The sequence below is a fragment of the Pempheris klunzingeri genome, chromosome 1, assembly GCF_042242105.1.
Source record: "Pempheris klunzingeri isolate RE-2024b chromosome 1, fPemKlu1.hap1, whole genome shotgun sequence".
Classification (NCBI taxonomy): domain Eukaryota; kingdom Metazoa; phylum Chordata; class Actinopteri; order Acropomatiformes; family Pempheridae; genus Pempheris; species Pempheris klunzingeri.
This window is the reverse complement of record NC_092012.1, coordinates 9576012-9830469: the sequence shown is the minus strand read 5'-3', so window position 1 is coordinate 9830469 and position 254458 is coordinate 9576012. Positions and strand designations below refer to the sequence as shown.

Genomic DNA, 254458 nt, shown 5'->3' with positions numbered 1-254458 from the left:
TGTTTGTTTGTTTGTTTTTGCCCTTTTTCCTCGGCCATCAGTGAGTGGCTGAAAATTTCAACCTCTTCTGCTTCTGTCTTTGGTTACAAAACCACACTCGCACCACATTTTTTTTCAGGTCCAACTTTTCAGCTATAGCTGCTATTTTCTCGGACGACGGCCGAGGCTGCACGGCGAAGTAAGCCTCCAAAGACCTCTTTTCTGGGGCCGCTATGGAGGTCCTCTTGCGCTTCTTCTCCCCTCCGTTGAAAATGTCAGGTTTGCTCAGTTTCTCCCTCTGGGCCCCCTCGGCCTCCTCCAGCCAGGCCTGGAGGATAGGTTTGAGCGCAATCATGTTGTTGTGGGAGAGAGTTAACGACTCGAATCGACAAATTGTACTTTGGCTCAGTGATCCCACGCCGGGGATTTTGAGATTAGCCAGAGCGCCGCCCACGTCCGCCTGGGTCACCCCCAGCTTGATCCTCCGCTGCTTGAAGCGCTCCGCGAAAGCCTCCAGCTCCCTTGGGTCTGTGTCCGAGTCATTGATGGAGGGGAGTCCGGCGTTAGTGAGCCCTGGGCCGCCCTGACCCCCTCCGTGATGGCCCGGTAAGAGCCCGTGGTGGGTGAGAGGCGAGTTCATGCTCATAGCCTGGTGGGAGAGGTGACTCAAGCCGTGCATGTGAGAGTGCGGGTGCCCAGAGGTGGTGGAGATGAGCCCTCCGCCGCCACCTCCGCCGCCCCCGCCGCCTCCTCCGCCGGACCCGTCGTGCGCACCGGACATGAGGGCGAGGGACGGCGAGGTGAGGTGGTCCATTATGTCCGGGGGCTCCAGGTTCTGGTGGTGGTGGTGGTGATGGTGATGATGGTGGTGGGCCAGCGGCACCGTGGATGTCGACGAGCATGGCACCGTGCTCATCGTGTGGTAGGTGGCGTCGGGCTTGAACGGGTGCGTCTTGCCCTGGGACACGGCGATGTCCACGGCCGCCAAAGCCTCCGCCCGGGCCAGCAGGGTCTCATCCAAGCTCGCAAATATGTTACTCTGCAGCTGCAAGGGTGGAAATTAAAAAGGGAGAGGAGGGGAGAATTTAAGGGTGCGAAATGGGTAGGAAAAGGGGAAAGAGACGGAGAGGAAAGAAAGGCGACAGAAAAAAAAAAAAAGAAAGAAAGAACATAAATAAATGTATGTCAGTCGGGACTTTTGGCATCACAAAACACAGCCGGAGTATTCCTTCAGATGCGGCAAGTCATAAAAATTAATACAAAACAGTAAAGCCTGGCTTTGCGTGAGCATGCTTTCAAAAAGAAGAGTCTTGGAGTGATTGCCGTGGAATACATGAAAAAAACATTAAGTGCGCGTCTTGGCTGAATGTGCCTTGGAGCAACCCTTGTTATTACGCACAGACAGCGTTCAGCGCTACATGCAGCCTAGGCACGAAAAAGGACAAAGCCGAAGTTTTTCGGGGATAATTTACCTGTGGAGTTTGTAGACAGGCTCTCCTTATAGCTTCCGAGCTGGAATGCAGGGTGGTGTACTTGTGCTCGGGTAAAGAGGGATGCATGGCGAAGTGCGGTTGTTTGCTGTTCATGGACATCATCTTGGCGAGCTTCTCCAATTAAAGTGCACGAGAAGAAGGGGGGGAAACGGCTACGAGAGCTGGAAAAAAGTCATAGATACACAGTGGTCCTTTGCCTTATCCGGTAACGATGCGGTGCAGTTCGCTGTGTAGTGCGCCGAGTGCAGCCTTGAGCCCGGAGATCACAGAGATGCCTGCAGTCTCTCAGACGCACTTATCTGTCTACTGTTTCCCACTGCTGGGGATGAGAGAGGCTCTTACACCTGAGCGCCTCAGATCTCGTCAAGCCCGTGCTCGGCTGCTCTCGCGAGACACAAACTGCCAGAACAGTGAGCAGGCTGACAGATAAAAACTGCTCACAGGGCAAGCAGCAACATCTGGAGAGGGCTCGCTCCACTCCACCCAGCCACGGAGCAGCGCCGGTCCCACTGTCTTTAGGCCTTATTCTGCACTTACAGGCCGTAAAACCACTGACTTAACGCTGTTTATTTTAGCAGCCATACACTTTAGATTGGTCTTTGCCCATCTGATTTCTGGAAGTTGCCTTAAAAGACTGTAGAATTACAAGGGGGAAGTGTGCCATGCGTTTTAATGCCACAATTAACACACCAAACAACGCGTGATAACCAAAATCAGCAATGAAATATAACATTTCTATATTTGTTTTATTGATTTTATCAGGGGCTCACACCAGTGCCAAACATTTAAATGTGTAGGTTACATGATGTGGCAGCAGGCTCAGGTCTCACTGTCCACTGTCTCTCATCTGAGGGCTCGGAAGTAATGAGACCGCCGCCTCATCATTAAAGCCCATCATCGCCAGATGAGCACTAAACAAATTGATTTAATACACCAGCGTAACCTTGTACACAGTCTTTACCTAAATTAATTAATCCCAATGAATTAACACTTCATTTATTCAAACCACAACGGTTGGCCAATTAAAATTTCATGCAGCGATTAGAGGTATGTGAAATATACATGATATCGTTAAATTTGCATAATAAATAAGGCGCTTTGTGCTACAATGGAATTACTCTGCGTGTGAAGTCTCTAATGAGTGTCGTTATGGGCTACAACATGCTTTTATACCGATATGAGTAGGTAGGGTTTTTTTCCTCTCGACTTTTAATGGCAGCAAATGAATAATTGTTGTTGTTTAATGTAATGCAGAAAAGGAAAAGTAGCACAAAAAGGAAAATGTAAAAAAAAAAAAAAAAAAGAAAAAAAGTTTGTTCACTAAATATTAACCCCCATTTCCATTAGATATCACAATATGGAAAACTTACCACAAAACGTTAATGCCAATACAGCCTATGGGAGCCCATGTAAATCCTTAAGAGAGTTATTAGGTGATCTGAGTCATGTGATCAAGGCACTGCAAAAGATGATGAAAAAAAAAATGCTGAAAAACACAAAAGAAAGTTTCATACATTGTTTCTCATTGCATTACTATTTTATTTCCTAACACTCTTACATCGCAGTATTTAATTCAAACTATCGTTGTTTGTCATGATGTTCATGTTTGCGTCTTCAGTGTTGAATGTCATCACAAAGATGACGAGGACCATGTTGAATGACAAACACATACTATTAGGCTAAAAGTATGTTTGAAGAATGTCTCAGCACCAAACTCATGCACTACAGTATAACAAATACCAGCACACAAGGATCTGTTTGATTTGAAAAGGCAGATTATCAGACTGTAGACTGGCTTTAAATGTACAAGTAGACTATACAAAAAAAAAAAAAAATCAGACAAAATCTGACAAACCTGTCCTGTTTTGTTTTAGTTTATGCAATATCAGACAAAATGACAGTAACAGACAATAAATTACACCTGAGCATCACATTTACACATTTATTCAGAAGCAACATGTTTCCAGCCATATTTGGCCATGAGGTTTAACTTTTTTTTTTTTTTTTTTTTTTTTAAAACCATCACATGAGCTTTGAAAGTTTCGTGGGACTGCTTGTGTTAAAGGGACTGTGAGACTTTCTCTTTGTCGGCTGGCTGATGTTCAGTGCATGTCTGTCTCTTGTTGTGTTCACAGGTTTACCAGTGCAGCTGGAGGAGGAGGAGGAGGAGGAGGGGGGTGAGGGGTTGACAAGATCATGGTCTTGGCTTGCCGGACTGAAAGAGCCAGAGGTACCAGCCTTATTTTCCTCTAGTGAATCAAACAGCAAATCAAAAGACAGTTCATCAGTCTGAGATGGCCCTCCATGCCCTGCACAGCCAGGGACATTGGCACTGCTCATCTCTCCTGACACCAGTGCAGCAAAACTTTCCTCTGCAGAGCCTTTTGGAGCCTCTTCGTCGTTCACGGCGCCATCCACGTTGCCGCGTGGGGGGTGGCTCTTCTGGTCACTCTGTGTCACAGGTTTGCCACGAGGGCTCGACAAGATATCGGGGCAGGATTGTGTGTCTGGTACAAGAGTGCTGTCCAAGTCTGAGGGAGGGAAGGACGCCAGGGAGAGCTGTGATCCTCGGCTACTGGAACTTTCTCCATCTAGCATCATGGAGTCCAACTCTGAGATTTTGTCCAGGTAAGCTGCATCCATGGAGGCCTCGCTGGACATCTGGAAATTATCAGATGTATTTTCTAAAACAGGCGCTGCTTCTTTAACTGAGCTTTCTTGTCTTGGACCCGGGCATGACTGGTCGTCAGATTCAGATCTGTGCCAACCACCCCAGAAGGCTGATTTGGAAGGTTTCACGTCAGTATTGGCGGCCAAGCCTTTGGGATATTTGTCGAGGCTGGTGAATTGGTTCTCCGTGGTGCTGCTGCTCTTGTCGGGGCTGGGAAAATCTTCAAAATCAAGCCTCCGCAGATAAGACGCAGGTTTAAACGCAACTTTCTTTTCTCGGATGCCAGGGCTTCTCAGAGTCAGGGACCGGAAGGCAGAGGACGGAGTGGTGGGCAAAAAGTCAGAGGAGGTGCCGTCCAAGTTCTCGGTTTTCTGGCGCTCAGTCACATTCTTATTAAAGCCTTTGTCGTCTGCAGATGGCATGAACATCAAACTGTGATTTCTGGAAAATGTTGGACATTCTGCCTCTGGGTTGCTGCAGATCGACTCCCTCTCATTGTCACTCAAGCTTCTCATCATCATGTCGATTTTCTGTTGCTGTGTGAAATCTTCTGACCCAGCCGTGCGACTCCCGCACGCTTCCTGCACTTCGGGACGTCTATTCTCAGACTGTCTGACCCGAGACTCCAGTTCATCGATGTACTGATCACTGCGCTCCAGAGCCCTATTCAAGTGCTCCACATCGCGCTCATGCTGCTGAATTTTAGCTTCCAGTGCTGCCACTGTATAACGACCAAACCTGTGGACAGATCATTCTCAGTCTTCAAATAGTTCAAGGATCATCATAACAGAAATAACATTACGCCATTTTTCTATATTTGCCAATCGCTTGGCCAAGCAAATGTACCGTATGCCAGATGGCTCATTTGAAAAGAAATTTTAAAAAAGATAATAAAAACAGTCTCCATTCTGTGTTTTGGAATATCAATTTAGTGTTATGTCACTGTTGATTTGACAGAGAAAGGGAAAACCAAATCATACAGGAGGAGTTAAATGCCTAAAATGTGCCACCACAACTATCTCTGACAGTTCATTTTGTCTGTACAATTACCAAAGACAGTGATGTGCCAAATACTTTGTCCCTTGAATGCGAGTCAAAGAAAGAATCAAAAGGATTTACACGTCATTACCACAAGAAAGATACTTACTTCTGAGGAGATCTGCTCACCACCTCTGCTTTCAACCTCATATTCTCTTGCACGAGGTCGACATTTTGAGATCGTAGTGCCTTATTTGCCTGAGGATGGTAAAGAAACACATCAACGTTAGCCCAGTATTTGCACTACATTTATGATAATTGCATTGGTAAATAAACACTGTGTCGTAACGTGTACCATATTCCTTAATATCAAACAATGAATTACAACGGCGACAACATGCTAATCATATTTATTCTTTTTGGGGGTTTCAGTATGCTGTAGTTCTTAACACAGCTAACAGGCTATTAACTATAGAAACTTAACATTAATCTCTTACCAGCTCCACACACAGTGCTTTACACCTTACCCTGTACTCTTATAGGTTGTATACCTCCTTAAGCTTGTCCATGTCCTGCTTCACTTTTTCACAAACATCCGTGGCAGCTCGCAGCTTGTTTGTCCACTCTTCCAGGACGAAGGGGTCGACCTTTTTGTCATCTGCGCTGATGCTGCAGGGATCCAAAGCCGTCTTCAGTTGTGACTCCAGACTTTGATTTTTGTTTTTCAGCTCCTCATTTTCTCTCATGAGCCCTTCAATTTCCTCCTGTTAGAGAGAATTGGTGTGAAACTGAAAACAGGGTTTAACAAAAGCCTTGTTTTCCCCCTTTTTGGCAACCTGAAAGCTGGACACTGTGCTGTAATGTAAACCAATGATTCGTCTTTTTCAGAGAATTTGCCACATTTTGTCGAGGGACATGTAAAGAAGCCATTTAAACTTTCTCTGCTCAAATGCAAATAATCCAAAGAGTAACAATAAACAGCTAAAGCAGACAGCAGGAGTGCATCACTCAAGAACATCTGTATCATTGGACAGTGGATGTGAAACTAAAACTCCAATGAACTGTGTCGATCCGATGCTTACGTTTTTTGTGGTAATAAACGCCTTGGTAATTCTGTTCAAGAGCATCAAACTTCTTGTTGTTGCCGTGTTAACATATGAAAATGCATGGCGTGATGAACCCATACCTCATACTCCCGTAGGAGCAGCTCTCCTCTGGTTTTTCTGAGACATTTCCTCACGGAAGGGCTATCACTGTAATCGCTCTCATTTGTGCCTCCTGTAACAGAAACAGGCTCATACAGTGACAGATAAACAGACCTTCCCACAAAGCATATAACACAGGCAAACATATGCTTGTTGGATGAAAGGATTAATACCAACTTTATCTCCATTCAGCACAGAAATAAGTCCAGGACATACTTAGTTTGCCTTAGCACAAAAAAACTATTAACAGATAAACAGCTATCAGTTAGAGTCCAAAGTAAAAAATGTGCCATTGAGCAGCTAAAAATACGCTCAAAATGCACCTGAGGGTTGTTCATATAGGAAAGTGTGGAAAGACAACAGGACTTTTGAGGTGCTCCGTGCAGTCACTGGGCACAGCTGATCAGAATTCGAGTCACAAAATGGGATCAAAAGGTGTTTTATACTGGCTCTTCGATGTGTTCATATCCCATAATATAATCTGATGCATTACAGTATGTTTAAATTCAGGCTGCACCAAAACTGCCACCTAACATTTGAAATAAATATTCTAGTGGATGACTCAAAGTGTCCAAGGCTGAAGCCCATTAGCTGTGTCTGACCTACATGCTTGCACATATAGACTTTGTAGACTGTCCTTTATCATTTTGCAATGTGATCCAAAATGATCAGGCCAGCAAAAACAAGTTAGGAAAGAAACCATTCATTTGTGTGACCAAAAATGTCATAGATCATCATCATACAACACTACGTGGAGGAACAAAAACTCCAAGTATGTAAGCAAACATGCAGTCTAACATATCAACCATAAATAACTCACTAACCTTCCTTCTGTCTCTACAGTTCTGAATAACATATTTTTTCAAGTCCCAACAGTCGTGAGACATAAAAGTTCCTCATATATCAAAGGCTTTTCCAAACAACAATGTGGCTGATGAAGCCTTGGTCTAACCTGGCTGTCACTCCTCTCTTACAGTGTTTACATGGTGTCCAGTCATGGTGATTCAGCTGTGGGAAGCTGCAGGCAGATGGAGCCTCACATTAAGTTACCTCCCTTGTTTTGAGACCTTGATCCCTTCCTTCTGGCACGGAGCTACTCACCGATGATTTGTCTGCAGGGGTTCTCTGCTGTGATGGGCACTCTGCAGGTGGGGCACTGGCTGGTTTTCTTTAACCACATCTCCATGCAGGATGAACAGAACACGTGGTGGTTAGCACAAATCACCGGCTGCCTGACCTGCGGAGAGAAACGCGAGCAGATTAGTGGCAAACTTTGGCAAAAACGATTAAGTTAACGCCAGGAAACACAGTTTAAGTTAGTAACGATAGCTAACTTCAACTAGTTGTTGCGTTACACCGGCAACATAACAACGCGTAGGTTACTAGGCAGCAGTTTACTCCATATAAACACACCATCTTCGTTTAACGGCTGACGGACGATAGCGACAGAAAACAGGGCGGCAGTTACCTTTCCGAGACATATCTGGCACGAAATCGGTAAAGTCATAGACAGCGTGGATGTCTGAAAGTTGAGAGCCATGTTTAGAAGGAATACACGCGCAGAAAACACACTTCACCCCTGAGGAGATACAAACTTCCCACCAGGAACCATTGCGCGCCCAGTCTGAGAACTACGGAAAGCCGAGAAGGCCCAAAAGGCTGCACATTCGCAAACGTTTAACACACCAAGAGCAGAGATGGGATCGAAGCGCAAAGATGTATTCAGGCATTGCTTCTAAGTACAACTTTGAGGTACTGAGCTCAGAATCTTACATGTTGTGCTACTTTATGTTTCTACTTCACTACAATTGCAAGGCAAATCCAGTATTTTTTACTCCACTACATTTAACTATAGTTCATCTTTAGTCACTAATATATACTACATATAAATATAGAATCAACAAATATATTCTGATGCATTATTCTATATACATACATGAAGTAGTCAAAATTATTCACTTTTTCCAGATGCAACATTAATGACATTTATATATTAGTGCCTCAATAACTAAATTATTACCATTAATATCATATTCTGAAATTGCCTTTCTGCATAATACTATAGTACTTTTGCTTTTGGTACTTCTAGTATACTTTGATGCAGATACTTTTGTACTTTTACTTAATAGCTTGTGACAGTATTTCTACACTGTAGTTGCTATGTTTACTTAAATAAAAGAAATGAATACTTCTTCAAACACTGAGTAATGATATCGCTACATCAGTGTTTGCCAATTCAAACTGTGAAAATTATAGAGTAAACATATTGGTGTTTGAATTAATGAATTTGAAAGAAGATATGGCTAACATTTTAGGAAAATATTACCATGCCCCATTTAAGCAACCAGCGGCCTTGGAGCAACATTAGCATTTATGTGGAGTGCTGGGTGTGGCCACCTAAATCTAGTTTTCCACTCTCCTTTTTGCTCTTTTTTGGTCTCCACCAGCTCCTACGAAGAATATCTGTCTTCTTATCTCAGCCTGCTGCTGTTGGGTTGATGAGAGTAGTGAAACTGAACCATACAGCAAATTTACAGGCTATATAACCACAACAATGGACTAAAAGTTTTGTTGTTGTCTGTGGGTTCTTCATGCTAAGTAACCACTATTATCATGATTAGTGGAATTGCAAATATAAATACAGCACAAATAATAGACATTTTATATCTTGTACATTAGTGTTTGGTCCGAGAAGAGAAAAGTGATTATGAATGTCATTTTTTTTTAAAACAACACTTTTTACCCATAACAATAGCTTAGAGTTGTTGTATGAAATCATCCTGATGTGTCAATTCAGCTATGAGTAAAGCAAAGAATAGACAGTATATTATACCTGTCGATTGTAGTTTGCAGTACAGTTTGTCAGTTTTTTTGCTGTTTTATTTTTTTAAAACCAAATCAAAAAACAAAAAGTCATCTGTTATCTTTAATATCAAGCACAAAAATTGAAGTTTAAAGTTTAAATGCACTCTTTTTAACTGATTCTTCCACATACTGATTCTTCCAACAGACTTATGGGGCAAGTCCGGACAGTATGATGTGTGGCCACTGGATGTAGCCTTGACTAACCCCAAACACATCAAAGATGCACAATCAACATTTTAACCCACGATTCACAGATTTATGCTAGTGAACATTAAAGGTGGGAACTTAACACTGAAAGTCATACATTATATTATATCAATTTTCCAACAAAAAGGTAGCCATGCACACGGAGGACACAAGCTACAACATTTTCCAGAGCAAAAGTCAACACATGGGTTTGATGGGTAAGACAATTGCATTCCCCATAAGAATCTATAAAGAAACCAGGCACCCAGAGGGATGCTGAAATTGGGGTGCGATTTGCATGTCACAGATTATACTGGAAAACAAATGTTAAAAATGAAACTGGAAAAGATAGTCCTAGAAGAGCCTCCAAAAGTTTAATGTGGTGAAAATAGATAAATAAATATGACACTTTAAGATATACAGCAACATACGTTCTCTATTTGGGTTAAAATTAGCTTGTAAGCAAATATAGCTGTTCTTCTAGTAAAGTCCTTGTTATTATTTATATAGTGAAGTTTTGGCAAAAGTTACAGCAGATGGGGGCTTACTGAGTAGGTCTCACTTAGAAAACTAAGTTTCTCGAGGTCAGAGTGCTCCCAGGAACAACTAACAAATCATTTCTCAACATATTTAGTTTTGTCTCATGTTTGATGTTTTCTTAAAATGATGAATCACAGCAATACCGGAGGACCATATTTATTTTTATTGCAATACAAAAACATAAATTATCCCAAAATGGCAATTCGTAATTTAGATGCCACTATCAGCACATTCATTCATTTAAAGCCTGTCCTTAATAATGATCGCAATCTTATATTTTGTAAGCTTTCACCTCAGGTAAACGATCTAATTTGTAACGATACTCAGTGATCTAATGTTATCATAATTTCAACTACAAATATTCCAAATTACAGCCTCCACAGAGTAGCCCTCTGGAGCCATTACTCATATCTAAACCAACATGTCCTGTGCTTCATTGTATCTCAAACCAGGACATCTTCTGAGGATCTAATATGATTAGGATTGACGACCCGCAAAAAAAGAAAAGGAAAAAAAGCTTGTATATTGATCCCAGTTTAAAAACATCACCGGCACTTGTTTGGTTGATTTCAACAATATATTAAATGGATCACAGACCAACACTTGTTCTCACTTGTTTTTCATGGCACCATTTGTTTTATGAGAATATCTGGAGTGAATATACATGATTAAAATGATTACGTGAATTAACTTGAAATAAATGTAATATCAATTTCCACAGCATTATTCGATGCTGCTTGTTATTATTACAGTATAATGAGAATTTCTTACGATGTACACAGCAGGTGTATACAGTTAAGAAAACATTCAAGTATTTTTAGTAACTGTTTCCAATTGAACTAAAAAAAAAAACTGCGTGGGTGCGTTTGTAGTACGAACTTTTATTCCAGCCCATACTCGTCTCAATATCACAAATGACTTCAAAGTGCACCTGACATGCAAGATGCTGTCAGAGAGACCTTCCAGTGTGCCGTAGTAAACCTGCAAATTGTAACTGAAGTGGTTTATGAATTTCATGCTGGGAAACTCACTCCGGAATAACCAATAACAGACTGAAATGAAAGAAATATTTTCCGACAAGTCCCATTGTCCCTCTGAGATTGCATTGCTTTGCAACAGGCCAGTCATTAATTGGTGACAGTCAATTAATCACAGCTGGTACAGACGGCTGCATGTATTGATCTTGTCTGAGCGCTTATTTTTCATCCCTAAATGACACCGGTAGCCAGATTTGACCAGCATGTGTAATGGGCAGTGAAGAACCAATGACCTGAGTGTCACTCTTACCGCTGGTCGGGATCTGGGTCCCCTCCCCCATCTGTGGCAAATAGCATCTTTACCATTTAGCTTGGAAAGGTTTAGACTGCCCTAAGAGCACAGCAGCGAAACAGTGCGCTCTGGTGCTCAGATGACCTTTTCTGTTTAAGGCTTAATCTCTGACAAATGCTTGCTTTAATTAGCCTGATACCCCCTGCCTGGGCTGCCACCCCATCCAGATCCCCTCTCTCTCTCTCTCTCTCTCTCTCTCTCTCTCTCTCTCTCTCTGTCTCCATCTCAGTATCTCTACTTTTCTCTGTCTTCCCCAGTGTTTTCGGGAAATTCTCACACATCATTGTGATACAGACAGAAATGAAATGAAATGACAATCAGGTAATCAAAAAAGTCAAAATCAAAAAATTGCCTTTAAGGGAAAAATAAGACACATGCGGTGTTCAAAACACACAATATAAGTACACACAAAAGAGAAGAAAATGTAACATCACATTTTGCTATCATGCCTAACTAGTTCTTATATTATTGGTATTCCAGTATATTACTCACAAAGGCAACAACAATCTAGTTAAGAGAAGGTGATGTTTGAAGCACACTGTGTAAAATATTTAGACATAATCACCTATTTTCTGTGATGATGCATAAATAATTGATGTCCAATAGTGTGTTTGAAATGATAAAAGAGAACAAAACACAGAGAAAGAGCTAATGTTGGGAGGAAGAGTATAAGAGTAAAAACATTAGCCAGAGCACATTAGGGGCTTTAAGATAACATGCAACAGCAACCTGCAGGCCTCATCGATTGATTAAACACTATCAGAGACAGTAGACTGTTTGTGCGCACGTGTGTTTGTGTGCGAATTCAAGAAAACTGTAGAATGTATATGCATCAGAGTAGCACATGAACTGGAATGAACCCTCGTGTACATTTATTGTAACAACTTTAATGAAGAAATTATTTCACACAGTATTTTGAAATAGATAATCAAATATAAAATGTACAGTGCATAAGATCCTGAAAAAACCCCAAACATATGTTGCTTCTGAAGTATAAACGTCAAGAAGAAAACTGGACAAATGTTGCTGATCACTTTGCAACACTGCTGAAATTAAACGCTCTCAAAGCCTAAGCTTCATCCAGAGACTGCAGCAGATCATGCATCCCTCCCTCTGCAGCAGCAAACACAAGTAAAATAGATGCATGGCTACAAATCCTTGTTTTATTGGAAAGGGGCCTAATTATTAGGATGTAAGTCAGGCTGTGACTGGAGGGCCGTCTCCTTGATGCGGGCCCGGTTTATATTTATCCCCTCCTCTGCAGCTACAGCAGCAGTGCCACCATCACTACCAGCAGTGTGTGGCGCTTTTATTACATCGCCCACAGGCAGGTTCAGCCCTGTCACAGACACACACACACACACACACTCACACGCGCACACACACGCACACACATCCTGCAGGACCGGCAGCCAGTTGAGTCCCCTCCACAGCAGAGTTACCCCACATCCCCATGCAGCCCCACATGGGCCCTTGGGACGGTGGAGGGAGGGAGCGGGTATTATGGTAATACTATAGCCTGCTGCTCCCTTCCTCTCTCCTGCAGCACAGCTGGGAAGGACCATCATTACAAGTATTGTAGCAATCTGTTTAAGAGGGACACATTGGAGAGGTTGGGTGACAGAGAGAGGATGAGTGCTGCATACATAGATCACATAAAATATGATTAAAATGTGTGTGAGGGGACCAGGAATAAAATGCAAAACTTGTTATGAACACCTTATATCAAGTCCACTGTCAAAATGGCCAGCTGTAAATCTCTATTTTCCCCTCTTTACTTTTTTATTTTATTAAAGGTTTCTTGTGTTGAGCTGGTCATATCTCAAGACAAGGGGCCTGTGGCACATAAGGAATAAATAGGACATAAAGTACTTGAATCTCTAATGCCTCATATAGCTTTACCAATCTATATTGTAGTGTGTCACGAGCTGGAAATCCATTACGAAGTGACCAAAATCAAATAGCCTTGCGATAGTGTAACTGCACTGCTCTTATGGTCAAATTACTCTACTGATTTTATGCGAAGATTCTCCAACCAATTATTTTTGAACATGAATGAAATCCAGGAGATATATCTATGAAATCTTTACCGTAATTGATCAAAAAGCTGTAACGTTCAGGGAGAAACTCCCACAACGCATGTCTCAATGCTGCTTTAAATACCTGTTTGCAAAGGATTAATGATTATATATCAAGAAAGTCTGATCAGAACAAACAGCCTACTCCACTATTCTGGTAGCAGATTAGACCTTTGACAGAGCAGTCAATCACTCACTGTCGGATTAGGGTGCTCCAAGCCATCCATCTACTTGTCTTGTTTTGGAGCAAAAAGAGGCAAGCTGTGATTCAGAGCCTTCCTCGGACTCCATCATCCTCACAGTATTTTTAGGAAACAGAGATATCCATTACATCCTTTTTCCCTCCTCGCGCCCTCCCTCTCATTCTATTTTCAGCTCAGTTTTGAACAGAAAGTTCGATTGATAAAGCGCAGAATCTATAACAGCACAAGCACAGAGGTGAAGGGTTATTGAATATTCTGAAGATGAACTATTAAAAATGCATATTATCTCATTATTCCTGCTGCCAAATAACTGGAAACTATATATGCCACAAGACAGAGAACGGTTCTTGTCTTTTTCTTGACCCGACAGAGGGCACGTGAAGAGGAGAGAGGAGAGAGAGGAGAGTGGTCTTTTCAAAACTGCTTCAGTGCACTAATGTCCCTGAAACCTGAGCCCTTATTGGATCTGAAGGGCATTATAAAACAAGCATCCTCCCCACCCTCCGTTTAAAGGTGAGGATTAAAGGTGAGTGTACGAGTAACAGCAGCAGCGTGTATAACACCATGTTGGTGAAAACACAATGATGTTTAATAGTTGCATTGTGTTTTTTTTTTCTTTTGTGAAAACAACTACTAACAGTGGGCTGGTGAAATAATGTTCAACAATGACATTTGTCAGCACCCCCCCCCCCAACTCCTCACCCTCACCACACACCGACACAAACACAGACACACTCACACACACACACCAGGAGGCCTTATTAATTATTTGTAGCCACTTGACTTCATATTGTGCTTCCAGTGGCTTGGTCAAAGATTATAATTACCACTTCCCTGTTTGTATCATTTTCCATCTCCTGTGCTTTTAGTGCAGTATTACTTCTCTTGTCCCTCTCTCTCCCTCTCTTCCTCCCTCTCTCCCGTATACACAAGACCAAAAGTGCAGGCACATCATTTATTGATAAGACAAAAAGAATGTAATGAAATTATCAATGTTCTTGAATTAATTATGAACATGATTAAGAAAGCTAAAATCTCAGGAGCCGGTCTCTCATTACCCATTCACTCTTAGGGATTGCTTTCATTCAGGGAAGGAGAGGCGAAAAAGCCTTCCAGCAGAACCCACTCCGGCTCAGCCCTTCTCCCTGTGTGCCTGTCCCCTTGTCTCTGCTGCCGGGGCTGATTGACCAACCCCTCCGACAGACCGGCTGCCAGCTCGCCCGGACGGCTCTCTCGCACCCACGCTTGTTACTGTGATGTAGCCAAGCACAGCTAGCCGCCTCGTGGCCTCTGACGTTTGCGTGGAAAAAGAGAGGATGCGCTCAACCTTCCTGTTGTACACCTGCGTTCAAGCTCTGGGGTCTTGACCCTCCGAAAAAAAGAAACACTAAGTGGGGTAAGTGGAACTTCTCAGACTTCTTATTAGGCTGAAGCTGCTTGTCTGTTGTGAAATATTTGTCATTTGCAATTAAAATGTTTTTGCCTCTTTTACCTGCAAGAAAAAAATCTTCACTTTTACTAGATGATATTATTTAATTATTATTAAACTCTTGTTTAATCTCTTTTGATTGGAAATTCTGGTCAGAGTAAAAGTGAGTATCCTTTTCTGATATAATCCATTTGTTTATTATAGTTTTCCCATTGATGATTCTCTAGTTAAATCATTTATGAACTGATTATTTCTGTTGTGGAATTTCTGGCAGATATTAAGAGGATTTATCCCTCCTGTGTTACGCAAACTTGAGATTTCAGAGTGATGAGAACAAAAATGCATGGCACCAATACACCTAAAATTTGCACTGTAATTTGACATTTACATTTATAATGCATACCTTTAAATAATATTTTTTAAAAATAACATGCATCTGCAGTGATCCATGTGCATATCATAAAATGTTTGTGCTTTTGTTTGATGAATCTCAGCTGAAAGCGTCCCCTCTGAACAATATGTATAACGCCCATTTTGTAGCACATAACATCATTTTGTGTAGTGTAGCAGTGCATGTTAAACTAATTTCAGTGGCTGGTTATCCATTTATATTCTACGAGAGAGCAAGAGAAATGCTCTGCAAGAGGTACATATCTTCACTTCAGTTTATTTTTCCTCTGCTCAGTCACATGGGACAATATATGGGGCAACGCTCCCCAAAGTATTGGGAGTTTCAAACAAAGTCTCAAACCCACTATCTCTTTCCTATTCACACCATCTCTCTTTATGACTGTCTTTCTAGCTTTCTCTACACGTACACACACTCAAACACAAGCCTACGTGTGCACACACACACGCACACGCACACTTGCCAAATCATGCTGTAGATACAGAAATACACCTCCCAATGCAGACCGTACACACACCTGCACATGGACATACTGTAGTTTATTCTCACCAACGTGTGCACAGTTTTTTCACCTCGTCCAGCTTCATGTCAATTTTAAGACGCTCTAGTAAACGTTTAAATGATTAACAATTTACGGTGAGATACAAGACACACAAACTCAAAGTCTGAACTTTTACCTTTATTGAAAATGGCATTTGGCAGTTTTGTGTGAAATTCAAAGCCACGTGGTGCTCTGTCCCCCTGCTACAAAGCGAAATACAGAGCAATTTCATCCCCCTAAAAATGATTTCAGGATTTCTTCTGCTGTATCAAAAGAAGGAAAGATTCACTAGAAGACAGGGAAAACAAGAGGCTAAGAGAGAGAGAGATCTCAGGGGTTAATGGCAATCCTCCTGTCTCATGGATTGATCCAAGTATTGGATCGCACATAAAGCTGCAGTTACTGGATATTACCCTGCCGCTATCGGCCTGCAGTGATGGCCTGGATAAGAAGTGCTTACCAAAGAGGATGCTCCTCCAGGGCAGATACGGTTTCCCAGCCCTCTGGGAACAACAACCACATGCCTGCTGCTTGCTCAGGAACTTTCTACCTCATCGAGTAAATCCAGGGGCCTTATCAAGTTACTGGCCTACTGAACTGCTCAAAGAAATGTTTAAACCTCCTCAGATTTTAGCAGAGTATGGGCAGGGTGGTAATTAAGTGGCACCTGCTTTTCATAGATAAGAGTGTTGATCATTTGGTTAGTTTGGCTTGTGTTTTATGTCGGATGGAGTGGTTTTATCGCAGACTCAATTCGGAGCTGAATGCAGTTTCATAGATTTTTTGCTGGGTTAATTTGAACAGAATCGTAAAGTTTACTTTTCTCTTAAGGCAGACTGAAATGTACTAGTCTTGACTAATGATTGTATTTGCTTAAAACCTTTGCTTCACGAAAAGCGCCCTCAAACCAGTCTTGTCTGCATTTCCTCTTGTGGTTTTTTACTTCAGGTTTGTATAGGGGTTAGCTGATTCCAGATCTGCGCCAATGTGGGCAGCTCTACCCGTGAGCATCTGCTGTATGTCTCTCTGTGGCATTACCCATGAAGCACCTGGCTTGTGCCACACGCCAGCAACCAGAGCCCAGATGGCAGCTAAACAGGCTAATTATTTCAACACAAAACTCTGATGTCCCACACCAGCACTGTGGGGCCACTTTGGCATTCTGCATTTCTCTCTGTAGCTCTGCCGAAGAAGATGTCTGCCATGGAGCTATAAAAATGTCAAGTGGGTAATCATGGTCGTAGACAGGCCCCGGTACAGTGCTTGGCATCCAGATGTAAAGATGGTCATATTTGGTGTCCTTTAGAGGAACAAAGGCATTTGGCAGAGCAGGATAATGCATTGCCTTTGCCCTAGGAGCTCATTGATGCAGATACATGCTCATTATATTCCGGAGTTGACAATAAGTTTTTGAGTGCATTGCCTTGGATCCTCTCATGAATATAACCAGCACAAAAATGCTGATTCAGAGAGCAAGATTTTATGGCCGAGAAAGCAACTGTAACTTCTTTTGTCTTCACGTGAACAAAATATGAAAAGCACCGGGCAGGCGTTCCTCCTCATTTGCATTTTCAGACACAGGTCGGCTGTTGGTGTGAAGTTTTTGACTGCTTTTGCGGAGTGGGGCTCAGTCAGTGTCTCACTCAGATTCCTCATTCATTCATCCGTCCATTCGTTCAGTCATGGTTAGCCTGTCTGTCCCCCGTGGCCATACAGCAGTATTGAGATGTGTGTCTCCAGGTGACACACATCTCATTCACGTACCTCCTCCATAAAACTGCTGTTACTCCTCCTCCTACATCACCTAGGATACAGTGTGTCTTTGTTTGACTTACAGCAACATGCTCAGCTCGTACAGTAAATCTTGTGCGTGTGCATTGTAAAATCAGTCTCTAGATGTCAACTGAAACTGTTGCAGGCTCTTAACTACTACAGCAGCAGTGCAATGCAGGCCTTAACCAAGATTATCCTGGTGGTCCAGCAACCAAACAGTATCAACATCTTTATCTGACATCAGAGGATGCAGTTTCTCTCTACATCCTCTCTGAGGTTGATGAAGTGTTGCCATTAGGGCCCATCTCCTGCATCCACAGCCACATCACAGGAGGAATCGGTTATGTTTGATAAATCTTGCACTTAGAACAAGGTGCTGGTCCCACAGCGATAACCTACTGACTCCAGCATTAAAGACTCCACCAATGAGAGGACGGCCTACGTCTACGATTTATTGCTCCTTGTCAGAGAAGAGTATTGCTGGCTGTAACTTGTGTATTTTGTGTTTTTGTAGCTCTGTGTTCAGGAATGAGTAATATACCTCCATGGAAATGGAAAATAAGTCAAAAATTTGGAAAGCTGGTTGAGAGGCCAAGGACCGAGGGGTTAAGAGATTTGATGCTCAGGTATTTATACACACTTACACACAACTGGTGATGTTTTTTTCCTAACTTCAAATCTGATGATTAACACACATAATTATAAACAGGATGTTTCCCTGTAAAACCACTTAATGTTATCCAATATGCATTCTTTTCATTGAATCTGCACATTTAAGAACCTCTACAGCTCGCAAACACATTTTTTGGAAAAAATGAAAGACATAGTTATGAAAACATATCTAAGGTCGTCAAATATTTTTACTTTTAAAACAAACTGTCAGGTAAACATTTACTGCTAGCTGGCTAAAAAGTCAGAACAAGTCAAAAGTACAGTAACCAGTCATATAGATAAAATATATCTGTTTACATGTAAACTGAGACCTATTGTTGTGTGCTTGTAGACTCAAATTTCGGAGACAAATAAGCTGAAATAAAGCAATAAAGACTCTAATTTGTCCCAGTACAGTTTTACCTCATCCTTTCACCCTCCTCCTCCTCTTTCCCTCTCCCTAAAGTGTGTCCCATCTGCTTTGGGGACCTCTCCCCAGCATGCAGGACCAGGATAAGCACACCATTTCCCTGTCAATACTTTGCTATTAGCCTCTGCAGATCCATATATCACTGAGCTGTAGGCTATGAGCTAGTGTAGGGTGCTCTTCTTATCTGAATGGCTGAGGCCAAGGTTCTCCTCTCTGCCCTGCACTTTGATTTATCCAGTCAGTAGGTTAATGAGAGATGGAGCCTGCCCCCTTACTCTTACCCTGAGGGGGTAAAAACGTATGCATGTGATGGGGAGGAGCGGAGTGAGCACGAGGCCATAGGATGTGTCCTAAAATGCCACTAAATTCACTCCAGTTTTCCAGAGTTATCAACGGTAAGCATAAATGATAAATACACTAATCGGTACGTAAGTGATGTGCTCAAAAGCTTGTTTGAGTATTGCTGAAATTGGTCAACCTGCTTCATTAATTAAAGGCATAGTTTAGAATTTAGGAAAATATGCTTCGCATAAGACTGGAAACATGTAGCCAGGCTCAGTATTTAACACACTATACCAGTCTGTATAGTGTAAAAACATTTTATTTTATGGACTGTCTCCTTGCTGTAGCTTTATATCTAACAGACAAACATGAGAGGGGTGTTGATCCTCTAGTTTATCTCTCAACAAGGGAGCGAATTGGTATATTTCCCAAAGTGTCAGATTATTCCTTTAAAACACTGCAACTTTGTGGGAAGCCAGTGGGGGGGTTGTGTATTTGTAGCTGCATGAACGACTCCTGCTGGTTGGTTTAGCACCTGCATGCATTAGGTGGACTATATGTTGTAAATTCGGGTAAATTCTATAGTGTGTGAAAACAAGAGGCTGGCAACACCGTGCGCATCAGAGGAGGTAGCCAGTTCTGACAGGGATCACATACATGAGAGTTGGGCATAATGGACAAACACAAGCCAGTTGTAAAAGCAGATATTAGGACTGGCAGGACTATAACGCGCAGTGTAACGACGTGCTGTGGTGGGATAACAGTTGTCAGTGCAATGACGATCTCTTCACTGTGGAAGCTTACACCTTTACAGTGCGTAATGTTTCTTCATATTCATGGACCAAATGCAACATAAGTATCGTAAATGATGATAAAAGGCAGTCCTAAAAAGAGATGTGTAGCTTTTGAACACTTCCCCAGATCAGTGAGTTACACTGCCTGTTACATCAGTGAGTTTATGACCTGCAGATATTTGGCCTCAATCCAAGAAGAAACTGTCTAATGAGCAAGCTGTGTCAGTGTCTCTAGCAGCTCCCTCTCAGCAGTCTGCCTGTACAGTTTGCAGTGTGTGTGTGTGTGTTTGTGTGTGTGCACATGTTTGAAAGCAACAGAAATTCTCTATGTTGAAGGCATTTAGCTGTGGGATAGAGAGGGAACTCAGGAACTCACACACAAACACAACAGGGGAAGACAAACCACTGCCAGATAAATGTCCTACTTAGCTATCACACTGTAGTACATTTCAACAAGAAGTCGGACCCCTCCCCCCGCTTGCTTTTTACACACATACGCACACACCTTCCATGAAAATATCTAGCATATGGTTGTATGCTTCTAGGTTGTATCCCAAGGCCAGTTTCCCAGCTGGTTCCCTGAGAGAACAGAGAGAGAAGGGGGAGAGGAACATAAGAGTGGAAAGGATACAGGGGGAGCAAAAAGAAAGGGGGATGCTTAGAGAGAGAAAGAGGAATGAAGAGGGGAAAGGAAGAGAGCTAGACGTATAGGTTAGAAAGAGAAGAGGAGATGAAGGAGGTGGTCATGTGCCTCACATCCCTCCCGATGGCAGATGTATTGTAGGTTAGACTGTTAAGTACCTGATAATTAGTTTGCCTGTGAGGCATCAGTCATTATGGTTCTGTAGCGACTAACAAGGCCCTATCGGGGACAACAGCTTTTCTCTGTGATTTACCCAGGGTCTTACAATGATGGTGCTACACCCCCCTCCCAGATCATTTTTTTTTAAACAGCAGAATATACTGCGGAAATAAGAACAACTCTGACTGGGAGTCATTGGCGGCTCCTTTGTCCTATCAGTGAACCGTGTTGGTGAGCTTTAAGGTTCAGTATCAACCTTGGAAAAATAGAAATGTGGGTGAAAGCACAGGAAAGTCTCTAGTAGGCTAAGAATTTTCCAATGTATAAGCTTTGGGTGTATTGTATGATTTCCAGTCAACAGCTAGTGTTGTTTTTGCTCCAACAGGTCATATAAATATATTCTCTCCGTCTTTGTATTGATCAGTCCAGGCACTCGTGGATGTTATCTTTCTCTCAAGGACATCTCAGTCACAGTTTGTACAGACGCTGTTAAGTACTGACCTCTATTGAGTAACACGCAGGAGACTATAAAGAAGATTATATTAAAAAGCCTGCCCAATAATGATCTCATCATCATACACATATTACAAAAGTATAATCAGAGATTTATTTTAAAAAAGGGACAATACAGATGAGGGAAATCATTTTATATCCAGCAGAGCCTTTATCTTCCGTCTCTTTAATTTTTTAAACCTGTTCAACATCAAACACCTGAGACAACTGAAGGAGAGAATTCCATTACAACAAGTCTTTAGATCCAGTAATCATAATTACAAACCCTCATCTCACCGTTGACACCGCAACACGTGTCTGTTATTATGTGCATGAGGTCTGTTGCGACAGCTTGATTGCATATCTTTAGGAGCTCTGCTGCAAAAGAACAACCAAGATTGATTGAATTAAGATGATTCTTAGTTTTCATTTTTCATTTGTTTTGGACCAATTTGCATTCAATTATTTGCAGATAAGATTTAGGCAAAGTGGTATTGAAATGAATCAAAAGAAAGAGATTCAGAGGAACTCGATTTTATATCGATTTGCCTCTGCAAAGAACAAGAAGTTATTAAAAGCTGCCTCTTGAATACCGTAATGGGACAATATACCACACACAAAATATTCAAGACAAGCATAATTATTTTCTTACAACCTCTGAGAATTAGTTGAGATTCTAATTTGACACGGCTGGGAGCTGAAAGAAGCCATTTTGCATACTGCTGCTAATAATCCAGCAGCCCTGCAGACATCTTCATTACTGTGATTCTGCATTGTCTTTTAACAGTCAATAACTTGCAAAGCAACCTTGCTGTCTTGAAAGGGTTAACATGACTCTCGTGTGCCACCGCCTCAACATCCATCATGCTTCTCTGTAACCAGATCATAGCTTCAATCACAGGGAAGATTAGATAGTAGTCTATTAATCTCCCATATTAAGCAGATCCATTTGTGAAAGAAAACGGCCCAGGGAGGCCATCCTTTCACTTGTTGTCCCTAAATCTGATTAGCAAGCATAATGACATGATACTGAGGGTCACGGGAGATATAGATTAGTCCTGCCTGCATTACACTCTTAGTGGCTGGGGTGTTGCAAGAATGAACAATTTTATGTTCAAGGACTCATGGGAATTTCTGTTGTAGTCACCTAGTTTATTGAGCGTGCGAGATAATGGGGAGGTGGATTCATTTGGAGAATTTTCATTTGCAAAGTAGTGCGCAGTGTATTTTTGTGAAATTCTGACAGAGCCTCTTGACATGCTCTGATATTTTAGCCCAACGTTTCATAAATACAGTGTAAATTGGCATCTGCCCAGGTCTCAACACATCTAATTCTAAGAGCATAGTAAGGACACGTTTCATTAATAAACAAGCAGCATTGTCTGGACGGGCTGGCTTTCCAGATGGAGGTGTAAATAAAAGAGCAGTAGTCCAGTCCAGTGTGAATCTGTGTTGTGATGTGATGCTGTGATTTCATCAGTGAGTTGTGGAGCAGCGATGGGAGAAGTATTCAGATCCTTTAAGAAAACCACAGCGTAAAAATACTCCATTATCAGTTAAGGTCCTGCATTCATAGTGAAAGTACAGAACAATGCAGAAGAAAGCAGCAAAGGGTGGCGAAAGTTAAACTACTTCTTGGGCTAATTTATTGTGTATATTATTTCACTGGATTATTATTATTGATGTATCAACATGTGAGGAGATCATTTTAAATACTTTATATTGTTTTAAGGTGTGTTATCTATAACAGTATGCCATATTTTCTCATTGAATCATCTTTTGTAAAAAAAAAAAAAAGCAGTACAAAATGTAAAGTACCCTAAAAATGGTACTATAGTACAGTACAGTAAATGTACTTGAAATCTGTCACTTGACTAGATGAATAATTTGTACCTGGACTTCCGTGTGTACCTTAAGCTCAGGTAAATTATCTCTTTGTCAAGACATTTTTGGAAACATTCATGAAAAACATTTCAGAATCCAGTGAATGCTCTGAAACATTCGTGGTCATCAAAGTAAAAGCGAGATGGTCTTCTTCATTTAGAAAAGTTGACAAATGAGGGGTATTGACGTCACGGTGCTACATTAGTGTCATTTAAGTGTTTATGAGGAGACGACAGGGTCATTTTTGCCGTAGGCCTGCGTGATCCGTGACCCATCCGGAGGTCATGATGTCAGCGATGAGCACGAGGGATGAGGATTATGCAGATGATGTCATTGGTCTTTATTTAGCCTTCTTACCTCAACACACACACTGGACGAGAGCTAGCGCTAACGTTCTGCCAAGTATCTGGTTTCTCTCTCTGACTTGGCTGGGACAAGGAGGAGGAGGAGGAGGAGGAGGAGGAGGAGGAATATCCGGTTACAGCGAGGAGCAGCGAGCGTGGGGACAGATCTGTTTACTTGGGGAAGTTAATTGATTGGGAGGAAAGGTGGTGAGGGGGAGAAAGGAAGAAAAGTGGTGGAAGGGGCAGGGAGAGGAGGGCCGGGGGGGGGGTATTGATCATGTGACTGCTCCTGCCATAACCTCCAATATGCTTCTGTGCTTTTATTGCACCGTAATGCCAAATAAGATTGTTTCTTGTAAAAACAGCAGAGAAAAACAACATGTGTTCAATGAGAGGGCAAGCAGAGGCAATTTGGTTCACTGGTTGGATCAATTTTTACCATATTCATTAATACTTTGGCCTAAACAAAGGCTATGTCACAGAATACATTCTTCTGTACTAAGCGGGCCTGTCATTTATACCTGTGCATCAATACTTTTGATCTCAAAAATAGTTATTTATCTCAAACAAATATTCTGTATTCTGTGCTTTTTGGTGTCGCTAACTTGACAAAACTTGCAAAAACCCAAATTACATAACAGAAAAGAAGTGGCTGATTATTGGGACGTTTCACTATACTCTTGTCTAAGTCTGCTTATGTTGTTGGCATTTATTGTTGTGATAATGTTTTAGCGCCACCTCCTTGACCACGGCTCTCATGATATTTGAATCTCAGCCTGACTTTTACCTCATTAGATAAAGAAAAATGTAAAGAATTGACATTGCCCTTTAGTCCGAGTGGATGTGAGAGTCTTGGTCATATTGGTGGTAAAGTGATATTAGCTGTGCTGTGCTTCAACTGCGCCTGTTTTAATCTAATTTTTATTGTCTTGTGTAGCACTTTGTTTTATCCGCTTTAGAGGGTTATATTATTATCATTATTATTACATTACAGTGAACATGTTGTAGTAGGCCGAGTGCTAATACCGCAAACAAACAAAAATAAGCACAGTCATGCGCATTGTGTCTATCAAGGGAGATAGAGAATGAGATGGAGAGCAGTGGAGTGCAGTCTGCATGCCATCCACTTTGTATTGGATAGACCACATTAATTATTTAACAGCGGGGCTGCTAGCTATTATTACAGAAAAACAGTGGGCTGCATCTGGGCGCTTTCCTCGTGTTTGTATGTCAATACACACCTTGCGCTCATGGGCTCACCGGACCACTGTGGAGCTCGCGTCTTAAAACAAGGGCACACTGAATAGGTCACATCCACGAGGCACGGTGCAGACCTCGTTCTCTGCGTGGCGAAACATCCACTTAACTGGTTAATCAGATGAGATACAGGAAGTCTGAATAAGAGAAAATAAGGCAAAGCACTTTATGGTCTGTCTGAATGGTTTGTCCAACCATTATAGGCGCATACAGCATGTACACACATACAGCTCTGTGCCTGATGCCCCTGTGTGTGTGTGTGTGGTTGTGTGTGTGTCTGTGTGTGCGTGTGTGTGTGTGTGTGTGTGTGCGTAAGAGAGAGAAATACCAGCAGACAGGTATGGAACAAGAGTGAAAGCGTGCTAGAAGGAACAGGGAGGACTGGAGGTGAGGGGGAAGTGGTTGCTCAGATTTGTTTGCCGTGTCATTTTTAGTTGTCCTCCCCTCAGTGTCGGCCCTTCCTGCCTAGATGGACATTTCTCTGTTATTCACTGTGAGGTTATGGTTTTAGATTGAGGGCAAAGCCCTGAGCCTGCTGTTTGTTTTGAAGGAATCCACTGTCAATACAGACGCAGCAGGGCGAGGATTGTTTGCAGAGTTAATAGTAGTTTGATGATGTCATTCTCAATGACCTGAAGAGAAATTGACCCCTGTTGTGTGAGTATTTTTAAAATGCCACCTGCACAATTATGGTTGGAGTGTCCCTGGGCTGGTGTATGTAGGGTTTGTTTTATCCAAGACAGTCGCACTCACTCACACACACACACACACACACACACACCCCAACACGCGCATGTGAACACACAGCCAGAACGTGCACTGCCACAGCTTAATTTGCTGACCCATACCTCTACATCTTCTGAAAACATGTTCGTTGAATGTCAGTAGAAATTAGATTCCCCACAGTGATGATGAAATAATTTATTCATCATGAGTGACTTGGAGCATTTCACCGCAAACCTTTTACAGATATGTATTGGCTCTTCTTTGCCCCAGCATAAAGCAACACTCTAAAATTAGACAATGTCAACAGTGGAGTTTCTTTTAGATAGATTAGTTTTTTTTACCTGGACAACAAAAAAATAGGTTTTGCTTACATTTACACATGCAGACACAGAAAAAAGAAAAAAAAAAGGTACTGTAGATGTGGGCATAGAGGTATCCATGACAGGCTAAAATTGCATTCATCAAACATTCACTGTTACTCCTGCTCATCTGTCTTTGATGCAGATAATTCAAAACCTTTTCTGCTGACTGATCAAGTGTTTTGATATTAAAAACGCTGCTTTTCTTGTATTAGTCTAATCCTTATATTGTTGTTGATTTTTACAAAGAGGAAAAATAAAATGGAAAAATAAAAAAAAAGAGGGTAAGAAGAGAAAAGCAAAAAGAGCAAATCCTCTAGAGAAATGTATAATTCATGCTCGCAACATACCAGGCTTTCTGTGTGTGAGATGTGTGTGTGTGTGTGTGTGTGGGAGTGTGGGTTATTGTGAGTAGTGTTTTATGCTGTAGGATGATCACTGTGTATTTACTGAATCCCTGTCCTTGTGTCTTTAGGGTTCAGGTAGCCAACAGATTGGATTTAGCCCAGCCAAGACCAGAGTCAGTCATGGTGGGATTGCTTCTTTCTTCACTTGAAGTGTGACATTATTTATTTTACAGGTGAGCTGTGACTTCATCTGTGCATGTTGTATTCACTGTTCACTGTTAGCACTTAATCTCAGAACTGACATATGTCCGTCTTCAGCATGTAATCTGGGTGCTTGAATGATATAGAAACAAGTGAAAGGGCAATCTGGGATGTCATCACGAGAGGCTGCCACATTCACAAAATGAGATTAATTATTTTCATTAGATGACCCTTTTTGGGGGGAGGAGGGTTTCAATTAATCAAAATTGTGCCATCTATTTTTCCCTTTAAGAAATGTTGTTTGCTGAAATACAATTATAAGCTTAAGTGATGAAGGCGTAATATCACACTTGTACTCAAATCTTTTTTCTGAGCATCTAATTTCCACAAAATTTATACAGTGAAGATGCCTTTACTTTAAGACAGACATTTTACAGTATTAAACAGATATAGTTTTACTATTATCATATTTATGACACTACAACACTATAATGCAAATTATTTAATGTCATTAATCATATACACTACGCTCTCTATGTTATATTATTATACTATACTAGTATAATAATATAATATGCAGTATAATATACTGTATATTATACTATATATTTTATATGTCTTGTGATCAAGATATGTAACTTGTCTCTTAATGTTTTATTCTGTCCCATTAAAAAAAACAACTTTCACTGCCTTCTTCTAAAGTCAGGCACTTGTAGAACTAAACACAGATAAAGCCACCCTGAATAATAGTTCTTAACAGAGCTGTTTGAGCTTCAGTGGATTACAGCTGAGTCTTGTAACCGATGAGACTGATGTCAGAGAACATTGGATAATTGCATTCCCTGTAATGCCCTCTTAAACGTCTTCCTTTTTTTTTTTTTTCTCAGATAACCTTTCAGGATTTTAATCTGAACTGTTTTGTGAGGCTGGCATCTGGTCCATTGAGAACTGACCTAAATGTGCAAAAAAAATCTGTACTTGCATCTAACTGAGTTTCATATTACCACAGTATTGTTCTTTTTCAGCAAGAAAATGTGCCACTGTTGGGGAAAAAAGTTATAATAGGCTTTAAAGTCACCTTTTCCAACTGCTCCAACTCGCTCGATTCTGTTTACTCATATGATGTTACAGAGAAGCAGACTGGACAACAAACTCTTCTTTCATCCGCCTGGCTGAAGGAGACAGGTCATCTTTGCTCATTTGTTCCCGAAAATATAGTTTCAAAACATTATCATTGACAAGTACACAACACACATTTATTTTTTACACTGTTATATGATTACTGAGCTAAATGTTATTTTAAGTATGTATGTACCAGCTGTATTATGTTGAGAGCGCACTGTGGTGCATGGCTGCAGTCGTCGCTCGATCATGAATTATAAAGAGACATGATTCCCGTGTGTGTGAAATGGCATTGTTCACAGTTTGTGTCACATCAGTGCATGTTTAACTAGGCAAAACAAAAGCTTTTCAATATTTCAGTGCGCAGGGGCTGACAGAGTGAGGAGACATGGCTGCACTGCTGTTCTGCCTCCTCCTGTCTCGTCCTCTCCTATCCAGTGTCCTGTCCTCTCCCCTCCCGTCCTCTGAAGTGCTCTCCTCTCCTCTTAGATTACACCGCCCTGAAAAACACCGCCTCAGAAGCCCCAATCCAACTCGGCATCTCCATGTCAGACCAATTTTAACACAATGAAGCCAACGAGAATTGACTCGCAACCATCCCTCTTCTCCATTTATCACGTCTCCATCTGTCCTGTACTACAGGCCCTTTTAAGCTCCCTCCACTGGCTTTGAATAGTGTGTGCTAAAATGCGGAGTTAATCAAACTCCAAACAGGTACACAAGGGTTTGGCTCTCAGAGGTCCAGTAAAAGGGCAACACTACACAAATGGTTAACAGGGGGGGTATTGAACAGATGTGGAAACACAGACACAAGAGCAACACAGAAATGTAGAGAGAGGATATTGTTTGAGCAATAAGAGTTTTGTGCTTTTTACATGAAAGTCTTATTTGTAGATAAATGAGCTCACGTGCCATCAGACCATCAAACATTTTTCATACTGCTCGGGGATGTTGCACTTGGTGGACAGATGGGGTCCTCATCTGCTTGTAAGTCTTAGTGTTCCTCTGCTGAGTCAACCACAGAGATGGTCTTTACTGCTCCCCACAATCCACTTTGTGTCCTTGCGCGGGGACTTGTCTGATTAGGCGTCGTCTAATTAGGTCTGACTAGCCAGGCTTTTAAGTCACACGCCATCATGCATGAAGCCTGGTTAAAAGCTGATGGATGGATGAGACATTAACTGTTGAGAAGGAGACACACTACTGATGGGGCTTTCATTTCCTGGCACAAGTTGACGCCATCAAGGGCAGTGGTTCCCAACCTGTGGGTCGAGACTCTCCAGAGGGGTCGCCAAGTAAATCTGAGGAGTCCTGAGATGATTAATGGGATAGCACAGAGTGAAAAAATATATTCTACTACACAAAGTTACGTTAGTTTACAGAAGTTTCTAAAATGAATGCTAATTTTTTAATTGCTAGACAGATAAATAATAGAAATTGATTAAATTAAGCAATCATAGATAGATACCACTAATATGTGCTAGAGCTGACAAGTGGATGTTGTTTTGTATACAAGTGGAAAATGTTGAGAATCACTGGTCTAGAAGGCATTTTTCTGGTGAAACTAAGTTCATGTTTAGGCCATGTTTAGTAATATGGTTTCACCATATTACTGCCATTAATCAGTTGGTACTCACACACTGTAATGACAAGATATTTAGCATCTATCGTATTTAAATGATTCTGATCTAGCTATAGAAAACTCAAATATCTTTCTGCCAACATGGCACATACGTCCTCGAATCTGGACAGAGGCTCACATACTGTGCAAAGCATCATAGGTACAAAGCACACTCCAGAGAAGGATTCCTCAGTTCCTCTGAATCAAATCTTGGTGAATCCTTTCCCTGCTGATACAGTGACACTACCGAGGTGGATGTATCCAGCAGAAATCATTGGACGGATAAGCAGCTAAAGCAGAGACATGGATAAGTGCCAAAAAAAAAAGGGAAAAAAAAGCAGAGTAGTCAGATATTAATCGAGACGTTTCAACCTTGTCATGAGAACATTTTCCAGCTGCAAGGGGCTCTGCTGATGTTTAGCCTGAGGGTGTGACAGACAGGTAGGAATGTTATGCTATCACAGCGTTTGATCACCGGCATCACGGGAACACAGGTATCAGAGAGAGACTCGTATCTCTCACAGCTGTTCAGGCTCTGTCGTGGGGCTTGTTTAGATATTGGTGTAAATGGTATAAGGAATATTTAACTCTGAAGATGTAAGCCAAGCTCTCTTTCATGTAAATCCTTCTCGAAACTCATGCGCTGCACAGTCAGAGACGTTTTTTTTAAAAACTGAACTTACGGTCCAGGCCAATAAAGATATTGCATTCATATTATTCTCCAAATCTGTGCAATAGTGTTAAGTGTGTGTTAATAGGCAACACAGTACAATTAGGCCTGCACATAATGGAAGTCTCATCAATGTATGGATCCTGCCCCCTACTGTCAATGATGAAAATGACATCAATAATCAATTAGTGTCTATTCATTGTTGACGGGCTGCAGGCTCACAACAATCAACAACTTTGGGGGGAAAAATCTGCTGTCCTGGCACAAATAGCCGGCTATTATTGTACAGATATTACATGGAATTTGTTTTCATGATTGTATCAATATTTTATTCAGGCATTTTCAATATGTGTAAACTATTTATTCTGTGTAAGGAGTACAATGAGTGTGGATGCTGCTTTCAACGGATCTTCAGTCCCCAGTGGTTCTTCTCCATCTCATACAAAGAAGTGTTTAGGATCTGTCATGACCATCCACCTCCTGTTGTATGCAGGGAACACAGCAACCTCTTCTGGGCAAAAGTGAAAGCAGCAGAGAATGAAATAAAGCCAATAGAAACAGAGGTGAGTAACACCTACTATCACTGCGAGTCTGATAAAACTAGGTTTACTGAAATTATGACAGGGAATTTAATGCCATTTCATCGTCTGTACTGTATTGCTGCTAAACAGTTTGAAATCGAGCCATTGACTCACACTGACATCTCACAGGAAATGTTAAAATCCCAAATGCCTGGCATCACATCTCCACAGATAACTAACTAGTAATTTGACTTGAGAAAAATCCTATTATTGCCTGGGGAAGCGTTAAAAAGTATTCCATGATCAATGTATCTGATTAGTTTGCTCCAACGGTACACTGGTGAGCTAATCAGGCCAAAGGGATCAATGGAGCGGTTGTCATGCTGCCTTGCATTCCTTCTATCTTCGGATAACTACAATGTAAATGACTGGGTACTAAAGGAAACCCTACTGGGACGCATACTAAACTCTGCCTGTGCTGCATTGTGCACATGGGAATCTCTACAGACACTTAGCCAGTTCTTAATCAGTAGTGTGTGAAAAATAGGTCCCTATTACACAGCCCTCTCTGAGTCTCTTATCATCATATTTGTCAGAGCTGCTTTATTCATTTCCAGATCAGTTTCCTCAGACTGTAAACTTTACAGCCCTTGTAGCAAATCCTTGCGGTACGATCCTTATTGTTGCTGATGGGCTCTGAACCTCTTTCTTCCTTCTTCTCTGCCCCTCTTTCCCTCTCCCTCTCTCTCTCTCTCTCTCTCCCTCTCAGGCAGCAAGAGCTACGAGGCCACCAGATGCTCTCCCAGCCTATTCGTCTTGCCCCTTTCACAGACAAAACTAATTGCTAAAGAAAAGGTGCTGGCGTGTCCTGTTGAGGACCCTTGTAAATGCTTTACAGCCACAGTTCCATTCTACCTGATAGTTAAGTGGCTAATTATAAAAGGATCACAAAAGGGTCTGATTAGGGATAACAGGTTGGAGGAGGAGGAGGTTGTGGTCCTAACTGACACAGTTAGCTCACAATAAATGAAGTCCCACAGATGAATCTACCCAAAGACACGTGACGAGTGGAGTAACTCTACAGTTAAGTGGGGTTCTTATATGAATTGTGCTGATTCCAGTGGACGTGCTTAGATAAAGCAGTGGTGGTCTGACCTCATTATGATCCCTTTCCACTGCAGAACTGTTGACTAGGGCTGCAGCTAATGGTTAGTATCATTATTGATGATGATATTAATCTCCGGATAATTTTCTTGATTCATTGATTAATGATTTGATGTACAAAATGTCAGAAAATAATGGAAAATGCCCATCGTCGTTTTCCAGAGCCCAAAGAGAAGTCCTCAGACATCTCGTTTTGTCCAATCAAAACCCAAAGATATTAAATGTATCATTACAGAAGACCTCCTTTACTGAATACAGAAATAAAAGAATGCTCCATTACAAGTAAAAGCACTCACACAGTACAGCAAAATTGCCTCTGTGTTTGTTACGTTATATCTGTATATATGTTATGTATATCACTGGATTATTTTTACTAATGCATCCATGTGTAAGTAGCATTTTACTGTTGTGGTTGGTTGCGGTTAAACTAATTTAAACACATTTTTTATGTTTTAACCTATAAAAAAGCTCCATATTTTATAAACTGATGAAACATAACATCTTAATGTGAGACATAACCAGTTACTAAAGCTGTCAAATAAATATAGTTGATCAAAAAGTACAACATTTCCCTCTGAATTCTAGTAAGGTAGATGTGAAAAGTAATTAAATTTTGTACTCACGTACAATACCGGCAATTACTCAAATTTGAGACACTTGAACCAATGAACTTTTGACTTTTTTGCATAAAAGAATAATGAATTGATTATCAAAATTCTGATTGATTTCCTGTCCGTCAATTATTTCAGCCCCACTTTGGACAAATTTAGGAGCAGTGGGGAAGTGTTGGGAATCTGTGCAATTTAATGCATATTTGAATTGAATCAACATCTATCTGACAGCCTTTGCAAAAACAGAACATGACCGGTCTCACAAAGGTAGTATTTCATGCAGCGCTGTTGTATATTGTACAGGTGTTGCTGTTGTTGCACATGAACCATTTAAAAGAGACAGAAAGACAATGGTAAGAAAAGCTTTTTAGGTGTGTATGGGTGTGTGTGTGTGTGCATTCGTCGTCTTCCTGTCTCTGCATCTTTGGAAACATGTCCCATCACCTGATGATGTGTTCAAATACATCTGTGTGTGTGTGTGTGTGTGTGTGTGTGTGTACTTGTGAGCCTGTCTGTGCACCGGCTGAGAAAACAGAGAGCCTCTGACTCCTTATCTTGACAAAGTTGGGTAATTAACGACAGAGCCTATTAAAGGGAGAATATTCATCCAGTGATGAATGGCTTTAATAACAGGGCTGTGTTCTCGCTAACAGAGACAGATCCTCCCGCCATCGTCTCCCTGCCCACCAGATAAAACTACCCCATCTCACCACCCTCTTCATCTTGCCTTTTCCCATCGGCAGTCTCGCTCTTTCTCCGTTTTCTGTCTTTGTGTGTTCTTTTTCATTCACTTTAAAAAATTATTTTTTTTTTACTTTTCTCTCAAAGATTTCATCTTTTTTTCTGTTTTTGTCCCGTTTTTTTTGTCAGTTTTTCCTGCAATTGATGTTTGTTGTTTACGGTTTAGTCGCATCAGAACAGTCATGTCAGACAGGCTTTGATTTTTTTTTCATGCGTAGACAAAAGGATACTGTGAAGAGTCCACGAGAACACACACGTGTCTTACACATGTTTGAATAATAAGTAAGCACCACCTTTTTGTCTACCTGCACGAATGTTTTTGTGGACGTGTTCATGCACATGTTTGTCTTGTAAAACATCGTTAGCCTCTTTGTGTAGGGGCCATGCAAATTGGACAGTTAAGAAGCGCCAGGACCGATTTATGTTCCTGTGCAGCCCTTTAACAGGGGCTGCGCCACTGCTTTATGTGTCCTGGTGGGGTTGGGGGCAAGGGCTTACCACAGGGGTCACATTCATCACAACCCCCGTATTGTGAGGTTGGTCCAGATGTCTGTCCTCATTAGAACAGGCCGCTCTGAAAGTGAAAATATTCAAATGGGTGAGAGTTAAGCAGCCACATGCCCTAGTACAGAATCAGAACTGTGACAGTGTTGCAGACGGTTTGTGTGCCAAGTATGTGGAAGATTTATGAGCAGGTTTCTCTGTTACTTTCTCACTCACTTACAGATATTTAGATGTTTTTTTTAGAAGTTTTGGTTTTATACGTCCAGGCTTTGAGACATGCATCGATAAGATGCCCTCTCCCACCACAATTTAGTGGTGGTGTCCTGAAGGTGTCCTGAAGGCCAAGTGTTTAAGATACAGTCTTTGTCACCCCTCTCTCCTGTTTGTCTAAAGGCAAAAATATCCCAAAATAATTATTAAAAGATCATTTAACATATTCAGTAGCAGCTTCTTTTTGAGGAAATAATGTAGCCATTGGCCTGACGACTCAAAGACGTCACTTAAAAATCATTGGCATGTTTTGAAAATTATCCAGCGTAAATGTGACCATTTTGCAAAGACATGTTGCTGTTAGATTTAAAATTAATTAGCCAATGAGATATGAGCAGCACTAATTAAATTCTATTGACCCCCTTTCTTATGATTGGAGGTGGAAATCTCAGATTCAGACATCTCAAAACCTCAGTGAATAAAACCAAACTCTATATGTGGCGAAATGTTTTAGGGCAAAGTGAGAAAATATTTTGTTTTCATAATTTGGGTGAACTGACCCTTTAATCATCTGACTGGGGTCCTGTAAGACTTGTGCCTGAAACAGCTGAAAAAACATACATAGTATTGTTCGTTCCCCTTAATATACTATGCATTTTCCTATTTTTTGGGAATAACTTAAACACATGATTTTGATGTGTGAGATGTTTCAGAGGCCCGACTACAAAAAATGATGCCTTATTTCTGTTTAGGCTCTTAGAGACCCCAGCTGTAAAACATGGTTACATACAATGGGTTTTTATCATGCTCCTGCCCACACTGGCCCTCCCAAATCCAAAATAAATCTGTTAGGATTTCTGTTTTTGAAGTTTTAAACCAGTTCAGATGTAAGGGGGTGTTTGGCCTTTCTGGGGTCTAACTACACCACTAATCATAAGTTATACTGCCATGTGGAGTGGCATTTTGTGGCAAAGAAATGTATACTCTGGAGAGAAAAAAGAAGTAAAGCCAACAACTAAACAAAAAGGTTAAATTTGCATGCATGGAAAGGTGACTGTGTAAAAGATGACAATGAAGGATGTGTTTGTGTCTGCTTGTGTGTACTTTACAGACCCACAACTAGGCCTGGACCCCAAGAATGGACAAAGCCAGAAAAAATACAACAACCGTCAGACTGCTTCAGTTTGGCATCAGGTTTGGGCCCTGTCAAGCACACACACACACACACACACACACACCCCACACACCGAGTTCTTCTCCAAAGTGACTCCCATGTGTGGAGGGACATTCGCACAGAGGTTGTAGCATCAGTCGCTCTCTCACAGGACCAAAGGCAGCGAGTCCATTAAATACACATGAGAGCCTAATTAGGGCCCCCCTCGTACAGCGGGCTTGGAGGTAGGAGTCATTGGGGAACGACAGTGCCAAGACCCTGACACTCGGAGAACACACTCTGCAAATTAATAGAGAATGACCAAGAAGTACCTCTGTGACTGACTGGGACCTCTGCTTCCTTGGAGGCAAAAATGTTCAGTGCTGATTGCTCTCATTAAATTTGTTATAGTGATATAATTATGAAAATATGTCTGGAAAATGGGATGACTCTTGGTGTGTGGTTAGTTTGCATACTATGGTAAATTTGATATGAATGTTTAATATTTATATGGTTCATGTGACCTTTAAATGAGACCAGGGAGAAGGAATTGTTGAGTATGTGTTTTAGTTTGTGGCCTCATTTTACCCAATTTCTCTGGTAATTCAGAACCATCAAGCATCTCTGTTGTGGTCTTTAAATGACTGATAGTCAACCTAACCGAACAAGATTAACATAATTGATCATTTTGTTAATTTGTTCTGAATTCAAACAGGAAAAGAGACTTGACTATATTTCCCATTATAATTAGGTTGATAATAACGTTGGGTGAATTATTGCATTTTTGTTATTCAGGAGGAAAGTCTATCCTCTGCTGCGTGTCAGATGAGATATTAGTACGGACATAATTCTTATTCTGGCAGCAGCACGGTGACTGATATTATTTAAATTACACCTCCTTGGGCAAAGTATTCGGAAATACTTCGCAGATGGGAATTCATCACAAAATGGTGTTGAGAAAATGAGGGACATCAGGGTTTGATTACACTGACAAAATGTCTTTTTTTCAGAGGGAAATGACTAATGTTGTTAACAGCAGACTGACGTGTGCAGCACTCTGAAAACTGGCCTCATCCTTAGATAGATAGACAGACAGATAGACACACATAGATAGACAGACTGAATGAAGTTATCGAAATAAATTTTAACATTATATTAAACAAATGTGTCTGTTAATGTTTCCGGCCACTGCAGCAGTAGTTTTGCGTAAAAAACACTCTGACAAACAACTATACACCACCTGCTCAGCACCAAACAGCAGATAGACAATATTGGAGTTGGTGGAGACCAAAAACAGAGCTAAAACAGAGTGCCTATTGGATTAATCTCCATGAGGTGGCCAGAAACACCATGTGGATGGTTTGTTCATGATAATGTCTAGTGTAGCATGACATTTAGTCACAATTTCAGTTTCACCAAACCTTCTTTCAGCTGACTTCAGAGTGTCCAGCGTGCCTTTTGGCTAACTGATGACTTTGCAGCTGTTGCTGTACAGTATTTTGTCTCTCCAACATCAACATCTGAAGCTTTAAACTCCTTCAGAGTTGTCATAGTCTTCTCAGTGACCTCAATCACTAGTCTCCTCCTGGCACCCTCACCCAGTTTATGTGCCACACCTTTAGGAGGGTGTACCTCTGTACGGTTGCTGTTCTGTTCAGTCATCTGTGAACTCCAGCAGCCTACCCCACCCTCTCGTCTCCACCACACTGCTCCGCTCTGCTTTGTGTTCTCCTCCACCGCAACATCTTAAGCTTTGGCCTTTAAGTTTGACACCGTTATCACTTGGGCTTCAACGAGAGCGTCATTAACGTCATCTCACGCAGCCTTCTGTCACGGTGACTGACAGCTGTTTTTTTACACTCCACCTCATCGCCCGCGCACACACATGCCATCGGAGGCCTGACTTACAATAATGCAATACTAAAAATGTCAGCAGCTCCATTTAACTTTATTGGTTTTAAAGCCAGTGGCTAAGGGGTTTTTTTATGGCCCACTTTCTTAAATATCTCACGGTGAGATAGTGCTGTCTAAATTGTATTATACATTATAAACTTCTACAAGTATATGGCAGCAGCTACCCAGGAAATGTGAAGCACATTCTTTATGGCACACAATTCAATGTAAATTCTTGTGCACATAATATACTAATCCTCATTTGCAGACCACTGTATGCTCACACAGATGGGCAATGACTGTGTTGGCCCAATGGCCCTCTGTCTTGAGCATAACAGACCCTTTCTATTTACCTTTAAAATGCCAATATATCTGACACATGCCTCTTCTGAAAGTAGATCTATGCTGCACATTCACTGAACTTTAACCCCACATTTCAGGCCAGAGAGCCATAATCCAACACAACCCCACACCTTGGTTTCTATTTGCTTTCTAATACTGTTCTATTACCTTATATTATTATGCTATATGTGAAATTGCAACAAAATGGTGTGCTGTTAGTTTTTTAACATAAACCTGCCATTCTCGGAGGATTACAGCCACTTATGAGGAAAGTTTATGTGTCTAGGTGGGTCTGCACTTTTTGTAATAACTGCTTTCAATCTTGTGTCTTTCTGTTTATGTACTGTATGATTGTGTGTCTTGACAGTACCCAACAGTATCTCATTTGTCCCAACTTTTTGAATGACCCTGAAGATATCAGCAGTGTGAAAAATAATAGTAAAACAAGACTCATGGACAATTCCCTGAAAACAATCCCAAATGCCACAAAACAGGCTTAATCCCATTTTACTGTGAAGTGAACTCAGATTCCCAAAGTACCCAAAAATGAATTACACTGTGGATTATCATGTAATTATGGATCCTTCCAAAGTCCGATAGAGCATGAAAATTGAGCTCTGAATATTTCATAATGCGCAGCACCATCTTTGTTGAGGAAATTATTTAGGGATAGCATGCTCATTTGCAGAATGGATAAAGGTTCATTGCAAGGCACCAGAGAGCAGTAATTGGAAATCTCCAGTGATTCAACGGAGTCATTCAAAGATGATCATGTCTACTCGATAACTGTGCATTCAGTACCATTACCATCAATCCACCATCAGCTGCCATCCAAACCTATCAAGCTGTTGCCATGTAGGTTATTTGTGCCATATAAATCACACTTGCACGACAAATGTGACAAATGTGGTGGGGGGGGGGGGGGGGTTTCAGCAGATGAGCCCTGCACTCTCTTGGCCTCAGCCACCGTCAACACAGCCAACTCATGGTAACTCATGCAGTGTGTGTGTGTGAATGTGAGTAAGGATGATGTTCAGACAGGTACAACTATCAGACTCCGTTATCGTATCAGACAATAATAACAATTTTAGTGCATCATGAAAGAATATCAACATTGTGACAGAAATCAAAACAACCAAACAGCTTAAGGTTGGATAAATTACACACTTATATGAACGCTCTGACTGGGATGTAAAAGAATAATTTTGTCGCCTCTAGAAAACATATGAAGAAATGCCAGTTTTGAAAAATGTCATCTTTAAAAGGCAAATCTAAATGTCAGAGAGACAGATACTTTACACATAGAGAGCGCTGCCTTCTGGGCGTAACACAGAAAGGCGTGAGAATCATATTTTTTCCCAGTTGAAATGAACTGCAATTACTCGGCATCAAGCATACAAAGCAGTACGCTCACATTCACACTCGGATAGCCTGGAGAGGAGTGCGGTCACTGTTTGCAACATTACTCAGGAAATCAGAGAAAGAAAGAACAACAAAAGCGAGAAAAATAAAAAGTGTTTTCTTATGTCACTGGGGAAAATAGAGATTTTACCATGCTACAATCTGCACTATGCTACTGGGATGTTACACAATATGATACATTTAAGTCAAGTAGAGCTAAAATGAGCAATCGAGTTAATCAACAACAAAAAAAATTAATCGATAGAGATATAGACGTCACGTTGCATTCAGGGAAACTGTCAGGGGAATTTTTCTAAAATTTCAGTTGCAGCCATATTCAGAGATGATGTACATGTGACAATTAAAAGTAAATCTAAAAGACAGCGTGACTGTAGTGACCTTGATCGTGTTATCGTTCTTGCGGGATAAAAACTATATGGTAACCCTTTACTTCCCAGCAAATAAAAACTGCATTTATAAATGCAACATTAAATTTTAATTAATTTTCATATCATGTAGTTGTAGGCAGATACGAGGACATTTGTTTTGTGTGCAGTTTTTGTCAACAATATAACTTTGTGTTATTACAGCTGTGTTTTACTCTATTGTCATTTATTATGGGCTAATAAACCAGCCTGTTGAGGGTTACAGTTTTTTGACACAACATTAATAAACACATATATCTGCCTACAACTACATTATAGTGTGTTATTAACCTTATATTAAATAGTGCTTATAAATGGTACATATGAGGGGTGAAACTAAAGTTTAACCAAAAATATTTTACTCAGAACTGGAAATCACTGCAGCTAACTGATTCATCTAAGCTCACAGTACAGCTGAGACATTTCACCACATAGCATTTGCATTTTTCTTGACTTTGCTGGTGCATGAAAGCTGCTCATGTGTGTGTGATAGAGTGTGTGCGCGAGTTTATTTCAGCACCCAAAGTGTGTCTACTCATTTGTGCACTTAGGTCTAAATTTTGCATGTTGGTGAGTGTCAGGCTAATGAATAAGCAAATGAAACCCTCGTTGGTTTTCAGTTTGTTTAAAAGTTTGTTCGTATAGAAAAGTCGACACTTCTCAGTGGGAAATATGAGCAGAGGCCTCGGTGGGTGATTCAACCCCATTTCATTTTAGTCACCTGTGGGACCTCTGCAGGTAAGTAGCTGGGTAGATAGGAAAAGAAAGAAGAGGAGGAAGAAGTGGGTGAAGAGGAGAAGAAGAAAAGACAGAGACGGCAGAGATGGAGTGAGGGAAAGTGAGGTGAAAGAGACAAAGGCTCGCCTGTCTGCTCTCTGTTCCTGCCGTCCCAGGTCATGTGTTTTCATATTAATGGTTGAGGTCATGTGTCAGGTCAGGGAGAGCTAATCTTAACTCCGTGGCTGGAGGGCACCTTCAACCCACAGGGCATTTAGGTATCTCTTCAACCCAACAGAGAACCACCGGGCTCTTCTCTTAGCATGCAAATGAGACAGGAACAAATGTCCCGTCACTTCTGGGGCTTCATGTCCCAAAGTGCTTAGCACTCCTTCCTGTCAACCCCCCCCATTCCAGCTGCTTCAAAAACCCCTCCTGCACCTCCCTCACTCTTTTTTCCTCCCTCTTATGTTCTTTAAATGAGCTTTCCAACTCCACTTCTTTCTCGCAATTCAATTTTACAAGGCCATTATCCCGGGTGTAATGTGGAGGTTAAATATATCGGGGCAGACGTTATGTGAAAATAATTAGTGCTAATGAATAATGCACTCATTCAGCTGATGAAGGATGGTTGGCAGGGTAATGGAGTGCAAGGGAGGGGCCCCTCTGACAAATGAAATTAAAATATTTAAACACTGTTTTACGATATTACCGGGCCCTCACACTCTTTCCCTGTTACCTACGTGCTACGTGGATCAGGCCTCTATGTGAAATGATAGTTGAGCCATTACTCATGCACGGCATCTGTCACACCAAAGACAGAGCCCAGTTACAAGGAGGAATCGTCCCCACGCCGCACTTTTACAGCACCTTACACCACCACCCTGATAATCACTCCGAGGACATCAGAGACGCCGATCCTATCGACAGCCTCTGTCTGTCTGCCAGATTATATTTCGTTCCCTTTATTTATTGCCACTACACTCATTCGGCCTCTTACAATCTCATCCTGCACCCATCATGTGACAATGAGGGATGAAAGTTTTAAATCGTCCAGTTTACAGCACCCTCCCAGCCAATTGGACTTCTCGAATCAATAATGGGAGACCAAGCGCTCCGTGACTGATAAATGGTAAAGCATCAACACCATTTCATTAGACATGATGGTTAGAGGAGGGTCGAGGAAAGCGCCTTTGGCAGGGGACAGATATCTTATGAGCTAATAATACAAACTGCTCAGTGCTTCATTCGCAAAACTCTCGATAAGGTTTGATGACACTTCTGATGGGTCGCTTCACTCAATTTACTGAAGAGCATCCACTTCCACTGACCTTAATTATTCTTGTACTTTTGGTTTTGTTTGCTCAGGGTTTGATATACATCTCTGAGATTTCTACCAACAGTCCACTACAATGAAAGTTAATGGAATGCCATTGTGGTGCTCACAGCGCTTAAGATTTTATTTAAAAAAGACTTAAAGTCAATAGATATGATAGTGGCTCTGTGAGCTAGACAGCAGTGCTTTGAGGTGAATGCTCATGTCAGAACGCTCATATTAATAATGTTAACATGTTGATGTTAAACACCCAAGGATGTATTATAAGAAGTGGACACTGGACTAAAAACAATGCCTATTGAGTCCAATAAGAACTGCTTGCCTTACACTTTTCTAGCTTGCGTGTTAGGTTTCAGGCCATGCAGTCCACTGAGTGTTGGACAAATTGAAATTTTAACCTGATGATGGCACTAGATGAAACTTTTAAACCAATAAAACTATTAGTATTTATCCTGAGAGGAAAATGAGCGTCTGTACCAAATGTAATATTAATCCAACTAACATTTCACTCAAAACCATCAATGTCAACCCCATGATGGCACAAAAGAAGAAGTCAGAGGTTCACCAAAGCCATTAGGATCCATACTCTGGGCAAAGAATGTCAAAATGTGATAGCAATCCATGTAAAAAAGGAAAGGAAAGTCTGGAAAGTTGTTGATGCTGAAAAATGTCAATTTAGATTTAGTTTCTTAATGTTTTAATATTCAAAGGCTGTGAGCAAAGAAGCAGAAAAGCAGAAATCTAGATGTCTCAAAACCTGGGAAATGACCTTTTAAAAAAAAAGAAGGGGCAGGGTATACCAAATATTTCCTGTTGAAGCTAAAAAGAAGATATTAACAATTCTTAGCAACAAATTCTCAAAACGGATCTTAAATTGTTACAAGTCATGCATTTTTTTAAATCAGGGTTATGTTTTGTTTTCACAGGACAGAGGGTAGCTGTTATTAAAAAAAAAAATGGCAGTAAGCACTGAAGTGTGCTGCTCTCTCCCTGGAGCTTTGCAGAGACAGCCAGACAACCATACCCAGCCGTATCTGACAACCCTCTTTTATTAATCTCATATTTCGCAGATTGGTGCCATATACATTTGACTTGTAAAACAGACCTAATTAAGGGGCCTGTAGTATGCGAGCCACACATCAAACAGTAAGTTACAGTAAAAGCCTATGATCTCAGTCGCCTTCCCTCTCTTTTTTTCTCGCCTTCCTTGCTTCTGCATACCAGAAACACTGATTATAACAGGGACATTAAAAGGGAATTACAGCGAAACAATTTACACTTAATGTAGCAGTCGTATGAACAGGGAAGAGGGATGGACAAAGATATAGTAATATTAATAATACATGCTTTAATTAAGCAGCTGGGAATGCACAGAGAGGGATCAGGGCACGGGAAAAGACGAGTGAAAGAACAGTGGTAGAGAAGAGGGAAGCACTGGGAATGTGAGACCAAATGTCAGAGAAAGTGTAAAACAGAGAAGATCGGAATATGTTGCCATGGTTTTTTTTTTTTTTTTTTCTCTCCGTGCACCGTGATTCATGGGCAGTAAATATGCAAACGCCTGATGGCCATAAGGCAATCAAAGGAGCGCCACTCATCTACATGTTGCACAGTGGGCTATAATCCATCTGAGGGGCAAGGAATAATGATACCAGGAAGCAGGAATAAGAGCAGGGTCTGTTTATTACCTCAGACAAATCCATAATGCATACAGATGTGAGGGAGGCATGCAGCAGCCTCTAGCCAGAGAACTCTATTGAAAAGTACAGGCAGTAATATTTTTTTTAGTATAATGGAAGACAATCAGATTTAAGCACCTATTAAGGCATATAAGTCTGCTGTCATATAAAGTTTTAAAACAAGTGTTGGAGCTATAATGATTCCTGACGGAGTGGAGATGGACGTGAAGAGATAACGAAGAGTTAATGTGACACCTTAAAGGCTACAGTAAGGTCACCTAAATTATTTTTGAATTATTAAGATATTGCAATTTGGATGTACACCACTCATGCATAGTAAAATGTAAGGTTATAATTTGCTTCAAATATGCACATATAAGACCATGGTCATCATTAAGAACTGTATAGATAAAAACTTACCACTGGCAATAAAACTGTAATTTCACTTCTCGGTGTCATTGTGTTCACTTTTCTTTATGTGCAAAGAGCCACGCATAAACATACACGCACTCTCACACTCTCAAGGCTTTGCTTTCCTGTCTCCTCAAAGAGGACATTAACACCAGGATCCAACTGGTGCTGGAGTAAGTAATAAATTGTGGTGAACATTGATAAACTAATGCAATTACCTGCAGGGCAAGCAAGTCAGCTAATTTAAAGATACCAGGTTTTTGTTCATGTGGTGGGAGGCTCTCAATGGGCCCCAAGGGTGAGAGATGGCACCTTTATTACATCTGAGAGGTCAGCTTGGTAGCACTGTATTAGGATTGATCTTTTGATCCCTGCCTGGAGCCCCCCGTACTGTACCAACCCCATCTGGCTGACAAAAAAAACAGCTTATCTGGCACAAAGGGTTAACTCTGCTAGCCAGGCAGCCTAATTGAGCACCACACATCTCAGCTACACAGCAGAAACAGGAACCTAGAGGGTCGTAACAAGCCAGGCGTGACTTATTCACATAATAAACCGAGCAGATATCTAAATGAGCCATTGAGCTAGCCAGAGGGAGGGAGGCCATTAGGCCGCGTGGACCGTGGGTACATATTTGTATATCTACAATTGCCTTATCATTTGCATATGTGGCTGGCTATAGAAATGTTAAGGCAGTGCTTGTACCCATGGGCCTAATGACACAACAGAACAACTTTGTACACATTCGCAATATCATAAACAAGTCAGAGCCACATTCCTTTTACCAAAAAAAAAAAGTGATCTACGTGAGGAATCGTTTAGGTTATATCGAAAACAAAGCTGGAGGTCTGCTACACACCCAGTGTTCTCAATACACAAACCCCTGGCACGCCATGAATGTACGTTCTCATGGTTAAGGCATGGTTCAAATAGTATTTTCTGTATTTTCTACCTATAAAATATAATCACCTGACTGACCTCCAGTCTGGTGTATTCTTCCTCTGCAGATAAAACAGACCTGCCACGCTCTCAGCAATCTCTCCAACCTTCAAACTTGCCATCTCTGGATATAGTACTAAAAAGTTGTCTCATCTTAGAGATAGAGTATGGTGTTCAGTATCGATCATTTGTCCACTTTGGCTGAAAACATCTGAGAAATAGATTGGAAATGCAAGGTTAAATGAATAGGAAACATGTTTATTAGCTCTGTTGCTGAGACGTAGATGAGAAGATTGATACCACTCTCACGTCTGTCTGTTACACACGAAGCTACTGCCAGTAGCAGTTTAGCTTAGCATAAAGACTGGTATAAGAGAAACACCCCGGCTTGGCTCTACTCCGAGAGTAACAAAATGTTACTATGAGCACCTTTATAGCTCACTGATAAACACATTATATCTTCTTTGTTAAATCTGTGTGAAAACAACTGGAGTTATGTGCCTCTCGCCAGGCGACGAACAGAGGAAGTTACTGCTCCTGGCCAAGAAATATTATCACCGCAGGTTCAAATTAACATCACATTCACATAAACATTTTGGCAAATACATTCACGCTCATCCTCGTGAATAATGTGCATGATTTTAAAGGAAAACCATATACTGCACACTACGAGGAAATCAACCAATAAAAGCAGGGCATGGTCGGATGCTTGAATTTTCATTTCCTATCCTACCTGTTATTCTGCACTCCTATTCATCTGTTGTGTTCAGTTCAAACAATAATACGAGGATGTCACTAATCAGCAAGAGTCATGCGGTAACGGGTCAGGGGTCAGCCTTTAATGTGACCTCTGACATATAATTAAATTGCCATCTTTAACCTCAGTTACAACCTGTCACAGAGCATTGGATTACATACTGCAAATCACTCCACCAATCAATGACGGGAGCGAGGGCAGAGGGAGGGGCCTGCTGCAGTGTCTGCACAGAGATTATCTTTAATGATGTTGAACTGTACAGTGATCATGTTAGTGTACAACCTAATTAGATTCTGGATGTTGCACTGCAATAGCACACGCTCGACCTAACGGGGAAAAGGGAGACTACAGATAAGTCATCAAAGCGTCCTGTCCAGTCACACGACTTGTTTCTGCGTCAGGTATTTGTCATTAGTTGAGTGGAAAAAAGTTATAGTTAAAATGTAGAAGACCTTGGTGGAAAGTAAGAGCACTTACTCAAGCGCTGTAGTTAAATCTGAAATATCTGTTTTTTTAGCACCCGGGAGGCAACAGAGACAAGTTGTGAACACAACGCTGACAAATAATCACATTTTAAGATGATATGACTTGTTAGAAAACAATTTTGCAGTGACTGAGAAACACAATCATTCATTTGGAGTTGTGTTTGTCTAATATTCACTCTCTATTAGCTCTGTTTTGGTCTCCACCAACTCCTGGGGGGAAATATGTGGCTCTTTAGCTGCTTAACGCTCCACCATGGTCACCACTGTCTGCTGTTTGGTGCTGAGCTGGTAGTGAACAGTGAGTTTTTAAATCTGATGTACATGTACTTTGAGTATTGCTATTTAACGCCACTTCTTCATCACCACACGCATATGACAGCCATTACTTTTATGATTAAAGCACTGAAGTAAATGATATGATGAGCGCATAGAATATTTTGCATTGTCACAGAACTACAATGAAGTATATTGAGTTGTTAAAATTAGGTCCACTTTGACCAGTTGCAACATTAAAATCCAGTATTCTATTATTCATGGGACCAGTTTTCATGAGTAACATAACAAATAGGAATATCAAGAGAAGCATTGACTGCAGAGGCCTATCTGTGCAGTTTACAGATAAAATAAAAGGGAAACCAATGGAGAGAAAAAATGCAGTCTCAGGAAAACAGAATAAGTAATAATAACAATACAAGTAAATTAATAAGATGCATGTAACACTACCAGGGAGGCCACAGCCAGTGGTCTACATCATTAAAAAAATAAGGATAAAATATTTGTATTAGATAATATATAATAAAAATAATAATCACCAAAAAGGGGCCAATATCCATAATGAGCACCTCTAGTTTTGATTCGTATTTTTTGCTGATAATAGTGAGTACATGTAATGAAGTATTTTTACTGTCGTGTTGGTGCTTTTACTTAAAGGATCTAAAAAGCGCTTCCACTACTGGATTTAGTTTCACACTGCTGGAACTACTGAGACTAAAATGAAGTAAAAAATTAAGCAAATGAGCAATTTCTTCTGGATCATAAATTGGGTTATAAATCGGTAAATTTCACTATTTCTCAGTTTCCTTCGCGCTTGCCTGGATTCCTCATGTATACACTGAAAAAAAACAACAACCAACATACGTTCATTGGCCAAAATATTGTACATTAAGTAAAGTATATCCCCCAAAATGCAAAAAAGAAGAAGTAGAGGAAAAGAAAAACTTGAAAAGTGAAAGTCTGAGTGAGTATAAGTATATTCCAGAGAGACTGAAACCAAAGAGTAAAAATTCTGGATATATTGGCTGCAAGCGTTGCCTTGTTTTCACAGATTAGCTCTCTGGTTGCAGCATTATGACTCAAGGAGATTTATTGTGATCTGCAGGTTCAGGGCAGCCATGTCTTGATTTATTGATGGCGTTTCCCTGCTAGCAGGGTTACCTGGGATCCGCGGTCAGTAGACAAGGTTAAAGGGCTTTGTTATGTCTAACACAGCACTATTTCCCAACAAACTGAGGATGATGGAGAGGGTTTTCAGGAGAAACGAGTGTTTTTGTCTTGCAGCTGAGTAATAACAAGGATTTCTTTTTATGTAACACTAAATTTTACTCGCCAAAGCTCTACAACTGAGTCTGCCATCCTCACGCAGCCACCGATTCCTCACCAAAACTGTAGCTGGTGTCATAGAAAAAAAAAATGTGTCCCCAAACTCATATGATCCTGAATGACTATGCTGATTATGATTTAGGGGCTGCTAGTTTTGTTTCAAACTGTGCCTTGCTTTGTGTCCTGGGGCCCCGTGTTGTTTAAAGGGTTGTTGGGGTATAAATACTAAATTAATCATGCCTTGGCTCAACTTGCATGGGACTGAAATTTGCTTATGGAGGCCTATGATCACATAAAATATTAATGGCTTTACAGAGCACTGGCATTGTAGCGATGGGGGCCAAGCGTGTGAATGCAGTGTGTTGGGAGGGGTCACCGTTGATTTGAGATCAGAAACACCTACTTCATGTCTTCACCTTAAATGAACATGTGATGTAAAAAAAAAGCAAGTGTTGGCACATTATCCACCAATTAGGAAGATTTTTTTGTTTGTATTATTCTATGACATTGGTTTAGTGATAATTGGTATTAATTGGCAGCAGTGTGTTTGTGTTTTTGTGTGTGTGTGTGTGTGTGTGTTGCGATAACGCAGGGATAATATTCAAATGAATCTGAATAAATACATCAGAAGTGTGTAATGTTATGCATTTTCTTAGATGCTGCATATCCATATGACCGACTTCTTGAGCCCCCGGGGGCTTCTAAAGGAAAATACAATCATTTTCACTAACAGACAGCAAATTTCTAAGCAAACAAAAGTAAGACTTTGAACGCACGTATCCTATTTTCCAGTGAGACATTCTTTCAATTCCTTCTGCCTATTCCATACACAAAGGAGTGAGGAAAGACAACACAATCACGGCTCATTCCAAAATGTCATGCCATTTGTCTCTTTGACACAAATCAGAAAGTAAAGATTTATATAATGGATGACGCGCATGCTGTAAACTTGTTAGTCCATATTTTCTGAGCTCACACAGAGCACATAAACATCCTCTGCCCACTGAGACACAAAGGGAGGCAGGCAGGCCTCTCAGACATCCCCACTGAAGTGGCTGTACTCAACATGGGAGCACAGTCCTAAATTTCCCGCAAAACACATTTATTTGTGCAGCTCTGAAACGTGTTTATTTGTGTCAATCGGGCCAGTAACATGACAAATGAAATCTTGAGGTGCATGACACAACTGGACAGGTGTGCAGGTGCAACTGCAACGGCTTGTTTGATCACAAATGACGCTTGTGTAAGTTTTGGTGGCACCACAGTGGGTAAATGAGATGGCAGGAGGGGGCATTTAAACACCCCCATACTGAGAGACAGAGGGAAGAGGGAGGGTAGTTTAGGTGGTGGCGCAGGGGGAAAAGGCTTAAATGATAAACAGCAGATATTCTACCAGAGCAAATCTGATTTCTCACAATTATCTCTGCGAGTGTGGCAGGCGCCAGGGGTGGCGCGTGGACACTGAACTGGTGGACACTGATTGGGTTATTTGTCCTTTTTTTATTCAAGGCAGAGTGATTGTTGGAGCTGTGCTGCGGAGAGCCTCTCTGCAGGTGTAAACCCACCCCGTACAGAAAGGAAAACCCCTCACCTTAAACACCACGACTCATATTCACTTTTGCTTCGAAGAAAGAAAAAAAGGGCCGACCAGCTAGAGTGCTGGTATTAAGACATGTTAGGCGAAACTTAATTAGGAAACAGGCCTTTTACACAGAGGACATTTTCACATGTCACAATAAAAAAAGCACAGATGCAATAATAAAATTAATGATTGCAATGAAATGCATTTAGCTGCATGAGTTTCAGGGTCTTTGTATTGTGCGTGCTCTCTCGCCATTATGTAGACGTGACTTACTGGGACATTTATATAGAAGAGAGCTATTGTTAATGTTAAGTTTCCATTCAATTTTGGTTTGTTTTCAGCTACTTCTGAATTAATAAGTACCAAGTCTATGGTTGTCAGAAGTCGCCCCAGTCCCAATTACGGCTTGCAAGTTGATGTTAACTCTAGTGTTGCATGAATGCAGCGTAAATATATCAAAAGAGTTATATCATATGAGGCTTATTGAAATCCAGATACATAAAAAAATTAAGATTACTAGATCTATAAAAAAATACGTTAGGGGATTCAGGCGGTTTCTCACTACACAAACACTTTTATTTCATGTTTTATGATTCTGTTTTTGTGTTTGTTTTTGCCACTGCTTTGAAGAAGTGAGTGGGGCTAGGTTGGAAAAAGTCATGTCAGTGAGCGTCCTTGAATCAAATGGAGTTTTTGGGGTTGCTTGCTTATGTTGCCAGGCCGCTGTCAATCAAAGCTGATCCATCCACACCCAACACGGTCCTGACGAAGCAGACATGTACGAGTTTTTAAATAGATTATTTTCAAACTCCGATTTGTGCTTATGCACCGACAAGAACTTATGTAATATTTCTAATGCAGTTGTCAGATTTAACACATGCAATTACACAAATTTTCCCCAGGGATCAATATGGATCCATTTTACCATGTGACACAGCGCACAGTGTAACGTAAGCCCAAGTAAGAAAGACAAACTTTTTGACGAATAGTTTTAAAATCTTCAAATTGTTTGAGAAAAAACTTTTTGGTTGCATTTCATTTACCCACTGACAGAAGATGGCTGAAGAACTTGCAGCGAGTAGTAATCACACACAATAAGCAAAATGATGATGAAAAGATATTTGTATTTTAATACAGCAGCTGGTAGTTTGGCACCACATAAAGTCTGTTACAGTAAATACATGATTACATCCCGAACGTTGAAGCCTCTTGGGAGAAAGACGAGCGGTAGCTGGTACACTGGACAGATGCCTCCTGCAACAAAAGCAACACAAATGTTCTTAGTTATCGTTGTATTGGGATTTAGATTTTATATAAACATACATCAGTCAAGCTATGCAGTTAAAGAATATTGTTCAGGCAATAATTACAACTAATTTCAACACTTTGCAAAAATAGAATATCTGGTTATATCATAGTCTTACCTTGGCACGGAAATGAGTTATACGTTATGTTACCTTACCGATCCAAAATAAGAAATACAAAAAAAAAAAAAAATAGGAGTAGGAATGTTGCTCTTTAGGGGAAGATGAAGGTTTTTTTGAAATGGTCTTTTTTCAGCTCTTTTAGGAGTGTTCTTTTTTTTTTTTTCCAGTCATTGCATTTTTTTTTTTTTTTTTACTTTTTTTTTTCTTTTTGGTAGGATGTTTTCAGACCATTTCAATTCTTTATTTTTTGTACAATCCAAAGTAAAGCCAAAAACTGAGAAGCCAAGCTTTCATACAAATCATTTAAACTCAGACATAAAATATTTACATGAGCATTTAAACCAGTCAACCTAATACTATTCTGCAAAAGCTACAGTCTCATTCAGTTAAATTACAACACAGGTTCTGTTTTTTTTCCTAAACTGACAGTTCAACAAATGTGTCTTTAAGTGATCAGCTGTCACATGTCCAGACAAACTTTTTGTGTTTTGTGAACCCCAAAAAAAAAAAAAAAAAAAAAAGAATTACAGAACTATTTCTACATTAAGAGCATTAAAAAAAATTCACCATTGTTAAATTGTTAAAAAGAATCAAACTAGCACGTGGTTCTTCTGCTAGTTACACATCTGTGAGGGGGGAAAAAAGGGTCTAGCCAAAGTGAAATGTGCCTTCTTGCTTTATAAACAGGCATTTAGATTTTATAAAGTTGCTGAGCTGTTGCTCGTCTTCCACATCAGCACAACCGTCTGACTGATCTTCATCTGCGCCAGGAGCGAGGCTCGTTGTCATCTTCTTCCTCGTCGTCGTCCTGCAGCAACGCATCATCACTCAGCGACTCTTCCGGGTACTGAAGGGAGAAACAAAACCCAAACAAAACCGTGTATTTAAAAGAGCTCAAGAGGGACTAATGAGAGTCTCACGCCAGAGACTAAATGCGTAATGAATATATGAGTGTAAAAGCCATGAGAAGACAATCCTCGCTGGAATGAGTAATGGCTCCCTCTTGTGTCCCCTAAATGTAACAACACAGAAAGTCATAATCCAAATGTTTCCACTTGATTAAATATTTCCTAGTTGATTTTTGATCCTGGGGTCAATGGTAGCGCTGGAAAAAATAAGACCAATCCTGCCCGACTCCTCGCCATAAGGCTCATCGTCATGTGTGCAGAGTGAGAAGTGTCCACGAACCTCATCCTCCTCTGGCTCTGCCTCATCGGCATCTGCAGCGCTGAGAGTCGTGACGGCCTTATGCCAGGCCAGGTGTAGACTCTGGTTGTTGAACCTCACTCCATGAAGAGCCGCCTACAGGTGGGGAAAAGACACGGTCAAAGGGGCAGGACGTAATGAAGTGTAAAAAGACGAGTCCAGCATTGTAGAAAATAGTTGGGCTTAATCAAATTAGCAGGTATTTTCCAGGTTTTGGACTCTAATGCATTGCACGCTACTTCAGCCAGAGCATCAAATCTGAATTTCATGTTTTGGAATCTCAAGAAAGAAAGAAACTCTGGATATTTTTTGTACTGTGCTGGTAGTAGACTCACCTGTTCTGCCTCTGCTCTCGACTTGTAAGTGATGACCGCAGAAAGGTTGTTCTCATCAATCTGGCAATCTTCGATTTCTCCAAATTGCTTCAAAATTGTGAACACACATTTTGGTCAATTATTTAAAAAAAAAAAAAATTAACTTGTGTATTTTCTGCAAATACCTAATGAACAATTACCAAACACATCTTAAATGACATCTCTTGATGTTAGGGTGCTTTTTCCTCTACTAGCTGCATTACCTCATTGTCACCGTTACATTTTTATAGTGTTTTTACTCTATTACTATATTCTGAACACTTGGGGAACAGAGACTGAGCTGATACACACTGTATTCCATACATACATACATACATACATACATACATGTGCTTCTGACATCCTACGAGTAGAAACTTTAGTTTTTTGTTTTGTTTTGTTGTTGTCAGTGTTTTTTCTGCTGGTTGAGGAGTGACTTGACCTTTGAGTGGACGTTAACTACTTATGTAAGGGAATATTCACTGCAGTCACGGTATGCTGATGGCTGTTTAAACTGATTTAAGGTCTTTTTAAGGTTAAACAGTGAGAAGTTGCACCATTGGTGGTCAGTTGCACTGTGCAGTTGTAACCACCAGAGGACAATGTTGATCCTTCTTGCTACAGTGAATTACAGTAAAAAAAAAAAAGTCAATGCACATTGTATTACTATTGTACATTGTATTGTATCAATATAAGAGGATTAAAATATAGCCCAAGTTCAATTTTTTTGTGTTGTTTTTACTGAAATCCTTATGAGTTATTATTCATTTGGGCCAATTATAAAATTACATATAAAGTAAAAAAAAATGTGATGCATGTAAACTTGGCTGATGCTAAGATTGTGTTTTTTTTCCCTTTCGTTTCTGTATGACCACTCCACAAACAGCCCTGATCCAAAGTGCGATGTGAGAACAGCTGACAGTTTTATTTGTCGTGTCCTGACTGACCGGCGAGCATTGAATGTCCACCCCCTCACCAGTTGAGCTAGCAGTGCCCTTTAACACACAGTCCTCTTATCTCCCACCTACAGCTTCCATCAAAAGGTCACAGTGGTTCAGTTGTGGATATCAAATCTCCTTTTCTCAGTGATGTAGTTTTAGGGCAGACTTACAGCGAAGTGTGGCAGCAAGTCTACACGGTCGGCCTCGATGAAACCCGAAATCTCCAGCGCTCGGGGTCGATGGTCCACGACTGCATGCACAGGCACACCTCTACCCCGCCCTCTGGAGCCCCTTCCCCTGGCCCTCAGAGCACCACGGCCACGAACGTGGACCCCCCGGCCTCGTCCTGGTGACAGGAGTCCCCTTTTAGCTGCCTGCGTAAATAAAACAATGGGGACGGAAAGAAGTCAAACGGAGCTCCAATATCAGACTGATAATCTCGAAACAGATTATCACTAGAAGTTACAATAGCACCAGCGCCCTCACGTGGCAGAAGTGCAAACAGAATCTTAGCACTTGATTTCAAGCATGACCAACAGTTTTCTTTTTCATGATCAATTCAATACCTCAATCTGCAGCTGGGTGTACTTGATCTTCAACAAAGCCGTGTCCTCTCCTGCCTGAGTCTTCTTGTACAGGTCCAGTTCTGCATCCAGCAGCTCCTTCTGTGCCTGAACACATTATCAACTCACCATTAGGAAAGAAAACACTTCAAGTCGGAAAGTAACAGGTCAAAGGTGTCCGGATAAGATGGAGAACAGACAATCCAGTTGGCCTTTGAGCTGGCGCTTTTAGATGAAAGAAGGGTATTATCTGTGATCTCAAACCAAGTGCTGGTTACTTACCATTAGACAATGCAATATAGTAAGGGGGAAGGTACGACCAATCAGATCAGCTCAGTTTAAATAAAGACAAATATCACAATCTGTCAGGGTTTCTGTCGGCGGCCTTGTGTGTTGCTAGCAGGGAGAAAGCACTACCTGGGCCTTGCTCTTGGCTGTGCGTAGCGGGTTGTTGCTACTTGAAATTCCCTTGATCTCCTCTTGCAGTTTGGTGATGCTCTTGGTTAACATGCCCAAAGTTTCCATGATCTTGGCTTTATCCTCTGCCTTCATTGCTTTGTTCTTCTCGAGTTTGGATATCAGGAGCTGAAAAACGGAAGATCACGTGTTTAACTACCGCATGTGCTGCTTCCAAAAGAGTACTTGGAGAACTGCAGAACAACACCGTCAGCCACAAGTAACACAGGATGGGACGATGGGTAAGATTCAAAATTGTGGTGAAAGTATGGATCGTTTTACTTGGAGCAACAAGCCATATCATTTTTTGTCATGTTACTTCAAAAGGGAGACCCAATATAGCATGACACATGAGCTTCAATCCCTTTCATTAAGATCACACAGTGAATGAGTCAGATCCCACACAAAGCTTTCAGACACTGTTGGTAAATCTACACAGTCCACTGACTGGCTTGCTGCATGTTGCTGAAGTGGTGAGTCAGACCTCTTTTACAGCTCACACGCTGACATTTAAGTTTTTTTATAGAGTTTGCAGAATTTAAAAGCAGACAGGTGATCGGGAAACGTCAGTACACGAAAAGAATTTTAAAACTTGTCTCACCTTCTGTGTCTCAATGTGCTTCTCCAATATCTCCTGCTTCTTCTTCCTTACATCCTGCTGTAGTCTCAAAGCTTCCTGTGAAAGGAATTATGGGAGATGATTGGGTGCTGCCCTGTGTTCTTGTCAGGAAAATCAGAGTTGCTTGCTTCCCGTTTCATTATGCCCCTCACCTGTTTCTTCTTCAGGGCTTCCTCTGAGGTTTTCTGCGCCGCCTTCAAGGCAGCGGGATTGTATACAGTCTTCGTTAGGCCCATGGATGTCGAAAACACCTGATAGCACGTAAGTTACACAATCACATTTTGACATAGAAGGAGAGAAAATCCAAAAAGTGATTCTGAACGGTGAGTGGACACTTACTTTTTCAACAGGAGCTGCTGGTTTGGCAGAGAAACCCAAACGGTCTTTCACTGACACTTTAGGATTCTGCACCAACGGGGAGAAGAAAAAACCCAGAATGTTTATAGACACCCTCAACAGACTTTGACAAGTAAATGCGAAAAAGCACGCCCTCAACAGAATGACCCACACCCACCTGAGAGGCTACGCTGGAATCTTGGGATGGCTCAGAGTTTGCAGTGAGCAGAGGTCCGAGCCGATCTTTGACAGACTGTTTCAGAGTCGTGGCTGAGGGGTGCTGAATGACAAAGGAGATGTTGATCACATCATGTCTGGTTAAATGCATTTGTGCATTTTAAGTCAACAATTCAGTTTTCGCTTTTAGGTGCATCTGCATCATTATCACAATTTCATTTCCTGATTTTGCTACACCTCCTCGAGCGACTCACAACAACACCCAGTGAGAGACATTTTCTGTACTCATTTTCTGTAAGCAACACAGATATTAATGCAACAGAGTTTTCCAAGTGACAAAATGTGAAAACCAAGAGCACAACAACACCGTGGTGTCCAGTTTTACTGATAACTTGAAGAGGGTGTTACATTACCCAGCAACAATGACACATCAACAACAAAGCAAGCTGTGGATGCACTGAATTATGCTCTATTTCAGCTGACAATGGCAGGGGAACTGGTAACACTGCCTCTTTCTCTCCAAGCGAAGATTGCTGAATGTTACTGCACAGCGGTGAGCCTCTAAATTAAAACCGTAATGTCACATTCTACACAATAGGAGTCTATGGGCCATATTTTCAATGCGCAGCAACTCCACAGCAAATAGAATAATGCTTAAAATGTAAATAAATCTTCAACAAACCAGTCAATGCATTTAAATTTGCACAACAGATAATGTTTAATGTGGTTAGAGCTGGCAAATCAGTCATCGTAAATTAATATGAGTGATTCTTACAGTGCGTTATCCACATCTAATTTATACTATACAACAAGCCTCTCCTTCACTTCATTTAATCCCTGCAGTCCTCTAAAGGCAGCAAGACATACATATTGATAAATCTGCAGCCTCCACAGCACCATGCCTGAGCACAGTGCCATTACAGTTTACCTTCATTAAATCATGTGCAGACGACACCAGGCTGCTACAAAGTAACCACACACACATCAGACTGGTCTGTTATAACTCAGGGTTGTTCATGTGAGAGATGTCAGATTACAGAGGCTGGTCCATCCCTTATGTCAAACTGCTTTAGAACAACCATGCTGTGAGTTTTAAAATGTACTCTTACCATGGCTGGCTGTGGCTGAGGCAGCTGCTGTGAGTGAGACTGGCCCTGACCCGGTCCGTCACTGCCATCATCACGGAACCAGTGCACCCTGATGAAACGATTGTTGAGCACAGCCTCTGTGCTTTGCATAGCCCGCTTGGCCTCGTCTGGAGAGGCAAACTGGATCAGTGCCCCCTCTGGGTCATTCTGGTAGGCCACCTGTAAAATGCAATAAAAATGGCACTGTGAGAAGGTCACATCAACAGTCAGATACTGTAAATCATGCATGTAACACAAGATGATTTGTCTGAACGTCACCTAAACACTATCAGGTTATCAAGTGGACGCATGAGCAGCTCTATAGTGTGATTTTTAGCACACCATCCCATCCTTTACAGTGTATACTGCTCACTGTGCTACGCTTCAAAAACCAGCACATGAAGGCACTTGGAAGAGGCTAGGCAGGTCATTTATTTCTTGATATCTGGTTAATCTAGGAATTTTTGTTGGCTTCATGGATACATCTGCTTTAACAGATGGTTTAAGGGCCTAATTTTGACCATAAACTAAGTATTACAAGCCATTAACATTAAATCTAAACTACTAAACAAACCAAAACTTGTCTAATAAACATTCCCGTGTGTCAAACAGCTATACTGAAGTTGTTTTAAAACTCCTTAACCTTCTGATACCAGATTCACACACACATTGTTCACATCATTAGCTTCCTATTGTACCACATAATAACTACATATTTAATCGACTATTAACCATCAAAGCTGTGACTTTTCATATCTACTGCACCACACAGGGACAGACCTGTAGGTTGACGATGGTGCCAAACTTGCTGAAATGCTCATTGAGTTTGCTGATGTTGTTGAGCTCGGGAGGAATTTGCCGAACCAGCAGCCTGGTGTTAGGAGAGAATGGGGCTCTTTTGTGGTAGCCCTGGTGGTTGGGTTTGTTGAAGTTGGGTCTGAGCAGAGAAGAGAAATGATCAAGCAATTCAATGAGGATAATATTAAATGTGCATTTGTCAAATGTGCTTAACCCATGGGTTTAAAGGCAGATGACTTCAATATTACAGGGAAAATGTGTCTTACTTGTCAAACCAAGGTTTCTTGGAGGAGAGGCCTCCGTCATGGGAGATAACAGGTCTCTTCCTTGAATCAGATTCCATAACAATCCTCATACTGTTGTTTGGAATCTTATCTGGCGAGCAAAAAACACAGACACGTTGGTTCGAAGCAGCTCAAAGAGAGACACACAACTTATGGCGAGACTCTTTAACAGACAGCAGAAGCACAAACATGCACTGAACACTGGTATCCTGCTTGTTTGCGATGCAGCAAAAGGCTTCTTATATAGGCCAAAATACTAGGCATGCTAATAATAGGAGAGAAAGTACATGCATGTATGAAGACAATTTACTGAAAACTGAGATGGTTCAGTTCATGTGAACAATACCTCTCTGTGGCTGGTCCACCTCCCCCATTGTGAGGCCAATCAGGTTGGGTCTCTGGGCATTGACCCTGTGGCGGTAGATCGGCCTGGAGGTACTGGTGATGCTGGGAGCCTCAGGATTGTACACATCTGTCTCATAGTTGTCTGGTCAGCAGAGAGAGGAAACTTTATCTCATAAAACAGCACGGCAAGGCACATTAAGTGCGATTTACGAGTACAAAATTAAATGTGTAACTTGAAAATGACACACAGCCATTACCGGAGGGGAAGAGTGGCACCGAAGCCTGGGGAAGTGAGGAGCGCATCCCAGACGTGACTATGGTGGGAACAGAGCTGGTGATGGAATTGGGAGGAGCATCCATGCCCGAAGGTTGCAGCGGAGGAAGCGGAGGAGGGGGACCTGTGTCAGAGTAAAACAAAATGCTAAATTTTATAGAATGAGAAGCTTAACAAAAACATGAACTGTTAAAATCAATTTTCTAAATCTGACCTGTGCTGAACTGGCTATTATACTAATTGTTAACCAGGTAGGTAACACATATTCTTGCCATCTGTTATTTTAGATAATTGTTTGTTGAATAGAAAATTTCAGCATCAAACATAAACATTGTATGTGAGTTTATATCCTGTCCTACTCATACAAGTATGAGTAGTCAACATGTATTTACTGATTTCATCTGTAAATATTAGAATAGCATCAATGTTGGATGCCATTAGATGATCCAATTGTTTATTTCCATCACTTTTCTTAAAGTTTTGTTAATCCTGAACTCATGTGTCTTACAAAAAGCAGAAACTCAAAATTCAAAGAAATGTCTGAATTCCTACCGGCAACAGGTGGAAGGCTGGGTGGGAGGGCTCCTGGTGGGGGTACAGGTGGCCGTAGGTTCACAGGTGGGGGGTTCATGAGAGGTGGTGGTGGTGGGAGGCCTGGGGGCGGTGGTGGGTCTACACCTGGGATTGGTGGGGGCTGGAAGGGCAGCATACTGGGCAAATTGACATCCTCCACTACAACAGGGTCACTTCCATGGTCAAAAGGACACATGTCCCCCCTCATGCAGAAGCCCTTTTCTGGAAAACATAGATATGTAGAAAATGTAGAAACCACACACAAAGAAAGATAAATCTACACAGTTTTAAAGGAAAAAAGTGTCCATACCATCATAGTCACGGCATCGCTTCCTCTGTTGAGGGGGTGGTCCCCTACTGAAAGGGCCACGATCCACGGGGTGATCTGGGCGGAAGTCTGACCAACTCTCAGTGGTGTTGTTGCTGTGATGATGTGTGGGGGCGATGACTGTAATGGTGCTGCTCAGTGTTGGCACAGGGAAGTGTGAAGTAGTTGCAGTGGAGACCAGCGCTGCTGGGGTGTAGCCATCAGCACTCTCTGACCTGTGATCATGATCATACTTCAACTTCCCAGAATCTCGTTCTGCAAATAGACAAGAAGACATTCATAATGGTAAAATAACTCATTATGGCTAAGGTGCCTGCACTAGTTGTTTGTGTCACAGGGTTCATAATGCTTTTTAAAAGTAAAATCCACGCACTTTTCAAGGTAGCTAAAGCAAACCATTCAAGACTTTACATAAACTCTGGTGTCAGTTCCAAATGCTTGATGCATCAAAATATACAGTAACGGATTAATAAAATTATACCAAACTCATAAAAGGAGAACATTTATATGAATGGTGAAGAAAACCCAATACTAAGTTAGACAAATACATCTCTGGAAACCATGTGATAATCTTTGCATTTGAGAAGCTTCTTGGTCAGCTGTAGTCTGACTGGACTCGCTTTGAAAGATCTGCAACGAACAGGGTCATAGTTCAAATGAAGTGAACTTTGAGCACACTGCAAAATGTAGATGTGTGGTGTTTCAAAACCAACGCTATGTGTCATTGCTCTCTCCACAGAAAAACAAATGCTCAAACTGGCATAAAGTGATCCTGCTAGTGATGGACAGCCTTAGGTAATTTTAAAATCCACCAATCACGTTCTTACCTCTACTCCTGCTTCTAGACCGAGTTCTGCTGTGTGACCGGCTCCTGCTGCGATCTCGATCCCTGTCTCTGTCCCTGTCTCTATCCCTATCCCTCTCTCTGTCACGGTCTCGAATGCGGTCCTTGCTCCAACTCCGACTGCGGCTACGACTGTAACTTCGACTGCGCCCTCTCCGGCGATTGTAGCGGTCACGATAGGAGTCTCTCCTTGGTGGGTTGCGATCATAATCCCTCTTCCTGGAGCGGTCGTCTCTCTTACGATCATCCCCCCTCCTGCAAATTTGGGTAAACAAAGACAGAATTAGCGAAAATACAAATGCACGTTGAATGCGTTGAAAGTGCAAACAGGCAGTGGCACAAACCTGCCATCTCTGCTGTAGCGAGAGCTTGACTGCGGAGGGCTGTGATTTAATCGTCGAGAGAACTTCTTCTCCCGTTCGTCTTCCCGATTTGTCTGAACAAAGACAACAATTACTTCAAATAAATATTGTTTATTTTGATACTGTTAAATGCACGTGTGATGGAAGTCCAGTATAGTTTAAAACAGATATTCTTGACATTATAAAAAGGTTACCTCATCTTTTTTCTGCTCTTCCTTCTCAGTTTTGATCAGAGAGGATGGTTGCTCTGGCTGCGGGAGGTAGCCTTTATTGTTAACAGCTTCAAACAGCTTATCAACAAATGGCTGTGTCTCTACAAGAGGACAGATAATATAGTACAGAGATTTAACAATAGCACATTCTGAATATCAAGATAGACGACAGATAGCTCAAAAAGTGAGTCTTCCATGAAGCAGGGAAATCAATTACCTTTCTGGAGAAATACATCCAACTGGTCTATACACAGGGCTTTAAGTTCCTTTTCAGTTTTGTCTTTCTTCACCAAAGCAACAACATACTTGGCGAGGGCAGAAGGGTCTGCATCACAACTGGAAGTGATAAGAAACACACATAAGACAAATGTACATGTAAGTAAAGAACATAGAAATACATAAAGATATATATGAATGGATAAATAACCTAGAGAATATCACGTTATCGATTATCGAAAATTATTCTGCCAATTTCCCTTGAAATTGAACTAACATTAGCTTGTGAAAACTCAAAGCTAGAATAGCTATAGCTGAGCTATTCTAAACAGCTGTATGGCTAGCAGCTACCGTTACTTACATAGGCTCAAGGGTATCAGACAGCCATGTTTTCAAGGCATCAAGGTTTTCAATGATCATTTTAGATCCAGCCGAACTTTCCCTCCAATGCGGTCAAAGTTAACGCAATCTGGAGCGACGTTATTTAAGTGTTTAAAAGGTTAGCCGACATTAGCTGGCGAACTAGCCACTTCAGTGGTCTTTGGCTGTGATGCTAAAAGCGACGTTAGCTAGCTGAGCAGCCGCGTTAACGCTGGGCAGGTTAGCCACGTTAGCATACGTCTTCACAGGCCCCAAACGTGCCGCACGATCCCTCTACTCTCCTTTTGTTTTATTGTAGAGTAGCAGGCGGAGCGACTCTATTATTTCTAGCCGTTCAACCAACTAAGTCTGAAAGTTGGAAATGAGTTTTATCCGTTAAACTTGTGGAGCAGCCACGCTTCACATGCTACTTCTTCCCCCCCTTACTAGCTTACATGCTATGGCGACTATTTACTTCCGCTTGTGCTCTCGTTGACAAAATATCGCGAGAGGACGATGTACAATGTATTAATACCGCCCATAACTCAAAACGTAGTTGGTTAGATAGTGTTGATTTTTACACCGGGGACGCATATTCATGTTGAAAAGACATTTTTAAAAAAGTACATTATGCATCATATGGGACTTTTAAAAAATGCTTGGGTGCACAATATTTTCAGTGATCAGAATCATTATTATTTATTATTATATATATATTATTATTATTATTCTTTTGGAGCTGTGTGTAACAAAAAGCAATTTCCCCCTGGGGATTATTAAAGTAATTCTGATTCTGATTCTGATTCTGATTCAACATTCAAGATGTTTGTTGTCTCTCTGATTGTGCCAGTGCACTTATTTGAAATTTGGCTGGGAGGTACAGTACAGTACAGAAAGATATGTATAGGAAAAGGAAAAAAATTTATAAATAAAAGTAAAGATATATAAAGACCTATATCAGAGAAATGTATATAAAATAGAGTTAGACAAGGTGTGACAGAAATGCATTATAGATATGTATTTATGTGTATATATATATATATCATTAATTAATTTGTTACATTAGTGCATCAGGCTTGCATCTACATACACTCAGGAACTTCATTCTTGAAAACAAAAGGAAAAAATTATCTAGTTTTTTTTCCATTGCTGTTTTTGTAGCTTTTATAAATGTATTAAGCTGGTACTTTAGTACTAGTTTTTTCTACTAGTTTTTATACCTATGTATCTAGTTTTTATAGGTTTTGCTGCTGATACTGACATTTTAAAAGCTTTGTGAACATGACAAATGGCAACACACGATTAAAATAATTAAATCAATTTTATTGTTTTCCAGTTTCACTGAAACTACAGTCAAAAAGGTACAGAAAGACAAGAAGCTGATAAATACAAAGATATAAAAAGTTTCCATATTCCTCCATGCAAACCAGTGTGATCCTTCATAGTGGCACAATCCAAACAACTTTTCTCATCTCTTCGTTCTGTAACATATCTCTCTTTCAATAAAATCTAAACGTGACTGATGTTCTGGTAAAATACTTATATTCATACAAATTGATTATGAACCAAAAATACTAGGTACAGTTTCTGATCCAAATATGCAGTTGATTAGGTGAGCAAACACTCTACTTTGATTAATTTAGAATGGCTCATTATAATTCGAACTCGTAGGATGATCAAATTATTTATTTTTAAAAGCTAAAAGCCTTTTGTTTTAATTATATGTTTACATCTTAAAATATTCGGAACATTTTTGTCTCATTGCGTATTCAAAGTTTCATGGATATACAGTACATGGATTCAAATCATGTATAGTCACTTCAGTGGCTAAATGTTCTTCCTCAGTCTGAATAAAAACATTGTGGCTCTAGCAAAAAATCGACCTGCCACAGTATTTTGGTTTGCAACACAATCTTAAAATAAAGCTCATTATATACATACTGTACCTCTTAAAACAGCTCATTTTCAGTACATTCATGGTTTCCCTTCAACATTCTCAGTGAATTGCTTTCTCTTACTTAGGGAGGAAACAGTGTGATTATGCATTAATGTTTGTGCATACATTATTACATACATGCATGCACATATATATATATATATAAAGAATATAGCTTGAATATATAGATTATAGCTCACTTATCCACTCACTATTTTGAATAGAATGAATGGAAGGAGTAACAGTCCAAACTGGAGTCATTTTCACTAAGTACAAATGATATACATACAAGAACAGCTTTTATCTTGACATTATTGATCCAGTACTATTTTTGTAATCTCCTCACTAACGAACAGGAGACGGTGAGACACTTTTTTTTTACCTGAGTAAAACCTCAGTCTCAGCTCAGTATCTACAGTCTAACAGTGGAAGGTGTAGTAAAAGCAGTGTATTTAAAACCCCCCTAATAATGAATCAGCGCTTTAAAAACAAAAAAAATACAGTACAGTAGACCTTATAAAGAGGAGTCTCCCTCTAGTTTTCCCTGTCGGTGAACTGCAGGTGGATGGGTGCAGCAGGGCAGAGCAGGCCGTGGGTTTTGGCCTTGACATCAGCAGTGAGAGGAGACACACTAATGCAGAACCTTTGAATGAGCTGCACAAGGAGCAAAAACAGAGATGTCAATCAGATCGTAGAACTCATTTTGATAGTGACGCATCGTTTATGAGTACTAGAAGCCAAAGACTTTTAGTAGCACAGCTGGGAACTTCTTTGCTTCCTCTGGCAAGTATTCTTGGATTGAGTCCCATTTTGTCCACTGTGCATACTATGCTGGTTCAAACATGTCAGTTTCCAATATTCTGGTGGACAGATGATCAAAAAATGATTGGTTGTTTAATGTAATTTCACTAACTTTGACTCTGTGTGCGAAGACAACTTTTTAATGTGTGTGCAGCCTGAGTGGATTAATCCCTTACCCTTGTGAGAGCTAGATGCATCTCTAACTCTGCTATTCTCCTGCCGATGCAGCTCCTGATGCCGTAGCCAAAGGGAATTGAGCCAAAGTTGTCGACACGATCTGTGGAATCTTTCCGTATCCAACGATCCGGTCGGAAGTCTAAAGCATCAGCAAAGTTCTCTTCATCCAGAGATGTGGAGTAATGGCACAGGGCCAACTGAGTCTAACGAAGTGAAAAAACAGAGGAATGTCAGTTGTGTAATGAAAACAGCTGGGCTATTGTACATCTGTACAAGAGAGAGATGTATGAGTAATGCGGGATCATGTTCCATCTGGTTCCACTGTAATGGTTTTGGCTGACTTAAAATCATGGTTTTTTTTTTCCTCCAGCACATGCCCGCTCTCGAAGATTCCCTTCTATTATGTCTCTATCAGTCTTACCCCTTTGGGGATGAAGTATCCGCCCACCACCAAGTCATCCTGGCTAATCCGTCCGTTGCCTGGGAGAACTGGAAAAAGTCTGCTCCAAGGGAGGGGCACACAAAGATGGTTATTCAACAGCACTATACATTAATCTTCTCACAAAGTTTATAGTCGTGTGAACATATCGAACAAAGGTCATTTTTACAAGTCTATCAAACTATTGCAAAAGTTGTTTCTAACATCGCAAGTGAGAGCAGACCATAACAACATAAGACATCGACAGCTACGGAGGAAAAAGCTGCAAAGAGTACAAAAGTACATGCAATCTGCACCTGAGTGTCTCTTTGACCAGCCCTCTGATGAGGGGCAGGCGAGGGACATCGTCAGCTGTGGCAACTCCTCCAGGTCCCAGTGTCCTCATCACTTCAGTAAAGATTTGCTGTTGTACATGAGGGTGCCGCGCTAACAGGTAGCTGGCCCATGAAAGGGTGAAGGATGTCTAGAACAATGATAAAGGGTATTAAAAAAACACATACATTCCTCTTTGAATTTGTAGTACATTAGAATAGTTCACTAACTCTTTAATTTAATCTGTGTGGAGATGTTTCCTTTGCTCCTCATGTTCTGTAACAAGTTTGACTGCAATGCAAGCTGCTATGAGGGTTTCTATGATGTTGCGCAAGTGTTGGGAAACAGTGAGGGGCTTTGACGGAGAGGGGGCCAATTCCACGTGCTGAGCAGACACTCAAGTCCTCTCCACCAGCTGCACCCTCAGCCCTTTATCTCTCATTCATTCTTATCCAACTGTACCTTAATTAAAGTGCACTCAGGTCTGCCACACATAGCATTACAGCATGCAGTTCACATGCAATGAGAATTGAAAATAATCCTAATCAATGGAATTTCAAAGCAGTTCTACTGCACTATACTTTTTAAATTGTGCACCTATGTGCTTTCCCTCTGTCCTCAGACACACCCTGATCATTTTCATTTCCTCTTTCCTTCATTGCAGCCAGCCTACGTACTTATTTCACTTATCTCACATATCTCAATTCTTCCTTTTTCTGACTCACACGCCACTGGCATTTTCATTTCACTGATGCAAGCAAATGAGCAAATGATAGGGAAATGGGTGACACCTTTCCTGTATTCTCAGCACGTCTTTATTGACTGCATTGTATGCCTTGTTACCCAAACCCCCAATGTTACTTAAGTTCCTGGCATCCTGTCTGTCTCTTTCCATCCGGCATCCTCACTTTAATACCCGTGTATATGTCACGAAAGGCATGGGTGGCGGAAGGGCAGCCTTGTTTTTACTAACATCACACTGAATAGACCCCAGAGGTCAGTCTACGGTCGGCATCTCTCAGTGGCCTAACTAATGAGCAAAAGAGTCTCTACCCTTGTATAAGCCCCGCCATCCCTCTCGCTGTTCCGTCCTCCACCTCCCTCTTCCCCCTACTCTTCTTCAGATTCTCCCTCCCGCTCCGTCATCACCCTCTCCCCATCTAACCAACTTGAACCTAATCAACCCCAGCTGTGACAGATGCTGGCAACACCTCAGACAAAGCCAAAGAGGAATCATATGACAAAAGCTCATCCAAGCACAGCCCTGAACGGCTTAGGCCTCTCCCACACATCTCCTCATTTTCTAACATCCATCGTTCACACAACTCTTCCTCCCGCCACCCCATGACGCCAGTTCCCCAATCTTTGCTGTTTCACGACAGCGTCCCTCTTCCTCAGGCCCACCCCCTTTATTCCCCCCCTCCATCTCACCTCTGCCCAGTCTGTGCTATAACTCTGGCTGTGGCTAACGTGTCTTGACAGGTCTTGTGTGTGCTGAGTAAAGGCAAATGCACCACGGGGTCAGGTAATGGCTCAGCTAAGTCCACCCCCCACCAGGACGTGGCCGTTGCAACAAGTTCAACAAAAACACACACCCTTTTATCCCGTGGCCCCCAGCTCAGAACAAAACACTCTACACCCATAACTCTCATTAATCTGACAGTACCCCAAACTAATTAGGCAGTAACTGTGCACATGTGCACACAGTATGCACACAGATGCAAATGCACAGTCATGTCCCAGAGAAGTGCAAAATCTATACAAGAAATCATTGTTAGTGTGTATGAAACTGATTTTCTTTGTCTCTGAAATATTATTGGGTTCAAATACAAGTATGTTTTCTGAACATCTTTAATTTTCTGCCTGAATAGTGTCGGGTGGGGACATCTGATGACTCTGAGGCGCCAACCAAAAAAAACACTCCGGGCCTAAATCTGACACTAGGTCTTTGTTGTACATCATGCCCCTTCTCCCTTTCAGTGTTTTCTATTGGTATAAAACTCCCCCAAAAATGATACAACGGTGGCATTAAATCAACAGTCTTAATTATTTGCAAGCGCTATTCAATTATGTTCTAATGTGGAAACATATGAACACAACACAGACGCCTGGCAGAGGAGGAGAAAAAGACAAAAGCCCCCCTGTGTAGAGACAAATGACAAGAAACTAAATCTGAGTGAGAGCAAGTTTGTCAGTGGGATACTGTGTAACCCCCCCGATTCATTGCTCTGACCTGACGCTGGCACAGCTACACAGGCATGGATGTGGCGCCAGAAACCCAACCCTTGAAACTCAACACTGACAAACACACACACACACACACACGTACAACTCCCAACCCCTCCACCTCCTGCTACAGCCACGCTTACTGCATCTCTGCACTCCTCAAACCCCTCTCTGCAGTTGTCCTTTAACACTTCTGTATAAACACAGACACACACCGTGTCAACCCCAGCCAGTAGCATCTCCGTTAGGTTGGCGTAGATCTCCTCCATGTTCAGCTCCTTGGTAATGAGCATGTGTGTGAGCAGTCCCCCCTTCACCTCCTCTCCCTGCTCCAGCTGGGCCTTGATCTTTGAGAGCCTCTTATCAACGTGAATAACGCCTGGGACCAGACAGACACAGAGAAGGTGGGATGAATGGAAATGGGGGGGGTAGGTGAGGAGGGATGGGGAGGTGAGGGAGGGTAGTGAAGGAAAGGAAAGAGGAGAGAACAGGTTATGTAACAGAGGGACCCCACACTCCCACATGGTACAACTGAAGAGATTTATATGCAAATCAACATTCCTTTCTATTGATGCCGGGCAATTAATCCTCAAAACATTTGCAAATACACTTAAGCTTTACTGTTTTGTATTTTTAAAAGTATCATAGAGGAAAGCATTATATAACATTCGTGCATATAATGATCTTTTTACAAGACTTCAACTCATTAGACTGGGGATATTCAGGGAAACATGTAACTAAAGTGGTAGATTCTCTCATATATCTCTCTCTCTGCCCCAAGGGAAGGATTTTTGAAAGTGCAGTACTAAATTGCTGGAATACCCTTTTAATATGAAAGTACTCTAGTTACTGCAGGCAGACAGTTCACTGAGCGTAAAGGTATACTAAAAAGTATTTATATGTCTCTTGTTGTCAAAACCTACAAGTTGTAAACCACTTACTGAATTTGAAGAGGCCATCCCAGGAGTGACAGAACTCCTCCCATGGTTTGGGGATGATGGGTCGGAGCCACTTGGGGATCGCTCCGGCATACATGGTTGTCTTGAAGGAGCTAAACATGAGGTGCAGTGCATTGATGTAGTCTTGGGTTTCCTGGGGAATCTCAGTTTTCAAACAGCCTAGTCGGCACTCGTACAAAATGGCTGCCACACCTGTAAGGTCAAAAGGCATGGAAACAGGAGACAACATTTTTAATCATGATGGAACATCAGGATTTATTAAGCACGTGACAAATCTTAATTTTATTTTCTTCTAGTGCATTTTCTCTATTTCTATTACCTCTTCCTGTGAACCGTTTGTCCCCTCTGATAGCCTCAGCAATCTCCTTTCCCTCCACATCTATAGTCCACCTGCGTTATCCTTTTCAAGCCTGCCCAATTTTCATTTCCTTTCCAAACAACCTTTGTACGATCTTTACCAACCTTCCATGGCATATTTGAAGAAGAGGTCATTCACATTGTGGACAGTTGCTCCGTCAGACTCCTGGGTGCGCAGAATACAAACTCTTTTGATCAGGTCGTCTACCACTTTGTTCACGTCGTCAGAGAAGACCGCCACGTCACGGGGGCGCATGATGAGCTGTCTGAGCACGCTCCGCATCTTCAGCCAATCTTCTCCCTCGCTGGAAAACAGGACGCAAGGGACATGGTGAATTTTTGGAAATGCTTTTACTTCTGTGAAGACTGATTGTAAGTATTGATGCCATCATGTCTTAGCTCCTAGATAGAAAAGCAGACTATTGAGTAAAGGGTAATGTACACCAGACGTGAGGTAATGCTGAACTTTTGTGCTGTGCCCATCTACACATATGGAAAGTGAAGTGATTATCCAGTCGACCCCAAACTCATTTATTTCAGGAGGTCCTTGTCGGGACTCACGCTGAGATTAGGCCGGTGGAGCGGCCTCTCATGTCTCTGTACTCCTTCCAGGACTCCATGTTAGCTCTCTGAGGAGCCACACATTCGGCCCTCAGCACCTCAGCCACCAGGTCACGGTCCGCCACCGACACCACCAGCTGAGGCCCAAAACGGGATTTAAAAATTTTACCATACTTCTTCCTGTGCTCCATCTGTAAAACAAAAGTGACACCAATACATTAGTAGTCACATAAATTTCAGAAAAATTAGCAGAAAATCCTGGACTAATTTTACTAATAAAATCAAAACGTAATGTAATGTGGTATACTTACATACTAGCTTTTCGGTTAAATCTATGTTCAATCAGCACTTTAGTGTGCATGTATTATAGATAATATAACAAAAAACATCAGATAATTTTAATGGAGTACATTTCAGCAGAATAGAGTTGTATGTCTACCATGCCAGTGGTGTCTCCAGTAGAGCCAGCCTGTAATAATGCTGTTTCCTTAGAGATATAAAAACCAAATTTTCAATAAGCACCTATCTAATCTCTTCCTTAGGAGTTGAGCAAAAGACAACAGGACTTGTTGAAGCTCAACTCCTAAGGAATAACTATGACCTGGATGACTGAGAATCTTCACAGACATATCTAATCTCTGTCACTTCCAATGCAATTGTCACATAGAATTGAGACACTACCTCAAATGAAAGTACAAAAGAAATAGCTATGATAACATGAACGCATTTGACACTTTTACATGACAGTTGGTTTGGAAAAAATAATATTCAGATGAACAACTTTAATGCAATTAATAAAAACATGACTATAAAAATGATGGGATTTAATAAAAGAGAGAGGGGGTGTATTCACTTGACATTACATTTTCATTACAAAATATGGCTTATTATGCAATTAGTGTTATCATAGTTGGAACACAAGTTAGACTCAGTTATCATCAGCAATCACTCGTCTTGATCTGCTGATTACAGCACAGGACACTTAACAAAGGATTTCTCATAAGATATTTACACAAGTGTTTTGTCACATTGGTTGACACCTACGTTTGGCTGATTTGCACATTCCATATTTTTTTTTTGTTTTAAACATTTTCTCTACAAACTGCGACTAAACGTTTTACAATCAAACGATCTGCTGCAATATAGAAAACGCTGTCACTGCTACACTGAACTCATCTTGAATACCATCACAAAACTCGTGCCTTGGAGTGGAAAGCTGACCGGCGGCCAAACTCCTGGTGCGCTTTTACGCAACTGTCTTTTACGCATAGGTGGTAAATTTGGCTGACGCTGCGAATACGCAGGCTGGGTGTCATTGGTGGGAAACACAAAGACATTATTTCACATGTCAAACAAAACTAGATAATTCACTGAAAGTGACATATGTGGACACCATTACCTGAATTTCATGAATTCTACTGAAGCCGTCTCTCCAGAAGAACTCGATCAAGTTGGATAAGGTGCTCGGTCCAGGCATCTCCTTCAGGGTCTTGATTGTGGTTTTCTCGCCGACGTTCGCAGGTTTGATCAATCTCTCAGGCATGGCTTCTTCTCCAGCCGTGGAGATCCCAAAAGCCTCGCTGGCTGCCGACTTGTGTAAAGCGCGTAAAATGAAGAACAGCTGCTTATTTAGCCGGTCGCCTTGAAGGTTCTTCCAGCATGCTGCCGTAAAATTATTCAGGATTGCCATTATTTGGATACTTCTCGGTGTTTCCGTGAACAAAATCGATGTGTGGTTGAGTCTTTTCCAAAGTCTCAAAGCGCAAAGTTCACATCTGCAAATGCATGTTCCTGGCACATGCAGAACGCAGTCGTCCCTGTGTGGTAATGTGATGTTAGATGGGATTGTATTGTGGAACGCTTTTAAATAGTTGCTTGTACAACCTCAGAAGTGGATGAGGATTGGATGTTCGCTCTCAAAGAAGGGAGGGTCCACTCTGTATTCGGGTGTGGGCGTTTCCCCCCAAAAGCGGTTGGGTTCATTGTTTCGTCGGAAAAGGAGGGCGTTTCAACGTGCCAAAACACAGTTACATCACACCAATCAATCACCCTGTGTGCACGCGCACACACGTTGAATGAACATTTATGTGTCACATGGAGCCAGATTGCATGTTTACATTAGTCACATAACAAAAAAAAAAACTCCCACAGTCAAGCTTATGCACGCACACGCACAAATCATCAGCTGTGTATACCTACACATGTAAGCCTCACTGGTTTGTTAATGTTTAGCAGGTATTTTGACAAATAAGGATAGACGTTTTACACAATCTGTGGAGAAGGACTGCAAAGAAGTTATCCAAGTCTGGAGCTCATGTAGAGGCAGGAGATTAATGTGTGTAACATGTCTCTTGAATGCAATTAACACCTCTCCGAGAGATAAATGGTTGGACTGTGCTATTATGGCAATTCAGCAAATGTAAAATATTTGCACATTATTCATGCTTCTGCTCCAGAAAGTGCTCATTTTAGATATGGACTTGGGCCAAGCTTTTGGTGTTGACTGTAAAAGATGTTGAAGTGGAGGTTTAAACCCTGAACACATCACTGCTTTTGAGCTTGTGAGTGCCTGAGCACTGAGCTAAAATCCTTTCAGAGAAGACCGTAACATCACCATCACCATCTTTCAAATCTACCTCACTACTATTCACTGCCTCCAAGCCAATAAGCCTCAGGTTTCAAGAGGACACACAAGAAAAGGGATTAAACCGACCAGGCCACAGACGAGGCCTTTCAGGGGGAATGGTGCCCTCTGGTCTAGTGAAGGGTGTCTGGGCAGAGGTGGGCATTTTCCCACACTCACCACTTTGGCAGCTTTGCACGACACACCAAGCTATAGATGCTGTTTTTGGAACATCTTCAAGTCATCAACAAGCAGAGGAAGTAGACCCCACAACCCCTCACCACTCTGTGGCCAAGCTTTTTACTCATGCCAAGTCCAAATAAAGTTTGCCTCCTTTCAGTTTTCAAAGGAAATGAATCTTGCAGCTACGGTTTCTTTACTCATTCAAATCAAAATAAACCGGTGCGCTGGTAAAGTAAGCAAGTTTTCCCTTATAGTTAGCAGAATAAAAAATAAAAATATTAGGCACTTTCATATCCAGATTTTTCAGAATCAGAAAAAAAGAAATACTTTTACAATATGTTCTTTTACAAAACATATTGCTGAATATATTTATCCATAATTAGGGAAAACTAACATCAGTGGGGATTGCAGGAACGGATAAATGCCCGTGGATTGTGTGGGTTTAATTTGTGATGTTTTAATTCATAAAACACATTTACAAAAATTTGTATTGACAAAAGTCCAATATACATACAAGATATCCTTGGTTTTCCTTTTCGGATACTGTCTTCAGTGAAGCAGCCACTAACAGTAGATAAGACACGTTTATTCCTCTCACTGCCAAATGACTGAGAGCTGATGTTTAAATACTTGAAGGGCTAACCATCACCCATCAGTCACACTCCAGTACTCATCCACTCTCATCCTACATACATGCATACAGATATTTGGGTCTGAAACGTACGCCATGTATATCATAATTAGCTTCAGGTAATATTCAGTTTCAGTTTATCTCCAGTCATTCCTCTGTTCCCCAGACCAGCTGGACTATCTGAATCTGCTGCTGGTAGCCTGGTGCTTCACCTCAGTGGACATCAATGGAACCTATCACCCTGCTGCAACTGAACGAGTCTTTAGGTGGCAGGGTTTCACCCGGTGCATCTACTTTCTGAAGCGCTTGAACAGTGGATGGACGCCCTTGTTTGCCGCGGACAGTTTGCTGCCTCGACTCTGATATTCCATGTAGACGGCGTCATCTGCGCCTGACATGGAGCTCATGGTGCCTGCTCGCCGTGAGAACTGATAAGGAAGCAAGAATAGAAAAGAAAGGTGAAAAATATTGTTATTTACAAAAGGTGCAATTATAATCATGCAAGGACAATTGCGTCCGAGTGCTTTCTGGGTGCAAATTTGATGAAACTCCTCACCTGTGGTCGTGCGCCCACCTCGCCCGCCACCACTTCCTCCTCAGCATCCAGGTCTGATGCAGCTAGGACCTTCTGAAGCAGCTGCTGTTGATCATCTCTGGAGGAGAACATTAAGTCCTCTTCCTCCATACCTGCCAACTTTGTGATAACCTATCAAAGAAGAGGAGGATGACATCTTATCTCAAGAACACACTGCCTACCTGAGCAGTGCATGAAACCTGTTGTCTTTTTTTCCGTGTCCATGTTAACAGGTTAGAGCAGCCATCCGCCACACGGCTCAGGTGCCGGCACAGGCTGCCGCTACTCTAGAGAGTTGGATTTTTGTCAACTCAAAACTTCCTGTATAATTTAAAAATGAATGAGCATGTAGCATTTCTGTGGACAGGATCGCCTCATTTATTAACAAGGCTTTTTTTTGATAGCCATAATCAAGGGCAAATTCAACGTAGAAAGAAGGGCTGGTTGGCTGACAGCACAGCAGTCAGGAAGATAGCAGCGATGCACAGTTAGAATTAGGAAGTGTGTCCCTGGCGTTAGACATGGAATTTGTAAATGGGACAAGAATGAGGCTTCACATAAAGACAGAGGATCATGCACACAGGTTTGCTTATCCGTGAACATTTTCCTATCTGTCCTGACAAATTTGTCGTAAATACATTTAAGGAATAGTTATCTTTACGGCATACAGCTAGTTTACATTTAGGTCACATTTTGTTCACATTTTTCATTACATTTTCCATGCATTTTGTCATTTTATATGAACTCTAGTCCTCCAAAATAATAACTGTACGGACACATATCTATAACAGAAAAGGTGGAGTTCTCTTCTGGTGTAATTTATCTCTGAGTGGAAGACCCTTTTTGTAAAACCAGCTTCTTTTCTGGTTCATTCTTTGTTTTGTCCCTCTAAAATAAACTCTGTTGCCAGAATAACTCCGATTTCAATGTTGGTGAGTCCAGCCAGACTGGATCTGATGAAACCAAACACTTTTGAATACATAATATCAGGCCCTGACTAGTCTGGGACAAGTGCATAGATAACAGAGAACGAAAAGCCACTTTGTTTATTTAAAGAAACATCAAACTGTACTTAAATTCTGATGTTAAAAACTAAGTAAAAATAACTTTTAGCATGTTCAGATTTTATGTCTAGTATGACCTTCCCTTAGGTGTCATTATTCCAAACTGTGAGAGCAGACTTGTATGAGTATGGGCCGTGAGTTTGATCAAAGAAATGTATCTGGTGCATACACAGAATGTAATTAGAGGAGCAATTCGGTGAGGAAACACACATAACGTGAAATTGTGTGGCGATGATTAGACACTGCAGTGGTTGAACACACCTTAAAGCTGTATCCCTGATCCACCAGGAACCTCTGACGCTTGGTGGAGTAAGCCATCTCCTGGGTGTCCTGGGACACCAGTGAATAGAAGTATGCGTTGTACTCCTCTGCCACCATTCCTAAACAAGCACACAGGTGCAGTGAGAATAACTTATGTCAGCATGTGTCACGCATAAGAAACAAAGTTTGTTTTTGTGTGGACAGACTGACCTTTCTTGGCTCGTAAGACTCTGCCAAGCCTCTGGGCCTCCTGTCTGCGTGATCCGCCATGGGAAGAGATCTGAATCAGACAGTTGGCTTCTGGCAAATCAAATGAGGTGTCTCCAACCTGTTTGGTAAAAGGGATGTGATACAAATTGTGCTGTGCCGGTATGTATTTATTGTTTTATCTTGTAAATCTTGTTTCTGGTTTTCTCTTTCACAAAGAATCTGAATCCGAGGTGCAAATTAGAGAAAATCTTTCATCATGTCAAGCAATAAAATGTGAACAGCACAGAACCCGTATAATTAACGTGACATGATATCATACTGGACATTGTGAGTATGTATATTTACATACACATTATGTGCAAAGTAGACTGCTGTAAATAGCCAGACTCAGGTAATGCTTCGATTTTATCATGATCAGGTTTTTTAGAAACACTGGTGTGTCTTCTCATAGCCACAAGAGGGCGCGTGGTGGCTGAATGAGTGCAGTACACATACTCTGTACATCCATTGTAGTTTGATTGGTTTACCTTTGAGATGAAGATGGTGTTGATCTTGGGGTTGTGTTTGAAGTTCTGTAAAATCTGCATACGTTCCCCCTGAGAAGTTGGACCATAGATGTAAGGCCTTGAGAAGAAAAAGAGCAGAGAGCAGAATTAAAAACATGAAGAAATCTTATTTGAACAGGCGATTCACTGAAACATTCAAAGTAATAACTTGCTTGTTGAGGCGAATGGCGTATTCCTTCAAGGCAAACACGTTGTCGGCGAAGACAATAATCTTGTCATTGCGCCGCTCGTGGAAGCGAATGAGAAACTGGCAGGCGCGGAACTTATTGGGGTTCATGGTATAAAGCAGGATGCGCTTCTTCGTCTTAATGGCCACATACTCTCTGTAAAACTCTGGAGACATCGGGCACCACACCTGAGGCACAGACATGGGTACATTGTTCAGGTAGCTTTCACCACGTGGAACATGCTCACTTGGTAATGCATCAAGTATAAAACACTATAAAAAGGTTGAGAGAACATCAGTACATATCTGAGCAGTTTTTAACCATGTACCAAGTATGTTGTACGTAGTGGTGGATTATTCCGGAGGGTTGTTCTAAATTTATAAGAGAACTTTTTAATTTAGAAATTAAAAGTGAAAACCTAAAATAGTAAAAGAAAACTCATTAATCCTTGATCTCTGGCACAAGGCCAATGGTTGAATCTAGCCTGCAGCTACAACAAAGAGCCAAATATCACCGAGTCATATGATATTAAGGTTTATATAACTGCAATGTATGCTCTTTGAGATATTATTGTCCACAAAGAGATCACTTGTTCATTGAGCCATGGCTACATCCCTGGGACACACTCTGATACATGTGAGACACCAGCCCAAATCCACGTGGCTCCAAACAACTCTTCAATCTGTCCAATTTAAACGACACAACATCTATCAAATCTACACAGAGAGGAGCACACAATCAAAGCCGTCATGAAATCTGATCTTTTATGACCCATCTTCTTTCTGGTGTAATACTGCAAGACTCACCTCTGCACACTGGACTTTGGCAATGTAGCCATTGTTCTGCAATTCCATCCAGTTGGCCTCAAATAACTTAGGCCCAATTAGGAAATTGAGGTCCACAATCTTGTCATCTTCCCTGACCAATGTAGCAGTGAGCCCCAGTTTGCAGTGAGCCTGGACAATGGTCAGAACACGCCGAAACATCTTGGCTACAGAGAAAACACAGAATTATTGTTAGAGTGTGGATAAATATCACCAATCTACATCCCAAAGCATCATTCGAAATTATTCTTACATTGGAAGATAGTATTGAGTTGTCTGGAAAACTGATGTGATAGTGATGTGACAGCTCACCAGGGATAGTGTGCACCTCGTCCAGTATGATGAGTCCCCACTCCTGGCTCCGCATCCACTCCATGACCCTCTCAGCCTCCCAGGAGCGCTTGGTGGTGTGACCCAGCATAGAGTAGGTGCTGATGGCCACTGAGCAGCCGATGGGCTTGTCCTTGGCGTCCGAGGTGAAGCGGCAGATCTGAGAGTCATCGATAGTGGACCACATCTTGAACTGAGCCTTCCATTGCTCCACTGACACCGAGGAGTTACCCAACACCAGGCAGCGTTTACGCACAGTGCATGCTGCTGTCACGCCCACCAGGGATTTACCCGCTCCTGGAAAAATAAAACAATTGAGACAATTGAGAACAAAAGACTGGTAATAGTAACAGTAATGGTTGTAGGTGTGTTGTAACATTAAGATAAAAAAAATTATCAAATACACATGAATATCTGCTCTTTCATATAGGCATTTAATATCATACATGCCATACTTGCAATTTCAAGATTGTTATATTTATTGGGATTAAACACTTTGGCCGTGTTCTTCCAGTTTTGTCACTCAATGTTTCAAACCAGCTGTCTCACCGCAGGGTAACACGATGACCCCAGAGCGAGCACGTCCATTCCCAAACATCTTGCGCAGACTCTTTTCCTGGTAGGGACGCAGCACAGCAGTGGGCTTCAGGTCTATGTTGATGTCCGGGTTGACTGTATCATTGCGAAAGTCATACTCGGCTAGGAGGGGGTACTCCAGCTGAATACAACGCTTCTGCAGCTCTTCAATCATCTCCTACACCAGATCAGAGAAAAATGCGACAGACACACAAAAAAAAAGTGACTTAATTTGAAATAAAGCCACAAAATATACTGTAAACTGTGGCTTTAAGAGACTAGTGATCAGATATACAGTCCTTTGCTCTCTGTCTTGGAGGTTTTAGTTCAACAATTTCAATGTATGAATCTATAACTTCTAAACATTGTACAAAGCATATTATGTGTTTTTAGATTCTAGATTTTCCAAGGAACCAGGTTATTATCTGTGCAGTATACAAATCAGCCTTTGGGTTTGCTTGAAATTTATAGTAATTGTTAGTTGCAGACCCAGACAAATAAATGCAAAACTAAAAAAAAAAAAATTACTAATGGATATTTCCATGAAAAATTCAAGCAAGACAGAAAAAATGTTTACATATTAAAGCTGTATACTATAAAACATGGTCAGCAGTAATGTTACATAAGTAGCTAAACAATAAAAAAAAAAACAAAAAAAAAATAATGATAATGATAATGAAATCAGATTGCATACCTGGCGAATCTCAAAAGACACGGTCTGGGTCTCTTCCTCCTCCTCTTCCTCTTTATCCATCTGCTCATAGTAGCTGAAGATGTCCTCAGGGACCTGCTGGTTTGAGGTTTGTCCATCACTGGGCTGCTCTGAGGTGGAAGTACCTCCCTTTTCCTGAGCAGACTTGGAGATCTGTTAGAAGGCGACATCTGTTAGTGTACGACCAGGACAACAGTTATATCTCCTGTCGGGCCTCTTTTCTAAAACTTGACTCGTTATTGCACCTCAATTAGACGCTAGTATGATTTACAGGTTAGAAAAAGCCTTAAGAGCCTGATATGACTGTTCAGTTCCTGCATCACCAGCTATCTTTCAGCACATCACCGACGGGATTTAGTTCAAATGTTTGCGTAATCTAGTTTTGAATGAGACTACACATAGGTTAAACATCCTGGTTGTGCTGCCATCTAGCACTAACTGCTTGGTTGGCCCCAACCTGTGAAGTACAGCACATCACAATGCACTGTAGGGCAATACTACACCACACTTTGTGCACACGGTGTGCAATAATGTGCAATATAGACACATCCAGACATGTAGCAGATGTTTCTTAACGTTATGGGGTAACGCCAACAAGGATTGTGTGAGTAAAAAAAACAAGATGTTGGATGGAGTACCGCTGACTTGCTGTGGATGACTTCAGTAATAAGCTCAGTGTCAGCTCCGTCTGCGGTACGGAGACGACATTCACGGATCACACTGTCCTGCAGAAGGCGCTGGATCACGTCAGGGAAGGCACTCTCAACAAAATACCTGAGGGTGGATATACAATGCAGTTTAAGAAGAGCACAAAAGGCAAAGACAGAGGGAATGGCTGTTGAAATGATTTTACCTGTTGTGCTTGAGCACCAGCTTGACTTTTCCATAGCTCACTGTGCAGAGCTGAGACAAGGAAGGACAGTGCAGCAATTAAATAACCAAATTGTGCACACGTGGCATTAAAAACTACACAGCTGGAAAATGTCCAATATTCTCCCAACTCTTTGTACAACACACCAGATACTCTCTCATTCAGACCTTAATAAACTGTATGATTCCATCTGGTACAGATGTCTTGCTGAGTTTCTGCAGGTACTCCACGATATCAGAAGTCTGCAGCCCCACACTGACAGCTGCATACAGGGAGTAGGCCGTCAGCTTGTACTCATGGACATGGTTTGGCCTGCAAACTGGCTCTGCAATGGCCACCAAGAAATCCTGGGCGTACTTGTACACTGGTGAGAAGGCTTCCAGAAAGATGTGTCCATCTGGGGCCTGAACAAGAGAGGAAGGAGAGGAGTCACCCCAAATAAAACAGAGTGAAATCAGAAAGAAGGCCACAAGTCTTTTCATTTGTAAGGTTTCTCAACAATCCAAACGAGTCGTACCACCCAGAGGGGGCGTGAGGAGTGATCATTCTTCAGCAGCATCTGCAGACGGTAGTCTTTGGCTCCATACTCATCCAGTTTTATACTGGACTCATCCACTTGCTTCCCTGCAGCAGCAGGTATGGCTTCCTGAGACTCGCTGCCCACTGCCTCTTCCTCATCTTCTTCCTCCTCATAGAAACGCTTTTTGGTCTTCCTGTCTGTAAGCATGACAGCACGAGTAAGAAAACATTCTCAGTTACAGGCGCGGACAATGTTTAGCATTTTAACATTAGAGCACAGAGGTTCACGTCTACTTGTGTTTGTGTGCTAAAAGACGAACTGAAATCACGAGGTTTTATAGTTTATAATCGATTCCTGCTTTTAGAGGTATCATTTAGCCATTTTAGACTGTTTTACAATCCATAGTTTGATAGATATCAATTAGACCCACATGAAATCCCACTTTGTGCATCTCATGTATCACTTCTTTACCTCAATGCTACAATAGAAGAAGCTCGCAGTATTGCTAGACGTCATGTTACCATAGGAAATACATATTAGTATTAAAATAAGAGGAGACGACCTTCACTACAAGTGATACCAACAAATGGAATAATCAAAGGAGGCTTTCAGCTCCCAACTTGAAACACAGTTAGCTGCTAGCTAGCTACTTAAGTGTTATACCGTAGTCTTAGCAACTCACCCCGATCTCCTCTGTCCTTTTTACCCATTTTACAAATTCATAAATAGGAAATGTCTTTTAAATCGTGTTGGGCATATCTTCATAACCTATCTGATGTCCTCTTGAAATCCCCACACGCAGGGACTGTGTGTTGTGCTGCAAAATCTGCTACGACACAGGACCACTGTCTAGTTAGTTAAAATAATATAGAAACACAACTTCCGGCCTCCGTTTTCAAAATAAAACCTTGGGGAAGACTCACAAGTACTACAACTGAAATAAAGATGAGATCAATGAAGCTCGCAATTCTTATGTTTTTCTACCGAATAAGTTGACAAAATGAAATCATGCATTATGCATCACTATTTATTTTATGTGTTTTCTGGTGACTATTTATTTATTTGTTTGTTTGTTCCATGCTGTCAGTTTAAGATCAATTTCTGCATTTGTCATGTGCACAACTACTACAGGTAATTAAAATATCAAAGATTAGAGAGGAAAAAACACGCAAATAAAAGTAAAAATTAAAATTAGGATATAATATAAAATAGTGTAGAAATAAATGGATAAATACAGGGAAATATGGGGATAAAATATAATGTATGATTGATTGAATTCAATATAATACTATGGGAGAACATGATACTGTGGTAAGAATATAGTAGTGTGGTAGCAGGTGTACAGTAATGATGAACTGAATACACTGTAATGAAGACTGGTTGTGTAGAAAAGGCCCCACTACAGGTTGTGTGGTAATAAATACATATACTGCTATGATGTTAAGCAGCTTGGAAAGAGATAATTATATAAATATATTATATACTGTGCAAGTATAAACAGTAAGAAATATTTGAAGATGTAAACAGTTGTTAAGTATTAAATAAAAGTGGTGTAAAATATAGGGAAAGTAAAAACATTTATTTATCCCACACAGGGGATATTCACCAACAGAAGAGACAGAAAAGGTGCAGAAAGAAAGTGGCAGACACACAAGTAGTGCAAAAACAAGAGATATAACAAATATAAAAACATGAGGAAATATAAAATATATACGTGTGTATTGGATTTAAGGATTCAAGGAACTTTATTTGTCATACCAACACACATTTTCAAATGGGGTGGTACGAAATTACGCTCTCAGGTCCCGGTTTAAGCCAGATATTGCAAGTATTGCACAGTAGTAAAAAAAAAAAAAAAAAAAAAAGACATTACAAATGAAAAGGAATATTCTAAAATGTAAGTTATAAATGTATCACTCATTAGAAAGGACACATTAATCAAACATACTAACATGTTATTAACACATATTAATATTACTTATACTTATTCAGTCAAAGCACTCCAGAGTGTATTACACCATTATGGTAAAAAAGAGTGAATTATGGTTCAAGTTAAGAAGAAACAAACAAATGAAAAATAACTAGCAACACTCTCAGGATCAAGTGTAGTGTATGAAATCAAACATATAATTTTTTGCCTTTATTTTTGAAGCAAAATAACTTACTTCCGGTATTAGTGCGGTTTATCTTTAGCAAGCTTGACCAAACGGAAGCTTCACTGTTTACTTCCTGTGTGAAAGGTCAAATTCGTCCTTCGCTCTTGTCTCGTCTGTGTTTATGGGGTAACTTAAATATAAATTGCTCAGACTAACGTGACTTAGGAAATAAGTGCCAAATATGTCGTCTGATAAACCGATCGGACCTGCTTTACCCCCGATGTTCAGAAAGGAGGAGAACGATGAAGACGACGACAATGGGGAAGGATGTAAGATTCAAATATCTTTCCTCAGTATGGATTAAATGTTGTGTAGATCCGTTAACGGTTGATAGTTAATGTTTTTTTTCCTCCCTCCCTCTGTGTCAGTCTCTGGTCCCGCTTTGCCTCCCGGTTATAAACGGGGAGAACCGTCGAGCTCCTCGGATGAGAGTGAAGAGGAGGTGGCGGCCAAAAGAGCCAAAACAAGACACAAGGAAGCAGAAAAGTTAGTTCATTAATGGACTGGAAGCTACGAAAATAAATGTCTGGTTAAACCAAACACTGACATGTGTCTTCTGAGCAGGGCGGAGAACACTAAGAACCAAGTGGAAGAAGATGATGGTTTCTTTGGACCAGCTCTGCCTCCAGGGTTTAAGAAGCAACAGATGTCACCAGAAAGGTGAGAAAACTAAATCTACATTATATTCCACTGGATTTTATGTGTAAACAGTTAGATGTGGATAAATAGTTAATTACGGAAGCTGTAACTTCATAGTGTCCCCTCAGGCCTCCTGTGCTGGGACCAGCTTTGCCTCCTGGGTTTCGCAGAGCAGCATATGAAAAAGATGATGATGATGATGATAATAATGATGGTGAAGACGAAGAGGGTTTCCCGGGTCCTGCCCTACCTCCAGGCTACCGGGCTGAGCCCTCCAGCAGCGAGGGAGAGGATGAGGATGTGATCGGGCCCGTGCCGTTTAAGGGGCCTGTTCAAGACTCTGTGGCTCTGGACTTTGAGCGCAGGGCAAAGAGGATGAAGGAGAAGCTGACAGGAGAAGTGAGTTTAATCTGCATTGTGTAACACAGTAAATCCTCAGTTAAACGCTTGCAGATTGACCCCTGAATAGGAAAAAAATGTAAACAGAATAACACGTTAACCTCCTCTGCTGTGTGAATTTGCTCTTGTGTGTATTTCTGTGCAAACAGGACGCTCCTGAAGTGGTGACCAGAGAAACATGGATGACAGAGCTCCCACCAGAGCTGCAGCACATTGGCTTGGGTGCTCGAACTTTCAAGAAGAAGTCCGGCCCGGAGAACAAGGATCGCTCCATTTGGACGGATACACCGGCAGACAGGGAGCGCAAGATGAGGGTAGATCAGAAATATCTGACCGTTTTTATTAAATGCATTGTAGCCTATGTATTACTTCCCTACATTTCACCGGTCTGTTCTTGAACAATAGGAACGCATTGAGAAAAAGAAGAAGGGTGAGGTGGAGAAAGATGACGTCCCACAAGTCTCCCAGAAGGACATGGAAATGGCAGAGAAAGTGTCCAAGTATAATGTGAGTGGTATTACTTCATCGTTCTTTTTTCCTACATGTCCCTACATACAATTAATCCCAGAATAAATGCATTTTACAAGTGTTTGCATTAAAGTCAAGACTAAAATGTTCTCACCCACTCCCTGTTATTAGGAGTCTAAACGTGCTGAGTCTCTAATGACTTTGCACACAAAGACGATGAAGGAAAAAGCAAAGGAGACGGCTAATATACCGGTGGAGAGGAGACCGTTCGATCGGGACGCAGACCTGCAGGTGAATCGCTTTGATGACGCGCAGAAGCAGCGGCTGCTGAAGAAATCTCAGGAGCTGAACACACGGTTCTCCCACAGCAAGGACCGAATGTTCCTGTAAGAAATGATCAAGATGCGAGAAACTTATTTGAACAAGCAGACGTACCGCTACAGTCTGGCTGGTGACATTGTCATACAGGTTTTTTGTACAATGTGGATTATGTTTCTACGGATGCTCGTGTTACTCAAATGGAGAATTGAATCTTATGTTGGTCTGTGATTTAAACTAAACTGGACTAAACAGACCATAGCAAACGCGTCCATTTATGGGACTTGATATTGCTGACTGGTTGCATTGCTGCAGCAGATGTTTCAAAAGTTTCAAAGAGTCCAGCTGTTATATATGTGATATTTACAGCTGGTGATAGAGAGGGAAACATTCAAATAATTGAAATATTTTGCTACATTAATGTACAGTTTTTCTGGTTATCTTTTGAGAGTTGGATAATCACCTGTTAAAGTTTTGACCAGTACTTGTTTTTGTTTTTCTAATTAATTTAGCCCCATTATGTGTTATTTGATGTTTGAGTGACGATTTTGGAAAATGCTTTTCTTAAACCTGGCTTCTCTTGGGCAAACTAAATCAACAAAAAACCGTTGTCCCTCAATGCTCAACCCTGTAAGTAATGTAGCCTGTTGTAAGATTGGGATTGTTTAATTTGATTTTATGTCACACTTTTTTCACAGATTGCTGTGAAATGCTTTGTTTTTTCTTTAGTTGATTAAATGTTTTTTTCGTAAACCAGTATGAGTTATGTTATTAACCATTTGGGGCGTGTTAGGGAATGCTGCACATGGTGTAAAGGAAGAAAAGTGTAACATTGAGATGGACCTTCAGGGCCGCCATAGATCACATCACATCCGGTAACTTGCGTCACTAACCGTCCGCTTTCTGGGGGAGAACAAGCGACACTCTCCGTAGACTTTAATGCAAAATAGCAGAACAAAACAACGTCAAAAGAAAACCACCTGAATTAAATTACTTTATAAATGACTTGAAGACGCCATGTTAGGCAAATGTACATCCACTCTGCTTGACCTAAAAAGTGCATACATGGAAAAGATTAATTTCATCCACGTTCAGTCTCATCCCTACATTCTCCAGCATCAGGCTGGTGTATTAAGGTCCCTCAGTAACCCACTCAGTGGTCAGACATGTCCTACCAACACCTGTTTTTACCTTATTGAGTCCCCAAGTCAACAAATTACCTCTGAGATATTTTACTTTTCAGTCCTGCTCTGCTAACAGTATGCTAGCTAGCAGCAGCACTGTGTTCTGACAACTGACAAAGCTAATGCTACGTTACAGCCTACAAGTTAAGGTTAGCTTACGTTAGCCCAGTCAGTGTAGCTTGAGCTCTTGCCAGTAGTCACCTGTTAGTAGTCTATGAAGAACACGTGTCCAACTACAAGCTAATCTTTATCAGGCTATGAATTGTTATGAAATCATTAGCCGTACCTTGATACTGTAAGGAGGATGAGCGCTCACAGACTCTCTGCCGCTGTCCTGCACTGTGTGTGCTATGGCTGAAAGCATCTGTGTTAGTAACAGTCTGCAGCGGTTAATATTAAGTTTATGCAAGTAAAATTGTTTTGGCTTAAATAAACTAAGCTGGTGCAGGCCATTTCAGACACAGCAGATGAGCGGCGCAGCGGCCACCACATGAGCATACAGCGTTAGCATGTAGCTTGAAGCCATAAAACCCTTTCATCAGGATCTTTTACAGGATAGGGCAGGGGAATAAATCAGAGATCTGCGAATGTGAAAATTAAATCTTAGTGTAACCAACTCCACAGTATCTCGTTGGTATGGTGTTGTTAATTTAAATTGGTTTGTTTAAGTGTGGATACTGTCACTGTCTGCCGATCGGATCTACCTGATTGGAACTATCGCTCGCCCGTGACGATACAATACTTCCGCATTCCGCAAAGTCTTCGTGTCGCTACTATCTTTTTCTCTCTTTCTCTGATTGGCCAAAAGTAAGGGACTCTCTGATTGGTCGAAAGTGAGGGGCTCTCTGATTGGCCAAAAGAAAGAAACATTGGCTGGAAGAAAGACGCACTCTGATTAGCCGAAAGAAAGAAGCAATCTGATAGGTGAAAAGTAAGGGGCTCTCTGATTGGCCAAAAGAAATAAGTGCTCTGAATGGCCGAAAAAAAGAAGCACTCTGATTGGTCGAAAGTAAGGGGCTCTGATTGGTTAAATGTAAGGGGCTCTCTGATTGGCCAAAAGAAAGAAGCACTCTGATTGGTCGAAAGTAAAGGGCACTCTAATCAACCAAAATAAGGAAAGGTGACCTCAGGTTCTGGTAAATTAAGCCAATTAAGCCAATGCGGAGGTGCAAATACTGCAGTTCCTGGACTGCCTGGTACAAAAAGCTTTTGGTCAGTATTGGTAATTTTTTCATTCATGACAACTGTATGGGGGGTGAATTTTATATAACTCACCCGATTACATTACATTTCGGCTTAAAGTTATGCATAACTAAGAGCGTGACCGCTTTGAAAGACAGATGGGTGCTGTGACAGATGTCTAGTTGCAAGGCTTCATGTCGCGACTTATTCAGAGCCATAGCGTCAGGGAAAAGGGGGTAAATATAACGTTTTTTTAAATATATTATATCATAAGTCTTTCTGACGCATACTGTTCAGAGTAATCACAGTCTGAGGCTCTTCTGCTCACAGCGCTGGGGTGTGTAGCTGCAGACAGGAGCCAAACGTGTCTCCCCTCCTCTTTTGACTGTTTTAATCAGTTCATTTATTATTATCAGTATATTTATCAAGTTTACCGTCAGATCACAACAGATTTTATACGTTTTTTCTACCCGACCTTGTTGTTAGCAAAGGGGCTAGCCTGCTGCTGTGCTGTGCTGTTTTCAGGACATGGTTGGGCAACAAATCAGAGCTCAGCGATGGATTTAATCCTGTTGCAACCAATTCCTCTGTGGCATAGCGCTGACCATTTAAATCGGCTTGTTTCAGTGTGGACGCTGTTACCATAGACACATCATGATGAGATCCCACTCTGGATGACGTATTGCCGATGTGATCTGCACTTCCTTGTTTCTTGTGCGCATGCGTGTCAGTTGTGTCGCTAAGCTAGCAGAGGCATCTTCTTAAAACATGTCAGAAAAGGGAGAAGTGGATTTAACTGGTGCCAAACAGAACATGGGCGTGTGGCTCGTAAAGGTGCGTATATACTCTTTTGATAACACCGGTTAATGAGATAAAGCTGCAGTTATTATTCAAACACAGCGAAGGCTAACTAATGTAGCTTAGCATACTCCGCTACAATGAAAGAAACCGTGCGCTGTAGCCAACGTTGGCTAAGTTAGCTAACGCTAGCTAAGTTAAACTGTTCATAGTTTAACTTACTTATAACTGAATTGTCTTAGATGCTGAACACACCATAACTTTATCGGTTTAACAAGAGACCGTCGAAGGGTGCACACATGGTATCTCGGGAAAGTTGGGTATAACTTCATCCTGACAGCACGTTGAAAATACTTTTTGCATTGTTTTATTGAGATTTCGGACAGTTAGCGGTGAGAAATGACCGCATTTATTCATGTTAACTCCTCATGGACTCTTTGTCAAGATGTGAAAGCAACCCTTCTAAAATACATCCATGCTTCTTCTTGCAGGTGCCCAAATACCTCTCTCAACAATGGGCAAAAGCAACTGGCAGAGGCGAGGTCGGGAAACTCCGAATCTGCAAGTATGTGAAGCATCTTAACATCAATAACAGTGCAGAAGTTTTAAGTTATTTATGTAGGTCTCTGTGTTTAAAGCAAGTGATGTGGTCTGTACACTAGCATGTACTTATACACGGGGAAAGGGAAGAGAGAAAAATTAAATTTAATGTGTGTTGATGAATAATAAAATCACTGTGGTGAACAAAGTGTTTTGTTATACTATCACGAATGTATTTCAGATTAAATGAATGCTGTTAATCGCGCCAATCAATTAATTCTCATGTTTCTCATTCTTATTTTCAAGGAAAGGAAACCAAGGAAAAGCAGAGGTACGTGATGTTCAAGACAAGTATTGATGCATGCAGAGCAATATTTTGTGTAGAAGTCTTTCTCACAGTCAGGATGTTGTGACCCCCCTTTGTCTCCCCATCCTCCATGTATGGCCAAGCTCAAGGATGGACAGCTTAACTGAGAGCCAAAATATCTTCAGATTATTATGTGTTTGGTACATGAGTTGGATAATGCTGTGTTTTAGTTGCAATTTGAATTGTGCATATTTAAATGTAAGAATTCTACCTTCTGTAGTTCTTGGAGATCATTACTTTATTATTCTAGACAGGTTGCAAAACTTAATTTGCTATAAAACTGTTTGTTTGTGGCATTAATGATGCAATACTAAAACAGTAGTTTTTACTATGTAGTCTGTCAGTTAATGCCAGTAAATTGTGGTTCCTTATGCTGCCCAATTCAGTAAACATGGTTTTGATTGATAATTCTAAGTACAGTACAACTATGTATGTCTGCTTCTGTACTGAACACAGGATAACTGGCAGTAATATCAACAGTAAAGAGAGAAGCTGAAAAGATTAAATGTGGATGATACTGCTCCTTACAGGTGTCCTTTACTTTGAACGAAGAGCTGACCGTGATTCAGGGTATCGATGATAAGACTGTGTCTGCGCCTCGTGAGCACCCGTTCACTATGCAGTCAGTAGGAGGACAGACGTTGGCGGTCTTCACCGAGACGCCATCAGGTGCGTTTCACTCTGCTGCAAGCCGAGGCGCTCGTAACAATCCACAGATTTCATTATTGGTTTTCTGTACTGTGAAATATCTGTTTGTATTGGAGCCCAGAGGTAAGTTCTGTGTGATCAGGTGGTGGAGGCGCCCATCCTGCTACTCTTTGTGCGGCTTGCTGTCTTCATGCACAGTGTTTCCCCTGCCTGCCTTGCTTGTCTGTGTGTGCTGTGAACTCTCAACAGAGTGTGAGGTTGTACACAGTCCTAACAGCATATGTAAGGAATCATAGTGGATACGTGAACACTCAATGGAAAATAAAAGAGAGCTGGTCTGTTGGAAATTTGTGTTTGATCACCTGTAAGTTTGACCTTTTCCGTCCACTCCCAATCACCTCTTAGTAGACTGGACTGCATTGATCAGGCACAATGGTCCTAATTGGATTCATTTAACATAGAGTAGAGCAATATCAACACAAATCATCACTGAATTTGTCGTTGATTTAATTTGTGCATGTGTTTCTTTGGTTTGGTTTGAACTTCACTAGCCTTGTCTGCCCTCTGGATGTAATGTAGGTGTTTTTTGCTGTGGGTGCTGGTGAGCTTGTGCTGCTGTGCTTACTTTGGGACACCATCTTTTGTGTGTATGTGTGTGATTTAGGGCTGCGCAGTCCTGTTTTTTTCAATCACATTTAATAAGTACGATATGAAACTTCTTTTTCAATGGAGACCTGGCCAAGAAGGCAGCACAATGTATAAAATTCAGTGTATTAACAGGAAAGACAAAAGATAAGAGAGGTAATTACTGCTGCACTGTTACCCATTTACTTTTAAACTGGAGACTTTTTTTTTTTTTTTTTTTTTTTTGCCACATGAAAATGTGCTTTGTTTCATGTTTCACTAATGTGCAGCCCTGTTTAGGATGTGCATTTGTGGCGAGAAGGGGTATCTGTGCTCGCTTGACGTAAGGGCATGCTTGCTTCGCTCACATGCACGTGTGTGTACTCATCAGAGATTACACCGAGAGGCTCTGTGTGATCACACGTTTTCGTATGCGACTAAACCCTGGGTGTGGTTCTTGCTGTTCGATCCCCTCCTCCCTCCGTCTTCCAACCCCCTGTATTTTCATGTTTACCATCCCTCCCTCCCTTCCTGTAGGCCAGTCAGAAGAGAGATCTGATTGCAGCAGCTCAGGTTCGGGGGCAGGGGCAGGTCCAGGTGAGTCCTCTGTTTCGCCAGTGAGTGACAAAGCTGCACCACTAGGAATCAGACACCCCGAGTGTCTATTATTTTTATGAATGAATGGCGTTTTGTAGCATCACAATAGTAACACACATACATGCTTTGGACGATGCATGTATTGGTATAAAAACTTTAGACACATTGTGCTCATGTAGCACCCAGGTTTGCCATATGGAGCTTCTGCACTCAGTTTGTATCATCTTGACTGGAGGATGAAAATGAGTCTGTGGTCAGAATGGTCGACACTGCGCTTCAGCAGCTATCTGCTTGTGGTGATGGTTGTAATTCCAGTTGTGACATCGCTTTGGCAAAGAGATTTGAAGATCTGACTGCCCAAAGTGTTATACGTACATGGCAGTTGCAGATTTACCAAGCTTCCTTCAAAACTAATGTAGAGACTTTTTGATGTGAAAAAGTGGTGCTCTCAATGATGTGGGGTTGAATTGAGTTCTTTTTCCTCCTTTTTTCATAGAATTTAACCCCAATATGTGTATTCACATAGTTTTCTTTAAATGGTGAAACTAATAAAGCAGTTGTGGATATGAGACAAGCCGTTTGGAAAATTCCAATAGAAATAGAAGCTGTTTTTATGTGTTTATAGAGGAGAAAAAGAACTTTATTCAGAAGATTTGTCTTTTTTTCATTTGAGTTTCTGAAACTGACCCTTGATTGCTATCTGATCTGATCTTTATTTCAACTTTAGGAGACTCCGGCCTGAGCTAGATTCATGCCACTATCAAAAGCCAATTCTGTTTCTGGAGTGTATTGTTTTTTTCACTAAACTCATCAGTCGTGTCTTCTTTCATGTCTCCTCCTGCACACATGCAACCGCTCACCTTCCCCTACTTATGAAGTAAACACGCACTAAAAGTGCTTTAGGACATATGGACTTCCAATTCCTGTTGAAGTTTTAATTAACTCTCATCTCTTCCAGATAAAATAGCCTTGGAGGGAGTGGTGGTGCAGAGAGCAGAGTGCAGACCTGCTGTTAGTGAAAGCTATATGAAGCTGAAGAGGTGGGTATTTTCAAAATCATATTAAAAAAAAGAAAAGAAACCCCCGTGTATTTAAACAGTATAACACTTTTCATATTTGAAAAATTAAAGATTCAATGGTTGAATCTCTCCAGTTTTAAAGATGCTATAGTCACATAGGCAAGCACCAGTATTAATTGCAGAGTTAGAATGTATGTCATGTATTGTACTTGGAAAATAAAGTAATTCTTGTTGTTAAACAGGTTACAAATTGAAGAGTCCTCCAAGCCAGTCAGGCTGTCACAACAGCTGCAGAATCCCGTCACCAACAACTACAAACCTGTGGCCAACCATACTTACAACGTAAGAAATAAATCCCACACTGGAGTGTCCAGTTTCATTAGTCAAGACATGCAAATCCACTGATATTATGTGGTACCTGACCGCTGCCTGTTTACTTTTTGCTGCAGCTGGAGTATGAGAGGAAAAAGAAGGAAGAGGGCAAGAGAGCGAGAGCTGACAAGCAGCAGGTGTTGGACATGTTGTTTTCTGCTTTCGAGAAGCACCAGTACTACAACATCAAAGACCTGGTGGATATCACCAAGCAGCCTGTGGTAAGATTACAGGGCAACACGAGGGCTGGGTTTAGACCACTTTGCTCTACTGATTTCAAACAATACTATTTGGTGTAGCTTTATCTTTTCAAGAATTGATGCTTATATAGAGTTATTTTAGTGATGCTTCACTCAGAAAAATGACAATATATTAATATTTTCTCACATTTGGCCTCTCTCCTCTTCTAGATTTACTTGAAGGAAATCTTGCGTGATATTGGCATCTACAATGTGAAGGGAACACATAAAAACACCTGGGAGCTCAAGCCAGAATACAGACATTACCAAGGAGAAGAAAAGACTGACGAATAGTGTCTTGACTCTCCCAAGGCTGATGCACCAGTTTCATTTCACGTGGACTCCCCCTCCCAGACCAGGCCTTGGGTGGACATTTTGAGTTGTCTCCTGATGCCCACAGATCAGGTTTCAAAACACACTGGATGACAAGGTGAAGCAAAGGCGGAGTTCGAGGGGGGTAAAGGTTGTTGTATCCTTGTATTTTGTAGGACGTGAAGGTTTTAGGCTCAAGTGTGCAACGGCTCTTCCTGATGTGGTTTCGGTCATAACTCCAGCACACCTTTTGAGGAGAACGTCCCAAAAAGTATTGAGTTAGTTGCTCTAGCCATCAGCGGCACAGGACGTAGCATTTTAAACGCAAAAGATGCATTTCTGAACTCTGGTTCATAGCATTGCAATATGCTTTCACAAGTGTATCCAGAGGTTAGGGGTTTAATGTTAAGGATAACTCTTATAAAGATGATAGAGGAAGGATGTGACACATGTAATGGCTCTCACCACTAAATTGTGTGAGCAAGTTTTGTAAAAATATTTAGAATTTTTTAAATGCAGCTTAACAGGTTTCTGCACTGACCTAAATTTGTGATTTCAGGTGTCTTATTGGCCCATCTTTGTGATTTTAAACTTTTACATGTGGTTGACTTATGCAATAAATGTTTGATTAGGAAAAAACATGGTACTTTATTGGAGCAGTAGCAAAATATTGCATTTAAAGAATGAGATGAACCAAATTTCTGTACACAACTTATTCAAAAATGGTCTTAATAGCACTTTTAAGTTGTAATCCAGGCTACTCTAATATTGGTATTCCACTCCAAGAATGCATTTCGGTCAATGGCTAGTATGACAGCAGTAACTGAAGATCGTTTGCTTCTGTTCATCACAACATACAGAGTACAACACTACGCATCAAGTTTGATTTCACAACCATGCTTCAGAAAGTTAAAGCTTTATTTCTCAAAAAAAACAAAAACAAATGGTGTCAAGTTTGACGCATTGCATGCTGGTTCAGATTGCTTCAATGCCTAGGTATGCAAGAGAAATCCTGCTGACAGATTCCATGGATCCAATACCCATCAGGTGATTGCAGTGTCTTGTTACCTGCATAAAGACAATAAATGGCAATGAGCAGTTGTGCCTTCAGATCTTAAGACACAGCAAGTAAATGGAAAAATGCTTTTATAGGCCACATATTGGCATGTCCAAATATACAATGTTTTGACCAGACATGTCCAGGGACCAAATTGGTAGTTTGATGTACAGATTCTGTAAACGTTTGACCTGAATGCAAGAGCAGTGTGCAGCACTGTGAATCTGCCCTTGGACCATGCCCAACAAAGCTCATGTATTCCTCCATTCAATCTGGGTTGCTATTATATTTAGCAGTCAGAAAGCGCGAGGAAGGCTCAGTTTAGCATCTCTATGCAAACCCAGAAGCCAATGCAGCCTGCTTCAGGTCTATCAGTGGATGCAAATTGAAGTCAACCCAGATTAAAAATAGTTTTAAGTGCATTAGAAAGTGCTCACCTGCAAAGCAACAATTCTAAGACAGCTCAACAGGTTCCAGCTCCTGCAGTAACTTCTCTCCGGGTTAATCTCTTCAAGCTGGAGCCTTGAGCCTGGAAAGGGGAGGGAGGGCAAAACATTCAGGCGCTTTACCCATCTGTGGTATATGCTGAGATAGATTGGTTTCATGGGCAGAAACGAATGATTAAAGCTGAAGCAGTTCTTAATGGGAGCAACATGTCAATAGACTGTATTTTTGATTTATCCTCCCCAATTCAATCTGAGACGCCATAGAAAAAGAGGCGGACAGAAAGCGCAGGGACATTTGATATTGCATCTGAAATCTTAAAACCCGGGATCTCTCACAGCAGAGAGCCCAGGCTGTCAAAGATGCAGCTTGTGACCATGTGGAAAGGCAGCGAGTCACCACAGAGTTAGCATGTCTACATACGTTTTCACTCGTGACTTGATGCAGCTGGTAGAGGTCCTCTCAGACCCGCTTTATTACACTGCCATGGCAGACTGTAGTGTTGTAACAGCACATCTCTGGGACGGTTTACTGCAGCTCAGTCATCCTTCAGCCGGCTCAAACAGGGGTCCAACATCTGAACATGATCCAATAAGGAGAGAAAAAAAAAATACATTAGAGTCATTTATAAGAACTGCATATACTAAAAGCAGATATTTTATGTAAATTTCAAGCACAGTGCACTTTTATGGAGCAGTACCTTTTTATAATGAAAACTCCTGTTAACTGTATGAAGCTTGTCTAAATTATTCACGTAAGACAAACTGATACACCTCTGTCTTTGAACTGTGATGACGTCATGTGCTATGTTATTTCATAAGTATTGGTTTGTATAGAGTATTTCTTTAATCATAAGGACGAAACAGCTTCTGATGCAGTGGATTGTACGAATGATTTACTTTAAAAATCATAAATTAATCCCTGATGTTATAGCTTTTGATTGATGCCGCCTTAACTTTAAGGCTTAGTCACAGCCGGGTAAAGTTCCTACAGTACAACTATCTGTGTAAGCCAACAACACAATTTCAACCAATTGAAATCAGCAAGACCATTTTATAGTTTCGCTGTTAACTCTACGCAACCATGAGATTAATACATTTAGTGTTAACTAATGTTGTAAAACTCAAATTAGCATTAACCACGCACAGTCTACGGAGCTAGCTAGCTAGCAGTGAGGCATTTCCGGTGCTGTAGTAAATTTCAAGTCCCTTTTTAAATGGTTCCTGTTGCCCGAAACTCCTGAAGATACTGGACATTAGTTTGGCTAAATCACCTCACTAAGTTTACTTGTTGTTACGTGGGATAACGCTGCACTGGGATCTTTAAAAGGTATCCGACACTGACTCGATACAAAATGGCATCAGCTCTCTTACACGTGTCCACACTGAAGAGACTTTACACCAAAACTGAACAGTTACTGCTGTTTATCTTCACTGTGAGGGGCAGAATATACTTACAGTGGTCCATGGCGGTGGAGATTAGTGAACAGCTGAAGTGGTTCTGCATTATGCACTTATTCTGTGACTTGAGGAGAGAGCAGTCGGTGAGAAAAGGACCGAAAACGTTGGAGGCTCCACTTTAAATAGGCTACCACTCACTTCCGCCCCCTTCAGGACGAAGGAGGAACTTTAAGTCACGTCGTCGCCCCCTGGTGTTCACAGTGGGAGGCGACGACAACATGCACTGGATTCATGTTCAATGAATTTAAAAACAATGTTCATTTTTGGATTTAAGGGTTTAAAAAAAGGCTTTGGTGCAAATGATATGGTATATAATTTATTTATTCTAATAATGCTGTTTTTAGAAAATCCGAATCAGTTTTATTTTGCAATTAACGTGTACACATACAGCGAATTTGATAGAAATATACATGCAGATAAATACAAGGACTAAATACTAAGTGAACATAGGCTACAAGTAGATGCATTTGGATATGTATATAAATATATGAACAACAACAACATATAGTGTCTTTATACAAGTCAAACTGTAATTTCTAAACAAGAGTAAAATAGTAAAGATATGCAACTGGGCGATTAATGTTGGCTATCAAGTTACTTTGTACACACGAAGTAGGTGGATATGCACAGTTTCTGCATGCAGGTCTACATAGAGTTAATTCAGGGCTTAGATTACTATTTGACGAGGATCATAAGTACGCGTTAAAATATGTTTGAACTATAAAATACATTATTTGAACGTCATGTCGCTGCATGAAAAGCCAGTGTCAGGTCAAGCAGACGAGTTAACGTTTCATTTGGATGTAACTTACCATTGTTAAACTAGGCAAGCATGTTTCTTATTATTATTATTATTATCATTACTATTATCATTATTATTATTATTATTATTATTATCATTGTTATCATTATTGTCATTATTATTATCATTATTATGATGAAGTCTATTTGTGGTTGTGTTGTAACGGTGGCAGAGTAATATAAACTGTAAAGATTAAAACTATAAATAACCCATGCTATAAGTTAAGGGAACAAAACGGACTGAAATAAAACATTAAAAAATCATCATCGGGCTCATCAAATGTGGAACATGAGGCAAGCACGCGTGTGCACGACGCGCGCGCCCAGCTCCTCTTCCAACAGTGCGTGAGCAGACTGAGGAGGTGCAGCACTTCTTAATTGGACTCCGCCAGTTTAAATGGTCTACCATCAGCTTCCTGTGGATTTATGTGAAGACATGCAGGCTCCAAAGAGGATTTAAGAACAGGTAACTTGTGGCTTTATTTTAGGATGATAGCATTTTGTTTTGTACCCTTATGTGCACTAATGATTAATGCAAAGGAAGTACTCATTGTTTAAGACTAAAAAACACCAGTTAAGTACAGCTCTCCTGCAGTTGAATTAAAAACTAACAGTTGGGGTAATGTTGCATGAAATAATGTGCTTCTAATTCAAAGGGACATTTTCCACAGTCCTCCACAGGCGGCTCACAGTGAAGCAACAGCCCAGCTATGTTCAGAGCAGTGTTTGGAAACAAGAGAGAGGGAGGAGGAAAACGAGGAGAAAAAAAGGGCCAGAAACATCCAGGTAAGAATAAAGATACTACCTGTGTAACAGAACTGTGGCATTTCAGCTCAGCACTGAGTCAATATCTCTTTTATCATATGGAATGAGCTTTTTTGTCAAATTGGACGCATTTGTCTAATGTACACACTAGATCTCGCATTATTTGATGGCAGCCTCTCTTCTCTTGGGTGATTTAAGTAGAGCCATTTCAATTAGCCTAATTCATCAGTGTGTTCTGTCCTTCACACAGTGTCCCGCTGCTTGCGTTTAAAGTGTGTCAGGAGAAGTTAGACTGGGTTAGGCAAATATCCTGACCTACTAAAAAACATAGTGAATTTCACAAGAAATCGTGAGTTGGCTGCAACTGAACGAGATAAATCTGCACTCTTGTTGAAAATGTGTTAACAAACTGACCACTTTGTAGCATTGTCAGTGGAAAGTGAACTGAGAGGCGTGCTAAACGATTTGAGCATTTTTATTTCTGTTGAAATGAAGTGAAGATGTTTGTATTTGTTCACAGGGCGAACTTGTCAACTTGCTGCAGTACAGAGAAGATTTCATACTGCGCAGTGGAGATAGATGAGCATAAGTAGAGCTCAGTATTAGAGCAACCATGTTGCCCATTAATATTTAATAGTTTGCTGCTTTGGGTAGCAAGAACAGAGAGGAAGATAGAGAACTGTGTCAGTCTCATTAAAATGATATAGTATGTTTACAGTACATTGGGATGGCTCTGATCGTTTGAAGAGAGATATCACTTCTCAAAAGCTTATCATGAAGGGTTTCAAGGCAATGATCCTTCTGCTCTTTAAGGAATTATTCAACACTATATCATGTGAATTTTTAATATTAGGTAGTGGACTTCTTCTGTGTTCTGTGTTTTGCTCATGATGATAACTGCAAAAACACTATTTAAAATGGGTGGGAGTGAATGGCTGAATTATACAACAGGGGAAACTATTGCAATCTGGTATAACCAATATACAGTAAGTGGCAATAAGGTCTCTGCAATCACCTGGCGTTGTGAGTTCTAAGACGTAATGTTTATTTGAGGACACAGAACGAGGCCTAATGGCTGCAATAAGGGTGGACTGATTATTACTCAAATATTGAATTGAAATATAATAAGTGTAGCCTCTTAATTGAGAGTGATCCCATTCCTTTAAATAGATGTTCTGGCGTTGCCAGCTTTCCATTACCTCATTCGTGCAATATGCCTCCAAGACAAGTTATGTTCACTCAGTCGCAGCCTTATGTGAGACATATTTTACACTGCTCTTTTTGCAATATGTTAAATCCACTGTACATACACATTCTGTCAAATCAACTCTGCCACTTTAACTATGCTGAGGCTTTATAATTTGCACTTCTTTCACCTTAACACCAGCCTTTTTCTATGCTTTCGCCACACACTCTTATGTTTTACATGTCGTCCCATGTCTCGTTGTACATTGTATAATGACAATAAAGGCTTTCTATTCTATGTAGGTGGTCACAGCACCTTGCAGAGGGGCAGCGGTGGGCGTGCCACACACCTCCAGGACCATGACAGCGGCTACACCGAAAGCCCGTCAAAACTGATGAGACTGACCAAGGGTGTGTCCATTTCTTTACCGTCCTCCCCTCTTCTCCCCCGCCAGGCTGACATCGTTCCCTCCCAGTCATGCATCAAATTCACAGGTGGGTTAAATTGAAACATTAATAGTAATAAAAACAAAGTATGGTCTCATCACGAACAACAACAACCGAGAATGACAAGTAGCTGTGCATCGTGGGAATAGCTGTAAAAATAGCAGAATGCTTTCATGGGTTTGCCTTGATTAGCAGAGCGCTTCTGTGCTTTCAACTGCTCCATACATGTGACAGCAAACACAAGAGCATACAGACTGTGCCCCCAGGGCCCAAAACCATGTGACAGATTGTCGGAGTAAATGATTGAACATGATAACTTAAGGCAATGAACCCCAATTAGGTAGGTCGATTTTGAGACATTATGTTAGTTTGGATCCATAAAGTTATGATCAAAGACAATTGATGATAATATGAAATAAATAAAAGCTCACTAAGTTCATTTGCTAGCTTATTTAATCATTATCTTTTGGGGTTTCTCAAAACATGCTATTGTACCTGTATATCTTCGAATCTGGATGCACCGGTTGGCCAGTGGTCTGAAATGTATGCCATGTTTTCCTCATTTAATTCCTGCAGGAAACCATTGTGACATGACATTTCCACTCGTCTTTCTTTCCATGTTCCATGTTTCGATCCCTGCAGTTACCTGTCAAATAAACTCAGAACGCCAAAAAGACTGCATCACACAATTTACCTCTGGTTAAAAGCTACATCCACTCCTTTTCCCTCATTAAAAAAAAACATCCACAATCGTTTCAAAAGGTTAACCAGTGGACAGATGATCCTACTTCACTAAAAAGTCCACTGGAGGTTTCAGGTTTCCACTTCACACCTGTGCAAGTTACACACCGGATCATGATCTTTCTCCATATTAGTAGCGATGTTGAACTCTGCAGAGTGAGGGCTGAATATCCAAGTGAAATAGCAGTAAGAAAAACACATTATTTTAAAATAAAATGTTATTTTTTCATCAAAATAAAATATTTTTCCATATCCATATGCACATGACTATATCTCATAAAGTTAAAATAGTAAAAATCACAAATGTCATCCACTGTTTGAATAATGTCTGTATCTCGGAAATTATTTTAAAATGTAATTGCCCCTTATAAAAAACAGTAAGTTCTCTGAGGTGTTTAATCATGTAAAGTCTAATAATAATCGTTGGATTACAAGAAAAAGCAAACTCCATGTTTACCTCGGGTGACTCGCATCAAAAGAAGCACAAGGTGGCAGTGTCCTGCAGCAAGAACTGCCATCCAGAAAAAGGTGCTCTTACATCTCATTGCATGCAGCACTGCCTCGTTTTTTCCCCCACTACACTGAACGAACATGACAAGGAAAATTACAGCAAGTAAAAATATACACTGTCATGCCATTTGGATCTTTGGCGGTCATGCAATATCAAACTGTGTGTCAGACTACACAAAGAGTCTTCCCACACGCACGGTTCAAACAAAAAATAACCTTGAGTGTGAAAATTCTATGCATCTCAGTGCAAACATCTCACCCTTATGAATGATCTCCAGTCCTAAAGAATCTGCGCTTCCAAGAACCCTCAGATGTTGCATAAATTGAGACACACCCACACACATGAATATGAGCGCACCGCTGTCCCTGTCCACACACACACGCACATACTCACACACATTTGCACTGTTAATATATTATAGATAAACACCCATGGTACAGTGAATATTGTACTGTTTGCATGCACGGCTCGCACTCTGTGCATACTGCTTTACACTCCTGGGACACAATTCAAATTCTGCACCACAGATCTCATCTGGGGAGACTTAATCTCTCTCTCTCTCTCTCTCTCTCTCTCTCTCTCACTTTCTTTCATATCCCTCCTTATCTCCACCCTCAATCCCTCCCTCCCACCCTGCGTGCTCTCCCTCCCTCTCCCTTCTCCCTCTGTGCTGTGGCCGAAGGACGGGTAAGGAAGCTGGAGTATGTGGATGGCTCTTCCAGTGCGAGAGAACCTCTTGTCTTTGCCTCGTGCCGTGGCAAGACAGACCACAGAGGTGAGAACAGGAGTGCGTGGGCGTGTGTTTAGCGTCAATGTTTTTCCAGGTATTGATCAAGGAAGCTGAATGAGAATGAATGGGGGAGAGGTGAGGGGAGAATCAATGATGAGAGAGAGAAAGTGAGTGTGTGGGGTTTTTTTTTTTTTTTAAATTACATCTAAAAGACTTTGCATTTAGTTTTTCCTTTCAGATGTATGCGGGGACAGTCTGTGTAATCCTCAGTGTATTATTGAGAGTGGATTTGTTTTATGACAGTTTCTCCTCGGTCCTTGTACTGACTACTCTGTATGTTGCGTGTACATTTAAGGGTAGATTAAAACAATAATGGTGTTAATATTGATATCTCAGTCAGCTTTCTTTGTGTTTTTGACCAGAGGGCTACCTTAAAGCTAAACAGATTTTATGAGGCATCTTCCATCCTAGTTGCCAAGCATCTCTTAGCTTCCCGTTTCCAATGGCAACTGCTAGGTGGTTTGATGAATAGTATTGGACATTCAGTGTGTCCTCATGTTACTCCAGATTGGATTTCAGTGCTATGCTGACTAAATGCAAAGTTTTCTCTCCTCCCCCTCGCTCAAATACACATCTACCCTTCCTCCCCAGGTCTTCCGCAGCTTTTCAAGCCGTGAAGTGAAAAGAATTTTGACAAAGGCTTATAACTGGAGCACTTTATAGAACAAAAAATTATCAGGCTTGCCTCTCAAAACTGACCTTGATCCTCTCAAGGCTATGCTCATGCTTGAAACACAAATGGGTTGAATGTAAGAGCGATGCAATGCAGTACCTTTAAAAGGAGAGAGTGAGCCAGCAGCACAGAATGAGAAAGAGTCAGTGGAGGGAGTGCGAAATGAATGTGATGTCTAAACGCAAAGATGTTTGTGAGGAGGAGTGAGCTGTTCCTGTAATCCATGATGTTCTGTCATCCTGTTAATATGCCTACTCAGTATGCATGTTACTCAGCTGAAAACAGTACATAGGTGAGGCGTGAGAACGGAGGAATGCATTGCTCAGCTGGTTAAAGCGCAGAGATTTGAACACTGTTAAAAAGACCCACTGTGCAGAGGTGACCGTGGACCTTAGAAGAGCAGAGGTTGGGGGGCAAAGCATCAAGGAGCCTTAAACAGTGATAAATGAATGCAGCACATGGCCTGTGTCAGCCAATCTCTCCAGGAGCAACAGTGAAGGCAGAGCCAAGGCACTCCTTCTCTCTGCTCCAGAGTCGACACCAAGCTCATTGAAATTCACAACTCGTCTCTTAACCGGGAGCACCTGGCAGGCGTGTGCACAGGCAAACTCACAACCTCACACAACCTCTTGCTGCTGCCTCAACCAGGGACTGGAAAGCCACTGTCTGTGCATTCATAATCAGGGCAGCTGGGGCTGTGCTGACCTGTGGATGCATATATTTAACGCAGTCCACTAGCGATGCCGCTGGGTGGGAACCTCACGACTGAGCTGAGCTAAAACGAGAGCGTCATTTAGATGACGGTTTCATCTGGTCTGCTGTGTTTCCATTTGCTTGTTAATTCGTGTGTCCTGAATGTGTGTGTCTTTTAGACCTCCACGTGGAGCCCCAGCAGGGCTCCTCCCTTTCTACCCAGGAACTGATGACCAGACTATGCTTCTTATTGGGAGAAGCAACGCCCGGCACTGCTAGCTCTCCTATGGAGGACAGGAGGGAAAAGAAGGTAGGGCAACATATTGATTTATTGGCCCTTTGCTGTCATATCATAAAAAAAGGCAATGGATGGGTTATGATACAACATTCTCTTGTAGCTCTCACATTTTATTTCTTCTTTAAACATTTAAATATGACTAAAGATTAATTGATTGTTTTTCTTTTTGAATTAAGTTGTGTGCAAGGAAATATTGTGTTAAACACTATGTATAATTTGACTGCTCAGACTCCCTTTAGAGACATGGATCAATATTTCTAATCATATTTTGAAACATCATTAATTGTGCTGCCATGCCTCAGCAGGGCTCCATTTCTGTACTCCATGCCCTGTTAGTTTAACCCTTCTGTATGAGAGTTGTTGTAGATGCTTATGTCTCTCCATCTCTGTGCCTTTGTATCGCTCAGCCTTGGCCCATTTTCTCAGCCTCATTCCACCACCTGAGCTCCAGATTCAGTCCGTTTCACAGAGATAGCGAGGCTCATATGAGGAATGTGGGTTGTCCTGGCTAAGATAGATGATGCTCTGGTATAAAGGGAATAACAGTGAGCTGTTTCAACTCTGCTGCCTTGTCTCTTTACAGTTTCTGTGTTGCAGAAATGTTGCATCAGTAATGAAGAGACCTGAAATACACGTGATCAAGCTATAAGGATGAGCAATGTATAAAAACAAAAGACTACTGACATATCCATTTATCAACAAACAAATGTCTCTAGATGTTGTAAAAAGATTTTGATCTTTTCTGAACAATTCACGTCTCTTTTACCACTACTTTTATTGGTAAAAGCTCACATATGTTGATAAATACAAATGTCAGCAACGATTTAAAATGTGTCTATTTAAGAAAGAATAAGAAAGAAAGAATACATTCAAATATATGAACATATATGTGAAAAAGATTTTCCTCCTTTACAAGAAACATAATGGAAAACAACACCACAAGAACTGAAAGCAAAAAATACCAAGACCTCTCAGATTTTGCATAATCAGCGTATGATATATTGCAGGGTTAGTAGGTTGCAATATATTGTAGAGATATACTTGTTATTATGTATACGTGTTTTCTTTCCTCTTGAAAAAGCTCTTTATCAAGGGATGTGATGCTGCTGAGATGGAGCCATGATAGCTGTCTGAAAAATAATCTCGTCTTTTTCTCTGTAGTTTTTTTTTCCACCATGATGACACTTTCTATTTGGCTTTGGTGTAGGGCTCTACATGCTTTCCAGAATACTCACTGTGCTATCTCTAAAAAGCAACTGAAACACGTCCTTTTATCACAGCAACACACACTGTAATGGTACCTTCATCCAGTGTCAGATTTCCCATTTCCTGAAATTTGCATGTATTGTGGAAGTAGATGTGTGTTTGATTCAGCGTACTTACAATACATCCTGACACCTGTGAAAAATGTTCACGTTTTCTTTTCGTCTTTGAGGAATCAGCCCAGTGCGGAACAGAAGTATGTGTGTGCAGTGACTTTTACAGCAAACTGTAAATGTCTATAGTGAGTGATTCAGTTTTTGAACACAACCAGCTGTCATTATGAAAAACTGGGAAAATGACAGCCAGGATGAAAATAAGTGGAATTATCCTTTCATTTCCCATCTGCGTGCACAGAAACATGTTCAGTCATAAACACACAAAACAGTGTGCATGAAGGCAAACACTGTTACGCAGAGTGGAGTACTGTAAGAAAGGGAGGCAACTGACACTGTTAATTTACTGCACTTTAAAAAGTGAAGACCGTCACTTGGGTGTGTTTCTTTTCTTTCTCGCCTCTTTCTCCTTGTACAGAGTCGATCAGGTTCAATCTCACCCTGTTTATCTTTATACATCTAAACTTTGTACCATTTCCTTGCTCGTGTATCACTATCTCTGTGCTCTCCCCTTTTCAGTGTGATTCCTCTGCCCAGGGGGGGAGTCCCAGCTCCACTCTGACCTGCAGCACTGCCTCCCCCTGTTCAGAGAGCCCCTCTTCCACCCTGAGCACCAGTGCTGGAGGCCAGCATTTGTCCCAGCCTTTACCCTTACCTTCACCACACTGCAGCTCCAGCACCAGCCCCAGTGGAACCCTCTCCAGCCCCGCACCCAGCCCTGCCCCTTGTCCTGCTCCTGCACCCATCACCAGGAGCAGCCCTGGGCCTCCCTCTCAAAGCCCGACCTCCACCCTGGAGAGCAAGGATAGCGGAATCATAGGTGAGAGGTGCTGCTGTGAATCTGTTGGAAAAGTCTGGCCAGGTTTTCAAATTATGTCCATCCACTTGCTATAAATTCAGATTGTTTTTCACACTTGCTGAAGCATGTCCAATACAAAAGCATGGCCACGCATCACTGGAAGTAAAAAAAAAAGAAAGAAAAAAATGAAAACATCAACGGCCTATTTAACTCAATGCTGAACCACTTACCTTATCAGGAGTCCCAATGTGACTGAAGTGTCACACCTTCCTGCATGGTGATATGAAGTTAGATGCAACATCACTTGGTTGTAAGCCCTTGTCAAATATGTACCTCTACCCTACAGCTAGTTTCTCTATGTCGCTTGTGCCACTTCAGCCTCAAGGCTCCCTCCTGTCAAAACTGGGACACTGCTGTCTTTGTTGCTTATGGTTCTGATTCTCCTAAAATAGGACACTTTTTTCTCCCTAAATAGAGTTTGTATTTATAGTTAAATACAAAAGTTCAAAGGGCACATCAAGTACAGTAAAACTCGTTGATTGATGAGTTTTGAGCAAACGGCTGATGAAACAGTTAGGAGTATTTTACTGTTGGCGGAGCAAATGTGATTCATTGAGGATGAAGGCAATGCTTAGTGATGGGTTTTTAGTCACTTTTAACTGAAAAGAAAATGCAAGTAAGTGACTGCATGCCGTGTGTCCTCTAGAAGTATGACTTACTTTTCTTTTTTTGGCAGCCTTACCTAACCCATATTTTTTTTGTGCGGCTCAGCAACCATCACTAGTTCCTCTGAGAATGAGGAGCGCAGTGCCTCCAGTGAGGTTCTGACTAAAGATGAAGGCCTGGGAGGCGGTGCTGGTATAATGGGCCATACAAGCGAGGACCGCCGTCCCGGGCCAGCCAGGGACAATCTGACTGTCCAACCAGATGAGGCCTTACCCAGGACTGACATCATGGAGCCCAGGACTCCACCAGCACCGAAAAGACCGCTCCCACAGCACCACATACACAGCACTTCATCCCTTGTGATGCCCCGTCCAAATTCAGTGGCAGGTACGTCTACCTTTTCTTACATGTTATTTTACCTTTCTACCTTTTCTTACACCTGTTATTGAAGGAATAGTTTTGGGTAATACGCGGATTCATCGAGAAGATCAGTACCACCCTCACACCTGTCCATTCAATACGAAGCTAGAGCCAGCAGCCTGTTAGCTGAGCTGAGCTTAGCGTAAAGACTGGAAACAGGGGGAAACAGCTAGCCTGGCTAGGTCCAGAGGGAACAAAATCGGCCTTCCAGCACCTTAAAAGCTCACAAATTAAAACACTATATTTGCTGGAGTCTTGCCATCACCTCAAGGTGGCTCGTCAACCAGCCGAGACTCCAGGAAGTCGCTGCTCCCGGCCAAAAATTAGTCCCGCACATAACCCCCCATAAAACCACAACGTGTCGTTTTCACACTTCCATATTTGTGTGGATTAAACAAACAAGACATAATGTGGTAATTTATGAGCCAGTGAGTGAGCTAAAGCTTCCATTATTTGGTAGATGAAGTAGGTTAATGAGAGTGTGAATGTGACAGCTGTGACCTGGTGGTTAATTAGAAGACTTATAAATATTGACTGAATGACAAACTGATTGAATTGATTGTAGATTTGACATTTTCCGATTATTCATCCGATACAGCGAGAGCACAATTCACCAGATTTCTGGGATGCAGAGCTAAACTTCGTTGCACCATGTGTTGGTGCTCTACTTACCATTGAGGCTGGATACACACAGTGAGCAGTACCAGTTAAATGTCCTGGGAGGCCTCCAGTTGTCATAAAAATACCCCCCTCCCTGTTCAGTCACGATCTTTGCTAGTGCACAAGGCCTCTTTTCTTCCCTTAGATGTCAGTTCATTTGTGGTGGGAGCAAAAGAAGAGATTCCCTAAGGAGTGGATTCACAGTAACGCCTGCCAGTTTCTTCTGTCAGCTGGTGCTTTCATTAAGGCACTCTTGATGAAATTCAGAATAAAGATGAAGTGAGCCACACAGTACTGTAGCTGCTAGAATTTTACTCCACATTCAAGAAAGATTTGACCACTGACACACATATATATTTATATATATAGATTATGATATACATGAGGAGACAAGATTTAAAGTTACATTTTAATTATTGTCAGATGGAAATTTTTTAATTGTTATAGCCGCATTATTGTCAGGCTACAAAAAAGACACGACAGGCTGTAGATGAGAATAAAATAAATGGAGGTTTTTATAAACATCTGCTCAAGTGCTTTAGATTTGAACACAAAATGTATGATTTATGTAGCCTTTACATTATATAGTGTGTGCAAAACAGCAACATTAACTGCAGCAGAACACCAATAGAAAACAAAGGAACACAGAATATGTTCATCACACTCTGAGCGTATTTTATATATATTAATATATGTAGAATTGCAGATGTTCAGGTTTAATTTTGCAATTAGGCAACGCATAATTAAGAATCTAAAATGGATGGAGGCTCCATCACCCTATGTGACCATGTGTTGTGTTGCATGTTCAAGCTGTCTGTTTTCATTAACATCCTCATAATCAGAATTTATGGAATGAATGGAAGTTTTTTCACATTCTTAAAGTTTTCTTTAACAGATAAATGCTGATTGTTGCAAGCACAGGAACACAAAAAGTAGTCCACGTAGACAGTTTATAGAGTCAATACAAGTTACCCGCTTCATCACCCCCCTAGTGGGATGAGACTGGGGCCATTTTGGCAGGAAGCATTGTACAGTATGAGGGCTGTCGGCAGAAAGAGTGCCCAAAGCACAGTAGCTGCTAAAGTGCAGATATGATGTTTAGTGTTGTTCATGCTCTCAGTATTTTTCCTGGTATTTAAATTTGTGAGAGTGCAATGAGTCTTTCACTGGGGTCTAAGATGCTGCAGTAGCAGCCTCTTAAAGGTCTTTATTATGTGTCAGAGCAACTGGCCTATAAGGGCACTGGTGCATTACGATTTTGATAATGAGACGATGCAAGAGGTTTTCCGCAGTGGAGGGACCAACTTCAAATTCAAGTTAAAGGAATAGTTTAGGGAAATATGCTTATTCACTCCCTGGAGGAGATTTAGATGACGCCACTTTTATATCTGTCCATTAAAGAAAAGGCTAGAGCCAGCAGAGGGATAGCTTAGCTTAACCAAAAGTCTAGAAACAAGGGGGAAAAGCTTGCCTGGCTCTGTCCAAGTGTAACAGAAACCGTCTATCAGCACCTCTGAAGCTCACTAATTACCCTGTTGTATCTTGTTTTTTTAATCTATATAGAACAACAAATCGATTGTTATGGTGGGATTAAGTCCTGATCCCAGCCAAATAGTCTGGCACATAACCCTCGTAATAAGGTAAATTGTAGGTTTTACACTTAAGTTTTTGCACAGATTAGACAAATGATATATAACCATAATTAATTAGTTAGTTAATTAGTGAGCTCCTGCTAGCCAGATTTTGCTGCCCTTGGCTTTTCCCTCTTTTTCCACTTTCTGTTCTCCAGCCTTACTTTAAAAAGAAAGGTAAAGGGGTGATATGGATCTTCTCATTTAACCCATATGCTCCAGAGAGCGAATATGGGTATTTCCCAAAGTGTTGAACTATTCCTTTAGGGTTGAAAAGAATCTGTATAATCAGAGTTAGATGGGTTGCTCGTGATTTAATTGTTCTGGGGCTGATGCTATCAGGGATGCTGGGGGGTCGGGCCAGGACTTTGGGGTTGACCTTTTAAAGGGATGAAGCATCTCCAGGGGTTGTAGGGTAATCAGCTGCACTGCTCTCAGCAGCAGACATAAATGTGGGCAGTGAGTGTGGGATAGGTGGTGGTGAATAGGGTCCCGTCAGCGCGGACTGTCAAGGATGGAGGGGTGAGCTGTCCTGGTGTCCCTGTGTCAAACCGGCTGAAAACATGTTTAACTGTATCCTCGGTCCACTCAGCCATTTGGCCTGGCTGTCTTTAGTCAGCAGTCTTTCTCATCCCACTCCACACCTCCTTCACACTGTTTTGCTGCAGACTGTTCTTCATCCTCTCACTGTAGATGTTCTTTCAGTCCTCAGCCCTCCACTTCAGCTCTTGCTTGACAATTGTGGTAATTTCCTAAATGTCCTTTGTCCTAAAAGGCCTCCTCTACCTGTTTGAAACCTACCTGTTTTGTGTGCTCAGTGTTCCAAGGTGTTCCCTCTTTGTCCACTGGGTATAACCCACAGAGCAGGTTCCATGTGCTCTTAACAACCCTGTAAATTAGAATTTGGTTTCAGTAGCTTTCACCCACAATCTCACTCAGATGCAGGATAATGGGATGCCAGATTTATCAGAATATGATCTTATCTGCTGTGCTAAAAGCGTGGTGGAACTGTATGTATCCTTTAGCTTTTCCATAAGGGAAGTTCAGCATGTCTTCCTCGCTGTTGTAAATAAAGAAGACAGGTAGTAAACATGAAATGTTGGTTACAAGAAAAGCACAATCCATGTTGTGTGGCTCGCGTCTGAGTTTAGAGTGATTTAATGATTTGTCGAGATGCTGGACGCTTAAGGACGTTGCTGGCCAGCGTCTTCAGGCTGCGACCTTAATTGCTGCTTTAAGCCCATAACAGCTCAGAGATGTGGTTCAGCTTCCTCAGATGCTCTGAGATTACCCATGACTGCATTTAACATGTATAGTACATGATTATAGTTATGTGAGCTCATCATCTGTCCAGGGGCTTCACTTTCTTGTCTGCTGCCTGTTTGATTGGTTTATCTACAGCATTTTATAGATGAGTGCAACATGACTCAGGCCTTTTTTTTTTTTTTTTTTTATCCCACTCTGACGGGATTAGAGGCGGCAGTAATGCCAGATTTTCAGATTTTACAGAGTTTTTTTTTTTTTTTTTATATATTACGGCAATGAATGAATGAAATGGCCAGGTCTGTGATTTGTCATTCAGAACAAACTCTTAAAATAACAATAGTTTATCTGTCAGAATCATTTTTGCATCTTTTCCAGTCTTTTTGACAGTAATGCCATATATCTTAATACAAATTGTATTTACTAGAATGTAGATGTATCCTTCGTTACACACAACCCATTGATATACATAAGAGCAAATACCCAAGACGTCCCAATAAGCACTGACACTTCCGGCCGACTATAATCTAGTTAGCTGGTTCTCTGCCATGCCTGGATTCATAAACCAGTTGGATTAGATTCCCTTCCATTAAGAGAGAGAAAAAGAGAATTAGGGGAAGCTTAAGACTAAACTAGAACAGAGGTCGAGACAGATGAGCAGTTGACCAAGAATTATAGTTTTCTCTAGGAGCTTCAATCTGAGGAGGTATCTTCATAAATGAAACTATATTTACTGCAGAAAAATCCAACTTTCTCTGGCATTCTGACATGTTTCTGGGGTGTGAATAATAATAATAATAATTTTTTTGTAGCTTTTCATGTCCATCTCTGTTTTGTCTCCCAGGTAAATCCTGGCAACTATTAAATAAAGGCAAAAACTGCCAAAACAAAAACAAACAAAAAAAACAATGTCATGCAATGCATTTAATAAGCCCTGAAACTAATTCAGCCTTACTTAAAATATTCAGTTTTTTCCAAGTGCTATTATTACTAATGGCCTATGTACTGTTTTTAGACTGTTAGTTGTAGTCATGTTGTACTGAACTGCAATATAAAGAAACATTTGATCTACAACACATTTTGCTCAAAAGATATTAAACAATATTTTGTCCAGAAACAACAGGCTCAAAACTGACAGTGTTAAATCAACGCCTCTACATCACACTGTCAACATTACAAACTTGTAATGTTTAACAAATATCAAATTGTATTTATTCCAGGACTGTATTGGATTGCATTTCAGTGCATAGGGCGTTTTATTTCTTGCACCTCTGTGTTTTGCTGCAGAATGATATGCTACAGCAGAAATAGATTATTTGTTTCTGCAGAACACCAAATATAAGAACCAGCAGATTACGCAGAGGATATTTCTTTATTTTTCACAACAGGCTGGACGAAAGACTTTGCTAAATGTCTTAAAATGTGCAGAAAGTAAGCCTTGCTGACCTGTAAGCTCAAACTGTAGTGGGAGTGGGTGGCAGGATAGGCGAATGTGGGAGTAAACAACTCCTTCTTTTGGTTTCTTGCCCTTCTGTTCTTTATTTTATCTATCAAGTTTAGTTTTATGTGTCTTATTCGGTCATTAGAAGAATGTGCGTAATTCTGTTATTGACAGCCAATACATTTTTACATTACAGCCAGTGATGAGTTTCCAGTGATTATCACAAATTTGGTGTCCTGACGTGTGAGACAGTATGAAACATTTGGTCATTTCAGACCCAGTTCAGCTTGAGCTCGCAAGATGTGAGATGAGTTGTTTTCTATCCCTCTCTCCTCTCTCCTCAAGGTCATCAAGCATTTATCATCGAGAGCAACAACTGTTTATGTCTCACGTCTCCATGGATACAATAATTGACTCGAGCAATGAATTTGACACTTGTGTGGTATGCATGTGTATCTTTGCACATTTTTTCTGCATCTCTCTCACACCCTCAATCCGTTCTCCACTCGCTCTCTCTTCACAGCAACCAGCTCCACTCGCCTGGAGGATTTGAGTTATCTGGACAACCAAAGGGCTGCTGGACACAGGAGCTCTGTTCGTAAACACAACACAGCTGGACGCACAAATGAAGACTCCAAAGGTATTTTGTGGCTGAAATCGGTCTGTAAATGCAGCTTGGTGCAGAAACATGTGCAGATCTGTGTGAAACATCCATGCAATTCACCAACGCTAATGCTTAAATTACATATAGCTATACATTCTTATAAAGCTTTTACTCTCTCCTATCCCTCCAGGGAGATTGGTGCCATTCAAACAAGCTGACATTATGCTTAAACCGCTGCTGTTTGAAGTCCCCGGCATCACCGCAGACACACCTTTTGTTGGCCGGGATTGGCTCTTCACACGTCTGGAGGAGGTCCTGAGAAAATCGAGCAGCTGTGAGGGACGCGGTGCTGTCATTGTGGGTAACGCAGGATCCGGCAAGACTGCCATCATATGGCGGCTGGTGACGCTCAGCTGTCATGGCATGCGCACGCCACAGGGAGGTCCCAGCATCCCTCACAGCCCCGGCTCCTCCCCTAAATGTATGACTCCTATCTTTATTCAGAGCAGAGTCATTTGTTTTTGTGTGCATCTCAAAGCATCAGTGTAAGAAGTTGAATTCATACATTCTCCAGTGTGCTCCAGTAAAGTCAGATTCTTGTATGATATTGGAGGAAATATCACTTTTTTTGGAAAGGAGTTGGTAACTGGGTCACGCACTCCTCTTTCAAGTTCTCCCCTGAGGTTTCTCTGCTGATTGCAGTTGTGTAAGGGGACTGAGATTGTTGTTTTTTTCCATGAGTGGCACTGGAACTGTTCTTTTGTCTGGAGAAAAAACCCTCTCGTGCAACCAGGTTTTGCACATTGCACTATAAATGCATGTTGCATGCTGTCGCGTGCTGGTGACTTTTGTTTTTTGAATAAAACATGACACACCTGGAGTTGTAAATACAACAACGCCCATAAATACAGGTTTTAGAGATGCATATTGCAGTCTTTTCTTGCAGTGCAATATGGAGTGTTGTTAAACTAAAGAGGCTGAGGGTAAAACAGGGCCGACAAAAGCAAAACTGAAATAGTGTTCAAGAGGAATACAGTGCCGTTCATCTTTCAGCATCATTGCATTATTTATTGAGATCTGTACTGTATGTTGTCATTTTGATTTAAGTTTTACAGATGGTATAGCATGAGGTGTGCAGGAATTCAGACTTATCATTCTTGTTGCCTTCTAACATGGTTTTGCTTAATGACATAGTTTCTAGTCTTCCTTACAGATGCACTAATTAATTGCAGCAGTTTAATTGTGTTTCTTCATAGACTTCACTCCTGACATTACTTTGCTTTCCACCAGAGACGACTTCTAACGTGTGTAAATGGCAGCTTTGTGTTTGTTGTTGATGCTTTGTGCTCTGCTCAGGTGGGGATAGGCAGGGAAAAGCAGCCTCCAAACAGCCAGCCGATTCCCAGCCCAACCAGAGTGCTGCTGCAGGAACAAGCGATAGTACAGCACAGAGGAAGGAGGCTGTCAGATGCCTAGCTGCCAAGGTACCTCAAAGCACGCAAGCACACACACATTTGTATTTCTATACTTGTGAGGGACACTCAAACTGCAAAATTCCCTCCCTACCTAAGCCTAACCCTGAAACAATAGCTCGGTGGACAGAGCCAGGCCAGCTGCTTCCCCCGTTTCCAGTCTTTACACTAAGCTAAGATAACCAACCACTAGCATAAGCTGCATATTTAATGATCAGATCTGAACTCTCTGCTAGAATGCAAATAAGCACATTTATCAAAATGTTGAACTAGTCCTTTAACTTTTAGCTCTACATGCCTTACCTTCCCCATGACTAATAATGTAACTTAAACCTCATTCTAATGCTAAGCCCAAAGTTAAAGATTAAAAAAAAAAAAGTCCCCACAAAGATACAAAGAGTACACACACATAGCCACACTACCACACGTACACACACATCTGTATAGTTCTAGTTATTTATCCTGATCCTGAGCAGACTGCTGACTCACCTACTGCTATAACAGACAAAAGGAGGAAATTGTATTTACATTACAGGAATGGCCTTAGATTGAGCCACTTGTTTTGATAACCCTGGATTTTCTTCATTCACTTCATTCATTGTCTCACCAGATTTGTGTGTGCAGTAATATAATACAGGGATATAAACAGTACTGTAGGGACCTATGATTTTTACAAGCCCTCACAAAAGACTGAGGAGGGATCAATTCAAAGAGATAAACACACATCAGCTTTGTTCCCTTATTTTAAAGAGCCGTGGGCCTGCACATTTGTGACGTGAGGTTTGGTGTTCCTCTCTCCTTTTTCGGGCACACGTACAACATGCTGCTGATTGCATCACGTAGATGACATGGAAGCTTCTAAATTTACTAGCCTGGCCTCAATAAGAGTTTCCATGGGAACTAGTGAGACTACATGTGATGGTGAGGCTCAAGAGTAAAATCATTGATAACATTATATGTGGACCACTCGTGGTCTAGGCTGGGACCCAGCTGAGCCGCATAAATCCATGTGTGAATGCTGTTGAAGATGTCTGTTTTTCTGCAACAAAAATGCACTTACAGTTTACAGATGGCTTTTATCAATCTACCAGTGAGACAGACAGATTTATCTAAATGTTTTTGTACTTTCTGCTTTGGCATAATATTGCGATTATTGCACAACATCACCCTTACTGGTAGTGATATGTTTCATTTCTCTGTTTACTATTCAACTTAATGCCTGAATTTAACCAACACGTCTCCACTTGAATGTGTTTTAGAGACATTCTGTAGTTATTTGTTGGACGAAGCTCTCGTCTCGTTGTCATACTTCACATTTCTGCGTTTATATCTTGGTGTTATTTTATGGTAACTATTATTGCTTTTATATTCTGGGATATTAGTTTTAGAGATTGTTTTTCTCCTTTTTATGTCTTTCTTCTAGAGATACGAGCAGATGAAGTGCTCTGATCAGATACTGCACAAACAGCATCTGAATTTGTTCAGTAGTATTTGTTCCCCTCGTCCCCTACTGATATTTTACCCAATAGACAATAGAGAATTTACCAAACACCAACACCACATCGCTTCTTCTCAGAGAAACACATAAACACACACACACGGCTACAATCAGCTGACCTCACTCTTTACAGTGGCAAGATATCCATAAAGATATCCATTAACTTTATTGAGGATAAACATCAATAAATTTGCATAGAATTCACAGAAAAAAGGTGCTCATTATAACTTTAGATGTTGGCTCACGTTCATCAGATTCAGACTTCAGTATTAAAGTAATTCAGGTGGTTGCTTTTTGGAACAGCCGTAACCGAAGCAGAATGGCTTTTCATGACACAGATTTGCGAAAATGTAAAGAAATAGGCTAGAGGCTAAAAGCACAGAGGTGTAAATGGTTTTAAATTCAATATTCAGACATTGCGCAAGGTTTGTCCTTGGTAATTGTAGATGGAAATTGACAAGCTGAAGTGCGTGCAACATGGCCAACAGAGCTTTTCAGATTTTGTTTCAATAGCTTTCTCAGGTTTTTTTATAGACACTTCACCAACTTTATATTCATGTGGGGTTCCTCACCACATGAATATAGATACACCACCTCCAGTTTCTGATGCATGATGGCCCAATTCTAACTTTTCCGCTGTTCGAATTTCTTGTTCTATTTCCACTCAGACCGTCAACAGTTACGCCGCTTCTATCGAGGCCTGAATACTTGTTTTTCTGACATGAGGAGATACAGAAAGCAGCTTTGTGTTACAATCGTAATTTTCTTTCAGTTTTTCACCTGCTTCTTTGTCCTGTCAGGTGGTAGCCTACCATTTCTGCCAGGCCGACAACACCTACACCTGCCTGGTGCCGGAGTTTGTGCACAGTGTCGCCGCCCTGTTGGCCCGAGCGCCACAGCTCGCCCCCTACAGGGAGCTGCTGGTGCAAGAGCCTCACCTACAAAACACACTCAGCCTGCGATCCTGCGTTCAAGACCCCATTGCTGCCTTCCGAAAGGGTGTCCTCGAGCCCATAGCCAGCCTGCGCAAGGGTAATGAAGTCTCCACACACATGCACTTTAAGATAAATGTGATATTCAATTTTAAAGACCTTTTTAAATTTTAAAATCGTTTCAGTTTTAAGGTGGAAAACTGTCAGCTTCCCTTACCCTGCAATTAGGAAGCCTGCTGCCATCTCCTGTGTGAAATAGCCCATTAATGACTCCATGATGGGCCCATAGATTATTTTCACTAGTTAAGGTCAATGATTTGAAACACCGTAGAGTGTGAAACAGATGTTCGGTCATTTACATAAGGAAATCATGAGTGTTATTTTTGCCCCGGTGAATCATCAGCATCCCACAGGATTTCAAGGTCACAACAAACTCTGGGGAGGCTGTGAATGTTACGGGCATATTAGCCAGTTCAGTTTCTCATGATACAGTCAGTCAGTCAGCTAGATTGATGTGTTATCAAGGCCAGGCCCTCCACAGTCTTTGCTGAGGAGTGTTTTGTCTACTCCATCACTATTAAGCAGGTTAGGAAAAAAAAAAATGGAGAGCCCTTGTGCTTGAGTGTCTGAGTCCTCACAGGCTTGCAGGGATGCATTGACAGCTTAGATGATGTGACACATGATGGATATGTCCTGTTTTGAGCTAATAAACAACAATGGCCTCTGGCCCCTTTCAGCAGAGTATAATCAATATCAGCAGTTGGTGCTTTTCTCAACATATCCTGTGCTGGAAAACAAAGATGCACCCGTTTTTAGCCATGAAAGGCTTTGGATAAAACTATCATACCATCTTTCTTTGTTCTTTCTTTGTTGTTATTATGTGCTCTTCACAAGTCTAATGTAACCTATTTGGTCTTTTCATATGCTTCAACCTCTTCTTTTCTCTATCTTATGCTTTCTATGTACTCAGAGCGCAGGCTTCCAGAGGAGGACTACATCATATTGGTTGACAGTCTTAATGAGGCAGAATTCCATAAACCAGACTATGGGGACACCATTGCCACTTTCATCACCAAAATAATCTCCAAATTTCCCCACTGGCTTAAATTGGTGGTCACAGTCAGGACAGGCCTGGTGGTGAGTGAGATTATTAACATTACAGCGTTATAGTGATCTATAAAACCACAGCACACCTGTTTCAAAGGGTCGGTTCATCCGAATCACAATGAACATTTCCTCACTTCTCTTGTCACGCATCTAGCCCTCAACTTTCATTGGAACTGCTTCCTACGAAAAAAAAAAACAATCTTGCCTGTCGCAGCTGTTGACAGTGAGTGTGGATTAAAAGGAGGAAAAATATGTTGTTATTATTTAAATGTGATTTTTAAATGCCACAAATTAAATTCCATCCATCTCTGTTGTATCAGGATGTAGCCACTGGTGTGCAAAACTCTATTGCACCGCTTGTTATTGTCCTTCCAGCTCCCACTAGAGCCTTTATGCCAAGTGAGCACTGGACACTTTATAGGATGTTGGCAGAAATCTCAAAACCTGAGCAAATAGAAATAAATGGCTAGATATCATTGGAGCTAAGCAGAGTGAGATAATAGGATTTTGTATTTTAGGTGAACTGACCCCTTAACTTTCACCTTGCCTCACATTAGCCAAATTACAGAGGTAATCCCAATACCGGCCTCTTTTTTTTTTATAGCTCCCTGTCCCCACTGTGTCGTTCGATGATGTGCATTTACTGCCATGGTATAGACATTGTGGCTTTTGGCATCACCGCTCTCTCTACTCAGATGTATTTTCTCAATCTGGTTGGTAATCCCACCAAACAGCGGACGCATCTGTCCAACGCCAAAGCCAAGCCTCCAAATGCTGCATGGATTACACCCTGAATGGATGGTAATACTACTGGGAGTTTGCTGGGAGTCTGAAGCTTGACAGCCAGCCAGCCAGCCGGTTACATAATTTGATTAGCGTTTGGGAATACACAAAACACATTTGGGGTCATTTTCTTCATGATACATTTGAAGTCAGCAAGCATTAAATACGAAATTTAAAGATGAAGAGTACGGCTATTATCCCACCCTCCCAGCACCATCGCTTCCTGATTGGATTATTATTCAGCCTTTCTCTCTTTACCAACGATTTCACAGGAAGTGTATACTCTTGAATAACAACCTGTTTTATAAGCCGTTGGGAGAGGGTTAAATGGTCCACAACCACAAGTCAATTGCTCGTTGTTGAACCAAAATGTCAGTCTTTTTTAATGAGGAACTAAAGTGCAATAACACAGATTTTTTTATCAGTCATAGCTGGTTTTGGCCGGTGTTGAGCAGTTGAGGATGGCAAGAGAGGAGATGAAATGTGACTCTGAGAGATGCCTGTGAGCAATGTTAGAGCTTGAGTCATTGTCACACTATTTACTGTACTGTATCCCATGGCTCTGTGTGAGTCAGAGGCAACAGCATCTGAGGAATTGGTCCTGATTTTGGTGCTTTTAATTTGTCCTTAGCTAATGCACCAAAGACATGCTGCCTACTATTCTTTAAACATGGAGCTGCCTGTTTCTGTGTGTGGTGTCTGCTTTCACCAACAAGCACCCATAATTTATCTGTTTTCTTCTCCTGCAGGAAATCACTACCCTTCTTCCCTTCTCTGGCATCTCTCTGGACATCCTGCCAGACAGCAGTGACCTGGGGGCTGACCTGAGTGACTACATCCATCACAGGGTCAGCAGCAGTTCCCAGATCGCAGCTAACGTGACCACACCAACGGGATCGGCCCCTGATCAGCTGCTCCTCAGCAAGTTCAGCAGCCACCTGTCCACACGTAGCCACGGCTCCATCCTCTACCTTCAGCTGACCCTAGATCTGTTTCACAAGGGCCACCTGGCTCTGAAAGGAGGAAACTACCTGGTGGTGCCTGTCTCCCTGTCAGAGGTCAGACACCTAGAGCATTGACTCCCAACAAACAAGGGGTACAAGTACCTCAGGGGTACTTGTGCAGGTAGCCAAATGTAATTGACAAATGGTTGAAATAGAGAACTAGAATTATTAATAAACAGTTGATACAGGTAGCTAAAAGTTAAGGGTAATTCAATGAAATGATAAAATAAAAACAGCAGAGTTATGAACACACGGTTGAAATAGTTAATGTAAGCTAAAACATTTTGGATAAAGTTGAAATAGTCAGCTGAAGTAATGAATGAATAGAATAGTAATAAAACATTGGAATAGTCAGCTTTAAAAAAACACTCAAAATAGTGCTGAAAATTGATGGATAAATGGTTAAAATAGTTAGCTTAAAAAAGAATGGATAAACAGTCAAAATAGGGTTGAAATAACTAAATGTAATGAGGAAATTATTTTAAACAAAGATATTTAAATAAAGGTTCGTGAACTACAGATGTGGAGAAACGTGTGTTTCATTAAGTTATCAGTTCTCCTACCATCTAACTACAGTGTTTAATCCTCCCGAGCTAAAGAGATGCATTTACATTGAGTATATTTTTGGACCTGCCTTCCTTCTCCTCATCTGGTCAAGTTCACAGTCTAACACTTAACACTTGTCACTCATCCCTGTGAGCTGTCTACCGCGAAATGGCATCTCGCCTGAGGCCCGAGCAATCAATGTCCATAAAATCCCCAGACAAGATACACAGGCGACAACCATTGTTCAGGCATGTTTTTCACAAAAGAGAAAAAGTGAACTCACATGCTACTTTGATCAATAAAAGATAAAAATGACGGGATCAAAGACTTCATACAAAGTGCCAAAAATAGTCCTCAGTGACTAAAGTAAATGACAGGGGCATTTTAATCTTACATAATCACCAGTGTAAAATAGGACAACAGATGAGCAAGTGTTATTATACACACAAAAGGCCTTGATATGATTTGATTTAATGATTGGACACATCAATGGATGTGGAATAGTTTGCATAAAGGCGCGCTAAAGATGTGCAGGCCCAGGTGGTGGAGACAACTTGTGCAGAAGTACAATACAGACCATTTATTAGAATTAATCATTCAATCTAGTTTAAAAGATGAATTCAAAATGATCCAGATTTCCAGAATAATGATGAAATGTCTGGAATGATTACTCCAATGAATTTATGTACTTGTATATTGTACATTTATCTTCGCTCTTATTTCTTTCCATTGATGTTATTGCTATGATTCATGTTGGCACGATCTAGCTCAGTGCTGTCTGAATACAGAACATACTGACATGCCAACTTGCTTTTATGTTGCATTTTTGTGTACAAAAATAATTGCTTTTGTATACAACTTGCAGTCTCTGTTGGAAAAATGCCAATCTTTACAGTCTGACAGCGTCAATAACAACATGTGCTAACTTGTGAATATCTGTTAGGTGTACCTGCTGATGTGTCGTGTGAGCTTTCCGGATAAAGAGGTCTTTGAACGGGTACTTCCGGTGCTAAATGTGGCACTAGCGTCTCTGCACCCGCTGACTGATGAACAAATGTTCAGGGCGCTGAATGCAGGCAGTGTGAGGGGGGAGCTGGAATGGAAGGACTTTCAGCTGAGATTAGACAGTCTGGCTGGATTCATGGTAAGACTCTTTGCGAGTGATTCAAGCTGATTCAATGCTAATGTTTGCTTTGTTTGGCTATGAAGTGCAAAGTTTCTGTTTACACCTCGTGATTTAGAGGTAGTCTCTAGCTAAAGGCCTTAGGGACAATAAGAAACAATCCATCATGTCAATGAATTGTACCTTTTATATTGTGGAGAAAAAAAAAAAATTCTGTATCATTTGCATCTTGTAGGTGAGACGCAGGGATGGCACACGGATGCTGTGTCATCCCTCCTTCAGAGAGTGGCTGGTCTGGAGATCAGATGGAGAGAGCACAGACTTCCTCTGTGACCCTCGGTGAGAATGAAAGTCTAAGGTCGTCTAGCAAAACATCCTTAAAAGAAAAGATCGTACCAAAAGTCACTTCTGAATACAAATATTTATTGGAGTAGAAGTTATTTTCTGATAAATAAGCGCTGTACACATGTCTGCAGGAGTGGCCACGCTCTCCTGGCCTTCATGTTCTCCAGGCAGGAGGGGAAGCTGAACCGGCAGCAGACGATGGAACTGGGACACCACATCCTCAAAGCTCACATATTCAAGGTAACAGGAGCTGTGATACTATGTACACAACTCGTTACGTGGGTTTACAACTGGAATTAGTTGTACCAAACTCCTTCCTGATCTCCTCGATTCCCAAAGGCTTCATGTAAACAAGACCCTCTCTTTATTGAGTAATATTGCACACAAACACCGTAAGACGTACACAAATAAGAGTGAACTGTCCCTACCATCACCCACACACATTTGCACTACTTGTATATATCAGCGCCCACGGTACAGTGAATATTTCACTGTTTGCATGCATGACTCGCACTCTGTGCATACTGCTTTACTCCTGGGACACAATTCAAATTGTGCACCACAGATTTCATCTGAGCAAGCATAATCTCTCCATTCTCTCTCTCTCTCTCTCTCTCTATCTGTCTGTGTCTCTCTCACACACTCACAGGGTCTGAGCAAGAAGACAGGTGTGTCCTCCAGCGTTCTTCAGGCCATGTGGGTGAACTGCAGCACAGACAGTCTGTCCGCTGCGCTGGCCTCCCTGAGGAACCTATATACACCCAACATCAAGGTGACATACACCTGCTCCACATTGAAGAAAACACTCATGCACCCAAAAATACAATCCTACATACGGGTGGTTGTCAGCCTTGGGTCCAGGGACTCCTAGGGTATGTTGAGGGGGGTTTTTAGGGGGCTTCAGGTGGGCCCCAGAAAAATAGGGATTATTATAAGTTAATTGTTATTTCACTAGACCAATGAGAGAATGTGTATGAATGACTATTCTGTTCATAGGTCTCACACTCGTCACTGTTAATCTGCTCTCTACAGTACAGACAGTACACCAAAAAGTTAAGAGTTGCTGTTATATACAGACACAGACATGCTTTTCATCTTTTTCATCCTGCAGGTAAGTCGTCTGTTGATGCTAGGCGGTGCTAGCGTGACCTGGTGTACAGAGGTGGTAGGGCACGCCCCCATTCTAGCCGTCCATGCCCACCTGGGGCACGTGGAGATGGTGGCTCTGCTGCTCGAAATGAGCGCTCCTGTAGACGGGACCACTGACAGCGGCTTGACGCCACTCTGTCTGGCCGCCGCCGCAGGACACGCCGACATCGTGAGCCTGCTCTGCAAGAAAGGGGCCAAGGTCAGTGTAATTCCTGTGCAAAGACAAATGTGGATTTGGAGGGCGTGACCAGCATAATTACCACAGATAAATCAGATTGAAATCTGTGACAGAACACTCAGCCTCTCAGTACGTTTACACCCGTGATATCCTGAACAGCCCTGGTTTTACATTCACCACAGTTTCAGGATCTATTCTGGGAGACGGATGACATAAACAGGCCTGATCTAGGCCAGCGTATTAGAGGCAGTGGCCAGTACCAGCGTTGTAAGTCCTTATGTGTACCCCTGTGTGCCAGGTGGGCCATGCCGATAAGAGTGGCCAGTGTGCACTGGTCCATGCCGGGCTGAAGGGCCATGTAGAAATCATCAACATCTTGCTGGGCCAGGATTGGGGAGCAGAGACCGCCACTGAACCACAGCAGTACCACAGCAACGAGACTGTGACTGGGAAAGCACAGGCAGCACAGCAGGCGGTTACAGCTGCAGCTAGTGTGGGACACATGCAGGTACGCATCCGCTCAAGGTCCCAGTGACAAAAACATTTTTAACACTCCGGAAATTGTTTTTTCGTGTAGAGCATGGTGCCTGTCCTTGCCTGACGTTGAAGATTTATTATGCAGTTTGGCGTTTGTTGTGGTCAAGGTTCGTGGGTGCTTTGGTTTTCTTTCTACACAGCAAGCCCGCATTACAGAGGACTGTAAAATTGTGTTTTCCTGCAGGTGGTGAAGAGCCTGCTGGACTTGAAAGATGAACAGCTGGCAGTGCAGATGGACGCTCACGACTCTCTCTGGGGAGAAACGGGTACATGTCTCCTATCAGTCAGATAAATTTAGCTTTCTCTTCTCTTTCTGTCCATCACTGTGGTTCTAGAGTCATGCTCAAAGGATCTAGGGTTAGATTTTAGCCACATTCTAGCTCTGTGCAATGATTATATGTACCTGTGTATGGATGCACAGGGAGCTCGTGACTGGAGCACTAGATACCCACTTACTAGTTTCAGTATTATAATTTTCCGATGCTCTGGTTGATATCAAATAGTTTATTTGATTGCAAAATATTTTTTTGTTTTGGGCAGAAATGGAGCATCACGTTTATCATAAAGAACATCTTTTCCAGCCACATTTGAAGCCTCTAAAAATCAGCTGTTATTCAATTGTAATACTTTTACCTCTATCGCAGATGCGATAGTGCAGCTTGCAAAATTCTGTTAGGTCCATTTCCTGAAAGCATGTCGGATGAAGCCTGTATCTCTGCCTGCAGCACCATTAGAGTATAATTCTATTACACAGTCCCCTCCAGTGCTGAGATTGGAGAACTGAGAGCATGAAATAGCTGATCTGAAACATTCACCTTTGCATGTACAGTGCTAGGGCTCTGTTTCATGTTAATGTTTAGTGTTAGTATCATTCCAGTTATTATAGTCCATTTGCACAGACAAACTAACCAGTCAAGGACACATGTTAAAGTCTGATTACTTAAGCAAGGATTTGTACTTTTTCTGGGGATAAAATTACCCAGACAGTAGCGCACACAGTGTATCACAGCTTTTTAATATTATCTTTAATAAACATGATTTCACTGGTTCAGTGTGTGTAGTTAAAGCAGCAGCTTCACTAACCTCGTTACTACGATGTGTAGCTGCACAAAGTCACCTTAAACAAAACAGTTTTTTTTTTGTTGTTCTTTGTTTGTCTCATAGAGCCTATGACGATAACTTCTTTTTAAAGCTGTTATTACACAATCGATTTGTTCACTGAAGCATGTGTTCACATGAAAGATGATGTCATTTATCAATGGTACTTAGAGGTTAGAAAATGGCATCAATACCTTGCCTCCATCCCCAGCTGCTCAATTAGCTGAAGGGCTCGCATACTAAAAAAAGGACCAGATGCCCATCGTTTATCATAGTTACACTGGCTGGTTAAGGAGGGTACAACTGCAGTTATAAGCAGTATTTGTATGTTGTTACCTTTTTGTTGTTGGAAGAGGGGGAATAAGAAAGAGAGAGCGCAGGTGGCTTTGAGCAATTCTGATCTATTGTACTTGTCAGATACCTTGATTTGTATTTAAACAGAAAATAATAAAACTATTCTTTAGCAAAGTGTTAAAGTTCATATAACACAAGGAGGCTGAAGACCTGTTTTAGACTCAAAGAGATTATGGAAATAAACAGCGCTGTTTTTCTCGGTTTCTCACTCCTGCTTCTACTTCTCTCCTAAATGTGTCAATTACATATTCTTCTCCGCCTCGTCGTCTCATCTCTATGCCGACCCTCTGTCAGCGCTGAGCGCGGCAGCAGGAAGAGGGAGGATGGAGCTGTGTTCCTTCCTCCTGGAGCAGGAGCCAGGCTTGGAGATCCCCAACCGCAGGGGGATGGTCCCGCTGCTTAGTGCCACCAAACATGGACACACACAGGTGAGGAGGAGTGTGGTCACTGACACATGGTGTTCTTCATTTAACCAGTTCACTCCTTTTTTTTGTCATTTTTTGACTCATTTTCCTCCTTTTCTCAGGTTGCAGAGTTGCTGCTGAAACAAGGTGCAGATATTAATGTCAATGACAAGCAGGGCCGCACTGCACTGATGCTGGCTGCCTCCGAGGGCCACCTGAGCACCATTGAACTCCTGCTGTCAAAGGGTGAGAGCCCCCGCCTTCGCCATCAATATCTCAATATGTTTACCGAGTGTATACAAACAGCGGGACAATATTTGTATTGTTTGTGGTCCCAGGTGCCTCTCTGTCCTCTGCTGACCAGGAGGGGCTGACTGCACTTAGCTGGGCCTGTCTGAAGGGCCAGAAAGGTGCCGTGCAGCTTCTGGTGGAGGCCGGCACAGACCTGAATCAGCCAGACAGACAGGGACGGACTCCTCTTGACCTAGCTGCCCTTAACGGGGATGCAGATACAGTGGGTTTCATACTCTTGTTTAGACGGCACCATGTTTGTAATGGATATAAAACATAGAGATCTGTCTTTGTTTTAATACTTTCATTTGTATTGATTGTAAATAGTCTCTCCCCAAATTTTTCTAAATGTTCTTTTCATCCCGTGGTTGGGATGCAGTTAATAGACCTTGGTGGAGAAGTGTAAATCAATTACAAAACATTCTGTTCAAAAGATGTTTAGCAAAGTACAATAAGTGATTGACTAACAAAAACACATTTTAAGCTACTTTAGACAAATGAAATAAATAATAATTATGAGGACGTCAATTTGCAATCACAGTTTATGTGGAGTAAAAAACTTCAATCTGAGCATTTCAGCTCATTCATGTAATCTATTGAACAGCAAGACACTGATCAAAATCCAGATATAAAGGGGCAACAGCTTTGTTGCTAATGTTTGTCAATGTAGTATGCAACCAAGAGACCAAGAAACCTCCAACATCTTTTTAATTTGTCGAATCTTACCTTTGAATATAAATATAACATGTTAGTTTATTCATGGCCAGGTGCATTGCCTCGTGGATAATGGAGCGGTGCTGGAGAGACCCGACAACAACAGCACCAGAGGTTCAGACCGGCCGACCGGCTGCCAGAACCCGGCCCTGGTGGCCTCGCTGCTGAAGAAAGGATCCAAGATGGGTATAAACACCATGCTTACCACAACAGCCTTGCAGAAAACCCTGCCTCTAGGAATTGTATTTCCAAAGCAAATTGTTCCAAAGACAGTTGTGTTATATAACACAATTAAATAGCTTCATAAACTTCAGTGCCTCTAAAATGAGCATAAAGTTGAATCAACACCTCCCTGGCTAAACTCGCTACTCAGAGTGTATCATATTTGTATCTGACTTCAACCAATCAATGAAGACTCAGCATTCTTGGGTAGATTTGTATTATGTGCTATAGTTTTGCATTTGCACGCTCTGCATTTATATTACTTCATATTTTCCTATTTTACTTCCATACAGTATACTGTTACTCTCTATTCTGCTGCACCTGCAGTTTTACATCGACTTCTCTAACTCCCCCCTTCCCCTCTCTCTGTCTCCGTCAACCGAAAGGCTACAGAACGGCTCCACATGATCGATCAGGTACGTGATTTATGTAAGACACAAGGTGAACGAGACAAGGCGAGACAGATTATAGAAAGATAAATATTTGTACCTTTCCATCAGGACACGCTACGTGGGCTATGGCTTCCTCCAAACCAGACATTCTCCTCATCCTGCTGCAGAAGCTGATGGAGGAAGGGAACCTGCTTTACAAGGTAAGTTATGGTCAATGTCATCGAGTGTGTTGTAAGGCTGTGCTAAACCTTGCAGCCTTTTCATTTTAACAGACTTCAAACGAGCTGTTTTATTTTCTCGCTTAGTTATCAAAAATCGCCTTTCTTTCTCCTTTCGGTCCGTTTCCTCCTCGTCTCAGAAGGGACGTATGAAGGAGGCAGGCCAGCGTTACCAGTACGCCCTGAGGAAGCTACCTCGTGAGGGACAAGGAGAGGAGCTCAAAGGGTTCAAAGACCTGCGGGTCTCCCTCTATTTAAACCTTTCCCGCTGCCGCAGGAAAACCAATGTAAGGCCCACAGCTGTATCAAACTACCCATGCACTATTTAACACCGATAGGTTTATTAGACACTGAGGGGATGGCAAGGCAAGGTAGATGGTTCCTTAAGATAAATAATTTATCTCTATCGAATATCATGTCAGCAGCAGTATGGCTCACTGTAAAAATATCTCATATCTAATTTCATGTCTCCCTGGTAAACAGAATGTACGTGTAAGACCTGGAAACAGGTGGTGACATAATGAATAACTGTGCGCTTAGTGTTGAGATAGATGTATGTGGCCTGCAGCCAGGTTTGGAACCCACCCTGGTGATGACAGACGTCCTAACAGACTGTGTAAAAATGCCATCCTTGGGGTCACTGTGGCCGATGAATAATGGAGCAGATAATGTGATGTGATAAGGTCACTCTCTCTGGCAGACCAAGCGCACTCTCTTTCTCTGTGTCTCTGCAGGGGGTTATTTACAGTGGATGTGTGAGTGGGCTGGCTAAATCCTCATATTATATCAGAATGCAGGCAGTAAGGGCCAGCACAGAGACTACATGATACCATCATTAAACATTCAGCAGCAATGTTCACAATCTCACATTCAAGGCTGCCATTTTGACCTCACTCTCAAGGACAGAATCACAATGTGTTCGTGTCATTAAATATTCACCTGAGAGTGATGATGAGAGCAGTAAAAAAAAAAAAAACAGCAGAAAAACAAGCTGCTCTCTGTCTGTTTTCTCTCCCTCTCTTTCCGTTCCTGGTCAATAATTAAAACTGATTGCAGCGTGAGTTCTGTTTCATTAAACAGGCTTCGATCGTCAGATCTATATAATAAAAACACTTTTTTCCAGTCTAGTCACTCAAACACGCAGCTCGTTATATAGCGGCATTGTTTGTTAACGTCTTAATCTTTATTTTGAAATTCAAATCCTTAATGCACTTTCCTCTCTGGAATCACAGGATTTTGGCATAGCTGAGGAGTTTGCAACAAAAGCCCTGGAACTCAAACCCAGGTCTTACGAAGCGTATTATGCCAGAGCACGTGCCAAGAGGAGTAGCAGGTACAACCGTATTAAATGGAGTCTATTATTTCAAAGCAGTATCATTTTGCTCAGTGGAAAGTCATTCTTGTGAGAATCAGCAGTTCGCTGGTGTGCTACGTCTCTGTGACACTGTAAATTAAGTATTTTTTAAAGTTCCTTTGTTCACTCTCTCTGTCCTCCCCAGGCAGTTTGCTGCAGCGCTGGCAGACCTCCACGAAGCAGCACGACTCTCCCCATCCAACCGGGAGATCCGACGCCTGCTGATACGGGTAGAGGAGGAATGCAAACATCATCAGAAGCTATCCAGCAACAACGCGGCACAGGGTTACAACAGGGACCCTCACACCCACCATCAGCAAGCCACGGACGAGGAGACAGACGTCTATTCACAGGGAAGCCTCGAGAGGCAAACCCCAGCAGAGCAGACGGATGCAGAGAAGGAGGAAGAGAAGGAGGAAGGTGAGGAAGCAAGCCTGCAGTGTGGGAAAAGCCCAGAGTTTTGGCCTCTGAATCCCTACGCTCCAAACAGGACTCTCCCCGGAGGTGTGGCCTTTGGTTTAGCAGATCAGTCACCATGTTTCCCTCAAGAGGAATATGTGCAGAACCAACTGTTTGTGGACATGCCTGAGCCTGTTCCTGCTATCAACAGACAGACCCAGAACCAGGGCAGCAGGACTCATCACCACTGCCACTCCCTCCAGTCAGGGAGCAGAGTTGGGGGCAGGCCTCTCTCTCTGTGCGGCCCCTCCAGTCCTCTGCCAGGCAGACACATCTCCACCTCCCTGAGGCCTGCTCCGGTACTGGGCATTGACATAAGCCCTGGGTCAGCCAATGAACACTCTGGACACAGCCCCACTGAGCACTATCACCCCATGTCCCCCAACAGCTCCTCTCCACCTGGGCCTCTCCAGATGTACCAGCCCCGCTCCTCCAGCTTTTCCAGGGGCTCTGACAGACTGTCCACCCACTCTGTGGCTCTGGATGGCCTGGCTCTTGCTCTGGGGTCTGGTATGGAGGTTAGGAGGGAGGGTGGCGGAGGAGGAGGAGGAGGAGGAACAGCAGGCTCAAGGGGCTCCAGCTCCAGTCAGGCCTCCAGCGGGAACCTATCAGACGGCGGCAGGCAGCAAGTGCCGGATGCCCCATGCCCCATCAAGAGCAGCGGTAGCTTCAAGACAAAGCCTGAGCTAAAACCCCGGCCCTTCATGGGAGTAATGGACAAATCAGTGCGAGTCCAGGGCCAGCAGACCTCTGGCCTGAGCCGCCAGGGGCAGGGGGTGGAGAGTTTCAGCATGTCAGTAATGGAGTTCCAAGGGTTCAACAATGAGTTCAAACGAGCTTCATTCCAGGAGCAGCTCTCCGGAAGTCAGGCCAACAGCCAGCACCAGAGCCGGGACTTTGGAGAGCGGCTCCACCAGCGAGAGGCCAGAGGCACCGCACCCTCCCAGCTACGCTTCCCCGACGGGAGGCACAGACAGGCGAGCCTAACAAGAGACAACCCGGCTCTGCATATGGCTCCCATCAAACCCAAACGCTCATTTATAGAGTCCAACGTCTGAATATAGTTTATCAAAGCACAGATACAGGCTGTTTTCAACAAACTATGCCCCACCTAAGGTAGCAAGGGAGACTGGTTTGAGAACATCTCCCTTCCCTGAGCCTGTTTTGTAGAGTTATGCTGCTGCACTGCATTTACAATCTAGAACCAGTGTTCAACTCAGGCTACTATGCTTTTGCTTACATGTCTACAGCTACACCAGTGTATTCAAGAAAACCAGACATACCTTAAGTAGGGATTAAAAAAAAAAAAAAAGTAGTATATTGTCTAAACTTTTAATTTATTATATCAAATATAGAAGTCAGAGAAAGCTTTGTGCATGAATATAAAAATCCTCATGCTATTAGTTGCAGGATATGACCATTTCTATTGTCAAGTGTCTTTTAAAAAACATTTATATTTGTACGGTGTACACTATATTTGCAGATTATATATTTCCCTGTAAGTGGTTATCTGTTAGCATTACAGGCTTCGAAAGAAATTACTTTGTGTACTTGAGATTCTTTTTCTTGGTACATTTGATAAAAAAAAAAAAAGGCACTGTACATGACATTGTTGGAAACTTGTCATAATCTAATATTGAATTGATTGCTTCAATATAATATTCACAGTATATGTTATTTATTTTTGCATAGCAGAGAACATATTCATATGGAGTGTTTACTGGTTTATTTGGACACAGAGAGAGGATTTACATAAGCAACAGTCGAAGATAAATCTTAAGAGACTTCTTACATTGCTGTATCTCCATAGTTGTCATATACCCTTTTCAGAGTCATACTATGGATTACAGAATGTTACCACATTATTATTGTGGGGTAATAAAATCATAATGAAGAACTACATTTCCACATCTACTTATTTCACAGTATTATTACATTAAGTGTTGCCTAAGCTTCAGAGTGTGTATGGATGGATAAAAGCTCCTAACTAATCTAAACTGAAATTTAAGTCATCAAAATAAACTACTTGTGTAAAAATGTGGATATTGCAATTCCTGAATATTGCAGAAATGTCTTCATTAATGTTAATAAATTCATTAGAGGCTGGATGCTGGCTTGCATGGGGACGTGAACCTCTTTGCCCAAGCACTATTCCCATAGCGTCTGTAATAAGCAAGGCCCTGCAATGTTCAAACAATCTAAAAAAGAAAAACCATATGCAATGTTAACACATGTGCATGTAGTTTCTACCTGCAGGTAGCGCAAATAATGTTTTCAGTAGGATAACATACATTACCATTTTCTGTTAACCCTTTATCGGGCAAGGCACCATATTTGGTAACTTAAGTGGGAGTTCAAAATGCCCGCCCCTTGCCTCACCATGAGGCAGTAGAGATACAAGATTTCTCCAAGCTAATCAACAACAATCAGGCTACACGACAGACCGGCAAGAAACCATATATGGTAACTTCATTGACCCTGATTTTCACCATAAAATTAAATTATTTTTTACAAAAACTTACAAAAGTTAAAAAAAAAAAGTCTAACGATCACCAGTAATGGTCTAGGTTGAAATGTTGAATTTCTAAGTATTTCAATGAGTACCCTATAAAGGGTTAAAGCTCCACTTACTGTAGCTTTGTTTACAAAGAACTTTATTCATACATATACCATGATGCAACTGATTTTAAGATTTAAAAAAATGGTTCAGCTAAAAAGCTGTAAGGTAATAGATCACCAGACATGGTGGTCATCAAAATGTTATTCAGATCTTTTTTTTTTTTTTTTATGAGGAGCCTACATTTTATATATTTTTTTCTTTTAGTCGTTAGGTGTTTTCTGTCAGTACGGAACTCATGTTGTCTTATTCGGATGAACAAACTGGATGAGTGGACATTATCAGCTGAAACCAACTACTTTTACACTACCTGCTTTGTGCAAAACGACTTAAAGCTAAAGTAAGTCTAAGCTAAGTCACTTAGCTCAACAAAGGGATCAAAGTATTTTTCAGAGGAGTTGGCAGACCAAACCTTAGATAACTGATTTTCTGGCCACTTGGGATAGGCGGAAACAAGTTGTGAACACAAAATTCACACATCATCCCTTTTTAAGTTGATGCATTGCAACAGCTGCTCATTTACACATCTAGTACATACGGAACAACATTATATTCTAAGTGGAGTCATATTTGTGGCCATCTGGCGAATGCAAGTCCAATATTCACTTTTGTTAAGCTCTGGTTTTGGTCTCTACCAACTCCTGAGGCAAACATCTGTCTCTTAAGCTGCTAAATGCACCACTATATTCACCAGTTAGCTGCTCGCTGTGTCTGTCTGCTGCTTGGTGCTGAGCAGGTAGTGTGCAGTGGGTTTTAAGAGCTTTTTCGCTGAAAAAACGACACTGAGACCAGTGAGAGGGAACCAAAGCAGTGAAGGTTCACACGTGAAACTAGCTACAAAGCTTTGTTATTATAAAGAATATTGATTACAAGCCCCTGGGATGCCCATATTGCTCTGTGTCTACTTGATGTGTTAGCAGGTAACTGATAATAAAAACCTAATAAACTTAAATTTCATTTAGTCCTGTTGCTAAGATCTTGCCTCTATGCTCCACAGTGATCACAGTCTGCAGAGCCAACACAGAAACTCCAACAGTGCGTAGAAACCGCAAATTAAACAAAATCAGATATTTGTACCTGTAATGCTGTGGAATCCTTGTGATCACAGTATTCTGGTTTTTGTCTACTTTGGGGGGAAATATTTGGGGCACCGTGGGTCAGAGGTCTTTCTGATGCTAGTGGGTGGTCTTCCAGCGGCCAATAGCCATCTTCAGGGTGAAGTTAGGGGTGAGCAGAGTGGTCAGCAAGGGGAGGTTGGTCATGGGGCTGGAGCGGTTCTTGGTGTTTATCCAGCTCTCGATGGCCTCTCTTTCATATGAGTATCCATCTGTTGGGAATTGTCCACAGTATGGTCGGATTACACAAGCAAACGCACGCAATCCGTTCACAGTGAAGCAACAGACATCTCTGACGTCTGTGTCTCATTAGCTGTTGTGTAAATTGTGTTAAGAGGAAGAAGTTTGATCTTCACGTACCAGCAGCGATGACTGGTTCCCTCATCAGCTCTCTGGTGATTGGACAAAGGAACTCATCAGGAATGCCTGAACACACTGAATCACTCTTCAGCTCTTCCACCTTCCTCAGGAGTTTACTGCGCAGGCCTACTGACTCTACACACACACACCACACACACGAACAAGGGAATGAGGAAATGTGTCAGAAGAAAAAACAGACCAATCAGGCTTTTGTGTGCTCTCGTTAAAATAGAAACCACCAGAGCATCGAGGGGAACATGCTGAACTGACCCAAACACCAATATAAAGAATTATATCAGCACCAAGGTTTTGAGCATTTGTTATTTCTGCGTTTAACACTTTTCACTCTTGGGTGCCAAATGTGAGCGTGGGTGAGAGTGAACATGTTGGGAGCAGACCATGTCTGCTGACTGTCTGTCCAATTCAAAGTTGAGCAGGCACTCAAGAGCATTTTAGTGTGAATACTGTAGTTTCCATAACACTGTTTAGCATACCCTGATTGCACGAGTAATTAGAAGTGTTTATTTAAGTTTTACCATGAATGATCTCATAAAAAAGAGCTTTGTTAAGTCCCTGATAATCTCACTAGTACATTTTGTTACGCTGCCTCTTAGAAGGAAAGCACGCTTATTGATTTCACTCCCACCTTTGAAAAAAAAAAAAAAAAGACGCCTGCTCCTCTGTCTTTAAATGCAGCAGATAAAACATGTTGCCATTGAATACTGTTCTCCGAGTTAGTTCTGCTAAAAAGGTGGGACTCGTGCGACGTTACTAAAAACAGAACAATGTGAACACAAGCTGTCACAGCGCTGAAGCTGTGTAAACTGAGGGGTGATTGACAGCGACTGTGGGATGGAAATGACGGCATGGCAAAACAACAAACATTTGCTGACAACTACATGACGAATGCTGGCTTAGCTGGTAGACTGACATCAACAGCATAACACTCCTACTTTGGCCTTGTGGTTCCAAATCATGCAGGAAAAAAAAAAAAGAGAAACGTACCTGATTCAGTTTGATAAACAACCTCCCCACCCCCACTACCCAAAAAAAAAAAAAGCACGCAGGCCTAATGATATTAGGTGTAAATCCACTTTATACCTTATGGGAAATACTGTTTTGGGGATTGGGTTATGTAACTGATGAAGTGCTCCAGATTAAAGTCAGAAGTGCTGAAGCCCAAAGCTGAGTACTTTTGCAGTGCAGCCTAATATTATGTAATCTTGCTGAGTAAAACCCCCATCAACATTCATTCATTCCTTCACCCTTACTTTAATTTGATGTTCTGCCTTTTATCCTTGTAAATAGGTGCAAAAATCCTAATCCATACACGTCCATGTTCATTCTCACAACAGACCAGGCCTGTAATACCCATAAGACTGGATTTATACTCTTACATTTCAGACAAAAGCAAGCATTACGACCGTGAGAAAACGAGGGACTGGAGAAGTGGCATCGCACTCGCTGAGCAGCGTGTGAGGTTTGTCCTCCTCACCTATGTGCAGCTCTGACGCCAGTGTTTCCTTGGTGAGACTGAGCAGCTCGGTCCCATCTATGTTGTTGGCCCTGAATTTGTCCACCAATCCCCCGAGGCCTTCCTCCACCAGCCACGCTGACACATCCTCTTCCGACCAATCGCTGACCAGCAGCTTCGATCGGCCTGCTGGGGGTGAGTCAAAGCAAGACGTTCAGTCTTTGACAGCCGCTGCACCTTTTGAAAAATGGCCAAATAACAAATTCTCCATGCAAGACTATCCTGGAATCCAGCTGAGCAATTATTGATTAGGGGGGCTGTGGCTTGCACGGCTTGTATGATAATATAAATAAATGTCTGGAGGTTTCATCGATATTTTCATTGAGACAAGATGAAGCTAAAAGGTGAAAAGAAGCTTTCACATTGCAGACAGAAATGTTAGACCACACTTGGACTCGGCACCTGCTGCTAAACACATGACTTGTTCTTATTTTCTTTCTTTGTACACATATTGAATGTGTGTGCGTGGTGTCTAATTTACTGCTTCTACACAGATACTTTTCATAGGCACCTCAGTGTAATATACTTAAACAGCTACCTTCTCTTGATGTCAGAGCAGACGTCTCTGAAACACACAAAAAAAGAAAACTGTAAACACGAGCAATGCGATGCAATCTTTGAGCAAACTTGAAACACTTGAGACTGAAGGGTGATTAAGGAAAAAGACAGCACTCTTGTACACAACACCTGTGTCCTTCAGCTTGAGATGAAACTAGTTTAACTCGTGACATCGCAACACACGGATGAAATAGAAGCTACTGCTATCAACTCTTCCAATAAAACTGCTACAGATTTACCTGACTACAGCCTTATTTAGCTGAAAATACCTGCACTGTCTTTAAGATTGCCACCTGGGACAAAGACAGGATCAATAACACCTGGTCTGTGACTACAGAGTGCTGCTGTTTTGCCGTACATTTGACATTAAAAAAGAGCAACTCATTCCACTTTTCAAGTGGAAAATAGTGTAAAGTATAAAATATTTAAGATAAAACTAACTAACCAGGCAATGACTTCCCCTCTTTCCATTGGATAAAAGGTGCAGGAAAGAAGGAAGACACAAAAATAGATTACAAGACAAAACAAAGGTAATTCATCATCAAAATATAGATATTGCATATCTATGATGTGTGTGTATATTTATTGTAAATGACGTGTGTGTGTGTGTGTGTTTTCCCACCATGGGCCTTGCATCCGTCCTCCAGCTTCCAGATGTTTACGGTTTTATCCATTGATCCTGTAGCAATTAGTGGTGAAGTTGGAGAGAAGGCACATGCCGTCACGTACCTGCAGCAGAGGACAGTAATCATCCGAGTGCTGGTTTCCGTTAATAATGAGGTGCAACTTTCTAAGTCTGATAACAGATAGCAGGTCCAAATGTATCAATTAAAAAGACAATGGAAGGAGAGTAAAGGGGGAAAATAGTGGACAGTGATGTTTGTGTTTGGATCGGGTCCATTCAAAGCAGCCAAAAACTGAAGCCAAAAGCCCCAAATCTTAGTTCTGAGCTTCACAGCAGCTGCAAGGGCTTGAAGATCTAAAGGTGCAGTTTGTCTCTTTTCATACGGTTAAGAGGTGGGCACCACGACTCAGACCAGCCCTGAATATGTAGCAGTGATGGAAATGTTCTCCATCAGAGGGCCAATTCAGTGCTTACCGCGTCAAAGGCTGCACTAAGATCTAAATAAGGATTAAAATCGCATTTTCGGTAAATTCAAAAAAGTCAAGGCAACATTAATGAGAGCAAGCTCTAAATACTAAGCTGGATTGCTCAGAAATGTTGATCCACAAAAGCTAGTTGGCTTCAAGACCAAGTGAGAATGAAGTGAAAGGCGTGCACTAGCCCGACCTCAAGACACTCACGCGCACTCGCACTGTTACTTCATGTCTGTCAAAAGTCAAATGAGCTTCCTGGAGTTATTTTGTCAAGTGTTGTGATTTACTTTTCCACCATTTTTCCACTTTGTCTCAACTTGCCTCATCTGCTTCCACTTCACTTAGTGATTTTTCCAAACTGACTTTCATTTTCCCCCGCTGAAAGGAAGTGAGCTTTCTGCCTTTCAATCACAGGTGGCTTGATGGACTTAAATAGCCTGCGAGTGTGATCATTCAGCTGTGGCTTATATGTGCTTGTATGTGGTGGGGGGAGAGATACCTTTTTTTCTAAAAATGCTCAAGGCATGTTTTGTGACCACGTTGGGTCATGATCTACTAACACGTACTGTCTGGCTGTGGTTTTTTTATTGGTATCAAAAAAATTAAACGTGTCTATATCTCAGTGTCACATCTATTTGTTGTATTTGTTAACACTGCAATGGATTTTCCCCCCGAAAATATGCTTATTAAAAGACAGGCTGAATTTGTGTATATTTGTAAACACGAGGGCTACCACCAGTTGCCAGGAAGTGGTGTGAAAAACCTCTGTCAGGAATTCTGCACAAACAACATCAGGTGCGCAAGTGGTGGAGTTGGCAAAATGGACAAAATTAATACCACCAGAATCATCACAGCATTACACTATTATCAATATGTTGTAATATTCCTATAATAATTGTTTCCAGTTTTGAAACCACTTAGAGATAACATAGACTAACGCTCATCCTATGAATTCAAAATGTTTATTTAAAGTTTGAGCAGAGAAACACATTTGATAAAATGTGTTAAATATTCAAGAGCTCACACTGTGACAGACAGTGTTCGGGTTTAACTTCTTGTTCTTGTAGACATGAAGACCACTACATCTCAATATAAAAATGTTGTCCAGCTACAACTATGTGAGAGGATATTACATGATGTAGTCCAATAACTACCTACACACGCGGATATTGTGTCTGGCAGGATGACATCTGGACTTAAACAAATAACAGAAATGAACCACAGTAATTAGTGAGTATAATACAAATATCAGTGAGTATTTACCTCTCGTGCTGGTTGAGTGTGTGAAGCAAAACTGCTTTTTTCTGCAAACAAAGCGTAGCGAAAAAACAAATTATGAAAATGACATTAAGAATGGAGCGGTGCATAACTCAAGTCTATGGTAAAAATCTATTAGTCAATCAATAAAAATAAAGGTACTCACAGCATCGTAGACTGTGACAGTTTTGTCCACAGAGCTGAAGGCAAAAATAGAGAAAAAAATGTGAGCAATATCTTTAATAACTGACTATTAAGTGCAGCATGTTCAGATCTCCATTCATTCATAAAGAAATTAAGCAAACAACGTCGCCCTCCAGTGGTTCCACCTCGGTACTGCGCTCTTGTAGTTGTGTCAGCTGTGGCCTACTTCTAAGGCCAGGAGAAACAATATATATTTCACATCAGTTTCTCCTAAATAGATCAAGACACAGATACTGATATATTTAAGATCAAGAGATCTGTGTTAAATATAGCCTGAAAATATGGGCTTGCAATTCCAGCAATTTCTTGTGAATTTTCTTGAGGGAATCACACATTTTTTCTGTCTGTTAAAGTGTCTCCAGCGTCTGTATTTGTAAGCACACACTAATCCTTATCTAAAAACTGGACACAAAGTGGTTGTCAGAAATGTAGAGTATATACAGTCTCTATGCAGAGGCTAAAAACATTCAAAGTCATCAATGTGCTTCTTTGACCTTCCTAAAGATCCTACCCAGCCACAAGCAGCTGCCCATCTGATGAGTACACACAGGAGAGCACCGGAGCCGACTGGCCAGTCAGCGTGTGCAGGAGCTGCATTTTATATGCTGCAAAAGAGAAAAACAATTGTAGTTATACACACACATGCTACATATGGAGCCTTCATAGCCGAATGGTAACAACCATCATCAGTTTGATTTCAGCTGACGACCGTTGTTGCACGTCATACACCTCTCTCTCTCTCTCCATTTCCTCTCTGCTTCTTCACTGTGGCTATCGAACAAAGGCAAAAAAAATGCCACAAAAATTGAAAAATTCCTTCTGACAGATGTCAGACTGACCGATACACCATACACAAAGAGATGTTCTTTTGATGAAGACTGCATTGTGCTGTGAGTGAGAAATGTTGGTGTTACCTTGATAAAAATCCACAAAAAACAGTGAGGAAAAAAGACAAGAAGAACAGAGGGGAGGTGTTGAATGCAGATAAGTGAGAAAGTTAAATATGCTAAATCTGTGCACCGATAGAATAATTTAATGTGAAAGACACAGAAAAAAGGCTTTGACTGGCAGCTACTCAGGATTTGTTTGAAATAAAATGTACTTGTATTTGGCCGCAGAGGGGATTTGTCCTGATATTTTGGTGCTGATATATTAGAAGCCAGTTACATAAATGCAGAGTTCTCGCACTGAAGACTAGAAGAAACTTCACGAATCAATATTCAGCCTCAGACTAGTTCCTCTTCTAGAGAACCACTGTATGTGCAGAGTCAAGTTTCTCCAACACAGAGCTGTGCCTCAAATTATTCACTGTTCAGACGACAACAACACTTCACATGTAACAACTCTGCAGCTCTACCTCCAGAGCTGAACTTGTTAATGGCCCAGATCTTCAGCTGACTGTCTTGCCCACAAGATGCCAGACGAAACTGCACCACTGAACCACCTAAAGGACAAAAACAAAGACACAAACTAAAATATTGCGTGATCGAGCTCAAACCAGTCAGCAGACGTTATTCCCCCCCGTAGTAAAATCAGACGAAGACCAAACAGCTCTTGGTAAACGTGAAAGGTAGATGCCAATATTACAGTAATGTCTCCTCCTGTATTACCTTCTTGATGATTCATGAATGAGTTTGAGAGACTGAAGTTTTGTGCACATTTGAGCCTCATTTTAGTTTAATTTTGTAAGTTATAAACTTCCCCGTCATGGGACTAATAGAGGAATATCTTAATTTTTCCATATCATACATACTTATTCATTAATTTCCAGCAAATTGAAGGTCAAAATATAATGTTAAGGTATCTTACATATACTGCTGCTGCCTCTGTTCATATCTCTGTCAAACTTTTTACATTAATAATCAGCTTTGAATGACAGACGTATAATTCGGATTTTATTCTTATGATGTCTTTACTCTCAAATACCGGGAGGAAGCCATGTGCTGCAGAGAGGTTGATAAATACACAGCGATGGTTCAGCTTCTCACCACTAAGGATGCTGGGAGCGAAGGCGCAGCAGGTGACCCCCAGGTCGTGGGCATTTTTCTCCACCTGGAGCTGGTTCATGTCCAGGTCCCACAGACGCAGGTCTCCATAGGTGGAGCCGGTCATGAACATCTGACTGCAGGGGCTGAAGGAGCAGGCTACCATTGTTGTGTCAGTCACCGCTCCCGTCCTTCGCAAACACAACCAACAGCAGCTGCATCAACAGCTTTTTCACTTTAATTCTACTTTATTGCCATTGTGCAAGTATAATGATCACACATGGAATTGGATGCTTTCGGGATAATGCAAATATTATGTCATGGAACAGCAAACAGCGCTGTGAGGAGAGTTGTTTGGAGAAGTTTACAGCTCATTCTGTCAAGATATGAGAGACTTGTACTGTGCACATGTACAAATAAAGTGCCTGCATGTAGCAAATTCTTTTTCCAATTAATCTATCAATCATTTACGATATAAAAAAAGCCAAACCTATTCCCTCTTAATTTTCCATTACCTGCGCAGCTGTTTGGAGGGGAAATCCCACAGAGCCAAAGTGCCATTAGATGCACCAGAAACCAGGTGTGCCGAGTCAGGAGAGAGCGCGCAGATCCTCACAGGGCTGCGGCCAGGATGCTCCAGGACGGCCTCGATATCACCCGTGACCATGGACCAGACCATCGTGGTTGCGTCGGTCGAACACGAGGCAAGGAACTGTCCGCAGGCGCTGAAGCAGCAGCAGTGGACGCTGTAGCCGTGTCCTGACAGCGGTGAGAAGGGCAGCTCCGAGAAGTCACGGGTGCTGTATATCCTGAGGGTTTTGTCCCCAGAACACGTGGCTAACAGTTCGCCTGAAAAGGCGCACCAGTTGACATCGTCTCGATGGTCTTGTAAAGTGCAAATCAGAGACGTCATTTGGGGAGCTGGTCCTAAAGTTCACATAGAGGGAATGAAAAAAAACATTATATAAAAGGAAAAATTGTTTATTTTTATCTAAGTAATTGGGTGTCAGGTTCACAGAGAGATGGTATAATCCAACAGTTTCTTTTTCCAACACAGCACAGGAGGGAATGAGAATATATAATATATGATATAACATAGAATATGAAATGACTCGACACATGTTGTATTCCTGCTGAATTAGCTAACACTGTTCCATAAACCAGAGCTGTTTGTAATATTTTGGGGCAAGTCTTGGTAAACAAAGAAGTGTTTCAGGTCTGATTACTGATCATTAACCATACAGAGCATTAGAGCTGAAACAATTAGTTATTTATCGATTAGATTGTTGGCAGAAAATGTATCAGCAACACCTTTGATAATAATTCATCATTTATCAACAAAAGATGCCAAACTTTCATGTGTTCCAGCTATTTAAATGTGAGAATTTCTCTGTTTGTTGTGATAGTGATAACTTGATATCTTGTCACGATGGGTGCTTCGGTATTTTTTATTTCACTGTTTCCGTCTTCAGCCGTGCTCTGTCTACCCTCAGGCCCAGGCATTTTTAGGAGCTCTCCAGACTTGCCATTTTCCATCCATCCACCAGATGCCCTGAGACTTTCCCACAGGACCCCGTCACCTTCCTCCTTTATCCACCTGCTCACCTGTTCCTCATCTCCCAATTATTCCCCTCAGCATTTATCCCAGCCCATCTCCACCTGCAGCTCACTGTGAATGTGAATGAACAGGTTTTGGACTGTTGGTCGGACAAAACAAAGCATTATCTTGGCCTTTTGGAAATTGTGCAAGAGCAATTTTTAAACTATTTTTGGGCTGTTTATGTGCCAACTAAAAAATAATAAAAGGGAAAATAATTGTTAGTTGCCACTTCTAGTGTTGTACACAGCTGAGACCACATCCTTGTAAATGTTCAAGTCTAATCTGGACAATAACTGAACATTTAAGAAAAGAAGCAGACAAATTAGATCTGTTATTGAAATTTTTTTTAACATTTAAGGATTGTTACCAGGTTAAAGGCTGAAAAGTACATTCACTGTTTATTCCTCAAGTCTTCAGGGAGTCAAATCTTAACTTTGGTTTGATTGGAGTTAAAGTCTAAACAAACAGTTTGTACGCAATAAAGTTTACAAAAACTCATATAGCTTTTCCCTTTTTCTAGCCTAGGAGAAAGTATGTTTGTCATTTCAGTCATGACCATGAACAAATAGTAAAGTAGTAAACAGTGAAGCCACAGAGATGCTGTAGACAGTCTGTAGATAGTCTGTAGATCCTGTTGCTAAGGCTCAAGCTAACGGCCGACATGCAAGTTTCTACTTCCTGTTTTAATGTCAACTATTATTCACCAGCGGGAATAACGTTTAGCAAAACAACCCACCGCGCAAACCCAGACGGAAAATGAAGCTGAACCTAAATGTAATGTTATCTACGGCAGAGTACTGTACCTTTCTCTGTCATGTCGTCCGCGCAGTTGAGTGTTGTTTACTTCCGGTTTGTTGACCGTGACGTATCGGGGATTACGTCACCCTCGGCGTCTGCAGACGTGAGTATCTTTGAAGTCTTCACCTCAGATTTCACCTCAAAACCTCATATCAATCTATCAATCTATCAATCTATCAATCTATCTATAACACTCATATACTTTGACCTACCAACATATAGATGTAAATTAGCCAACAGCTAAATCTGGCATAAATCATTTTTGCTTATTCAGATTTTTGCATTGATTTTGCATGGTTTTTGTTCAATAAAGACTAATAATGATAATAATATTAATAATAACAATAATAATAATAATAATAATAATGTGGAAAGTTCTTTTACTCAAGTACTTTTCCCAAAGTACAATTTCGAGGTACTGTTTCCATTTTATTCTACTTTAAACTACAACTATGCTTCACTTCTGAGAGAAACATTTCAGTCTTTACTTCAGTACATTTATTTTACAGCCTTGATTACCGGTTCCTTTTCAGGTCAAGACAGACACAGTAAGCTACTGTCCAAACATGTGATTATGGTACAATATGATACGCTGGAATACCTGAAACTATCCTAAAGTAAATTAAGTAGTTTAAAATTAGCGCCACCTTGACTAACTATGACATTACAATGTTGTTTAAGTAAGTATTGAATATACAGGATTTGTACTTATAATGGAGAAATTTCTAGTGTGCTGTTGTTACTTTAAGTAAGTAAATTATCTAAATGTTTCTTCCACAACTAACTTTATGCATTTTACACATTTGAGTCAAATATGTAACTATTTGTAATAATGCGCACTTGCAATTGTCACTATCTGTAGGCTATTCATCAGACTGACATTTTCTTCTTTCTGCTCTGCTTCTGCTTACAATTATAAGCCATATGATTTCTTTTATCTTTTTTTTGGGAAAAAAATAGGATGGCGAGGTTTAAACACTATCTTTGTCATCCACATTTTTAAATTTCCACATTTTTGTGAGCGGTCACTGTTTCCTAAATGACTCAAAAACAAAATTTTGGATGTCTGACTTTAAATTAGTCGTATGGGAAATACGGTTTGCATTAAGAAATTGTTCACAGTTTTATTTTTGAGTTTGCAGCATTTTAAAGCACTTTTCCAGGATCTCTAAATGTTTGTGTATTTGGCACCAGTCTTGTGATTTGTTTGCATTGCTGGATTGAGTTATTTGATGGTAAGATATTAGTCAAACTTTCAACAGACTTTCAACTGTTAAGCTTGAAAAAAAACATACCCTTATGCAAAACTCTAAACCTTAAAATTGAATTGAATCCGATTGTGGTGATTGCATGAATGCACACATTTCTAATTGGATAGATTGAGAAGAATTAATCCACAGATCTACCACAGCGGCCTGCGTCACACACGGCTCTGTGAGATGGAATTGAAATAAAACAAGTTAAAGACATTTACGTTGAAAAACATCCTTTTAATAGGTCCGTGCCACACACTAGTGAAAAATAAAGCTCCTACAAAAGAATGATACTTTTATTCCACAATATCTTAAATAAAGTAACTTCAAGTACTCTTGACTTGGGTACAAAAAAATCTAGCTGCCTCCATCAGGCCACAACACACAGCAAGGTTCAACACAGTGGTTACAAATGGCCTTAGGTCCTCTGTATTGTGGCAGATTACGAGAAAATGCATCATGGAAGCATAACTGAATGCTTGTTGTTCCTTTTTTTTTTTCTTCTATGGTGAGGAATGATTTCTGTGTCACTGTCCAACTTTGGAGGCCTTGTTGGATTGAAATCATATAAAAAAATAATGTCATAAGAATGAAAACTAAAAACAATAACATCCCCTACATGCCCCTGTTGGAAGGGTAGGCACTACCAAGATTAAGGATACCACAGTGTTTGCAGAGGATATGTATATACTGTACAAACAATATTTATGATAATGTTTTCATCACGTTCACTAAAATAGAATGCTACAATCATTCTAAGGCATAAACAATATCTTAATATTCTTAAACAATTTTTACACATTGTTCCAAACAAGACATAATATTGACATTAATAAACAGTATATACACATGAATCACCATTGTCTAACTGTTCCTCTGCTGTTCCTGTAAATAAATGCAGTTTTACAGTTTGAACAAATGAATACAGTCCTCTGATGCCCCAAAGCACTGAACAGTGTAAACAGTTTTTTTTTTTTCTTGGCTTTGTTTGATATTTGGGAGAAAATGTATAACACAAAGACACATTCCTTTTTTTTTTTAATTCAAAGCAGTTCAGCTGATTCTTCCTTTTCATAGAAAATGAAGTGGACCTTGATTCATAAATAATTATTACAAAATTAAATACATTCACTATAATACGATTAAATAACAAAAGACTATTTACAAGTAGTGGAAAGTATCCTAGCGCAGACATATCAGTGACAGTTGAGGATTAATTCAGTGCAGTGTTCTGAGACAGGGAATGGTATTGCACTACAACACCCCATTTCTCTGGGACTCTTTGGGGCTTTTATCCCTGTTGTAATAAAATCCAGCGCACCAATGTAACGACTCCCCCCCCCCCCCAAGGTGACATCTCTCTTAAGCACACCATGGATTCCTCATTAAGGATTTGACTTCTTCCGTCCCGCAAAGCCACATTCTCCATGAGAAAATAAGAATTAAAGTAAAACCTGGTGCTCCGTTATGAAAAGCTGAATGTGTTTATGGGGAGAATCTGAACAGATGCTTTTAGTTTGTTTGTTTCAGAAGCTCAGTCCAGCGCTTCTCAAAGAACTTCCTCATGTTATGACCAGCGCGGCCAATGTCTGAATTGTCTTCATTGAATTTTTCGCAGTTATCAAAGACCAAGTTAACGTCGATGATGAACGTCTCCAGGTTTTGATACCTGAAATAAAAAAACAAAACGTGAGAAAGTCTAACTGACACACAGCTGATACATCACATACTGGGGTGTAACTAAAACCTGTTTTCTGAAAAACACTACTCTAACTTGAAATTCTGTGCAAAGGCCCTGAAGTCTTCTAGTAAGAAAAACAACAAAGAAGTGATGGGAACTTACTGGCTGCTCACAAGCTTCTCACGTATGGTGGAGAAGTCCATCGGTTTCTTGATGACCTTCTTGTAGCCAGGGACCGATTTCTGGTTGACGGGTGTGAGAAAAGGCCATGCATCCTGATGCCGCTCCAACTCAGCAAGGAGTACCCTGTTGAACACACACAAATACAGACACATATGGTTGGGCACAGACCAGGAATAAAGCCTTGGTTAACACAGTGGGCAGCTGACCTATGTTGACATATTTTGGGTTTGAAATTACTGGTAGGTACAAAAAGTTTGGAATTGGTCCAGTAGATTACCTCAGCCGGCAGCCGAGAATGAGTGGCGTACGAGCTACAAAGGCTGTGAAGTAATCCTTACAGAGAACTGTACCAGATCAAAGTATGTCCACTAAAAATGCTTATTTTTGTCACTGACAGGCTCAGATTGTTCCTTGAGTGTCTGACAACATTACAGAAAGGATCCCCATTGAGACAGACCTGTAAGATCCCTTTTGTTAAACCAGAAATTGCCAAAGTATTGTACGGTTCACCACCAGACTGCACTGACAAAAACAGTGATTCAACATGGGAGTTGCTGGTCTACTGCTGGCTTGATAAGTCTGTCTGTGTTATTGTGTGACTTTGGTGTTTTAAAGGGTTAGTTCGAATCCAACACAATGTTTGTGTAACAGACAATAATAACACAAACAAACTAACTAATCCAGGCAGCGGTAAACGAGCCACTTTCGTGCTCTGCAAGGTAAAATTACTGTTTTTCTCAAGGGAGTCCGGTGGGTTTGAATGTTACTGTTTCTGGTTAAATAAAAATAATCTTACAGGTCTATCTCTGTAGGGATCTTTATGTTATCAGACACAAATAATAAACCACCTCTGGTGTTCCTCTCAGAGTATTAGTAGTGTCTTTTAGCTCATTGTTTTGGTATTATGGTCTGCAGTGTTACTGTTTTGGTTTATATTTTGGGCCACAGCAGGCAAAAAGCTCTGAAAACGCAATTTACACTTCTAGTTAAACACCAAACAACAGACCGACACAGCCAGTGACTAGCTGGTGAACATCGTGGAGCACTTAGCAGCAAAAAGGCCACATATTTCCCTCAGGAATTGTAGAGACCCAAAACAGAGCTACATTAAAGTGAATATCTAATTCATATTCATCCGGTGGACACAGACATGACTCGACATGAATGTTAATGACAATGACAAGTAAAAGGTAATAATAATGAGCATCTTGTTTTTGCTGCTCCCAAGTGGTGTGGAGTTTTTTCAGTTTGTACTTGGTATAAGGTCACCAGTGATGTCTGTGTTTTTATGAGCTACTAACAACCGAAAGTAAACTAGACACACAGCTGAAAAATACCACTCATGAGAGGTATTTAACTTTTAATGTCGGTAGAAAAGATTTGTTACACGAAGACCTTAAATTTCAGGTTTAGACCACAAAAGAATCTTTTTTACTGATAAAGTGAAAGGACGTCAACTCTGTGCAACTTCTTGATACAGTCCTACAGTAGACGGCAACTACCATACAACATTAGACGGTGACATATAAATGAAGAATCCAACAGAAAGACATGTGTGAGCAAGCCATGGGCACATACCTGCATAATCCCAGGTCCCTGTTGTTGTCTCTAGCTGTCTTGGCTCGCTTCACACACACAGGGCTCTCCTGATTGGCTGCTGGCAGAGCAGGTGAGCTCTCCTCTGTTTTCCTCTTCCTGCTGGTGTCCTTTGCTCCTTTCTTGGGTGTGCTGCTGGCGCTGGATGGGTCATCCTCCGACACTTCCCCGTTACCGGTCTGCTTGCCGTTCTTCTTCGCCTCTCCACCTTTCTTACCACCTCCACCGCTGGATGCTACTTGTTTGCTTGGAGGTTTTTTGCTTTTAGGAGAGGGACCGCTTGCCTGCACAGAGTACACAATGCATTTGCTGAAGTCTGGTGCAACTAAAACTAATAGTAAAATGTACTTACATTCTAATATTAGACTTGTAATTTCTTACACCACCAATGACATTTCATTTCTTCTCTGCCGACATCTACACAAAAACATTCTGTACTACTTGAAATAAATGTTGTTCTTCTCAAAGTTTTATTGGTATGAATATGAATGGAGAGTTTTGTTGCCGCCTAATAGGATAAAGGAACTTTCTTGTTTTTTCTCTCCCTTAATTTACTCCTAAAATCGCTACTGTCCACTTTCAAATAAAGGCGTAAAAGACCCCATAACTCTTTAAAAAAAAACAATTCTTTGAGCATGACAGAGGTTGGAGTGCTGGAGCCTATCCCCGATGACTTTGGGAGGAAGCTACCCTGAGAAAACCCACGCAAGCACAGAGAGAGCATCGACACAGAAAGACCCCAGGTTCAAACCTGGGACCTTCTCGTTGTGAGGCAACAGTGCTAACCTCCACACCACCATGTTCCCATCAACAGATTAAATATTTAGCTGTCAACACTGGCAAAAGCTTTTTATGGTGTGGATATATTCTTGGCTTCCTAGACTAAAATATGGAAGAATGTGTGAATCAAAAGGAACACATGCACATATACGTAGTTAGGATTCTGTGGTGATCCGCTGTAGACAGATAAAAATGCAAATATAAAAGGCTCTGATACCTTGGATATGCAGGCTGGGCAGTACCAGTCTCCCTCTGGGATACTGGTGATCTTGGGTTTGTGACAGTAAGTGTGGCAGCCTTTGTCACAGCCATCACACAGCAGGAGGAGGTCCTCATTATCCCCCTTCCTGCATATCTGACAGTACTAAAAAAAACAAAGTGCATCCATTGAATTCAATCATACACTTCCTGAATATAGCTTGCTTCTAATTAATGGGGTGGAAATATGATGTGTGTCTAATTTATTCGCTGCTCACCACTTTCATGATGGACCTCTCCCAGGCAATCGACTTCTGCAGTTGCTGGATACACATGGCCAACTGGGCAGCACTGCGCACTTCACTCAGGGCCTTCCTCCACACTTTCATGCCATGGGCCACCTCCTCCTCACCACTGGGAGAAGATAATAGAGAATGATGTGAAGACGATGAGATACGAAAAGGCACACAGGTGCGTGTATATGTGGGCACGTTTGCACACACGCGAAAACAGTAAACTGTATCAGTTGAACCAGCCGCCAACAAGACAGCAGGCCATAAAGAGTTCCAGCTGTGCAGAGACAGGCATGAGGATTTTGGGGGTGTAGGGCGCTGGGAAGAGGTACACACCGATTTTGTTATGTTGAGGGGATGTCATGCAGAAAGAGTGAAGGAGTAAAACCTGTGTAAGTGTATGCTGTATAGTGGGAGCCATGAATATGCCCATAACCAAGGTTATTGATGCACAACACCATGCAGATGACTGCAGAAAAAAAAAAAAAAAACGGTAAGCCAGTAAACAATGGCTATAGAGGAAATGAAGCTGAGTGGAGTCCCCACCCCACCCAAAAAACTGCACAAGACCAAAGAAACGAACAAAAATGCAACAAGCCACCACAAAAACCTGCTGTGAAAGCAGCAAAGACCCTCACTTTTTAAGTAATATGGGAAACATAAAGCACATACAGAGAGAGGAAAGGGTCTTAGTGGGAGAGTGGGGAGCTTTGGTTGGAGAAATGACCTACCCTTCCCTGTCAGCACTAGTGGATGGGGCGGGGGCAGGGACAGTGACCGTACCCACATTATCCAGCCTGATCTGAATGGTGGTACCTAAGGGGCTCCTCAGGTACCTTCTCTCGATGTTGCGCTCCAGATCAGCCAGACGTGTCACTGCTATGTCCAGCGGGTTGTCCGGGTGACGTATCACCCCGCCCTTCTCCCCCCGCTCCTCTGGATGCTCCTTTGAGTCCTTGTCTCCCCCGTTTGCTGACGCTGGCGTTGCTCTGGTGGGGGGCTTGTGCTCATAATACACCAGGTCCTCTCGCTCGGACTGAGGGTCTGGAAATGTCCAGCCCTGGCAGAGAAAATCAGATGTTCAGTCTTTTTTCGTCTGATCTCATGTTTCAATATGCTGATACTGATAATACTAACAAAATGCATAGTGGGGTATTTGTGTTCTTGTGTAAGTATTTTACCTTGACCTGCAGGCTAGCTGCAGTGACCTTCCTCTCCAGTTCCTCTACCTGCTGCAGCACAGCAATGTCCATCTCCATCGCCTGCTCCTCAACACACCAGCCCCGCACTGACTCCACGCTGACCTGGCTTTCCTCCAGCTCACGCAGCTCGATCATGGCCACTAGATGGATGACAGTCAGCCACAAATACATACACAATTACGCTCACTGTTGCAGGTTAACACGTGAAAAATGTTGCCAAATATGAACAGATTTCAACGTGGGTCGATCATTAATACTACAGTGTTTGCACAGTATTCTACTGTGTACTACAGAAATAATCTACTTTCTACATACTCTCAATCCTGTTCACGAATCCAAACTATAATGTGCTCAGCAGAAGTGTTGAGACACTTACCGTCTCTGTGTTTGGAGCAGACCTGGGGGATGATCTCCATGTATTTCTGCATCTGCCTCTGGAGGCCCTTCTCTCTGATGCCTCGGCTGTGGAGAGCATTCACTAAAGCCCTCAGCTCCTCGATGTCAGACACCCGCCACCATCCTGTCAGCATCTCTGAGACAATGAGCACAAACAGGCATGTAAGCAAGAAGACACTGAACATACATCACTGTAAAAGGGTGCTTCATTCAGCTATGTTATACCCAAATGAAACTGCATACAGCAGAGCAGAACGTTCCCTAATCCAATTATATTGGATTATTCAGGCAAGTGAAATCTTTTCAGGCAGGTGATTTTTTTTTAATTAAAAAATGGAGATTATGGCCACCTCGCTCAGTGTTTTTTGTCACTCACCTTCTGGAATAGGCCTAGGTGCGGGGTGGTCCAGGGATTTGGGCATCTCCAGGGCAGGAGAGGGTATGGATGAGGTTTTCTCAATGCGAGGTACAGGTGATTCACTCTTACTGGAGACACTTGCTGCTGTGTTGCCCTCCAGAGAGTGACCCGGCATGGGACTGGGGCTGTTGCACAAAGGCAGGCTGGGACTTAACATGCCACTGGGCCAGTTTCCGAAACTAACTCCTAGCAATGAACCCCCTGACTTCACCTGGGGAGAAAAGAGGAAAAACAAAAGGGTGAGGGAGGTGGAGGTAGAGGAGAGCGAAACAGAGAGTTGAGGTGATCTGGTAAATGGCAAATATAACTGCACCAAACCACAGCTATGTCTATTTGTGTCTGGCCAGCAGCCTCACCTGCAGGGCTGATAGAGGATAGTTCAGGAGGCCAGCTGGGTGGTGAGGGCTGGCGGAAGCTGAGGCAGCAGAAGGGGTGAGAGGCAGGGCAGGGGACTGAGGTGGGGATCTGGGCCTGGCTGGGGTGGAGGACGCTGGGGGAGACACACGTGGCGCTACGGGAGGAGTTGTGGTGAGGGAGGAGAGGTCACAGGGGTTGCGAGGGAGCAGACTGAACCAGTGTCCGCTCCTCTCTGTCAGGACTCTGAGTAGCTGGTCGTTGGCTTGGAATGCGAGCTGTGGAGAGGGAGCAGGGGATGAGGTTGGAGGAGTGTTCCCTGGGCTTTCACGTGGGGCTGGTGGGCACGGGACAGATGAGGGAGTTGAAGCTGGGGGAGGGACGCTGGTAGTGTCATTAGTGGTCACCACGGAAGGGGATGTTGCTACTGCCGGCTCAGAGGTATTATGAGAGGGGGAGGATGATGTTACTGTGGCAATAGGAGTCCCCACGGGGCTGCCATTTTGTCTCACATGGGGACTATCCTTGTCCTCTGCCTTCACAGTTTCTTTGCCAACGTCCTTCTTGACGTCCCGGAATGTGCACAGTTTGGATACACAGCCTGGATGCTGGTAGAAGACGGTCGGGGAGTTTTTCTTCCCCTCATGCTCCTTTTCCTCCTCTTTCTGTTGCTCCAAGCTTTGAGTTCGAGGGCTCTGTCCATCAAGGTTTGTGGGTTTCTCCTTCTGCACCTCGATCTCCTGAGGTTCATCTTTGACCTTGACCTCCTCTGCTGCTCTCCTCCTCCTCTGTCGCTCCTCCTCCAGTTCCTCTGGAGCTGCAGGGAAATGACAAAGTGTCTGTTAAATGGAGCTGTAAACTTAACTGCTGTGAATGATATTCCAAGTGAGGGATTATTATTCTTTACAAAACATGTCTTCTTCCCTTTTCCTGCAACATCAAATCAGATACTTTGATTTGTATTTTCCAGACAGTGTTTAATATGTCCAACGACCAAATTGAAGCACGTTAATATAAGAATATATCACACTTAGAGTGTGTTGTACTGTAACTACCTTCTCCACTCTCCATGGCCTCAATGAAGACCCCTCCACAGTGGGGAAGTACCCAGTACCGGCGGCGGTAACGGTCCTGGCCATACATCATGGAGCGCAGAGAATGGGATATTTCAAACAGCTTTCTTCTGGTCTGATGATGTTGCTGCAATGGTACAAAACATTCTCTGTGATTTCTATGCAATACTTTGATCTACATGCATTCAGAAAAACAAAAGACATTTATGTTACCTAATGTCCTTTTGTAATCACCGTGATATATTAAGCATTACATGCTATACTAATGAGGTAATTTATTAAGTTAATTAATTCCATTAGCATCCATTAGCAAATAGCCCATTGTCAGTATACATGCTCAAAAAATGTACAAAACACGTGGTTGTTTTTTATAAACATGGTACAATAAAGCATTTAGAGGTTGAAGCTATTTTACAAAAGTATGTTTTTCATCATTAACATATTTTTTTTTCCAAAGAAAGTGTAGGAGGTGTTTGTGGTGTTACCTATATATTATATTACATTTTATTTAAAAAACAAACACATCCTCATGGCAACATACAGCGACGTCCTGCTTAACCAAACAGCTATAATGCTAATGTAGTTTATCGTTTCATGCTTTCTTCCCCAAGAGACTTTTTTTTATCTCACTGTGTTCCGTTTTTAATCACACATTATCAGTGTCAACCAACCATGCATTCATTTTCTGATGCCTTAAATTTATGTTAACGGGTATTATCTTTGCCACAACACTTGTACATTTTAAATGAGAACATACCTTGGCTAATTTTTCTATCTGCTTCTCCAGCTCCTCGAGACTGGTGGCCTGGTCGACGTCATCCTGACAGAGCAAGACAAGTGTAGCAAATACCTATGAGCAACCCTCCACGGCCCATTTTTATAAAGCATCTGTAGATGGAACTATCTTTGTTTACCTCATCATACGTCTCCACTTTTTTAACCTTCTTCATTTCTTCCTCCTCCTCATCCTCCTCCTCCTCTGCCTGGTCATCGCTGTCATCGTCGTCATCATCATCATCATCGCTGTCTCCACCCAGTTTCCTCTTGCGTTTGGTGGCAGAGGATGGAGTGCAAACAGACTGGTTCTCTTCCACACCCATGCTGACCTCCCTCCTCCCTGTGCGCTTGGCATGAATGGTCCTCAACCTGCATAAACACGCACAGGTTTCAGCATGGTAGTGTACAGAGAATTGAAATATTACCTTTTTAGGGTTAAAGAAAACTCACTTTTTCAGTTTTCCTTCCATTATGATCTTGTCCTTCCTCATGTTAGCCATCTGATCCAGGCTCTTGTCGATCTCACTGCAAAAAGAAAACAATCCTGTCAGTCACAGTTGTGCCTATGCACATACATGTTTTTGGTAGAAAGTAATGATAATATATTTAGTAAAAGATGCAAGCTAAGGGAGGCTGGCAACTATCTAAGTAAAAGCAAAAAGTTTAATAAGCCGGTATCCTGGAGCACAAACTGATACTTGCATAATTTGCCTATAATCAAAAGGACTCAAATTATTGCTCCCTATTGCAGCTTTATTAAGCATTTTCCACTGCATCAATAAAACATAACATTATTGGCTAATGAATAATTTGAGTGTTAGGCAATATAAAATCACATACATTACATGGTAGATTAAAATATCTTTTATTGTGTGGTTGGTGAATAGGAGTGTTGGATTCTAATTTTTTAGCTTTAAATGATCTGAATCTAGAGGTAGAGGAAGTATTACAACTTTATATCCATCCAACAGTATGTCACTGGCACAGAGTATATTAAAAAGATACACACTAAACATTCCCAAGTTGGATACTTTTCAGCTTTAACTGTTTGTCTTACCTGATAACAGGTTTGCTGCAGGCCAGCTCATTAGCCAAGAAGCCCAGGATTGAGGCCTTCTGAGAAGGCGTATGAGCCTGGAAGGCCTTTGTCTTCAGGCTGAGGGCCAGAAGGGCCAGTTCTGTATTGGCACAATGGGCTCCCATGTACATCTGTAGCACCTCAGACACATTATCCCTGTTGATGCCAACATTGGTCAGGTGGTCCCCCAGCATGGTCTTTGTCTGATAAGAGAGAGGTGAGAAGGAGAGGATGACAAAGAAGTAAAGTTGGTGAACATTTCCTTGACAGAGAAAGCCGCCCACCTCTGAGCCCGGTTCTGTTCGAGGTTTCTTCCCGTTAAAGGGGAGTTTTCCTGACACTGTTGCCTAATGCCTGATGCTTGCTCATGTGGGGATTCTCAAATCCTTAATTTTAAACTCTTGAATCATTGTGTCTCTCTTAATTAAAGAGTTTGGTCTAGACCTGCTCTTTATGGAAAGTGTCTTGACATAACATATCCTATGAATTGGTGCTATATAAATAAAGATTGACTGATTGATTGACAAACTTGATCTGACTTATAGGCTTGTTATTTGTCACTGAGGAACAGTTCCTTTCAGAGGAAATTAATGACGATGCATTAACACTTCAGAGATATTTTGGGATCGTAGGTACTTCGGTAGGTGCAACATAAACTGATTGGTATTTAAAATTCAAACAATGCATCATACTTAATGAGTTTATCAAATGTTTGGCATATAAAACAATATATAACAATATTACAACAATATGAATACATTTTATGTATCACAATGCCCTGAAGACACTCCTAACCAAAACTATCAGATTGAGTAATAAGTGCCATATTTCCCTGTAATTGTTAAGCTGGTTTCACTGGTTTAAAATTATACACAATGCATGACTTAATGAACTTTGAACTAGATCACCTTTTGTCCAGGTGGCAAACCGGGATCACAGACAGCCAGAGAAAGCAGTTTGACCAGAAGGTCTTGGACGTGGCCCATGCTGTCCCCCACATTGAGCAAGCCCTCCTGTAGCATGCCGAGGGTGGGCACATCCACATTCAAGTCGAGCCCCAAAACCTTCCCGAAGCCTCGCAGGAACTGCATCAGCATCAGGCAGTCTGACACGGCACGTCCTGGCAGGATGAGTCCAGGAATCCGGGAGAACTCAGGTAGAGACTGGACAAAAGAAAGTGGGTAAAGGCAGGATTGTTAGCTGTTTTTATTGCTGTATGTGTTACTGTGAGATAAATCTGTCAAATTCAGAATGGACTAAAGGAAATTATGATTTAAACAACTATAGGAAATGGGAGAAAAGCTGTCATTATACTGTATATAAGCTGTCACATCTGCTGATTGTCATCAAGATGGTGCTTTTCAGTTCCAGCTCATTTTTCTATATTGTGCAGTACTCTCTTTTAACCACTTGGGGGCAGAAGCAGCTGCATATAAAAATACTCACTACCATGAGGTCTTAAGGTAAGTACTGACCATCAAGGAAATATTCTTATTAATGAACTTATTGTTTAATACTACTACAACTACTACTACTACTACCACTACCACTACTTCTAATAATAATAATGATAATAATAATAATAATAACAATAATAATAATCATACAGGAATTGTACGCCTGTGCCCTCCTGCTGCCCTAAATACATGTATTTAGCAGTACTCAAATGAAAAAAACCTCACAATCACACCGTGTCTGGACTAAAACTTTTTTTTTTCTAAACTTTGCATTCACAGCACTGACCGGATGAGCTACTATCTTAACTACCTTATGATCAGACAGACACATGTCTTCATTTGGCTTCTTCAGCTCCCTCGCTATCTCCAGCTCCAGCCTCCGTTGCTCCAGTTTACGCTCTTTGTTCAGGCGCTTCTCATCCCTTTTCTCCTGCCGCAAGCGCTCACGCTCCTAGAGAGTCCAAAATTCAAGGGAGCATTAGGGAAGCAAAGTGTGTGTGTGCATTTGTGTGTATGTGAAAAGAGACAGGAAGGTTTACTTGACTTTGCTGAGCAGTATTAGAATTCAGCCTAATGCTGCTGTGCATTCAAAAGAAAAGTGCTTGAGGGCCAGAATCTTTTGACTTGGTAAGTGTGTGGAGAAAAAAAAAAAGAATGAAGGGAAAGAGTGCACAAAAAGGAGAGAAAGCGGGAATCCATCCAGGGAATAATGGCTTAGGCCCTTTAAATGGAGTGGACTGTATGTGTATTTCTGAATTTATTTGGGTGCGTATGGACTACCTCTGCTTTCTTGCGAGCCTCAACAGCTTTCATCAGCATTACATGTTGCCTCCTCCTCTCCCTTTCCTACAGTGGCAAAAAACAGAGGCACATTATCAAGCACACGTTGTGCATGCAGCACTCAAGGTCGACTAAATTTAGTCTGCATTAATGTAAAATAGTGATGCACTAAATTCAATAGAGGCACCATACTTTAACAAACACAAAATGATGCTTCACATGTATACACTTTCACATGTATGGTGGAAGCATAAGTGAAGAGTACAGTAGTACGATGACAACCAAAAAGCAACACATAGATGCGATACAAAGTAGATGTGATGACAGGCTCAAAAAAGAGAAGCAGCTGGAATCGGTGACGGCGCCTCTAAACTAAAGCTGACACAACAAAAGCAACAAAATGCTGGTTGCCAGAAGTCTTCTGATATGCCACATTGGCGTTCTGATCAAAATAATAAATTCTATTACATGAGTCAATGCTAATGTTTATTTGACACGTCATTCTCATAATATTTGGTGAGGGGACGACAAATACGAATGGATGGTAAAGGATAGCTACAAACAGAGCAGTTTCACTTCAGTGGTTTTGGCAGCTTAAGTATTAGCACAGTATGTGACTGCTGAGGATGAGACATCTATGTTGTTCTTTGGTGCATGATACACAGTCTACTGCAAAAGGGCACAGGAATCACCGGTGACTGACTATCATTTCATTTGATCTCTTTAGGTTTCCCGCTCTGCCGTATCAGGCTGTTATTCCCTCTGTGATCCACCAGAAAGACACAATTGCTACTATTAGGGCTTGCCAAGGACATTTCCAGCACACAGTGACTAAAATGGGCTGTTTGTGAGGATTGTTTTGTCAGTGTGATAAACAAAACAGGCTAGATCCTGCTACAGTATTTCTATGTCCTTATTGGTTTTATTTATCTTCAAATGGAAAACTTCAAAAAGGACAAGTTCAAAAAAGACTCAAAGCCGGTGGTATTCAGCTTTTTCTAGCTTTCAAATTCATCAAAAACACTCAATATGTTGAGGGTTATTATTATGATGAACTACAATAAATCAAAAGCAATACAATTGCACGTGACAACCGTAAATACCAGGATTATTTCGTGTATCTCAATTTGCCCCCCTTCATTGTGCTCCGGGTGAAGGTACAAGGGATTGGCGGAACAGTCGGCACAGAGTCCACTGTGAAACAGATAGGCAGACCTGTAGATTCAGCTGCGACTGTGTATGAGTGAGAAGGGCTACAAGCAAGACAGCCAGGCCAAAATAAAATGCTACACAGAATCACATTTGTCCCCATGGTGGAATTGATTATATTGTTGTTCTACAGTCTATCAGGTCTATTTTCAAGCAACGCTTTTGCTGTACCCTCAGCAAACGGGGCGGGTGTCTGGAAGTACCTCCACCATAAACACAAAATGATTCTCGGTAGCCGTTTTCATTCTTTGTGCAGAGTACAGGAACAGTGAATGACAGAGAGGCTGGGATGGGGCAGGTTAAAGTCCAGCACTCTGTGGACTGCAGAACAGATGCATGGACGAACAGACACAAGCTCAATGTCTGGGCCAAAAATCGTCAAGCACTCATGGGTAACACAGGCTACTCCAATACAACAGTTAGACAATGTATGTGATGGATGGAAACTCCTCGAGTGCACTTTCAGACAGTGAGTGTGGATTGGCTAGCGGTCTTTGCAATGCATTCTGAGTAGAAGGGGGAGGGTGGGGGAGGGGGGACAGAAGCTGCCTGGCCACCGTGACAGGGTCAGTTGTCCCTCAGGACGAGCAGATGGAGGCAGCATACTGACTCTTTTTCTCTTTTGTTGGTTTTGCTGGAAAGCCATGCAGAAGAATGTAGTATGACAGCAGCCAGTGCTACACTTAATGCATTGCTATGACAACCATAACACAACCAGTTACACGATGCAGGTGTTAGATGTACAAAAATAAACATACCCATACCATATCTAGTCTATGCCTCTCCAACTCCTGGCAGAGAGAGTTGGCAAAATATTATGGAACAGAAGTAATATCCAATACCAATAAGCAAAGGGTTTAATAAAGAGAAACACTGACGACTTTCATTAAATAGATGTTTGGCAATTAACCATATTTATATATACTCATGCATGCCTGTATTTAAATGCACACAGATGCGCAAAAACACTCACTCATAGACACACACACACACACTCACATACACATACACACCTGAAAAATCCTACTCAAGTGAAGTTTGAGGTAAATGGTTTTGTTCAGCACTAACTATTATGTTCCAGAGGCTGAACGAGTTGCAGTAAATGCCTACCTGGTGTTTGAGAATCTCTGCCTGCTGTCTCCTCAACTCTTTCTCCTTGAAAGCAAGAAAGAGAAGATGAGGGAAAAATCAATATGCTTGAATTGTGCCAATATCATGAAAATCACCACAGACTGATGGAATTTCAGCCCTAATTTTGTTGCCAGCAACTTCTTAACTGGACCCACACAGTGGTAAATATGAAAACTAATAACAAAATAATTCATTTCAATTTTAATCAAAAAGGGTTCCGTGTCACCCTTTTTCCAGGGTTTATATATATATGTGTGTGTGTGTGTGTCCATAGATATAACAACATACCTTAATGCGCTTTTCAGCCTCCAATATTTTGGCATTGGCGGCTTCTTGCTTCTTTTTCCGTTTGGCCTATGAATAAAGATTAAGGTCAAGAATCACAGAGGCAGACATATATCAATCAGTCTTGGGTGAGGGCTTTGCTGCACTTTAACTGATTGTTTGCAGTTTTCTGGTTTGAGCAAAGATTTTATGCTCATGAATTCCAGTGAAATTTGTAAAACACAGCGAATGAATAATGTATCTCTTTAACACCTAATTGTGAATATGTTGAAGCCTCCCGTTAAGAGTGGCTTGTCAACCGTGTCAACTCAAAATTGATTTAGTCCTGCTAAAACACTTTGAAGCTCCTACAGTATAATTGTGTGCGCTTGCATACGTGTGTTTGTGTGTGTGTGTGTGTGGATGTTCATGCATCTGTGCATGTGTGTTTGTGTGTGTTGGAAAACAGCACCTTTTTTTCCCTCGACCCACTTATGCTAAACTGTTACTGTTGTCTGATGAAAAAAAAAAGACTTTTCTGTCCAATTTAAATAAGGTCTGAAGAGGCAGCAACAGCCATTTTAATATTCAACAGCCGTCAACCAAGACCAATTTAGCATTAGTTCCATGTGGAATTATGCCTAAGAAGACGCAACTCCCTCCAATGCATGCTGCTGTTCAGTAATGAGCTTTAGGAAGATTAAAACACTATAGACTGAGGGGCTGCAGCTATCCAGGAATGTTCTGCTTAATCAGAGGTGCTGTTGGATCAGATTCTGTACCTCCAAAATTTGCTGCGCCCTGAGTTCCTTCTCCATTCGAATCTGCTGAATACGCTTGATCTTTTCCTGTAAGAAAAAAAAAAACACATTAATAAAATCATAAAAAATGTCTGCTGATATTAATCTTTTAGACATTGGAAAACATTCTTAAATAAGTGTAGTACTAGAGGTAATGGTAGTAATTGAAAAGCAAGCTTTAAAGCATCACAAAACCATACAGCATTTCCTGCAGTGAACACAGGGACCAGATAGGGACACACAGATAAGGAGAAAGGGAGGAAAAAGATTTGTCAGCACCCACCTGCTGCTTCAGAATCTTGATCTGCTCTTTCTGCTTCCGTCTCTCCTCCGCTGCCATTATAGCTGCAAGAGTCAAGTCAGTGTTATATTAGTGTCGACGAAAATCACTCACAAAGCTGGGCCACCAGCTGTATTCATGTCTGAGAGAGCTACAGTTGTTAAGGTTTATTTATTCAGGAGATCTCACTGAGATCAGAATGTATATGTATACGATGCATAAGAAAGCAGATCACAGCTAACATGCGTCAGCTACACAAAACAAAAATAAAATACACAAGAGACTCATTGAAATATTGTGATCAGCAATATCGAAAGCTTTACACTGATTAGTTTTATCAAATATGTCATCCAAAACTTTAGTTGTGTCAAGTATTGCACCATAACCCTCTCCTGAATCCTGCTAACCCTAATTATAAACCTCTTTAGAGGCACTGACTTGTGAGTTGACCAGTAATTCTAGGATTTTAGACAAACAGGACAGCTTATTTTTAGGCAGATACATTTTAGGTCACCATTGTCACCACATTCACGCAATGGATCTGACGTCATTTTAGCAGCAGCAAAAGTTTGAATCAAAAATGTTTTAAAGTGATGCTGGGATAGTAGGAGCACTGTAATGTGGAAAGCACAGATCAAAACTGGCGTCTCCAGTTTGAATGTATTTGTGAATTATATATATAAGATATATATATAAGATATATATATATATATACTTTTTTTTTTTTTTTTTTTTTAAGAATATATAACGTCTGGTTTTAGATATGGGCATAAGTGCATATTGTTTTTGCAAAGACGTTATGTATAGGAATAAAAATGTAGAAGCATAATATCTGAAACCAGCAGCACGGCAACAATATAGATTAAGTCAGAAAGAAGATTAAAGCGTCTGCTCTAAGATGATGAAAATAAATATGAATATACATACAAATGAAGGCTACATAAGCAGCATGAGAATCCCCAGAGGTCCCGCTGGTTTTTATACTTCACCCATTTAGATTAAAGTGATTTGAAGTGACCGAATGACCAACAGAAAAACCACCGTCCTTACGGTTCTTGTTAACAACACGCACAAAACGTTGACTTTACCTTGCCGTTTGCGAGCTTCTTTGGCTGCACGCGCCAATGCCTGCTTTTCCAGTTTTCTCATCAGTTTCATCTGGGCGGCCTGTCGGGCTATTTCTGCACAGAGTGGGATAAAAAGGTATTGTCAGTGAGAAATTTCATTTTTTTTAGGTTTGGTAAAATTTTTACAAATTTGTGGACAGATAGTGTCATACCACAATCTGCAGTTATGTTATTATCAAAAAAGACATAATAACAATACTGATTAATCTCTAAAAATATATCAATTACTACAGATGAAGTAGGTTGATATAACATCAAGCATGACAGAATAAAACCAACTAGTCCACATACTAAAAAAATATTTAAATTTGTAACCCCTTCCATTGCCTCTGCTACCTGAATAAGGGCTGGTTGATTAATGGCACACACACTTATGACAAACATATTTCAGGGCTCATTTCCTCTGCTAACCTTGAGCCTCTAGTTTGCGCAGAAGTTTGACCTCACTGGGACTGGGGCCCTCGGGAACCAGTGGATCGCCCACATTGGGGGGCCGTCCCTTCCTCCGTCGGCTACCTTTGGCACCTTCGCCAGACTGACGGTCTGAATTAGGGGGACGACCCCTGCGACCTTCCATCGCCAAAATACGAGGAAGTACCTCCTCTTCCTTCAACAGACACCACTGTAAACCCTAGAGAGAGAAAAAAAAAAAGGAAGAAGGAGAGATTGGAAGGGGTGGGGAGAAATGAAACAGTGAACATGTTGACATTCATTATTTTATGTGACTAAAATTCATTAGCTCATCAAATCATTAGCTAGCTAGACTAATCTGATATATAATTATATTTCATATAATACACAGTATAAAGCTGGCTAAACAATGCATTAAATAAGGATTACTCATTTCTGATCTGTCAATTATCATCTAGTTTTTCTCTAACCCCTCAACACTGTATGTATTTATGCTTAGGTATTAAATCTATTTTGCTTCCATTAATACACACTTCTAATTTATCTCTTTTTATCATAGACACATAACATGGCATATATTACTGGTCACCTGTGGGAGTAATGTCAGCTGATTATTACATTTATCCATGCACAGTGAGAAGGCTATGAACTAGGACTACTGATGGTTTTGGTTGATTCCTATCCATGCCCTGACAGTGACTGCTGCATGAAGCTTTGCCTGCCACTAGATGAAAAGATGAACAGGGATCAGGGAGAGGGAGAGAGAGATGAAAGGCAGTCACCTGGGATCCTTCTCTGGCTTCATAGAAGTCACCAACCCTTATCTTTGCACTGAAGCTAAAATTATCACGCGTGATGCCACTTATTCCATTTCTGGATAGATACTACAGAAGAGAAAATAATAATGGCGTTGGTTTAGGCAGAAAAAAAATTGCGAAATTAGCGACATTGAAAAGCAACTGGGAGGCACTAGATTGGAGGGAGTTAGGTTACGGTGTGCATCTGTGCAGTACTACTAATCATTATAAAAGCCAGGGGACAAAAAAAAAGAGCAAAACCTCTTAGGAGAGAAAAACGGTTCTGACCTTGGGGTGCACAATTCAGGGCCTTATTTATTTATCTGTGGCCATGTTAGGCTTTTTACTGCCTACTGACTGACGAGCACTGGGTGAATGAGTACACATTTTTCTCTTTGCACTGCTACACTCAAAGGTAGCTCTGACAATTAGTGTAGTTGAGCTTTGGATGAAGCAAACAAATAAGATTATAGGCTTTAATATACTGTACAAAAGGGCCCAAAGCTGTGCATCCCAATACTAACCATTAATCATTTTAGGGAGGGAGGGGGGGAGGGGGGGGGGTGAAAAAAAGTGACACAAGAAGTGAATCTAAGAATATCATCTCTCACTATTAGGGTCACAGACAGTTGGGTGGGGGAGGGGGTGGAGTGCAGCTGGAGCGATAGCATAGATAATATACAACAAATCCTGATACATAAGCACTTGTTCGAGCAATGTAGATGAGCAGTGTCGCAATTATGAGCAAAAATATCCTTTGTAATAAATCATAAACCATGTTGGCCATAATGATTCCCACTGCAATCCCTGTGACAAACTCTACTGCTCATCTGTGTGCCTCGAAACATTTGCCCCTGTGTCATGGATGTAGACTGAACTACAGCACTGTGAGGCCGAGTTACCTTCATCGCATCAGGGTACTGCCTTAATTTCTTGCCACAGGGGGCGTAGTAGGCAACCTCGCCCTGTGACCGCCCTGCCACTGATTTGATTCTTGTTTCTCTCCGCCACCTGGGTTTTTAAGAATGGAAACATGTCGTAGTTGTTCAGAAAAACAAAGCGCAGCGTACATTTGTGACCATGCACGGACATGATCTTGAAAGCGACAAAAATTTTCAACACACTCTCAAGTGAACCACTTTATAAGAGCTTTCTTTCTCTCAGCCTCTTGTACGTACCCCAACTCCAGAGGTATCATCAACTCCTTCTCATCCATCACCCTCTTCCTCTTCCCTAAGCCTGTGGAGAGACAGAGAGTTCACCCATCAATTCGCACAAGCTACGACTGGAAACCTCACACATACAGTTGCAGCAGTCAAAGCCTGTGAACTCACAAGTAAACATACCTGGCATATAACCAAGAATATACACATACATGTGCACTGACCTTTCAAAACTGCATTTATCACCACAATAATTAAATATGCACACAGTTCTCTGGGGTTCCATACTGAAATCATACAAATAACATGTCATGCCCGATATATATGAACAGAGTGAATTTACATCACACGGTATTGTCTGATGAACAGTGTCCATCACAAAAAAAAAAAGCAGAAAAGAAAAGAAAATTACTTAAAGTAGGGAAAAGGCTGGAATGACTGCTTGGAACATTCCTGGCAAGCTACACCCATGTCCTATTTTCTCTGATCTGGGTAATCTCTCCGCACTGAAAGAAGGCGGAAATTAACCTCGTTGCTGTGCCAAACAAGTTGTCAGGGCTCTTAGGCATGTACCTACAGGACCTCAGAGCTCCGGTTAGGCCATGACAACCAAGTGCCTTCTTCCTGCCTCCCTAAGAGTAACAATCCCTCTTCACAGTCATCCGAGGATGATGGGTTGTTCTGTCACTTGAGAATGCACAACAGGTTCGGTACTGTATATGCCTGTGTGATGAAATTAAACATCTACATTTTGATTTTTAATCTGTTCATAACTTCTAAAATATCTCATGCCATTCTCTTCTGCTGCACGTTACAATGAATTTACTTTCCAAACATTTCTCTGATATGAGATCTTATTAAGACCATCCTCCTTCATCCCTCATTTTTACTTTTGCTTTTACTTTGTGCATGCTGATCTTTAAACACATTACCTAATGGAGAGGCTAGGCTGTATGAGGAAGAGCCTGGAGAGCTGTGATAGGCCAAGGCACTGGAGCTGGTGACAATGGTGGGAGTCTTGATGACCTGTAGGTCGAGAGGGGAGCAGCTGGTGGCGGTGTGATTGGTTGAGGTGTTCAGTAGTTCTGGGCCTTTGGTTAGCCTGCGGGGAGTCATCTCCTTCTTGGATGACCCAGACGGCAGCAGCTTTAACTCCTTCACTTTCTTCCCAGAGATGTCGCTGTCTGAGTTGCTGTCTGACTCTGTGAAACAAAGTGGATAAGGAGTTGATGGGAGTTCAAAATTAATAAGGTATCAATTCATCAAAACAAATGCCAATTAAAGTAATGATTTTTCTTGGATGACTGTAGGATCTAGGATTTCACATTGATTTCTTAAATGACTGAGCTGACAGAGCCGTATGTTAATTCAAGCTGAAACAACTGGTCGATTCATTTATTAGTCAATCTTTACGAAGATAACTGTTTTAATTGATTAAGCTTTTTTTCAGGCAAAAATACAGAACATTGTGTAGTTTCACCTGTTGTTATTGCTGATTCTTGTATTATGTGATAGCAAACTTCATATTTTTAGGTTTGTTGAATACATCAAGAAGCTCAATTCACAATTCTGAAATTTTATAGACTGGATGATTAATTGGCTAATCGAGAAAATAATCAAATGAGTAATAATAATAAGCATAATAAGTAATAAATAATTGTTATTTGCAGCCTTGATGTTATCATCATAGCTCCCTATTAAATCGCAAAAGTTACTTTTGCTCCCGTACACTGAAGATACAAACCTGACAAACTATCATCTGAGTCCTCTTCATCCTCCTCCTCCTCCTCAAGGTCGTCGTCTTCATCATCATCATCATCTCCCGAGTCGTCAGATTCCTTGTTAGCTGGGAGACCAGCTGTAGGGTTACATGTCCCAGGGATCCCCACTCCAGGAATTCCAACTCCAGGGATACTGACACCAGGAATCCCGATCCCGGTCTCTCCCCCACGAAACAAATCCACTAGAGACTGTACCAGGTGGTTCTGAGAGAAGCCCTTCCAGGCAGCTAAAGGGTCTGCTTGTCCCTGTCCCAGCCCTGGTGTCTGTCCCTTACCCTTGGTGGTCTTGCTCTTTCTGGATCCATGGCCTGTGGCATGGGGTGAGGTAGTGGAGGGCTGTGACTGAGCCCCAGCCTGAGCCGTTCCTTGGGGCCTGCTCGCCCCTGTGCTCAGATTGACGGGCATCGACCCACCATCGGATTCGCACTGAGGGGACTTGCCTTGTGAGGCAGAGTCTTTGCGAGGTTTGGTGATGAGGGCCAAAGGTGCGTCCTGAGTGGTGCTTTGGATGACTCCATTAGGGTGGTGGGGTTCAGGGAGCCCCAGCAGGGCACTCGAGAGGAAGAGGTTGGAGTGATTGTTTTGGGGCGGAGGAGCGGGTGGCAATGGCGATGAAGACAGAGACGTCCTCTTGGGAGACTTGTTTGGCCCCTGCTTCTGCTTCTTTAGCTCAGCTGGGAACGTCTGCCCTTGGGACATGAGAGTCTGGGAATAGAGAAGGAGGAGGACAGAGGGAGAGAACAAGGAGAGGCAGGGAGTCAGGGGGAGGGAGGAAGAGGGAGAGGCAGAATGGGAGGAACAAAGAAAGGTTTGGAAAAAAAATTAGAAAAGAAATGGGACAAAGTGGAGTTGCTCTAGCTGTCAGTTTGCATCACTGTTGATTGTTTGAGCAGGTGACAAAACTACAATGCTGAACACTGGTACAGTTAACTGTGTCTAAGCCCCTTTCGAGGAACAAAAAGGACATAAACGCAATAACCAAAGGCATTGTACTCGGCCAAGTTCAAAAAAAGAGGCACTGAGTATCTCTCTAAAATTGTAATTACTTGTCTGCACATTTGAAAAGCTCCATCATCATTATCATCATGCAGCTGGCCATGTTTGCCTTTTTTACACTGATGACAAGTTCGGTTCAGTCTGTGTTTAAGCAAAGGCAGGTTAGACTTTAACGTTGCACTTTCAACTGGATGTGATATGAAGTGAAACAAATCAATTTCACAGACCATGAAATACAGTAACAGTGGTGAAACCACAGGGGGAATTTAGCTCGTTGTAAACTTCTCTATACTGGTAAAACAGGAAAGGGGAAATGATTTTCACAGAATAAGCTGATCTCAAAAGGTTTGGCTTATTGATTATTGTGCTATCATTCATATTTCATCTGAGGAACGGGAATTTGTGTAGTAAAAGCAAAAGAAAAACGTCAATTTTAATACCATTTCATCTGAACCGATTGAAACACACAACTAATACAGTAGCATGTGCACAGATACAAAATGTGTTTCAAAATGGTAATGAAACTAAAAGTATTAACCGTTTTTATCAACAGGATAGTCTTTGAAGCAGCAGAGCAACTGTAACCACAGTAAATCAGCCAAAAGCAGTTAATACTTAAAGCACAGAAAGCCATGTCAACACAGATCATTGAGCTTAATGAGCTATTTATGAAAGGAAATTCAGAAACTTGATATTACATATTTGTCCTGTAGCAGCTTCAAGGTTCAAGGTTAGCATCAGCTACGACAGTGTGATGGACACTTAAATCCACAGAGGTAACATGTTAGAGTGCCTCCTTGAGCTCTGTTGATCAAATTAATCAATATAGTGCACAATTTGAAAAAAAAAAACCTAACCTATGTAAATACTAAATGACATTGTGAAGGTACTACACTACCGTGTGCACTACCTGTCCTTCTCCTAAGCACTTACTACAAGGCTGGATGATACAATGACAAACAGTTGCAGAGTGCATGTTTTGAACATTCCTGGTGTTCATTAGATATTAGTTATTACCTATCTGTGCAAAAATAGTCACTGACTGCAGTATCCTGAAGTCTGTCCTCTCCCACAGTTAGCATAGGATAACAAGACTGTCTAAGCAGATAACTATTAATTTATCTACACGTCTTAACTTGTTTTTCTATGTCCAGTCCCCATATTTACGCTAACAAGCACTGTCTCCTAAATCAACTATTCAAAACACAGATTCTCTCTGTTGTCCAATTTTAGTTATAAGAGTTTGCTTGGGGCTATTTTATAATTTTAAAGAGGCCCTTTGTAACATGTTTCTCTCTGGTACAAAATCCCAGCCTCTTTTGAAAGAGAAACTGCATTAGTCAATTTTGTGATTTCATTTTCAAATTGAGTACGCTGCTTCACCAGTAATACTTCTGTAGCTGTCTGCAAGCTGCTTGGCTCTTGTGTTAAATAAATGTGGTAAATGGCCAACAGATTAAAGGAGGTGCTGGTTATGAATGTGGTAATGATGAAGAAAACGGGAGAAATATTCCTGGGAATCTAACTGCACACTCAGCTCTACTGGATAAATTCATTACTGTCAATTTGTTAGGCATAACTTTGTTCACTAAAGCTGACTGTGCAGCTACATTTATCATGTCTTACAGCATACTGTGTATTTGCAAAATAGTGAGTGTCATTTGTATGGATGTGGTTAAGGAAAAAAATCATTATTTGACTTCTGTTATTAAATTGGCTTACCTGTTTGAGCCTGAACTCATTGATCTGCGCAAGTGAGGCTTCCAGCTGTTTCTTTTTGTTGGATTTGGCAGCGCCAGAAAGAGTGCGCCGAGGTGGTTTCAGTGAGGACTTTTGGGAGCTTGTTACAGGTGAGGGCAAACCAAAAGGGTTTGGGGAGGTAGACGGCGGGAGAGTCGAGCGGGGTGGAGAGGGGACAGAGAGAGGCTTAGGGGAGGAGCAGAGGGAGAGCGGCAGATGCTGGGGGGAGGAGGAGGGCAGCAGTTTGGGAGGTTTGGGAGAGGCAGTGCTGGAGAGTGCCTTTGGAGATGTAGTGAGGGCTATGGGGGAAGACGGTGAGGACTCCCTACGGGGCTGAGTGAGGAGTGCCAGGGGCTTTGAGTTGGCAGCCAGGCCAGTGGACTGGATCACACTGAAGTGTTGCTGTGGCCCCTCTGTCCAGGATCTGGAGCTGTGCAGGGCCAGCGGTGAGGTTTGGGACAAGGCAGGAGGGGAGGCAGAGCATGGCAAGGGCACAAGGGTTGGGGGGTTGGTGGGGCCCTTCTTGTCCTGGGGGTCCCCAGAGAGTGGTCTGTCAGTCTTTGCAGTTCCAGTGCTGGGTGTCAAAACCTGTGGAGGAAGTGAAACAAAGAACTGTTAGAACAAAGACTGGCCTCATGGTATGATCATTTATTTGAATTCATTCCACATTTTGGGCACTATTTTAGTGGATGAAGGCACTGGGCACCAAGCGCAGTCAAGTGCACCAACTGCAGAGTGGCCTAGGGCACGCTCGCTTCCTGCTTTGCACCCACACAGACACAGATCCTCGTCTCTGTATGTTATTATTTCAGTTTAAAAAAAAAAAAGATGTAATTCTTGACTATCTACTATTCCTCTTTACCTTTGTTTTCTTCTTTGTCCGCTTCTCAGAGTCTGATAATTCACTCTGTTTGTCCTCTTCTTCGTCATCCTCATCGTCGTCATCGTCGTCTTCATCATCCTCTGCCAGGTCTTCCAGATCACTGCTGAGGGACCCGTCACTTGAGCTGTCTGAGGATGAGCCTGATTCGCTGTTGCTCGCCACACAAGCTTCGGCTGGCTTCTTTCGTGGCTTCTGGGTAGAGAGAAAAAACAGCTTCACTGTACAATGTTTAACTTGTGCATTTCACATGTCACTGAAGAGTAAACAAAATCAGCACCAACCTTCTCTTTAGTTTTCTGGATTGGCTTTTCCACCAACTCAGCTGGATTGTTCTGAGGGCTGCTGAGGTGACTATTAGAGGGGTCTGAATTTTTGGTTGGCTTGGTTGATGCTTGAACAGGAGCCGGACTTGCAGAAAAGCCACCTGATTGTGTGGTGGGAGGACAAACCCCGCTGCCATTCACTGCCCCATTCACCCCTAGAAACACAAAACAGATCCACCGTATTACTAATCAGCTCCATCTTTTCTGAGAACTTGGCTAAACAGGATAATGAAATATGTGGAACCAACTGCAGACTGGAATAAGGCTAATAAAAATATTGATTTATATATGAATCTCATCAAACGTGCTGGCTGCGCGAGGCACACGTCCAACATGAGCGGTTTACATAATAAAAGATAAATTGAAAGATACTGGGAAATTAAAAGAGAGCAAGAAACAGAGATTATGAGAGGGAACATGAGGGAAAGAGGAGGAGAGGGAGCGGCAGACAGAATCACTAAGTGAGGACTAAAAGTCCTTAAATCTGTCTTAAGGATGAGAAATCTCATCATAGGACAAAATGGATTTTGGTTGTAAAAGAAGGCCGATACAGATAGAGTGATGGTAGAGGAGAGATAGAGGTGGGGTTGTTTTTTTCAGTGCAGTTAATTGATTCCCATACTTTAACAGTCACCTAACACACATGATATGGCCATGCTGAGAACTATACGGATATATTCATTCATCATTTAGAACTATTTTACGTGTGTGCAGTTCTGCACTTCTGGACAGTGCTGTACCTTTAGGTGGAGCATGGCTGTTCTTGGCGGGCATCCTGATCTGAACAGGACTGGTGCTATGGTTGGGCTGGATGTGAGGGGTGAAGAATGGAGGGAAGCCGATGAAAGAGGGGAGAAAGGCAGCAGCTCCCCGTCCATGGGCCTCAGCAGCTCGCCACCACTCTGTTGGAGAGAAGAGAAGAGAAGAGAAGAGAAGAGAAGAGAAGAGAAGAGAAGAGAAGAGAAGAGAAGAGAAGAGAAGAGAAGAGAAGAGAAGAGAAGAGAAGAGAATTAAAAATGCATTCCCATTTAGCCAATGGCTGACTAATTTTCAAAAGTGCCCGTCTTACCAGAGAGGGCTCCTAGCTGGGGGTGGGCAGCCAGAGCAGCTGACATGCCCAGGGAACCCAGGCCTCCAAACTCGGGCCTGCCGGCTCCGGCAGTGTAGAGGGCTCCGAAGGCTGGGTGGTTGACCAGAGGGAAGGCACTTGACAATGTGGAGCCAATGAAGGGCTGCTCTCCTGCTGCTCCAAACAGACGGCCTGAAATAGATCCAAACCAAGGAGGACGTGTTTGAATGTTTTCAAATGAAATCCATCACACAACATGCTGGCCAGGGAAACAACGCAACAAGTAGAGATATGTTCTCAGCTTTTGACTGATTTAATTTTAATAAACACAGATTTATTCCTCTGTTCTGTTAAAAAACAAAGTCCTGGAAAAGGAGAGATTATTCTGTTTGTCGAATTGTTGACATTTCAGCCTTTGCGTTTCCACCAAACCTTCAAACACAAAAAATAAAGACCTGATTCTTTGACAGTAAATAGGATGCTGGTTCATTCACACAGAAAGTGTCTGAGGATATTGTTAAAATCATACTTGCTTGTTGATAGTTGTTAGGATTTAATGGCATTTTGTTGATTCAAGCTACTGTTTCAGTTTCAGTTTCAGATACTGACTAAACTGTTCTACAGGAGCACAGGATTAAAGGATGAATTCCATACAGGAGGTGAATTTTGATTTGAAGTCTAGCGTCTAAAAATACTCACTTCTGACTCGGTTTTACTATTTGTACACATTTAACAGATCTTCCCTTCCATGAAGTACAATTTTGACATTAGTGTACAGCTGGAATGACAGTTGTTTATTGCACCTTTAGCACAACTCATTGCCCTACTGTTACTTTATATATGTTGATTTGTGTAGACCGAGAACATCGTTCTCAAATTACCTCACTGAGCTCTTTTCATGTTGGAACCGACAGGGTGTAAAGACTAGATTTAAACAGCTTGAAGGCATCACTTCTTATCCACCTGACTATAGAGGAATTAAATACAGAACGACCGTCTTGTATTTGGGTTAGAATTAACTTCACATTTGGCTTTCACTGAGTGCACACAGCATCTAATTTTAAAAGGCAGCCATTCTGTTTCTGAACATGATAGACTGACTATTGCTTCAGCATGATGCTCACGTCTATACAGTAAAACATTCACATTTAAATAACAAGACTTCTTCTCATAATCCAATTTCAGCACACAACTATGTGTATTGATATTTCTTCACTTTACAGAGTCAGAATATGCTGCGCTGTGACAAAAACTGGATATTGTCGGTGAGAAAAAGAAGTGTGTGTATAAGGCGTAAAAAGCTAACCTCCTTCTATCCTTCTGGCATTCAATTTCAGCACAGAAGAATACTTCATCAACATCATCATCGTCTAGCATTTTCCTGAGCACAATCATTTCTGGCAGGGGCGACTGCCACGTATTACCTCCTCCCAGAGTCAGATGCAATTTGGTGTGAGCATATTTCATGCAAATTCAATTTCTATTCCAGAAAAGGAGCGCAAGTCTGCTTGATGCCTATGCATAAGCCAGGTAATACACATGCAAAAAAGTGATGACTGAGGAAACGGAAAGTGTTGTACACAGTGCAGATGAAAATGTCAAACGACTATACACTTGCACACACCACAGAAATGTAAAACAGAGTGACACTGGAGCGCAGTGTTTTCTGAACTAATGCAGTCCGGGATCTAATTATCCAAAGGCAGACACAGCACGGCCAGTTATGTGTGCTCTATACCGAAACACAGAGGACGACTGTAAATGAACACGATTCTATAGATGCATCGGTAGACTGTTTTTAAGTGAGAATCAAACTGTTTGTGGTTATGTGTCGGGAAACAAAGCCTTACCAGCATGCCAGCGGCGTGAGAGAGTAGCCCTTTGTGTTGGCTTCAAGGGCCCTCTCCACCACAAGACAGCAAAATCTGCCTTTTGAATGTCATTAGAATATGCTGAATATGTAGAGCCTGCCTTGCCAGCGTCAGCTAGCGGATACGAAGATAAACGACTGCAATGCAACCCCCAGAAAGGCCAGTCACAGCATTCACTTATGCCTGGGGTGCCCACCTCTCCCTCACACCCCTTTCCTTTCTAGGCATCTGCAAATGCCTTTTCAATATTAATGCAGGCTTCCAGAAGGCGAATAATTAAATCTAAAAATTTGAAGCGAGACAGAAGCACAGGAAAGACATACCTAGGATTACCTACTCTCTCTTCCTCACTCTGTTTCTCTCTCTCTCTCTCTCTCTCTCTCTCGCGCTCCCTCGCCCTCTTTCTCATTCTGTTTCAATCCTTCCTCCACTCTGACAAACTGCACCGCCTGCTTTTTTCATGTTTGGATGCTGCCGAAGGGGGATTAATTTGTTGTTTGTTGCAGTCAATCAAATTTCCACAGACAGATTTAAGTTAATTGCATCCGTGAGTTGATCCCCGAAGAAGAGAGTGCTACAAGCGCCGATCAGCTTTTATTCTCCCAGTGATATCCTCATCAATGACACACACGCGTGCATGCACACACGCGCACGCACACACATGCTCACATACACACATAAAGAGAGTCTGTGCTCATTTTTATGTTCTTGAGATTTTTTTAAGTGTTATTGGCACATTGGCAAAGGACACTGAATCAATGCCTGCACAGTCTGATGATACTACATCTCTGCAATACGTAATTACTGATGTTACCTGCTTACACAATACACTTGACACAATCTCGTTGTTCTGATTGAGACCGTTTTTCCTTTTTATTGCGATACTTCGAATGACTTAAACTCTTTTGCCTTGTATGTATATGTGTATACATACATGTGTTAGAGTTACAGACCGCAGAATGTATGGAACGAAAAAGAATCGGCTTGCTCGATTCCCACAAAGCACAGCAGAAGTTCAGAGCTAACAGCCTGCCTCTCAGCATTTCATTTGACGCTTAGTCCAAAATCGCTTATCTAGAAAATCTGAGCACACGTAATGGCACAGAGGGATAAGAGGGATGTATAATACATAAGGAGGAGATGCTCCTAATGGCTTCTTCTTTGGGGCAACACTGAGGAGGTGGAGGACAAAACAAGGAGCTTTATTTTCCTCTCTCCTTCTTCCTCTTCTCGTAACACAACAATCATAGAGAAAGCTGGATATGCTACTCCTGCTCAGTCTAATCTTGGTTTGTGTGTGTGTGCGTGCATGCGTGAGTGCATTTTTGTGCACAGTAGACCTATGAAAAAACAGCAAGACATTAAGAAATGAAAAGAAAGAGAGTATGAACAAATGATTCACTCACTCTCACAAGGGATATTTGAAAAACACACAGATACAAACATGTACATACACACTCTCACCAAACATACACACTCCTCTTTGCCTAATGGTTTTGACCAATACATAGAAAGGAGGCTGGATGCTGGACAGGGCTGACTAGACACTGAGTGGCTGACAAATGTTAAATCATGCAGGCAGAGGCTCTCTCTCTCTCTCTCTCTTTCTCTTTCTCTTTCTCTCTCTCTCTCTCTCTCTCTCACACACACACACACACACACACAGACACACACACATGTATGCACAGTGTCGTGCTGAGCCTGACTCTGAGGCAGCTGGAGCCAGAGAGCTGAAGGTTGTCAGGAGACATGGCGAAGCATGTGTGTGTTTCTCACACAAAAGAGCCCCCTAATTGTTTGGGATTCATTAATGCAGCAGCTTTTCAATTGCAACCCAAGCTGTCAGGAAAAAAAAAATCTTTGTAGCTGGGAGAGAGGTGTATTCACACAGGCTGCAAAATAACTGTATAATTAATACTGGGGGAAACTCATTTTTCATGGTAAAGAAATGAGGAGGATTCTGAATGCTATCGAGACATGAAGGTGACCATATTTGGCATGTTTTTATGGTTACACTGAAACAGTTTGCAATGTGTGCTAGTATTTTTTCTTCTGGTTAGGAAGATCAACAGAGGCAGAAAAACTGTTTCTTACCAGAGGTGCTGAGGGTGGATCCCAGTGCTGAGGGGCTCGGGGCCAGGCTGCTCTTGGAGTGGGGAGCAGGGGATGATGAGGAGGAAGAAGAGGAGGAGGAAGAGGAAGAGGCCGCAGGGGAGGAGGTGCGAGCAGCAGACAGGGTGGGCGCAGGGGAGGCCAGCCGCTCTCCAGACTCCATATCTGTCAAACACAATCCAATCAGCAGGGTTACAATAGCAAAGCACACCCACCCGCACGCTCACAAACACACACGCTTACACACATACACACCAATGCATATTGTCACACCTACACAGCATGTTCTAGCGAACGCGTGCACACACACACATCTCCTGACACTTTTCCTTTCACATCTCACTTCCCCTGAACAATATTTCTATTTAGCCATGCTCACTGGTTCCCAGCCTCCATTGATTCTATATGGGGTAGAAAGGAGGATGACATCTTTAAGGACTCTGTTGCTGGACAACAAGGCAAGTTTTACATTTTGATGCAAGAAAATACCAGTGCTGAGAATGCGTTTTGCAACAAGTCATTTTTACTGAGAACTCACTCTGCCCAGGTTGAAGATACATGTTTGAAAAGACAGAGGTTTGCAAAAAAAATTGCCAAACAACATGTTTTTCACTACTTTGTCATTCTTTCTCCCTCGGATGCACAAGCACACACGTGCAAAGAAACTCACAAACACACACACTCACACCTGTGTTTTGACAACAAGGATCCCTTTACACCCTTTGATAAAAAAAAAGACTGTCATTTAAATTTAAGAGCTCTTTGAGGCCTTTAAAGACAACACTGCTCCCTGAGTCCTTTCAGTTAAAACTAGAACTAAATGGAGGGGCTTTTAGATGATGAGTGCATTAACCAACATGGCAGCTTTCCATTATCAGTCTCAGAGAGTCATCATGCCAGCCATCAACCAACCAACAACATAAACATTCTGCAGCCAAATATTTTACTTACATTATTCAAGTATAATCCACTTTTGCTTACAATGGAGAACACAGTGTAGCTGTGCCCACACAGCTGCTAACTTGGGCAGCTAAATAAACACAAAACAGTTTCAAAACGCATAAATTTGCACCAAACACACACATACACACACACACACGTGTGAATGCACACTTATACAAACCCCCCCCCCCGTAGATACAAACACACACAACATCACCTCCCCTGTCTATCACATCAACCTGACTCTTTTTCTTTCTTCTCCTTTTCCATATCCCTCTGCCTGACACTAATCCAGGACTGAAAATCCCCTTCAAAAGCACAGTTTGCAGATTGTGTTTTACAGGCAGGCTTTGTTATTGTGTCATTACACATAAACAGTCTCTGCCTCCATCTCTCTTTCCTTCTCTCTCTCTCGCTCTCTCTCTCTCTCCTGCCACCCCTCCACCACCCTCCCTCCCTCTCTCCTCTGCAGTGGGAGCAGAGCCACTGATTAAATCTCTGAGACAAAAGCTGCTATCCTCTGAATATCAAGTATCAGCCTTTCGCCAGGAGCAACACTGACAAGAGAGAGGGAGAGTGGGAGAGAGGGAGAGCGAGAGGCGAGGATGACAAGAAAACCTGCTGCAGTCCACGGGGAGGAGGCTGGTGTGCCATCGGACGTGGGCAGCCATGACTGCCATTGCTGCAGTGAAAAGATGGTGGTTGTGCAATTATGAGCAAGGTCAAAGGTCCTTTGAGTGGCCTCACATGCGAGGTGACAGGATGTGGGTTAAAGAGCCAAATTATCGACCCAAACGGCAAATAAATGAACGTTACATATTAGCTACAAGAACATATTTCTGGCTGAGTGAGGATGAAGTGGTTTGTTGTAATCTTAACCAAAAACTGTTGCCTCTCTGCCACATTATGTTGCATGAATGGCTGTCACACTCCGTGCTCCTTCACTTCGGCTGTCACCCTTTAAATGTCAGGTTAGGGTGAAAAAAAAAAAAGATCAAACCGAGGATACTTTCACAGGATAATGAATTTGATTTTGTGATTTTTCCATGGTTGCTGCTGACAAAAAAAAATGCAAGTATCATTAAAAGTGTGATGAAAATGGAGAGGAGCTGTGGCCCTTCATAATTATCATAATGCACATGAAAACAAAAGGCTTGTGTCTCTGAGGACGAGCAAGCTTATGTGGTGTCAGCTGGTAAGTGAAGTGGATCATTCCCTACCTTTTCAGAGGGAAGGAAAAACAGAGAAAGGGGGAGAGAAAGGGAGAGGAAGAGATAGAAAGATTGAGGGGGAAAAAGGATAACCAAGACAATACACTCTGATTTTGTTGTCGGAAAAAAAAGAAGAAGAAAGGAAAAGAGCGGAGAAGATGAAGGACAGGCTGTAAACCATTCCTGTCGTTTCTCAATATCTGCACTTAATGTCTCGCCTTGTCAAAACGTGATGATGTGAACAGAATTGATTTCCCCCCTAACAAACAACAAAAAACCAATCCCTCCTTTGCAGAGGTGTAAAGCAGAGCTACCCTCCCCCTCATCTCCTCTCATCTCTCACAATCTCTCAAAGGGCCTCTTTCTGGGATGAGAGATGGGGAGAGAAAGGACAGCGGGGGAAAAAAACGACTGCGAGGCAAGTCCATCTTCTTCCGACAACTACAAACTGATCACTTTGTGCAATTAAATCTAATAACAATAATAAGATTGAGCTCAGCGATGTACCACCAAGTGCACAGCCACAACAATGATTGCAACAATAATGGAGCGCCAAGGTATTTAAGGATCCAATCCTGACTTAATTATGAGAAATTAAAATGGATTTAGCATCAGAATTAGCTTGATTTTATAGGTAATTAACGGCACACCACAGTGGCGGTATAAGGCAAGCGTTATAATCTCCGTGAACGGCTAAATCAATTTGACTTGAACAACACCAACCAATCAACAAGGAGCGGTGCAACCAGAAACAGCAGGTCTCGCAGATGCAAGGAGAGGGAGAATTTATGCTAATGGATGAACTATGATTTATAAGATGTGTTCCAGCGCCGGATTCAGAGTCACGTCCACAAATACACCACAGCGCCCAGCTGTCAACGCATGCGGCTAATAGTTGCTGGATGCAACAGCCCTTCAGGAGATAGTGTAGCTATAAACAGCTCTGTGGTTTTATGATTGCATGTGGCCTTCATATAGGAGCCTTCACATGTCAGTATCATCTCAAAGGAGGGCAGAAATATATAAAGGAGAGGAGGAGTGTGTGCATTTGGTGGTGTTGTAATGGTCTGTGCTGGTTGGTATGTGGTCTTACATCATGCATTTGTTTTGTGGTGTTGTATGACTGTGTTGCGTGTATGTACTGGTGCTTGGTTACATGTGGTGGTGGTTTTACAAAGGACTGCCAATACATGTGCCTATAGACGTGCGTGTGTGTGTGTGTATGCGTGTCACAGCCTCAAACTATTCAACCCCCTGTGTGTCTCACTCTTGCCCCTCTCCTCCTCGCCCCTTCAACACACACACACAAAACACACACACATACACACAGTAACAGATGGCTGATACTAACTGAGATAATCCGCCAACAGAGTCATCAGCATGGATCAGTGGTAATCAGAGTGTGGACACAATGTCTCTTCTCCAGCCGTAATGGAAGGAGTGCCTGGCGCAAGAGAAGGGAAATGCATTATTCCCCATGATGCCCTGACCCCATTCAAAGACACACGGTGGCTCCCAGCTCTCTTTCTTTTTTCTCCTTACCGCACCCGACAAAGACTGTATCATCTCTGCTTCCGCAACATTCACTCTCTCCTCTGGATCTCTTACTCTTCGGCTTTTATTGTGATCTGCAACTGTGTCAAACACAGACCTCTATTTAGCTGTGTCCTGCTCTGAGTAGCTAACAAGAGAAATGTCAACATAACAAGTGTGTCACGATGAAGGCTGCTGGTAAAGAAGTAATGAGTAATCCACCATTAGCACTTCCTGTTTAATCAGCGTATGGGTGTCATTACTTTTCTTTTTACAATTTGTTTTTTCTGTATTGCTCAAAATAACATGTTGACTTGTTTTTATATTATCATTTCTAGTAAATAATAATAAAGTTCTTTCTGTGAAATGACAGCAGTTGTGTAGTCCAGTAGCATAGTATAGACTCCTCTGGTTACCAGGTGAAGAACTTTCAATTCTCAAGAATCACTCATTATCGGAGTGTCGGACACACACACACACACACACACACAGAAAGATACTTTCTGTTTTCTGTTGCACTTGTGTTTGTGAAAGTGAGATCACTCACACTGACTCTGAATCAGTAAGAACATCTTTCATTTCTGACCTTGCATAGCTGTTGCTGAGGCACGCTGTTTGAACTTCCCTTCTCTCTTTGTGTTTATATATGTTTTCGAGTGGGTGTGTGTCTTTGTAGGCACGACATATGTGCATATGGATGTCAGTGTTTGTGCTTTGCATGCTTGTTGGCAATGAACACTAAGTGAGCAAGATCATCTTGCTTATGGCAGAGTGCATGCACGAGCTTGCTTGACCCCTTTTCTCCTCCCTTCATCCCTCCACTCCCTGCACGCACACCGTGAGCCAGGAAATGACATAACCAGGCGTCTTGGCAAAAATTAAGTGACAACCTAGTCCAGAGTCAAACATCAACGAAGAGAACATTTAAAGAGACAGCATGTAATGTGTGATATCATGCTAAACCACTGGTTGGAGAATCTGAAAAGTCATAACAGAAATAGCAAGGTTTATTCTAGAGCTGCTGATAGATCATTTGGCCTATAAAATGTCCAAAATTAGTAAATAATGTCCACCACAGTTAGCTAAAGCCCAAACTGATGTCATCAAATGGCTTCTTTTGTCTAAATAACAGTCCAAAATCAGAGAAATTCTCAGACAAGACAAACAGCAAATCATCACAACTGAGAGGCGGGGAATGTTTGGTATTTTTAATTGAAAATGACATTACTACTCGGCTAATCATTCCAGCTCTATTTTGGTGGTGTTAATGGCCTGTGCTGCTTGTGTTGTATTACTGTAGCACCTCTTGTAACTTTGGGAAAGGGCCTCAGCGAAGTAGATTTTAAATTCATGAGATAAAAAATCTATACTCAATTACTGAATCATGATATTAAATATAATATTTGCAGAACTACGTAAGAGATTCGCAAACTGACAATGGATTGAGCCAAGGCCTGAAAGGAATACAAAGAGACAGCATGCCCCAGTGTGGCCTGTCTAGGTGACAACAACTAGAGTGACTCAGACCCCTCCCTCGGCTCTGCTCCTGCCCAGTGACAGATGGCAGAGCAGGGTATGTAGGGGATGGGCACCATCTCTCACCCCGCCTCAGCTAGCCTTGGCAGTGGTGCTAGCCACAGGTCTTATTACAGCCACACCACTGCCTGCCTGCCTGCCTCCATGTAACACTGGAGCTTACCACGCTAGAGCCGCTTACTGCCTGCCAGGGCAAAAAGGTAATGATATGGTCCTGTGTGTTGCAAATGGTAGAGCGTGGCGTTAGCATTGAGGAGTTTCCAGCTTCAGTATTCACTGGGCCCTGTCGTAAAAAAACACGTGTGTATCCGTGTCACTGTAAGAGGCTTTAGATAAAACATAAAACCGAATGGCACGCCACACGCATTCTGTATATTTTTAAAATGACAAGAAATCAGCTCTTGCCAAATGGCTTTATTTGCCTTTTCAAGCATACTGTAGATGCCAAAGGCTGGAATCAACACCCCTACTCACCATCCGTCTCTGCTGGGTTTCCAGTGACAATAATGTGATTTTGGGACATGGTGATGACTCGGTGGAGAGGAATAGGATAGGCTTGTCACTTGTGTTTGATGTCAAACCTATGTGTGACAGAATAGTGTTACTCAGCTCCACCAGACATAGCACTACTCCCATTTCCTGGCCATAAATAGAAGAGAATGAGCCGGTAGTTAGTGTGAGTCTGTGTGCATGTGTTTGAGAAAGAGTATCTGCGGGTATGTGCATCTCTGCGCACACACAAGCATGTGTGCACAAATATACAACATTGTAAGTATCATAAAGTAAGCTCAACAAGAAAATTCCCATCTCTTATGCTCGTTCGCATCTGCATCCAGCCAAAGCTAATTATTCTCCCCATGGTAACCTAGTAGGGTCTTCACATCAAAAAACCAGAAGTGTGCATCAGGCAATCATCCCTGATGAATCTGCCCTTCTCCCTCTGCTAGCCACTCACTCTCATCTGCCAGTCTCGCTGCTCATTACAGTTTTTCAGCAGACTGAACCAGATCTGCTCACCACTGGCTGCATGTGTCTACAAGAGTCCATAATGACTCTGGAGCAGTTTGGAAGCACAGAATAACACCATCCCGATGCTTCAGACAATAGCACACACACACACGCGCGCACGCACGCACGCGCACACACACACACACATTCAATGGAGGCAAGGTGAGTGGTAAACTAATGCCTGTTGAGGTTAATTACCATTTAGATTAGTGACTACAGTATTTTACATTTGCTCTAGTCCAATTTTCACAGTAGAAGTAATTGTATGTAACTCAATGCAAAGAGCAAAACTGATGATTTGCAAAAAATGTTCCCTGAGGCCTTAAACATTGAGCTTAGATATTAGGTGCACAACTCGATTCACAAAATACATCCCACATATTAAAAACAGTGGCTAAAATTCTCCACTATTTAACAAGACATTTGCAGACGTGTGCAAAATGTTGCAGTATTAAATCAACTGAAAAAGCATTTTAATTACGTCTCATTACTTCAATTGCTCTGCTCAGCAGCGCTACAACACTGTATTTGCAGTAATACTAACTGTAATAAGTATTATTTTGTGTTTTGAGTGTAGAGACACAATATTAACCGGAAGAATGATACAATACAGGTGAGCTACAGCAAACTGATGCTTAAAACCAACACTTAATGTGTTTCAACTCTTTTAGACATAAACCATCTTCTTTCCTGCGTCTCAACAGACACCTGTATATCAGTTCATGTAATAAAATGTTTAACCTCTCTCAGATAAAGTTACTATAACCAGAAATCCAAAATAACCAAAAGGTATTAAAGGAAGTGTTTATGTGATAAGAAAAAAAACTTCTAAAATGAATCCATGACTTGATAACAGGTATTTTATTGTAAAACTGCATTCAGCATTCTATTACTTTGTTATATGAGTTTAATGAATTATGTACTATTTTATTTTGATTATGATGTGTGAATCTGTGCTCAGGTTTTAATACAGTCACATGAAATTACGCAAAATTTCTGGTATAAACCATGGATTATCCTTAAGTGTGATTTCCTGTCTAAATTTGAATGGGACATCCCAGTTTCTGCAAACTGCACATATTTGAATAAATGCAGGAAATACAAAAATACATAAAGCTGAATAACAGGAAATAGCATCAGTTATCTGGGAATATCAAGGAAAGAAGGAGAGTGAGAGAGAGGGAGGGGCGGGGTTGTAGACGGGGGAGAGAGGCTGAGCGCAGTTCTCCAGATATGCATAATGCAAATGACATGCATGTCAAATGAAAAAACAAACTGACAGTGACAGAACAATGGAATAGCCAGAGAGCGGCAAGCTTTGCTTGAGCAATCAGTGGAGCCCCTTCTGTCCATTTCCATGGGAAGAAACCATTTAGAGTCAGTTCTGTTCAACTAAAACTTTACTTGCAGGAGATAATTGATATCACTGTGTAAATGTGACAAAATTCGGATGTGGTGTGGTGTGATGGAAGAAATAGCTTGTTCATGACTACCAGTTACAAGAGCCCAGACTGATACTGCCAGTGGCGCACAAGTGTTGTTCGACACAATGAATAGTACATAGGCCCTGATTTACACTGCTCCCCTCAGCCGCACAAGTCCTTCTTCACTGACCAAACTGCAATCTAACATAGTTTGTGATTTCATTTAATTCACCATTATTGCCATCTTAGAGAATACAGTGGAACTAAAAACTCTCTTGGTGTGAACCATGGTACCTACACATGCATGTTTATACACAAGTATGACAAAATCGACCAAAAACAGCAGCCTCTGATATCACAAGAGATGATTAATCGATTGATAAAAAATGTATGCGAATCTACTTTGATAATCACTTAATCTTTAAAGTGGGTTTTCAGGCAATAAATGACAAAAAAAATACCCAGTTCCAAGTGTGAGGGTGTCAGAAAGCCTTAATTAATTAAATCATTGTAAAACAACTCCCTAACACATTGTGTTATTATAGATCACAGCAAACCCTGACATATATACATAATTTAGGCGATGTAATATTTGCTCTTTCCGGTGTTAAAATGCATGATTATGATTGGTTCATAGTATCATTTGGGGTGGGGGGTGAGTTCCCCCTCTTTCTGCAATTTGCTATACACTTAGCTCATTCAGCTCTTAACATAGTAAAATGAAAAGGCTGCTCACATCTCTGGCTTGATGCTGTGTTTATTATCTCTTCTTCAACCCCCCACCATTACACCTTTCTCTCGTCCAGTCTCTCCTCTCCTCTCTCTCTCTCTGCTTTTTACCCTTCTTGTTTTTCGTCTTTTGTTGAAATCAACATTAATGACACCTGCATGTAATGGCTTCATTAAAAGGACCCCGGCTTTCTGTTCGGCAAACACAGACAAACGCTAAAAGGCAAATGAAGGTAAACATGCTCTTAACATCAGGTAGTAAACAGAGAACATGTTAGGTATTTACAGTGGAATACAATCCACAGTGCTGTGTGTGTGTTTGAGTACTGAAATCAAATGAAGGTCTTAAAAGCTATTGAGTAGTTTCAGAACAACAATCTGGCAACATAAGCTCTGATGAGAGAAAATCCACCAGCATTAAACTCAATATGTCAATCACTTGTATTCCTCTGTTCAGACGGATGCTTTACTTAATGTTAAACATGTGAAAATGACTGGCTGGAAGAGAATAGTGTTGTATTGACAGAGAGGGAGGCAAAGCAGCGGGCAGTCAGCCACTCTGTTCTGCTTCACTGCAACATGGGAGGGAGGCCAGCGTGGACACACACTCACTCACTCACACACACACACACACACACACACACACACACACACACAGATGTAAAAACACACACACAGGCATGTACACGCAGGCAAGCACACACTTGCACAAATGCACACACACCGATACTCTCTCTTCCCCTCGCGCTCTCTCACACACACATTCACTCACACACACACACACACACACAGTGCAGCAGGTGAGGTGCCAGCACATCACAGCGCTGCCATTTTTCAGTGTCTTGCTCAGGGAGAAGCGCTCTGACATTTTATGAAGCACTCTGCAGAAATCAGCAGCTTGTAATGGCGGCTGGACTGTCACTCCTTTCCACTCCTCACACTCCCTCTATCTCTCTTCCTCACACTGCCTTTAAGATATGATCTCTCTTGATTAGCATAATCTAATCAATTTTACAAAATTGGCTTTTAATTACAAAGAATAATCTCTACCTCTAACTCTCTGTTTAAGCTTTAAATGTCTTTAGAAACATTTATTTTAAAAAAATGGCAAACTGAGGGAAAAAGTAGAACATCCAGTGAAAGGTTAGAAAATGCTTCCCCTCATGCTCAAGTAAGAGGATTGACTAAGATTGACGGCTAAAAGATATAAGTGTCAGAAAAAATGGTTGATAAATACAAATCATTAAGGTTCATCTCTAAATTGCAGGTTGTTCTACAAGAATATTTTCAAGTTGTTTTGTCATCATGAATCAGCAATCTACTAAATGCTCCTACAGTTTTATCTGAGGTGGTAAAACAATGTCTTTACATGTGTAAATCTGAAAGCAGCTGTCTCCTCATACCTTTATTTGATCCTTAGAATCATGACTGCTGTTATTGTTGTACGTGCTTACAGGAAAGGCCTAATGATTAGAGACCAAGCTGTTAAATATGTCCTCTGCATTAAAAAAAAAAAACAAAAACACAGGGATCTATAACCATGATTAACTCTCTGGGATGTTGTTGTGCCTGACAAGCTCTCTGTTGAGCAATGATTAACAGCTAGTGACTCTACAAACCACTGCTAGCACATTAACACAATGTTTAGATTAACCAGCCCCTCATTGAAGCCATTACTGCTGCAGCTAAGCTAACAGTTGTCTTCAGCAGCTGGGCAGCCGGCGGCCTGTGGCCCGACAATTTACAACGATGACAAAGCTTGGCAACCATGCTCTAAACTTTTCCCCTAAAGTTTCACTCAGGGCCAGTGCATTTTAGAGTAACTCAGAATAGTATGCCCACAGGAAAAAATGTGATTCAACTTGAAATATGTGGGAAGTGTCGAGGCCAAATCTCTCAGTGTAGGCTACGCTATAAACCTTAAACTAAGCCGATTTCATTAATGTGACATTAGCATTTGTAATGAGAAAAGGGGAAAAAACCCTTGGGACATCTTTGTACTGTTACAAAAACCACACATACGCATGCACATACCCACACAGACACACACACACACACACACACACAAACATAAATACACACAAACACGTAAGCCGTAATATCAGGCACTAATTTACATCCATATTACACAAGAATCACAAAATGCAGCCAAAGCACAGGAAAGAGAAAATAGTAGTATTTGCGTAGGCTTTATAATGAAATATCTCAGCTTAGTCTCTGTAAACTAACTGTGACAGTTTGTAAATCTGTTCAACCTTTACTGATGAACTGAGCACATATTTCCAGACAACTAAAGCCTGGCATTCACTCCCACTCTGCCACCCCAGACAGAAAATAGAAGAGAAGACATGACTCAAAAGCAAATCTTTAACGATCTTATCACTTTAAAAAAAAAACTTGCCAGTACTCGTGTGGTATTCCCCAACTCGGAGTTCATGATATGTGTGACGACATTCCTTGTTTGTTTGTTTGGTCTTCGACAAAACAATTGCATACATTAAGCTGAATTGTTCTGTGCATACCTATTCAGACTCCACAACAGTCCTGGCAAGCATCTACAAGTTGATTTATTGTCTAAGTGACTGTAAGGTTTTAATTAAGTATATACTGTGCTGCACATTTCCAAACTGACCAAAGTAGCTTCAGGGCCTGACCAATGGCCCTCTGAGATTAGTTTAACTGTTGTTTGTGCGAGTCAGTGCAGTTAGAACCTATTGGCCTGAAGATAAAGCTAAACCATTGGAGTTTAAATAACAATGAGATAACACCCAATAATGGTTTGTGTTTCTGTAAAGGCAACTTTCCCGATGCATTAAGGATGAGACAGTACATGACTGCCTTTGGGTTGATATGTTGGGGGGTGTAAACATACGTGGCTAACAAATAATACAAGTAGTGCTTTGAATAAAAATATGGTGGCACTAACTATGACACCCAATCCCTCTATCATCAGCCTGCTGAATATGCGTAATCACACATCTGTGGGCTAACTACAGGGCTTAGAACCTACAAGTGGGTTCGGGAGGTTGTTATCACACATTTATTTCAGTGAGCCAATGCTGATGGAGCCCAGTAGGCACAGAGGGTCTGTTATCAGACATGTGCTGTCACATGACTGTTGCTTTTATCTGTTTAAACACGAAAAAAAGCTCCTTTTATTCTTGGTGGAAAATACAATATTTTAAGATAGGTTTGGCTGTGGATTGGCTGTGGCTGTGAATGTGGATTTTATTTTCGTTATCTCCTTCCAGTGAATATGAAATTTAGTTTATTAGTATTATTATGGAGATTCTTTCACTTCTTTCTATTGCAATGGTGGTTGGTATGGACACTCAACCCAGTATCACAGGAGTTGGTGAAATAGTTTGATCTATATGTGTGTGTGCGTGGACACATTTTTTTTCACGACACTCAACACAACTTTCAAACTAATGTGTTTCAAACGGGATATCTTGCCTGTCTCATGTTTTGTTATCTGTTACTTGCAACTTAGGAGCACAGAAGTCTTCTGTCTTTAATAGCGGAAGTGGCTTTTTTGCCCACGAGCCTCATCGACCATCGCTATCACAACAAGAACAATCTGCTTTGTGTAGCGTTACAGTGACATTGGACTGTTTTAGCAGAATTCGTGTCCAAAATGAGTCACCTTCAGAGACTACATACTGCTGACAATCTAGGGCATTCCTACAGGCTTGAAAGAGGGCTTGGAGTGCTTCGGTTTGGGCTGAGAAGACAGACCCATTCCCAGGTTGTCAAATACCAACTCATGCATACGCAGGCGTACACGTAATGTGTCTTGGCGTTTTCTCACAAAAAACACAGCACGAAAGAATAAATATAGACAGACATGAGGTGATAGACAATAAAATTTACATTAAAAATAAACTGAAATTCTAAAATCTATTTAGAGAATGGAATAGTAATTATTTTTTGAAATGAAGTAAAAATGGATTGTGGTATAGACAAAGAAATTAAGCGTATGAAATGTGTGACAGTGACAAGAGCAAAAATCATGTGACATGTGCATACATAATCAAATTATGTAACAGGGGAGAATGAAGGCAGTGCACAATCTAAAGTCCAGTTTGATAACCTCGTCTTTATTCTATTATATGGCCATTGTACAAGATCTAATGCACATGCACACACACACACACACATACACAAAAAAAAGATGATTTCACATCAAATATCTTCAGCCACACATTCTCGGAGATATACAATTAAATGTGCAACTTTTATATATTGTACAGTCAAGCACCTTTTCTTAACAATGACAGTGATGAATTTGAAATGGAATAAGGCCTACTGATGCCAGAGAGCCCAAAACGGAGGAAGCATTATGTTTCAGAATCAAAGGAGAAATAAGTGAAACCGATGGTCTAAACATCAACCTATCGTGGTGTTAAGTTATCAAAAGCACTTTTATGTTTTTGTGTGGAGAAATGTTAATGACACCATGAAAAGAAAGTGTTGACATTGAGAGAAACAGTCTACTTCCAGGTGGTGGGTTTTTCAGCCAGCCCACCGCACTAATGTAGCAGACATAGTTCAAGTTGTGCCAAAGTCCCAACTGACAGAAAGAAACACAATGCAGGCACCAAAGTTGTTCAAAGTGAAATAAATTACTTTGAAAGTCATGCTGAGTGTCACAGGGAAGAAAAAGAAAATTCGTGGCACCCGTTTATTTTTGCTTTTGTTGTTTGAGCAGAAAGGAACTACAGTCACATGATAGCACATGCCTGATAACAGGACCTCTGTGCATACCGGGCTCCATCAACACTGGCTCACTGAATTAAATGGGTGACAACAATGAAAATAACCTCCTGAACCTACTAGTAGGTTAGTAGGGCCCTACTAACCCCTATATTTGGGACAGATTGTTACACTTATTCAACAGCCTGATAACACAGGGGTCGGGTGATAACACCCACTATGATAAGGAAAACTAAAATGAGCACAGCATAACAACCACGTCATGTGAGAGATGTGATTGGGTTGTGGTGATAACATGAACGATGAAGCCGTTTAAACAATGATTTGCAGCGAGGATTCATTCTATCAGTTTAATATTAACTAGCCCATTTCCCTACGCCATATAATCACAGACAGCAGCTTATATACTTTTGGTTTTGGTTTGTATCCAAAAGAGACATTTCTTGCTAAATACTGACTTCAGCGACAGAAAGCCTTCTAATGATGTTGCCCCAAATAATGAAATTGGCCTGTAATCAGCTGCTTTGTCTGGATATACAAGACTACAAAAATAACAACATAGCAACTCTGACATGCAACAAATGGCCCCAGAGGCGTGGTGGATACTTGGTAAGTATCTCAGACCACAAGGGCAACAGGACAAAATGCAACATACTTTTCCCCATTAGGCCTGTAAAATCTGTTGCAGACAGATTAGTGTTTTCTGTTTTTATGACAGTGGAAGAAATTTGTTGCAATAGTTATGTACCTTGTCAAAATGTTTACACCTGGCAAGTGTGCAACTAGAGCAGATCCACTTTCACTTGTTCCCAAATGTTTAGATGATAAATTAAAGCAAACTGCCAATTTAGCAGCATTTGAGAAAATTAGATAAATATGTTGAGATATAGGTATCAAAATACTTCCCTTATACAGAGATGTTCACTTACATTTTCACGTTTCAGGTCAACTAACTGTAGAATTTGAAGATTTATGAAGTGGTACAAATATGCAAAAAACCTTTAAAAAACGTAATTACACAAAAACATGACAAATGTGTGTCCAGACTCTCTAAATAGGCTCAAAATGAGATGGGAAAATCCACAATTCAATGATCTGAGATTAAGACCAGAACTGTGCAACATGGTGGTCAGCACAGTTTGCCTCTGGGCATGCATAATGTTACTTTCACACAGTTTGTTCTTTCTTTTTTTCTGCTCTGTTATTGTGACATCTGATTCACAGCAGTTGTGAAAAAAAAAGTTTCCCAAAAGATTTAGTGAGTGATGTTTGCAAAGTGCAAATGTCACTGTCAAATCCTTGCGTTCTTGTTGCTGTGGCCTGCCAAAGTTTTTGTCATTGTCAAATGACAAAATCAGGGCAGGGCACACATACAGAATATTACACCTGCTACACCTGTTAAAATCTATTTTAACTAAACGTTATACATGGATGAGAAAAGACTTTTACTCTCTGTAATTCATGGTGTGACATAATATGACACTTTTTGCCCTTACATACAGAATAAAGAGATAGTAAATGAGTGCCATAATGGGAAACAGCTTCACTCCACCATTTTGTCTGTATCACCTTTCTGCTGCTCTATCCAGGACACTTTTTGTCCCCCCTGGGGGCAAATGTAGAAGACCCTTTTAAAAGTCCAGCTGTGCCTTTAAAAGAGTCTGTCACACCAGCAATGGTGTGCTTTGAAATGCTGTGCAGAATATCCACAAAATAGAGCTTTTCCCTGTGACATGGCCCTATTTCCTGTGTCACCACACTTCCTGTGTGATTTTATATAAAAAGTCAAAATATTTGAGCCTCTATTGTTGACTGTGTCAAACCCTGCCTTGACATTTCTGCACTGTAATCGCACTCCCACAGGTGGATACACACGTGACCATAAAAGCACACACACACACACACACACACACACACATACACACACAAATAGTTACCAGCATGACTCTGAGTGTCACCGTTGTGTCACACTATCTTTTCTTGTGAAACTATATCCACTGGCCATCTTCTGGATACTAACACTTCCTCATAGCTGAACCAATCACAAAGCTTGCCATCAGCCCCCTTGTGATACCTGATATTATTTAGGGAGGAGCTAAGACAGGAAAAGAATAATACCTTTGGCTCTCTAGCATGAATGTATGTTTGGTGTGTGTTTGTATCTGTGCCTATGTCACAACGAGCAGATTCCTTGTGTGGTGAGGCTGAAACCGAAGCTGCCTGGGCCTGTTGTTGATAGCTGTGTCTCACCCACTCACTGCCCCAGAGGGAGTCAGGACCAAGACCACTGCTCAGGGTCTGTCTGTTCACACACATGAAACACAGGCTTGGATTACACAGGGCTCAAATATGACTCATCCCAAGGAGGGGGTGGAGGAAGGCCCTCTCTGTTGTTTTGCACAAATTCGCACGCACACACACACACGCACACTGCCCACAATGATAGCTACATCACAGGCTCAGCGAGAGGACCTTGTGGTACCACACACCTGCCAAAGACAGATGTTAAGAATAAATCAGAGAGAAGCTCAGACTGAAGAGAAGCTCCACACTGCCGCAACTCCACTAACTCACGGCACAGAACGCTAACTGGAGAGCAAACAGCTGCACATGACAACACACACTGGCAATGAAAGTAACAAAAGCATCTTTGCACCTAACACGCACACATATAGAGGCTACATCATAGTTGGAGAGGGAGTATTTTCCAGTTTCCAGTCTCACAGGCACCACTCATACTTTCGTGCTTTTAGCTCTGTTCTGTTGCTGTGTAACCAGCTCCTCTGGAGCCGAGGGTTTTTAAGTGCAATTGTTCAGGAAGAAGCCGAAATCCTCCAACGACAGACAAACAAGTCACAACAAGGCTCAAAGCAGTGTGGGCGGTGTGGAGAGGAAGCTCTTTTTCCGCTGCTGACTAGGTGAATTTCATGATTTCTTCATTTAAATATAGCAGCACTGGGTTATGAAGAATCAACACACTCACAAAGTCTGCCCTTTAAGTGAATGTGTTGCACAATAATATACTCAAAAGCTATTTTTGGGGGGCTGTGACCACTAAAAGCATAATTCAAACACCAGCACGTCATCTTAGATCCTATCAGTCAGTGTGGCACACTTCCTGGTTCCAGAAACCATGTATCATGAGAGAAACTGCAAAACGCATCTGTAGCTTTTGTCTATGCTTGCAGCAATGTCTATGGGCATCTTTTGTCACTTGTGTCACTTTGTGGTTGTTTTTTTTAGCCCTTGTCGTCTAACAGGCTGTGAGAGGCAAAGTGGTGTGTGTACGTGATGTGTGTGTGCATGGTATGCATATGCAGCGTGTGTGTGTGTGTGTCATAAACAGACACCCTTCACGCTTTGTGGCCGAGAAACAGGATAAAACAGTAAGTTAGCCAGCAGTGCACTGACATTATTTCTACTTTGCTGTCTTGGAATGCTAGCCTGCTGTGAAACTCCAAATATGTGACGTCCTGTCACGCTACATAATGTGTCTATGTGTGTGTGTGTGTGTGTGTGTGTGTGTGCCTACTCAGGAAAATGGGAGTGAGTGTGGGTGTTTTGCTTTGTCTTTCAGCATTAAAGGCACAAGGCCAAGTGTGAATGTCTAGGTCGTAATACTTAATAAATCTTCAAATGCTAGACACCATGAGGCTCACTGTAAAATGTTGGTAAAGAACTTCTAATCCAACGAGTGTATCAAAAAAAAAAGAAAAAACAGCAAACAAATAGCTTAGACATTAAAATCTGCAACAGAAACATGACAAATGTGTTGACAAAGGGTGTCAGTGGATTTATTTAGTGGGTTTATTTTTTTTTAATCTTTGATCCAAGAAAGTTTGCTCCAGTCCGTGCTTACAATCACTGCACAAAATAAAGCCCAACTCTGGCCCATGTGATGCCGATGAGTCTAACATCCATGACTCAAGAGGTCAGGCAGCCCATCCAGGCTGAGCACTAGGGGTTAAGGGGATGAAACCAAGTGTGAAATGTGAGAAGACAAGCCAACATGGTTTCTCAGGCAACAAATAGAAAGGCGACAAACATATCTCTGTGACTGCGAGGAACGTGAGGTATGTTAGGAGAAAAGACTGTCGCGTCATCCATGATTCATATGAGAGCAAGATGGAAAAGGAATTAGAGTGGCTTTTTGAACTGGCTGAGTTTAGACATGTTAATCAGTAATAGCCTGTTGTACTTCAGACGGGAGGAGTGTGAGTGCATTAGTGTGTGTGTGTGTGTGTGTGTGTGTGTGTGTGTGTGTGTGTGTGCGTGTGTGTGTGTGTGTGCATGTGTGCGTGTGTGCGTGTGTGTGTCAGTCTGTCTCTGGCAAGCCCAACGCCACTTGGATTTGAGCTGGTTGAGGCAAAAAAAAAAAGCTCCAGACCAAGAGATAATCCATCTGGACTGTTTCCTTACAAAACATATGGAAAAATGCACAAGCTTTTTTTTTCCTTTTCCGCCCACAATAGCTATTAATATCTTGCACAGAACATTTGCTCATGTCCCACTAAGGACTGGAATTCTTGCTGAAACACAGTCATCTTGAAGGATTAGAAAGAGGCGGTCAGGCATTTTCATGCACTCACCATATGTATTCTCTGTGTGCAGGGATGAGCATATAGTTGCATAAACACATATAGTCACTAATGGCTATGCACTAAACATACTCTCTCGCTCTCTCTCTCTCTCTCTCTCGCTCTCTCTCTCTCTCTCTCTCTCATACACACACACAGATTTAGGTAAACTGAAGTGACGTAATCTGAACCCTCAGACACGACATAACTTATTCCGCTCAAGTCATTTAAACAAAGATAACCTTTCTTTGATGCGTTGAAAATAATTCACTTTAATATCAACAAGGACTCCTAAATAATCACACCAACTACCTGACAGGAATTGTTCACAGCAGCGCCAAAAACCTGTGTTAAAATGACAGCGCTGTAAATTGTTTTAATTATAGCCGACACAGATAACAGCCTGTGGAAACATCAACCTTTTCTTCAAGCCCTCTGCAAGATCCAAACATACAGTATTCCCTGGAAAACCCGGGTTTGCTCTGTGTGTGTGTGTGTGTGTGTGTGTGTGTGTGTGTGTGTGTGTGTGTGTGTGTGTGTGTGTGTGTGTGTGTGCATGCACGCGCGTGTGAATACAATATTCATTTTGCTGCAGGAGGACAATCTATGCATAACAATGAGAGGCGCTAATGAAATCAGCCATCAACCTGCGATACATACATATTAAAGCAGGACCTCAGAGTGTCATTCGCTTAGTGCATCATTTGTTCCCCCTCGTTTTTTTCTCTCTACCACCTGACCTTTAGAGTATGTACCCCCCCACCCACCTCACCACGCTAAAAATAGGAAGTGTACCTGCAGTACTGTGGCATTATGCATACATGCGTGTGTGTATGCAGCATTGAACGGACATGACAATACATTTCACATTGATATGGGAGTGATTTGTTCACGAGGAGAAAAGAAAAAATGGGATTTAGATTACTTGTTTTTGATTGTCAAAAGTTTAGGGATCTAACAACTAATGTTTTAACAAATTGCCATTCAGCATCACAAATGGTAACCACTGTCAGAGCTGTACCTTTAGTATAATGTCATATCATCCCAGCTGCCAGGGAAGAACGCTCCTCCCTTCCCTCTAAGCATGCTTCACAGCTTTGGTCTCTCTTTCTCTCCCTCTCTCTCCCTAACCCCCACCCCCACGCTGGCAGGGAAATGGATCCCTCCACCTGACAGTGGCCATTTTGAGCCTTCTCTACTCTCCTCTCTACTCCTGCTTCCTGGTAAACAATGGGAGAGGGATAATTGATCAAACAGCCAGGGAACCCTCCGAGCAGGGGAAGGTCACCGCCCGCCAGCCCAGCTCACTAAAGAGGGGAGGAGGGGGTAGATGTATGTGTGTCAATATGTGTATGTGCATTTGTCTTTGGGTGTGTGTGTGTGTGTATGTGTGTGTGTGTACATGCATGTATTGTATCTATGCATGTGTGTGAGACCAACTGTGAAAAAAAAGAGGTAAAGACAGACAGAAAGTGTGTGTGTGTGTGTGTGGGGGGGGGGAGAGCGAGAAAAAGAATTGGGGGTGGGGGGGTGGGGTGGGGGGGGGTCTCTCTGACGCTCTTGAGCTGCCATTTTTCTTGCCTGACAAAGACTCCATCTGCCACAGAGCCATTTGCTGCCTCCCGAGTCGGCAGAGCATTCTGCACGCCGTGTTCACCTTGATGTCACCTCTACACGGCTCACGCCTTGCTGACGTTGTACACACACACACAGACACACACACACAGTCAAACACACAACAGCACATTTCTTTTCCTCTCGTATAGATGTATACACTCACTGTCTCACAATCACACAAACAACACAACACAACACAAACAGTTTCTGTCATACATACTATATTTGCACACACTCTCTCTCTCTTCCTCTCCCCTCTCTCACTTTCTCACACACACACACACACACACACACATACACACACAAACACACATATTGAGTGTGTATGTGTCTAAGCAGCGGCCCTCCCTCTCCTCTGCATGGCTGATATCACTGTGCAACCATCAGCGCTGTGCATTGTGGGAGTGTCTGTTGGGGCAGAGAGACGCGACAGGGGCTGAGGGATTCACACGCCTCTGAAAGACAGCCAGAGGGAGAGAGAGAGAGCGACGGAGAGAGACAGAGGCAGGAGGGGAGGGAGGCAGAGAAAGAGAGAGAGATACGGAGGGGGCCGGTAACTGGAAATGAGAGATGGCATTTTAAAGAGGAAGCTGAATTTCACCTGCAATTACCGTAGCTCCGGGGCACATGGCTCGGTTAAGAGACATTTCATTCCAAAGCCACCGCGTATAGCTGCCGCACTGAGCCCTGAGAGGCGCATAAAGAAGGAGGGAGAGAGAAAATAGAGCGGTGGAAAACTCTCCTCTGCCCAAGATGGCCCTCAGCAGATGCGGTGATGAAAGAGAGGAGGCAGCCAGGGATGTAACTGGTAAATGAAACCCAGCAGAAAAGGCTGTAGAGCCGAGGAGTTGAGGAGAGGAAAGGAAACAAGGACATATAAAGAGACAGAGGAAAGAAAAAGGGTATCTTATTCAGCAGGCCCCAACTCGGCCATCTGCACACCAGACCAGACAGCTGAACTGGGCCTCAGAGAGCACACTGACACACACATACACACATGCACACACACACACACCCTGAACAAAGAGCAAATAAAATCCAATAAACACAGATACTCACACTCTCACAGTTAAGTCAAGGGAAAGCTGGATGTGTTTAATGATTAATATCATTCTTAGTATTTGTTCTCCTCTTTCAATGAAACCTTGCTCTCTCTCTAACTGTCTCTTCCTCTTTTTCTCTCAGAACTCCAAATGGAGCTGTAATGGTTTCCCTGAGGCTCAATGTCCTGGCTAGTTTCACCAGGCACACTGCTGTGTTTCATAGGAGAAGTGTGACTGCACAAATACAGTAATGAGCCCTCGCTGGGAGCTGGGGGCCTCCTGGCACTGCTAATGGCTCCTCTGGACTGCAGCTGTATCCAGGTTACAACCTGGCCTGCCCGACAGGCCCTGGGACGCACAGGCCCAGCAGGGAGAAACTAGTCACAGCCATGGGCGCATATTGTAGTCAGAGAACCGGGCCCATGGCGGACTGTGTGTTTGGTGTGTGGCTGTTTGAAGTAGAGATGGAGGAATGAAGATCTGGGGAAAGGGTTTAGGGGGCAGGAAGTTGTGGAGGATGTCAAGAGACAAGAGGCCATAGCAGAGACAGAAAACCGAGGGATGAAGACCGTTGAAGAGATGTGGTTTGGCCATAAAGCAGCAGATAGGCCCAATAAACCTGGAGGCTCTCATAGGACAGCAGCTGGCGTCGGGTGAGAGTGCTGTGTGTGCGCGTGTGTGTGCGCGTGTGTGTGCGCGTGTGTGTGCGTGTGTGTGTGCAAGTGTGTATGCGAGTGTCTGAAACAGAGAGAACTAGAGAGAATGAGAGAGGACAGAGGGAGGGAGAGAAAGTGTGTGGTCTGCTTAATTATCTCCATAAAAGAGCATCCCAGCTACACTTACATGAATGCACAAACTAAGTACAGAAGATACAGACAATAACAGCTTGCACAATAACAGCAATTCTACTAATAGTAACCAATTACTAATAGTGATATTAACAAATTTTGTAAGGCTTAAGCAAATAAATGCAACATCTATTACTCAGTAAACACAACATTAAACCAGCGAAGAACAAGCAACAAATATAAAATGTTGAATATGACTGCATACAAGCAGCTTTTAATCACGAATCAACAGCACAGATTTATTTATTCATTTTAGCCCAAATCATGCGCTTTGTCAGACAGCAAAAATTCCACGCCGAAGTAAAATGACGCTTATCAAGACATCAACAATTTTGTATTTCATGTGTGGCAAAGCGATAAAAGATGATATCTTAGATAAAATATTTTACTCAGAGTAAAGATGATGTGATTGGTAGGCTGGTAGGTAAGTGGAAGGCTTCATCATCTCGTGTTTTCAAACCTCACAGCGAAATAGACATTAGGGCTGAGCCCAAGGAGCTCAAATTGCAATCCCGTTTGTGAGGGGCTAAAAGGTTTGTGATGTATGGGGTTTAAAGGTCTAGTCCTACTGTTTCACAAATTACTGGCATGCAATTATGTTACATTATGACACCCAAAACTCAGCATTGTGTGTCCAACATCTTCCCTCTACTACAACAAACATATTAACACACACACATTCACACACGGAGACCGCTCCCATTGTTGCCCTCTCTGGGAAAGCTCACAGCTTGGGTTCTTTAGCTCCTGTTTTGTCTGGCCCTCCATTCAAAATGGCCCCCTCATGACCACGCACATTATCGTCCAGGCAGGCAGCCCCTGAGTGGACTGAGGCTCCCCGGGTGCGAGCAGTGATTCATGGCACAAGGGTCTGTAAAAGAGCAGCCTCGCCCCACGCTGAAGCCCTTCATAGGGACAAGGAGAGCAGAGGCTGTTTGGCAATGGGGGTGAATCAGAAGTCTGGCTAGAAGACTGAGCCCTGTTGAGACCACATGGGCCAAGGGAGGCAGAAGGGGAATGGTCAGTGTTTTCTTGTGTGTGAGTGTGTGTGTGTGTGTGTGTGTGTGTGTGTGTGTGTGAAGAGAGCAAGAGAGTGGGAGTGAGAGTGAAAGAGACAGAAAGACATGGATGGGTAAGCCCAAACTAATGCTGGAGTGTGTCTGTTGAATCTACACTGCTCCCTATCCCGAGGACAATCTCGCAGCAGCTTTTTAACAATCTTAGCTCCGAGGCAAGTACAAAGTACTAAATGTTTAGGCGTTATCTCTAACACTTCCCCAATCTAACAGAGCACTAGTTTAAAGGGCACTGGGAAAAAGACACTGTGAGAAACAAGAGGGCTCATGAATAAGAGCTGAAAAATGATAGTAGTTGCAAGGATTGATGAAACCCTATTCAGGTTTTGTGACAGGCACTGAGACACACAAATTCTTTGCCCTCAGGCTAGAAGGTGTAATTTCCCCTTCCCCTGTCACAAGAGCCATGTAAAAAATTATCTTAGCTCAATGACTGACTGCTTCGGGGTAATTTGTTATGTACAACATGAATGCACAAATCTATCTATCTATCTATCTATCTATCTATCTATCTATCTATCTATCTATCTATCTATCTATCTATCTATCTATCTATCTATCTATCTAGTCCTGCGGATCAAGAAACTGAGAATAGAAACACTGGCATGCTTCTCTGTTGTAACACACGGTGGGATGCGGATGGAAATGCTGGCCCCACAGGACACACACGTACACACACACACGCACACACACATAAAGAGCAAACTGCTGTGGGGCTGACGCAAGACTATCTCTGTCTCACGTGTCTCTCCCCTACGGCCGCCCGCTGCTCCTGACCTTCGAGATGTTTTTCTCTCTCCTTCTCCCTCTCTCTTTATTCCTCTCTATTTCACACTCACACAACACACATACACACACCCTCACTCAGTCAGTCAGTCACACACACACACACAGACACGCACATGCAGACACACACACACGCACACACACACTCCTTTCTGCACACCTCACAGCCACTCAGTATTTTGTCATTAAAAGGCATTGCATTTCAAGCTTGGATCAAGCAGATGGGGCTGCGTAAGCATTGCTGCTCCTTCACGCACCACCTTGGCTTAAGTACAGATAGTCCACATGCATTATAGCACTCTCCCCTAAATGCATGCACACAAGCACACATGGAACACACGCATGCGCGCACGCAACCTTCCTGGAACCAGAGAATCAGCCCGGTTGTGGATGGCTGCTTCATGTGGGTACTGTGTAGCTCAGTTGTGTAATGCCTAGCTGATGTAGCTGAATACCTTAAGACATGCTCTAGAAAACAAGGACACTGAACATCTACAAAGGTATCATCTCTCAGCAGAGCAAGCATCCTAGTTAGTCATCCTTATCCTAATATATTGAAAAGTGATTTGTAAGTCATTTCTGGGGACCAATGGTTCATGCTCTAGTGGCAAAGACACTGACAAAAATACTTGCATTAGGTTGAATGGGTTCATAACACACACAGACACACACACACACACTCAAATACACACGTGTATGCAATATAATTATATCTACGTGCCATTAGACACATTTCTGTGTCTTTCTTTCATTTTCTCTCACTCTCAACATTTGCATATTCCTTTGGGTGTTTGAGTTGAGCAGCTCTTTCCTTTTTCCTTCTCTTGTCTTCCAAGCAACAAATGTCAGCTAATTACACCATAGCTGTTTGGATGAGCTCCATCTTTCCCTGTGCTCTGCTGTGCTTGCTCTCTATGGGGCTGCAGGAAAAGTCGTGCAGCCAAGACACCAGTTAGGAACAGCCAGCGGTGGGGGTTGAGCTACAACGCTGCACCCCCTAGAAATTGATTCCCCAAGAGAGGGCTCATCAATACTTATCACAAATGATACAAGCAGCTCGCACCAACCTGCAGGGGATATCATGTATCATTCACAGCCAGAGATGAAGCAGTAATGGTTAGACCTGACCAGTCACAGGCGAAACAGGTATTTCCCTGAGCTCCACATTCTGAGAAAGCCTTCTTATAAAAGATCCCATTTGATCTGCTGACACACTCACAGGAACAAGGCCATCAAGTCAGGCAGGAGAGAAAAGTGCAAGTCATTGTCTGTGTGCGGAACAACAAACTGCCACCTTCGTGTGTGTGAAGTGAAGCCTTGAGGACGCAGCCGCGCCCCTGGGTGGCTAGCTCTCACAGAGAGACGGAGTGACAAAACAGAGGAAAAGGAAGAAAGTAACGGACAGAGAGTGGAGGAGGTCATAAAGCTGCACATAGCAATACACACAAACAACTAAAGACAACCTAGACCTAACCTAGAAGCACTGTAGGGTACAGTTAACAACCATTTACATTCAGCGTTGGCTCTGAATAGATAGCAAACTCAAAAGATGTTTATTAGGCGCGTACGTTTCAGACAAATATTCTGATTAGAATGGGAGAAATCTAATTAATTGCTTGATTCACTGAATGAACCCCGAATTTGTAATGTAATCATAACAACTGCTTTTCAAGGGGCTCTTGTTAAATTTAATTGGGGGAGAAAAAAAACATCCTCTTTCACTGAATGAATGAAAATCAAATTAGGCCTGAAACTGGAGGAGTCTGCAAGTTTGTTCTAGCATGCCGTTAGGAAAAAAAAAAAGCAAAACTGTAAAAGCAGAAGTGTGTGACAATATATATTTTAAAAAGTCACGCATCAACTATTTTGTAACACGCAAATATACACCAGAGGCATAGAGTGAAAAACAGAAGACGTGAATGCTCTTTAATTCGCTGTGTACTCACTGTTAGAGATGTCTTCAGCTCTTTGACATAACTGCTGTAACACCTGGAGAAAAAGCAGAAACAAAAGATCACTGTGGTTCAGGTTAAAAATACAATCGGAGTCACAGGAATAAAATGTGTTTTCAGCATGCTTTGATTTATATGATGATAAAAGGTTTAGATCATATGCAGCATTGTGGAAGTTTTCCTTTTGAGAGCACGAGGGAGGATGAAGCCCCTAAAAGTACTTGGGTATCAAAGTCACACAGTTTAGCATTTGGGGTTTTCAGACACATCAAAAATGAAAAAAAAAAAAGCACAGTGACGTCTGAAACACAGCTGTGGCTGCACACATGCACGCACGCACACACAGAAAGATATTCACGCACACAAAAAGTCTCTTTCTCCCCGAGCCCTTTCTTGCAAAACCTGTTTGTTAGAAATGGATCTAGACACTGGAGCTTTGAGTGCGAGGATATTTTCCCCAAACACAAGACAGTTCTTGCAGAGAACCAAGCCTTACCAGCGTTCTCACGCCCATCTCTCATGCATTGTCTCTAAGGCCCTCCTGTGCTCTTAGAGCCTGAGCCTAATCTAAGCAGCTCACCATAACAGACGCCACCCTGCTATGTCAAACTGCAGCGAGCAAACACACAGATTTTTCAAACCTTTATTCACACACAAAAAAAACCCCACTTATTCTTGAACATAAATAAAATTTGACTGATGCAAAAGAAGAGTTTTCAGCTACAACAAAGTTAATTTCAACTTGTGGAAGCTGCACGACAAGATGGTATTAAAAGAAAGTACATACAAACTTCAGGCCTCCTGCATATGCACACAGACACAGGGAAGCAGTCTCTTAAAAACATTTCCAGACACACAGACACACCGACACGCAAACAGTGTTAACGTGCGTGTGGGTAGCTATCTAACAAGGTTTTGTTGACAGTAAATACATCCATCTGGTCAGCAGCAACAGAATCAAGTCTGGTGGAAGCGTCGTCAGCACAAATGTGGTCAACTGTTGCAATTATCTATTCCTACTTTTTAGTTTAGTGATGAAATCTTGCACGCAGCTAAACGGAGCCGTCATTTTCACTGCTGTGCTTTTAGTAATTCCTGTAAATGTCATTTGTTGGAATCACTGCCATGGCAAAATAACAAAATGAGTAGATACCCTCCGGTCATGTCAAAGTCTGTGGCAAATAATGCAATGCACATCTGTCATTACAGATTAATTTATCACTGCAGAGAAATCACCTACACTGGCAGTGTTGATATTAACTGCACTCATCGAACTGCAATGGCTCTCTTCATTATCTACAGTCTAACACAGACAGACAGACAAACACACACGCATGCACAGGCTACAGACACACACACAAATACTTTGATAACTCATCGCAGTGATAATGATAACAGAGAGCCAGGTAGGCTGAATTCATCTTCAGCTTTTTCATAAAGGCCTATTAGCGGATGATTAAAGGATCTCTGCTCATAGGGCTTCAGCACAGAAATGATTTGCCAGCCACGAGGCAGGTGAATTACACTGGATAAGAAAGCCAGTGCTGTCTGCCATCATTTGCCTCACTGAGAATCAGGCTGTTAGTCTATTAACCTCATTTTACTGTAAGATCTTCCTCGTTTTACATCAGTGGCAGACGGATAAAATATCATGAAAATATCACTTGCCTTCTTCAACTGCAACGTCGTCGTAAATCATGTCAGTATTTGACATTACTGCTGCAACTAACTAATCTGTAGATTACTTCCTCGATTTCTCATTGAATCATTTAGTGTATAAAATGTCACAAAGTAGCACAAAATGCTCAATAAAACTGTTAAGGAGCCCGAGATGACTTTATCAAATTGCTTATTTTGTCTGACCGATGATATTCACACTGGAACATGAGGCAAAAAAGGTAGACAACCCTCACAGCTGAGAAGCTGGAATGAGGGAATGTTTTTGCTTGAAAAGTGACTCATCGATTATCAGAATAGTTGCATCATTTGACCGACTGGTGCATTTATAAACTGATTGTTTCAGCTTTATAGGATACATAAAAGGCTGTATATCATCAAATACTGTAGAATACAGACATGAAAACTATAATAATTGCTAGGATTTTATCACACAAACAAAAAGGTTTACCTAAGTATTATTTGAATGAGGGAGAATACGTGTAATCGTGTTTTTGACAGTAACACAAAGCCATTCGATATAGCTTATAACAAAGTGAGCAAATTACTGCCCTGAGTTATGTTTGTGAACTTATTACTTTTGAGTAACAGTCAAAATGTCATTTTTATTATAGCCATCATTACATAGTAATTTCAATCTAATTACGTTGAAAGGCAAAAAAAATTAAATAGAAAAACAGGAGCCATGCAAAGTTATAATTACCTGCATTTACACTCCAGACATGCTTGCACACGGACAGTGTACAACCTAACTGTTATGATGTCTCTCGGAATTGTCCTGTTTGGTTTACCTAATCTACCCCCCTCGCCTCAGCCACACAGATGTTGACTTTACTTTGGGATTCATGCAGCGGCTCTCAGGCATCTGCACAGGGTTAAAGACAAGGGTTGGACTTTTGTACCTGCCACTGAAACAGAGAGGAACAAAGAAAAAGAAAAAGAAAGAAAGAAAGAAAGAAAGGCAAAGGTCACACCATGTTTCGTGTGAGCCTTTACAAAACTATTTGAGCATGGAAAACAAGCGTACTCTGAAAATACACATATTGAGATTGGCCTAAAATCCCTTGCCTTTTAATATTTGATGCCTTGTTAGAAGAGCGACACTGGTGAGGTGTTTGTCTCTGTTGTCTCAGTTGATCTCTGGCACACCGGGCCCTGTGGGAGTGAGCTAGTGAGACTTGGCCGCAGACATTTTCCTGAAGCCCCCAGAACAAAACAGGCAAGTCTTGACAGTCTGTCCGCCACCGAGTCGTCACACAATCAGTTGCAGGAAACCAATCCCTAAATAGCAGTGATTCATCTCTTCATCACACACAATGCCAGTACACAGTGCACAAAGAAGCTCTCTCTTCCCCTCTCTCTCTCTCTCTCTCTCTCTGTCTTACCCTATCTGTCTCAACCCCCTTCCCCCCCAGTGTGGTCTCTCATGCTGCTTAAAAATAAGTGCTTCTCCCAGCTTTCTTTGCCCTGTGATTTACTGGCAGTGTTTAACTGCAGGGCAGCATCTTTTATTGTTACATGATCTGGGGCTGAAAGCTGACAAAATGGAATCTGTGTGCAAGTACCTTTGTCTGTGAGTAAGTGTATGTTCAGGGCAAAGTAAGGAGCGGGTGGAGGAATAAAGAACTTGTGTGAGAAAACGTTTGTCTAAGTGCAATTCAAATCCCTCCCAGCCTCCCGGTGCTGTGTATGTGTGTGCATAAATGTGTGTGTTTGTCATTCCATAAATGGTTTCTTCCTTGACTTGATGGAGCAAGTGCCATCTCAAGGGAACGGGTTGCGCCACACACACACACACACACACACACACACACACACACACACAAAGTGAAGCGCTTTGAGTCTGCCAAAAAGCTCAGAACATTAGTGCAATCCATTTGTGAGAGGTAGAATAGCCTATATATGAAATACCAGGCTGGATTGTGTGCGTTTTTGTCTATGTGCGAATGTATGTTTTTGTGTTGCCATGTTAACTCTTGTCCTAATGGCAGGGAGCCCGTTGCTGCATTAGTCAATCCACTTCCTTTTCTGCTTTTCTTTTCTTTGTGAGTGTGATTCAGATATGCAGTCAACCTGGCCCCACTGGTGACTGATCACAGTTGCATTTGAAGCATCGGTATCAGTACAGTATGAGACCAGATCATCACCAGAGGATAATCAGGCTAGCACGGGCCCACACAACAGGTTCAGTGTATCGTTACAGCCTTGATGATCCATCAAGATGACGCGTGAAGGTCAGAGTAGCCATGACCAACACAGCTGTCACATCTCCTCCCAGCACCCTCTTGGCTAACTGGCCTTCCAAAACACTCAGCACAAAACATGGCCAACTGGGGAGCACGGGGGCCAAGGCCAACAGAACATGCCTATAACCCAGGCTGGGCTTGTATCATGACATGATTACCCTCCATACAATAACACTAGATGTGGCGAGGAGGCGAATCAGAGCTGTTGCAGTGTAATGACATTGCAACTATGACAAGGAAACTGTTGGCATACCCCGCAATGAAAAATATGATGAAGTCTATTAGTATTGGCTTTCAAAATTTAATTAAACGTGCAATATAGCTACATTTTTAAATGACTACCAGCTCTGCTGTATGAGAGGAAAATGCTACGGTGAAGCTGTGTGGAGAGCAGATGTGAGTCCACTTTGATTTCAATGCCTGCGTGTGTGTGTGGAGCTTCTATTAAATGGATCTGCTGTCTCCTTGATCAAGGGAGTCAATAAAGGGCCAGTCCTGTCAAACCCTCAGGGGTAAGTGTGTATGCACATATGTGTCCATGTGTGTGTTTGTGTGTGTGTGTGTGTGTGTGTGTGTGTGTGTGTGTGTGTGTGTGCGTGCGCGTGTTATGGACAGAATTTGAAGTACTCTGACAGGTGAGTGATTGAGTGCTTTCATTTCCCTCCAGCGACAACGAGACAAGCACACACAAACACACACGTACTACACACACACACACACACATACGCACGCACACAAACACACACACACAGAGGGTGGAGGATGGAGACAGAGAGAGAACGAGAGCGAGAGAGAGAGCTGTTGTTTCCTAAAGGATGCTGCTCCTGCCTGCATGCTTAAATTAGCTCTAAATGTTTGGATTACACATGGGAGCTCTCACAGAGGATTTAGCAGCCATAGCCTAGAGTCCAAAGGATGTGTGGATGTTTCCATGTACATCCAAACACACGCACGTGCACGCACACAAACAGTGTCCCTATTCGGGACATATGTCAACGAAGCTTCACTCACTATGTTATGTAAACCCTTAACAACACAATATAAATTCGAATTGAGATGTGCTATGGATTTGAAAGCAACATGAAGATGGTGTGTGTTGTAAACATCAGCAACACACACTGTTTCATTCATCAAGTTTCTGCTGTGGGGAGCCAGTGTTTCCACATTACACTTATTTAAGAGTGCAGTCTTGGCTTCTGTTGGTGTGGGGGGGGGGTAGGGTAGGATATGCTAGCAGACATAGAGACAGGGCGAGAAAGGAGGAGGAAAAAGAGAAGTGGAATGAGGGAGGTCAGCGCCCCCAGTCTCAGATAAAGGCCCTCTCCCTCCCTTCTGCCTCGGCTTTCGAAGCCCCTGCCAGGATCGAGAGGCGTCTCACGTTACAGCTGTCTCTCAGTGTCATCGTTCAGAAAGAGGGAGCACAAGCGAGAGAGAGAGAGAGACAGAGTGAAAGACAGACAGACAGAGAGAGAGAGAGAGAGAGAGAGAGAGAGAGGGGGAAAGCGGGACAATGCCACAGACTGAGCAGGGCTAGGCTTTCATAGCTGGACAAGAGAAAAACAACAACAGCAGCAGGTTCAACTGGAGGAGGAAACCCTTGTGTTTTGGCTGCCTGATGGTGATTTTTAATAAGCAGCATTAATGCAACATACATTTTCACTACAATGTGGAAGCGTTTCGAAGTCACTGAAATGTGCTTTGACCTTTTCAAGACAAATTATTTCGAAATGTGATGTGAGCAGCGCTCGTCAGATCATTTCCTCTGCACCACCTGGGACTAACTGAACACTCAGACAATTTCCTAAGACGAAAAAGGGGAAATACATTTTTTAATACCTTGTTTTGTGTCCACTGAGAACAGAGCAAAAGAAACATGTTATACTCAGAGAAATAGATGGTAATGGCTGTAAGACTGCGTGCTATAGGGCTTAGATTAGACACCTCCCTAAACAGGAGTATCCATTTTTAACCTTTACAAGCTAAAAACAGCAGCTTGTCCCAGGTCCAGTAATGACTAATCCAATGACTGCTAGCATTTCAGCCTGGCCTGCTAACAAGGTGAGGCCACATAGGTCAGTACTGACTCAACTTATATTTGGAGTAAATGCTTATTTCTTTTCCGTAACTTTTTCTGTCAGGAGAGAAATAAAGGATGCCCATGAATTCTAGACAAAAACTTAGTGAAGGAAAGGATGCTGCATGTGCGGATTTTTACAAACCGTAGCGCTTACACAGGCAACACAGTGAGACCTGATTGTACCAGTGTGGTTTACATAAAACATGGTTCTGAACAAATACACATATAACTATTGCACAGCTCAAAACTGCTGTCCTATTTGTTTTTCTCTATCGTTGTCATTTCTCATGGTGTTCCGTAGGAGTTAAATATTTAAAATTCTGGCGTAGCTTGGAGCAGGCTTTGCCAGCGCAGCTAAAATAAAAAGCCTTTGTGGCAGCAGTGACCAGACTTTAAATGCTGAAGAAGATCAATAAATGGGGGCTGTCGAGGCGCAATCTCATGCATTTGTGTGTGTGTGTGTGTGTGTTTGTGTGTGTGTGTGTGTGTGTGTGTGTGTGTGCTGTCCCTATGCGTAAATGCTTGTGTTCTGACAGCAAGTGTGTGTCTGTGTAGATATTCGTGTGTCTACGTGCATCTTAACACCCAGCAAGGCTCACAGCTCCCCTGCCTGCTACAAGCTATTCTATAGTATCATCAAGAACCCCGCTGACCCAGGAGGCACGCCAATAGAGAAACCAATATCATTCCCATTCCCACATCCGAAACCGTCTTCCTATTTCTTTTCCATTCCTGGCATCCTTTTCCCAGCATGGGTGAATTCTAGAGAAAAGTGTAAATACAGGCCCCCTGCTATAGATTGAGAATGTCAAGGTGCGGTAAACATCAAACTTAATAGCAGGTTTTCCAGAGCTCATCACCATTTCGATAATTAAGTACCCACTGAAACACAATGATGGGCATTTAGACAAGACTGACAGGTACGGGAGAAAAATTATTTTAAAAAAAAAAACAAAAACACATTTTGTTTGGTTTTCTAAGGAAAGCAGAATCCAAAACATCATAATTATGTTGTTCCAGTCCATCCATCTATCCATACTGTTAAGAGACCCTGAATATCTTTGAAGTCAAATAACACTGATGTGATTTCTTTTCAAGAAAATGAATGCATTCATAATGTTGCCAAGTTGTTGTTTCTTGTCGCTATGTTTTATAAAGACCACATTAAATGGATGCTTTTAACTCACATAAAGTGATAACCTTCCTTTCTATGTCTTTACCACATGAATGTGTGATGGAGACAAGCAGTGAATTATGAGGACTGCTATGAATTATGTTCTATGGCTCCACAGAACAAGAAATACATCTGTATTTTTACCTCCTCACTAATGTACAAAACAAAAACAGCCCTGAAGTGGAAAAATCATCAGGACCTTTTGAGACTTCATTAAAAGAAACTAGCCTGGACTTTCCAAACAAGGCATCTCTTTGGAGGGGAAAATCAACCTTTTCACCTTGCTGGTGGAAAAACAGGCATCCCAACGAGACAGAGCATGCACAAACAACCTTGACTTTCATCAAGGAAATTCTCACATTGAATGATAAATAGAGGCCCAGGGGACGAGCAGCAAAGAAGCAGCTTATCGCCTTTCCCTCCCAAATTTGGCCGCTCTGTCTTCTGTCTCCTGAAAGTCAACACGGGGTGACCCACTTGCACTTTACGCTGCTTATTGTTTAGTAATTAATCCACCATATGTAATCCACACAGAAATGTAGAGAAAACTAAAATGGGCGGTGAGTTAGTGAGTCTTAATTAAGAGTTGGGATTGTTCATTTGTTTCTACAACAGGAGGAATATGTGCCCTGTCTCATTAGCTTATTTTTTTCTAAATATAGATGCATATCTCATTATACAGACACATGTAGACACTAATGGTCAAAGAATATGAGGCAAGGCTCACATTAAAAATGGCTGCCACTGAGCATGCACTTTAGACAATTATTTGTGCACCCTGATGATTATCGGGACTTCCAGTGAACATGCAGTGTTACCAAAATAGCAAGGTAACATAAGGTTAGGTAGATCATCTGAGTGCTAACCAACTTTCCAGCTGAGAGGACATTAACCTGCAAGGCCATGTAAACATGTATCAATAAGTCAGCTGCCTGCATGGGCCTGTAACACACAGCATACAGCAGCGGGCCAAGACAGACACACAGCAGCACCAATTTGATCTGTAACAATAAGGGGCAATATCAATCTAATGCCCAGAAGCTTTTAGGGCTTTCGCTAAAACGCAGCTTCTTCTCAAAGGACCATTAGCCCTTATAGGATTAATGTCTACTTCAAAAACATCTGTTAAAAAGTCCTCAGTTTCTTGCTGCATTATTTCATTTGTCAGTATTGTTTGCTGTGCGCGCGCACGTACAATCATACGTAAAAGTCTGACTCAAGAGGAGGGATGAGGAAATATGATCAGGACTATGTCTAACATTAGTCCTTGTATCATTTGGTTAACACAGAGCAGGCCTACTTCCCCTCTAAATTTCACAGCTCTGTGTCAGCGCCAACATGCAGAGATTTGACAGGACTCCCAGATGGCCATTATTATCAATAGATTGTTTGTAAGTCTAATTAATCTCTGCCTAAATCTAAAATACTGACATCAATGCCATGAAATATTTGGGTTAGGAGCTAACCGCAGACTCTTAAGCACTTTATACAGACTATAAAAACTGTTAGTTAAATACATTTGCGTGAGCGTGGTCCGGTTAAACTCTGTCATTATCTATTTAGTCACCTGCTAACATGCCTAAAGCAAACATCATTTACATTCTTATATATCTTGTCACATAAAAAAATACAGTGACAGGCTTAATTAATGGCAAACTCAGTGCCAAGGATGAGCTTTACTGAAATACTTACTAATATTTCTAATGCCTGATCATTTCAGTGGTCATTTTCGCCAATACTGATGACAATATGGACATATTAAATCTACCTGTTTAACCCAAAATACAGCCTGATCCATTCCTGTCCAGAATTAAGACATAACAGTTTAGGGGGGTGGGCACACTTCTATATTGTATTACAGCATTTACTTTGTTCTTGCACTTATTTCCTACAGCAGGTGAACCCTGAAGTGTTGTCGGACGCGTAATTCCCACGCGTGAAAACAAAGTTTGAGTTGATATCTGAGTTTGAAGCTGAGCCCTACTCAGTCATCACAAAAGTTTCTAGAAACACAAGAAAAGAAGCACAGTAGTTTTGTCAAAACAGGCTATTGGTTGTCACGTTTAACAGAGATAATGTGTCGTGGCAAAAACAGAGCTCACACATATGCACTTGTGACAAATGAATCACCCACATGCCAGATACATGGCATATATTTATTAAATCACTCCCAGTACAAAGTGATACTTTAACATATCTTCAAGCATGCGTTGCTTCGCGCCAATGACTTGATCGATATATCATGCACACTTAGAGAATCTCACTTCACCTCCTTTTCAAAAGCACACAAATGACGGGTTTCCTCACATAACGATAGCCCCATATTCAATAGTAAAGGATTATACAGAATACAGCCATGTGTGCACATGGGATTGTCTTCTCAAAAGCTGTCCAAGTTCTGTCAGATTCAGCACCCCAGACACAGAGCTCGTGAACCTAATTTCACCTAATCAGCTTAGTCAATAGCAACCGTTTGCAGTGACTTTGGTAGACATGCAAATAGGGCTTAACTATGTCTATCCTTAATTCCTGAATGTTCAAGTCAAGCGGAAGTCCTCCTTTATCTCTTCAAAAACAACAGTTCCAATTTGAAAGAGAGGGATAGAGAGAGAGAGAGAGAGAGAGAGAGAGAGAGAGAGAGAGAGAGAGAGAATAAAACTCCAGCCGAGAGTTGATTTTTTTTTTTTTCTTGGCCTGGCAAGGAGAGACATCTCTGATTTGAGTGTGCTTGAGGTAGCACAGTGTGCTTTCATTTCAAACCAACATGGCAAACAAACTCTGACAGATTTGTTCCCCTTTTTTCACTTTTGCTCTTGCTCACACTCTCTCAAATTATGGGAAAACACACTGCACAAATATATTAGTACTTCTTGTTGGTTTGTGTGTTCAGCTGCAGCACTTGCACATGACACTCACTAACACACACACACACACACACACACACACACACACACACATATTCAAACAAATCTGCACAAAATGACACTAACAATAGACAGTTGTAATAGTGGTAGAAGAAAACTGAGAGACACTGTTCCGTTTCAATTCACTGATACCACTAATGGCTTCTTAGCAGCTCCATGAAATCAAGCAGCTGTCATGTCGATGCATCAGCAGTGAGAGGAGGGAGAGCCATCCCCATAAGGACAGAGGCACCGCGCCTTCATGTTTGGCTAAACATCTGCTCCTCTGCACTCCAGCTTTGCAGCAATAAACGGGCAAACAAAAGAGGTGGGAGGTGAAATGATCAGATTTTCCATTTCAAAGCATTTGTTCGGTTTGTTTTCTTTTCCCCTCCTCTTTCTTTAACTGCTTACAGGACATGGTGGTGGTGGTGGTGGTGGTGGGGGGGGGTAGAGATAGAAAGTGAGATCAAGTTTTAACTCTGAGGGACAGAGCAAATGCACGGGCTGAAATAACACCTTTTGTAAGATGGATGACAGACATGAAATAAGGTCACCATTTTCCTGGTCACTGGATGATTCGTTTTGCGAAGCGTCTCCTGCCTAAACTGTTGCAAACCAGTATTATGGCTCAGCCAGGGGTGATTCAAGCTGCGCGAGTGTGTGTGCAATGATGACGAAAGGTGCATGTGAGAGCGTGCACGCCTAAAATGTGTCAATCTGATAAATCTATTACTTATATATCAATTGAACTGTGTGTAAACAACAGTACGCTAACCTGCCAATGGCGGTTTCTTTAAAGGGCGATGAATACATGACCACATAATTATATCAAACAACTTTGTGATCATGCAGTTGGCAGCGACATCCAGTCAAATTCAGCTTCGACTTTTCTTCCTTTAACGGGATTGTTGGTAATTAATAACCCTCCTTCCTTCCTCCCTCCCTTCCTTCCTTCCCTCCTTCCTTCTTTCATTCATTCATGCTCAGTTGCAGAGATAAACACAAAAGCAGCACTGACCAAACCTAGAAATCACATTTCAGCCACACATCATCTTAAAAATAGCACATTTGCGTTAGTTTAATTGTGGCTTTGCCAAAGTACCACCTGGGCATCCAAAAATCACACCCCTGACATAAACACCTCACTTAATATTTGCTCTTTGGAGCAAAGCAAACACCTCGTCCACAAACACAAACTGTCCCCTCTCTCCCTCTCTCTCTCTCTCTCTCTTTTGAGGTAAAACTGGCTTCAAAACCATCGCTGACAACCTATTAACCGCCTTCATTTTCGCTCTCAAGCCACAGGCAGGACGCGATCCTCTGTCTTTTTTTTTTTTTTCAAACACGGTTAAAACTTTGGTAAAACTTGCGAAAAAAAAAAAAACGTGGATCCATTTCCTTTTAAAGTAGCCCGTGTGTTTGTGTATGTGTGAAAGAGAGAGAGAGAGAGAGAAGGAGGGGGGGGGGGGGGGGGGTAGGTAGGGGTGCTTAGGGGACGAATTTTAAAATAACCAAGATGGCGAGTGGCTTGTTGTTTTGGAAGGGGCAGAAAAAATGGAGGATATTGTAATATACACAAAGGGATAAATTTCAACAACTCGGCCGGGCTGGCTGCTAGCTTGCTGGCGTGCTTCTCGGTTTGAGGAAGCGACCGCGATAGCAGCTCCGCGGCAGGCTGGCCAGCAATACGACTAGCGACAAACTCCGACCCGCCGAGGAAAAAATACACGAATATTATCCGCCAAAGTTAATCCGAACCGAAGGGGATATTTATGTATTTGTCGCTAATTGTTTTATTTTCGCGTCGAGGGACTAACTATTAAACTGGATGGGTTTTAACGGACGGGCAGCGGGGACCAACGGCAGTCCAGCGCCTCGTAGTTCTAACCCCCCTTTTTCCAACAACATCCAGCACAAAATACGCACCCAAACCCGACAACTGCACATTTACACGGTTTATAAAAGCAAAAGCCCACAAAGCACTTAAAGAAAAGTTTAATTCCTCAACGATAAGACAAGTTATCAAAAATTACAACCGGGCTGAGTGAACGGAGCGAGAGAAAAGGAGAGAGGGACACAAAGACGATTCCCACTATCAGGTCACCACTCAAAGAGAGGAAAAAACACTTCGTCTTTATATGAAAGAGGAAGGAAAAAAAACTTTACGGATTTCACTAACTGAATACACACATTGAATGAATTTCAGCCCGACAGCAAATGCAAGAAAGTATCTAAAAAACCAGTTTAGACAAGCTGGTGGAAAAAAAAAAAAAAAGCTAAGAAACTAGAAACGAAGCCAGCGCTACGCAGCTCATCGCCTGCCCTGTGATGTGGGGAAAACAGCGTCAGTGAAATAAAACACTTACCTTTTTTTAGTTTCGACACTTTACTTATTTCCAACGTGGGTTTTTAGTTCAACTAAACACTTCGGCTCGGTCTTCTTCTCGCCTCTTTTTTTCCTTGGTCGGTTTTGGTTATGAAAGAGGTCGGGGACGAATGATAAAGAAGGGAATTGGGCAGTAATTGAGTCTCGGTGTGTGAGTGTGTGTGTTAGTTACTAACAGCAGATTGAAGGAGACTCTTCTCAAGGTTTATTCAGCTCCACTTCAAGGAACCGACCTGACGTCAGCTCACTACTGCCACACAAAGAAAACTTATTATTTGTGCAGCGGCCGTAGTAAAAAAAAAAAGAAGAAGAAGCAAGGATACAGTTATTGCCCGTTATTACTTCAAATGCGACATTGTCATTATAGCTTCACAGCTGTGGCAGAGATGTGGCGATAACTTTATATTTATTTATCACGCCGTTATTAGTGGCATCTTGATCCACGCAGACCTATTGTGGCCACTAGTGTCAGCAAATAACATGATAAAGACACTGACTGCATTAAGACGCAAAAAATTAATACAAATAATTTACGTTTTCTCCTGTAAAAGTCCAAACTTTTGCGCAACTTTGGTAAGTTTGATTAATTATTACGGTTCGGATTTTTTGCTTCAAATGGTGGATTTACCTAAAATGCATTAAATTGCACCTGCGTGCAAACATTTTGCAGCTTGCGCAGGAGAGAAAAGTTGCGCAGTCCTCTTTGTGTTTAAGACAGCGTCACTTGATTTTGTTTGCTTTATGGTTTTATTTTGAAAGGCGCTTCATGAATAAAGTTGCAAAGCCTGGAGGCAGGGAATATTTGGCATCTTGGCTCGTTAAACGACTTCGAGGATTTAAAATGTCACATAAATAGTTGTTGATTAATGGAATCAATCGACTAATTGATTATTTGAGCAACTGTATCAACTCTAATTCTGTGAGAGAAACTGAAGGCTGGGGCGAAGTGGGACTCATAAGTGCTTAAATCAGTCTTAAAAGCTACATGTAATATTGTCATCCACACAATAATATACATTTAATGAGTTAAATCCTACCTACATACCTACCTACCTATCTACCTACTTACCTATCTATCTATCTATCTATCTATTAGTAAAATTAGTTACAGTTATTTTCCACGTGCGCCTCTCTGTTAACTGACCAAATGATGATCCCTCAGAAGATGATACATGATCAAACAAATACAAATCGGTTTCACACTGGCTCTAAATGAGACGGCATTTGCCAAACAATAAAACAGAAACGGGACAGATCTTCCTCGGGATAGGATCAATACATTGCCGGGCAAAGACAGCCATCTGTGCCTAATTGTATGCTTTACCTCCTCCTCTGAACACACAATAAGCAACAGGCTGAACGCAGGCCCTCTGACCCAGACTGGGTTTCCAGACGGGGGAAGATTATTTCATTCAACTGGAAAACAACAAGGGGGTGGGCTGGAGGGGGGGTGGTGGGGAGTTTTTGCAGATGGAGTGGGCAACTGTTCTTATATTGCCCCACCCTGATGAGGATGAGGATGGGTCACAGAGCCAGAGCCAACTGGTGTGTCTCCCCGCACGTCACATCACCCCGAGTTGTATCCATTTTAACAGGTATTATACTGGATTAACAAACTGTTCACTGTTAGTTTATAGACACCCCATAAATCACACACAAACAATGAACTCATTGTTAGCGGCTTGATGGAGTGTCGCTTTACAGGCACATTCATATTAATGCTTCATAAACATTATAAATGACCATAAATGTATCCCGTGTTTCTCTCCCTCTCTCTCCCTCTGCTGTTATGTCACATCATCCAAAAGTGTCACCCTGAAGGTTTTGATGTTATTGCAGGAATTGCAAAGGTGTTACTCAGAAATCGGTCCTCTTCATGTATAAAAAAAAAAAAAAAAAAAGGGAGGGGGGGGGAAAGAAAAGGTGGCGGTTAGGTGGGGGTCTGATAAAACATTCATGATCACCCGAGTTTGGAGGATGGACACAGAACCCCTTATTCAGCTTGTGGTGTGCAGTTAAAGCCATTTTATAAGCTCGCTCTCCATGTTCTTTGGTCATTGATTTTCTTCTCTGCCCCTTTCCATTACCTGTTGAGATGGGGGGTTTTGCGCTTCTTCAAACACACACACACACACACACACAAGCACACACAATCCCCTCTATCTGTCTCTCTAGCCACTGGCACCCTGGTGTATTTCTCCATCTCCTCCGCCTCTTGTAGCAGGAATGACAGGCCATGAGGAATGACAGTGGCTCTGTTTGTCATACAGTAGCGGCAAGAAGCAAGGATTTTTAATTGCATTGGAGAATCTTCATTAAAGAGAGCACATGGGGGCGGGAATGGGGGAGAGGGGCTGCATGAGGCGGCGTCAGGGGGCACTCTGAGCATCGTCATTAGGAGAAGGCACTAGCTGCATAGAAGGGTGGGCCCTCTTTGCATGCACACTGAGAATGCCTGCCGTACCTCGGTCATTTGTAACATAATAAGTGCCAGCACAATGACTGCAATGCGAGAAAGCACACCACAGGGAAGAGAAGGGGGAAGGGAGACAGCATGTCTGTCTAAAGAGGGACTTTTTTTTGTCTTGATTAGAAAGTATAATGAGCCACTAAAGAAACAGGAAAAAAAAAAGATCTCTCCTGAGACTGATGGAAAACAAATTAATCTGGTGATTTGGATTTAATTATTATTTTTCTATTAGTCCACCATGCAAAGACAGGGACAGCCGTCAGAAGCGAGGAGCTGTGCTTGCATTTATTGATTTTTGCCCAGACACATTCAGGGAATACAGATTCATCTGCTCTCCTCCCCACACAATTCGCTATGTGGGATTCCATTAACACAAGAAGCTTCCAGCAACTCTGAGATGTTTAATTTGAACACCATAAATGGAGCTTAAAATAGTGTTCACACACAAGAAAAGTGGCCTAAGGATGTCTTTTTATGCAATTGAATTAGACCTCACTTATTGTTGTGTCCTACATAATAACTATTAAATAAACACCCAATAAATTAAATTAAGACAATGTTCTGCTGTATAGAATGAGCCAAGCGCTATTGTTCCTCTCTGCCTCCAACATCTTACACTGCTATAATAGTTGAGTTTAATTTAATCTTTTGTTTTGGATTAATGTAAGAACCCTGCAACCGGACTGTAATTATTCTTCCCATCCATGTAGTGTCTTCAGTAGTCTTGAACACAATGCCGTGTGAGATGTAATGATTTGCAAAGTCAATGATTTGAACTGTGTGATTAAAGCACGAGGGACCAATTTGCGGCTGCTATATGCAGAATGTTGGTGAGCCTCAAGTAGCACTCATATTCTCTCGCTGACATGAAATTCACCAATTATGCCAGATGAACGCTGTTATTGATTGGTATCCTACTATCCCTTTCTGGAAAAAAATCTGCGATAAATGTAATGGCTTTGAGAGAGAGGACCCAATCGCACATATTCCAAAAGCGGAACTTCGCCTAATGGTTTATGGGAATCCACGTGACACTGAAATATGCATTAATCCCTGACCTTTAACCCCAGAGACATACAGGAAGAAGGCTCAGGGTTGTTTTCTTTAAGTGTTTTTGTGACACAAATGTTTTTAGCCATCGTTCTAATGTTAGCCTTATGATTCACTGTCATCTTGTGAAAACATTGCATTTTTCAGTGAATGCATACATAATTAACTAGATAAAAAGCGATTTGGAAGGTCAACCAAACAATGTTTTCCACGCAAGGTTGACTAATAAACCCCTGCGCATCCTGAGTGAGTGTACACGAAGAGTGTTTATTGTGGTGAATGTAACTGAGCAGAACCCTCTGTTGCATGATGTAATACACAGAAGGGAGAAATCATCATAATAGCAGAGTAGTAGAGTGACTCATTCGCTGATGAGGTACATTCACACTGTCATTCAATGAGGAGATGCAGTCTGTGTGCACATGTTGTCAGTGTGTGACCGATAGAGAGAAAGACAGAAAGACAGAGGGAGAGAGAGAGAGAGCATTAGTATGTTCCATTTCTGGGAATGAGGAGTCATTTGTGCCAGGAAAGTGGAGAAACAAGTCCCAGTCCTTCAGTGATGCATCTCTCCATAAAGAATTAGATCACAAGCAAATGTCACTCCAACCTGAGCAAAGCCAAATGACCTTGAATCAAATAAAAACACGTCTTTACTCACGTCAGTGTGTACACACACACACACACACACACCGCACAAAATGTCAGCAGATTTTCCATTTGCTAAATCTGCGCCTAAGTGCAGGGGTTTAGCTAAGGTAATCAACCTAGTATTTTCCTTCAGGCCCATGTGAATATCGGCCTGGAGGAACCCTGCTGCTAAATACAGTTAACTACAGTTACTTACTTATAATTTAATCAATTTAAAAATAAATTGGTATGAAATTGCCCAAACTCAGAGGGCCAATACTTACAACAAAAAAAAAAAGAAGATGCACACACACCCACAAAGTGACATTACTTACATTCTGTGACTCTACAATTTCTCTTTTTCTGCCTTTTGAGACAGGTGAAGCGGAGGGGATTTTTCAAGGGAAATGACTTTCACAGTTGAATTTCAAGCTTCAGTGCATTACTTTATCATAGTTTACATATAACAAGCTTTGATTCCTGTCCACTGTAGCTGGAGCATATATCTTTGACAGTTGAGTATACTTTGATAGATAAGTGACCATTTTCTATTACCATTACTGAGGTTTTGCCATTTTCTTCTCTTTTATCTGACCCACATAGAAAGCATATTAGCCCTTACTATAGTGCAGGTGTAACACCACTCAGTTTTATTTTTCATTTTCTTACACCAAAGTTTGCATGGTCTATTATACATAAACACGCTCACATTACTGGAATCATGCATGGTCATTACCTGGAAAATAAGAAACATCATTGTAATTCCATGGAGACTAGATTTACTTCTATTAAGTCACACACCAGTGATTTGTAATGCAAAGGTAAGCTACCTTTTATGGGATTCCACTCAAATGCTAATCCGCAGCAGGCTCTCAACTCATATTGACAGACATCATTGTAGGCAAAATCAGTCATTAGAGATTTAACAGTGTACAATTTCTGCAGGCAGCAAGCTTTCTTGTTCTTTCTGAGCACTGACTCTGAAAAGTTTGATTTGGCAAAGAGTTCCCAGTTTAGATCAAAGCATGGAAAATGAACATTGTTATTTTGCACTGCTGTGGACGGAAAGTGGAACTCGTAACTAATCTCCAATTAGGCATGCCTTGTGCTACCTGACCAGCATTATGCGCGAACACCAACTTTTTTAGTACACACCAAACTTATGTGAGTGAGAATTTGGCCTTTTTGCTGAAGAGACATCAGCCCTAATGATGCAACGGAGCCAGGCAAGCACAAAAAATGTAAAAATGAAGGCCGTAGTCACATATACGAACAACAGTTTTGAAGGTACAGTGTGTCTTGCACTCTACAGTAGCCTAGAAACCGTGAAAAATCAGAAAAGCGCTATAAGTGCCGACAGTGTTTTTGTTTCTCAAAGATTCTGAAAATGAATCAGTTCCTTGTCTGCTAATGTAGAAAAGCGCCCAAGGAAAGAAGAGAATAGTAAGTGTTTGTGTGCGAGGGTTAGTGTTTGGACAACATAAAAAAGCGAAACAATCGAGTTTAAGTGTGCATATGAAAAATTGCGTTTCGTACAAGGAGAAAAACAACTACATAAATGTGCTTAATTCCCTATAAATGTCTCTGTTCGACTATGTTCTGAACAATGTCAAGATAATGTACTGCTCCTACATAAAAATTGTTGTCACATACATCCATACTGAGGCTAAAGGATGATACTCAGCAAAACTGAACCAGTCTTATCTGACATATGTTTAATGGCTAAATAATGGGGAGAGCTGGCCAAAACATGAGTGGTTAGAACACCCATACGTGACTGTGTAAAGCACGTCGTTCTTAACACAAAGTTCCTGTGTGTGTGTGTCTCGATGTGGATGCCCTGAGAAAAGAGCATTTATTAGTGTACAGTGTTTAATTAGGCCTTGTTTCATCCTACATGTTGATTCCCATGGCTATTTATTACGTTTTCTACACAGAAATAAAAGCAGACAGCCCAAAAACAAAAAAAAAGAAGAAAATTTGATGCTAATACACCGTATCAAAACTCTACCTATGGTCTAATTATAGACCTAAAAGTCTAATCTAAATGCAGAAAAAAAAATGGTCATGCGTGACATGTGAGCTATTTTCAGATAGAGTGCATCAAGGCCTTAAAAAAATCTACGTTTGAACTGCGCATAAACCCTAAGAGTTGTTATAAAATGCATAAAACAGGACCCCCCCCATGTAGATATAATGTCCAAATACATAATACTTGCCAGTCTTCGCACTCCTTTTAATGAGCAAATGATTACAAATAAGACAAAATGTGCGGGACGATAAGAAGTCGGAGCTTAACGTGTGAAGACAGATCTTGCTACTGTAAGAGTGCACTACACTATACTACTACACTATACTACTGTATAGTAGTAACCGTGCCGTAGTATTGAGAAAAAGGTGTAGCTTTTCCATCATAATTGATGTGAAAAGCCTGAGATGAAGGAAGCCATACCCTTTCCAACAAGATCCATACTATGAGTGAAAGCTTTTTGATCATTTCATTTACATGAATCTGTATTTGTGCCTTTAACATACAGCAGACCTTTTTTTTTTTAGTTCTCTACACATTTTGAATTCATTTCAGGCCACGGTGTTCAAAGATACTTCAGGAATTTGGGCGATTTCTCTGTAAGGCAATCTTTAATCCCTAAGAGTAATAACAGCTTGGTTTATCTGCATCATGAGTTGACATTTGCCTCCCAGCCTGAGTGCTGAGTGTTTTAGAGTGCTTCGTCCACAAAAAAAACCCCAAAAAACTTTGTGTTTAAAAGATACACCCAACAGCACATTCAAACTCCCATCTTTCCCTCAGCTCGCTGTGGATATTTTGAAATTCAAAACATCAACAGTGGGCTGGGAGGAATTTGGAGAATCTGTAGGTGTTATTGGTCACAACAAAATCAGGGAGCGCATCTTAAACGACATATTAACTGGTAACCTCTCAGATCCTAATGGGAGTGAATTCTTTACGTGAGGCAGACGCATTGGAGACTTCAACAATTAAGCAACATGAGACGAATGTGTTGTCTCGGTGCCTGGAGTGACAAATGTCAGAAATACGGAAGTCAGACGGCGATAATAACATCTGTCAGTCAGCCTGCCACACCTGCGTGTTTGAAAGTTTCATGATGAATAGGTACTGGATGATATGACTAATTTCTACTAAATGAACCCTTACAGTATGATCGCATCACAGAGAACGTCATCTCTTGGAAATGAAATGCAGGTTTGGTGTGAAATTATTTACAATGACACAAGTCCTCACATGTCAGTTGAGCGTTTAGGATGATGATTAATAGAATTTAAACTGAAAAACACCCTTATTACCTAAAGCAAATTACCACTCATTAAAAGAATGTAAACGTGGATATTTCCATTGGCCTGACCGTGTGTATTTGTATTCATTTAATAATTAAAAGTCTGTATTAATTTTTCTGATTGGCAAAATAAATTATTCAGCAGACAGGTTGAACTAAAGTGTTAATACATCTGGGCAGGACTAGTGATTACTTACTGTATAATGATAAATAAAAAAATTAAAGTTTGACGTCAGTAAATTTGAATAAATATCTTGAGATTTTCATGTGATTTCTGTGGCCTGTTTTCCAGCAGGAAAAGCGTGCGTGCATGGAGGAGATACAGGTCCTTGTTTGACCAAGAAAACAAAGCAAAAGAGTCAGGAGCGCAAGGTTAAGAACACATCGTTGGATTGCTCAAATGATCTATTTGTTGAGGAGCGTCTGAAATAGACCAAGGTAGGCCTGTGGGGGTGGTCTTAAGACGGTTTTAGGACTGATGAAAACAGGCCCTGTGTTAATTAATACTGGCAGGCCACTGTTCCTCCTGGCAGTGTGCAGGCAGACATTCTGGTCTGCCCTCGGTGACGCCTGGTCAAAAATAGGGCACCACACAGCACAGTAATGATCGCAATGGTGACATCATCTTTGCCTTCAATGTGCTCTCCCCTCAGTGCTCTTCTGAACAAAGAGCAGCAGGCATGCAGGGAGGGAGGCAGATGTCACTTTGTGTCTGGGGAACATTAAGACCAACAAATGTTCTTTGAATCCTCGGAAAAGCCTTTTAGTGGCTGTGTGGGGTAAAACACTGTTTTGCTAAAAGTCACTAATTGAAAAATGGGCTCCTTCTCCTGGTGAATCAGGTGGATGATTTCTCATTTTGCTTGCAGCACACGTGAAATTAAATAAAAAACATTCACACTGATAGGAGTTACATTCAACAGAGCAAACCAATGGTGAGAGAAGAATGTCCGCAAATAGCTCACAAGTATTTTAGATGGTGCCCCTCAAACATGTGACCTAAAGTGTTAACACATGTGGCCTTGCCTTTTCACCATTGTTACTGGTCTGTTCAGAGTCTCCACTCCAGTGTTAAAAACAGCCTAACATGGTCATCAAGGGGACAAAGTCCTCCTCGTTTATAAAATGGAACTTCTAATACATTGTCTGTCGATGCCCAAGTTGCCATGAGATCATCACCAACGGTGATCTTGCATTTTAAGCACAACTGAACTCCGGTTTGTTGTCCTACACAATTTCTGAACCTGAAAGAAAATGTCATCTCTTGGTGAGAAGGTTTCTGAAAGCAACACAACATAGGAAATTCCCCCGGGACAACAACGTACAATATGTGCTTAATAGGTTCACTCAACTCTGCTGTGTTGCGTGTTTCTTTCCATGAATCTTCTGTTTGATTTAACGCCGGAAATAACTCACAACCTTAGCCTGGATGTTCCCTCCTAGATGTTTCTCAGAAGGCTTTTGCACTTTGCGCTCTTGAAGACACTGAGCTTGTATTGTAGTTCTCCTATAAACCGGCCTTTGTGGCATTCATGTGTCTCCTCAAACAGAGGGAGGAAGGGAGACAGAGGGAGGGAGAGAGAGAGAGAGAGAGTGAGAGGAAACAGATTCTCAAGACCTGGACAAGCCGTGGGAAAAGAGGGGTCTTGTAGAGGAAAAGCAGAAATGTCTCAGGACATTCCTTTGTGATTACACAGTGCCGGACAAATCCAGACATTCTTGCAGTTATTCTGTGTCTAAGGGCTCAAGTTAAAGCCAATTTCATGAGCAGAGTGTAAACATCAACATCTCCGTATGCTTCTAGCTGTTGTGAGATCCTGTTACAGTTATGTTTGGCGAATTTTTTTAAAGCCATTTGATTTGAATAAACAGTCCAAACCTGAGGGCAAAAGACACTAATCATGCATTTTAAATACAACTCTGCCCATCAGGAAACTTTGAGTTTTGCATCATGCCACCCTGCATGACTGGAATAAGTGGAACAACAGCTCAAAGAGACAGGTAGGCATGCATCTCATATCCACACCACATAAATAACAGGATCCAAGTGAGAGGAGAGCAAATCTCAGGTTACATGCCCATGATCTGGGCTGAAGGAGTAAGCTGCCCCCAGTGGGAAAAAAAAAAAAAAAAACATGTTCCTCCCTTGTCACAGCTAGCATGAATGAGAAACAGCTCCAAGGAATGCTCCATTATCATCCTATCAGCAGCACTGGGGGAGGAGAGCTTGTAGTCTCTCTTCACATAGCAGTGTGCAGAATCATGTGTCTGAAGGAGGAAGGGGGGTGTGGGATGGCGGTGGGGGGGGGTGAGTGGCATTGGCCTACAGACCCGCAGTTGGGTTGAGCATCCTCCTCTCCAGCTCACCAGACCTTGCACTTCCTCATTTGTCTAGGTCATGCGTCCCTTTTGTCAGCAATTAATCTGCAGCACCGCCCTCCTATATTTATCCCTTTCACTCTCTGTTTCTCCTTCACCTCTTGTTCTGTTAGCCTTGAGTAGATTTACACTTGGTTTGATCACTGTTCACTGTTGTACAGATGCGACTAATAATGGATCGCCGGGCCTTTTAAGTGCTACATTTTACCGGGCATGATAAGTATCTTGTTGACCTTCACATTATTATACATCTGCTGTGCAACAGTGCTCCCTCTCCGCTCCAAACTGACCTTTATGGACCCCCCACACACTTAACATGAATTTGTTGTGTTACAGTTTTAGATGGTAAATTAATTTTACTCAAGTTAAACACACACACACACACACACACACACACACACACACACACACACAAAGGGTGTCTATAATATCTGCAACAAAACCAATAAAAAGTACGTTAAGATTTGAGCATCCTGACGTCTACTAAATGAGATGTGAGTTAAAGTATGCAAACCGAGTGAATGCTGCTAATCCTGGATTTACTGCGATGACGGGATCTACAATGCCTTTCAAAGCAATTATTCAAATCAATCTAATTAAACCTGTTGAAATTGGCTTTAATTACCTCCCTGACTAAACAAACACTAAGTTCTGGCATGCAAATAGTAGTGCAGCTCAATTGCATCCTCCAAGGATGAATAGGAAAAAAGTTTAAACTACAGCGCCCCCTAGTGGCTATTAGCCTCCTCTGTCTGTTATGATGACGTCAACCCTGGCCATTACTGTGTATACACAGTGTGTGTGTGTGTGTGTGTGTGTGTGTGTGTGTGTGTGTGTAGGCTACCTTTGTTGCAAATGACCCAGATTCTGATCGTTTTCAAGTGAAGTGAGATGATGATGATGATGATCAGCAGCAGCAGCAGCAGCATTAGCGACGGCATTAATAAATACTACAAATGGCAATTAGCCGTCAGTGGCCCTTCAGTGATCCACCTACAATTTGTCAGCAGTGGCCATTAGATTAAACGTTTTGTGCTCACAAAAAGCAATCCATACATTTAGAGAAGGACGCTGAATAAAAATGCTTTTATCATTATTATGATCATTATCTATCTATGTATCTATGTGTCTATCTATCTATGAATATGCCATATGCCCCCAAATAATCAAATAATAATGTGGTTTTATCTGCCCTCTCTGAAATTTCTGCCTCCACCACAACAATGAATGAAGTTCATGTCAAAGCACTGAAAAATCTAAATTTGAAAAAATCATTGTCTTTTTCAGGAATAAAACTCCAGACAGCCCACAGTGCGCTCTGTGGATGATGTTTATCTCTTTTAGCTCCACATCCTTTGTTTTCAGGAGGAGTTTCAAAATTATCATATGGGGTTTCTGTGTTCATGACTCTCACAAAGAAGCACTTTTTTATGCATTTGGCATTTGCTCAGCACTGCTGGAGAGGATATAAGTAGCTGTATCGACTGTGTCTCTCTCGGGGCAGTCATTTTGAAAATGCCACAATGCCACGATGCACGGAAGATGCACCACGTGCACCAGTTTCTTCAAAACCCAAAAGACTGCTGTGCTATGAGATATGTGCATAAAAGGCAGGCATACTTGAAATTCTAATGCACATTCATTTTCAAGGCGATTACAAACTGCTACAATTTTGATGTTTGTTTGATGTTTGAAACTGAGTTACCCAACATTTTAATGCATATATCAATATGATCATGGCAGATAAAAATATAAGCATTTCACCGTTTTTGCTGTTTCTCTTCCAATACCACGATGGCTAACGTATTCTATAATCACATTGATTATACAGTATATTATAAAGTATATTCTCTATATCCTCTCCATTTTTTATTTTATGTATTAAGTTATATACTGTATTAGAGAGCTCCCAGATTTCATTAACTGCTCATCACATTAGGAGGTGGACTGGAGTCATTACTGAGACACACTATAACAATAATTCATTCAAAGTAAAAGTCCTGCAATTACTTACAAAAATAAGATACGTAGATGTATTATGAGCAACTTGTAATTGAGTGAAAGGTATCATGATACATAACTATAGAATTAGACTTTGATAGTATAAACTAGTATATATATATGTTTCAACATAGTTTTATTATTGTTACAGATACAATTATTTTAATGCTGTTGATTGGCTTGTATTGATCTGATACTGTTGGGTAGTTTAATCTGTAACATATTTCATAACACTATCACATGTTTTGTGTGTAAATCTTTCTATATTGTGTATGTAGATCTTAATCTGCAAAATAACTGCAACTAGTTGTAATATAAATTAAAGCTACATTTCCCTTTGAAATGTCACCCTAGTGGGAATTTAAAGAAGCATTAGATGTAAATACAATATCAATAAAAAGTACAAATTGTACTCGAGCACAGTACTTGAATAAACTTAAACAAACCACAGACCAAATTGCTCACTTTAGAGAATGACTTTACAGAATTAACATCTCAGGAGGGGAATTGAATCCTGAAATGATACTAAACAATATGAGTTATAGTCTAAAAAGTATGGCAGCTCACCTGCTACACAACGTTGTACCTTTGCACTACGTACTGAACGTATCTGCTTTATATTCACAAGTTATATCCCAGACTTTAAACTCCAACTAACCTTGATGTGAACACACAATTAACAAAAGGATGATGGAAGCATCACATGCAATAGACCTCTGTGAGGCACCCTGACAAAGTGGAGGACCAGTGATCTCATGTCAGGTCAGGTGTGCTCAGGTTAGTCCAGAGCCAAAACTGCACTGGAGGATTTGCACTTTTATAACATAACATGTAATGTAGCAACATTGGAGTTGTTGAGGGAATTTATCCCCAGACATGAAAATATGACTGACTCTCTCATCTCACCCACCTGGTGCCGCTGTTTGACTGAGTCTGATCATCTTTGAGGCGTCAAAGTCTGTACGAGGCTTCATTTTATCAGTGCAATAAACGTGCCACTTCTTATCAGGGCATTGCATTAAACTTCTACTCACATAAACGTGGGTGGCACATGTGCACGGGGGCCGATAACCCACCTGAAGGCAGTCCACCAGACCAGACCACTCCCTCCTGACTGTGGTACATCAGCTGATCCTCTGTGTCAACGCCAGTCAACACGGCCGCCATCGCTCCTGTTGTGCTTAAGCTAGGAAGATAGAAATCAAAGGTGAGGATGTTTGCTGGCAGCGCTGCGAGTTGTGTATTTTGTCTCTGTGCGTCGCTGCTTGGTGCTAAAACTGCTTGTCTCACACTAGCATCTGTTGAGGTTTAATTTAGCACCACTGGTTAGCTAATGTAAATATTTAGGACTTGTTATTATAGCGTGCAAATGGAAGGCTACCCAGCTAGCCTGTAGCTAACAACTAGCTTGTAGCTAACAGCTCTGCCGACAAACAACATCTGAATTAATGTTATGTGAACGACCACTCACTCATTAATAACGACAGACGGTCTGCAAATGCTAAACACGCTAAATTATGTGTTTTTTTCCCCTCTTGGCAACGTTGTCTTTTATATGACCGAGCATTAATATCAATGTTACTTGTGTCACATTAAATCTTTGGCACAAACAAGGTGAAGTTTCGACCAGGAAGCATTAGCGGAAACAAGGCTAAGACGATGCTAATGCTAATTCTCACGTTTTATACGTTATCAAACGCCCGACGGTCAGTTAGTCATATCAGTTAGCGTTAACTGGTGTTTGACCTGTGGTTTGGAGGTGAGGAGACTGATCGTGAATTATCAATCAGCAAAAGCATTAAAAGTCATGAAGACGAAGCAGAGAAGGTCGAAAACACAAGAAGCTGCCAAGTTGAAAAGTCCCTGACTTATTTATTTAAATGAGGCGGTAATTTGCTACCATTAATGGTTAGTGGTACCGATGCATCAGCATTTGCTGAGTTTGGATGCAGGCCTAGCGATCACTTACTGGTGGTTTTAATGAGTAAAACCTAGTTAAAACTATTGCAACCTAACAAACAAACAGCTCTGCAATGAATCCCACCCTAATGAGAGCCATAATGATCATTTTAATTGGACGCTGTTTCATGGTGATTCAGCTTTATGGTCGTTATGGAGGCTGTGGTTTGTGATGTTGTTGAACTGCGTCGCCCTCATTAACCTAAATAAGTCGGACAAAACATTAAAAATATGTTTTGTTTTCAGTATAAGGCAACACAGTTCGACTGCACTGCAAACCGTAGCCTCCACAGTGATCATAAAACTGAAGCAAAGCCTCTCTGAAACAGCTGCAACACAAACTGAGCATTATAAACTCTGAAGGTAGGATTAATTTCAAAGTCTTTGTTTATTAGGCTGCATTAGTTTTAGATAGCTGTGCCTTTTTACAAACTGGTAACTCAGTTTATATCCCAGCAGATGTGAGACCTGCTGCTTGTTACATAGCATTACATACATCAATTAGGAGGTAATCACACCGACATGAGGCTTTAAACATAATATGCAACATTTTTAGTGTATTTCTTACATTTTGTTGTCTTTTTTTTTTAACAGACTGACTTGTAGATTACTCCCTTTTAACTACTTTGTGTAGTGTTTAATAATAATAATAATAATAATAATAATAAAAGCAATAACAATAATGATAAAGCATTTGCATTTTCCTAAATATGGTGTGGTTAATAGGTTTACATGCCGTGCTGTGGTTTAAAATGTTATCTGGTCCTGTCTGCTGTGCCTTTCGGTCTGACAGGTTGCTGGCTCGCTGAGCTATCTTTAACTGCAGGTGCTATAGCTTATGTCCATGGATCCATATAACTACCAGGGAGTAACTCAAACTGTGCCTACTCATGTCAGAAACTCTCTACTCTTCCTTTCAGGTCCACCAGGCTTTTGAGTTAATACATCAATAGCACTCAAGGGTACTTGGATACAAATTTGAAATTTTTTCACAGTCATCATTGTGAGCTCTTTAGTAATTCAGCTTAATAATAAATGATCTGAAGTGTTTCGTAACTGTTGTAGAGCACCTTGTTTGCTTAGACGCAGCTCAGAGTGTCACTGCTCGCTCCGTGGTGTCTCCAAGTGTCATATTCATGTGACAGAGTTCATAGTTCCAAAGATAGGCACCGTGACTTTGATACCAAGTCCAGGAAGCAGCATGGTGGCAGGTTTTAGTGTTTACAGACACACTGTCATGTGCGCGTCATCAACAAATCAGACGTGCCCGCACACCGCCCCACCAAGCCTTGTTACTTATTAGACTGACGGGCCCTTTAAAACTCAGCACTGCAAGGTGGAACCTTCATGACCTGTCTTGTGCAAGTTCTTCCTGTTTTGGACATTTCAACGATCTTCCACTAATATCTTTGGATTTCTCATCTTCATATCACAACAGGAAATTAGTGATGGACTCCAGGTCTCGCAGACTTCCTTTTTGTCTGTCCAGCTCAACGTCGTCCTTCACATCCAGCCCAGCGGTCTCCTCCTCATCACTGAGCTCCAGTCGGCTGCACAGTAGGGAGACGGTGCTGAATAATGACCGCTTCCCGAGGGCATCTACAGCTTACAAGGCAGACCTGGACCAACAGGTAGGCTTACGGCACAACCTTCAGGCTTTATTGCACAGAAATGGCTAAAGACGAGGAACCATACGCAGCATTGCTGTCTTCTATACAGTGCATACACCCCCTTTATAAATTTCCCTACAGCAGATATAATTCAAATAGACTACACCACAGCCTTGGTTTACTGTGTCAGTCTTGTCATCAGTCCTGCTTGTCAAGATTTGTTTTTGCTGTGTTTGTCTTTTAGGTGTAATTGTAGATGAACACCAGCTTCAAGCAATTCAGCCTGGTATGCAAAGGCCATGTAGGGAAACAGTGTCAACACAAATAGTGTTAGTTTAAGTTAGATAAAAACAGTTAAGTGCAACAATAACATGAACTCCACTTCATGGGCCCGAGTCCACGTCCTCGTACTGTATCTGTGTTGCTATTCCTCTTGGGGCTTTACTCATCTGCCTTTCTAGTGTAGTCCAGGGAGAGGTCAATCACATAAGCTCGTTTCTTGCAGGTTCCCTTGGGAGCATGGTACAGTAGCTAGTTACGTGAATCAGTGGGGCAACAGCAGACACTTTGGAGGTCTTTTTATAGGGCAGCCTAGATTCCTTGGCACACGTTGTGTGTATTTCAGTCCCGCCGCTCGTCAAGGCCCATCTCAAAAGATAGTGTTACTATTTGCCTGGACCCTGACTAGTTCTTGTTCTTTCCAGAAGAGTCCAAACGAGATGCAGAAGCCTTAAAACACCTTCCATGATATAATTCATGTGTTTGCTGAGATGAGCATCTGTTTAAGTTCTCCTCTCCAAAATGGTGCGAGTTCAGAGATGAATCCGTTTTAGTTTTCTTCCATTGTGAGGCACAATAACACTTGGGGTTTATGTGTTATGTTTACAAGAAAAAAATGTGCAGAAATGTTATGAGTTCAGGCCATTAAAGGTATCATGTGCAGCTTTCTTGTAAACAAATAGTTGCACTCGTGCCAAAACACACCAACCTGTTAACCACATGTCCAAACTCATGAAACATGTCCAAACCAAGTCTTTTGAATATTTTAAAACCTACTGACCGTTAAAAAAACATTAACCTCAGCTTGCAGCCATCTTCTTCCTGTCCCTTTGCTGTCTATTGCTAAGTTTCTTGGCACATTATGGCCACCACTAAAAGTGGTGAAATTGTTGGACTGTATTACATCATAGGCTTGTGCAAAACATCATCAACACATTGCTCCATAGCGCCACTAGTGATTGTCAAATAAAATGCAGGAGAAGTTAACCAATTTTTGTATTACATGTTTGCCCAGGCACGAGTATTAGCTGATGCTACATGTTTTACCTTCTCTCCTTTATGAAGAATTCCCGTCTCCTGAGGTCGACCAGAGACTGCAGCAGCTCTGACAGTCACTCCTCCAGCTGGAAGCTGCCCTCTTCTCTGACATCCTCCAGTCGATCTTATGACCGCCCATGGGCTGAATCCTCTCTCAGCAGCAGGAGCAAACTGGTACTGGAGCTGCACTGTCGCATTTGTTTATAGCCAGCAAAAAACAGCTTGGTCAAATGTTTCTTCTAAAACTTTGCCTTCGTTTTCCCAGACTGATTCTGATGGGAGGTTGGGGATGCGCTCAGTTCTGTTGAAGGCCAGCGACGATGGCGATTCTAAAAGGGCCAAACTGTCTTACAGCAACAGAGGACTATACTCAAGAACCCCCAGCACCTCCGTTACAGGATCCACCTATTCCAGTAATGGGCTTAGCAGTGGCAGAGGTACATAATATGAGAGTTGCGGAGGTCATTAGAAAACTATTGCCTCAATTTTTGAACTTGTTTGCTATTGTTCTGATGTGAGGAGGACATGTGAAGATCTGATATATTGATTCACACTGCAAGCAATTTGTCCAGAGCGCACCCCCACCGCCTGGCTTGAGCTACACATTGTATTATATCCGTAAAAAAAAAAGTCACATGGCTATTCTTTTCACTGTGTTGTTGTCAGTAGAAGCTAATACAAATGGTACAAAATACCAGAAAATCACATTACACTGAGCCTCTATGATCGTTCACCGCAAATGTACAGAAAATATTGGGTGTTTCGTAGTCTGATTTGGCTTCAGCGCAGGTGGTAATGGTAGCAAAACAGTGGCTGGTGCATCTGTGGTAATAAGGGTGGTTAGATAACATTAGCTTGCATTAGTAAAATGTCACCATGACACACTTAAGCAAAACGATGAGTGTTCAGTTAAGGGAAAAGTTTTTGCTTCCATATTGAAGCAGCATATTGAAACCTGGCTCAGAACTTAAGCGATGGACTAATGGTCCCAATATATGGTTGCGACAGTCACACTACCTTGATAAATGTCTTAAATATATACGGTATTCAAAACGATAACATAGCGGCAAACAACTATTAGCTATGTGAAGACATAATGGAGTCACAGTGTCCTGAGCAGAGAATGAAGTTGCACTTCCTCTGTATGAGCTGTAGTCAGAGCTTAGCTGTTGTTTGTTTTGTTAGTGCTCGTGAGAGTTCGAAGCATTTTAATAACGATTCAGGAACATCCCATTATCTCACTTTACTCTTCTAAACATTATCAGAAAGATAACGTAAGCTTTGTCAGTTGAGTCACTTTGCTACGTAACTGCTACACCTGTTAAACCACGGTTATTGGGTGTTAAATTAATCTCTATGCAACAACTACTTTGTGTGGTTTTACCTTGGTGATGCATACATTTCCACTGAGTAAACACTCGTTACAGCTGGGCTAAGTTCAAACTTGGAACCACATCCAGATGTTAAAATGTATTGTATCTTGGCAGCACAATGTTGAGTGAAAGCCTATGTGCAAGGCCTCAGTCAGCAGTAGACTTAGTTGCCATTCATCATAATTTCAACTAACTGTCACTGACTATAAAGATACTTACTACAGGAATGCCTGGACCCACATGAAATTCAGCCGAAAAATATTTTCTCAGCCTGTTTGATATGTTAAAAAATGTTTTGCTTGCCACAATAGGAGTGAAATGTCTCTTAACGTACAGAGAACTGAATTGAGATGTCAAGTAAAATTCTGATAAATCACATCAATATTAAGCTGATTTGGAAAATGCACCCGACAAACCTCAAAAACAGTTTGTCCGCTCTTTTCCTGTACAGGTGAGAAATACAATGACTCGTTTGATTCATCGTGGAGGTCGTGCCATTCACTCGCATCGTCGTCATCATCGTCATCTTCCTCCTCTAAGCCGCTGTTGTCCAGGAGAGAGCTAGAGACAAAGAACGAGCCCAGTCTCCCAGGTTTGGGAGAAAGAAGGACCTGGACGCCTGGATTGGCTTCCTCACTGTGTAGGCACATTTAGTGTTAACCAACACACTGTTTGCACAGCCTGTCTAACTGCAACGTTACACATGAGCCACTCTCACACAAACTGCTCTCATCTCCCATCATTTCAGATCAGACAAACAGGGTGACTTCTACATATGCACAGGGGGCTCGGCCCAAAGAGACTGCCTACTCTCCCTCCTGGTCTCCCTCATCTTCCTCAACCTCCTCCTATGCCACTAGAGAGAGCTCCCTAAATCGCCACATCTCCTCTTCCTCCACACATCGATCTTCTCCTCTGGTGCGTGACTTCAGCAACAGAACCACGACCCGTTTCTCGAACGGCTCGTCCCCCCTCCACTCCACATCTCGGGAACAAACGGGGAACTCTGAATCCTCCTCCAGTATCTCCTCCTCTTACTCCTCCCGCACCCACTGGTACACCGCTCCCCCAGTGAGACCAGAGGCAACGCTCCCTCCAAGGCCGGCCCCTGACGGTGGCGAGTCAGAGGGCCGCAGCTCCACGCGACGCCTTCTGTCCCGTCTCTTTTCGCGGCGCTCCAGCCAGGACTCCTCCAGTGGATCCTCCAGCGTTCGCTCCCTTGATGATGACAGTCCATCAACTGGTGGAGACTCTGTGGACAGTGACGATGGAGCCAGGATGTCTGGTGTGGAGTCCGACACCGGAGCGTCAGAGGCGACCCTGGGTAGCATCAGGAATCGTAGAGCAGACCTCGCCCCAATCCAGGAGAACAACAGCGACGGCTATCGCAGTGGCCTGGCTCAGTCCAGAATGGCTTCATCGTGGAGGGAGCCGGGCGTTGGCAGTAGCAGTAACACCACCAGCGGAGGAGGCAGCGGCTCCTCCTGGCTGTCCTCCTCCCTCCGTGGCCACTGCCCTCCCCTCCTTGCTCGCCTCAGGAGACACGCAAGGGACGAGAGGGCAAACTCGGCTGCGGGCTTGGAAGAGGGCTACTGCCGTCCGCAGCACTTACTGAGAAGGTGGGATAACCTCGAGCATAAAGCGTCACAGGACGACGACGACGACGACGAGGAGGAGGACGAAGAGGACGAGGACAAGGAGGAGACAGAGGAAGGAGCAGTTGGTTTAGAGGCCTTTGGCGCAGGCCGTCCATGCAGACTTGAGGATGAAACGTTACCCAACCTCGAAGATGCTTCCGTTGAATTTTCACCACGCCGCAGAGTGGGCTTATTCGAAAACCTTTCAGCTTCCGTGGGTCCGTTGGGCGGCGTTGAGAGCCAGCTGGATGTCCAGGCAGATAAGCCCATTTCCAGTAGGGATCAAGAGAAGCTGCGCAAGATCAAGGAGAAGTAGGGAATTTTAATTTTTCACACAACATGCATTTCTTATAGAAAAATGGTGAATATGGCCAACATGCTTGTTTGCTATCTCATGGATAGGATGAATATTAATTTAGTATCTGAAATATGGTGATACTGCTGGTCCAAGATGATTAATCCAGCCCAGTGTGTTGTTGGCCCTGCTAGCATGTTAGCTATTTTATTTATGTTGGATTTCCCTCTTTTAACAGGTAATAAGACATTCTGGGGTTGTTGCTGTTCCAGTTTAGCCCACTTTATCATTAACTGCTAATTCAGAATTTAAACAAGTCATTTTGTAACGTCACTTGTCAGTTTTTACATATGAAACAGGAGGAAAAAAAATTTGGACAGTATCAACAGTAGAAGTAAATCTCTTCCTTTCCTGCTGCAGACTGCTGCTGGAGGATTCTGACGAGGAGGAAGGCGACCTGTGCCGAATCTGCCAGATGGGGGAGGAATCTGCATCCAACCCCCTGATTCAGCCTTGCCGCTGCACAGGCAGTCTGCAATACGTCCACCAGGAATGCATCAAGAGGTGGCTTCGCTCCAAAATCGGTTCAGGTGAATACAAACCTCTTACCTGGCTGCAGCTTTCACTAAAACCATGTCTCGTCAATACAGTCACGTGTTTTGGGGTTTTTTTTTTTTACTTTCTCTTTCTCTATTAGGCACAAACCTTGAGGCCATCACCACATGTGAACTCTGCAAGGAGAAACTGCGTTTGAACATAGACAACTTTGACATTCAGGAGTTATACAGGACACATGTGCAAGTGAGTCACAATTTACTTCTTTGAGTTAAATGAATGGAGGGAAGAAATCAATTAATTTACACTGATTGGATGCTAAGGCTGCTGTTAAATGCTCAAAATGAACAAAAGATATGCGCTCAAACAAAACAGAAATGGAATGGTGGTAGATGCTAAAGATATAGCCAAGCGAGCTGTAGACTACAGGCTAGATGGAGATGTTTTTTTTTTTTTTAAAGTAGGCAAACTCAAATAAATAAGAAATAGATATATTCCTTATGGCTCTATACATGTGCAGCCATATTCTTGCAATGTATTTTTGCATCTAATACGGCCACAGCGTCGCGCCTTAATTCCTGCACAGTGCTGGAGAAGCCACGCTCCAATCAGGGCACAAGGGCTCATGAAAGTGATGAATCGTATACACTGTGGTGTTAGAAGTCGGCAGATCTCCACCCAGCTGAACACCAATGGGAGCTTTTTTTTTTTTTTTTTTTACACCATCATCGAAACACTAAATGAGGAAATATCTTTTGAAGAATGGTGTAATAAAAACTGCAGTTTGCTGAAAGGTCTTTTTTTTTTTTTTTTTTTTTTGCCTCACAGTCAGAATATGATGAGTTCATCAGCAGCGGCCTCTATCTGGTGGTGCTGCTGCATTTCTGTGAGCAGAGGTTCTCTGATGTCCTGGGAGCAGTCGATGCAGCTGGGGTGAGGAGACACACATGCACACACACACACACACACACACACTCAACTGGATTTACCCACATTGCCAGATCAGCACTACAGCTGATCATATTACATTAGTCTTTCTTAACACTGGCTTAAAGAGCCATTTGTATGTTTTTGTTGTCAGACTACATCAGTGTACAGGGCTTCAGTTGCTTTTCCATACTCATGATTGCACATAGCCTTCTTACACATTTACCCACAGATGCTCTAGTTAATTCTGATTTACACACTTTAAAAACACTTAAATGTTGAATTGTGGTAGAATACAAATCTTGAAAAAAGAAACTCCTTCCCTTTCTCACCCAGTTATTCAACCTGGTGAGAATTCTTCACGAACACATGGACAATCTTGAAAGTATGTTGCTCCCTCCTTCTCTCCTTTGCTTTTGGATTTGTTGAAAGCCAGTCCTGAAGCTTTCGTCTGTCATTGTCATGTTTAAAGCTTCCAGCCTGTATGCAACAGATCTTTCTATTGTTTATTTTCATTGTCACATTTATGTGGCTACAAATTTTGACTTAATATCTCTGGCTTGCAGTTCCCCATGGGGACGAGGAGATCCAAGACAACAGACCATCTATTGAGTTTTCAGACCTGGACGACGACCTTGAGGAGGAGTACTGATGAAGTGGTGAAATGAGGGGGTAAACAAAAGTGGGTCAGAGGATCTGAGGTTGCAGGGCTACTCCGTGCCATATGGTAGCTCACCCAGTTTTCACACATGCTTTGACATCGTCCTGTTCATCTGGAACGCAACGGCAGCGAAAACCGCCGGGTGCGCAGAACATGTCTCACCTTTGTTGCAGGTGGCTTTTGCAGATATGCAAACTTGAAATGAACCAGTGCGTAAAAAAAACTTTGGTTTACACCACCGTATTTCTGTTTTTACGAGAGTGCACTTTATTCAATTCTAATAAAATAAAAATGCAAGTCTTTTTAACTGTTATACCACAAGTGCTTTAATGTTTAAATGAAAAGGTAGAAACTGAAGTGGTATAGAAGGACAGCAGTGACAAGAGTCGATTTGGGAGAGAATATTAAAAAGTGGTGATTATTCCTTTTGTTGTCTATATTCTTCTGAGTTTCCCCACTGAGAATGTTTAAAAAAAAAAAAAAAAAAGAAAGAAATTACCCCATCAATGTGTTCTCTCCATCTTTGTGTTTGAAATGCTTTATGTATGTACAAATCTAGTTCACGCTTCCAGTTTTGGGAATAAAGATTGAATGCAAACAGCTTTTTCTGTTAGGTCGTCTTTACAATTATACATTGATTTACTATTATCTAATTACATAGCAGTAAGAACCTCCTTGATAACCATGTTGTTTGCAAAGTCCCTGCTTTCACTTAGGATGGATTTTCCCTTTTTCTTTTTAAGTATAAAAAGGTGAAAAATGAAAGGGAAAAATAAGCATAAAGTGACTTAGTAAGGTCTACTGCAAGGACGAACACCATTTTACCGAAAGATATTCCCTCATTTGGCTGAGACGTCGGTCCAAAATCTTTAGTTCCTCAATTAAGTTCAGATCTGGTGACTGCGAAGACCAACCAGAGTGTGTGATTCACATCATCTTCATTCTCGTTAAACCATTCAGCTTCCCCTCGTGCTCTGTGAGTGGGGTCACTGTCACCTTAGAAGAGATCACTTCCCCCACATCAGGATAGAAATGTTTCACCATAAAGGTGATCACTCAGACCAACTTTTGTATTGATTTGCTTAACTCGAGGACAAGTGAACTCGAACTAGCAAAATCCACAGCATGACAGATCCACTGGATCCTCTCACTGAAGGGATAAAAAAAAAAAAAAAAAGAAAAACCTCACCTATGTGTGTTTCAATCTTTACTCATTACCTACTACACGCTATGGTGGTGAGACTGGTCTGGCTTCATTGCTAGCTTAAGCCTGACTACATGCATGTGAAGAATGTAGTATAACAATATTATGGTTTACAATACATCAAACACTAATTACATTTAACAAAATTAAATAGGACTAGTCTTTGAAGTCAAGAAATTTTATTGGAAGGATACTGTACCTGATTTGAGCTGATAGATCGGTTTAGGATTGGCAAGAAAGTGAAAAAAAATAACAGCCCGCTGACATTTGGCTTACAACTTGATATGAATGGGTTAAGAAGCCGTACTGAGGCAGTTCCACAGACTGAAGGGGAAGCTCCGGCTTTGGACATTCAAATGACTCAGAGCATCTTTGGTTCATTCTCAGTTATAAAACAAAACACCACATATTTACAGCATTCACAGCAAAACGCCAGTGCAATTTGAACATCTTTAAAAAAAAAAAAAAAAAAACTCTCCAAACCTCATTGTGCTTAAACGTAGCAGGAACTGTAGCTCCATGACATATTAAAGTGCGTTCTTGCTCAGTAGTTAAGTGCATAGGAAAGTCTGATCTATATAAACACACACACACGATACCACCGGGTGTCTGATTCACTTTTGAGGCTAAGACCGCATCCTGCACTTCTAAAACTAATCAGCAGGACTAATGTTTCAGGTTTTCTTTCATCATTTATATATACACACACTATTGTTTTAATCAAAACATTTTAGGTATTAAAAGGTAAATGAATCAGCAAATAAACTGATCATAACCCAATCCAGTGGCCTAAAAAAACTCCCATTTCTTCTGAATTAAAGATGTTAAAAAGGCACAGTCAATGAGGTTTTCATCAATTACATTTTTTTTCTACTTGTTTAAAGGCACAGTGCATGTAAAACTACAAACGTGTTTGCTCGTGTGACCTCTCCAGCCAAATACTATTCAGAGCAATAAAGTGGAGCTCAGCATCTCAGGCGTCCCAAAAGATAAAAATAAAAATGTAAAAACTTACTTTGGTAGAAAAGTATTGTGAGTATTTGAAAGGAAAACCATCTACATGCATGGCACTAACAAAGTCAAGGAAGAACTCGTTTTGCGATATATTCAGGTAAACTGGCTTTTTGAAAGTCTATTAACGTATTGATTAATTGTAACAATGTGGAAATCAAACCTTCTGAAGTTAAGAAATAGAACTCGATTAGACTGAGCAATGGTGTACGCAGTATAGAGTGATGAATGCATGTTTTGTTTCCGGTAGTTTGGAATCACGCACACGTCAGTGCAATTTAACCCTTGTTTTAAGGTTGAATGGGAGTGTTTTGTCAGGTTGCATATTTTTGTAAATAAACTCAAAATCTTTCTATAACCTACAAAAAAAAAAAAAAAAAAACTAACATCCCACTAATGTCAATGAGCAACATTTTGCAGAAAGCATCAGCCTGAGTATTTACATTGGGTATAACACAGGGCTCTTAATAAGCAAAATCTAAAATAACCCAAATTAAGAAACTGATTTGGCAGATATTCACAACAATATTTACAGCTTAACACGTCATTCAAATAAATAAATTAAAAAAAAAAGGGGGGGAACGCAGCATCTGCTCCTAAAATACACAAAAGGCAGGCACATCAATACTCCCTGAGGTCGATCACTTAAACAAGCTCAGTCAGCTTCTGTTATAATACTGGTGGTGTCTGATTCATCCAAGGTTCTCTCATAGCGGACAGTGGACGAGAAGTGGGCTCTTTTCTTCTTGTAGACGACAAAGCCGATGGTTAAAAGGAGAGCGATGAGGAGCACAATGAAGAAACCCAGTGCCACGGGATAGCCTGCAGAGTCTGTGGACCAAAGGCATCGTTAGTCGGTCATCGGTCCATCTTTGGACGTCTTTGTGCTTCCACTGATTATGACGTCATCGTGTTTGACTTCAAACAGCTTTTATCTGAGTTCAGACCCTTTGTGCAACAATAAGTACTGTGAGGTGTATTTGTTTGAGCTGAAACATGCAAAATCAACGCTCTTAGTGAAGTTCTGTAACTTTTGGTGGAGTGTGGTGCTGTGGTGAATTCAAAATATATGTTTATTTGCCTTCTTGCGAGTTAAATGAGAGGATTGATACCACTTTCATCTCTGTACAGTAAATATGAAGCCTCAGCCAGCCGCCGGTTAGCTTAGCTAAGCACAAAGACTGGGAATAAGAGGACACAGCTGGCCTGGTTTTTGTCAGGTAACTCCCAAGCTCACTAACAAACACACTGTATCCTGTCTGTTTAATCCGTACAAAAGCCAAAGTAAAGAAATGACGATGCACAGTTTTGTGGGCGGTTGTGTGCATAACTATTTCTTGACTGGGAGCTGCAATTTCCTACGATGGTTGGCTGGCATCTGTTTTTTTTAACCTTCATACAGAGCCACAGCTATAGCAGTTTCCCTATTTCCAATCTTTGTGCTAAGCTAAGCTAACCAGATGCATCATCACCATACAGATACAAGAGCGGCATCTGTCCTCTCATCGCAATCTCAAAAAGTGCACCTCCTAACAATGTCGAACAATTCCTTTAACGCAGTTGTGACACTCACGCGCTTCGGTTTTGCAGACAACACGACTGTTGCTATCTGTGCAGCTGACAAGACCCCACGTTCCTTCACCTCCGGCCATCATGACGGCACACTGGGGCTCCGACTTCTTCCCAGTAAGCTTGGCCTCAGACTTCCAGTTAGAGTAAGCCAGAGCTGAGCCGTCCTCCCAGGACACGGGCTTACCTGGGAGGGAGAACGAGGAGACGATGAGTGGGGAAAGGGAGGAGAGAGACAGGGTCGTCACTATTATCACGACACAAATGTCACAAATATTGTCTGTGATGTTGAGGATTAGTATCCCACTCCGGTAAAGAGAGAAAGAAGAGATTTCTTAAAAACATTATTTCATTTTCTTGGCCATGGTGGGCAGCAGAACAAACTGTAAACACAACACTGACATTGTCACCTTTTAAAAGGTTGATATTGTCATTTAATCCTTTGCTAATATGAACATGTTGAGTATGCAGCTTTAACAGAAATCAGTAGCAGATTCTGGTCATGGTTCATACAGGCTAATGAAGAACACTGAGGTGCTTTGTACTCAGTTTAACTTGGTGTTTTAGTCATGAGTTTGCTAATTAAATCAGGTATGGAACAGTCCTGTATTCTGGCCTAACGCTGATGTTATCACAATTTCGTTTTTTTAGTTCTTCCTTTGTTTTATTCACATGTAACCAGGAGGTTCAGTCGAGCCATCACTTCAAAATTAATTGACAGATATTTTAATACTGTTTTATGCTGCTCTAACATTGGAATTCTCTGCACACACTGTAATGCAACGGGCCTATATTGCTTCTATTTCAAATTAGGGAGTCTACCTTGAGTATCAAGGTGCATGTCGAGCCATACTCGACTGGTGATGAGAGGGTCATTGGACATGTACTTTGACACAAAGCCGTTCTCCTCTGTGGTCTTTATGGTCAGTAGTTGAGCATCTGTCGGGAGATAAAAAAAAAAAAAAGAAATGACACCAAAAAAAACAACTGATACCGTTGCTTCAGGTGAATGCTAATTACAACCTTTCATGCACAAACAGAAACTCACCCATGTTCTGACAGATGTTCCGGGCCTGCTCCATGCTGTACACACTGAAGTTGTAGAAGCTCATGTTGAAGGCGTAGCAGTGATCCTGATGTTGCACCCACCTGGCCATACTGCTGCTCTGAGGGCAGTGACTGGCCTCTGGGGCAGCCTGCAGTCTGGCTCCTGATTCATAACAACGCACAAACAAGACAGTCAGTGCCACTCCAATACAAATTAAGGTGCACCCCTTACAATAGTAGCACCTGCATGGTTTTCTCCTCAGAATCATTTCTGCAGACTTCATTACAGACAGCGATTCCAGTCATTTTCCTTTTCCTACGTGACGAAAGAGGAATAAAGTGGTGCTATATGTAAAACGCATCGGTGTCTTACTCTGGGAAGTGGTGGTGACGGTGGTGGTGTAGCAGATGGCTCCTTCTGCCAACATGTCGCAGCTGGTCCTCACCCAGGACCCAGTAGGGGTTAGAAAAACACAGCTGGCCTCTTGTTTGTCTGAGCTGGAGCCCACCAATGAGTCAGAGATGGTGGGTTTGTGGTCAAATCTCGTCCCATCGGACCACTCATAATCTGAGCCGCTAACCTGCACGGAGAGACAAACTGCCATGTTGGCCCACCTGGTTCATTCTAAATTATTTTTGCTCCGATTTTGGTCAAGTGAAATTCTTACATCCTGGTTCGACAGGCCAATCCAGAGCGGGAAGCCGTCCGTCTTGGCAATGAGATTCACATGTGCACTGTGCTGGGCGTCGTGGACACTCGCCAGGTGGCCTCCGCGCTGACCACACTCTTTCACAGCCTGGTACCAGCTCATCTTTTGGGTTAAAACCTCATAGGTTAAATTGCCGTAGTGTTGTAAATCCCGGACTGACTGGTCGTACTTCTGTTTTGGTTCTTTGGAGGGAAGGAATAAAAACATGTAGAATCAGGAGGAATAAAAACGTAAAATCATTTTGAGCCTGAAATATTTTTAGTGACAACGACAAAAGTGGACGGAGAGATATGAATTATGATGAAAAGTGTGATACACCAACCGTTGTCCAGTTTGCAGACCACAATGGTCCTTTGTTTGAACTCCGGGAATAAGTTTTGGTTCGAGATGAGAATCCAGTTGCCGTCAATGGTGACACCAGCCAAGAATGGCCCGTTTATATCTGGTCGACCTTTTGCCCAGTTGGAATATTGAACATTTGTGCCATCATACCACTTCATCCAGTTATCTACGGCAGAACAAAATTACTATCAACTCAGCCTAAAAACACAGCATAAGTAGCACGAGGCTGTTAATACAGCACATTAAGTAATAGAGTACAAACCTTTCCCTTCTTTGAACAGCCCCAGCCATACAAACTGGACCAAGTTTTTAAAGGGAATGAGTTGCTGCTGAACAAACGTGTTCTCCTCTGCGTTTCGGATGGTGAGGATGTCTGCACCGTCATCTAAAACACAAATGCATCATTAGCAACGTCAGCCCATCGTATCTCCATACTACATTGTGTGCCCAGCTTTGCACAAATCTTACGGAGTTTTTTGCAGGTATCGTGAATCTGGTTTTGGTCAAACTGCTCCCATCTGGAGGCGACCAGCTGGAAGGAGTAGCAGTTGTTCTTGAAGGGGATCCAGTTTGGCCCATTTATCTTATGGGGGCACTTCACTGCAACGTCCTCTGGTGTGGTGATGATCTCTTCTGTAATACAAAAGTTTACAGTTTTATTCAAAACAGTTTCAAAGCATACTGAGGCCTGCCAACAGAGAGGAGATGAACCTGTGAAGCTGTCAAAGCCACAGGTCCATCTCCTCTCTGTTGTTAGCATGTTAGCATGTTATGGAGTGATTTACAACAAAAGAAAACACAAATTAACAAACTGTGGGGTTTGAATTAAAAAAAAAAAAAAAAAATCCCTACACTCATAATTTCAAACTTGAAAACCTCTTGGTTTTTTTGTTTTTTTTACAAAAAAACTGGGATATTCCTAAATTTGTATTTTATAGACTCAACAGCCCTTCTCTCTGGAATAAATCCCCCAGACTGTGACTGTGCTGTTTTGACAACCAAATAGGGCAACCATGGCTTCATTTTCTAAGTTTCTACATTTCCTTTATAACAGACATCCTGTTACCACAGAGGACTTACCAGCAGAGCTGTAATTTTAGACACAGTATGGCATTTTACCCATGTGCTCTAAACACTTTGAGCTGTAAGAGGCATAGCCACCATGCTTTACAAATGCACTTGAAGAAAAACATGGATCCATTAAAATGTGTATCACGCTGAGAGAAGTTCCCCAACTTTCCTGTTTCATACACCAGAAATTCCACCACTATCAATAATTAGTTGTGAGGAGGTGCAACAGGCATTTCTTGTTATCAATATTCCCCACTTACTGATTGGTTTGTGGCAGATGGCGCCTCCTAGCTCCTCCTCGCACTCTGTGGTTTTCCAGAAGCCATCGGTGTCCAGGTAGACGCAGGAGCCGCTGGTCACGTCGGAGGACCAGCGGCTGAATATGGTGTGACTGTGGTCGGTCCAGCGGTAGTGGATCCCATCCTTAACACAAAACGAAAGAAACATTTCAAGAAGAATCTTGAAAATAAATAAATAAAAAGTAATAAATAGTGCCTTAAAATAAAAGGCAGCCCTTCATTTGTGCACTTACGTCTTCGCTAAAGAGGCCGATCCACATAGGGGTGCGCGCACGACTCACGTACACAGTGAGGGTGGATTGCAGGAAGGTATCGGCCACGCTCGCCAGGTCCATGTTATTACTTCTGCACTGCTCTAAGGCCTCAAACCAGGTGAGATTTTTGACCAGCAGCAGGATGGTGTGGTTATTGACCAGGAAGGAATCTGTGGGGACGCTGGGCTCCTCTACTTTATCTGAAATGAGTAAACCATAAATCATGTAAGTTGTGCCATGAGCCATGTTGCTCTAATACCTTGGTTGCAAATAGAAGTGTTAATTCCCCTTTTACAAAGTATTTATCTGAGAACTTCATGGCTTTTATTATAAACAGTGTGGAGATGGCAGGAAATGTGGGGAGAGAGAAACCACATTCAACAAAGACCCCGACTGGCTGACCATAAATGGTCCGCACCTTAAATCTTTGGTCACTAGCCTCAAAAAAAGTTGTAGTTTAAACCATTTACTGCCTTTTCAAATGCACTTTCCCATAAACACTTAATAAAATGCTAATCAGAATAAATCTCAAGAAATTTTTTAGTATGCAAGTGCAAGTAACTCGTTTATGTGACGTAAACAGTTACTTTGGCAAAACTAATGGGGCAACCTGAAGCGACTTTTTGGACAACAATGTGAATCTCAAAGCAGAGTTCAGTATTCGAAGTGGTGATTTACCTGCATAGTGCTGGCAAATGGACACATGTTGATATTGTGCGCAGGAAGAATAGTCCCAGGTACCCAGAATGGCAGAGTTGGGGTTATTGATCATAAACACACACAAATCCATACTCTCTGGATCCCATGTCTATCAAAAAGGAAGAAAAACAAGTACAATATATTGTCAATTCAAATGTGTCTCTTAAAATGTTCCTTTAATATGAGCCACCGTTGTCCAACTCTAACTGTGGAGAACATATTGTATCTATCTATAGTCTGAAGCGAAGATGAGTGGGCTGCAGACATCTGGCAAGGATGCTTTTTTAAACTCCACATCCCCAGTTTTTTCAGTTTTTTAATTTTCAAACTTGTAGTCTTTAGCCCCGACTGACACAGACTTAAATGATGTTCACTTGAGGTAATTTGTTGGCCAGATTTCAGGCAGCTCCCTCAGGAGCCACAAAAGGCTGTGAATGGCTTTTTTTTCCCCCCCCACATATGCAGTAGTGCTCATAGTACTAGTAAGGGGAACTTACATTGACTTTTATTGCCCTGTGCATGCCCAGAAGCAGAGGGTTAAAATTAATGTAGTTAACTGGGGACTGATCCATCCACTGAGGGTCGTCACGTTTGATTTTTAGACCAATCCATATCCTTTCCATGTTTATCATGCTCGGCAAAAGGGTGGTGATGAAGTCTAAAAACACACAAATATAGCACAATTTTATTTTTTTTTATTCAACAGAACACGTGTTGTGACTTAGTTGAAGAGCTCTTTAAACAAAATTACCAAAAAAAACAAGGTCTTTAACATAATCTGAGTCATAATAGGTACGTTAACCGTGCTCGTCTCGTTCATTAAACATAAAACTAGAACAGTAGCCGTCCTCACCTTGTTCCACCTGATCGGCTACAGTGACCAGGGTTCCCCTCACAGACTGGCATTTCTCATTAGCATACTTGAATGACACAGGCTTCCTGCTCTCCATCAGTGTGTAGCACTGGAAAAAAAAAAAAAAGACACAACCACTTCAGCGAAGAGTGCGTATTCAGTCTCAGTATTCACCAGGCTTCTCTTGTAACAGAGATACTTAATCTCAAGAGACTTCCTAGTTATTTAATACTTTAAAATTATATTTATTACTATTAACACAGATATACACAGATGGGCAGATGCCAAGTAAAAACATTTTGAGGTAAGCTATCTTTTTTTTTTTTTATCATTTGAAACCAAAGTTCTTTTCTTTCAAGCAGTAAAGAAATCTAAAATCATGATTTGAGAAAGAGGCCAGAGCTCATCGGTTCTGTTGGGTTAACACAAAAAGACATTTGAATTTCTTCTTACACTAAAACTGCAGCTGTGTTGGAAATATCTCAAATTTTCTGTTGAAGTAACAAAATGCTATCACCCTTTTATCTTAGCTCTAATCTCTCTTAGTTTTGTGTGATTGTAGGGTCACAAGCATCAAAAGTGTCATGCAGTGTCTAAAATGTAGACCTTATTTCTGAAGGACAGAGAGTGAGAGTTGTTTCCACAGGGGAGTCCTCCAGGCTGAGGCTCCAGAGGGTTTCTCTCCACTGACGTGACGTTGTGTCTCTCACACACAAATGACAATTTCTGCTGGCAAGTGCGCTCATGCTCTGCAAGTAAACATACGACAGTAAAGGTGTGTGTTAGTCAAAGAAACTGTGAGCGTGCTTATTATCAAAGCAAACATTGTGCATCAGAGCTTCTTTTGCTCTCTGGAAGGATTTAAGTTAGACTCGTTTTTGCCAATTCAGTGTTTTATGCTGCTCAGGACAATTTTCAATTGTCCAAAACATTTAAATATTTGCTATTCTTTAAATATTTCTCTAGCAGATCAAATATTCATCATTAAATTGCAATTGTGAAATTTAAGTTTGGAAAACGCATCTGAAGCTATCTTTGTTAGGACTTTAACACAACAAAAACAGAAGCAAACAAAACCTACCGCCGCCATCACATTTTGATAAAATTGGTGAACTCTGATTGGTGCATAGAAATACGTGGCATCACCTTTTTCCAACTGAGCCCCGCCCACTTCATACCAGTGATATGAGCAAGAACAAAAACACAAATTCAACCTGCTCTCCCAGAAGTCAAACTGTTGTTTTTTTTTCATGCAGGACTCTCAGAAAGAAAATATCCTTAATCCTGCTCAGCAGTATAAAAATACTGATACTTACTCACCTGGAAAGATGTTTTCAGCACTGATGGAGGTACATCTGCCCAAGAAAACTGAGTGAAAAATGTACATCTGGATGTACCTAGAAAATACATAATTTCAGTCAACTTCAGCATCACATTTTACAACATATACACAGGTATAAGCATCATATATATCTGGTTATGGTACAACATGAACAGTTTATGTGTGTGACTGTGCTGGCTTACGTCATGGGGAATATCCGCCCAGGCTCTCTCATATCGATCCACCAGCCTTGTTTGGAAGAAGTTGATATCTGTTCAAAACATGCAAGCTTAAGTATGGCATAATTAAATAATTTTTTTTTTTTTAAATCAACGTTATGACCTCTTGATGAACTTTACAAGTCAAGCAGGCAACTTTAATGTGGAAAAACCTGGGATTATGGAATCAAATAGTTAAATATCTCTAATAACATGAGGCATTTAGAAACTCATTTTCTTGTATGATGCTTGACTGTACTAGATGCATGTGTAAGAAACGTATATCGGAGCTTTCTGGTGATTTATTTTTATTTTCAGAAAAACTTGATTGATTGTTAATGAACTGTGAAGTCAGTGCTTTTCAGATGACTTATTTTAACTTATTTTCTTTAGTGGCTAGCTTGGAGGCAGAATTTATTTTGACTGCTATCAGCTGTATTCTCACAAAAAAAAAAAAAAAAAAAACAGCTTCCCATGACCAGAAGATAGTGGAAAGAATTTGTCCGGTCATTAAGCTCTAGAAATCAACTACAGATGCCCACAGGCTGAAAAATGTAAACATGGTAAACTGCAAAAAAATAAAAGGCAGGAAATTCCCATTTATTCGAGCTTTTAACCCTTTTGTTCTTAACTGCACAGGCATATTTATGAACTTTTAAATGTCCTTGATAATTTTAAACTCAGCCACAAAATGGTGATGATAGCTGAGCAGCAGTAACCAGGCATGGCAGGCCTGTCAAGCTTTGGATTTCTACATAAGCAGTAGATTCAAACAGTGAGCGTGAGACGGTAATAAAAGCTATTCTCGGTATGTAAAGAGTTCGCAGGGTGAAAGGTGGTGTCTTTCTTAGCCTTCACGAAGCCAAAAAACACAAGAGTGAGGAAACAAGAAAGAGGAACAGAACAAACAGCATGTTTATTTGCTCTAACATAAGCTCTAAACATTTGCATGTCTGCCAAACTAGCAAAATGTCATGTATGTAGCCATCACGTTTAAAAACTTTTTTGAAAGGTCAATGTATTAAAATGAATTAAGATTTTTTTTTTAAAAAGTCATCCGTAAACAGTTTTCAGCCAAGTCAAGCAGCTTTAGCATTAGCTTAAGAACCTACGACTGATATATCTGCCACCTTTAACAGTCAGTTAATGTCACTTACACTTTGTATATACTGGTGGATCTGTTCGACAGCAGTTGAGCTCAGTGGTGCAGCCAGTTTGCTGTCTTCTGCACTGCAGAACAGCTTTGCCTCCTCGAAAGTTAGCTTTGGCTCCTTAACAAACCAAAACTCTGCTCCATCTATGAAGATAGATGTCTCATGGTGCCCGCCTGAAAAGAATAACAAACAGCTCTGACACGGGGACACATTATAGACTGTAGCAACAAACACATCACTCCCAGCCACAGATGTGCAAGGATGTAATGATTCTATTAGTGGATCGCCAGAGACATTTTGCCCACTAAAGGATCCAAATTACAAAAGATATTTTCGTTCTGAGAAGATGTGGTCATTACCGGGATTGTACCAGTCTGGCCTCTTTGGTGTCTTTCCTGTTGATGCACCAACAAAGAATGAGTTTGTGTTAATATAAAACTCAAGTCAACAACTGTGTGCGCACTAAAGTCTGGCGACATCACAAAGCCCTTTAATCAAGCAGTCTAGATGAGAGATGTAAGCTCTTCACAGTCTTACCGCGGGGTATCTGGCAGACCCACTCCAGTCTGGCATCACAGTGGAACGGTGTGGCGTAGAAAGGAGTGGGGGGTAAGTCGTGGAGCAGAAACGCAAACAGGTGTTTCAGGGAGTTCTTTGCTGTCTAATGAGGACACAGATTGTATGCACAAATGTTATTATAAAAGGAAATGTGCAAGAGAAGCAGTTTGATAAGCATGACATCGGGGATCTTGTTGCTCTGTGCGGTTCAGTGATAGCTTAAGAAGAGGACGTCTCGCTTTCCGACAACACAATCAGTAACTGAGACAAGCTGAATGAGGGCAAACGTCAGAGTCTGCACAACAAGATATTAAAAAAAAATAAAAAATAATGAATGGAGAGCACTCCCTTCTCAGTAAAACACAGGAGTCAAATAAAGGAAGAGCTTTTCTGGGATTTTGTTTCCATTTAGGAGTATAAAGCCACTCAGCCCACCTTGAATGCAGTGCAGTCTCGGCTGTATGCATCATCCTCATGGAAGTCTTTGTGTAAAACATCCATAGATACCTGTTGTAGGGACACGGAATAAACAGACTTCATACTAAGCAGTACGTTGAAAGATCTCATACCAAAAATGACATCTGAAGATATATACTGTATGTGTCCTGTCGGTGTGTTAAGGAGGCGTTTAAGGTCAGGATTATACTCACAGGCTGGCCGTCGCTCCACTGCCAGGAGCGATCGGCCGGGTTTCTCCTGTTCAGGCCGACCCAGAAGTACCGATTATCACTGCAGAGCAAAGCGACATCATTCATTAAACTTAAGTGATCTTCTTTCAAAGAAAAAAGACGACAGAAAGCTACTTTTAAGCACTGAGAAATTTAAACAAGGATCTTGGAATTGTATTCTTAGGTAGTTAAGTTTGTATCTAAGTCTTACGCCTTGCAGAGGGTTGAAAGTGACCGAAAGTTTACACTGATTGGATGCGTGGATTCTTAATTCTTTTAGTTAGATACAAACGTTTCAAAGTGGCTCAACTCAGCCACTCACTGAACAACTGAACTCGCAGAAATGTGAGTCGGGAGATGGTATGTGTTTATTTTAACGATCAAGTGAAGTGCTGAATGTTTATGTGAACAATGAGAGGAGGTATGTGCCTATGAGGATGAACGAACATGTTCAGTATTCACCTCTCTGCTAAGTGTGACTGAGGGTTGAAGCTACGGTCGATTTTGATCAGAATGCTTCCAAATAAACCATCGACAAATACCGTAATGCTAATAATGTAAGGATTACATGCATGTGTGTATACCTGATGGTGTCTCTCATGATGATGTGCAGGGCCCTCATCTCGTCACTATTTGTGAAGCTTGGCAGGTTGGCTCCCAGAGCCTGACAGAACCTCTCGGCTTCCTCCCAGGAGCGCTTCCTGCTCAGCCGCTCTTCGTGAAACACCTGAAAAGGTGAAACAACAACAACACACAACAGGTGCTGAAACAGAACCAGTAAAGCAACAGACTGGAGGGGGGGGGGGGATTAGTCACTTGTCAATCACTGGGCCAAAACTTCATAATAAATTACATAATGCTTAACACAAATGGCATTTGTTCCCAAGAATGAGATTTTGGAATACCTTCTTTGCTTCACCCTACCACTATAACTTTTACTTCCTTGCTCCTGTTTTTCTGTTCCCATGATCCACTGTTCTATTTGTCGAGGTTGGGTTTGTGTTTTGTTTTGAAAGACTTTGAGACATTTTCATAATGTAACTTCCCTTCTGGGATTTATTAAAACAGCACTCCACTGATTAAGCAGAGCATTACTGTAACACCATCAGGGTCACGATGGACTGAAAAAGTATCAAAAGAGATGCAGTTTATCCGAAATCTAATTAACTAAGGCTCCTAATGGTGGACAACATCTACATGACCACAGATATTCACAGGCACAGTAATACACACACGCACCTTGTAGCAGTATTTAATGTTTGGTCTGGACACCCAGCCGTCAGGACAGGTTGCGTTGGGGTTCGGCTCTGGTTCTGGGAGTGGAGGTGGACTGAGGTCTGTTCTACAAATGGTGCCGGCCTTAAAAATGGTACAGTTCTTCACCTGCCACTTGCCCAGGGGTTTTTCGGTTGAAATCACCACACAACCTCCATCGTGGTCTGAAATACAAATGTAGATGAAGCACAAAGAAATCAACCATGAGTCTGTTATGACATGGCTAGTCCTCCGGTCTTGTGTTATTCCTGCATTAGATGCTGAGGGGAGCAGTGGCAGTGTGGCTTTTACTAACCTGGTTCGACCCAGCCCCAGTTGGTGTATGTAACCACACCCGGGGACCCATCTTGACTCAGCCACTGGTACTCCCCTGTGTTCTTAATGTCCTGCAGCCCTATCCAAAAATACTGAGGTTCCTGGCTGATGTGCTCGCCAAGTATACGGCTGATAAAGGCCTGCTCAAACCTGGAAAGAACAGTCCAAACCGAGTTCAAAAAGCACAAGTGGTGAAAGAGTTAGTATTTGCCTTACAGTCTTACAGACTCAGACCAGAATGAGTGTCAATGTGCATTTTCAATCAAAACAGCAGAGACACCACTTGAACAGACCTGTTTCTTATAGTGATGTTGCAGCGGTCTTTGAAGGACACTTGTTTGGTGTTCACTTGATAACAGGAGTTGCCGTGTCTCTTCCAGCCCTGGTGGATTAACAGCAATGAGACTTAAGCTACATGCAAGCAATTGCAGTCATACGTCAATTCATTCCAGCAACAGCTGCTAATACAGCTACAGATCTGACTTTAGCCCCTTTATCCCTAAAAAGTGGGCCAAATGTCTCGATAAGCATGGCTACTCCATTCGTTTTAATGATTGTTGATACACACATGCAGGTCATGTACAAAATGTTCATGTGTGGAAGGACAGATAGCACTTGGAAACATGGATAATCAAATAGAGGAAGGACAGATATCATTTGAAAACATGGATAAATGAATATGTCAACAAAAAGATCACATTTGACCAAAAATCCATCAGTGAAAAAAAAAAAGCGGAGCATTAAAACAGCAGTTGGTTACTTTTAGAAAAACAGCTTTTAGTCATATTAGCTCAAACTGCCATTATATCATGACAGTGCATGAGACGGGTAATCTGTGAACAAAAAAAAAAAAAAATCAGGCTCCTTATGCTCCTAATGCCTTTAGCAAGAACCCACCGTGCCTGAATAAAAACAACCAATCAGAGCAGAGCAGAGAGCAGATCTTCTGCAACAGCTTAATTCAACACAATGGCTGAGAAACAAAGTCCAGCAATGGAAAAAAAACGTGTCATCTGTAGCTGTGTGGAGCTCTGTGGAATAGTGGTTCCTGTTTCACAGCAGAAGTTCCTCTGCATCGGTAAACAAGTGATTCTGCTCCTCTGGTCTTTTAATCACGATTAATATGTGGAATAATTAGGCAATTTAAATAGCAGAATCAAAAACAGCAGTGATACTAGGCCTACTTCTGATAAATATAGTGGATGGGCTTTTAAAATGTTCCATGGCTGGCCAGTGTTACTGTTATGTACCACTGTGTACACATTGTAGACGTGGTCTCTTCGGGTGCCACAGTTTGCCTGTGTGTGCAGACCTGGAAGTTGCATTCATTTCAATTCTTTTGTACTCTTTCAAAGTTCACTCTCTCCTCAGTGTTACCAACTGCTGCCTTAAGGCCCATGATGTGCACATAGTCTTTGCGCCTGGACCGAAATTACATGACATGATGAGCTGATGCCGTCATCTGCAAACTAAGTTTAATAAGATAAAGCATGAATACGACAGACTTCCATTGGAAAATCACAGCATTTAGAAAATACTCACGTCTTCAGCGTGACATCCGGTCTGTGTCACTGATTCCTTGACCTCTCCTTTCTTCTGACACAGAAAAGGAAGCCTCTGTGTGCAGTTCCCAACTTGCCAACCATGAAACTGTGGAGAACAGACACGCCATACAAACTAACTTGTAAGAAGACAGAGACAGAGGGTGCAGCTACGCAAAAATGCCTGCACTCACACTCACACCCACACCCACACGTCGACACGTACACACCTGTCCAGAGTAGAAAACACAGCTGGTATCCAGAGTGGGCTGGACTGGTTGGTTTGTGTCCCAGTAGGTGAATGTGACGGGTGCCTGGTCGATCCATTTGAAGACAGTGGGGGTCACGCCGATACCAATCAGACCGATCCACACGTCCAAAAACTGGCCATCTGTTGGACCATAACACGCATAAGAACATCTCATTATGGAGATGTTTAAAATGAAACTCAAACAGTCACGACAGGGGCCTGGGCGAGGGAACATTATGATTGTTTTTAATTTACCTGCATGGAAATTAGTGCTGATCATCTCTTTGCTGTCGATGGAGTGGAGGGTGGCCAGAGAGCCTCCTCCCTCTGTTTTGTTACAGTGCTGCTGGGCATCTGTAAAGGTTTGAGGGTTGTCCTTCACTAACTTGTAACATGCTCCGCTCCATGGGACCCAACCATCTTCACACACTGTTTCGTTATATACAAAAGGCTCTGTAGAGAGAGAGAACGAGAGAGCAAGACAGATAAAGGTCATGAGGGAAAGTCAAGTCAACTTTGTCTATCATATTGCGAAATCACAGATTTGTCTCCAAGGGCTTTTTAATCTGTGCAAGGGGGGAAGGCAGAAACAGAAGAGGGATCTCACTTCTAGAACAGACAAACAATACAATAGCTGTTGTATGTGTATATATAAAGGACGGCACCCAATACGCTAATATGCTAAGCTAACATGGTTAACATCAGCCTATGTGCAGCCTCACAAGGCTGCTAGCGTAGCAAGAGACTCTTAGTTCGATCCAAGTATAATCCAGAGGAAAGACAAGATCAGAAAGTGACAGCAGCTGCAAACCTACCTGCTGTGGCTGTGTGAGAGGCTTTGATACTCTTCTTGCAGATGTATGGCAGCCGTTTGTTGCACGACTCAGATTCATAGCTCTGTTTGGAGTTCAGGACTCCACAGTCTGACTCAATCATCACGGAGGTGGATGGCATTCCTGTCAAACACATTCCCACACGCTATGAATAAATATAAGATCACACACCGACTGTGACAGCAGAGCAGAGGAGTGGCATTTTATCTTTATTTTCAACTGCGTTTCACATATAGAAGTGAAATAACGGAAATGTTTTATGTTGCAGTAACGGTCCAACATGGTGCTGCTAATAGCAGCACTGACATGTTCTAAATCATAGCAACCACAAAGAGCTCATATTGGTACAAGGCCAGATGGCTCCCGTATCCTTGATGCTCACGCTGCAGTGTGACACTGCAGAACACCACCAGAAGAAAAAAACACAGCAAACATATTACAAAAGCTAGAGGGTTTTATAAAGCCTTCCATTCAGTACAATTAATGGGTTATTCAGTACCACTAACAATCCCAATGCCACTCTGTGTCCAAAAACCAAGCACAATGAGCTTCTTTTCAACACTGGCCTCATTGTTTCTCTGACTGACACCAGGTCTCAGTTTATAGAAGGGCAGCGACAACAGCAGATCACAACAGGATGCAGGTTTTGGTGTGCAAGGAGGAGAAGGCGTTACATGCAAGTAAAAGTGGTTTACTGTGGTTATGTGGAAGCAATGCCTACAAATGAAGGTGCAAAAGCTATACACACAAAAGTGTTGAACTTCGGCACCTCTTTTTTTTTTTTTCTCACATTAAGCATTTTAACACTTGTAGGTCTACACCAACATTCAAAAGTTTGGGATCGGCTGCCACAAAAGCTTGATTTGGTACAGTCAGATTGCTGAGAGGACTACTGCGTAGTTCTGAATGGTCTTTCATGTCACGTCGTTTAGATTATAGAAAGTCACCTTTTACAAATAGATGTTATTTTATATGAAGGGTTTACAAAAGAACCTAATGGTTCTCTAATGGAAGAAAAAAAAAAAAAAACTAGGTTCATTGGTTCAACCAGACTGACAAGTGAAAGGGCAGAAAGAGACAATTCAAACTACTCATCCTAAATTCTGACTGCAGAGGGCCCAAAGAAAAACTGGTTCCCCAAATATTTAGAACCCAATTGCAAGCACTGGAAAACAGATTCCTCATAAAAGGAAAGGGTGTGTGGGGGAAGAGATAACTACAACTGTATTCTTCCTTGTCACGCAACACTGTGGGGACATCAACTAGAGTGAAGTTTTACTCATTTATGGATTCATCTTTGAGAGCCAAAACCGTTTCAGATGTAAAACATTTTTACATCTACATTTGGTGTCTTAATTATACTGTTTTTATTTATGTTAAAATTGCCATTATGCGTGTCCTACATGTCATTTAAACAGATACTGTAGGGCAAAGATTAGAGGGTAACAAAGAGGTAAGACAAAAGAAAACAAAAAACAAACACATATAATCATCATCACCTGTTTCCCAGCGCAGGGTGGAGAGCGGGGAGCCGTCTGACCACTGCCATCCCTGAGAAGTGTCTAACTGGTGAAGGCCGATCCACATCCGCTCAGGCATTCTGTTGAGGCCGTCTAACACTGCACAACGCATTTTTAAAAAAAAAAAGGAAACGACAAGTCTGAGATAATATGAACCATCGTTATCATTTGTAGGTTTCAGAGCGTCGGAATAAAACACAAACACGGGGATGCACAATAAATGGGGTAAAAATGAGAGAGGCTTGCAAGAGCATCAACACATTTAAATGTCACTGAGAGCGGCTGGTTCAGGAAGGACGGTCAGCCCGTTAAAGAAAACTACCGCTGCTGCCCTGGTCATACTTGTGATGTGGTTTTCAACTTCCCAAAACGAGTTGGTGGCGCGAGTGTCTTAAGACGACAGCCGCAATAGCTGCACTCTCAAACATCTAACTTACGAGCATGAGATATTTTGGAGGCCAGCTATGTGACATTCTCAAGAAATAACCGGTTCGATAATTATTCACAATTTTTAAAAACAAAAGACAGGGTTCTTGCCATGTTTTTAATGTTTCTACAGAAGTGCTTACGATCCCAAAACCCAGAGATGACTTTAAGAGTGAGATGCATCCTTGAACCTACAAGACTGTTTAAATATTCATAGAGCTTACTGCACTGTCATCGTACTCTGATTGCATTTCTGGTCTATTCTATTTGTTTTTCATTTCATTATATCTAACTTTAAGTGAATTCATTCTGCTTTTTTTCCTCATTGGTTTTAAACACTATTCCAGTGCTTCTCTTTATCCATGTAAAGCACTCTGGATTGCCTCTGTGACATGTTTGACATGTGCTACATCAATAAAGCTGGCTTGGCTTGAGCTTGTCTAAATTACATCATGGGCATGGGAAACCGAAAAAGAACAACAAAAGGAGGAAATGCCTTGTGTGGCAAAATCACAGTATTTAGCAACAAAACCCCCCAGCACCTGCAAAGACTGATGCTTTACAGAACAAACTATGAGGCGGTTATTCTAAGTAAGATCTAACTGCTTAGGGAGTTCCTGCCTCCACACACACACAATATATGGCTCCCAGTCAATGTAGCGTGACTTTTTCCATTTCTTTTACTTTCAGTATGAACAACCAAGTGTCAGACTAATAAAAAGCATAACAAAAGCCAGCGCAGTGTAGAGCTGAAGAAGTAAAACAAAGAGTCAATTAGAAGTTGCACTGTACTTAAATTAAAAGACACTAACACAAGATACTGTTCTTTTTGTGTGATAAAACTTCAGGGAGGGGAGGGATTTCATTTCTTTTTTTTTTAACCACTAAAAAAAAACTAAAGCTGATGTGATATTTCATTTGTAATATCATTCATGTCAATACAAATCTCAAGTCAAAATCGATGCTTTTTTTCTGTTTTATTTACTGAAATAGTTTGTTAACCGATCACAGGGTCAGTCTCAAACGCTTTCCTTCAAAGATCTCCAGCAGTACAAATATTGCTTTAAGGCTTTGAGAGTCACAGGCCTGTTGATATATTTAGGACAGGATTTATTCTTATATCTCTGTTTCTCTTTTAAAAGTGTTTTAGTAGATTTGCAGCCCTGTCGACCTAATTATTGCAGCAGTTTTTGTTATTATAAATGTTCTTTATGAGCATGTTTAGACACATCCCACTCATACGTGAGCGTTTGATTGTGCTGATGCTGAACTGAACGTGTCATGACTTTTACTACTGTGTGCTATTGATTTACGTCAGCTTATGGGTGGAGAAGAAACAATAACAGATGAAGAGGAACTAATACACAGTAAATCAGCCTTACGGGTTTTGGACTGGAGATCCTTGGGCTCAGACACACTCAGCAGATCAGCTCCCTGGCTGCGACATGAATCCAAAGCTTCGTGCCAGGACACCACAGCATCGGACACAAACTCATAGCAGGATTCCCCTTCTGGCCCGGCAAACAGAGTCTGGCAGCCCTCCTCTGCAAAGTCAAAGTGTTGGTGTGACATGGTTCAGTACAGAAAAACTTAGATTAAAACAGAAAATAGCGAGCACGCATCGCCTTCTGACAAACATTTTAGGTCATTAATGTCATGATTATGTCCTGGAAAGCATCCAGCCACTACTGCTACTGAGACAATTGTAGATTCTCTTACAGTAATACTGACATTTCTGAGGTCAATGACTTGTCTAATAAAAGGCTTGAAAATCACAAAATCTATGATAATGGGTGTAAAAAGTGCCACATGCCAGGTATTAGACAGTGTCCCTTCTTGCGGTCTTGGTCGTAGTCCGATGACGTGGCACACCAGGGCAGCTCAGGGAAATCAGCATCCAGGAGGCATCCGTGATGCCAGGTGCCGTTGTACTTGAAGGGGAACTCGCAGGGAGCGCCAGCGGAGTTCTGGCCGAAGGTGTGGACGACTGCACAGAGGGGAGAGGTGAGCGAGGAGAAAAGTCAAAGACCAATCACAGGCCTGTCTTGTTGCAAAACCGCTTCTCCTTCTCAAGATACAAGCACACACACCTAGCAGACAAGCTCAAGTGAATGGAAAATCCTTTTTTGGAAACAGAAATTAGTTTGTTTGTGGTCAACAAGACCACAAAAATAGAAGGCCTCAATAGAAAGTGAATAAAAGAGACAGAAGACCTTTAGACAAAGTTAGTTCAGTGTTGCATTTTGCAAATGTAAATGATGAAACACTACATCTATTACTGAGCACCGTGCCCAAAACTTTTACTGTATGTTGGCAAATAGAACAAATGAACTATGAACAAGGAGAAACAACATTTTATAGTGAAGCAGTAACAACTGTGCCCAGAAAGAAATCACAATGATCTTGATGCAGGAAAATCAAATCAGAGAAGACGTGACAATGTGAGTTCGTTGTTTCAAGTGACATAAGAAAACCAGATGGTGTAACAGTTCGAGTTTGCAAAACTCGGATTTAAAACGCCTTTGTAAATGCCTAATATTTACCTTTTTTAAAAAAGGTACAGATGTTTGCATTCTATTGAATGTGTGTTGTACAGAGAGCAATATCTATGACTCTAAAGTAATAGGAAGAATTAGATTTTACACCACACAGATCGACAGCTTATGACTGCATGTGTGAATTCCCCAAAATTTCGAAAGACACAGTTTCATACTCTGCGGTTTCAATTTCTTAAACTGGCATTGGACTCGCTGTCATTACCTGACATGTGGGAGTAATGATTGATAGGAATGAAGATAACCAACCAGTCAGGCAGTTTAAATTTCACCAGAACCTGTTTGATCATGTGATAGACAAGCTAGAAGAGTTAGTAACACCTGTGTATACAAGGGTGTAACGCATCACGAGGTTGGAGTAAATTCAGATTCAATTCAGGAGGTGGACTCTCTGGTAGAATTGAATTTGTTCCACTCAGCACAAACTGAATTTAACACTACTTTCATTTCCTGACAGAGAATTTCCTCCAGCATTAGTCCGTCCTCAGAGTTCCGTAATGGACAGCTTGAAGCACTTATTGCAGCGCTCAGATCTACAGTAAGTCTATGTAAGCGTTTTATATAAAGGAAACCACACTCACCGCGGTATGGCCTCTGGCAGATGTTGTCCTGGGATCCTCCTCTTACCCAAGTATCACCAGTGTCCCTTTTGGTGGCCACTTTGCCATCGCTGACCGCCAGGCCCATCAGATAAACAGAGTAAACGGCCCCATCCAGGCAGCGCCACCACAGCGGGATGTTGGAGCCACAGTCGACCATGGTCAGCGTCTTGGAGCTGATTTCCAACGCCAAGCAGAGGGACGTGGCCTCGTGGAAGAGCCGGTGACCCGAACCCCACTTCCATAGCTGGGACGTGCTGTTTGAGTCGCAGGAGGTGAGAGTCAGGGCTGCTTTGGCCCCCGTGCCCAGACACTTCCCTGTGCCCGAGTGCTGGATGGTGAACGCATCCTCATCTGTGGTGATGGGACAAACACGGCGGAAAAAAATGTTTACAAAGTGTTCGACGTGATGAACGAGTTTATGTGATCTTTGTGGTCCACATGGACAAGATCACAAACAAAAAGCTGGTCCAACCAGTGCTGGCGCTGGATTTGTGTTGTAGTCAAGAGATTTCCAAAGATATAATAAAAACACATTTAGTATAAAAGTTGATTATTCATTTGTCACATTATAACTGGGCACAATCCCAGATACACTTATGACACGGGATGAATATGTCTACAAAATACTTGACTGCAGGTAAACGATCCAACCAGAGACTGCTGGGCTGCATTTGTTAATAAAAAACAACTAGACAGAGAAACTGACCTTGATCTTGTGACCAATATCAGATAGATAGATAGATAGATAGATAGATAGATAGATAGATAGATAGATGCTTCATTAATCCCGTGGGAAATTTAGACAGCCGGAAGAATAAAACCATACAGTGAACTGCTACAGAAGCTGCCACTAAAATAGAGTACATGTTAATTTAAGTGGGGCAAATATAAGGAAGTTAACTGTGCAAGTGTAAGGTGGCAGAAGCTGTGCAGGAATAATGACCCCCCCACACACACACACACACACTTGAAGAGCATTATACAGGCCTGACTCCAGCATTTTTAGACTTATTATATCTAAATTTAACCACTTTTAAGAAACAAATTTAAAAGATAGTACACCCCCCCCCCCCTCTCCTCCACATTTGAAAGCAACTTTGGGGGCTTTGAAACAGTTTTTAGAGCTTCATGCTGGTGAAGACATTTCTTATAGAGAACAAACATGTAACTGCACAGCTATCTGAAGAAAGAACAAGAGGAAAGTAGAAGAAGAAGGGACATTTAATAAATAATAAACAGTTGTGGGTGATCACAGCGACACATGGAGCAAATAGATAAGAAACCTACACACAGGCTTTTTTTTTTTGTTGTTGTTGTTGTTGTGTTTAAATAGAAAACACAATATCCCGTTCCTGCATATCCCTGTGGCACTGAAAGCTGTGTAGAACAGTGCTACTGAGCATTAGCAGCCTGCAGCTTGTCAGATGGAACGCAGAGCTACAAGGGGAGGGAGGCATGAGAGTGCAATTTGTTTGACCTGTCAGAGAATATGTTGTGGCATCACACTCTCTGGGGGATGGGGGCACTACCAAACTACTAACCAGCCAGCCGCTTCCAGGTAAAAAAATCAAAAAACTGGGTTTGTATCCGCTCCACTTGTTGCGGTCCAGCAGGTTTGCAGCTATTGTCCTCTGATTCATGTCGCGCTCCTGCGGACGAACTTATCAGCCAAATGAGACGAGGGTGAGCGGCAGAAAGAGCTCAGTCACGGCTGGAAACGTGGTCGGAGACACAGAAAAGAAAAGCAAAAGTGTCGCAGCTTGAGGGTACTTACCGAAAGCTTTAATATTAGCCGGTGAGCAAGTTCCCAAGAAGACAGTTGTCTCCAACGCAGTCAACAAACAAAGGCAAAGTGTCGCTGCGGGTGTTTTCAGCATGCTGCAGGCGGACTTTTTGTCGGATTCATAAAGAAATCTGCCCTTCCGGAGTGTGCAGCCCTGAATATAGGACGGTCGATGTCTGAACTCTGAAGCGAAAGTGAGCAGATAACTAACCTAACCCAGTTCTGCCAACTGTCAGCTGTGTTATCCGGAGTCCCGCTCCGACCTGCAGCCACGGCACGGGTGCCCGCTTCCGGTGTCTCCTACAAAATAAAAGTACCCGCCTGCCCACTAGGAAATAACCCCTCTGCAGAAGGAATAAGGTGATGATGGACTTATGTATATGATAAAATAATTGGGTTTTAAAAAACAAAAAACTTAATTAGAGAAAATTAAAATGATAGTGTAACTCAAATGTATGACATTATCAGTCAAATAAAAGCAATGCAACTAAAATTATGAAAAAAAAAAAAAGTAATCTTCCTTTTCTCCCTTTTTCCATTTATCTTTTTCTTTTGTATGTCGAGACTCGTTTTTAATCTGTGCATACGACAATAAAACGATTGGATTTGGTGAAAAGGTGTGCTAAATCAAGGCAAAATTAGAGTTTTACAGGTCAAAATGTCTCACTAAGCCAAAAAAACAAAATAAATACTGGATACTAGTATATTTACAAAAGAATATATGGTAAGTTAAAAAAAAATGAAATACTAAATCAAATAATACAAAAAATAAATTATGAGTCACTATTTCAAAATGATGATACCCATAAAGGGGATAATACATAATCAAATCAATAATTGAGGAGAATTGAAACCATGAGTTGCAAAATTGAAAAAAAAAGTCTTAAGTTGCTGTTGTTATAATAAGAAGACCATCACATCTGTCCTGTTTTCTACATAAACTTCTATGAACAGTTGTAATAATTGTAGCTAACTTCCTATCAGATCAGTTAGCTGCTTACTAATGTATATTTAATGTAACCCAGCACCTGTCCCTGGGTTAAGGGCAGGTGGGTCCGACCGTGCACATGTCCGGTTTGTAATATCCGGTAACACGAGGTGACGTAACAGCAAATCATCACGCTCAACACTTTGATTTTGAAGGTGAACTTACTCGCCTTCCTGGACGCGCCTTTGCGTGTTGTTGCTCTTTGCTTTGATGCCCTCCCTTTGCATTCCCAATAGCCCGGAAATTTCCTCCAAATTACCCACGACACGCCCACTCGGTTGTTTCCGTCAACTACAGCGCTCACGCTGTGTTTTCCATCCAAGTGCAGAGAAAGTCCCCTTTGCAACAAACAGCAGAGCGTCCATGATGCATCTTGACCACACAGCTGTGTTTTTATTTGTAAAAGCAGCAGCTGTTATTGATCATTCATTACTTTACATCCTGATGTCAGATTGTGTCAGAGTCCGTCCAGACCTGCACTTTGATCTCATATTTCCATTGTTGGGTGCTGCCAAACTCTCATGCCTTCATTTAGGCAATCTAATGGATTTGAGTGTGTTTTATTT

General features: G+C 41.7%; 12 protein-coding genes, 1 long non-coding RNA gene and 2 other non-coding genes across 24 annotated transcripts; 4 read left to right on the top strand and 11 right to left on the bottom strand.

The window, feature by feature from the left end:
* Window positions 1–37: 37 nt before the first annotated feature.
* pou4f1 (POU class 4 homeobox 1) lies at window positions 38–1574 on the bottom strand. The gene is made up of 2 exons (XM_070829589.1): window positions 1452–1574; window positions 38–1024 (listed from the first exon to the last, which is right to left on the bottom strand). The coding sequence occupies exons 1-2, from the start codon at window positions 1572–1574 to the stop codon at window positions 38–40; spliced, it is 1110 nt and encodes a 369-aa protein (XP_070685690.1).
* Window positions 1575–3330: 1756 nt separating this feature from the next.
* On the bottom strand, window positions 3331–7875 carry obi1 (ORC ubiquitin ligase 1). The gene is made up of 6 exons (XM_070829578.1): window positions 7795–7875; window positions 7428–7563; window positions 6308–6399; window positions 5673–5885; window positions 5291–5379; window positions 3331–4881 (listed from the first exon to the last, which is right to left on the bottom strand). The coding sequence occupies exons 1-6, from the start codon at window positions 7864–7866 to the stop codon at window positions 3495–3497; spliced, it is 1989 nt and encodes a 662-aa protein (XP_070685679.1). The 5' UTR covers window positions 7867–7875; the 3' UTR covers window positions 3331–3494.
* A 41374-nt stretch (window positions 7876–49249) lies between these two features.
* Window positions 49250–60381, bottom strand: rbm26 (RNA binding motif protein 26). The gene is made up of 22 exons (XM_070828507.1): window positions 59934–60381; window positions 59574–59692; window positions 59339–59457; window positions 59127–59218; window positions 58766–59037; window positions 57921–58193; window positions 57590–57832; window positions 57021–57161; window positions 56765–56905; window positions 56401–56509; window positions 56117–56273; window positions 55319–55516; window positions 54211–54312; window positions 54036–54101; window positions 53849–53947; window positions 53679–53753; window positions 53039–53206; window positions 52625–52729; window positions 52229–52432; window positions 51100–51186; window positions 50747–50860; window positions 49250–50405 (listed from the first exon to the last, which is right to left on the bottom strand). The coding sequence occupies exons 1-22, from the start codon at window positions 59990–59992 to the stop codon at window positions 50316–50318; spliced, it is 3033 nt and encodes a 1010-aa protein (XP_070684608.1). The 5' UTR covers window positions 59993–60381; the 3' UTR covers window positions 49250–50315.
* Window positions 60382–61665: 1284 nt separating this feature from the next.
* cyp27c1 (cytochrome P450, family 27, subfamily C, polypeptide 1) lies at window positions 61666–69506 on the bottom strand. The gene is made up of 9 exons (XM_070830743.1): window positions 69100–69506; window positions 67701–67891; window positions 67245–67444; window positions 66765–66974; window positions 66039–66202; window positions 63582–63748; window positions 63268–63346; window positions 62846–63049; window positions 61666–62522 (listed from the first exon to the last, which is right to left on the bottom strand). The coding sequence occupies exons 1-9, from the start codon at window positions 69388–69390 to the stop codon at window positions 62403–62405; spliced, it is 1626 nt and encodes a 541-aa protein (XP_070686844.1). The 5' UTR covers window positions 69391–69506; the 3' UTR covers window positions 61666–62402.
* A 1446-nt stretch (window positions 69507–70952) lies between these two features.
* ercc3 (excision repair cross-complementation group 3) lies at window positions 70953–78644 on the bottom strand. Its single transcript, XM_070835811.1, has 15 exons — window positions 78495–78644; window positions 77810–78009; window positions 77460–77696; window positions 77275–77324; window positions 77060–77195; window positions 76404–76574; window positions 75683–75887; window positions 75116–75430; window positions 74786–74970; window positions 73965–74167; window positions 73774–73870; window positions 73247–73364; window positions 73037–73155; window positions 71694–71843; window positions 70953–71565 (listed from the first exon to the last, which is right to left on the bottom strand). The coding sequence occupies exons 1-15, from the start codon at window positions 78520–78522 to the stop codon at window positions 71428–71430; spliced, it is 2352 nt and encodes a 783-aa protein (XP_070691912.1). The 5' UTR covers window positions 78523–78644; the 3' UTR covers window positions 70953–71427.
* A 1407-nt stretch (window positions 78645–80051) lies between these two features.
* Window positions 80052–82583, top strand: gpalpp1 (GPALPP motifs containing 1). Its single transcript, XM_070830215.1, has 7 exons — window positions 80052–80237; window positions 80337–80454; window positions 80533–80628; window positions 80736–81006; window positions 81156–81320; window positions 81412–81513; window positions 81646–82583. Exons 1-7 carry the CDS (start codon window positions 80150–80152, stop codon window positions 81862–81864), a joined length of 1059 nt encoding a protein of 352 aa, XP_070686316.1. The 5' UTR covers window positions 80052–80149; the 3' UTR covers window positions 81865–82583.
* A 2288-nt stretch (window positions 82584–84871) lies between these two features.
* gtf2f2a (general transcription factor IIF, polypeptide 2a) lies at window positions 84872–90313 on the top strand. 2 transcript variants are annotated; one of them, XM_070855303.1, is made up of 9 exons: window positions 84872–84992; window positions 85448–85521; window positions 85803–85827; window positions 86394–86532; window positions 87673–87732; window positions 88691–88772; window positions 88994–89093; window positions 89201–89344; window positions 89534–90313. In XM_070855303.1, the coding sequence occupies exons 1-9, from the start codon at window positions 84927–84929 to the stop codon at window positions 89654–89656; spliced, it is 813 nt and encodes a 270-aa protein (XP_070711404.1). In that variant the 5' UTR covers window positions 84872–84926; the 3' UTR covers window positions 89657–90313. The 2 variants fall into 2 exon arrangements, with proteins under 2 accessions (XP_070711404.1, XP_070711428.1); XM_070855327.1 differs by lacking the exon at window positions 87673–87732.
* Window positions 90314–90555: 242 nt separating this feature from the next.
* LOC139204989 (uncharacterized) lies at window positions 90556–92745 on the bottom strand. The gene is made up of 4 exons (XR_011584451.1): window positions 92633–92745; window positions 91599–91752; window positions 91169–91260; window positions 90556–90742 (listed from the first exon to the last, which is right to left on the bottom strand). It is a non-coding gene; the product is annotated as an uncharacterized lncRNA (long non-coding RNA).
* Window positions 90983–91115, bottom strand: LOC139206755 (small nucleolar RNA SNORA31). Its single transcript, XR_011585013.1, has one exon. It is a non-coding gene; the product is annotated as a small nucleolar RNA SNORA31 (small nucleolar RNA).
* On the bottom strand, window positions 91407–91543 carry LOC139206759 (small nucleolar RNA SNORA31). Its single transcript, XR_011585014.1, has one exon. It is a non-coding gene; the product is annotated as a small nucleolar RNA SNORA31 (small nucleolar RNA).
* A 1401-nt stretch (window positions 92746–94146) lies between the features above and the next one.
* On the top strand, window positions 94147–126285 carry LOC139202372 (protein TANC1-like). The gene is made up of 28 exons (XM_070831832.1): window positions 94147–94222; window positions 95690–95881; window positions 97768–97860; window positions 99421–99551; window positions 101435–101735; window positions 102486–102767; window positions 108319–108435; window positions 108590–108880; window positions 109756–109883; window positions 112170–112401; window positions 113272–113438; window positions 114941–115249; window positions 116685–116885; window positions 117100–117203; window positions 117341–117449; window positions 117859–117981; window positions 118321–118557; window positions 118835–119044; window positions 119258–119339; window positions 120820–120953; window positions 121052–121175; window positions 121268–121443; window positions 121988–122120; window positions 122543–122572; window positions 122657–122748; window positions 122907–123053; window positions 123999–124099; window positions 124266–126285. The coding sequence occupies exons 1-28, from the start codon at window positions 94147–94149 to the stop codon at window positions 125635–125637; spliced, it is 5694 nt and encodes a 1897-aa protein (XP_070687933.1). The 3' UTR covers window positions 125638–126285.
* A 1753-nt stretch (window positions 126286–128038) lies between these two features.
* Window positions 128039–137760, bottom strand: wdsub1 (WD repeat, sterile alpha motif and U-box domain containing 1). Of its 2 annotated transcripts, none has more exons than XM_070840787.1 (13): window positions 137711–137760; window positions 135823–136234; window positions 135311–135498; window positions 134680–134766; window positions 133834–133927; window positions 133285–133318; window positions 133125–133165; window positions 131386–131492; window positions 131209–131226; window positions 130744–130770; window positions 130167–130334; window positions 128672–128806; window positions 128039–128523 (listed from the first exon to the last, which is right to left on the bottom strand). In XM_070840787.1, exons 1-13 carry the CDS (start codon window positions 137721–137723, stop codon window positions 128372–128374), a joined length of 1476 nt encoding a protein of 491 aa, XP_070696888.1. In that variant the 5' UTR covers window positions 137724–137760; the 3' UTR covers window positions 128039–128371. The 2 variants fall into 2 exon arrangements, with proteins under 2 accessions (XP_070696888.1, XP_070696971.1); XM_070840870.1 differs by having other exon boundaries at window positions 130167–130331.
* A 1414-nt stretch (window positions 137761–139174) lies between these two features.
* baz2ba (bromodomain adjacent to zinc finger domain, 2Ba) lies at window positions 139175–206803 on the bottom strand. 8 transcript variants are annotated; one of them, XM_070828571.1, is made up of 38 exons: window positions 206626–206803; window positions 194174–194216; window positions 169164–169346; window positions 165199–165390; window positions 164870–165031; window positions 164088–164284; window positions 163786–163998; window positions 162906–163511; window positions 160151–160892; window positions 159339–159608; window positions 158422–158482; window positions 158146–158254; window positions 157229–157330; window positions 156447–156666; window positions 155997–156089; window positions 154912–154973; window positions 154611–154676; window positions 153853–153918; window positions 153544–153588; window positions 153198–153224; window positions 151225–151290; window positions 150755–150895; window positions 149896–150150; window positions 148967–149190; window positions 148360–148434; window positions 148047–148278; window positions 147890–147952; window positions 147115–147259; window positions 146062–146876; window positions 145664–145916; window positions 145268–145423; window positions 144871–145031; window positions 144421–144749; window positions 143675–143810; window positions 143416–143562; window positions 142401–142702; window positions 140802–140945; window positions 139175–140627 (listed from the first exon to the last, which is right to left on the bottom strand). In XM_070828571.1, exons 3-38 carry the CDS (start codon window positions 169342–169344, stop codon window positions 140471–140473), a joined length of 7215 nt encoding a protein of 2404 aa, XP_070684672.1. In that variant the 5' UTR covers window positions 169345–169346; window positions 194174–194216; window positions 206626–206803; the 3' UTR covers window positions 139175–140470. The 8 variants fall into 8 exon arrangements, with proteins under 8 accessions (XP_070684672.1, XP_070686863.1, XP_070685453.1 ...); XM_070830762.1 differs by having other exon boundaries at window positions 144526–144749; XM_070829352.1 differs by lacking the exon at window positions 153198–153224.
* Window positions 206804–219592: 12789 nt separating this feature from the next.
* Window positions 219593–229250, top strand: marchf7 (membrane-associated ring finger (C3HC4) 7). The gene is made up of 11 exons (XM_070829247.1): window positions 219593–219699; window positions 221890–222082; window positions 223406–223552; window positions 223644–223815; window positions 225203–225391; window positions 225500–226700; window positions 227104–227273; window positions 227381–227484; window positions 228067–228171; window positions 228502–228550; window positions 228732–229250. Exons 2-11 carry the CDS (start codon window positions 221900–221902, stop codon window positions 228815–228817), a joined length of 2406 nt encoding a protein of 801 aa, XP_070685348.1. The 5' UTR covers window positions 219593–219699; window positions 221890–221899; the 3' UTR covers window positions 228818–229250.
* A 942-nt stretch (window positions 229251–230192) lies between these two features.
* On the bottom strand, window positions 230193–253123 carry ly75 (lymphocyte antigen 75). The gene is made up of 35 exons (XM_070847511.1): window positions 252896–253123; window positions 251101–251472; window positions 249778–249951; window positions 249347–249508; window positions 247518–247637; window positions 246001–246141; window positions 245441–245638; window positions 245166–245326; window positions 244937–245044; window positions 243688–243776; window positions 243375–243544; window positions 243044–243243; window positions 242389–242531; window positions 241787–241865; window positions 241572–241643; window positions 241116–241239; window positions 240938–240973; window positions 240582–240751; window positions 239410–239477; window positions 239206–239282; window positions 238492–238634; window positions 237886–237994; window positions 237530–237690; window positions 237012–237141; window positions 236313–236533; window positions 236041–236203; window positions 235178–235342; window positions 234972–235094; window positions 234690–234875; window positions 234326–234549; window positions 234031–234238; window positions 233659–233820; window positions 233433–233549; window positions 232615–232797; window positions 230193–231872 (listed from the first exon to the last, which is right to left on the bottom strand). The coding sequence occupies exons 1-35, from the start codon at window positions 252996–252998 to the stop codon at window positions 231697–231699; spliced, it is 5238 nt and encodes a 1745-aa protein (XP_070703612.1). The 5' UTR covers window positions 252999–253123; the 3' UTR covers window positions 230193–231696.
* Window positions 253124–254458: the final 1335 nt, after the last annotated feature.

Coding starts and splice junctions, on each gene's coding strand:
- pou4f1 (XM_070829589.1), bottom strand. CDS start 1,574: ATGATGTCCATGAACAGCAAACAACCGCACTTCGCCATGCATCCCTCT. Junction 1,025..1,451: donor CCTGTCTACAAACTCCACAG/GTAAATTATCCC, acceptor CCACCCTTGCAG/CTGCAGAGTAACATATTTGC.
- obi1 (XM_070829578.1), bottom strand. CDS start 7,866: ATGGCTCTCAACTTTCAGACATCCACGCTGTCTATGACTTTACCGATT. Junction 6,400..7,427: donor CCCCTGCAGACAAATCATCG/GTGAGTAGCTCC, acceptor TTTCTGTTACAG/GAGGCACAAATGAGAGCGAT. Junction 5,886..6,307: donor TGCTCCTACGGGAGTATGAG/GTATGGGTTCAT, acceptor TCTCTCTAACAG/GAGGAAATTGAAGGGCTCAT.
- rbm26 (XM_070828507.1), bottom strand. CDS start 59,992: ATGATCATTGAAAACCTTGATGCCTTGAAAACATGGCTGTCTGATACC. Junction 59,219..59,338: donor AAGAGCAGAAAAAAGATGAG/GTAACCTTTTTA, acceptor GTCTTTGTTCAG/ACAAATCGGGAAGACGAACG. Junction 53,207..53,678: donor AGCACATTGAGACACAGAAG/GTGAGACAAGTT, acceptor TCCGTTTTTCAG/CTCCTGATATCCAAACTCGA.
- cyp27c1 (XM_070830743.1), bottom strand. CDS start 69,390: ATGGCAATCCTGAATAATTTTACGGCAGCATGCTGGAAGAACCTTCAA. Junction 67,445..67,700: donor TCCACCGGCCTAATCTCAGC/GTGAGTCCCGAC, acceptor CCTGTTTTCCAG/CGAGGGAGAAGATTGGCTGA. Junction 63,749..66,038: donor TACTGGCTGGGGTTGACACG/GTGTGTGTCTGT, acceptor TCATTGTTCTAG/ACATCCTTCACCCTTTCATG.
- ercc3 (XM_070835811.1), bottom strand. CDS start 78,522: ATGGGTAAAAAGGACAGAGGAGATCGGG. Junction 74,971..75,115: donor CGAGGTGCACACTATCCCTG/GTGAGCTGTCAC, acceptor TTTTCTCTGTAG/CCAAGATGTTTCGGCGTGTT. Junction 74,168..74,785: donor CCAAAGTCCAGTGTGCAGAG/GTGAGTCTTGCA, acceptor TCTGTGCCTCAG/GTGTGGTGCCCGATGTCTCC.
- gpalpp1 (XM_070830215.1), top strand. CDS start 80,150: ATGTCGTCTGATAAACCGATCGGACCTGCTTTACCCCCGATGTTCAGA. Junction 80,629..80,735: donor CAACAGATGTCACCAGAAAG/GTGAGAAAACTA, acceptor GTGTCCCCTCAG/GCCTCCTGTGCTGGGACCAG. Junction 81,514..81,645: donor AGAAAGTGTCCAAGTATAAT/GTGAGTGGTATT, acceptor CCCTGTTATTAG/GAGTCTAAACGTGCTGAGTC.
- gtf2f2a (XM_070855303.1), top strand. CDS start 84,927: ATGTCAGAAAAGGGAGAAGTGGATTTAACTGGTGCCAAACAGAACATG. Junction 86,533..87,672: donor CTTCACCGAGACGCCATCAG/GTGCGTTTCACT, acceptor CCCTTCCTGTAG/GCCAGTCAGAAGAGAGATCT. Junction 88,773..88,993: donor AGCTATATGAAGCTGAAGAG/GTGGGTATTTTC, acceptor GTTGTTAAACAG/GTTACAAATTGAAGAGTCCT.
- LOC139202372 (XM_070831832.1), top strand. CDS start 94,147: ATGTTCAGAGCAGTGTTTGGAAACAAGAGAGAGGGAGGAGGAAAACGA. Junction 108,881..109,755: donor CCCCGGCTCCTCCCCTAAAT/GTATGACTCCTA, acceptor TGCTCTGCTCAG/GTGGGGATAGGCAGGGAAAA. Junction 117,982..118,320: donor TATATACACCCAACATCAAG/GTGACATACACC, acceptor TTCATCCTGCAG/GTAAGTCGTCTGTTGATGCT.
- wdsub1 (XM_070840787.1), bottom strand. Junction 135,499..135,822: donor CCCTCCAAACAGCTGCGCAG/GTAATGGAAAAT, acceptor GTGTTTGCGAAG/GACGGGAGCGGTGACTGACA. Junction 133,928..134,679: donor TAACAAGTTCAGCTCTGGAG/GTAGAGCTGCAG, acceptor TCTCTTTTGCAG/CATATAAAATGCAGCTCCTG.
- baz2ba (XM_070828571.1), bottom strand. CDS start 169,344: ATGGAGTCTGGAGAGCGGCTGGCCTCCCCTGCGCCCACCCTGTCTGCT. Junction 159,609..160,150: donor CTCAGATGATAGTTTGTCAG/GTTTGTATCTTC, acceptor TTTGTTTCACAG/AGTCAGACAGCAACTCAGAC. Junction 154,974..155,996: donor AGAAGCTCGCAAACGGCAAG/GTAAAGTCAACG, acceptor TGACTCTTGCAG/CTATAATGGCAGCGGAGGAG.
- marchf7 (XM_070829247.1), top strand. CDS start 221,900: ATGGACTCCAGGTCTCGCAGACTTCCTTTTTGTCTGTCCAGCTCAACG. Junction 222,083..223,405: donor AGGCAGACCTGGACCAACAG/GTAGGCTTACGG, acceptor TCCTTTATGAAG/AATTCCCGTCTCCTGAGGTC. Junction 226,701..227,103: donor CTGCGCAAGATCAAGGAGAA/GTAGGGAATTTT, acceptor TTCCTGCTGCAG/ACTGCTGCTGGAGGATTCTG.
- ly75 (XM_070847511.1), bottom strand. CDS start 252,998: ATGCTGAAAACACCCGCAGCGACACTTTGCCTTTGTTTGTTGACTGCG. Junction 241,644..241,786: donor AGTGGAGCGACGGCCAGCCT/GTGAGTATAATC, acceptor TCCCTACAACAG/GTATCTATGGATGTTTTACA. Junction 237,691..237,885: donor AGCCGATCAGGTGGAACAAG/GTGAGGACGGCT, acceptor GTGTGTTTTTAG/ACTTCATCACCACCCTTTTG.